General features: G+C 42.3%; 1 long non-coding RNA gene and 1 pseudogene across 1 annotated transcript; one reads left to right on the plus strand and one right to left on the minus strand.

Annotated features, from left to right (window-relative positions):
• Nucleotides 1-72,276: 72,276 nt before the first annotated feature.
• LOC126425661 (5S ribosomal RNA) lies at nt 72,277-72,393 on the minus strand (annotated as a pseudogene).
• Nucleotides 72,394-120,417: 48,024 nt separating this feature from the next.
• On the plus strand, nt 120,418-241,979 carry LOC126410816 (uncharacterized). The gene is made up of 3 exons (XR_007575211.1): nt 120,418-120,495; nt 237,533-237,663; nt 241,910-241,979. It is a non-coding gene; the product is annotated as an uncharacterized LOC126410816 (long non-coding RNA).
• The last annotated feature ends 34,708 nt before the right edge of the window (nt 241,980-276,687 follow it).

Genomic DNA, 276,687 nt, shown 5'->3' on the forward strand with positions numbered 1-276,687 from the left:
AAGCTTTACTTCTGCCAGTAGCGCATCTCCTACCTTTCGAACAGTTTTAATCCGCCAGGAAGTTTTATGTCAGCACACGCTATGCTGGAAAGCGAAAATTTCATTCTGTAAATAAAATCTTTTTTGGTTTCTGTGAAATAAAAGATGGAAGTTAATCAGGAATAGAAAAGGAAATACTAAGTGTAGTAGATGAAAAGGGGCCCTTGTTAACTAAATGCTGTGATTAGGGTTATGATAGTTGTGGCAATATGTCAGTCATATACAAAGGTTTAGAACAAAAATTCAACAAAGAAAAAGAAGTGCAAAATATGTGCATTGTGCAGCACATAATTGAAATCTAGTACTTAACGATGTTACAAGTCGAATTCAAGAAGACAGATCTTTTAATGAGGCAGCAGAAATGTTGCATCTTTTCTTCAGTTATAATTTTAAGAAAAGATGCAAACTTTTGGTATCTTCTTGTTCTATAAAAAAGCTTTTCTGAATATGTTAGTTTTCGAGATAACAGTACGTTAAAGCCCTTTATAAGGCTGTGTCAAAAATAATATTGATATGTAAGATGAGAGAAGAAGGAGAACAAGCTGTTATTTTGAAAAAAACGGTTAAAGGTATCTTCATTCATTTTTAAGGTACAACCGGAATTAAAGAATCTCGAATGTACTAATTTAACACCTCAAATTATGCAATCAGAAAATTTAGAGCTTCATAAAACATGTTCTCAAGTTCAGAAAGCACCTGATATTTTATTTCGCCATTAAAACAATATCGAAGAAACAATGTCATCAGCTACATATTTGGCAAATAAATGGAGCACTTGAAAGCAATTTGAAAATAAAAGAATTTGATAGGTAGAAAATGTTTTGATTAATTGTGTCAGGACAAGCAAGACATATGAGACAGGCGAAATACCTTCAGACTTCAAGAAGAATGTAAGAATTAAAACTCCAAAGAGAGATTTTGCTGACAGGTGTGAAAATAGCGAGCTATAAGTTTAATAAGTCATGGTTGCAAAATACTAACTCCAATTCTTTACAGAAGTATGGAAAAACTGGTAGAAGCCGACCTTGGCGAAGATCAATTTGGATTCTGGAGAAACGTAGGAATGTGTGAGGCAATACTGATTCTATGTCTTCTTTTAGTAGGGAGGTTAAGGAAAGGGAAACCTATCTTTATGACGTTTGTATGGTTAAGGAAAGCTTTTCACAATGTTAACTGGAATAATCTCTTTCAAAATCTAAAAATAGTAGGGATAAAATACAGGAAGCGAAAGGCTATTTATAACTTGTACAGAAACCAAATGGCAGTTACAAGAGTCAAGGGCCATGAAAGGGAAGTAGTGGTTGAGAAGGGAGTGAGACAGGATTGTAACCTATCACTGATGTTATTCAAGCTGTAAACCGAGCAAAGCAGTAAAGGAAACCAAAGAAAAATTTGGAGTATGACTTAAAGTTCATGGAGAAAATATAAAAACTTTGAAGTTTGCCAGTGAGATTGTAATTCTGTGAGAGACATCAGAGGACTTTGAAGAGCAGTTGAACGGTATGGACAGTGTCTTGAAAGGAGAATGTAAGATAAACATCAACAAAAACAAAGGTAATGGTGTTTAGTCGAATAACATCAGGTGATGCTTTGGGCAGTAAAATAACTCATGATGGCTGAAATAGAGAGGACATAAAATGTAGACTGAGAATGGCAAGAAAAGTATTTCTGAATAAGAGAAATTTGTTGCCATCGAATATGGATCTAAGAATCAGGAAGTCTTTTTTTGAAAGTGTGTGGAGTATGGAAGTGAAACACAGACGATAAACAGTTTAGACAAAAAGAGAATAGAAGCTTTTGAAATGTGGTGGTACAGAAGAATGCTGAAAATTAGATGGGTAGATCACAATACTAACGAGCAGGTATTGAAAAGAATTGGGGAGAAAAGAGATTTATAGCAGAACTTGACTGAAAGAAGGGTTGGTTGATAGGACACATTCTGAGACATCGAGAGACCACCCATCTAGTATTGGAGGGAAGTGTGGAGGGTAAAAATCGTAAAGCGAGATCAACAGATGAATATTCTAAGCAGACTCAGAAAGATGTACGTTGCAGTAGTTATTCGGATATGAAGAGTCTTGCACAGGATAGAATAGCTTGGAGAGCTAGAGCAAAGCAGTCTTTGGACTGAAGACCACACCAACAACAAGCAGCTACTGCATCAAAATATGTATGTCATAAGCACTTTTGTAACGGCTGTTCAGACATTGTTGTAGCCTAGTTAAAAAGCACATTTGAAGATATGCATAACATCAACCATTTCTTCAAAATTATTCTCCCACAATTTCTAATTTCTGATTTCGGTGAAGAGATTTGCAATGTATTGGCAATTCTTCAGGAAGAATTTATGCCAAAAATTACCAGAGCAGTAATAGGTTGCAAAAACATTCTGACAAAGTAGCCTCATTAATTTCTGTAGTTGTCTTAACAAACCTATAAGTATTAAAAATTCAGTCACAGCTGCTAGCATTGCAATTTACACATAGCATTTTAACTGCTTTTAACTACTCCTCTTACTGTTTCTTTGGGTGTACATTCATTTTTGAAGTTCAAACTTATAAAAGACTATCTGCAGAATTCTGCGACCCTAGACAGACTTAGCGATCTCAATCTACTGTGTATCGAAAGTGAAAGAGCTAGATCCATTGATGTCAGTGAAATCATCGATACCTTCACAGCACAGAAAGCATGCAACTTGCTCCAGTTTCACTACAGATCAGTAAGTACACTGAAGTTTCATGAGTACAAATACATCAAACAACAAATAGAGGTATATGCCTATACTTAATAAACGTCATTCACCATAATGTACCTAATTTTTAATAAAATTGACCAGTACTAATAATTTTGTTTGATACTTTGGAAATCGTGAATGAATAATGCCTTTGTTCATATTACACAGTGTTATAGAGCACATTGCAGTAAATTTCTATGTCTACATTCTGAAATTAAAGTCATTTTAGGTACTGATGGGTTAAAAATTTTATTTTAGGGGTCGAGGATTTTTATTTTTGCAGGTGGGCCCGTATCACATACATTTCACTTCTAGATTCATCGATATTTTTTAACTCTTTGGTTCAGTTGAGCTAGAAGAAGGCGAAAATCCTCTATCGATATACAGATGAAATTCTGGAACAAAGCATACAATTGTTGCAGCTGCAAATGCTAATCAGAGTCAAACTACCACTTCTTCCACACCTATGCAAAAACTCAAACTCATATTTTTCTACCTACGCCATTTATCTTTCATGACCAACAGCACATTCGCTACACAAAATAAACCAAGTTGTACGTTTCTGTACTTCATCGTGCTGTAAAGAATATAAACCTAGCAACTTCACTGCAACAACGTTTTAGCAGCAAAACACACTGTATGTCTTGTCTTCCATTCACTCCAGTGTACGAGGGTTGCCCAGGAAGTAACGCACCGCATTTTTTTTTTCTCAGCCGAAAACCATGCTTCGAATGTGAAACGTTACGTATGTATTATTTATAGTCTCCTGAGTGAGCACACCAAGTTTCCGTCACTTCCGACTGATAGAGTAGCTGCAGGACATCTTCAAAATGACGTTTGTGGGTGATGTACGTTACAAGCAACGTACCATCATTGAATTTCTCACTGCAGAGATAGAAACTGTGTGGAATATTCACTCATGTTTGTGCAAAGCCTATGGGGCATCTGCTATCGACGGAAGTACAGTTAGTTACTGGGCAGAGATGGTGAGGTCATCAGAAGGTGGTTCGGCGGAGCTCCACGATTTGCAGCGGTCGAGGAGACCATCCATGGCTGTAACACCAGACATGTTGCAGCGAGTTGATGATGTCATTTGCGAGGACAGACGCATTACGACTCGGCAGTTGGCGCTGCATCTGTCAATCAGTAAAAGAAGTATGGATGCAATTAACCGCAAAACAGTATTGGACAGTGTTACACCATCCACCCTACAGCCCTGACCTAGCACCTTCAGACATCCACTTGTTTGGGCCATTTACGGATGCCATTCGTTGAAGACATTTTGAGGAGAATGAGGAGGGGATTCACACGGTGAAACACTGGTTCCGCCACCAGGACTAGGATTGGTACCGACAGGGCATACACGCCCTTGTTTCGCTCTGAAGGAAAGCCATAGAATGGGACTAAGATTAAGTGAAAAAAAGAGTGTGTAGGTAAAACACCATTCTTCCGTGTGTGTAATTCTCATTATGTTCAATAAAGAATTACTGAAGAAAAAAATGCGGTATATTGCTTTCTGGGCAACCCTCATAGATGCTTATTCGAAGATACCAGTCAATGATGGTGTACTCAAGCGAATCCTCTACCCATTGCTTGTGAATAAACATTCACTTGTGTTTGCTTCAGTATACAAGGGGCTTTTACACTTCAGTATGCAAGGGGCATTAACTCCTATACAGGGAGAAGCTGGTTTCACCCGAAGCTTACTAGCAAGCTTTGGGTGACGCTAACTCCTCCCTGTGAATAACTTCACTTGTCGCCATCTTGAAAGTCGCATAAGAAGTGTTTTCAAATCTTAGCATGTGGAAACACTAAACTTCGTGTAAGGGCAATGGTGGTCGTGGGAGAGGGGGGGGGGGGGGGGAGAGCACGTGTAAGTAATTTATGCCTTTGGAGACCAGGCTGATGTCTGTGCAACTTATGCAGAATCGCCATAGAAAAGGGGCCCAGCGAAACAGATCACCTTGTAGTTACACTACTGCCACCTACATACATTTACTCCCTCCAATACTAATCTGATGATTCCTCTGTATCTCAGAATCTGCCCTATTTACTGATCTCTTCTTTTAGCCAAGTAGTGCCACAAATTTATTTACTCCCCAGTTCGATTCAGTAACTCCTCATTAGTTACACAATCTATCCTCTAATTTTCAGCATTTTTCTGTAGGGTCACATTTCAGAAACTTCTATTCTCTTCTTGGCTGAACAATACAATAATCATATATACAATAGTACTGTATATAATTATGTTTTAACTGAACTATGCCTGTACAAAACAGTGTAAATAATCTATGCTAATACAATACTGTCACAGGCATATTAGTGAAATACATAATGTTCATTGCATATTTTCTGTGTGTTGGTGTTAAAAACTCATGAATTGAGTAGTATGATGTACATAAGAACTACACTTCTATGATATGCTTAATTATTCAGAGGTGATCGCTTATCGAATTTCAAACTCAGATACTTATGGCACATGTGTGTTAATATAAGAATGATTTAAGTTACTATTATTTCTGTTATTATGGATATTCTCTTTAGATCTTAAGACTAAATTCTTCATGTTTTCTTTAGCGTGTATTAAACAATAATAGACATAGTAATACATACTAGGCAGTGTCAAGATATTAAGTTATTTAAAGTGGTTTTTGCAGCTTTTTCTTGGTCCTAGACTTAATTACATCGACTGGTTTCTTCTGCCACGTGAAGAACCCGCTGAGTTCTCCATGTTTTATAAGTAAATGAATGTAAAGTATGTGAAAACTAAAATGGTTTTACTGATAACGTATCTCAGCCTGTGTAGTAGGATGAGAATACACACAAGGTTGCCACATAAGTAATTTGTATATTTCTCCACTGTAAGTTTTTGATCTACATGGAATTCTAGGAATAGGACACTTTTCACATTTTGTTTAAATGACTTCAAGGTGAAACATATTTTTTCTGTCTGTTTTTGTTTTTTATTTACAGATAAATGATTGTCCCTGCAGCAGTCACTGCTCATTTGACTTACTACTTCGTTATTTTGTAAGACATAGTGTAGATTTTCTTCAACCAGCATGCAGTACATAGGCACATTCATGTAATTTAGGGAGTCAGTGATGTACATCATAAACAGGAAAGGTCTAAGCACTGAGACTTGTGGTATTCCTTTCTTTATTTGTCTAAGTGTTGTCTTTTGGTTATTTGTATTTACTGATTGTTATTGCTCAAGTATCACCAAAATAATTGCAGCATGATATCTACAGTGCCATAATGCTTCAACTCTTTTACCATTATGACATGTGATAGAGTATGAAGGAAAGAGGAGTGACAATGTAAATCATTAATACGTATAGATTTTGCAATGATCAACATTTTGAAGCATATGCTGCAGAAGTAGATTTTCATAGAGGGTTAATGGTAATAGTGACAATATATAGGCTTCATGCGGTAACTTTTATTATTTATGGAGCAACTCGATACATTATCCGCTGGGCGGATTCAATACTGGGCCGGCGTGTATCTCCCGAATCCACGGAGCAGAGTGTTAGCGTTTGAGGCTATACAGGCAGGTCTAGTTTGTGCTTTAGTACTATTTGAACTGGAGCTGTTTGTTGCATATGCGTGCATAGCATAGCGAAACTACTTGTAACGCGTATCGTCCTAGACTTGAGGCAGTGAGCTGCGCCCTTACGTATGATCGGATATTTGTCTGCACCCCCCCCCCCCCCCTCCCTTCCTAGCCAACGATTACGCTAATAATATATTGGCGGTATGTAACCGATGACTCTTACACTATTCGTATGGTTCCTTCCCAACAGGGTTTTCACATGATTTACTGTGGCCGATCTAGTCCCTGCATTTCACTGGTTCGACGAACGAACCGCAGACCTATGAGAATGAAGTAGCCACAGGGCCTAAGTTGGCTGCAAGGTTGATAGCCCCTGTGTCACGTGGTTTCAAATGTGAATGGGATACTTTTCATGTTCTACGAATCCTGTGAATTGTGTCTAAAGTGGAGGTGGTATTCGAGAAAGAATACGAGGTCGGAAAGAACAAGACTATTGTACAGTTCAGGCAGATGTATAAGTTTTGTCCATAGTAGCTGTAACCATATCAAGTTGTTAGATATGAAACTTCCTGGCAGATTAAAACTGTGTGCCCGACCGAGACTCGAACTCGGGACCTTTGCCTTTCGCGGGCAAGTGCTCTACCAACTGAGCTACCGAAGCACGACTCACGGCCGGTACCCACAGCTTCACTTCTGCCAGTATCTCGTCTCCTACCTTCCAAACTTTACAGAAGTTCTCCTGCGAACCTTGCAGAACTAGCACTCCTGAAAGAAAGGATACTTTCTTTCAGGAGTGCTAGTCTTGCAAGGTTCGCAGGAGAACTTCTGTAAAGTTTGGAAGGTAGGAGACGAGATACTGGCAGAAGTGAAGCTGTGGGTACCGGCCGTGAGTCGTGCTTCGGTAGCTCAGTTGGTAGAGCACTTGCCCGCGAAAGGCAAAGGTCCCGAGTTCGAGTCTCGGTCGGGCACACAGTTTTAATCTGCCAGGAAGTTTCATATCAGCGCACACTCCGCTGCAGAGTGAAAATCTCATTCTTGTTAGATATGGTTGCTGTTACACATTAAACGATATAGTTTTCGCTTCCCCCCACTCGACTTGAGATTTCATTGCATGGAGGGGGATGTGCCATCTTTTGCCGTCGAATTTGCTCCATTACATTGAGTACGTAACTTCGTACATGCTAATCACTTCTACGTTTATGTCAAGGGCAGTACTGGATTAATGCAGCTTGGCCATAGAGTTCCCATCCCTTTTCTGCCCAACAGAGCTTACATAGGCAGACCACCTTCCTTGGACATTTGTCTTAGCCGACGTGAAAGTTATTCAGTACACACCTTCTGAAGATGGAGTGCAATTCTTGGGACACTTGGAAAGAAAGGTAAAACTAGCCAACAAACTGCGTAACCCAGGTTTTTTGGGACCCTTGACCTACGTTTCGACGATTATAAAACTGTCTTTTTCGGAAGGAGATGTAAGGCTTAGAAATTACTTTTGGTTACACAAGGTTCAAGTAAAACAGAAATAACAAATTACGATAAAGTGCTAAAAGCCAAGAGTACACACTTTTTTTACATCTCGTGTTGTAAATGAATTTGAAAAATTAAGCCATTTGGCTCTCGAATGGTAAAAATTCACTTCAAAAGGAATAAAATAACGATTCGCAATAATCGGATACATCAGTGTGAACTTCGAGGCAAATACTTGTCAACTGACTAATGTCTTAAGTTAACTTACCTATAGAGGACACTACGAGTGTGCGCGTAAGAAATACGCAGATTGGCATGCTGAGTGGCTTAGGTAAAGTCAAGTGACAAATAAAAATTGCGCGTGATTAAAAAAAATGGACGAAATGGCTCTGAGCACTATGCGACTTAACATCTCAGGTCATCAGTACCCCAGAACTCAGAACTACTTAAACCTAACTAACCTAAGGACGTCACACACATCCATGCCCTAGGCAGGATTCGAACCTGCGACCGCAGCGGTCTAGAGCCGCTCGGCCAGCCGTGTGATTAGGCGCGCATAATTAAAGTTCTATCGATGTAATATAAAATAAAAATAATTGAGAAACTGGATTTCTTTCTTGTAATATGACATCTGGACTATATTCTAAACATCTAGTGCTGCGTAAGGGTAATAAAAAAGTGTGTTTGAGGAAAATGACATCGACCACACAGTACGCGCAGCCGATAAACAACCGATATGCGGCCGTGAGTAGGGGTAAACACTTTCTAAAGCCAAAATCGCATAAATATTTCCCTATTTACAAATAACTGGTTCCGACAGACTTTTCTGTCGTCTTTGGTCTTCAAAAATTTATTTTATAAAAGTATTTATTTTGAGCTGGGATGTACGCCAAGTTGTCAAGTAAATAAAATGTAGCACATAATATAAAGAAATGTTTATGCCATCTTGACTTTAGAAAGTTTTTGCCAAGTAAAATAAATTGCTCTTTCTAATTTCTCACCACGAGAAAATTCAGTCATGAGTAAGGGAGGAAATCCGTGGAGGAAATTCTTATTTATAACTGCAGCAGTTCGATTAATACAAAACCATCTCTCTTAGGTAAATGTTTAAAAATCGCAAGTTCGTGCTATAAATCTAACAGCCTTTTCCTTCTTTATGCAAAACTACAGTTTTTTCTAGTTTTTCGGGGTGGAGGGTGTCCAGAATTTAAGAAATGCTTTGCGTAAGTGGAACTATAAACGTTATTACCTGGTTTGCCCAGTAATTGCTCTTTGAATGCTCCTCCAGTTTGTCATATATAATATCTCGGACAATCACCACACGACATGTTGTAAACACCTGAGTTGGTAAAAGTATCTTCTTTTATCCCAAGCGTGTAAAATTTTTCTTTAAACTGTAATTGGCGGAGAATGTGGCTTTACAGCGATATTTTTTAGTTGAGTAGCGCCTAATCTTGTATGACATATTACCCAAAAAAGTCCTGAAATAAATTTATCAGTTTCTCCTTCTTCCTTTATTTTATTATTGCCAAACCAGCCTCTATGGACGTATGGTCTCCAAACACAGCCTGCTTTTGCTGGAGGCCCTTTCCGCCTCCTGATTCCAGGGACTTCAATGCTCCAGAAATAACGCCTCCGCCAACACTGGAATGCGGGCGGTAGTTTTGTCTGTCTTACTGTCCGGAGCATTCTTCCTACACCCGCTGTGGCTCTGGTTGTGGAGTCAGTCTCGTTTCCAGTGTCATTATTTTTATACCGCTGTATCGATCCTGTGGCTTCTTACAGCATCCGTTGTATCGGCTAATATTCTGCTGTGGTACAAGATTTATTGTTAATGTTTCAGCCTCATTATTACAGGCACTGTCGTACAACATGAGGTGAATAACAACTGGAGAATGCAGCTAAAGGAACGACAGTTCAAAACTTTATTTAGATGACCAAACCCAAAAATAAAACGTAACTCTTGTGCAGAAAGGTGTGCAGTATACTGCTGCATCTATTTTCAATAAGCTACCACAAGAATTCAAAAAAATTAGCGGTAATCCACTCGCTTTCAAATGGAAACTGAAGAGTTTCCTCATGGTTCACTCCTTCTATTCTGTTGAGGAGTTCCTTGAAAAATTAAGCTGATTCTTATGTTGTATTGTTGATTGCCTTTACTTAAACTTATGGATTGACTTTTTTTGGGATCATAAACATTTTATTTTTATCTGTTATTGCTTTTATGTTGTAATTTCATGTACTGACACGTTCCATGACCTTGGAGATTTGCTCCTCAATTTGGTCCTGCGGAACTTGACGTTTAAATAAATAAATAAATAAATGAGATAGAGTTGCAGCTATTGTTCAGTTTGTACCTGGCCCTGCGTTGCAAAATGTCTTCTGATATGACCAGGCTTACATGATGTTGGTTATCGGAAACTTACGTCCGGGACAATGCATACAGCATTCTGTTGTTCCTCGGACATTAAATGTTAGCTAGGCCACATGATGAGAAGCCTATCTCTTTAAAAGCTTAACAGCCCTTCAAGGATAGAGCAGTGGCCGAAGACTTCCGCTTAAACACTTTGATCAGCGGTACCTAAGCAGAATCATGTGTGCTAACAGCTAACAGTGTCAACAATATCCATATCAAATAGGAGATGTTTTGATAGGATCGGTGGCAATGTTTAACGGGAGAGTGGACAACCAGATTTGATGCACACTGGCACAATATTGGCAGGTCGATCAAATTTATTAGATCCATGACAATAATAATAAATTAACGTGTTTATGTAATTAAAGATGTCACCCAGCACGAACTGATGGAAGATCAGGGCTTACATCCCGTAGAGGGCGAGGTTGTTGGAGAAGCAGAAGCTCTCATAATAGAAAGCGGCGGAAGAATACAACCGCGTCACTTTCAGAGTGCCTGCCGACACATAAGCGTTAATTCATGACATAAATGATGTACCAATCCGCTTTTTTCCATGAAATGTTCTTCCACTTCTTTTGCTGTAAAAAAAGATTTTCTCTGTCTCTTCGACCATCAGATTATCACCTCACAGAATGGCATTTCCTGTCATACACACTCAAAAGCATACGTTTTTCATATTAGGTGCATTGTGCTCGCACCTACTGCCAGGTACTCCATATCAGAGACCTCAGTAGTCATTAGACATTGTAAGAGAGCAGAATGGGGCGCTCCGCAGAACTCACGGGCCTCGAACATGGTCAGGTGGTTGGGTGTCACTTGTGTTCTACGTCTGTACACGAGATTTCCACTTTTCTAAACATCCCTAAGTCCACTGTTTCCGATGTAATAGTGAAATGGAAACGTGAAAGGACACGTACATAACAAAAACGTACAGGCCGAACTCGTCTGTTGACTGACAGAGACTGTCAACAGCTGAAGAGGGCCGTAGTGTGTAATAAGCAGACGTCTATCCAGACCATCACACAGGAATTCCAAACTGCATCAGGACCCACTGCAGGTACTATGATAGTTAGGCGGGGGTGAGAAAACTTGGATTTCATGGTCGAGTGGCTGCTCATAAGCCACACATCACGCCGATAAATGCCAAACGACGCCTCGCTTGGTGTAAGGAGCGTAGACACTGTACGGTTGAACTGTGGGAAAACGTTGTGTGGAGTGACGAATCACGGTACACAATGTGTCGATCAGATGGTAAGGCGTGGGTACGGCGAATGCCCGGTGAACGTCATCTGTCAGCATGTATAGTACCGACAGTAAAATTTAGAGGCGGTTGTGTAATGTTGTGGTCTTGTTTTTCATGGAGGGGGCTTACACCCCTTGTTGTTTTGCGTGGCATTATCACAGCACAGGCCTACATTAATGTTTTAGGCACCTTCTTGCTTCCCACTGTTGAAGAGCAAATCGGGGATGGCGATTGCACCTTTCAACACGATCGGGTACCTGCCCCACAATGCACGGCCTGTGGCGAAGTGGTTACACGACAATAACATCCCTGTAATGGACTGACCTGCACAGAGTCTTGACTTGAATCCTGTAAAACACCTTTGGAATGTTTTGGAACGCCGACTTCGTGCCGGTCCTCATCGACCGACATCGATACCTCTCCTCAGTGCAGCACTCCGTGAAGAATAGGCTGCAATTCCCCAAGAAACCTTCTAGCACCTCATTGAACGTATGCTCGCTAGAGTGGAAGCTGTCATTAAGGCTAAGGGTGGGCCAACGCCGTATTGAATTCCAGTACTACTGATGGAGGACACCATGAACTTGTAAGTTATTTTCAGCCAGGTGTTCGGATACTTTTGATCACATAGTGTATCTGTTCAGTTGTTGTCGTCTTCAGTCTGAAGACTGGTTTGATGCAGCTCTCCACGCTACTCCATCCTGTGCAAGCCTCTTCATCTTTGGACAACTGCATCAACCATGTCTATTTGAACCAGCTTACTATACTCGGTACTCATCTCTTGGCCTCACTCTACAATGTTTAGCCTTCAATACTAAACTGATGATGTATTGAAGCCTCAGAATGTGTTTTATCAACCAATCTCTTCTTCTAGTCAAGTTATGCCACACATTTCTTCTCCCTGAATTCTGTTCTGTACCTCCTCATTAGTTTCGTGATCTACTCACCTAATCGTCAACATTCTTCTGTAGCACAACATTTCATAAGCTTCTATTCTCTTCTTTTCTGATCTGCTTGTCGTCAACATTTCACTTCAGTACAAGGCTACACTCCAGACGAAAACCTTCAGGAAAAACTTCCTAATACTTAAATTTGTATTCGATGTTAACAAGTTTCTTTTCTCCAGAAACATATTTCTTGCCTTTGCCAGTCTACATTTCATTTCCTCTCTATTTCGGCTATCATCAATTATTTTATTGCCCAATGACTATACTCATATACTACTTTCAGTAACTCATCTCCTAATGTAACTTTCGGCATCACCTGAGTTAATTCGAATACATTCCATTACCGTTGTTTTGTTATTAAAGTTCAATTATTACCCTCCTTGTAAGATACTGTCCATTCCGTTCAACAGCTCTTCCCAGTCTTCTGCTACCTCTGAGAGACTTACTGCGTCATCAGCAAACGTCAATGTCTTTAATTCTCCTCCCTTGACTTTAATTCCTTCTCCAAATTTTTCTTTGGCTTCCTTTACTATTTGCTCAGTGTACAGATTGATTAACATCGGGGAGAGGCTACAATCCTCTCTCACTTCCTTCTCAACCACTGCTCCCATTTCACTCCACTCAAATCTTATAACTGCCGTCTCGTTTCTGTAGAAGTTGTATATAACCTTACGCTCCTTATTTTGCCCCTGCTACCTTCAGAATTCCAAAAAAGTATTCCTGTTAAATTTGTCAACTACTTTCTCTAAGTCTACAAAAGCAATAAGCGTCGGTTTGCCATTTCTTAATCTATCTTCTAATAGAAGTCGTAGGCTCAGTGTTGCCTCGCGTGTTCCTACACTTTTCTGAACTCAAATTGATCTTCCGCCGAGGTCGGATTCTACTAGTTTTTCCATTCGTTGTAAATAATTCACGCCAGTATTTCGCAACCATGACATATTTAACTTTTAGTTCGGTAACATTCAGACCAGTAAGCATCTGCACTCTTTGGTATTGGACTCATTACATTCTTCTTGAAGTCTACGGGTATTTCGCCTGTCTCATATACCTAACACACCAGACGGAATAGTTTTGTCGTGGCTGGCTCTCCCAAGGATGTCAGCAGTTCTGAGGGAATGTCGTCTACTTCAGGGGCCTTGACGCGACTTGGGTTTTACAGTGCTCTGTCAAATTTTCTCACAATATCATATCTCTCATCTCAGCTTCATCCACTTCTTATTTCCTTTCAATAATATTGCCTTTAAGTTCATTTCCCTTATATAGCTCCTCTATTTATTCGTTCCACCTTTTACATTACCTTCTTTGTCAAGCAAAGCTGGTTTTCCATCTGGGTTCTTGACATTGTTACTGTAGATTCTCTTTTCTCGAAAGGCCTCTTTAATTCTCCAATAGTTTTTATCTATCTTTTACCTAGTTTTACATGCTTCTGCAGATTTGCATTTGTCGTCTAGCCATTTCTGCCTAGCCATTTTGCACTTTCTGTCGGTTGCACTTTTTAGGCGTTCGTATTCCTTTTCGCCTACTTCTATTATTGTATTTTTATATTTTCTCCTTTCACCAGTCAGATTCAATATCACCTGTCATATCCAAGAATTTCTTCTATTTTAACTATTTAATCCTTTTCTGTCTTCACTATTTCATCTCTCAAAGCTACCAGTTCCTTTTCTGATGTTTGTTTTCCCTGATTCAGTCAATCGTTGCCTAATGCTCCCATTCAAACTCTGAACGGCCTCTGGTTCCTTCAAGTTATCCAGATCCAATTTTCTAAATTCCCTACCTGTTTTCAGGTTCTTCTGTTATAGTCTTCAGTTTCTGACCAATGAATTGTAGTAGTAGTAGTAGCTTTATTCATCTGTAGATCTCTTTTTACAATGGTCAAAGTATTCACAAGCTTAGACCAATTTAAAATAAGGTAATTCGTATACACATATATTTACAGACTTCTAGTTAGAGACAATCATTAATTTACTCCTGGCACACTTTTTTTTTTTTTTACAAACTACTAATTAAATAACGTAATGCCACACTGTTCACTCATATCTCATTATCAGTCACTGCACACACTATACACACATTATTTCATAGCACTTCACTCACTACACACACACACACACACACACACACACACACACACACACACACACTGGTGATCTCTGGGCCAGCGTCCACACTAATATCTGTTCTACAGAAATTAAACTGAAAATACTCGTGACAACATCTCATTCTGTCAACTGTGTTGAGGATTCATCATAAGAACGATTATATCAAGTCTTGAATGGGATTGTAGGTGCTTTCTCCTACCGAATTATGACGTCTCCATGCTCTTTCAATTCATATTATGTCTCGATACCAGAAATGTATACAATTCTTTGTATGAAAGCTTAAAATTGATTCATATCCTATTTCTAACTGATTTATTTGCCATTTCGATGCTACATCTTAATCTCTAGAAGATTATATTTTTATCTTTGTATGCCCGTGGTCGGAATATCAGCCTCTTCCAGAGTACAGCTACATGTTTTGTGTCTGCCATCGATTTTAAAGATGTATTTTCACAGATATATCGAGAGTAGATTGAAGAGTATGAGTCGGGTACCTATTTGAAATGAGACTCTAATTTTCCTTGAAGATTTCAGCAACTATGTCATCTCTGTCGGGGTTTCGGTAAAGGAACCAGTTATTAATTTATTACGGTTGTCGAGTGTCTTATAATTTGCCTCTTCTGTGCTGCATTTTCAATGACTTGTCCTCAGACCGGGCGTTAGTGATTATTTTGAAGTGAGTTGCATCGAAAAACAAAACCTCCTGTGGAAATATGAAGTTTTACGTAGCTGATTATCTGGATGTTGGCTTCGTTGTCTTATTTAGAGGCATGATAACGTCTGCTGGTTTTCTATTAATATGGAGAAAATTAACCGATGAAAAGATTGTGCAAATCAGGTAATTCTACATCTACATCTACATTGATACTCCGCAAGCCACCCAACGGTGTGTGGCGGAGGGCACTTTACGTGCCACTGTCATTACCTCCCATTCCTGTTCCAGTCGCGTATGGTTCGCGGGAAGAACGACTGTCTGAAAGCCTCCGCGCGCGCTCTAATCTCTCTAATTTTACATTCGTGATCTCCTCGGGAGGTATAAGTAGGGGGAAGCAATATATTCGATACCTCATCCAGAAACGCACCCTCTCGAAACCTGGCGAGCAAGCTACACCGCGATGCAGAGCGCCTCTCTTGCAGAGTCTGCCACTTGAGTTTATTAAACATCTCCGTAACGCTATCACGGTTACCAAATAACCCTGTGACGAAACGCGCCGCTCTTCTTTGGATCTTCTCTATCTCCTCCGTCAGACCGATCTGGTACAGATCCCACACTGATGAGCAATACTCAAGTATACGTCGAACGAGTGTTTTGTAAGCCACCTCCTTTGTTGATGGACTACATTTTCTAAGCACTCTCCCAATGAATCTCAACCTGGTACCCGCCTTACCAACAATTAATTTTATATGATCATTCCACTTCAAATCGTTCCGCACGCATACTCCCAGATATTTTACAGAAGTAACTGCTACCAGTGTTTGTTCCGCTATCATATAATCATACAATAAAGGATCCTTCTTTCTATGCATTCGCAATACATTACATTTGTCTATGTTAAGGGTCAGTTGCCACTCCCTGCACCAAGTGCCTATCCGCTGCAGATCTTCCTGCATTTCGCTACAATTTTCTAATGCTGCAACTTCTCTGTATACTACAGCATCATCCGCGAAAAGCCGCATGGAACTTCCGACACTATCTACTAAGTCATTTATATATATTGTGAAAAGCAATGGTCCCATAACACTCCCCTGTGGCACGCCAGAGGTTACTTTAACGTCTGTAGACGTCTCTCCATTGATGACAACATGCTGTGTTCTGTTTGCTAAAAACTCTTCAATCCAGCCACACAGCTGGTCTGATATTCCGTAGGCTCTTACTTTGTTTATCAGGCGACAGTGCGGAACTGTATGGAACGCCTTCTGGAAATCAAGAAAAACAGCATCTACCTGGGAGCCTGTATCTAATATTTTCTGGGTCTCATGAACAAATAAGGCGAGTTGGGTCTCACACGATCGCTGTTTCCGGAATCCATGTTGATTCCTACAAAGTAGACTCTGGGTTTCCAGAAATGACATGATACGCGAGCAAAAAACATGTTCTAAAATTCTACAACAGATCGACGTAAGAGATATAGGTCTATAGTTTTGCGCATCTGCTCGACGACCCTTCTTGAAGACTGGGACTATCTGTGCTCTTTTCCAATCATTTGGAACTCTCCGTTCCTCTAGAGACTTGCGGTACACGGCTGTTAGAAGGGGGGCAAGTTCTTTCGCGTACTCTGTGTAGAATCGAATTGGTATCCCGTCAGGTCCAGTGGACTTTCCTCTATTGAGTGATTCCAGTTGCTTTTCTATTCCTTGGACACTTATTTCGATGTCAGCCATTTTTTCGTTTGTGCGAGGATTTAGAGAAGGAACTGCAGTGCGGTCTTCCTCTGTGAAACAGCTTTGGAAAAAGGTGTTTAGTATTTCAGCTTTACGCGTGTCATCCTCTGTTTCAATGCCATCATCATCCCGTAGTGTCTGGATATGCTGTTTCGAGCCACTTACTGATTTAACGTAAGACCAGAACTTCCTAGGATTTTCTGTCAAGTCGGTACATAGAATTTCACTTTCGAATTCAATGAACGCTTCACGCATAGCCCTCCTTACGCTAACTTTGACATCGTTTAGCTTCTGTTTGTCTGAGAGGTTTTGGCTGCGTTTAAACTTGGAGTGGAGCTCTCTTTGCTTTCGCAGTAGTTTCCTAACTTTGTTGTTGTACCACGGTGGGTTTTTCCCGTCCCTCACAGTTTTACTCGGCACGTACCTGTCTAAAACGCATTTTACGATTGCCTTGAACTTTTTCCATAAACACTCAACATTGTCAGTGTCGGAACAGAAATTTTCGTTTTGATCTGTTAGGTAGTCTGAAATCTGCCTTCTATTACTCTTGCTAAACAGATAAACCTTCCTCCCTTTTTTTATATTCCTATTAACTTCCATATTCAGGGATGCTGCAACGGCCTTATGATCACTGATTCCCTGTTCTGTACATACAGAGTCGAAAAGTTCGGGTCTGTTTGTTATCAGTAGGTCCAAGATGTTATCTCCACGAGTCGGTTCTCTGTTTAATTGCTCGAGGTAATTTTCGGATAGTGCACTCAGTATAATGTCACTCGATGCTCTGTCCCTACCACCCGTCCTAAACATCTGAGTGTCCCAGTCTATATGTGGTAAATTGAAATCTCCACCTAAGACTATAACATGCTGAGAAAATTTATGTGAAATGTATTCCAAATTTTCTCTCAGTTGTTCTGCCACTAATACTGCTGAGTCGGGAGGTCGGTAAAAGGAGCCAATTATTAACCTAGCTCGGTTGTTGAGTGTAACCTCCACCCATAATAATTCACAGGAACTATCCACTTCTACTTCACTACAGGATAAACTACTACTAACAGCGACGAACACTCCACCACCGGTTGCATGCAATCTATCCTTTCTAAACACCGTCTGTACCTTTGTAAAAATTTCGGCGGAATTTATCTCTGGCTTAAGCCAGCTTTCTGTACCTATAACGATTTCAGCCTCGGTGCTTTCTATCAGCGCTTGAAGTTCCGGTACTTTACCAACGCAGCTTCGACAGTTGACAATTACAATACCGATTGCTGCTTGGTCCCCGCATTTCCTGACTTTGCCCCGCACCCGTTGAGGCTGTTGCCCTTTCTGTACTTGCCCAAGGCCATCTAACCTAAATAACCGCCCAGCCCACGCCACACAACCCCTGCTACCCGTGTAGCCGCATGTTGCGTGTAGTGGACTCCTGACCTATCCAGCGGAACCCGAAACCCCACCACCCTATGGCGCAAGTCGAGGAATCTGCAGCCCACACGGTCGCAGAACCGTCTCAGCCTCTGATTCAGACCCTCCACTCGGCTCTGTACCAAAGGTCCGCAGTCAGTCCTGTCGACGATGCTGCAGATGGTGAGCTCTGCTTTCATCCCGCTAGCGAGACTGGCAGTCTTCACCAAATCAGATAGCCGCCGGAAGCCAGAGAGGATTTCCTCCGATCCGTAGCGACACACATCATTGGTGCCGACATGAGCGACCACCTGCAGATGGGTGCACCCTGTACCCTTCATGGCATCCGGAAGGACCCTTTCCACATCTGGAATGACTCCCCCCGGTATGCACACGGAGTGCACATTGGTTTTCTTCCCCTCTCTTGCTGCCATTTCCCTAAGGGGCCCCATTACGCGCCTGACGTTGGAGCTCCCAACTACCAGTAAGCCCACCCTCTGCGACTGCCCGGATCTTGCAGACTGAGGGGCAACCTCTGGAACAGGACAAGCAGCCATGTCAGGCCGAAGATCAGTATCAGCCTGAGACAGAGCCTGAAACCGGTTCGTCACACAAACTGGAGAGGCTTTCCGTTCAGCCCTCCGGAATGTCATTCGCCCCCTGCCACACCTTGAAACGACCTCCCACTCTACCACAGGTGAGGGATCAGCCTCAATGCGGGCAGTATCCCGGGCAACCACAGTCGTAGTCCAATCAGGGGATGCGTGGGACGAGCTGGCCGTCCCCGACAAACCCCCATCCCGACCCCCACAGTGATGCCCATTGGCAACAGCCTCAAGCTGTGTGACCGAAGCCAACACTGCCTGAAGCTGGGAGCGAAGGGATGCCAACTCAGCCTGCATCCGAACACAGCAGTTGCAGTCCCTATCCATGCTAAAAACTGTTTTGCAAAGAACGTCTGAGCTAATCTACAGAGAGCGCAAACAAATCGATAAAATTTAAAAGGTTATTAAAATACAAGATTGCCTAGTAAATGCAGTAATGCTGCTACTTGCGCACTGCTGACACTGCTCGGCGGCGGAAGGAGACTAAGCGAAATTACACTATTCAGGTAGTAAAACGCGATGCTACACTCTCAAATACTATAATACGCCCGAAATTTATGAATTAAACAATGCAAGTACCAAAAACACGCAAGGAAACTAAGAATTAAACTATGTAACAAACGAGTGAGCTAGGAGTATACGACTTGCTGCTCAGCTGCTTATCCAACGGCGGCAGGGAGCACACTGACTGACCAACCGACACTGGCCGTTCAAAACAAAAACAGTAGACAAACGACTACGCGAATTTACACTATTCAGGTACTAAAACCCGATGCTACAACTCTCAAATACTATAATACGCCCGAAATTTATGAATTAAACAATGCAAGTACCAAAAACACGCAAAGAAATTAAGAATTAAACTATGTAACAAACGAGTGAGCTAGGAGTATACGACTTGCTGCTCAGCTGCTTATCCAACGGCGGCAGGGAGCACACTGACTGTGACCAACCGACACTGGCCGTTCAAAACAAAAACAGTAGACAAACGACTACGCGAATTTACACTATTCAGGTACTAAAACGCGATGCTACAACTCTCAAATACTATAATACGCCCGAAATTTATGAATTAAACAATGCAAGTACCAAAAACACGCAAAGAAATTAAGAATTAAACTATGTAACAAACGAGTGAGCTAGGAGTATACGACTTGCTGCTCAGCTACTTATCCAACGGCGGCAGGGAGCACACTGACAATTCTTGAAACATTAAATAAAGTAAAGTATCTGATTCAAAAAAATGGCTCTGAGCACTATGGGACTTAACATCTATGGTCATCAGTCCCCTAGAACTTAGAACTACTTAAACCTAACAAACCTAAGGACATCACACAACACCCAGTCATCACGTAAAGTATCTGAACCGTTAAACATTTGTATTCTGCAACATACGGCATACTATGGGGCACATTTTTGCACAAACATAACAAATAACACAGTCTCTTTCTGCAGCCTCACAAAACAGTTCGACCTCCATTTAAAACCGCTTCTCGCCAAGTCTCCACACAATGAAGAAGAACAGAAGCAAAGCAATGAGTATACGTCTTTGTCAGAAAAAATCGCTGATAGAAAGTTAATGAAATTAATACAACTGCATTTACAAAATTTTACTTCATGAATATTTTAAAAACATGGAACATAAATATTTAGGCGTGAAAAAATTGATTTTTGTGAACACAGGTTTTTATGTGAATTTCTCTCTATTTAAATGAAGATATCTACACTGAGTGGTATAGTAGGAGTCCTGATGTATAACTGGCTGGATTACATTACAACCTCTACCTGTACTAACACGCAGCAAGTTTGTACTTCAGTGTCACTACAAGACTACTACTAACAGCCACAAGCACGCCGCCACCAAGTGTATTTAATCTATCCTCTCTCAACACCGTTTGGTCCGTGGTAAAAACTTCGGGTGAACATATCTCCGGCTTTCGCCAGCTTTCAGTGCCTACAAGAATTTCTATTTCAGTGCTTTCCATGAGCACTTCGAGCACTAGTTTTTGCCCAACACAACTACAACAATTTACAACTATAATACCAATATTCCCTAGGTCTACCTTTGTTCTGTGTTTGACCTGGACCGCCTGAGACAGAACCCCTGTTTTTACGCTTCTGGAACACTCCTATCCAGTGGTCGTCAAACTACGCCTCGAGAGCCGTATGCAGCCCGAATCAAGTATTTGTGCTGCCCGCGGTTCTCAGCCGTATTTTCTAATAATATGCGTCTAGCAACCAACATCCGAATTCATAAACGTCAAGTAACATTAGGAACTTCTTAAGAGTGAAGTTTTCATTCTCAGTAAGAAGCAAAAATACTCACAGAGACAGTAAGATTTGAGGATGCGCGTAACTTTAACTGACTTTGGTTCATTCGACCGCTAACTGAGTAAATTTGGCCTCTTATAGCAGTGTAGAGGGGTATGTTGCACAGCTGTTGAGGCGTTAGAGAGTGTCTGAGAGGGAATGTTTTGTTTTTCTTCCAATACTGACAACTCAAGGGCGTGCGCGAACTTACCAAACAGCCGCTTTGATATAAATTTTGAGATCGAAGTAAAATCGTTTCGTGAATGCGCATTATAGAGACGATCGTCTTCAAATGCGGCTCATATTTGTAGCAAAGAATACGAAATTAAACTGAGACTGTTGTAATAAAATGCAATGAGTAGAACAATAACATTCAAAATATGGTGATTGTGTCCCATATAGCATTTTAGCACTTAACTATGGTATTGTCGGCCGATGTGGCCGAGCGGTTCTAGGCGCTACAGTCTGGAACCGCGCCACCGCTACGGTCGCAGGTTCGAATCCTGCCTCGGGCATGGATGTGTGTGATGTCCTTAGGTTAGTTAGGCTTAAGTAGTTCTAAGTTCTATGGGACTGATGACCTCAGAAGTTGAGTCCCATAGTGCTCAGAGCCATTTTTGAACTATGGTACAGTTACTGTTATTAATCAGTTAATCTTTCGCTCACGCAAACAGCACAACACTTCATCAGAGTGACAACTCTGGGGTCGCTGAAGGTAGCAGCAATAATAAATAGAGAACAGTCGACACGAAGTGTTCCGAATGGTTACGACTTTTAACGATCAGTATTAACGGGTTGGCGGCCAACTTACTGAGTCCTTAATGTAAATAGTTTATGGGGCCCTTTAGTTTAGTTTATGCATGTTACTAATTAATAACAAGATCGGTGCGTATGTGGCCGAAGATGCTGCCCCACAATGTCAGCATTGGCTCCTCAGCAAAAATGTTGACGACCACTGTTCTAACCTATTAAAGTCGCCCAGTCGACTCCCCACAGTACTACCTGCCTAGCGGCCTCCTGGGTGTAATGGATCCTTGAACTATTAAGCAGTGTACCAAGGCACACATAGAACTGGGTGCGGCAGCTTCTATCACACAGGCGGCTGTGTTAGTTCAGGCAATACTACAAACTCCATAAGTGGGTAGCAGCGTCTTGAATAGAGACGTCTACCTTACCCAAAATTACTGTCACATGTCCGCCCCCGGTAGCTGAATGGTCAGCGCGACAGATTGTCAATCCTAAGGGCCCGGGTTCGATTCCCAGCTGGATCGGAGATTTTCTCCGCTCGGGACTGGGTGTTGTGTAGTCCTAATCATCATTATTTCATCCCCATCGACGCGCAAGTCACCGAAGTGGCGTCAAATCGAAAGACTTGTACCCGGCGAACGGTCTACCCGACGGGAGGCCCTAGTCACACGTCACTTGCAGTCACATAATTCATAACTGGGTGCTGCAGCGACTTGCTAAAGACAACTGTATTTCGTGAGACTAACGCTCCATATTCCGAATCTGGCCACTGCTGAGTTTTATATAAAAAGGTTGTGCTGCCTACGAGTATTGCCCCACACTCCAGATCTGGGGTCAGCAATATCTTGTATAGACTTGAAGGCTCTACGCTGGATTACTGTCATATATTCGACAAGTGGAACAGCAGAGTCTTGAATATCTTTATTTAACATCCTATTGTGCCAGAGTAGCCGGAAACACTACACAGGGCGTCGCTGAACCTAGATCTGGCGTGTGGGGCAATACTGTCTTACACAACACAACCGTCTCATACAGGACGCAGCAGCGGCCAGTTCCGCAGTACAGCTGTCTTTAGCAAGTCGCTGCAGCACCCAGTTATGAATTACATTTTCATTACTCCAGATTACGCCCACCTGCTCTGGACTTATCCACTACAGCGTCCTGTTCAGGCACAGCTGTGTCACCAAAGGCTACGGCCCCATACTCCAGAATTGGGCTCAGCATCATCTTATATAGAGATAGTCGCATTGTGTCCCATTACTGCTACATATTCTGGAACTGGGCACTGCGGCTCTGTCCTGTACAGATACGTGTATAGAGTTCTGCCACGTACTCCAGAAATGAGCGCTGCAGTGTCCTGCATAGAGACTGTGGCGTTACTTTAGACTACTGCTTCATGTCCCAGGACATTGCACGGTCGTATCTTTATAGTGAACTCTGGGTTATACCAGATTGTTGCAACAAAATTCAGAATTAGGAGAAGCATCGTTCTGTTCAAATCAAACGGCTCTGAGCACTATAGGACTTAACATCTGAGGTCATCAGTCCCATAGAACCTAGAACTACTTAAACCTAACTAACCTAAGGACATCACACACATCCATGCCCGAGGCAGGATTCGAACCTGCGACGTAGCAGTCGCGCGGTTCTGGACTGAAGCGCCTAGAACCGCTCGGCCACAACGGCCGGCCAGCGTCCTGTACAGAGCCGACAGTGTAACCCGTAGGGTTCCGTGAGAACAAGTCGCTTTCCGGGCAATGATTCCTATGCAAGTAGTATTTTATGCAGGCAGTGTTAAATAGCATTTCAGATATTTTTGAAACTTTAATATACAACAGAGAAAAGCGCTATTTCCTTATTGTATTGATAGGTTTCAGTCTACACCCAGACCATCTTCAGCGTTTCTGGCGGACTAAACCCGTCGGAGGCCGTTTAGAAATTAATCTGTACTGACGTAAAAAAATCCCAACACCAAGAAGGAGGGGCATGTTTCTACATCTGAAAGACGATGTCTATTCAGATTTCGCACCAGTCGCATAAGAATGACGCTAGTAGAGCCACTATGAGGTTGCAAGTCAGATTTGCTTTGAAACAAGCGCTTTAACGGTCGTGAACATTAGTCACCTTTGAGATTTGACGTAGTGAGTTGATGTAAGTCAAGAATACCGTTTGCGATGACGAAGGCGCCATCATCAACAGCTCACAGAGTTTGAACGAGGTCGTGTAATAGGGCTACGAGATGCTGGATGCTCATTCTGCGGTATTGCAGAAAGACGTGGCAGGGATGTTGACACTTTACATGATTGATGACAACGGTGGTCACGAGAACGTACGGTCGCAAGAAGACCGATCACCGGGCCACTGCATTTGGCTTTGAAGCATCGTACTGCATCTGCATCAGCAGTATGAGCAGCAGTTGGCACCACAGTGGCACAACGAACTCTTACAAATCTGTCACTTCAATGACAGCTCCAAGACCCACGCCCTGTAGTGCCCATTCCACTGACTCGAAACTACCGCCATTTGCGATTTCAGTGGTGTCAAGTGAGAGCGCATTGGAGGACAGGTTTTAGGTCTGTTGATATCTGTAATGAAAGCTGGTTCTGCCTCGGCGCCAGTGATGACCATGTGTTGGCCAGAAGGAGGCCAGTTGAGGGCCTGCAATCAGCCTGTCTATGTTCTAGATACACTGCACCTACACATGGAGTTTGTTGACTTAGAGAAAGCTTTTGACAATGTTGACTGGAATACTCTCTTTCAAATTCTTAAGGTGGCAGGGGTAAAATACAGAGAACGAAAGGCTATTTACAATGTGTACAGAAACCAGATGGCAGTTTTAAGAGTCGAGGGGCACAAAAGGGAAGCAGTGGTTGGGAAGGGAGTGAGGCAGAGTTGTAGCCTCTCCCAGATGTTATTCAATTTGTATATTGAGCAAGCATTAAAGGAAACAAAAGAAAAATTTCGTGGTGGAGAAGAAATAAAAACTTTAAGGTTCGCCGATGACATTGTAATTCTGTCAGAGACAGCAAAGGACTTGGAAGAGCAGTTGAACGGAATGGACAGTGTCTTGAAAGGAGGATATAAGATGAACATCGACAAAAGCAAAACGAAGATAATGGAATGTAGTCGAATTAAGTCGGGTGATGCTGAGGGAATTAGATTAGGAAATGAGACACTTAGCCGGCCGAAGTGGCCATGCGGTTAAAGGCGCTGCAGTCTGGAACCGCAAGACCGACCGCTATGGTCGCAGGTTCGAATCCTGCCTCGGGCATGGATGTTTGTGATGTCCTTAGGTTAGTTAGGTTTAACTAGTTCTAAGTTCTAGGGGACTAATGACCTCAGCGGTTGAGTCCCATAGTGCTCAGAGCCATTTGAACCATTTTTGAGACACTTAAAGTAGTAAATGAGTTTTGCTATTTGGGGAGCAAAATAACTGATGATGGTCGAAGTAGGGAGGATATAAAATGTAGACTGGCAATGGGAAGGAAAGCGTTTCTGAAGAAGAGAAATTTGTTAACGTCGAGTATTGATTTAAGTGTGAGGAAGTCGTTTCTGAAAGTATTTGTATGGAGTGTAGCCATGTATGGAAGTGAAACATGGACGATAAATAGTTTAGACAAGAAGAGAATAGAAGCTTTCGAAATGTGGTGGTACAGAAGAATGCTGAAGATTAGATGGGTAGATCACATAACGAATGAGGAGGTATTGAACAGAATTGGGGAGAAGGGGAGTTTGTGGCACAACTTGAAGAAGGGATCGATTGGTAGGACATGTTCTGAGGCATCAAGGGATCATCAATTTAGTACTGGAGGGCAGTGTGGAGGGTAAAAATCGTAGAGGGAGACCAAGAGACGAATACACTAAGCAGATTCAGAAGAATGTAGGATGCAGTAAGTACTGGGAGATGAAGAAGCTTGCACAGGATAGAGGAGCATGGAGAGCTGCATCAAACCAGTCTCAGGACTGAAGACCACAACAACAACACATGGAGTTACGATCTGGGGAGCGATTTCGTATGACAGCAGAAGCACTCTCATGGTTATTCCATTGACTACAAAATCGTACATCAGTCTGGTCATTCGAATTGTTGTGCTGCCATTCATTAACAGCATTCCACCGGTTGTTTTCCAACAGGATAGCATAGGCCCAAATGCCGCAATTGTAACCCAACATACTCTATAGATTGTCGACATGTTGTCTTTGTAAGGTGTCAGAATAAATAGTAAGTTTTGCATCTTACATAAGAAATTTATACATCGCAATGGGAAGGTGAATATGACACCTAACTTAATTCGGTGGTAGTGAGCAAATTTGCCTGTCAGTATGTAATGCAAAAAGGGATGACGCTCAATCGGCGGTACTAACACACCGATCCTATGTAATGCATGTCTGTGAGCAGAAGGTGGAACAAACAGTGAGAGGAAACGTTTTGGTTTGGAAGCAAGAGAGGGCACAGGCGAATGCCGCTCTACAAGGGGCACCATGGAAACCACTTAAAGTGTGTCCCAGGTGACTCAGACAGGGGAGAGAGTAACGGGCCGTGCCACCAGGAGGAGGACAGCAAAAGCTTTAGAATACTGGCGTCTCAGAATTTCAAATGGATACGAACAAAACCAGTGAAGCATTCGATCATGTGAACTGCAAGTGATACACACATGATAGACACATGTAACTTTTTAGGCGTCTGTAGCGGGCACAATACGTCTGATTGGTGGAAATGCACTGGGAAGGAGTAAAGTGCCGCGACGCATTTTAATGGTAGGACCCTTTTGGTTGGTAGAGAGAGTTTCCACAAAATAAGAGGAACCCTCCTATTGGTCGAAAAAAGCCGTGACGTGGAGAATGAAAGAACCCAGGTAGGGAGACAGTTCGGCTATGATAAAGATAAGACGGAAATGTTGAGGGACTCTTCTCTGAACTGGCGTCTCGCATAATGCCCTGTACGAACCAGAGGAGAAATTTGTGTGAACACTGCGTTCACAGCGGCTGACATCCAGCTAGAAATTAGCTGTACCGTCGTTGGGTTCGAACTGTGGAGAAACAAACCAGCCAGTTAGTTAATCGTTCTTGCGAGAACTGAGAGGGCATTATAATATGCACACTGCTCCAGTCATGTGCGTCTATATCACCGTTCTGAGACTAGGGATGAGTTCATGTTTTCTCGCATATCGAGAAACATAGAGAGACTTTCTGCTCAACTTGTCACAAAACTAACCATCTTCCGAAGACTTGATTGTCATCTTAAAAATAGTGCCGAACTTTGGACCAGAATCGAATGATTTATCATAGTACTGGCCAACATCATAACGTAATCGTAAGAATAACTTAGTAAATAAACATCTAGTTAAAATTTAATATTGTTGCGTTTAGGATTACTTAACTTTCTGAGTGTTAAAATTTAAAACTGTTGTGTTTAGGATTAGTTCATTTTCAGAAGACGAGATGCGTCATTTTGACAACTATCTCAACATTGTCACATTGCAAACTGTGTAAAAGTGTGTATTTCCATGACAAGATGGCAATATTAAACAATGTCATTACTGCTTACACAGTATCGGTATTGAGGAGGAAGCACTGGTTTTCACATCTTTGCATATTGTCTTAACTCGCCCTTGCTGCGCATACCATTCAGAATTACCGGTACTGTTAGAGACGACTAAATTTTCTGCTTGGACAACACGAGAATAACGGGTGTCCGACTTACACGGATGTATTTCGTATTTCGCGTGCAATTTTTCACTTCATCCTGCGAGAGTCCAATAATTATAATATACGAAAGCTTTCCTTTTTGATACCGTCGATCGTCCTTGCTGCCTCACAAGTACACGTTTCTTGACCATTAACGGACGCTGCTTTTTGTTTACAGTCTACACAGTTCCACATGGTTGCGTAGTTGTCGTCACTTCTCACTGAGGGGTCAATCTTCCCGCAGCGAAAATGAAATTTTTAATTACACTGGACACAGATGAAGCCACTTCTGACGATTTTCGCGCACTTTTTGCAATATTGACGCTTCATAACATTATTTTCGCGGACCTCTACATTCAAAACTTCCACAGCTGACGCCATCTTGAACTCATTTCACTGTTTTAAATTACTTACAATTGTTGTCTAGAAAGCAATAGACGTTTTGAAATAAAAAATTAAAGTACGGAGAAACCAAACATTTTAAAGGTACCCTCTTAAGGGGCTCCGGAAAGGCTCAAAATCATGAAAAGTTCAATTTTTACTTTTTTGCGTTTTCTGAATCTGCAGACTATTACCTTTTAATAGATATATAATTTATTCAATTCCGAAGACTACAATTATTTTTAAATTTTTTTTGAAATGTGTTCTACATGGGCGTGACCCACTGTGGCGCTGTTAAACTGCTGTCAAATGGTGTTATTATTAACGTCCGTGTTCATCAGGTACATTTTAGTGATGTGAGATAAAGTATGTGTTGTGGCTAACCTGTGATGGTTCAATATATATCGCTGGTGTGATTGTCGATTGCTTCATGTTTATTTACTCTGTCGTTATCTCGAAAATATTCGTAATTAATTCTGTTTCTTGAGTCTCTGTTTTGTTGAAGTATAATAATGAGTAAAAGTAAAGTTATTAGAAATCCTCTGAAGGCTTTTAAGAAAAGGAGAAATGTTGGAAAGCCAAAGGTATGTGTTATTACTGTAAACAATAAAGACGATAACCAAGTGAGTGAACCTAACCTCTCAAGTACACCTGCCCATAGCAGTCAAAGTGGGAAAGAAAATACTTCACAGAAGAAGCTTGGTTCAATGAGTGAAAACTATGAATGTTTTATGGGCGAATCGGATGTGAATGAAATATTTGATATGTCGGTTCTCAAAGGAATTTTTTCAAACTGTGTAAGATGTATTCATTGTAGTGAAGTTGGTCTGGAACTCTCCATAATAAAGCACGTAGGACTTGCAAGTGAAATACAACTGAAATGTGATAAGTGTTCACCTTTTGGAACAGTGTCGCAGTAACTGCAACTGAAGAAAATGGTAGCAAAATCTACGAACACAACAACGAGCGATGCTTGCTTTAGACAAGGAACGCCTTCGGGCTGCAGACAGGGCTGTAAAGAGTCTAGAAATACAAGCAAGAGTAAACAGGAGGAGGAACAAGAGGAAGCTGGAGGAGGAGTTTGCAGAGGATGAAGATAATCCATCCTATGGACCTGGAATGCACTAAAAAGTTCATCCAATCTTTGTCGCTCGATTCCCAAAACTTTTATTTTCTCATACTAATTACATGTTTTCTAATGATCTTCCAAACATATTTGTTTCAAACTTTCAGTAAATGTTACACAGTACCTTCTGCATAATTTAACACAGCCTTTTTCCAAAAAACTGTATATTTTTGAATATATAAATAAAAAATTGCAAAAAAATGTTGTGAATTTTCATTACAATTGAAAAAAAAATCATCTTTAATAACTGAACTAAAATTTTGTAAAATCCCTGTGTTAAGTTGTAGCCCATATTCCAATAAATAATCTGTAAAAAGTTCAACTTCCTACCTCAAATACTTTGTGAGGAAAGATGTAATTTATAAGCGTTATTTTAACATTGCAAGTATAGGGCGTTCCAGAGCCCCTTAAGCTTCTTTTCTACATAATCGCCATTTAAATTGAGGCATTTTCAGACCGTGGCAAAAGTTTTCAAATACCGTCTGCCGCCTGCAACTGCAAACCCTGGTTTATACCGGCATCCATATCGGCGTCAGTGTCAAAGCGTTGTGTACGAGCCATGTTTTCATTGCTGGGAGGAGGACATAGTCGCTCGGTGCCAAATCCGGAAACATGTCACCAGTTCATCAGTCACAAGGCTAGGCCTACCACTGCGGTCGTCAACGTGAACACTGGTATGGCCAGTTTTAAAATCAGTGCACCACTGCCTCAATCATCTTTCACTCATTATTCCTTTTCTGTACGCATCACAAAGGTAGCAATAAATCTCAATTGGTTTGCATTTTTTTGCCAACAAAACCTAATCACAGAAACCACTTCACAAGTGGCGGGATTTTCTATTGCAGCGCACGTTTCAACATGTCACAGAAAGCAAAGTAGTACAGACACAGACCACACGCTGGATGCGTACTGAATGTATGAACGCTGTGGCACCAAGATGGCGGCTGTAGCCCTACCCACCTCCGCGAAACCAAAAACATCTGTTATTTTCTGGATAGCCCTCCTACCACGCCGCAACAAAATTCAAAGAAAAAACTACATTAATCACGTAATATTTCTAATCGAGCTTTTTTAAGAATAAAATGAAATTAAATTAATGCTATCTCCAACGTATTATGGAGCGCATGCACAAGCTGACTGCTTGGTTTTTCCTCATTCTTGCAGCTGTTCCCCGAGAGTTTCAAACGGAAATCAAAGCACCCTTAGTAGGCACTATCTCCATTTGGCCTCCTAACAAGTTATAACGTAATTTTACGACAATAAGGTTCAAACTGATTGATCCCTGTGCGGTTCACAGGGTATGTTGCCGTTTTACTCCAGAAATCGTCTCCGTTGTTCGAATTTATTATTTGTGTTTAGTGCCAAAGCCATCGTAGAGTGAGCGAAGTGCGCTCCCTTCAGATTAGATTAGATTAGATTAATGCTTGTTCCATAGATCATGAATACGACACTTCGTAATGATGTGGAACGTGTCAGGTTAATAAAAGATGTCTGTACAAGATATTGCATTACACAAAATATTGCCTGACACTAATGTTTAAGGTTCTTTTTTCCCTTAATTTATATCTAAAAATTCAGCCAATGAGTAGAAGGAGTTGTCATCCAGAAATTCTTTTAATTTATTTTTAAATGTTAGTTGGCTATCTGTCAGGCTTTTGATGCTGTTTGGTAGGTGACCAAAGACTTTTGTGCCTGCATAATTTACCCCTTTCTGTGCCAAAGTCAGATTTAACCCTGCATAGTGAAGATCATCCTTTCTCCTGGTGTTATAGCTATGCACACTGCTATTACTTTTGAACTGGGTTGGATTATTAACAACGAATTTCATAAGTGAATATATGTACTGTGAAGTTACTGTGAGGATCCCTAGATCCTTAAATAGATGTCTGCAGAATGACTGTGGGTGGGCTCCAGCAATTATTCTGATTACACCTTTTTGAATAATGAATACTTTTCTACTCAACGATGAATTACCCCAGAATATGATGCCATACGAAAGCAGTGAATGAAAGTAGGCATAGTAAGCTAATTTACTGAGATTCTTATCACCAAAATTTGCAATAACCCTAATAGCATACACAGCTGAACTCAGACGTTTCAGCAGACCATCAATGTGTTGCTTCCAATTTAACCTCTCATCAATGGACACACCTAAAAATTTTGAAAATTCTACCTTAGCTACAGACTTCTGTTCAAAGTCTATATTTATTTCTGGAGTTGTGTCATTTACTGTAAGGAACTGTATATACTGTGTTTTATCAACATTTAAAGAGAGTCCGTTTCCTGAGAACCACTCAATAATTTTGTGAAAAACATCATTTACAATTACATCACTTAGTTCTTGGTTTTTGGATGTTATCACTGTACTTGTATCATCAGCAAAAAGAACTAGCTTTGCATCTTCATCAATGTGGAATGGTAAGTCATTAATGTATATCAAGAACAGTAAAGGACCTAAGACCGAACCCTGTGGGACCCCATACTTTATAGCACCCCAGTTTGAGGAATCAGCTGTTGTTTTAACATTACATGAACCAATTATTTCAACTTTCTGCATTCTTCCAGTTAAGTATGAATTAAACCATTTGATCACTGCCCCACTCAAACCATAATGATTTAGCTTATCTAAAAGAATTCCATGATTTACACAATCAAAGGCCTTTGAGAGATCACAAAAAATACCAATGGGTGATGTCCGGTTATTCAGAGCATTTAATATTTGATCAGTGAAAGTGTATATAGCATTTTCTGTTGAAAAGCCTTTCTGAAAACCAAGCTGACATTTTGTTAGCACTTTATTTTTATAAATACGGGACACTACTCTTGAATACATTACTTTCTCAAAAAATTTTAATGGAGCTGTCAGAAGAGAGATTGGGCGGTAGTTGCTGACATCCGAAGTATCACCCTTTTTATGCAATGGTTTTACAATGGCATATTTCAGTCCATCGGGGGAAACACCCTGCTCCAAAGAGCTATTACATACTTGGCTGAGAATCCTACTTATCTGTGGGGAACAAGCTTTAAGTACCTTGTGGAAATGCCATCAATTCCGTAAGAGCTTTTACTTTTCAGTGAGTTTATTATTTTACTGATTTCAGAGGGAGAGGTTGGTGGAATTACAGTTGTTTCAAACTGCACAGGTATGGCCTCTTCTATTAGTAGCCTTGCCTCTTCTAGTGAAGATCTAGATCCTATTTTCTCCACAACATTTAAAAAATGATTATTGAAAATATTTTCAATTTCTGATTGTTTGTTAGTACACTTTTCATTCAGTTTTATGGCACTGAAGTCTTCCTGTGCTCTTGGTTGCCTTGCTTCCCTTTCAATAATTTCCAAATTGCTTTAATTGTATTATCAGAGTTACTGATCTCAGACACGATACACATGCTTCTGGAGTTTTTAAGTTTAACTGTTTTCTTGGGAAAACAATTTTCAAATACCCTTCAAAATGTATCGCGAAATAAGTTATATTTCAAGTTTGCATTGGGTTTCTTATACACTCCATCCCAGTCTAGCTGCTGTAGGCTTTCCCTAAAGTTTGCAATATTTATATTGTTAATTGAACGCACTGCTTTGAAAGTCTGATTTGATATACTGCATGGAGCTATGTCATGTACTGTAACTAGCTGTGCACCATGATCTGAAAGACTATTCTCAACAGGATAATCATTTATGTCCTTAAACTTATACTGGTCTACAAAAATGTTTATCTATCAATGTACAGCTGTTCTTTGTTATCCGAGTAGGAAAATCAATGATGGAGCTCAAATTGAAAGAAATGAGTAATACTACAAGGTCATTCTTCCTATTACACTCTTTTGGGGAATCAACATTGAAATCCCCACAAATCATAATTTGCTTCCCCCTGTCTGACAGATAGCACAACAAAGCATCCAAGTTTTCTAGAAATAGCTGGAAATTCCCTGAGGGGGACCTATACACTGTTACAATTATGAAAGTGCCATCATTTAGTTTAAGTTCAGTGGCACATGCTTCCATATGTTGCTGTACACAAAATTTTTTAGTCTCTAAATTTTTTACACTGTGGAAGCTTTTGACATATATGGCAACTCCTCCTCTCATCATATTATCTCTACTTACATGTGCAGCTAATTTGTACCCATTGATGCTAACCTTTTACATATCAGTGACAATGTGATGCTCACACAGGCATAGTACATCTTTTACATTCTCAGTTTCTATATCTTCTAAACAAAGCAGAAGCTCATTAATTTTATTCTTCAATCCCCCAATATGTTGATGAAATATACTAACATTATTTTTCACTTTACTTTTGTGAGTATCTTGAACTTTTTTAAAATCTTTAGTACTTGCCTGGCTGAGTTTCCCACTGGACACCGATCTTACACTAAAAAAGAGTTTCCACCATGAGGTGTAGTTCCTCCCCCCTTTAAATTTCCTGCTATCAGCGCAGCCAGTTTACCCCTCCCTTTCTTGTTGAGGTGTAGGCCATGTCTAGTATAGTCCCACCTACAGATTGAATCAACAGGAACCACACCAATGTGTGACCCTGCACCAAATCCAAGTAGCCATTCCAACGCCAAATTAACTCTCCTGACAGAAGAGCTCAAATTTAGTCGGTCGTGGCACTCCAGAACCGACACAAACCCAACACTGGTATGACTCGATGTTGATGCACTCCAGAACTGACACAAACCCAACACTGGTATGACTCGATGTTGATGCAATCTTTGCCAGGTCACACTCTATGCTGTACCCCAGATTGTATGATTACATGACAGCGGAACAAACACTGGTAGCAGTTACTTCTGTAAAATATCTGGGAGTATGTGTGCGGAACGATTTGAAGTGAAATGATCATATAAAATTAATTGTTGGTAAGGCGGGTACCACGTTGAGCTTCATTGGGAGAGTCCTTGGAAAATGTAGTCCATCAACAAAGGAGGTGGCTTACAAAATACTCGTTCGACCTATACTTGAGTATTGCTCATCAGTGTGGGATCCGTACCAGATCAGGTTGACAGAAGAGATAGAGAAGATCCAAAGAAGAGCGGCGCGTTTCGTCACAGGGTTGTTTGGTAATGGTTGTTGTAATGGGCGAGTTGTGGCGCCCCAGAAAAAGTTCAGAGTTGGCGTGGCCACACGGGCCGCTTGGCAAGCCGGGGCTCATCAGCAACTGCGTGGTGCTGAACGTTAGCCGGAGCAAGAGGGGCAGCCCCAGCGCATGGTGCAGGCCAACCACGTGGCTGGGAATTCCATGTTGATGCTGTGTCAAGGACTGTGCTTTATGTCAATGAAGGAGATTTATATGCTGGCAGTGCCAAAGATGGTTGACTTTGTGAAACCATTGTTGTTGTTGTGGTCTTCAGTCCTGAAACTGGTTTGATGCAGCTCTCCATGCTACTCTATCCTGTGCAAGCTTCTTCATCTCCCAGTACTTACTGCAGCCTACATCCTTCTGAAGCTGCTTGGTGTATTCATCTCTTGGTCTCCCTCTACGCTTTTTACCCTCTACACTGCCCTCCAATACTAAATTGGTGATCCCTTGATGCCTCAGAACATGTCCTATCAATCGATCCATCCTTCTAGTCAAGTAGTGCCACAAACTCCTCTTCTCCCCAATCCTATTCAATACCTCCTCATTAGTTATATGATCTGTCCATCTAATCTTCAGCATTCTTCTGTAGCACCACATTTCGAAAGCTTCTATTCTCTTCTTGTCTAAACTATTTATCGTCCACGTTTCATTTCCATACATGGCTACACTCCATACAAATACTTTCAGAAACGACATCCTGACACTTAAATCTATACTCGATGTTAACAAATTTCTCTTCTTCAGAAACGCTTTCCTTGCCGTTGCCAGTCTACATTTTATATCCTCTCTACTTCGACCATCATCAGTTATTTTGCTCCCCAAACAGCAAAACTCATCTACTACTTTAAGTGTCTTATGTCCTAATCTAATTCCCTCAGCATCACCCGACTTAACTCGACTACATTCCATTATCCTCTTTTTGCTTTTGTTGATGTTCATCTTATATCCTCCCTTCAAGACACTGTCCATTCCGTTCAACTGCTCTTCCAAGTCCTTTGCTGTCTCTGATAGAATTACAATGTCATCGGCGAACCTTAAAGTTTTTATTTCTTCTCCATGGATTTTAATTCGTACTCCGAATTTTTCTTTTGTTTCCTTCATTGCTTACTCAATATACAGATTGAATAACATCGGGGAGAGGCTACAACCCTGTCTCACTCCCTTCCCAACCACTGTTTCCCTTTCATGCCCCTCAACTCTTATAACTGCCATTTGGTTTCTATACAAATTGTAAATAGCCTTTCGCTCCCTGTATTTTATCCCTGCCACCTTTAGAATTTGAAAGAGAGTATTCCAGTCAACATTGTCAAAAGCTTTCTCTAAGTCTACAAATGCTAGAAACGTAGGTTTGTCTTTCCTTAATCTAGCTTCTAAGATAAGTCGTAGGGTCAGTGTTGCCTCACGTGTTCCAATATTTCTACGGAATCCAAACTGATCTTCCCCGAGGTCGGCTTCTACCAGTTTATTCACTCATCTGTAAAGAATTCGCGTTAGTATTTTGCAGCTGTGACTTATTAAACTGATAGTTCGGTAATTTTCAAATCTGTCAACACTTGCTTTCTTTGGGATATGAATTATTATATTCTTCTTGAGGTCTGAGGGTATTTCGCCTGTCTCATACATCTTGCTCACCAGATGGAAGAGTTTTGTCAGGACTGGTTCTCCCAAGGCTGTCAGTAGTTCTAATGGAATGTTATCTACTCCCGGGGCCTTGTTTCGACTTAGGCCTTTCAGTGCTCTGTCAAACTCTTCATGCAGTATCATATCTCCCACTTCATCTTCATCTACATCCTCTTCCATTTCCATAATATTGTCCTCAAGTACATCGCCCTTGTATAGACCCTCTATATACTCCTTCCACCTTTCTGCTATCCCTTCTTTGCTTAGAACTGGGTTTCCATCTGAGCTCTTGATATTCATACAAGTGGTTCTCTTTTCTCCAAAGGTCTCTTTAATTTTCCTGTAGGCAGTATCTATCTTACCCCTAGTGAGATAAGCCTCTACATCCTTACATTTGTCCTCTAGCCATCCCTGCTTAGCCATTTTGCATTTCCTGTCGATCTCATTTTTGAGACGTTTGTATTCCTTTTTGCCTGCTTCATTTACTGCATTTTTATATTTTGTCCTTTCATCAATTAAATTCAATATTTCTTCTGTTATCCAAGGATTTCTACTAGACCTCGTCTTTTTACTTACTTGATCCTCTGCTGCCTTCACTACTTCATCCCTCAAAGCTACCCGTTCTTCTTCTACTGTATTTCTTTTCCCCATTCCGGTCAATTGTTCCCTTATGCTCTCCCTGAAACTCTGTATAACCTCTGGTTTAGTCAGTTTATCCAGGTCCCATCTCCTTAAATTCCCACCTTTTTGCAGTTTCTTCAGTTTTAATCTACAGTTCATAACCAATAGTTTGTGGCCAGAGTTCACATCTGCCCTTGGAAATCTCTTACAATATAAAACCTGGTTCCTAAATCTCTGTCTTACCGTTATATAATCTATCTGATACCTTCTAGTATCTCCAGGCTCCTTCCATGTATACAACCTTCTTTTATGATTCCATAATGGCAGACATTTCACAGTTCATGCAGAAATTAATAATAGCCAGAGGAGTCATGATTCCTTAAAATGAAACGTGTACATTACCTTATTTGCACGACGATTCTGATGGTGCAATCAGAGTTTCAATATCTTTATTAGTTTTAAGTTTAGTACCTGACTGTAAAATATACAAATAACACCGAGCAATGAATTTCCAAAATCTAAACGGTTCATCTGATTTTGTCGATCGACGTGTCTTTTGAAAGCTATTAGTGTAAACCTAAATTGGTATTAATTACAGGCATGTAACTTGAATAGTACATGAGTTATTGGAGGTCAAAGTGGCCGATTGCTATCGATCACGTCAGGCCATAAGTAATCCACAGTTACAAGAAAAAGTAGCAAACTTATAAATATATTTATTCGTCAATGTCTTTGTTTATATCCGATATATACTATTCATGAAGAAATTGGTCAAATATTTACTGTGGTTTAGAAAGCACAGAGACATTAAGCTACTGGCCTACTTTTGTTTCTATTCCTTTGATATATGTTTATTTGATTTGTTTCTGTATTTAGTAATGTGTGTTAGAGCGTGTTTATGGTCCAGCCGTAGGAATATTTACTTAATTTCAAGTTATTTAATTGTAAATCGAGTATTTAATATGTGTTTCAATATGTTTGTGAGAATGTGTTGGCTTGGAGACATTGGCAGGAACTCTCTAGCCAATCACAGCGCTCATTACTACGGTAGGCGACTACCAAAGTCAATGGAGAGACTGGATGGAAGTGGGGGAGGGGCATTGAGTCGCACGGAACAGGGGAGTGCTGGACAGGAAGGCGCGGCGGATGGTCGCAGGAAATACTTGGATAGTGTTGAGCAGTTTGCATATGGTCGCGGGAGATGAAAATAGTTCATAGTGCCGACTGGTGCACTTGTGAGATGACCGTGGCGTCTGGAGTGAAGACATAGTATTCGTTTAGAAGTGAATATCTCGAGAGTTATATTGTTGTTCGTAACTCATTACGTGAAGCAGGAAGCTATAGTTTCCCTGTTATTCAACTTATATTTTCTTTCACTGCTGGACCATCGTCACCAATAAGTGTTTTGCAGAAATAAACGGCATTCTTAAAACTACTGCTGCTATCGTATTCATCATTTAAAGTCGTTAAAATAGGACCTGCAGATTTTATTTAATTGGAATATATATTTATAAATTTCTATGTTATGTCCAAAATTCGCAATTTCCGAGTGATAGGAACCTTCGACCATTCGATTCATGTATGTATTCATCTTGTATACTGTAGAGTCAGCAGTGTTTGGCATGCAATGTGGCAACTACTTATCCCACCCCTAGACAGCGAGACCAGGCAAAACTTTTAATATTTCATCTCCGAGTCTGTGGGTACGTAGTTGAGGGTAACATTTTTTAGTTGAAAACCCGCAATTGGAGGTTTCTCGTCTGGGATTTGTGTTCTGCAAGGTGTTAATTCCTTTGATCTCTGTTAGTCAGCAAACTATGCGAAGTGTAAAAAGCTTTGCAACACCAGTAGAGTTTTTTGTAGAGTGAACCTCCCACAAAACACAGTATGAGATCGGTTTTTTTTAATTTTTTTTTTTTTTTGGAAGTAGGTTTCTGGAAATAGTGAAATTTCGCAGTAATTTTCACAACTAATACATGCTATCGGTAGAAGTCCTAATCTATCACGTTAAAGGCAATTTGCGTGGGGGCTCAGAGTCTAAATAAGTTGGGTGCAGGGAACGGTGGCGGTTAGCGTGTTTAACAGACAGCAGTATTCTAGACAGTTGGAACACGCGGTCATCGGCAGCAGTTACAGTTACATCCGGCTGCTCCTCCAGTGGCTGACGCATATCAACAGCAGTACGACGGCAGCGTCTTCGAGTACTCCAGGGCACTCTTCAATGTCGACTTTCACTGCAACCGACGGCATCATCATGGCAGAGGGAACTATCTCAGATCAGATAAGTGCCTGCCCAAATAGGTAGTGTTCAACTCTGAAGTTTAAGTTCAACTTATAGATCTGGCGAATATAAAACATTCACCTAGAGTGTGTAATTCTGAAAACAGAAGTGAGCCGGTTAGTCCGAAATCAGAGCTCGAAAGTGTAACTAGTAGAAATTCAGGCAAGGGGAATGAATGTGGGGAAGATATGATGTCTCAGCTAATGCAAATGATCCAGGGATTGGGGAATAATATGAATACAATGGCAAATAATATCAGTACTATTTGAACAGATATGGGTACATTGCGTACAGATATGAGACACATTGCAAACAGTTACCTATACAAATCGGACTGATATGGGTACAATGCGAACTGAAATAGGTTCCGCTATGACAAAGGAAGTTGACAAAATTATGGGTAATCTTGAAAACGCAAGATGATAAATTAAAATGTGTCTGAGGGACTAAATTACAGACGAAGTTGTAATAGTAAAATCTAAAATCGAATCAGTGGAAAAAGATCTTGGGGAAAAAATGGATAAGATACAGACGGATCTTGGGGGCAAGGTAAGCGACTGTATAAAAGCGCAAGATGCTCATAAAAGCGATATAAATTTAGCATTTAGTGACATTGTCAATCGTGTAGGTGAGGGGGAGAAAGAAGTGGTCAAAATTAAAAATAAAATAGAGTCCAGTATCACTGGTGAAAATGAATTTAAAAAACAAATGCAACAGATAAAAAGTGATTTATATTCGTTAGCCTCTCAACAGGCCATGCCAGTTATACATATCCCTTGGGCAAATATCAGATCTGTGAAACGTTACACAGATGAGAGAAGATATCACCCAGTAAATTTCTTGGCTACGTGTAGGGACGCTTTTTCTCACGGCACGTGGGCAAATGTTAAATGTAGTTCGTGCGAATCGTTCGAAGAGTTCTAAAAGTGTTTTTTGAATAAATTTTGGACTGAGGCGAAACAGATACGGATCCAAAATGAGTTTTTAAACGGTCCGCGATACAGATACGGTAATGGGACGATGAGAGATTTTTGCAAGCGCGAACTTGGCAACCTTATGCATGTGAAACATCGGTTGGGGGTTTTAACGGAAATCACCATGTTAAAAAGGCGATTACCCGAAAATTTTCAGTGGGATCTGTTCCATAGCCCATGTAATTCCGTGGACGAATTTCTAGAATCTGTAGAAAAATTAGAGAGGGCTTTGAAGTTCAAACTGGGTGAGTTGGCGCAAACTGGTTGGTAGTTATCAAAATGGGAATCCATATAATTATCACCAAAATAATAATCGTGAGAGAAATCAAAGGAATTCTCAGGGATATAGTGGCTGGAATGAGCAGAATGGTCGGAGAACGAACGGGAGTGATAACTTCCGTGAACGGGACCCAAGTAAAGAACGCAGATTTGACGGGGGAAATTCGCGCGAAGTGCAATCGCGTAACAACTGGTCTGGAAACTGATGTTGTTCACATCTCAGGTCCGGGGATGGCGATCTGAACAGGCGATGACAAGGACTGGAGATAGTGGTAACGGTAGAAATGTTGATAGGTTTGGAGAAAGGCAATAAATATGTTATATGGAGTATGTCAAAGAGGACGGCTATATAGGTGTCTCTTTCAATAAAAGCAGGCGCGAACTGTGGAAGCATAGATTTGTGAGAGATTGAAGTAAATGTAATGGGAATAAATTTGCGGGGAATGATGTAAGTTATGAATGTGTAATGAATGAGTGTGTGAATGGAAAGATTCAGTGGTTCAAAAAGAAGTTAAAGAGAAGATGAATTTTATGAAAGCAAATTGTGTGGGGAGTTCTGAAGAGGTATTAGCAGACAGTAGTAACTGCAGTAAGGAAGGTGTTGTAGTAGCAAGTATTTGTGAGTTGGCGCAAAGCGTCGATGTCAGTGAAGGTCTCGCCAGCTGCAGGTGACGGTGCCTGTGTTTCGGCGGAAAACGTAAATGCTACTAAGGGAGGCTTAGCATTGGTCTCGCCAGCAGTTGAAGTTAAAAATGTATCGGAGGAGGTAGATGATTTCTGTTTAAAGGAACAGAGTAATGGTAATTTATGTAATGATATAAAAGCTAGTTGTATTGACACTTTGGAGGAAGGAATTTAGGCGTTTCTAGTCACAAACGAAGGCGAAACGAAACTTATTGATGAATGTGTGAATCTAAAACGTTTGTCAGAGTATGAATTTGAGAATGTATGTATAGTAGGATCGGGGATTAATCTGGATGAAAAGTGTGTAGAAATGGCAGTGTGTGCTGATTTTTGTCCGATCACAGTGGAATGTAGCAAGTCTGGAAGTCCCAAAATTGTACGACAATGTATCAGCAATTAGTGTAATGTAGTGGCGGAGGATAAAGTTGTGTACAATTCACGTAAAGTTAATTTGTCGACGGAGGAAAGTAAGGTTTCGGGTGTGAATTTATCAAGTGATTTAAATGGTGTATCAGCAGATAAGGTTGCTGAGATGAATATTTATGGTGATGATAGGTTAGGCATCGATATATTATTTCAGGAAGATAAAGTGTTTAACAGTGAACTGATGTGTAATTTTGTTGAAGCTGCAAGTGTCGATATTTTGGAGGGGAAAAATAGTAAAGTTGTGCATGCTGTGGGTAGTGAGTCGGCGAAAGGTGTGGTAGAACTAACAGAACACTCAGAGGGGGCTAAAGCAAAAAGTGTGGATGGTAGTAGTTTGTGTAATGAAGTTCGTACGAATTGGTATATGAAGGAGGAGTGCGATTTTAGTGTGACTGATTGGCGTTGGTACGGTAGAACGTTACGGTCGTTACTGCCGCATATGTGGAAACGAGAGAAGTTTAAAATTGCTAGAGGTTTATAAAAGGGAAGGAAGGAATTTGGGGAGAAGGAAATATTTAAAATTTTTTGGAATGAACATGAGATTGAGGCACGGATAGATCAGGATGTGTGTACGCTAGAAATGGAAGAGAAGGGACGAGACGTAGAAAATGATTTATTAAGGGAGAAATATTTATAACGAAAGGAATTGGTAAATGTGCAGCCAATTATTGAAATTAAAGTTGGCAAAGAAATGGTAGATGAACTTCTAGATTAGGTAGTAATGTGTCAGCGGCGTCGGAAAGTTTTATGAACATGATCGAAAATAGGAAACTAGTAATCTTCCCAGTCACTAGCGTTCAGATTAAAACAGCAGTTGGTGGCATGAGTAAGCCAATAAGACAACAAATACTTTTAGAATTTAAATGCGGAGAAAATAAATTCGAGATATAATGTTTTGTAGTGGGTCGGCTAGTAAAGAGATAATTTTAGGAACTGACTTACTGTGCAAATACAATACTTCGCTTAATTGTGTAGGGAAATGCCTAGAATTCGAATTTCAGAATGAAAAAAGGCAAGTAAAATTTAAAAGCCTTTTAACAGGCGAAAATCAGATTGCTCGTGCCATAGTTACTGAGGGTTGGAGTGAAGAAGTCGATATGCATAACAGAATTAAGGAAGTAATTGATGCAGTCAAGGGTATGTCAGAAGGGAAAAAGAAACAGTTATGTGGGTTGTTGTACCGCTACGAGGACATATTCTCGGATCGACTTGGTAAAGTTACCGATTTCGAGTCCTCTATAAAAGTGAAACCTCACGAACCAATAAAGTGCAAACCGTATATGTAATACCTATAGCTGATCGGGATGCCGTCAGAGTTCGATTGAAACAAATGTTGGATTGGGGTATAGTCGAACAATGTAGGGGCGATTACTGCAGTCCTATCGTTATTGTTAAAAAACGTGATAACTCGGTCAGAATAGTATTAGATGCGAGAAAAATAAGTAAAGCAATTGTAATGGAATTAGACCGCCTGGCAATATGGAAGAACTGCTGCAGAATTTTAATAATATCAATTTAGTGTCCGGTGTTGATCTGACCTCGTGATTTTGGCAGATCCCGTTGGCAGAGGAAAACAGACGGTACACTTCATTCCTTTTGAAGGGCAAAGCTACCGGTTTAGGGTAGTACTACTCGGAAATCCAATTTCTGTGGCAGTTTTTGTAAGAGCGTTGAGTCATGTCCTGGGGGAGAGTCTAATGAGCAAAATCGTGATATACGTAGATGATATATTGATCGCTACAGAAACGTGGAATGAGCATTGTCGAGTTTTGGAGGAGGTACTCATGGCATTGAGAAGGGGTGGAATGACTTTAAAGCTAGCAAAATATGAGTTTGTTCGAGCAGAAATTCAGTTCTTGGGGCATATCCTTACTTCGGAAGGAATTTTACCTAGTTCCGAAAAATTAAGTCCATTGCCGAATGTAATAGACCCAAAAGTAGGGAACAACTGAGGTCAAACTTGGGCTTGTGTGGTTTCCACAGAAAATTTTTGGGGCAGGGAGGAATGAATATTCCGAATTTAGGCAAATTGTTGAAGAAAAATACAGCTTGGAGGTGGACCGAGGAATGTGAAACGGAATTCCAGGTTATAAAGGATAAATTGTGCAATAAAAAGAAGTCGTACTACCCAGATATGAGTCTCCCTTTCTGTTTAGCGTCGGACAGTTCGGACTATAGAATAGGTTGTGAGCTGTTTCAGGAAAAGCTAGTCGATGGAAAAATTGAACACCTTAGTGTGGCATTCTCCAGTCGTATGCCAAATACGCACGAATGGGGATACAGCACATCGGAGAAGGAGATGCTCTCGATAGTGCACGTATTTAAGAAATTCCGCATGTACTTAGAGGGCAGAAGAGTGACAGTGTTGTTGGACCACAAGGCGCTGAGTTATCTGCAGGACTGCAGGATACTGAACGACCACTTAATGCTTTGGGAAATGTTTATGCAGCAATTCGAATACTAAATTCGCTACATCAAGGGTAAAGAAAATGGTGTTGCCGATGCTCTGTCCAGATTACCTGTGGGAGCGGAAGACGATGGAAAGGAGGAGCCGAACGAATTTAAGCTACTGTATATGAAAGGGTAGCGGGGGAGAAAGAAATACGTGCGGTGTGCAAAGACATGCGGCGAGCACAAAACGACGATCCTGAACTGAAACACGTTAAGGTGAATTTCGACAGCAAGGGATACGAGAAAGTTCCTAAATATTTTAAGATACCCGAGGCGGAAATATGAAGATACGGACAAATGGAGACTGTGTTTTCCCAATAGGTATGTGAAACAGTTATTAGACTACGTCCATTTAAGTCAAGGACATTACGGGGCCGAAAAGTGCACCGAAATCATCGAGGAATACACCCGCGTAAATAACCTGGCCTGACGGGTCCGCGCTCAGCTGGCGGCGTTTGACCGTTGCCAACGGCTGAAGTACTGTACGACCGCGCAACAGGGGGAAATGCAAAGCATTATACCTACTAAAGTGGGCGAGTTACTGGCTGTGGAGTATTTTGGCCCACTACTCACAGGACACGGCGGCATGAAGTACATCTTTGTTGTGGTGGACGTGTTGTCTAAGTTCTTTAAACTGTATCTGATATGGAAAGCGAATACTAAAACTCTGATCGCCAAACTGTAGAAGGATTTTTTTCAAGGATATTGTAAAACCAGTAAGCCTTTGTCTGACAACGGATCACAGTTTACTTCGAACGATTGGAACATGTTCATGAACGACCAGGGTGTGCAACATATCCATATATCCGTTTACCATCCAGCAAGCAACCCGTGTGAACGGTATATGCAGGAAGTAGGACGTTTATGTAGTATGTATGCCAGCAATCGTCATTCCAAATGGGTGGAGGGTGGAGTATATGAGCGCGTATGAGGACATACTCAACAGCGTAAAAAGTAAGACCATAGGGTACTCACCTTTGGAAGTCATGACTGGAGTGAAACCAAAGTTCCTGCTCAGAGAAACAGTAGAATTCCCGCCGCGGAAAGCTGAATCAGCTGCTGAAAGAGAGCAGGCAGTAACGGCCTGCATGAGGAAGTTAGCTGCTGAAAGGAAGAGGTGGCACTAAGGGGATGTAAACCGATGAAGATAGAAGGGGTTGACAAAGTGCTTGTGTGCTCCAAAGACAGTTCCAGCGAAGTGGACGAGGAGATTAGGAAATTATTCGAGTTATACTATAGACCATTTGTTGTGTGCAGAGTGCCTCACCCAAATGCATACTGTTTAAAAAACCCTGTCTCAGGAAAACCTTTGGGTCTAAGAAATGTGATGGAGTTGAGGCTGTATATAGAGAAAGGGGAGAAATGAAAAGCTGTTCTAATTTGTAATTAGTGGTAGTAATTTTGGATGTACGTGTGCAAGAGGGGGAAGTTTAGGCACCGAGGGTGCGTGGAGATCAATGATCTCGTGGATTAAGTAAAATATGTATTGATTTATGCTTGGTATAAAAGGGTGGCAACGAATTTAGTAGTCAATTTGAAGGGAATTAAAATTGTAATCGTATGTGCACGCATTTTTTTGTGCATGGAGGTAGGAAGAATTTATTAACGTCAATTAAATAGAACTTGTGGGAATCTGAGCTTACTGTGATTCAGTCGTTTGCCTTGTGACTTTCATCATAAGGTATCCTTTTCCGCTGAAAGGAATCTTTAGCGAGGATCTTGGTTGGGTTTGGGAAATGGTTTGTTGATGGGTTTCTACTTTTGGTTTTCGTTGTAGACAGATTTGTCACGATAAACGGTGGAGCTCTGACTTCAGAGGCAGATACGATTTCTGCGAGGCACTTGGTCAAAAGACTGATGTGAGTTGATCAATAAGCGCTGAGTGAGTGGCACAAGAAGTGCTTACAAAAATCACACATAAGAGAAAGTACATTTAAAAATTTTCTTTTTAAAAAAAATTGTTTTTACACAACTGAAATTCAGGCATTTATTTAATATGCCGTTTCGTCCATAATTTGTGTTATTTTAAGTTTATTTCAGAATTCATGCTGCTTCCACAGCACTACAAAAATCTTGTAAACACTATTGGCCTGGCGTTTTAATCACTTAATTCTGTTCTTTGAAATTTGTTTTATATGTACTAGTATGAACTGAAGGGTGCTACTTCAGAACATTCTAGCAAGCCGGAATGTTAATAAGTGGAGGTTTGTGAGGTAATGGGCGAGTTGAGGCGCCCTGAAAATATTCCAAGTTCGGAGTTGGGGCGGCCGCACGGGCCACTCGGCCAGCCAGGGTCCGGCAGCAAAGACGTGGTGCCGAACGTTAGCCGGCGTAGCCCCAGTGCATGGGAAAGCACCATGGCTGGGAATTCCATTGTGACGCTGTATCGAATAAGGAGACACGCTGAGAGTGCCAAAGATGGCGGACTTTGTGAAACCTTAATGGCAGACATTTCACAGTTCATATAGAAAGTAATAGTAGCCAGATGAATCACGATACCTCAAAAAGAGACATGTACATTACTATTATTTACACGACGATTCTGATGGTGTAATCAGATTTTCAATATCTTTATTAGTTTTAAGTTTAGTACCTAACTGTAAAATATACAAGTAACACCCAGCAATGAATTTCCAAAATCAAACGGTTCATCTGATTTTGTCGATAGACATGTCTTTTGAAAGCTATTAGTGTAAACCTAAATTGGTATTAATTACAGGCATGTAACTTGAATAGTACATGAGTTATTGGAGGTCAAAGTGGCCGATTACTATCGATCACGTCAGGCCATAAGTACTCCACAGTTACAAGAAAAAGTAGCATGCTTATAAATATATTTATTCGTAAATGTCTTTGTTTATATCCGATATACACTATTCATGAAGAAATTGGTCAAATATTTACTGTGGTTTAGAAAGCACAGAGACATTAAGCTACTGGCCTACTTTTGTTTCTATTCCTTTGATATATGTTTATTTGATTTGTTACTGTATTTAATAATGTGTGTTAGAGCGTGTTTATGGTCCAGCCGTAGGAATATTTACTTAATTTCAAGTTATTTAATTGTAAATCGAGTATTTAATATGTGTTTCAATATGTTTGTGAGAATGTGTTGGCTTGGAGACATGGCAGGAACTCTCTAGCCAATCACAGCGCTCATGGAGAGACTGGATGGAAGTGGGGGAGGGGCATTGAGTCGCACGGAACAGGGGAGTGCTGGACATGAAGGCGCGACGGATGGTCGCAGGAAATACTTGGAGAGTGTTGAGCAGTTTGCATATGGTCGCGGGAGATAGAAATACACTCCTGGAAATTGAAATAAGAACACCGTGAATTCATTGTCCCAGGAAGGGGAAACTTTATTGACACATTCCTGGGGTCAGATACATCAAATGATCACACTGACAGAACCACAGGTACATAGACACAGGCAACAGAGCATGCACAATGTCGGCACTAGTACAGTGTATATCCACCTTTCGCAGCAATGCAGGCTGCTATTCTCCCATGGAGACGATCGTAGAGATGCTGGATGTAGTCCTGTGGAACGGCTTGCCATGCCATTTCCACCTGGCGCCTCAGTTGGATCAGCGTTCGTGCTGGACGTGCAGACCGCGTGAGACGACGCTTCATCCAGTCCCAAACATTCTCAATAGGGGACAGATCCGGAGATCTTGCTGGCCAGGGTAGTTGACTTACACCTTCGAGAGCACGTTGGGTGGCACGGGATACATGCGGACGTGCATTGTCCTGTTCGAACAGCAAGTTCCCTTGCCGGTCTAGGAATGGTAGAACGATGGGTTCGATGACGGTTTGGATGTACCGTGCACTATTCAGTGTCCCCTCGACGATCACCAGTGGTGTATGGCCAGTGTAGGAGATCGCTCCCCACACCATGATGCCGGGTGTTGGCCCTGTGTGCCTCGGTCGTATGCAGTCCTGATTGTGGCGCTCACCTGCACGGCGCCAAACACGCATACGACCATCATTGGCACCAAGGCAGAAGCGACTCTCATCGCTGAAGACGACACGTCTCCATTCGTCCCTCCATTCACGCCTGTCGCGACACCACTGGAGGCGGGCTGCACGATGTTGGGGCGTGAGCGGAAGACGGCCTAACGGTGTGCGGGACCGTAGCCCAGCTTCGTGGAGACGGTTGCGAATGGGCCTCGCCGATACCCCAGGAGCAACAGTGTCCCTAATTTGCTGGGAAGTGGCGGTGCGGTCCCCTACGGCACTGCGTAGGATCCTACGGTCTTGGCGTGCATCCGTGCGTCGCTGCGGTCCGGTCCCAGGTCGACGGGCACGTGCACCTTCCGCCGACCACTGGCGACAACATCGATGTACTGTGGAGACGTCACGCCCCACGTGTTGAGCAATTCGGCGGTACGTCCACCCGGCCTCCCGCATGCCCACTATACGCCCTCGCTCAAAGTCCGTCAACTGCACATACGGTTCACGTCCACGCTGTCGCGGCATGCTACCAGTGTTAAAGACTGCGATGGAGCTCCGTATGCCACGGCAAACTGGCTGACACTGACGGCGGCGGTGCACAAATGCTGCGCAGCTAGCGCCATTCGACGGCCAACACCGCGGTTCCTGGTGTGTCCGCTGTGCCGTGCGTGTGATCATTGCTTGTACAGCCCTCTCGCAGTGTCCGGAGCAAGTATGGTGGGTCTGACACACCGGTGTCAATGTGTTCTTTTTTCCATTTCCAGGAGTGTAGTTCATAGTGCTGACTGGTGCACTTGTGAGATGACCGTGGCGTCTGGAGTGAAGGCATAGTATGCGTTTAGAAGAGAATATCTCGAGAGCTATATTGTTGTTCGTAACTCATTACGTGAAGTAGGAAGCTATAGTTTCCCTGTTATTCAACTTATATTTTCTTTCACTGCTGGACCATCGTCACCAATAAGTGTTTTGCAGAAATAAACGGCATTCTTAAAACTACTGCTGCTATCGTACTCATCATTTAAAGCCTTTAAAATAGGACATGCAGATGTTATTTAAATGCAATCTTTCATTTATAAATTTCTATGTTACGTTCAAAATTCGCAATTGCCGAGTCATAGGAACCCTCGACCATTCGATTCATGTGTGTATTCATCTTGTATACTGTAGACTCAGCAGTATTTGGCATGTCATGCGGCAACTACGTATCCCACCGCGTAGAATTAAAAAAAACCAGCCATAACTTTTAATATTTCAACTCTAAGTCTGAGGGTACGTGGTTGAGGGTCACATTTTTTATTCGAAAGCCTGCACAATCATTGGTACATGGCTGGCATATTGTCACAAAACCTTATGGATATATCTAGTAATAATGTATTAAAAAAAAAAGGAAAGGCCGACAGTTTAGTAGCACACGCCGTCCACTCCGTGTACCGAGACGTGTAGACAGTGATTGCTTCCTGCCTCAGTAAGCCGATCGAATAGAGCAAATAATCGCTGCTATTGGTAAAAAGAGTCCTCCGCTCCCCTCCACATGTAGGGTACTTTCAGCTATTACTCAGCCGGCCGGTGTGGCCGTGCGGTTCTATGCGCTTCAGTTTGGAACCGCGTGTCCGCTACGATCGCAGGTTCGAATCCTGCCTCGGGCATGGGTGTGTGTGATGTCCTTAGGTTAGTTAGGTTTAAGTAGTTCTAAGATCTAGGGGACTGATGACCTCAGAAGTTAAGTCCCATAATGTTCAGAGCCCGTTTTTGAGCTATTACTCAAGCAGAAAATGCCTCTGGAAGAAACACGAGTTGAGTCAAGAGAAGACGTCACGCAGAATCCGAAGGCCTGGCTGGTCACCATTCCAAACGAAGCGTACCAGAAGTGTTTCGACAAATAGTGGTCGCGGTGGGAGCAGTGTGTACAATACAAGGCCGCTTCTTTGGCGAAGATTAGGGTTCTGTAGCTCCAAATCAGTAAATATATTTCTGAAACCAAAAGTTCGATACTTTCTTAACACTCCTCGCACATGTGAATATAGTGCCTTCGACACTAATTACCTCTATATCACGAGAAGTTAGGTTTTAACTGCACGACATAGAGAATAAACCGCTCTAAGAGATCTACTGGCACAAGGTGTTCATAATAATTTTTATGTTGTGATCACTGTGGTCTAAACTGGAATCAGTCTGTCCTAACACGTCGTGCGATATCATTTCTGTCCCTGTACATGTTCTGTTACAGTGTGGGAGTGTGGGCACAAACTTTTGGATGCTGCAGTTGCTCTATACGGTGGTGCATGATGTCAGCGATTCTGATTAAAAGTCAACCAAGTCAGAGTGGCTGTGTTGTGTGACACAAGGCCCCTAGCGGACAACGTGTTCCATTACGGGCGCTCCTGTCCAGACTTGCTATAAATAGTGATCCTTCAGCTGCACCTTGCTGCTGCCCGCCGACGGCTGAGCCAAACAGGACGCTACAGCATTCATCAGTCCACAGCGCTACAAAACACACGTCGTAAAGGAAACCCAAATATACCTCGCTAGTGCAACACCGCGTGAGGCAGAATGGAATCGCAAACTGCGCGCCGCACCTTTAGACGATCATACCCAGCTCCAAATAATTTACTGAATATACTTTTTGTTCAGCCATAATATGCATAAAAATGCTTTCAGATCCAGTAATAAAAATACCAACATTATAATACGACGAAGAATGTCTATAAGACTCGTCTACACGTCGCGGTGTCTGCAAGACTTGTCTACAAGTCGCGGTAATTATGACTAAAATGTGAGCACCAATGTAATCGGCCAGAGAAATTTCGTATTTTTTATTGTTGAATGTAGCTGGATGTTTCTTTCCAGAAGGGAGACGTAGCAACGTTTACTCGCTTTTGTTACGTAAAACTTATTCCAAATTTCATGTGAAAAGAAATTCAAAATGGCTCCGAGCACTATGGGACTTAACTTCTGAGGTCATCAGTCCCCTAGAACTCAGAACTACTTAAACCTAACTAACCTAAGGACATCACACACATCCATGCCCGAGGCAGGATTCGAACCTGCGACCGTTGCGGTCGCGCGGTTCCACACTGTAGCGCCTAGAATGAAAATAAATAATATGCAATAATTTATAAGTTAAACTATGAAAATTAGCGGAATATTGTGGTTCTAACTTGGCCATTGCTAGTCCAAAGTCCGGATCCAAAAGATAGTTGGGGAATAGGTACTTCATTTTGTCGCCTCTCGTGTCATTCATCTGCTCAACACACATGGTGTACGGCGGAGCTCGATCGCACGGATGATTTCATAACATTGAGGCCACACCGCGCTGCTGTCGGCGTTTCATAGAGGGGGCACTGAGGAAGGTCGCATATCACTGTCCGCCAGTAACAGAGTAATACTGGTCTACTACATCTACATCTACATGGATACTCTGCAAATCACATTTAAGTGCCTGGCAGAGGGTTCATCGAACCACCTTCACAATTCTCTATTATTCCAATCTCGTATTGCGCGCGGAAGGAACGAACACCTATATCTTTCCGTATGAGCTCTGATTTCCCTTATTTTATGGTGGTGATCGTTTCTTCCTATGTAGGTCGGTGTCAACAAAATATTTTCGCATTCGGAGGAGAAATTTGGTGATACGAATTTCGCGAGAAGATTCCGTCGCAACGAAAAACGCCTTTCTTTTAATGGTGTCCAGCCCAAATCCTGTATCATTTCTGTGACACTCTCTCCCATATTTCGCTATAATACAAAACGTGCTGCCCTTCTTTGAACTTTTTCGATGTACTCCGTCAATCCCATCCGGTAAAGATCCAGTCTTTGGGAACGGATCTTTCGTCGAGCGAACGGTTGTATATGATTGTTATGTACGGAGCTAATGCGTCAGCATACTCTGAAAGGAACCTAATAGGTATACACTCTTGACTTGCTTTTATTAAGTGATTTAAGTTGCTTCACTACTCCGAGGATATTTACTTCTACGTTACTCATGTTGGCGGCTGTTCTCGATTCGAATTCTGGAATATTTTCTTCGTCTTCTTTTGTGAAGGCATTCGGGAGGCTGTGTGTAGTAACTCTGCTTTGGCAGCAGTGTCTTCGATAGTATCCCCATTGCTTTCGCGCAGACAAGGCATTGATTGTGTCTTGCCGCTAACATACTTCATATACGACTAGAATCTCTTTGAATTTGCTGCCAAGTTTCGAGGCAAAGTTTCGTTGTGGAAACTGTTACAAGCATCTCGCATTGACGTCCTACTAAATTTCAAGCTTCTGTAAAAGATCGCCAATCTTGGGGATTTTGCGTCTGTTTAAATTTGGCATGTTTGTTTCGTTCTTTCTGCAACAGTGTTCTGACCCGTTTTGTGTTCCAAGGAGGATCAGCTTCGTCGTTTGTTAATTGATTTGGTATAAATCTCTCAATTGCTGCCGATACTATTTTTTTTTATTTCAAGCCACATCTGGTCTACACTTATATTATTAATTTGGAATGAATGGAGATTGTCTCTCAGGAAGGCGTCAAGTGAATTTTTATCTGCTTTTTTGAATAGGTATATTTTTCGCTTATTTTTGGAGGATTTTGGGGATTACAATATTCAATCTCGCTACGACAACCCTACTACATACAAAAACCATTTCATGATTTTCCACTAGCATATTAAGGGCGTTTTACGGATGGAGGAGTGAGACAAAGACGCCACGTTGTAGCAGCATTGATTCGGTGGTATAAGCTACGCTGTAAATAATTGGTGGCTTCATTTAAGGTGGTGAAGGTTACTAAACTCTGTACCGTTTTAGTAATTTATCAAACTGTCTGCGTAACAGGTCCCCAACGTATTTTTTAACTGAATCCCTAAAGCTAGTGGGGCGAACAGGTGCCTTGGTGCCGCTGTGATCCTCGGCACATATCTTCGGAGATCTTACAGACAAGCGTAGCCGCTTATTTAGAGCGTGCAGCATAGTGAAAGCTTTTTATTTTTGTCATTAAGTGCCACTGGAGTAAATACAATTGTGCCAAGTGTGTGTGGAATAAGTAACTGATATCGATTTCCCTTAGGGTGAATCTCCAACACATACCAACTACCAGAAAATTAGCGAATGTGTGAAAGCTTGAGTCTGCTGTTGCAGTGAATCCCCGTTTCTGCGTGTTCATTGTCCATGACTGATACCCGGAGTCCCCTTTTCGATTTCCAGTATTACCAAGAATTTTTCCTTGGTAGGAGGACTTTAAATGGATTGAAGTTAGCCTCTTGCAGCAGACTGCACTGAGTAGCTGCTTCAATGGAAAGTTGTTGATCTGTGTCGTGACAGCCTACATATACAAGGTTATTGAAAATTATCTAGACACATTCAAGAGACTATAAAAAATTTCTTCTGAGTTGAGATATTATACGATTGTGAAATAACAACTCAAGAAGAAAGCTTGCACACAGCGCAACGAAAAAGAGGGGAGTTATTCGGAGGTGACAAAACCGAATACTGTACTCGTACTTGAACTGCCGACCCTATGCTACATGGACTGAGAGTACAGTAAATCGCACTATAGAGTTGCAATTTGTGGAAGGGCAAATATTGTTTGTTGTCTAAAGTACCTAATAACCCGGAAACATTAAGCTAGTGTGGTGAATGTGATTACGTCGTCTCTGCAGTAGCATACCCCAGAGAACTGCATCAGCTTCAACGTACCTGGACTGATGAATACGAGAGCAGCAATGTGATAGCTCTTCAGCTGCATAGACTTAAAATTGTACAGCTAAGATTTAAAGCAAGAAAGAAGGTGGTAAAAGCAGATGAAGAAATTAAAAACTTACGATCTTTATGTGGTGATGATGACTTCGATGGAGATTGATGTGGCGCTCTTGTTTTCTTGTTGGCAATGATGGCTGGTGTTCTTGAGTTATGACTGCGACGCTGCTCAGAGACTTGACAACCAGCTCCGCGTAAATCATGAGAATGGAGGGGGTTATGAGGAGGAATATGGAACTGAGTTGGATGAGAAGTGGTTTTAGGGGTGTTGTTTGGAGAGGAAGAGTTCATAAGTGGTTCTTTGAGTGTTCGGAAAAAAGACAGCATCGTTCTGCTTTGGAGGAGACTGACGTTAGTAAGATGGAATGTAATGCTCAGCGAAGAAGAACCTACTATCTAGTTAGTTCTTCTTTTGTTTGACAACAGAACTGTCGTGTCAATGAAAACGACTATAAAATAGTGTGAGGTGGGTTAAATTACTGCAGTCACAAGTACTCTTTGATAATGGCACGAAGAAAGAATACGTTTGTTATTAACTAGCGTAAGTGTCGTGTGTTAATAGATACGTGTTCTTTAATATGAGGTAAAATGTATTAAAAATCGAGCCATGACTCTTGTACATGAGAAGGTCATAATTACTTACAACTATAAAACTGCTCCTTTGCTTTATTCGTGTTCCCTGATATCAATATGCTTGTCATAAACGAAAAACATTAAATCCTTATCAGTATGAGTAGATATATAATGAGATTTCTGCCACAATTTCCAAAAACTCGAAATTTCAGCCAAATGGCCGAAAAAACTGACGAAGACCCATGAAAGTTCTATCGAAATAAGGATTTTTACAGATAAGATGAACCATCATGAACGATGGAAAAACAAAGAACTTTCACAGAAAAAAAGTGAAAAACGAGTTTCACTCAACGTTCTGGACCACTTTTTCCCCAGCCCATCAAATTAGTCAAATTCAAACGTGATTTTGGGTATTATCTTGAACCATTTATCCATTAAGTCGAACCGTCTATCTTGCTCATTATGAAACATTTCTAAGGCTTTATCTACCATCATCTTCTCATCATCTACCATCATCTTCTCATTGCCTACCATCAACTTTTCTGGGCTCATTTATAAACAAAAATTTTTCCATGGAATATTTTTTCCTTACTCATACAGCCATTGTGTCATTCATCGAAACCCAACCATTTCACGTATACTTTCACTTCTCAACACTTTTTGAACGAGATAGACATCAGGATAGTGAGTTTTCTGTTGTTCGTGTTCGTAAAAGATTCCTTTCCCTTCTTCACCATCCATGGCTTCCAACGATCAACAACAAAAATTTCTGTTGACCAATGGGCTGTGTAAGCTTTCTCAAAAATTCCCTTAAGTGTGCTGGTTCTTACCTTATCGTTCACCTTGTACTTAGGCTTGACATCTTCACTGTAAACCATCTTACACAAATCTTTTTCGTTCTCCTCAGTCACGTCCTTTGGCCTCATCTTTATCGTTGAGTGGTTTGTGTTGTTGTACTCATCAACCAAGTTTTCACCAGTTCAGTCCATTTGCAGTTACCTTGAAGAACAAACTTTTTCTACATTTTTTCGTCAATTTCCTGTTAAATCTTTTACCAACTGATTTCTTCATCTCTCTAAATGTTGAATAATGGTTGATTCCATGTTTCTTCCTCAGTTCACGAAATTCTTTATTGAACAACTCTTTACCATCGTCTTTCTGTAAATCTGATGGAATTCTCTTATGCAGAAGTTTTTCAAAGGTACCAATCACATTTTTTCCTGCTTTGTCCTTAATTGATATTGCCTATGCAAACTTCAAGAACACATCGATGACAGTCAACAACCGTTTGTGCCATTTGTTCATCTTCGAGATGCCTTTCAGTTTGCCTGAGTCCATTTGCACTAGATCAGTTTGCCATATATCGTCTACACCAAGTGAGACAACGTTCCTTCTTTAAAAAAAATTTCTCATCGATTTGTGTAGTTCGCTACTGATTTCTTCACAAACATTAGTGAGTTCATCAGCACCTACAATATTTTTAACACACTCATTCTTCTTGGTCTTGCATAGTGTGCAAAGACCTCCAAGTCTCTGTCTTCCATTTCTTGATTTCATTCGTTGGGTTTCAGTAAACTTTTTGCACTTCAAGCACCAGATTTAACTGTCCTGAAGGAGTGAATCGACCATCTATACGGAAAAAAACTCAACTGTAATGTAATTTTCCTAAGGATGTGTGGATGTCTGAAAGAAGACAATTTACCTTCGTCTCTAGCGTACTAACGCATGCTTCATCTTTTTCTGGTAATCTTCCATAAACCGTCACTTCTTTAAGTCAATGAGAATTCTCATATACTCAGCCTTTGTAACAAAATTTTTTAGTTCTTCTTTGTAGACATAGCTATCGAATTGTGTGAGAATACTTGGGTACTCAGCCTTCTCGAAAGGATTATTTAATTCTTCTACCAAATACTGTTTGTTCACGAAATCTTTTTTATCGCTTGAATTAGGCACAGTCACTATTCTTCTACCATTAAAACTAACGTAAATCTTGTTGATAGCAAAAATTTCATCCCATTCCTTATGATATTGCTTGATCAAACCTTTTATTTACGAGTTCACCTTCTCTTGCAGTGATTACAAATCTTCGATTTTTGATTGAAAATCTTCAGTTTTTGATCAAACATCTTTGATTTTTAAAGATCTCTTAATTCTTGATTCAAAAGGTCGAAAAATCTTCCAACTCCTTGGAAGACAGCAGCTTACTGCCAAAAATGTTCAGTTGTACGGTTTAAAATTTCATTTAACTTACGACTGTCCGGCAAGAGCTTCAGCACGAGTCTACGCAAGTCACGACGGATGATTTTATGAATGTTTTGTACTCTCTCGACGTTGTAGAATGGTTCATCTTCTTCCAAGTAGTCAACTAGTTGTTTCGGTATAGTCCCACCCATTAAGTCTAAGACTATTTTCTTGTCCTTGTCTTTATACACTGAAGCGCCAAGGAAACTGGTATATGTATGCTTATTCAAATACAGAGATATGTAAACAGGCAGAATATAGGACATCAAGTATCTGGCTCAGTTGTTAGATCGGCTACTGCTGCTTCAATGGCAGGTTATCAAGGTTTAAGTGAGTTTGAACGAGGTGCTGTTGTCGGCGTACGAGCGATGGGACACGGAATCTCCAAGGTAGCGATGAAGTGGGGATTTTCCCGTACGACCATTTCACGAGTGTACCGTGAATGTCAGAAATGCGGTAAAACATCAAATACCCGACATCGCTGCGGCTGGAAAAAGATCCTGCAAGAATGAGACCAACGACGACTGAAGAGAATCGTTCAACGTCAAAGAAGTGCAGCCCTTCCTCAAATTGCAGATTTCAATGCTAGGCCACCAACAAGTGTCAGCGTGAGCAACATGCAACCAAACATTATCGATGTGGGCTTTTGGAGCCGAAGGCCCACTCGTGTACCCTTGATGACTGCACGACTCAAAGCTTTACGCCTCGCCTGATCCCATCAACACCGTCATTGGACTGTTGGTGAGTGGACACATATTGCCTGGTCGGACGAGTCTCGTTTCAAATTGTATCGAGCGTATGGACGTGTACGTGTATGGAGACAACCTCATGAATCCATACACCCCATTTGTCAGCAGGGGGCTGTTCAATCTGGAGGCTCTGTAATGGTGTGAGGCGTGTGTAGATAACACTCTGACAGGTGACACGTACGTAAGCATCCTGTCTGATCACCTGCATTCATTCATGTCTATTGTGCATTCCGACGGACTTGGGCGATTTCAGCGACGCCCCACACGTTCAGAATTGCTACAGAGTGGCTCCAGGAACACTCTTCTGAGTTTAAACACTTCCGCTGGCCACCAAACTCCCCTGACATGAACATTATTGAGCGTATCTGGGATGCCTGGCAATGTGCTGTTCAGAAGACATCTCCACCCCCACGTACTCTTACGGATTTATGGACACCCCTGCAGAATTCATGGTGTCAGTTCGCTCGAGCACTATTTCAGACAATAGTCGAGTCCATGCCACGTCGTGTTGCGGCACTTCTGCGTTCTCGCGGGGTTCCTACGCGATATTAGATAGGTGTACCTGTTACTTTGGCTCTTCAGCGTCGTGACATGACCAGTGTACCAACGTTGTCACAGATGTCTAAATTTACTACTCCACTTTCGACATTTCTTAGTTTCTTAGATAGTTCACCAATCATGAAAACGTTAGGAAAGAGTCTGATGGTCAACTGTTTTGTCAACTTTTCTAGATCAAAAACTGAAATAGGTTTGTCATATTTTCTAGTTATTTCTTCAAAATATTTTTCACTTTTTTCAACCCCCCTCCCCTTCTTTCCCTTCTTCTGCAGTGCCAAGTTGTGTCTCTTCTGTTCTTCCAAATCTTTATCGCAGTCCTTCTTATTTGTGCCAGCATTTCGAACAACAGCTGCCCCACAGGCCTATGAAATGACAGCAGCAAAACACAGTAATACAGCCAATGGAAGAAACCCTCCTTCACGTTGATTCAGTCCTGAACCTTCCTTCTTCTTCACGAGATACTCAACAGTTTTTTCCACATCGGATATATCCGAAGTTTTGAGCAAACTTCCACCAGTTTTTTGTTTGCCTCTCTTTCATTTGTGAGCGCCAGTCAAAAAATTGTCGATGCACTTTAGTTGATAATTGTTGAGTTTAGTTTTGATTGATTTTGCCTATTGTTCGTACTAGGCAGCACAGTGTAGTCGACCGTAAAAATGTTCATTTACGTAAAAACAAGTTTTATAAACCCCAAATACTGCCATCAGTGTTGATACCCATACCTAGTTTTCTTGTTCCATACAATATACGTCTTACTGCGGTTGCAGCCAATTTTTCACCAAATGAGGTATCTCCAGCAAGCAGTCGGTTTTTTGCAGTCAGCTGAAGTTCTTTATCAGCTTCATGTCTTTTTCTAAATCTTTGTGTTCTTTGTAGGCAATGTCATGCCTTTTGCACGCTTCATCCAATGGATTTATTCTTTGGTCTCCTCGAGCTAGTCTTTCATTCAATTTTGTTCCACGAACACAATTATAACCTGGCAGATGCGCTTCGAACGGAAGTCAGTTGATCAACGTGTTCACCAAGCTTTCCCCATGTTTTTCACACTTCCAGAAAATATGAGGAGTATTGTTCAAAAATATGATCAGATATTGTATACCATTTGGTTTGTTGATGAAGTCACTGAACTTATTCGTTAACTTCTATGTTATGTCACCTATCTCATCGTGAAAATTTTTGTTGCTAGCCGTCTCTTCACCACGAATAACCATTAATAACGTACATCATTCATCCAGACTACTCAGTGGGTTTTTCTGTATACTTTTTTATCATGCTTTCACCTAGTTTCTCATCTGCAGAAGTCGCCAGAGATACGGGGATGCTGGAATGGAGGTTGTGGGGCGCCTTTTCAAGTCACGTACAGACACACATTAGGTTAGCGCCATTATTCTGGTTTCTATGGCGGTTTGCGGCAAGGATTTCACGCAATTCCGTTGAGCACGCCGTACCGGCAACGTTTTCGAGCATGTCGACCTTACATACTTTGCCCGCGCCTGACTTACAGGTACGGCTACAATCCACTGCCTCAAATTCACACTAAATCAACCTTATGCAGTGACACCGATTTAGAAGAATTGACACCCTCCAGTTGATCCCTTCTTTGTCTCAAACTCGGAAAAAAAGTCATCAACAATTTCTCTTATCAAATTATTCTACTTGATGCTTTTACTTGACTTGATTTTGTTGGGATTTTTATCAGAATACAATGCTCCCGAATGGAATAAAATATCTGCATGCTTTGATAGATCATCAACAGTAAATCTCGTGTTCGTGTCATTCATAATGGTGTTCTTTTTAATTGAAAGATTTATCTATCCACCTGTTTCTTCGTATGTCCCTCCACCGACTGTTAACTGATCTCCAAGGAATTCTACTGGTAGGTTACCAACATACTTGAACGTACCGACAGGTCTCGAACCAAGCAATGTATCTTCACTGTGGTTGACGTACTCCACCATTCTTTCACTGATTTTTATCTTTTCCATGGGTTGACATTTTATTCCCGTGCAGTCTCTTTCTTTCTACATTTAACAGTTGTTCAAAAAATCGTGTATTTCTGACTCACTCACAGTGAAGACGTGTTGTGGGCTTTCCTGATGTTTAATCGGTGGTATCCCATGAAATTCTTCCAAATAACGACTCTGGTAAAAGGCCATTTGCTTCTCAACTTCTCTGTTTTCTTAGAATGCCTTCAGTACGTTGTCACCTAAGCCTTTGGCTCCTTGTTCGACTAGTTGAATGGCATGTATGACTCGTTGGTTCTCTTTTTTGTGCTTTTTGTACTCCTTTCGCAGTTGTTTCTTCCATGTTCAGAAGTCTTCCTTCAACTCCTCTTTTTTCTTTCTGTTTCGTTTGGCTATTTTGATAACTTTCTCATCGTAATCTGACAACTTTTTTTATTTTTTTTATTTCATCGGTCTTCTGACTGGTTTTATGCGGCCTGCTACGAATTCCTCTCCTGTGCCAAACTCTTCATCTCACAGTAGACTTGCAACCTACTTCCTCAGTTACTTGCTGGGTGTATTATAATATCTGTCTTTCTCTACAGTTTTTGGCCTCTACAGCTTCCTCTACTACCATGGAAGTTATTTCCAATGTCTTAAGAGTTGTCCTATCATCCTGTCCCTTCTTCTTGTCAGTGCTGTCCATATATTCCTTTCGTCTGCGCTTCTGAGCAGAACCTCGTCATTCCTTACCTTATCAGGCCGCCTTATTTTAAACATTCGTCTGTAGCACCACATTAAGCCCTACGTTTGGTACTAGTAGAATTCTCTTGGCCGGGAATGCTCTTTCTGCCAAGGCAAGTCTCCTTTTCATGTCCCTCTTGCTCTGTCCATCATTGGTTATTTTGCTGCCTTGGTAGCAGAATTCTTTAACTTCATCTAAACTGTGACCATCAATCCTGATGTTAATTTTCTCGCTGTGCTCATTTCTGCAACTTCTCATTACTTTTTTCGATTTACTCTCAATCCATATTCTGTACTCGATAGACTGTTCATTCCATTCACAAAGATCCTGTAATTCTTTTTCACTTTCACAGATGCCAGCAATGTAAAACCGATTCTTATTGTTGATATCCTTCCATCTTGAATTTTAAAGCCACTCTCAAACTTTTCTTTTACTTCTATATTAGCTTCTTCGATGTATAGATTGAACAGTAGGGGCGAAAGCCTACATCCCTGTCTTACACCCTTTTTAATCCGAGCGCTGAGTCCTTGGTCTTCTACTCTTATTATTCGCTCTTGACTCTTGTACATGGTGTATATTACCCGCATCTTCCTATAGTTTACCCCAATTTCCTCAGAATTTCGAAAATCTTGCGCCATCTGACATTGTCGAAAACTTTTCGAGATCGACAAATCCTATAAACGTGTCTATTCTTCTTTAGTTTTGCTTCCATTATCAACAACAATGTCAGAACTGCCTCTCTGGCGCCTCTATCTTTTCTCTAGTCAAACTGACTTTCGTCTAATACATCTACAATTATCTATTCCATTCTTCTGTGTATTAGTCTTGTCAGCACCTTGGATTCATGAGCTGTTAGGTTTATTGTGCGATAATTCTCTCACTTGTCGTTGAATCGGGTGTACTGCTGGTGGCCTGCGTTTATTTAACGCAATATTCCGACGTCGTACCTCGGTGTCTTCATCAGGTGCTTCTTGTGACTGAACGACAGGCTGACCGTGTCTCGTATTTATGCCTGGACAGTGTCTGGCTTTGCCTACGCCGTCCGCTCCCGCTGCGACCGTGTCGGTTGGTCGCCAGATGTTCCGTCTTCTGTCCGCGCCCGCTTCCTCTGTTTCCCTCAGTGGCGGCCGTTTCATGGTGTTCCCTACTAGGTCCGCGCCCGCCAGGCGCGTTCTTCTCACTGTCGACAGGCTGCGTTTGCTGTTGGTGACCGTTCCCACTTTCTCCAGCGCCCCTGTCATTCTCCTGGTCTTGTGTTTTCTTTTGTTGTTTTTTGTGATAGGTCCACGCCATGCTAAGTTGGTGTCCAGCTTCCCGGTTTATCAAGTTCTCTGGCATCTTGATTTTAATAGATTCAGTGATGACGCTTTCCCAAAATTTGGGGGGGTCTGAGATAAGATCCTGGTTTTATCATAATTTATGGTGTGCTCGAGTTCCAAGCAATGTTCTGCTATTGCCGATTTAGTGTCTTGTCGTAGCCTGGTATGGCTTTGGTGCTCTTTACATCTTATATCAATGGTCCTGGTGGTATGGCCGATGTAAGGCATACCACATTCACATGGTGTATGGTAGATACCAGGTTTTCTCAATCCCAAATCATCCTTAACCCTTCCAAGAAGCGCCCTGATCTTGTTTGGTGGGCAGAACACACTCTTGATATTGTGCTTTTTCAGTATTCTGCTGATCTTAGCTGATCTAGACAGTAGAAAGGCTACCCTCCTGGTCTCTTCTTCCTGTTCTTCTCCTTCAGTATCGGGTCGTCTGGAGGGGTGTAGTGCCTTGCGGATGTCGCTTCTTGAGTATCCGTTGTCTGCGAACACTTGCTGTAGGTGTTCTAACTCTGCTGCCAAGCTGTCTGAGTCGGACAGTGTTTTGGCTCGGTGGACAAGTGTTCTCAGCATCCCATTCTTCTGTGCCAGATGGTGGCAGGTGTCAGCCTCTTGGTATAAGTCGGTGTGTGTAGGTTTTCTATACACACTATGGCCTAGTGTGCCGTCTGTCTTCCTCTTCACCAGGACATCCAGGAAAGGAAGTTGAACATTATTTTCTAGTTCCATTGTGAACTTAATGCTGAGGTGTCTCGAGTTCAAATGGTCAAGAAACTTGTGCTGTTTTTCCAGACCATGTGGCCAGATGACAAACGTGTCATCAACGTACCTATAGAGTCCCACTGGAGAAAATGGGAACGGTCACCAACAGCAAACGTAGCCTGTCGACAGTGAGAGGAACGCGCCTGGCGAGCGCGGACCTAGTAGGGAACACCATGAAACGGCCGCCACTGAGGGAAACAGAGGAAGCGGGCGCGGACAGAAGACGGAACATCTGGCGACCAACCGACACGGTCGCAGCGGGAGCGGACGGCGTAGGCAAAGCCAGACACTGTCGAGGCATAAATACGAGACACGGTCAGCCTGTCGTTCAGTCACAGGAAGCACCTGATGAAGACACCGAGGTACGACGTCGGAATATTGTGTTATATAAACGCAGACCACCGGCAGTGCACACGATTCAACGAGATGTCACAAAATCGACAGGAAAGTCGAAGAAATTACATTGTCTCACTTGTCTGCTATTGCAGTCTCCGGAACTGTGTGGACAGTATTTGTTTCGAAAGTCAGGCGGTATAGCACCAGACTCATACATTCTACACACCATCGTGGATAGTCGTTTTGTTCCCATTTCCTCCAATGATTTTAGAAATTCTAATGGAATGTTATCAATCCCTACTGCGTTCTCTGATCTTATGTCTTCTAAAGCTCTTTCAAAATCTGATTCTAATACTGGATCCTCTGTCTCTTCTTTATAGATTCCTGTTTCTCCTTCTATCACTCCTTTCTTCCCCCTCATAGAAGCCTTCAATCTACTCTTTCCATCTATCCGCTCTTTCCTCTGCATTCAACAGTAGAATTCCCATTGTACTCTTAATGTTACCACCCTTGTTCTTAATTTTACCGAATGGTGTTTTGACTTTCCTATACGCTGAGTCATTCCTTCTGACAATCACCTCTTTTTCGATTTCTTCACATTTTCATGCAGCCATTTCACGCTTGCTGCCTTCATGTAGCCATTTCACCTTAGTTTCCCCTGAATTTCCTATTTACTTCTGTTATGGCGTAGAGTCAAGCACCGGCACGCCAGTCGGGAACGATAGAAAAGAAATGGCTGTGAGAAGATGTCAGCCAATCGCACACTGACCGACCCCTTTCCAGGATGACAATGCGACAGCAGCGGTCCCTATGTGAAGAGAACATAAGCGCTGCGACCGACTGGTGACGGCCCAGTTCAATAGCAGCTTCAAGACTAGCCACTTGGATAGAAGCGGCAACGCTTTTTACTTCACTTGTACACTCTATGTAGCGCAGACTTGGAATTGTTTATACTAAGAAGATTATTTTGTAAGTCGCCCTTAGCTTGCAACACGTCTGTGTAATTGCGAAGTTTAGTATTGTATCTTTCCATTTTGCAATAAAACACTTTAATACGATTTGTTTGAATTGTTTGTCTAGCGAACCGAGTATTTAGGATTCTTAGACTCCACGTATTTGATGACGACCATGGAGACATAATATTTGCCGATGAGCACAGAGACATAACATTTGACAACGATAAGATGAATGAGCACCAACATGACAACCTGTTAACCTGATTCCCACAGTTTTGTTCTGTTGTGAGCTGTTGTATTTTGCTGGTACCTTAATTCCACTTCGTCTTTTCTTTGCGGGGGTGTGTTTACGTGTACGAGGGTGAGTCAACTGAAAACCTTAAATATTTTAAAAATATTATTTATCGTGCAGAAGTGGTACAAAGTTGCATCACTTTTCAACATAATCTCGTCCACGCTCAATGCGGGTGCTCCAGCGCTTACAAAGTGCATAAATTCCTTTAGAAAAGAAGGTGATGGAAGTGAACCCAGGTTTCGTCCCCAGTAACGATTCTTGCAAGTAAGTCATCACCTCGTTCAAAGTGCCGAAGAAGTTCTTCACAAGCATCAACACGTCGTTCTCTCATTTCAGGAGTCAGCTGCTGTGGCACCCATCTTTCAGACACTTTGTGAAACTGGAGCACATCACGCACAATGTGGTGTTCTGACCCATGACTAATCTGTAAACATGCTGCAACGTCATTCAGTGGCACTCGGCGGTTTTCCTTCACAATGGCTTCAACTGCTGCAATGTTCTATGGAGTCACAACTCGTTGTGCCTGACCTGGACGAGGAGCATCTTCCACTGAAGTCACACCATTTGCGAACTTCCTACTCCATTTGTAGACTTGCTGCTGTGACAAACATGCTTTACCGTACTGAACCTTGATTCGTCGATGAATTTCAATAGGTTTCACACCTTCACTACAAAAGCGGAATAACAGAATGCTGTTCTTCCCTGGTGCAAGTTGCAAGTGGGACGGCCATCTTTATGCTGATACTGCGACTGTATGTGTACATCTGCACTATGCTGCCACCTACAGGCCATTCTGCACGCTGTTTGTAGCACACTTACCAACTTACAGGATAACGGCGCGAAATTTCGAATTGGTATTACAGATCTAAAGTTTTCATTTGACTCACCTCGTATTAACAGTGTCTCATATAATGTTTTTTCTATTCAATGTTTTCGGGTTAGCGTTGCAGAAATTTTCTCTGCTTGTGCGCTTATTTTTATTGCTTACACTGTCTGTTTATCGCATTTGCCTATTCCACAATGAGCAACCCACATCTCCCACCCCCGGGTAAGTCACCTCAGCTGCATGTGATAGATGCAACGCAGCTAACACAAATGTTTCAATTTCAGACACAGCACATCTCAACCCTACTAAACACAGTACATCAGGTACTAACCAATCAAGAGACCAGCTTAGTGCAAAATACAACAGATGTAGCTCCGAGTGCCATACCGCCCTTTAGCCAGTTTAATGAAAGAGAAGAGGAATGGTTCGAATTGTTGCAACAGTGTGAAGCCCACATCGTTGCTCACAAAATGTCAGGTACTGTGAAACTAAATTACTCTTCGTCAACAGTAGAAAGTGCAGTCTTCCACCTCATTCAGAAGTTGTTCTCCAACGCTATTCCGAGTGTTCTTTCCCACGATCAGGTTGTAGATTCCCTAACTATTATGACCATCAAGTAAATGTGGTGGCAGCTAGTCACCAATTCTTTCATTGCAAGTAAAGGTCGTAGCAAACTTATCGAGGATGGATAGCAGATTTGCAGGGTATGAAGAGGAAATGCAAATTCAGATGTGCTTCTAGTGCTTTATATTCAGATGTGATCGTGTACAGTGTAACTGATGCCGGACTTAAAGGACAGATCTGTAAACAGTCAGATCCATGATTTCAGCATGTACTTCAAATTCTAGATCAGTATGATTCCCCCCAGGAACCATGGACCTTGCCGTTGGTGGGGAGGCTTGCGTGCCTCAGCGATACAGATGGCCGTACCGTAGGTACAACCACAAAAGAGGGGTACCTGTTGAGAGGCCAGACAAGCGTGTGGTTCCTGAAGAGGGGCAGCAGCCTTTTCAGTAGTTGCATGGGCAACAGTCTGGATGATTGACTGATCTGGCCTTGTAACACTAACCAAAACGGCCTTGCTGTGCTGGTACTGCGAACGGCTGAAAGCAAGGGGAAACTACAGCCGCAATTTTTCCCGAGAGCATGCAGCTTTACTGTATGATTAAATGATGATGGCGTCCTCTTGGGTAAAATATTCCGGAGGTAAAATAGTCCCCCATTCGGATCTCCGGACGGGGACTACTCAAGAGGACGTCGTTATCAGGAGAAAGAAAACTGGCGTTCTACGGATCGGAGCGTGGAATGTCAGATCCCTAAAACGGGCAGGTAGGTTAGAAAATTTAAAAAGGGAAATGCATAGGTTAAAGTTACACATAGTGGGAATTAGTGAAGTTCGGTGGCAGGAGGAACAAGACTTCATGTGAATACAGGGTTATACATACAAAATCAAATAGAGGTAATTTAGGAGTAGGTTTAATAATGAATAAAAAAATAGGAGTGCGGGTAAGCTACTACAAACAGCATAGTGAACGCATTATTGTGGCCAAGATAGACACGAACCCCCGCCTACTACTGTAGTACAAGTTTATATGCCAACTAGCTCTGCAGATGACGAAGAAATTGCCGGCCGTTGTGGCCAAGCGGTTAAAGGCGCTACAGTCTGGAACCGCGTGACCGCTACGGTCGCAGGTTCGAATCCTGCCTCGGGCATGGATGTGTGTGATGTCCTTAGGTTAGTTAGGTTTAAGTAGTTCTAAGTTCTAGGGGACTGATGACCTTAGAAGTTGAGTCCCATAGTGCTCAGAGCCATTTTTTTTTTTTTTTTTTTTTTACGAAGAAATTGAAGAAATGTATGAGGAGATAAAAGAAATTATTCAGGTAGTGAAGGGAGACGAAAATTTAATAGTCATGGGTGACTGGAATTCGGTAGTAGGAAAAGAAAGAGAAGGAAACGTAGTAGGTGATTATGGATTGGGGGAAGAAATGAAAGAGGAAGCCGTCTGGTAGAATTTTGCACAGAGCATAACTTAATCATAGCTAACACCTGGTTCAAGAGTCACAAAACAAGGTTGTATACATGGAAGAAGCCTGGAGATACTGACAGGTTTCAGATAAATTATATAATGGTAAGACAGAGATTTAGGAACCAGGTTTTAAATTGTAAGACATTTACAGGGGCAGATGTGGACTCTGACCACAATCTATTGTTATGAACTGTAGATAAAAACTGAAGAAACTGCAAAAAGGTGGGAATTTAACGAGATGGGACCTGGATAAACTGACTAAACCAGAGGTTATACAGAGTTTCAGTGAGAGTACAATGGAAAAATTGACAGGAATGGGGGAAAGAAATACAGTAGAAGAAGAATGGGTAGCTTTGAGGGATGAAGTAGTGAAGGCAGCAGAGTATCAAGTAGGTAAAAAGACGAGGGCTTGTAGAAATCCTTGGGTAACAGAAGAAATACTGAATTTAATTGATGAAAGGAGAAAATATAAAAATGCAATAAATGAAGCAAGCAAAAAGAAATACAAACGTCACAAAAATGAGATCGACAGGAAGTGCGAAATGGCTAAGCAGGGATGGCTAGAGGACAAATGTAAGGATGTAGAGGCTTATTTCACTAGGGGTAAGATAGATACTGCCTACAGGAAAATTGAAGAGACCTTTGGCGAAAAGAGAACCACTTGTATGAATATCAAGAGCTCAGATGGAAACCCAGTTCTAAGCAAAGAAGGGGAAGCAGAAAGGTGGCAGTATTATGGAAATGGAAGACGATGTAGATAAAGTTGAAGTGGGAGATATGATACTGCGTGAAGAGTTTGACAGAGTGCTGAAAGACCTGAGTCGAAACAAGGCCCCGGGAGTACAGAACATTCCATTAGAACTACTGACAGCCTTGGGAGAGCCAGTCCTGACAAAACTCTACCATCTGGTGAGCAAGATGTATGAGACTGGCGAAATACCCTCAGACCTCTAGAAGAATATAATAATTCCAATCCCAAAGAAAGCAGGTGTTGACAGATGTGAAAATTACCGAACTATCAGTTTAATAAGTCACAGCTGCAAAATATTAACGCGAATTCTTTACAGACGAAAGGAAAAACTGGTAGAAGTGGACCTCGGGGAACATCAGTTTGGATTCCGTAGAAATATTGGAACACGTGAGGCAATACTGACCTTACGACTCACCTTAGAAGAACGTTTATGGAAACGCAAATCTACGTTCCTACTATTTGTAGACTTAGAGAAAGCTTTTGACAATGTTGACTGGAATACTCTCTTTCAAATTCTAAAGGTGGCAGGGGTAAAATACTGTGAGCGAAAGGCTATTTACAATTTGTACAGAAAGCAGATGGCAGTTATAAGAGTCGAGGGGCATGAAAGGGAAACAGTGGTTGGGAAGGGAGTGAGACAGGGTTGTGGCCTCTCCCCGATGTTATTCAATCTGTATATTGGGCAAGCAGTAAACAAGAGAAAAATTCGGAGTTGATATCAAAAACCATGGAGAAGAAATAAAAACTTTGAGGGATCGCCGATGACATTGTAATTCTGTCAGAGACAGCAAAGGACTTGGAAGAGCAGTTGAACGGAATGGACAGTGTCTTGAAAGGAGGATATGAACGTCAACAAAAGCAAAACGAGGATAATGGAATGTAGTCGAATTAAGTCGTGTGATGCTGAGGGAATTAGATTAGGAAATGAGACACTTAAAATAGTAAAGGTGTTTTGCTATTTGGGGGGCAAAATAACTGATGATGATCGAAGTAGAGAGGATATAAAATGTAGACTGGCAATGGCAAGGATTGGGGAGAAGAGGAGTTTGTGGCACAACTTGACTAGAAGAAGGGATTGGTTGGTAGGACATGTTCTGAGGCATCAAGGGATCACCAATTTAGTATTGGAGGGCAGCGTGGAGGGTAAAAATCGTAGAGGAAGACCAAGAGATGAATACATTAAGCGGCTTCAGAAGGATGTTGGTTGTAGTAAGTACTGAGAGATAAAGAAGCTTGCACAGGATAGAGTAGCATGGAAAGCTGCATCAAACCTGTCTCGGGACTGAAGACGAGAACAACAACATGATTCAGGTGCCATAGCGGCCAATAAATTTGAGCAGCCACCAGTTTTTCAGGTTGAGTCATGTCTTGCTCACGACCAGCCCATTACGCAGCAACAGCGTGCACGCACCAAGCCGCGGTAGCAGTTCTGTAAACAGGCAAACGGAATTAAGTCATGCCTTCGATGCTATTCACAACTCAACCGCCAAGACTGCCCGTCCAGACAAGCATAGTGTTATGCTTGTGGCAGGAAAGGTCACATAATTTTGCTACGGAACAAATATAAGAATTCTGCCCACTCACAAAAATCTAGTCACTTGGCCCATGTCATCAATGCAGTGTACTGAAAGCCTGCTACAGGCATTAGCAAAAGTAGCAAGCGAACAGGTTCTTCATTGCTACGCCAATCCAACAAACGTTTTGTTCGTTTGCATAATAGTGGAAAACGTGTGAAATTTCAGTTGGACATGGGTGCCTCTGACACATTGCTGAATCGTAATACATGTGAACTGTTAGGCTCCTCACGCCTGTCTAAATCTAACACGCACCTGGTGGCTTATAATGGCCAAGACATTCCTGTTCTCGGAAAATGTACTTTGCCTGCCATGTATTGCTCGCATACGCGAACTGTGACTTTCTCTGTGTTACTATCATGCTATTCTGAGAGTACATTTGGCCTTGCTTTGTTTGATTTGTGTGTCTTTCACATTCAGGACAATGTGTTGTCAGTGATGCATTCAATGCCAAAGACAGTGTAGCTAGCTTGCTGAAAGAATTCCCTGGACTATTTTCTGAAGGTTTAGGCAAGGCTAACAATTTTGTTGCACATGTTACTGTGAAAGACAACACTCAGCCGAAATTTTTCCAGGCCAGAAGTGATCCCATTGCATTATGGGACAAAGTCGCCTCTGAACTTAAAGAATTACAGGATACGGAGTCGTTGCGCCCATACAAGCTAGACAGTAGGCAAGTCCTCTGGTTTTGCTCCCCAAACCTTCAGGTCACCTTCCCCTCTGTGTTGACTTTAAATCTACAGTCAACCCACAAACTGGCCCTCAGTTCACGTCAAATGAATTTGAAAATTTCTGTAAACGCAATGGCATACAGCATCTAACTAGTGCACCGTTCCATCCACAGTCAAACGGTGAAGCGGAACGTTTTGTCAGAACATTCTAGCCGTAGATGGCCAGACTTCGCACTGCACATACCAGGGATCAAACATTGTAACTGCTTCTCGCTCCTATCGTTCGCATCCACGAGATGGACCATCGCCGGCGGAACTGCTTCACGGCCGCCGCCATCGGACACTGCTCCCCCTGCTCCACCCTCCTCAGCACCCAGCGCCGAAGAAAGGCCGCAAGTATAGCTTCGCGCTGCATAATATTTATTTTTCAGGGTTTCAGCTGCAGCAGACGGTGGGCGCGAGGCGAGATCCTTCGTCGACTTGGCGCATCGATGTATCTCATTTCAGGCCCCGACGGATTGCAGTGTTGACATCACAATCAGATTCGCCACCTTCATGTGCACAGTGATCCTTCTGTATCACTTCCCCCAGATTCACGGATCCCGAGGACATCGCGGGCACACCAGCTGCCAGAGGGTGTCATCACGACACCGCGGCATGACCTCATGGGGTCAGAGCCTTCACCACTTCCGCCTCCTCTCGTCCTACCGCCCACGCCGCAGCAGCCGACGCCTTCTATATCCTCGTATGGGCCTCCGGAGGTGGACAGGTACCCTTCTGGGTGTTTTCCAGGGGACGTTTCCGCCAGAGCGAAAGCCGGATGGCAGAGCCGACTGGAAGTCTGACGTCCCCTCCAGTCCATCACAGCGTCCACATTTCTGCCTCCCCCGCTGTTGTCGCGCTCCATATACGACGATGGTCCGTCGCTTTGGGGGGGGGGGGGGGGGGAGAGGAATGTTATGACGTAAAGTCAAGCGCCGGCACGCCAGTCGGGAACGATAGAGAAGAGGTGGCTGTGAGAAGACGTCAGCCAATCGCACGCTGACCGATCCCTCTCTAGGTTGACAACGCAACAGCAGCGGCCCCTATGTGAAGAGGACGTAAGCGTTACGACCGACTGGTGACGGCCCAGTTCAGTAGCAGCTTCAAGACTAACAACTTGGATAGAAGTGTCAACGCTCTTCGCTTGTACACACTATGTAGCGCAGACTTGGAATTGTTTGTACTAAGAAGACAATTTGGTATGCCGCCCTTTGCTTGTGACACGTACGTGTAATTGCGAAGTTAAGTATTGTATCTCTTCATTTTGTAATAAAACACATTAATAGGTTTTGTTTGTTTGAATTGTTTGCCAGCGAACCAAGTATTTAGCATTCATAGACTCTACATATTTGACGACGACCATGGAGACAGTAATTTCTTTTCTGAGTGACTTCTGTTTCTGTATTCCTGAATTTCCTTGATCATTTTTGTACTTCCTTCTTTCGTTGATCAACTGAAGTATTTCTACTGTTACCCATAGTTTTTTCGCAGTTACCTTCTTTGTACCTATGTTTTTCTTTCCAAGTTCTGTGATTGCCCTTTTTTGAGATGTCCATTCCTCTTCAACTGAACTGCCTACTGAGCTATTCCTTATCCCAATATCTATAACCTTAGAAAATTTCAAGCATATCTCTACGTTCCTTAGCGCTTCCGTATCCCACTTCCTAGCGTATTGATTCTTCTTGACCACTCTCTTAGACTTGAGCCTAAGTTGTGATCTCAGTCTGTATCTACTCCTGGGTACGCCTTACAATCCAATATCTGATTGCGAAATTTCTGAACGACCGTGATGTAATCCAACTGAAATCTCCCCTTATCTCCCGGCCTTTTCCAAGTATAACGTCTCGTCTTGTGATTCTTGAACAGAGTATTCACTTTTAGTAGCCTATATTCTTCTGAGGATCTACGTCTGGAGTACAGCATTGTATGGTAGTGAAACATGGACTGTGGGAAAACCGGAACAGAAGAGAATCGAAGCATTTGAGATGTGGTGCTATAGACGAATGTTGAAAATTAGGTGGACTGATAAGGTAAGGAATGAGGAGGTTCTACGCAGAATCGGACAGCAAAGGAATATGTGGAAAACACTGATAAGGAGAAGGAGCAGGATGATAGGACATCTGCTAAGACATGAGGGAATGACTTCCATGGTACTAGAGGGAGCTGTAGAGGGCAAAAACTGTAGAGGAAGACAGAGATTGGAATACGTCAATCAAATAATTGAGGACGTAGGTTGCAAGTGCTACTCTGAGATCAAGAGGTTAGCACAGGAAAGGAATTCGTGGCGGGCCGCATCAAATCAGTCAGTAGACTGGCGACCAAAAAAAAAAAATTCTCCTTTAATCCTTTTGTCTACTCCTTCTCCTACAACCGCATTCTAGTCCTCCATGACTATTAGATTTTCATCTCCCTTTACGCAATGAATCACCCATTGAATATCCTCATATAAAATCACTCACTCCGTCTTCAGGCCACGAGTGGCCTACCGGGACCATCCGACCGCCGAGTCGTCCTCAGAGGAGGATGCGCATAGGAGGGGCATGGGAGCAGCACACCGCTCTCCCGGCCGTTACGATTGTATTCTTGACCGAATCCGCTACTATTCGGTCGAGTACTCCTCAATTGGCATCACGAGGCTGAGTGCACCCCGAAAAATGGCAACAGCACATGGTGGCTAGATGGTCACCCATCCAAGTGCCGGCCACGCCCAACAGCGCTTAACGTCGGTGATCTCACGGGAACCGGTGTATCTACTGCGGCAAGGCCGTTGCCAATATCCTCATATACTTCCTCTATATCTACATCTTCAACTTGTGACGTCGGTATGTGTACCTGAACTATCGTTGTCGGTGTTGGTTTGCTGTCGTTTCTGGTGATAACAGCACTCACTATCATCACTGAACAGTTCGCAGTAAATCGCTCTCCGCCCTACCTTACTATTCGTAACGAATCGTAGTCCCGTTACACCATTTTTCTCTGCTGTTGATATTACCCTACACTCATCTGATCAGAAGTCCTTGTCTTCTCTCCATTTCACTTCATTAACCCCTACTACATCTAGGTTGAGCCTTTGCATTTCCTTTTTCAGATTTTATAGCATCCCTACCACCTTCAAACTTATGACATTCCACGCTCCAACTCGTAGAACGCTGTCCTTTTGTTGGTTATTGAATCTCATGGTCACCTTCCGTTAGGCAGCCCCTCCCGGAAATCCCAATAGGGGTCTATCATGGTATCTTTAGCCAATGGAGCGATCATCATGACACGTTTTCAATTACAGGCTATATGTCCTGTGGATACACATTGTGTGTCTTTAATCCAGTGATTTACATTGCCCTCTGCATCCTCATACCGTCGATCATAGCTGATTCTTCCACCTTCAGGGGCAGTTTCCCACCCAAGGGCAAGAGTGTGCCCTGATACTCTGTCCGCTCCTCCCCACACTTTGATAAGGCCTTTGGCAGAATGAGGGTGACTTCTTATGCTGAAAGTCTTCAGCCGCCAATACTGATGATTTTTATTTAAAATTTAAGCGGTTTGAAACCGGGACCAAGGACGTTTTGATTACTAATCAAAGACGCAAACCTTAGAACACGGCTACTAAAGAAAAAAAAAGAACATATATTTTTTTGTTAAACGTCTGTGTTCAACGTGTTCAAAGTGTTCAACGTGTTGTCAGAGAATGTTTCATCACGTTCCTGTACTTCCCTTCGTTGGACATCCTAGTCATGTCTATCGTCAAAAACCGAAGTGATCTTCATTCCGACATTTCCTACACATGTCTTTAAACTTGTTAAAATTCATGTATTCACCAACAAAGCCACGGTAGATACGTTATAAATTCCCGTGATCCTGCCTGATGTTATTCAAAACATTTAGTTTGTCTCTCACGAGTTGCTTTGGTAACTTTGTGTACATTTCATCCAAGTGAAATTAATCTATTCCAATGTGTCTTCCTCTAGCGGAATATTCTGCACCGACGTTCTGATTTTCAAGAACGAAGTCATCAAACACGACGAGTGAGTGTCTTCACACTCATACAGTGGTATTATTTGATTTTTATTTTCAACAAATGCGGCAATTTTTTCATCGTATTCTTCTTCGACTTTCTCACACATTTTAATGAATTCTTTGTACTTTGGTTGATCCAAACTCTTCGAGTAGACTTACTAATGACTGATTAATTACTTTTTTCCAGTTCAACCATCCTAGATCCAATATGTAGTTATTGACCATTAACGTTGTTCCCACACATCCATTCTGTCCTAGGATTGCACATCGAATGGAGTTAGGTAAGAACTTTCCATGGTTGTTTTTAGATTTTTTCTCACCTTTGGTTTCCAGTCCGTCTTCTTCATTTAACGAACGACATTTCTCGTAGTAAATGAGTTGATTGTTTCAGCTGAGTGGAAAGTCTTCAGTACTGAAGAAAAGATTAACAGCAACTGTGAATGATGGTTCTCATCACGTATTGGTGGGTTTCCACACAACATTCTTAACTCCAAATGGCTCTAAGCACTATGGGACTTAACATCTGAGGTTATCAGTCCACTAGAACTTAGAACTACTTAAACCTAACTAACCTAAGGACATCACACACATCCATGCCCGAGGCAGGATTCGAACCTGTAACCGTAGCGGTCGCGCGGTGTGAGACTGAAGCGCCTAGAACCGCTCGGCCACTCCGGCCGGCTCTTAACTCCAAACAATACATCAAAAAGTAATAAACTGTACTGTTATGGAGAAACAATAGTCAGTAGGCGCTGAACAGCTTAGAAAAATTTATTCCCACAAGGAAACCTCGCATACACATCGAAGCAAATGAATGCTTCAACAGAGTCGCCATCGAGAGTGATGTTGGCTGGCTCTCAGCACTATGGGACGTAACAGCTGTGGTCATCAGTCCCCTAGAACTTAGAACTACTTAAACCTAACTAACCTAAGGACATCACACACATACATGCCCGAGGCAGGATTCGAACCTGCGACCGTAGCAGCCGCGCGGTTCCGGACTGCGCGCCTAGAACCGCGAGACCACCGCGGCCGGCGAGAGTGATGTTACGTTGTACATATACAAGGCGGTGTTCGCAGTGTATTAAGATTTGTTTATCAGACAGTTCGAGCTGGCGAGAAGACCGTTGCTCACGACGTTCCAAAAATTATTCCATTCGAGTTAATCGTCATTAACCTCAATCGGCTATGTCATGTACTTGATGGATGATGACCGCTCTCGTCAAGAAACAAGTATTATTGTTTCTTTCGAGCCACATGCTCCGTTCTGAGGATCAATATTTTTTTAACCACGCCATACTTAGTATCAATCCGTGGGAAGGTTTAAGACTTAAAAGCCACCGTTAGCAACGAAGACGATGTGTTGATTGACTTCAACGGCGCACGTGTGACAGTTGGTGTTAGAGTTAGTCTAACTAAATATTTTTCTTCATTAATAAACAGGATCGCGAGCTATCAGTTCTACTCGCGCCCAGTGAACGAGAGGACGAAAAATAACCTAAATCTTCCCAACAGAGACACAGAAATTAACATCAACATCGGTGATGGTTGAGTCCATCCTAACCATGCACAACTGAACATGAGTTTTACTCTTATTCGTGCTGATGGCATAGATTATACACCATACGATGGAAAATTCAACAGTAAGCTGATTGACAACTACGTGAGAAGTTGTTCGATATTATTACGACCAACAAAGGATCAACGTTTCCTCAAGCATGAAGCAGCCATTCGTTTCTTCATCAGTCTTGTTACGTTTGACGTCGTCTCTTGCCCATGAGATAAGCGTGGAAAGTTATATCCTCAACAATGGGAAGATAAAATGTAACAGAAATGAAGCTCTTTCTCCACTAAACGTACTTGGCGGGGCATTCAATCATAGTAAAGAAGTGATGTGAGAGAGTAATCTAACCGGTAGTTTCACATGGAGTTCAAGTGCAAACGATGCCATTTTTCGTTGAGCTGACATAAACAATGGTAATGTGGACCAACATTCGCTCCTAAAGGAAGCCAAAATGTTGTACAAAACGTGGAAATCCGTGTTCCTGTCGTTAGGTATGAAGAAGAATATTCTCTCAAACTAGAACAACAAAGATTGAAAAATTCCATAGTTTTCTTCGATTGTCAAACCATCAAGATGGCAGGCCTTAATAACAAGAGAAATTTCGAATTAGACACCACCAGCTATTACAGTTCAGCAGAATTTGACGTCTTACTTTATCTTCGTTGTATTCCAAACGAACCGAAAAGATAATCAGTTGGTTGACTCTTCCTTGTTTGATCACGTCAAACTACCTAAAATCTACTTAACGAACGGAAGAAACGAAGTTTTTCGGCAAAAAAAGTGGAACCTCAATCCACCAGCGAACGTTTTGAAGGCATACGATGCTTTTCTTGATTTTAAATGTGTTACTTAACTGAAGGGTATGTCAACGTAAGTCCATTCAGTTTTGTAGAAAATTATCTCGCCTACATCATAAACATGTCACGAAGGATGAACGTGTTGGCACATTACAATGAAGTTGTGTGCAATGTTCATTAATAAAATTCCGAAGGACTCACTTGTTCACATAACAGCAAGAAAACTTTGACGTACGAAGCTCAACACAGAATTTTAAGTGTAATTTTTGAAGAAATTTCTGGACGAAGTCCTAAGTCTGCTTTCCTGATGCTTGCCTTTCCATTAATTTGTGTGTTTGGACGCCAGTTGATGTCTATTCATGTTACATTTACACCATTCTGTACCACAGGCACACGTCACCTTAGTGTTTATGTTACTCTCACGTTGTTGATGAACAATCTTAGATCTGGTTGCATATTTGTATCCAACCGAAGGATTCAGAAAAATAAACAGGCAGTTTCTTTTATTCCTTGGCGTTTGTGCATTTTTTCGTTGGGTTTTCTGTTTCGTCATTCTTCGTGAATGACGTGAGTTTTTTAAAGGTGGAGATCTATTTTTTCATAATTTCTAACACATTCTTTGCATCTGTTACGATGTTTGTCCATCGTGCGCACATGTGCATAATAATCACTGAGTAGCTTCTCCTTATGACAGTGTGTGCATCTTCTTGTGACCACCTGCATTTATACAGAAAAAAATCTTGATCAGTTTAAAGTCGTTTGGCTTCATTCGTCAAATTCTTGTCTCTATAAATGTGTTCAGTACAGATAAAAAAGCTGCTCTTTCTTTCTTTCTTTCATTCTAATCATCTATTATCCCGCTGATGCTCATCTTCTGTCGACATTCATAAATTAGTTGACTGATGGCACAGTGAATTATTTATTTGATGTTAAAGGTGACGAATTATGTAAATTTTATGCATGCTACAAGCAAGCCCTTCACCTGTCTTAAAGTAATTAATACCTATACGGTAGTGAGTCTGTTTTACTTTCCAAGACACATGTCTTGTTGTCATGAGGAGTCAATGCTTTCTTATTCATTCCGATTCAGTAGACTTCACTTCTAACGCTTCAGATGAAGTCCATCGTTCTATATTCTTCAACACCGTTGAACAGGCAGTCATTGTAGTATTGAAGGCAAATTTTATCCTTGATGACACACTTCTTGACTCCTTTCGATTTTTTTCTCTTCCTTACAATCAACCTTGCATGCATACATTTTTGGCTTCAAACCACAAAATTCTTCCACCTGCATCTTTCCTACAACTTTCTTCTTCCACTCGTGGGATGTTGCGGGTATTCTCTGTTGGGCAGTCGCTTCTGTCAAATTTTTCGATCACCGTCTTCATGTCTTCGTAGAAATCTTCAGTCTGTATTACAGATGAAGTTAACCGTGTTTTGATGACAAAGTTCAGTTTTTTCACCATATTTTCGTTTCATCTCGTTGAAGTGGGAATCATACGTCAGCTCTTTAGAAAGATCGAGTATACTCATGCCAACGTAGACCGGTTTGTTGAATGTGACTTTTACGATGTTTATGTTACTGGCAACGATATTTTCTTTAAAAATTGTCCTTCCTGTGAAGTTTGGTTTTACAATGAGCTTTTCTTTCTGCTCAACACTCGAGATCAACTTCATGTATACTCTGTTTCTTATAATTTCCATCGTCTTGCCGAAGGCTGAGTTATTTATCAACTTGCAGAAATATTCCTCGGGGTAATTCGTTGCCTTCGTCCTCATCTCTTTGTTGTAGTCTACGAACTTCTTCAATCAATCGTATTGCTTGAATTTCAAGACTTGGTGTACTATTGTCACTTTCATCCCAAGAGATAGGCATTGTTTGAGATTTCTGTAGCGTACAACATACTCACGTATAGCTACTTAAAACAGAGTTATAAAATTCATTGAAAAACAAAACATCCTGAATGAAGCACAGCATGGATTTAGGAAAGAGAAGTCTACAAAAAAAGTCATAGAAAGTTTCATGTCAGATGGAATCAGAGCTTTGGAAGAATAAAAGGAAGTTTGTAGCATCTTTCTTGATCTCTCAAAGGCCATCGACTGTATATGTCATACATCTCTGTTAAATAAACTGCATAGATATGGTACCAGAGGGAATGCAGAAAGTCTAATAAAATCATTTACAAAGTGTAGAACTGCGATTCAATGTCAACAATAAGATGGAGTCCTTTCACTCTGATTTTCAAGTGATAAGGTATGGGGCAGCACAAGGCTCAATACTCAGTCCATTAATGTTTATATCGTATTTAAATGACACACCAGCATCAACAAGAAAATGTATTCAAATATGCAGATGATACATCCCTCATTGTAAGTAGTATGTCAATAAATGATTTAGAACCAAGAACTCTCATGGACATTGAAAGAGCAAATGAATATTTAAGTGAAAAAATCTGTTTATAAAAGAAAAGAAAACAACCTACATGGAAATACAAGGAGAACAACAAGTGAATAGAAACTGAATATAAGATTTATGGCTCATTGCCAACAGAAGTTGACAGTTGCAAGTTCCTGGGATTGACAATAAACAAACTTATGACGTGGGAAAATCATATAGAAAAGATCAGTTCAAGACTAACCAGCAGCATATTTTTAATGTAGAAAATGCCTCACTCAGTTGATGTAGATACACTGATAAAGATGTACTATGGGCTAATTCATCCACATCCATCATACTGTATAATAATATGGGGTATAGCAGCAAATTTGCACATGAACAGACGCTGAAAATGCAAAAAAAAAGCAATCAGATGTATTGGAAGGCTATCTCCAAGAGAGTGCTCTAAAAGCAAATTCAAAGAATATAAAATTGTGACCGCACATGTATATATTTGAAAAATATGGTGTCATATTTTGGGGTAACTCCACAAACCGAGACAAAATTCTTAAGAGTAGAGAAGCATATAATAAGAGTAATGTGTAGTGTAAATCCAAGAACATCATGTCGAAATCTATTCAAAGAATTGGGCATACTAACCACAGCTTCTCAGTATATTTATTCCTTAATGAAGTTTGTTGTAAATAATACATCTCTTTTTCCAACTAACTGCTTACTACAGAGTATCAGTAGTAGGAATAACCACAGCTTCTCAGTATATTTGTTCCTTAATGAAGTTTGTTGTAAATAATACATCTCTTTTTGCAACTAACTGCTTAGTACAGAGTATCAGTAGTAGGAATAAGAACAATATACATAAAGATTTAAAATCACTTACTCTTGCCCAGAAAGGAGTCCAGTATTAAGCAATGCATATTTTCAATAAATTACCAGCAACCATTAAGAGTTTAGTTTCAGACATGGCACAATTTAAACGTAATTTAAAAGAATTTTTGGTGGCCAACTCCTTCTATTCCATCCATGAATTTCTCAACAAGTGCAGTAGTCCATTTAAATAAAAATTTATTATACTTTAATTTTTGACAATAGTTGGTTGTAACAGCCAAGTAACTACCTACTGTGTGAACGATGGATGTTTGGAAAGCAGATGTGATGAAGATTGTGTGGTTGTTTAGTCATTTCAACATTGCATTCTAAGATGATTTTGGGGCTGTGTAATACCATGAAGGCTCAAGATCGTAAGCTTTCAAGCAATTTTTCTGAAATTTTCGTAGATATCAACCATCAGTATGACATCAGTTTTAAGGTAAAGATCGTAGTATTCACCAAGATTTTCTACATTAAATTTTTCCAAATCAACTGCATATGCTCACAATCTCCGTCACTTACGGCTCGGTCGTTCATCTTGTTGCGAAATTCTTCCTTCGGTGGAAGTAATGTGCCTTCAGATTTGTTCCGAGGATCCTCGTAATCATAAGGATAAACGCCGTTTTTCATCATTAGGTCGACTAAGTTCTCTGGAAAAATTTTATAACGTTCGTCATCTTCTCTTTCTTCAGATTTGTTGTAAGTTTGTCTAGACATGATGCCATAAATCTAAACGCGTCAATAGATCTCACTTTCGGATTTTCTGTCTTCTTCATTGTTGGGAATTAAATTTATGTATTTTTCACCGTAACCAAGCTTATTCACGACAGACTACTTACGTGTCACATAAATTGCAGCAGACGAAGGAAGCTTCAGTTGTAGATTACATTGATTTCACAGAGGAGCACTGCATTTTCCAATCAAATGATCGCGATGACGAACTTGCTTCTCCTTTCGCGTCTTCGACAGAGTGGATGTTTTCTGGATTTATCGTGTAATGACTGTTCTTCTCGTGGGAGTGATCTCATTTCTATCTCATTTCTTCAGTTTCAGAGTAAATTCTCCTGATGTCTTCAATCTCTCTTTTCATACACTCCATCTGCATTTTTTTTTGTCATCAGTCTTCTGACTGGTTTGATGCGGCCCGCCACGAATTCCTCTCCTGTGCTAACCTCTTCACCTCAGAGTTGCACTTGCAACCTACGTCTTTAATTATTTTCTGGGTGTATTCCAATCTCTGTCTTCCTCTACAGTTTTTGCCCTCTACAGCTCCCTCTAGTACCATGGAAGTCATTCCCTCATGTCTTAACAGATGTCCTATCATCCTGCTCCTTCTCCTTATCAGTGTTTTCCACATATTCCTTGCCTCTCTGTTTCTGCATGGAGCCTCCTCATTCCTTACCTTATCAGTTCACATAATTCTCAACATTCGTCTGTAGCACCACATCTCAAATGCTTCGATTCTCTTCTGTTCCGGTATTCCCACAATCCATATTTCACTACAATACAAAGCTGTACTCCAGACGTACATTCTCAGAACTTTCTTCCTCAAATTAAGGCCGATATTTGATATTAGTAGACTTCTCTTGGCCAGGAATGCCTTTTTTGCCATAGCTAGTCTGCTTTTGATGTCCTCCATGCTCCGTCCGTCATTGGCTATTTTATTGCCTAGGTAAAAGACTTCCTAAACTTGATCTACTTCGTGACCATCAATGGTGATGTTAAGTTTCTAGCTGTTCTCATTTCTACTACTTCTGATTACCTTAGTCTTACTTCGATTTACTCTCAGTCCATACTTTGTACTTATTAGATTGTTCATTCCGCTCAGCAGATCCTATAATTCTTCTTCACTTTCACTCAAGACAGCAAAGTCATCAGCGAATCGTATCATTGATATCCTTTCACCTTGAATTTTAATTCCACTTCTGAATCTTTCTTTTATTTCCATCATTGCTTCCTCGATGTACAGATTGAACAGTAGGGGCGAAAGGCTACATCCTTGTTTTACATCCTTTTTAATACGAGCACTTCGTTCTTGGTCGTCCATTCGTATTTTTCTCTCTTGGCTGTTGTACATACTGTATACGACCCGTCTCTCGCGATAACTTACCCCCACCTTTTTCAGAATTTCGAATTTCTTGCACTATTTTATACTGTCGAACGCTTTTTCCAGGTCGACAAATCCTATGAATGTGTCTTGATTTTTCTTTAGCCTTGCTTCCATTATTAACAGCAACGTCAGACTTGCCTCTCTCGTGCCTTTACTTTTCCTAAAGCCAAACCGATTCTCATCTAGCGCATCCTCAATTTTCTTTTCCATTGTTCTGTATATTATTCTTGTAAGCAACTTGGATGCATGAGCTGTTAAGCTGATTGTGCGATAATTCTCGCACTTGTCAGCTCTTGCCGTCTTCGGAATTGTGTGGATAATGCATTTCCGAAAGTCAGATGGTATGTCGCCAGACTCAGACATTCAACACACCAACGTGAATAGTCGTTTTGTTGCCACTTCTCCCAATGATTTTAGAAATTCTGATGGAATGTTATCTATTCCTTCTGCCTTATTTGACCTTAAGTCCTCCAAAGCTCTTTTGCATTCTGATTCTGATACCGGATCCCCTATCTCTTCTAAATCGACTCCTGTTTATTCTTTTATCACATCAGAAAAATCTTCCCCCTCATATAGGACTTCAATGTACTCTTTTCACCTATCCGCTCTCTCACCTGCATTTAACAGTGGAATTCTCGTTGCAGTCTTGATGTTACCACCCTTGCTTTTAATGTCATGGTTGTTTTTACTTTCCTGTATGCTGAGTCTGTCCTTCCGACAATAATTTCTTTTTAGATGTCTTCACATTTTTCCTGCAGCCATTTCATCTTAGCTTCCCTGAACTTTTCATTTATTTCTCTCCTGAGCGACTTGTATTTCTGTATTCCTGAGTTTCCCGGAACGTTTTTGTGGTTCGTCCTTTCATCAATCAGCTGAAGTATTTCTTCTGTTACCCATGGTTTCTTCGCAGTTACCTTCTTAGTGCCTATGTTTTCCTTCCCAACGTCTGTGATGGCCTTTTTTAAAGATGTCCGTTCCTCAACTGTACTGCCTACTGAGCTATTCCTTATTGCTGTATCTATAGCCTTAGAGAACTTCAAGCGATCTCGTCATTCCTTAATATTTCCATATCTCATTTTTTTGCGTATTGATTGTTCCTGAATAATGTCTTAAACTTCAGCCTACTCTTCATCACTATTATATTGTGATCTGAGTCTATATCTGCTCCTGGGTACGCCTTACAATCCAATGTCTGATTTCGAAACCTCTGTCTGACCATGATGTAATCTAACTCAAGTCTTTCCGTATCACCGTGCCTTTTTCAAGTATAGCCCCTCCTCTTGTGATTCTTGAACAGGGTATTCGCTTCTACTAGCTGAAACTTGCTACATAACTCAATTAGTCTTTCTCTTCTTTCATTCCTTGTCCCTTGTCTCCTGTAACGTTTTCTTCTACTCCTTCCCCTACAACTGCATTCCAGTTCCCCACGACTATTACATTTTCATCCCCCTTTACATACTGTATTACCCTTTCAATATCCTCATACACATTCTCTATCTCTTCACCTTGAGCTTGCGACGTCAGCATGTATACCTGAGCTATCGTTGTCGGTGTTGGTTTACTGTCGATTCTGATAAGAACGACCCTGTCTCTGAACGGTTCACAGCAACACACTCCCCGCTCTACCTTCCTATTCATAACGAATCCTACTTCTGTTACACCATTTTCTGCTAGCCGGCCGAAGTGGCCGTGCGGTTAAAGGCGCTGCAGTCTGGAACCGCAAGACCGCTACGGTCGCAGGTTCGAATCCTGCCTCGGGCATGGATGTTGGTGGTGTCCTTAGGTTAGTTAGGTTTAACTAGTTCTAGGTTATAGGGGACTAATGACCTCAGCAGTTGAGTCCCATAGTGGTCAGAGCCACCATTTTCTGCTGCTGTTGATATTACCCTGCACTCATCTGACCAGAAATCCTTGTCTTCTTTCCACTTCACTTAAGTGACCCCTACTATGTCTAGATTGAGCCTTGGCATTTCCCTTTTCAGATTTTCTAGTTTCCCTACCACGTTCAAGCTTCTGACATTCCACGCCCCGACTCGTAGAACTTTATCCTTCCGTTGATTACTCAGTCTTTTTCTCATGGTAACCTCCTCCTTGGCACTCCCCTCCCGGAGATCCGAATGGGGGACTATTCCAAAATCTTGTGCCAATGGAGAGATCATCATGACACATCTTCAATTACAGGCTACATGTCCTGTGAATACACATCGCATGTCTTTAATGCAGTGGTTTCCATTACCTTCTGCATCCTCATACCGTTCATCATTGCTGATTCATCCGCCTTTAGGGGCAGTTTCCCACCCCTAGGACAAGAGAGTGCCCTGAACCTCTATCTGCTCCTCCGCCCTCTTTGACAAGGCCATTCGCAGAATGAGAGTGACTTCTTATGCCGGAAGTCTTCGGCCGCCAATTCTAATTATTAATCAAAATTTAAGCAGCGCCGGGATTCGAACCCGGGACCGAAGACGTTTTGATTATGAATCAAAGAAGCTACCCCTGCATAGATAACGAAATGAACCTTAGTTGTGTGCTGATTATTTGTGGAGACAGTTTGTGTTGACGTTTCATGGGTAATTCAACGGTTAGTGGTTTATTAACTAGACATTTTGGTGTATGTTCGTCCAGCTCTTCCTTACTACTGAAGTGAAGTGGACATATGTCCCAGATAAATTTTGATTCTGTATGGTTTGAGATTTGTGTAGAAACAAGTCGTGATAGGTCCTTTATCCAATAGTAATGGGAGTTCACAATTTTGAAAAATGTATAAATTACCGTGTTTTTCTCTCTTATTATTCGTCATTTTTAGTGGGGACACGTGGTATTTTTCATCAAAGATTAAACATTGATGAACGCGTTGATTTTTCCCTCAGTCTTCCGAAAGCCATCAACAACAACGGGAAATGAGATATTGGGCATCTTTTCTTCAAGTTCTTCAACAAATTTCTTGTATTTATCCATTCTGTCAGGATTTTTGCATTTTTTATCCACTTTTGTGTTTTAATTCCAAAGGGACCAAACTGCTGAGGTTATCGGTCCCTAGACTTGCACACCAGTAAAACTAACTTACACTAAATTATGCTAAGAACAACACACACCTGTGCCCGAGGGAGGACTCGAACCTCCGGCAGGAGGGGCCGTGCAGTCCGTGACATGGTGCCTTGAACCACGCGGCTACTGCGTGCGACTTTATCCACTGGATTTAATGCTGAAGTCTCCGCCCACAGAAAACATTTTTGATAATTATTTCTCACGTTGATTCATGCTTGCTTAGCTGTTATTTTTTCTGGTAATTCAGTGAAGGATGATCCGATCAGTGAAACATATCGAGTAACTTCCATTCGAAGACTAATAACTTTGTTTAACGTCCAGTCTGATGCACTTGCTTGGAAGTTGATTATTTTTGTTAAAATCTTTCTTTTTGAGCTTCTGTAGAACTTCATTGCCAACGGCCTTGCCGCAGTGGTAACACCGGTTCCCGTCAGATCACCGAAGTTAAGCGCTGTCTCGCCGGGCTAGCACGTGGTTGGGTGACCATCCGGTCTGGCGAGCGCTGTCGGCAAGCGCGGATGCACTCTGGCCTTGTGAGGCAAACTGAGGAGCTACTTGACTGAGAAGTAGCGGCTCCGGTCTCGTAAACTGACATACGGCCGGGAGAGTGTGCTGACCACATGCCCCTCCATATCCACGTCCAGCGACGCCTGTGGGCTCAGAATGACACGGTGGCCGGTCGGAACCGTTGGGCCTTCCAAGGCCTGTTCGGACGGAGTTTAGTTTATAGAACTTTATTAAATCTCTCTCAATGGCGACCATGTAGTTTTGTATTTGGAAAACAGATTCCACAAATATCTCACTTCCTTGCATTCTGAATTCACAGAGAAGGAAAACATTGACCTTCAACCTGTTATGAATTTTTAGTTGATTTTTGACGATTTTCTTTATTTTCGAGCTTGATGCATTGAAGAAAAATTTTGGTTCCAGAAAGGCTAGGTTGGTCTCGAAATTTGTCGTCTGTAGTCTTTTGGCAAAGGATTTTTTGACTATGTGTTTTTCATCAGTTTTTCTTCTTCGTTGTTTCCCGAAGATACTGCTATAAAATGGGAAGATTTAATCACTTCTGGTGATTTTTTCCGGTTTTAAGGGTTTCTCACTTTTTAAGACTCATCACTCTCAGGTTTGGTGTGGGACAGTTGTCTGCGAAGATTTCTTTGAATTTTTCTTTGATCATCCTCATGCTTACGAATGAATGCAAATAATACATTTTTCGTAGTCTCCTGTACCTTGTAAGTTCTTCATCCTTAAACTTGGCACGAAGTAGAGTTACTGTGAATTCTTCAACTTGGTCGATCTGCACACACAAGCAGATAAAGGGAAATCAGGGAGGAACTTCCTCTTCCGTGTGTAGATATGACAAGGCCGTCACTCGTGCTTATCGAAACCATATATTCCTGTCTCGTCCATGCAGAAACACACCAATAAGTAGTTCGTAAAGTCTTCATAAATGTCTCTGTCGGGACAAACGAATTTTTAACACGGGAGTGTGTATACTCTTATACAGAAATTTTGTGTGCTCAAATTCACATTTACATGCTGTTCACACTTCCTCTCTTCTTAAGAATACACAAAAATTTGAAGAAAATCTTGTGTTTGCATCAAATAAACTGATGATAGTGGTTCAGTTTGAATGAAGTTTTTACAGATCCTTCGTCAAACTCTACACAAAAACGTTCACTGAAGGGAGTGGCCATGACCGACGCAGTATTATACACGGTGAGAGAAAATAAAAGTGGCATGGAGAACAGAGTTCCAGGGTACAGAGAAACACAGTAGAGAAAACGAAATACAGTACTAGCCTGAATATAGCAGAAGTTGAAAGTGACCACCATTCATATCTTGCCACTTTTGGGCGCTGGGCAGCAAATTGCTGGAAGCGGATCGAAGCTGGATTGCTGGAATTGCAGCAGTCTCATCCGAAATGTTCTGCTGCAGTTCTTGAAGACTATGGGGGTTGCTGTGATACATCTTAGACCTGAGGGCTCCCCACACAAAGCAATCGCACACTGACAGACCAGGTGATATTGGCGGCCAGCTAGGGCAGCTAACAGACTGAACTCTGCTAACAAGCCTTTCAGATGTGAAGACTGTGCAGTTGTGTTCCAAGGTTCGGCCGGCTATATGGGCAGTTGCTCCATCCCGTTTGAAGTGAGTTGGTGCAATTATACGCGTATATTCACGTCCAGTCGTATCCACTGGTCCGTCGAATTTTATTTGTCCAACCCTGTACAACGTTACGTGTGGGCAGAGCATGCCATTTAACAAAATAATCTTCATCCTTACCTCTGTACTTAATAAGGACTCGATTGAATGAAGCATTTGAGTTGATTCTGACGTTAGTCTTCGTGAGGAGTCGTGTACAGAAGGTAGTGGCGTTCGAAAGAACGTTCGGTGAAGCTCGTTTTACACTTCTTTCTGTGAAAATTCTTTGTTTTTCTTTCGTTAACCGAGGTTCACGACGTTAAAAAAGCGCTCTTTTCATAGACCTTTCGTGGGCTTTCACCCGTTTTTTCACCTACTTGGCGGAAATTTTCGTGTTGGGAAAAGCAGTGCAGAAACCTCAATATGAACATGAAAAGGATTTGCCGCGGATGGCTACCGTTACAAGATGTATTTTATATAATCAGGCAACAACTGTATCTGGTGAACGGTGTTTCAGTACCGTTTACAACTCGGCACTGCCAGTTCAACCCACACTGCGACAGTGATTTTCTGCTGATAAACAGTAACTATACATTTTCTTCGCTTGAAAAGCGTGCACTGTTACAGCTGTGAACATGTAACATTCTCCGTATTTTTTCCTTATACAGACAGTCATCTCCTAGATTAGAGGGAAAGTGTTTATTTAATGTGTACGTCGTTTTCTATTATTGACAAGCAAAGTAAATCTGTGTTGGGTGGTGTGAGTCCCTTTCTGTGCTTGTACTGCACACTATTTTTTGCACGCTATATGATGTTCACTGTGTCACGCATTCGTTCTTGGAAAAGAGAGAGAGAGGGAAGAGAGAGAGAGAGAGAGAGAGAGAGACAGACAGACAGAAAGAAAAAAAATGAAGAGAGAGAGACGTTGGATCTTGAATGTGGCGAGGCGAGGCGAGCCGAGGAGAGACGTCAACCAAGACCAGTCAGTCATGCTAAGTGATTCGCGTATCCGGAGTGCGGGCAACAACCATGGAGCAAGTATGCGACCGAGCAGAGTCCTGTGGCGCCAGGCAAGACCGGCTCGGTCCTCCCTTGAGCAGGCGAGTCGTAACATAGAGCGTTACGCACTCTAAGAGCAAAACACGCGGGTGATGAACTTAGTGAAACAGGTCTCCCCACTGTGGTGTTGTTTAAATAAGGACGAAATTGTTTCTATCCTATTCCTATGAAACATGATAGTGACAACCATTCAGGCTGCATCAGTGGGCTACTCAGTTTTAAAGATACACAAAGTGCTCCAGTTCTGATACCAGCACGCTTCTCATTATCTTAAACTTGGGATAAGTGGATTTCCTTACAATTTTGAACTTAGGGTAGTTTGTGTGGAGGGGAAATTGTTTAAACTGTGGCGTCAGAAGGGCAGACTGGTTACTTCACTTTGTACTGGTATCTTGGATTCTGACATCGTGGAGACTGTGCCATTATACCAGGGAACTGTGCAAACATTCTTTGTCTCAAGGAGAAAACGCAGAGAATCTGGCAACAGTGCACGGTGCGTTCCTATTCCCGGTCAGCCATTTTGGATTCTGCCGTCACAGAGTTGCACCAGTATTCCAGAATGATCTTGAATTATATGCCTAGCATAACTGATCTGCTTCCATCAGCATGACAATGTGTCATCTCAGATTTTTTAAAATTTCCTCCCCTACTTTCACAGTGACATCATAGTATGGGGAAAACTTTTTAGCACAACTGAGACCATCTTGAATTTCCCGTCATTTTTTGAAAGTGGTAAATGACTACTGAACACCATCTATAAACTTCTTGAAACTTCCTGGCAGATTAAAACTGTGTGCCGGACCGAGACTCGAACTCGGGAACTTTGCCTTTCGAAGGAAAGTGCGAGCACTTGAACCATTTTTCAGTCCCTAATCCCGTACCTATAAACAAAAAACAAGCGGTGCAGAATTCCTGCTCAATTGGACAATAGTTAGGCGACATCCAAAAGCCTTGAAGATGGAGCACTGCATATACAATGGTTAATTCCGTACGAAAATGATATCTCTTGCTATTACTACCCCTTTATTTTTTATTCTAGGAGAAATTTTGAGGGCTCATCCACTCCAATCCATCACGTGTTTCAAACATTCTGAACCAAAAATTTCCGATAAAACGTTAAAAAAGTGAGAAAAATTGGGTTTTTTAAATAATGAAGACAACTTCTTTAAGAGAAACGTATCTTTATTTATATCTTACGGTAAATCAGAACAATATGTGAGTACACAAACATTAAACATTATTTCATCGTTAGATAAGTTTTGCTAACGAATGGATTTTCTTACGCTCTTCAGCAGTTACTTGTAATTTTTTTCCTTGTGGTTTGTCTTTTGAGAGATTGTTGTTGCAGTCTTGAATGCGTTTTATGTCTCTTTCTGCAATTTCGTTCACAACAATATTCATTTGAGCGTTTTGATTGCTACATTTGTAACCAGTTTCACCCTTCCATTATGGTAAACCTTTCACGAATTAGATAATTAAAGAAAATTTCCTGAGGAACGTTTGTGTACCCGGAATTACAAAAGAACAAAAAAAATGGTTCAAATGGCTCTGAGCACTATGGGACTCAACTGCTGAGGTCATTAGTCCCCTAGAACTTAGAACTAGTTAAACCTAACTAACCTAAGGACATCACAAACATCCATGCCCGAGGCAGGATTCGAACCTGCGACCGTAGCGGTCTCGCGGTTCCAGACTGCAGCGCCTTTAACCGCACGGCCACTTCGGCCGGCACAAAAGAACAGAATCGGTTGCTTGTAAAGGAAGAAATACTACTTTGAGATAGAATGTGACTCTTTGGTCGTTTTCTCATTCCACTTGTTCCCCTTGATCTGCTTGCACCTTAAGTTGTACCACATTTGCCTTAACTACTGTTGGAGTATTATCAGATAAGAATAGAGACGTAGTTCCAGGAACTTTGTAGAAGAGCGTGTTTACATCTGAACAGTTTTCGGACTCTCACCTCGCAGCCCCATAATAGAGGTTTAATATGTTTCCTTATTCCATATTGAAATGGTAGCATTCACTTTACGTGTGCTGCAATCTTTCTCTGAAATTAGAAAAGTTACTCCGAAAAAGTAAGGTTTTTTGAAATGAGAAAAACGGTCCTAAGGTACAACATAATCATATACTTACGAAACTAAACTCCGCCCGAACAGGCCATGAAGCCCCAACGGTTCCGACCGGCCGCCGTGTCATCCTCAACCACAGGCGTCACTCGATGCGGATGTGGAGGGCCACGTGGTCAGCATACCGCCCTCTCGGGTTGGGAACAAAATATTGTATTCAATTTTAGAAGTGCCTCAGTCGACAAAACGTGTCAGTACTGTGAAGCGCCACTCCTCTTCCCCCCCCCCCCCCCCCTTCCCCCTTAGGCGGGCATGATAACACTAAATGGGTGACGCGAGCTTACTGAAAACTACCAACAATATTTTGGAGGCTGTTGAGGGATTTTTTCTGAGTATTTCGGTGTAAGGGACCCTTTGTCTCCGGTGTCTCGTACAAAACAATTCAGTTGCATTGGCTTGTTACCCCCATTTACCTCTGTATCTGTACAGCACAACAAACATCTGCACCAAAATATCTGCATCTTGGCGGTATGCGCTGTGTGTCTCGTTCAGGAACGAACTTGTTTCAGTCACTCATGGTACTTCCTGTTGGAAAAGCAATGCCCACTTTACTCTCTACCCTCAAGTATGTATTCAGTACTGCTCGTTTATATCTCGGGTTTGTTTGTCCGGCAGTGTTACTTGTTCGTTAACCGGGTTTACTGGAGAAGAGCTGTCCGTTATGCACTTCCTTGTATGGGTTCTCTGAATGCAATGCAACAGCAGCTTAATGACACAATGTTGAGCTGTTCGCAAAACGACAGCAGCTGCGTCACGGTATTTCTTTATTTGAGAGTTGTTGCGCTATTTTGTGTTTTGTGCTGCACACTTTGGTAATCGTATATTACATGTTTTTCACTGCTGGATAGTCTTTTCACAGGTACGAAGGTATAACTGAGGCAGCGAAAGGAATAAAGCAGAAATATGTTATTATTGAGCAACTAGCCATCGAAAGTCACGAATCCTTTATATCAGTGGTCGAAAATTCGTTGCTCACGAGCCAATACTAAAATTGTGAGACAGCACATGAGGCCACATATGAACCGATCTTATTATTAATTGTTAACCAATACAAATTAAATGTTACGAGACCCCAATAGAGTAGCTATACTCAGGGCGCGATAAGTTAGCCGCCAGTCTCGAAATACTGATCGTTAAAAGTAGGCAGCATTCAGAACCCTTCGTGTCGATTGTTCACTGTTTCAATTTGCCGCCACCTTCAACGACCCAAAAACTGCGACACTGTAATTGCCTGTCGAAGTATTTTTGTATTGTATGTGTAACCGGATGATTATTTGATTAATAATAGTGATTGTACTTAACATTTCAGATGCATTGTGCAATATGAGACATGATCACAAATATTTACTAAATGTTTTGAATACCATTTTTCTTCTACTCATCGCTTTGAATTACAACAAATGGTTCAAATGGCTCTGAACACTATGGGACTCAACTGCCGTGGTCATAAGTCCCCTAGAACTTAGAACTACTTAAACCTAACTAACCTAAGGACATCACACACATCCATGCCCGAGGCAGGATTCGAACCTGCGACCGTAGCGGTCTTGCGGTTCCAGACTGCAGCGCCTTTAACCGCACGGCCACTTCGGCCGGCTGAATTACAACAGCTTTAATATTAAATGTCATGTTCCTTGCTACAGATGCGTTCCGCATTTGAAGATGATCGACTCGTTAATGCAAATTCGTGAATCCATGTTACTTTCGTTTGAAATTTATATCATAGCAGCTGATCATTACCAGGCAAGCACTCCCACGAGTTGCCAGCACTGGAAGACAAACAATAATACATCCAAGAAATGAATTCGCAATTGCGAATATTATCGGACTCCAGCTGCAGGATATACTGGTGACAGGACCAGGACTCGAACCCGGTATTTCCCAGTTTAGGTGAGCAGTGGCGTTAGCCGCCTCGGGCACTCGAGCGTGTATCCGGGACGGCCCCAAACATCCGCATGTCACCGTGCGTCTGCGTCCTGTACTCGCACAATTGTTGTGACTCCTGCAGAGGGAGAGACTTGTGTTTATTGTCGCCGCCTTTTCGTCGCGTGAAATACATATCTGAAGGACACTGCAGAGTACATTGGAAAAATGAGAGCACTGCATTATAGTGTAGTACAATAAAACATTCCCCCTCTCACATCTTCTAACCCCGCAGTAGCCGCGCCGCATACCCTTCTTCCCCTGACATTAGCAGGCAACTTTAGTTACGGCGGAATTTACCAACGTCAATTAATATAAAGCCATCTTAAATTATTAGCATCTCTGTAAGTATTTTTGTTCATTACTGAAAGAAAATGCTCTTAACGTCAGTTGGCAACGTTTGTATTCAGCTGTCAGTCGCTAGATGTATGTTATTAAAAAATACGGCTCATATTGTTATAAAACATGCCGACAACTGCGGGCCGCACGAATACTTGGTTCCGGCCGCAATGCGGTCCACTGGCCACGGTTTGACGGTCACTACCTTATACCAAAATACTAAGATAATTTCCGTAAACGACCACGGAAATTTTGTCAGTGAGGTTTGGTTCCTCCCTGCGTGCTTCACCTTTTGAGTACACAGTTAATCAGCATAACGGACGTCATCTCCGTCGTTTTAAAGCCTCTGCTTTCATATCATTGTTTCTAACAAGGAGAACACGGAAAGTTTCCCAGAAACTTTGCTCAGTGGAAGAGGAGTCAAAATGAGCGAACACGTGTCTCGGCTTATCCGTAGATACTCTGCCGTTTTTAAGAAGAAGGCGACCAACCTTTCCGACGTGACTTAGTGCCTTTTAGCGCTCGTTAATCTGACGTCAACTGGTGGTACGATTATTAGCGCCGCAGCCTCTAAGTTTTGCGACTCTTCTTCGAAACCCGATTACTGTTTTTTTTTTTTTTTTTAATTTTCTAAGCGTGTCCATCGAAGGTTACCGCGCAAATGTTTCTTATCAAATTGGGGGATACAAGGGCGCTACATTAATTGCAAAACTGCAACTGTGTTTCACATTAAGTGTCACACATTTTTCACATGACGTATGTGTGTATGGTATTTTCAGTGGTTACAATCTCTTTAAATTCTCATATGAGTTCTTGGACTTCATTCTTACTTTTATTCTTCAGGAAGATTTTGTGCGTGCCCTTGAGTGATACCGATCGTCGAGACATCCGAAACAGAAATTCCGAACACCACCAGTATTGCGCGAAGGCAGTTTTGCACGAGCGACATTCCTTCATAGGAATTTCATTCGGGAAAGAAACGTCGCTAATATTGTTGAAGATTTCACGCGTTGGCAATAATTTCGCGGCAAATCGTGCATAACGGACCTCTTTACCGAAAACTGGCGCTTGCAATTGATAACGAATCAAGATATACTGCAGGAATTTCACCGAAAACAATTTCAAATATTTTTCTCATTCATTTATTGTTCCTCATTCTTTTCTTAATTCATTCGCCAGACATACAATTAGCAGTCGAATAAGCACAACGTTATTTCAATGTGCTTTGGGAAACATTCGTGGAGTAGTCATTACGTAAACGGGCAGATAACGGAAAAACAAAAATAAAAATAATAATCGAGTTTGGAACACGTGTCGAAAACTGTGAAGCCGCAACGCTAGCCACTGTGCCACAGCTTCATCTTAACTTTTTGTCGCTAAAAGACACATAAAATACATCGAAAACCTTGACCGCCGTTTCCTCAGAAACGGTAGAGTACGTACGTACAAGCAGATACACGTGTTCGTTTATTTTCACCCCTCTTCCGCTGAGCGAAGTTTCTGAAAAATCGGATTATGGCGCTTGAAGTATTCTGCTCGTAAGAAGAATGCTAGTACTGTGTCGTAGGAGTGATTGGCGGACGACCAAATGCGATGAGGAACACGGAGGCAGCGATTGCTGTGGCCGCCGCTGCCGTTATCGCCGCTGGCACGGGCAGCCGCAGCGCCGCCGTGGCAGGGCGGCCAGGCGCGGTGTCGGCTACGGGAATAGCGCCTTTTATCCACTGCGGTCGCGCGGAGCGTACAGATAGTGGTGCGCTCGCTGCGACCCCGAAGCAGTGCCAAGCGGCCGAGAGAACGACTCTCTTCCGCTAGCTGGACAAGTCAGTACCGACGAGAGCACGGTGACACTGTGCCTAGAACACTAAGTCACGTTCGGCAGGAGCAAGTTTCAAATCTAACCCCGGCCGTCCGTGGGGCTTTCGCGGACGCGTCATGTGTAAACCAAGAGTCGTGGGTTCATCCTGGTGCCGCATCGAGTGTTCACATCTCAAATAAAACGTTTTTGAGTTTCAGTCAGATCAAAGACAGCTGCATGTTGTATGAAGAAAAGTCGTTCTATCACATTGCAAGGGGGTGAAACTGTACGATTTCTCGAATTGTATGCATGCTAGTGAAAAAGTGTTGTGTGAACCCAGCATCAAATAATACAGGGACAGAGATTTGGAAAAGGCAGCGGCTGAGAGAGTTTCTTGTGCGCTGAAAGTTCTGGATTTGGACCAAAAGAAGTATCTTCAAGATTTAGAAACATGAGTTCATGCTGTCAACAGTTTTCTGACATGACGATCCAGAGACTTAACGATGGTTTCTAGTCTCGTTATGAATTAAAACTACTGAGATGTATGTGCGATTCATTTTCCTCGGACATTTGCCCTACATGCAATCGGCCAGAACAAATTTTTTTCAAAGATTGTAGTTTCTAAGGCATCGGCTTTTCAAAAACTCTGAATTTACTCACAAAAAGGCGGAAAGTATCTGCTCCTATACTTCAGGTCCTTGAAAATGTTGATCCTATCTTCTTGGGACATGTTACGCCCACTGTCGGGTTCATCAGATTCATTTTTTTTTAAATGAACATGCCTGTTCTAAAGTAAGAAAATCATTTGACGTTGCAAAGCAATTTACGCTAAAGCGTTATATAGAGAGTTTCTTAAAAATATACGTCCGTCACATCTCGTCCTCTAGCGTCAGTGTCAACATACAGAAAGCACTACTCGAAGTCAGCAAAAATGATTAACGCAATACTGAAACTATTTCTGTGATTCTACAAATTGGATTCTGTAGTTTGGTGCAGAGTGTATGATCATGTATTTACCACCAGGAATTTCCATACAACCGCAAAATTCCGTAGCGCTCTAAATCCGTATTCACAGCTTTTAGATTCATGTGAAGTTGTAAACATCCTGAAAAGCATTAACAAAGAGATGATTAGAAGCGTGGATTGTCCTGTCTCCAATTGAGTAGTAGAAATTTTAGCTAGTGGAGATCTCTTCTGAACAGCACGTTGCAAGACATCCCAGATATGGTTAATAATGTTCATGTCTGGGGAATTTGATAGCCAGCGGAAATGTTTAAACTCAGAAGAGTGTTCCTGGTGCCACTCTGTAGCAATTCTAGGCGTGTGGGATGTCGCATTGTCCTGCTGGAATCGCCCAAGTCCGTTGGCATGCACAATGGACACGAATGAATGCGGATGATCAGACAGGATGCTTACGTACGTGTCAGGGGTTCCATATCACCCCAACTGCACACACCCCACACCATTATAGATCCTCCACCAGCTTTAACAGCCCTCTGCTGACAAGCGGGGTCCATGGATTCATGAGCTTGTCTCGATATACGTGCGCGTCCATCCGTTCGATACAATTTGAACCGTGACCCTTCCGACAGGCAACATGCTTCCAGTCATCAACAGTCCAATGTCGGTGTTGCGGGCCCAGGTGAGACGTAAAGCTTTGTGTCGTGCAGTCATCAAGGGTAGACGAGTGGGCCTTCGGCTCCGAAAGCCCATATCGAAGATGTTTCGTTGAATGGTTCTCACGCTGACACCTGTTGATGACCCAGCATTGAAATCTGCAGCAATCTGCGGAAGTGTTGCACTTCCGTCACGTTGAACGATTCTCTTCATTCGTCGTTGGTCCGGTACTTGCAGGATCTTTTTACGGCCGCAGCGATGTCGGAAAGTTGATGTTTTACCGGATTCCTGACATTCAGGGTACACTCGTGAAATAATCGTACGGGAAATTCCCCACTTCATCGCTACTCGGAGATGCTGTGTCCCATCGCTCGTGAGCCGACTGTATCACAACATTGAAACTCACATAAATCTTGAAAACCTGTCATTGTAGCAGCAGTAACAGATCCAACAATTGTGCCAGATACTTGTTGCCTTACATAGGTGTTGCCCATCGCAGCGCCGTATTCTGCCTGTTTACATATGTCTGTATTTGAATACACGCGCCTATACCAGTTTCTTTGGCACTTCAGTGCATTATAGTGACATTTTCCCAGCTATACTGCGTTACTGTTCGTAGAAGTCCAATTTCCGTCTCTCTCTCAAGCTGGAGCCGCCAGGAAAAGACCACGAGACGCTCTAGTTCCGCCTGCTTGAAACCTTGGAAATCAGTCCAAGCTAATCAAAGTCACGATATGTTACAGAATTGTCGTTAACACTAGAACGGCGTAGTTTCTGACATTCCTAAAATGGCGGAAAGAGGTCGTTTTGTTCCCAAATAAATGTTTCACTTTTGACTTAAACAAGTACTTTATTTTAGTGTTCGTTATTTCATACCTTCTTTCCAGTAATCACAACAATTATTTAATACGATAATTAATAGTTACTAATTACATTCATTAAATAAACATCTTATAAATTTACTGTTGTTAATACTAACAAGTTTCCTAAGCTGTATATTTTCATTTGTTAGCTATTTGTACAATCTTCTAGACACATTTAGTATATTTTATCCATATTATTCTCTCATGTATTCTACACACGGTTTTGCATTACTTTTCACTCAAGTCAGTGGAATCTTCTATACGCACTCGGCACAGGTGAGTTCTGTTTTACACGCACATTTTCCGCACACGGCTTTGTGGCACTTTGTACAGTTTTCGCTGGTCTTGTTGCCTTTGCAGAGGCTGATTTGCCACTTTTTCCGCCTTCTAGGTGATTTCAGTCCAGTGTCTTTTTCCTTTGCTTAATGTTCTTGTTCTTTCGTTCCCTTGAGCTAATTCGCCAGCTGAAGTATGAACTTCTTCCTTTCCATTTTCTTATTCGTTATTATGTTATAGATGACGCACGCATTTACTGTCGCCATGTCGATTATGTTGTAGAAGACACACATTGGCCATCTCCTGCATGTAATCTTTGTAATATATTTACGGGTTTTTTGTCAACTACGTCCACCACATACTTTGTTCCATTGTAGAATGTTACGATTTCTGGTATCTTCTTTCCTTCCGTGCTTATTGCTACTTCAGCATGCAGTGTACTCATTAGAAAAACAGTCTTGTTCTTCTATTTTTGGTATTCAGTCGTGGTGTAGTCTGTGTTGCCATCATAGTGCAGGGTGGTGGTGAAGCGTGTTTCAGCACTGGGCTTCCTTACTTCATCCGGGATTTCACGACAGATCTTGTTCCTTGTACCAACTGATGAAGTTTTCTTTTCTCTGAGTTTCTTAGCAAGTTACATTTCTTCCTTGATTTACAAATGGCTCCATTGAATTCAAAAATGGCTCTGAGCACTATGGGACTTAACAGCTGTGGTCGTCAGTCCCCTAGAACTTAGAACTACTCGTACTTAAACCTATCTAACCTAAGGACATCACACACATCCATGACCGAGGCAGGATTCGAACCTGCGACCGTAGTGGTCGCGCGGTTCCAGACTATAGCGCCTAGAAGCGCTCGGCCACTCCGGCCTGATCCATGAAATTCAGAACGATGTATTCTGTATGTGATTGCTTCTTTCTATGAATGTCCTCTTTACTGAGGTATGGGAAACATAACTTGTATGAGAACATCGCATATATACTTTGTCGTTACGTCAACAACCAGTCAGAATTCGACACCATATTTATCTGGTTTGTTGGACGTGAACTGAGTGAATCAGCATCTTGTTTTGCTTAGTAATAGTTGCTCCTCAGTGGTTATATTTTCTCCAGGGCGGTAAGAATGAACATTATTTTGAATGAATTTTCGCGAAACTTCAGATACAATCGCTGACAGGCGTAAGAATTGGGACCTCCTCTCTCCTCCAGTAAGTTCATGCCGAACTTCTTCCAGAAGATGAAAAATTGGCGGTCTCCCACGCGGTTCCATCCCCTGCAACCACCTTTGCAGACGCTTCCAACTGTAGCCTACCTGCTGTAATGAAAGACGTAATGACCGACGTAGCTCTGTATGTGAATCCTCTTCCACTAATCGCTCCTCGTTCAAAATGTCTTCAACTTCACCTGTCTCAGGTACATGATCATTATCTTCATCAGTGAAGTCAATTTCCATTTCAACTTGGGAATTCTATAAGAGACGTAACATGTTTTCGCCAGAAAGTCAGAAGCGTGTTTCGCGGACAAAGACTATAACCTGAATGATATGATGAAAACTGTGATAAATTGGAATTTACACGTGCCGAGTTGCAATACTGATCAGCAAATGCTCTGTAAGACTGCTGACTGTTGCCGCTTCATTGTTGGATAATTTACATATGATTGACGCCTTCCGTCGTTCTACGTACATCGAATGAAATATGGAGGAAAATATAAATATTTTGTAAATCCTAATACATCATCGTAAAGGGAAGAAAAAATTAGGAAAAGTTATATGATTTGATTAACGAAATAAATAAATAGGATATGACAACGAAGGAAAAAAAGTATGACAGCAGTCATTTTGACCAATTCCGCCGGTCTAGTGTTAAATGACCATCATCAAGAAACATCATACAACGTATCAAAATAAGCACCTTCTCACGCTCACTATTCTGCCACCTTCTAAATCATTCTAACACAAATATTATTGCAATTATCAATAAAAAAAAAGCCATGAACTACGGACCGTGCCTAGGTGAAGTGGTTTGCAAACCTCGACGATTCTGGAGAATCATCAGAGATTAGCGCTTGAAGGGATCGTGGTAATAAAGTACTTGGCGTGTGGTTACTCTAATTTCATTAGTGGTCGGCGGCCTTGTGTGCGCTTTCTGCCTCGACATAAGGCTCGTATTCACTCTGACAGCAACTACATCGATCGTTCAAAACGATGCGATGAGTGACAGATTCGTAAAAAAACCCGTGACGCAAGTCGTGTACAAGCAGACAAGATCCATGCGTCACTGGCTAAACACCTTACTGCAGAGCAAGATGAATTAGCAGGCAATACAAAGACCAGAATCACAAATATTGACGGTTCCTCATATCAGGGCTTCAGGAATGCTGAATGTCGGGCAGAGGAAATAGAAATGATCTGTGTTCTGCCACTACTAGGCATCCATCAGAGCTTTAGCTTTGACCTGTGATGGAACTTGTAAACAAACTCGAAGATGACGCACCCTGCCGGATTTGCCAAAAGCCCAGGCAACAGTGACGAATGACTGGAGCTGATTTTCGTCTTCTCGCGAAGCTGATCTCTTCTCGGCATCTGATGATTTCGTGTAAAGGTACCCAACGCTGATCTTGTCAAAACTATAGGATGCAATTAATTATGATAGTGCCCCTGCCTTCATATCACAAAGAAGTCTCATACTTTTTCCGCGATTTAATCTACACAGTATGAAGCATTAATGGCAGTTATCTATGTGAACTGACAACACTATAAATAATTATGAATTAAAAACACAATTAAAATTTATAGCGGCACTCTATTACTATCGGTGTACATTTTAATGTATGATTTTGTTCCCTTTAATAAGGTATCGTATTACAAGAGGAATTTTAAAGTCAAACATCCTGCAATATTTCTTCTAAAGACTAAGCCTTTTAAGTCTACATTTTTCCACAGTTTTTTCATCTCCCCTCCTCTCACTTGTTCTGCGGAGGTGCTCCGTTATGTAGCAGATTGTATGTTGAAAGTACCCTAATAGTACCCAAACTCTTTCTGATGGCATTCGTATTCGGAGTATGTTCACTGCTAGATGTCAGATGAAACATCAATCCCTTTGTAATTTTCTTTGTCCTTGGATTTCAAATGCGTCACTGTTCTGTCAGTCATTTACACATCTGCTGATAACAGTATCTTTAAATGATAAAATATCACCTATTGAGATCTTTTGTGACTTATCGAAGGGGTTTGAGTGTGTCAATCATAACGTTCTAGTAAGAAGTAAAGTGTTTATGGAGTACTTAGTTTAACACATGCCAAGTTTAGCTATTATTTAAGACATAGAACGCAGAAAATTATCTTGGGCTGTTCGAGTAATACAAAGAGGGATGCCACATCATTTGCATGAGCAGAAATTACAATCGCAGTTCCACAGGACTGGATTATTGACCCACTACTATTCTTGCTCTATGTTAATGATTTGCCATTTTATTTGAATCGTGAGGCAAAATTAGGCCTTTTTGCAGATGATATAAGCATTGCAGTGAATTTGAGTAAAGAAGTATAAACAGAGGAAATAGTAAATGATGTTTTTATGAAAGCTGTTGTCTAGTTTTGCACAGATGGAATAAATATACTACACCACAGTAAACTAGCATACCAACAAGAAAGAAATAATAAAAATAGTAGGAAGTTGTAAGTTCTTAAATGTGCATATTGATGGAAATTTAAACTAGGAAAATCGTATGGTAGACCTACTAAAACGTTTAGCTTTGGTTACTTTTGCTATAAGGCTAACTGCCAACTTTGGAGATACAGACGTCAGTAAATTAACATATTTTGCATACATCCATTTAGTGATGTCTTACGGGATAGTATTCTAAGATAATTCCTCATTTGGGCAAAACTATCCATCACACAAAAGAAAGTACTTCCAATAATGTGTAAGTTCATGTACATCTTGCAGGAATACCTTTACACAGCTGGGAATATTAACAACAACATTACAGCACATTTATTGACTTATGAAATTTGCAATCAACAATCTATCTGAGCTGGGAAGCATCAGAGATATTTACAAAGACAAGAAAGGAGGAAAAATTATCTGAATTATACTTTAATGATTGTAACTCTGGCACAGAAAGAGGTCACGTATACAGCTTTAAAGCTCTTTGACTACCTTACCATGGAAATACAATGTCTGAGATACATTAGAAGTACTTTAAATTTTAGATTAATGAATGTTTCTCCTTAATAACTTCTTCTAAATTATACAGGAATACTTGAATAGAAATAATTAGTCGTTTTTACAGAAAAGCAAGCATGTAGCCATATTTTTTTCGTGTCCCAGGAGAAATGGTCAATATTGAGGGGTACGACAGGAACGACCATTCGAAGCAAAAAGTCTAGTTAACATGGGTTCTAAGATACATACATGTCTTAAGAGCTTTAAGTACTTCTTCATACTGGATACTGTGAAACAAATTTCTTCCACCGCAAACTCTTTGCTTTCCATATTTTAAGAGGTGATTGTACAAACCAAAACAACAACAAAAAATGTCCAGTGCACATGGGCGCTAAAGTCCATATCTCGAGAGCTATGAGCACTTCCTAAGGTATGAATTTTAGAGCCCATTTTTACTGGACATTTTTGCTTGTTTTGGTCCATACTATCACCTCTCAAAATATGGAAAGTAAAACCTTGCACCAGAAGAGATTCGTTTCACAGTATCGAAGATGAAATGCTCATAGCTCTTAAGATATGCGTTTTAGAGTTCATGTTTGCAAGACATTTTTGCTTCGAGTGATCGTTCCTGTCATCCATTCCTACTGGGACACCCTGTATCTGAGACGCCTTGTGTATATAGGCTGTACATCGCAAGAATCGTCAGGCGCATTTTCTCTGATGGTTCGGCAGGTATCTGCAATTTCGTTTTTGAAATGAGTACCGAAGTGAGCCCAAACAAACACTGCTCATCACGTCTTTCATGCGACACACAACGTAGCCGAAAAGCGTCGGTTTTCCTCCTGTTACAAACAAAATTATTTTTACAGCAGAATTTTGCGTACCCATTCGATAGAGCAGTCTCAAATTAGTTCAGTACGATATTCGTTTTATCGATATGTACTAAGAGGGACAAGAAAACAAGAAGAATAACCAATATTCCAGCAGCAACACCACTGCTACCGTCATGTAGCAGCGCTGCTCAGTCGCTACTGGGGTTTTACTTCCATAGAAGTAACGCCCAAACAGCAAAACTCATCTACAACCTCTAGTATCTCACTTTCTAATACAATTACCTCAGCATCGCCTGATTTAATTGGACTACATTCCACTACACTTGTTTTACTTTCGTTGATGTTCGACTTATAACCTTGTAATGCAGCAAGTTATTACGAGATAACATTCTTTGCAGTAAGGCACGCAACCGTCTAGTATGGTGGCTGCAGGATGGCTATGTTTCTTTCGCTCTGCTCACAGCACAGCTGACGCTGCCTGCCGTGAGAACTGCATAGCGCAACATTCAGTCATTACAAAGATTCATACCCTCTACGAATCTAACTAATCCATATTAGTTATTATCCGATTTTGTTCAAATTTGGTACACTTCATTTTGTTATTAATGGAATGATGCTGTCAAAATTTCAGACTTTTATTTATTATAATTCCGGAGATAAAGAGAATGACCTAAAAGCGCTAAAACCTACGCTTGTTTTTTTAAAACCATGTTGGGAACAATAACAGATTGACTTTCATTATCATTTGAGGCCATTACAAAGTTGTCAGTGCATAAAAATGAATTAATTAGAATTTTCTTTTTAAAACTTTAGTCACTTTTCAGTGCGTAAAAAAAACCGTAAAATTATTATTTGATTATAGTTTGTTGTGTGAGTGCGTGAGAATGATTGAGAGAGTGTATGTGGGACATACTTCAAAATTTGCTATTTCATTTACGTAAAATCTTGTATAAGCGAACTGCGGGAAAGTTATGTTGCAACCACGATTCAGGAGACGTATGCGCATGCTTCTGTATAAAAACAGCCAGAATGGAAGTTAGAGGCGGAATAAGTTTATTTATCAATTTAAAGACTACTTCGCACTTCGCTTATCTTGATTAAACATAATGCAAGAAATTGAAGTTTTGCTGACATCAATTACTGTCAAATTAGTGACTGGATAACGCAAGATCTGCCATGAGAATGATCAGGAAGGAACGTTCTGATTGGTAGTTTAGATCAACATCAATCGAACTTAAGCTGTTCCCGTGCGAATAGAGGAGTCAGCAGAGAGGAGACAACGTCGAGAGAGTCGCTTGCTAGCCGGCCTATGGGTAACACGATGTTAGATCGCTCCTTAAAAATACTCTGTAAGATGAGGAAATAGTGAGGTAATTTTGGTTCGAACATATCGTGACTGAAGCGACTGGTGTTACGAACATTTTAATGAAAGTTTGGTGTTTATAAGTTAAAAAGTTTGAGAGATATGAGCGTGTGAACTTCCTGTTCGTAGTAACAACTCCGGTGGATTGTTTCGTGCTCTGTACGGAATATTTTGGCGAGCACTTCTTACGATGAGGACCACTAAAAGGACCGAATGTTTAGCTCGCGAATAGTTTCGGGTCTGTGCCTGGTAGAACGTGAAAATTAGTCGAGTCGGACTTGCTAAAATTCTGGCTGCTTTTTAAGTGAATATTTGGTATATAGACAGTGAACTTTTAATGATAAAGTTTCACCATATTAAATACGGACTTGAAATCCATTTCATGTGTTTCAATATAAATAAAAAAAACAGAGTTAATCTAATTTTAAACTCTTTTTTGCAAGTAGACTGAATATCCCGAACGCCCGATTTTTTAAATCATGAACTTTCAGGAAGTGACTTTCAACTAGAGTTACGCGGCCTCTGTGTGGTAGGTGTTAGGAAGTGGTTTCATCAACACTGCTTTACACTGCCTAGCCCGTATCTGTTACCACAGAGTGAAGGGACATCGGCAAGAATCCTATCGAGGTAGGTGGACTGAACGATAGTGTTATCAACACAGACGACAGACCCCACCCCTCCGCAACCTGTTTTCGAGATGTTATCAATGCGGTTCAGCTGATTCTCCAAGGCCTTTGCTGTCTCTGACAATATTATAATGACATCGGCAAGCCTGAAAGTTTTTATTTCTTCTTCCTGAACTCTAAAATTCCCATTCCAAATTTTTCTTTGCTTTTCTTCACAGGTTGCTCAGTATATATCTTGAATAGATTACAACCCTGTCTCAACCCCTTCTCAGTCACCGCTTCCGTTTATAACTGCAGTCTGGTTTTTGTGCAAGTTGCAGATAAGCTTTTAATGCCTGTATTTTGTCCTGCTACCTTCGCAGTTTCAATCAGTGTATTCATCAGCATTGCAAAAGCTTTCCCTAAATCTACAAGTAGAAATGCTATAAATATAAGTTTACCTTTCTCTAACCTGTCTTATAAGTTAAGGAGCAAGGTCAATATTGCCTCTCCTGTTCTCATATTTTCTCGAAATCCCAACTGACTCTCCCCAAGGTCGGATTCTACCAATTTTTTCAGTCTACTGTAAATAATCTGTGTCTGTATTTTACAACCATAACTAATTAAATCGATAATCCAGTAACATTCACACATTTCAACAGCTGTCTTATTTGGAATCGGACTTTTCACATTTTTCTTGAGGTCTGAGTATATGTCGCCTGTCTCACATACCTTTCACAACAGGTGGAATAGTTTCATCATGTCTGGCTCTCGTAAGGTCATCAGTAATTTGAAAGGAATGCCGGCTACTAAAGAGGCCTCATTCCGATTTAGGTGTTTCAGCACTCTGTCAATTTCATCACACAGCATTGCATCTGCCGTCTACCATTCATCACCTTTGTCCGTTCTGTAACACTGGCTTCAAGTCTGTTTCCCTTGACAGACCTAAACATCCTTTCCATCTTCTTTTGCTACATAAGCCGTCTCCCATATTCAATTAATCTCTGAAATTATCCAAACTATCGTCAGAAGTAAAATGTCGGTTCTGAACCTTAACATTAGTACCTGTATCTCTTGAATTTTATCCCCTTTCTAATACTTTCTGCCACTTCTTTCACTGTTATTTCGACAAGTAAGTGAAATAACAGTGACAATAAGTCACAAATCCCTGCTTCGCCCTTTTTAACACTTGCCTCTCCCGGTTTTCGACTCACATTGCCTACTCTTTGTTTTCTGGATACTATGAATTAATTTTCTCTCGTTTTACTAGTCAGGTTCTTGTTTTCATTTCTATCACCTTATTCTACCGTCCGCCCCCGTTAGCTGAATGGTGCCGGCATGGTAGCTCAGCGTGTTCGGTCAGAGGGTAAGCTGCCCTCTGTAAGAAAAAAACTGAGTTAATCGATCAACGACGAACCTAAACGGGTGTCTCACGACGTCCGCCCCGAGCAGAGGCAACGAAGGAAAACGAACAAAGTGAGTTTAAGGGAAAAAAATTTGTCATCGTGACGGATTGTCAGTCCTCTGGGCCCGGGTTCGATTCCCGGCTGGGTCGGGGAATTTTCTCCGCCCAGGGACTGGGTGTTGTGCTGTCCTCATCGTCAGCCTATCATCCTCATCGACTGAAGTCGCCGAAATGGCGTCATATTGAAAGATCGGCACCCGGTGAATGATCTGTCCGACGGGGGGCCCTAGCCACACGATTAAATAAAAAACCTTATTCTACACGCTACAGTTAAACCAACTGTCAAAAGCCTGAATAACCACCTTTTGCAGCGCAGACACGCAGGAAGAGGCGGCAGGGACGTGAAGCCATGCCGACTCCAGAGTCATGACTAGCTGCGCCAGGTTTCTCAACTGATGATCCATGACGCGAACAGCCCGATCGAGATGATCCCACGGATTTTCGATTGGTCTTAAATCCGGGGAGTTTGGTGGCGACGATAGTACAGTAAACCCATCCTGGAGCTCTTCGGTCCACACACGTATATTGCGAGATGGGTGACACGCTGCATTGTTCTGCTAATAGATGTCATCGTGCTGGGGAAAAAATAAACTGCATGTAGAGGTAGACATGGTCCTCAAGGAGTGACGAGATCACCCAAGCAATGCCACGAAACCATTCCCCAGAGCGTGACGCTCCGTTCTGCGGCATGGATGATGATGGCATTGAAACAGAGGATGACACGCGTAAAGCTGAAATACTAAACACCTTTTTCCAAAGCTGTTTCACAAAGAAAGATCGAACTGCAGTTCGTTCTCTAAATCCTCGCACAAACGAAAAAATGGCTGACATCGAAATAAGTGTCCAAGGAATAGAAAAGCAACTGGAATCACTCAACAGAGGAAAGTCCACTGGACCTGACGGGATACCAATTCGATTCTACACAGAGTACGCGAAAGAACTTGCCCCCCTTCTAAGAGCCGTGTACCGCAAGTCTCTAGAGGAACGGAAGGTTCCAAATGATTGGAAAAGAGCACAGGTAGTCCCAGTCTTCAAGAAGGGTCGTCGAGGAGATGCGCAAAACTGTAGACCTATATCTCTGACGTCGTTCTGTTGTAGAATTTTAGAACATGTTTTTTGCTCGCGTATCATATCGTTTCTGGAAACCCAGAATCTACTCTGTAGGAATCAAGATGGATTCCGGAAACAGAGATCGTGTGAGACCGAACTCGCTTTATTTGTTCATGAGACCCAGAAAATATTAGATACAGGCTCCCAGGTAGATGCTATTTTCCTTGACTCCCGGAAGGCGTTCGATACAGTTCCGCACTGTCGCCTGATAAACAAAGTAAGAGCCTACGGAATATCAGACCAGCTGTGTGGCTGGATTGAAGAGTTTTTAGCAAACAGAACACAGCATGTTGTTATCAATGGAGAGACGTCTACAGACGTTAAAGTAACGTCTGGCGTGCCACAGGGGAGTGTTATGGGACCATTGCTTTTCACAGTATATATAAATGACCTAGTAGATAGTATCGGAAGTTCCATGCGGCTTTTCGCAGATGATGCTGTAGTATACAGAGAAGTTGCAGCATTGGAAAATTGCAGCGAAATGCAGGAAGATCTGCAGCGGATAGGCACTTGGTGCAGGGAGTGGCAACTGACCCTTAACATAAACAAATGTAATGTATTGCGAATACATAGAAAGAAGGATCCTTTATTGTATGATTATATGATAGCGGAACAAACACTGGTAGCGGTTTCTTCTGTAAAATATCTGGGAGTATGCGTGCGGAACGATTTGAAGTGGAATGATCATATAAAATTAATTGTTGCTAAGGCGCGTACCAGGTTGAGATTCATTGGGAGAGTCCTTAGAAAATGTAGTCCATCAACAAAGGAGGTGGCTTACAAAACACTCGTTCGACCTATACTTGAGTATTGCTCATCAGTGTGGGATCCGTACCAGATCGGGTTGGCGGAGGAGATAGAGAAGATCCAAAGAAGAGCGGCGCGTTTCGTCACAGGGTTATTTGGTAACCGCGATAGCGTTACGGAGATGTTTAGCAAACTCAAGTGGCAGACTCTGCAAGAGAGGCGCTCTGCATCGCGGTGTAGCTTGCCGTCCAGGTTTCGAGAGGGCGCGTTTCTGGATGAGGTATCGAATATATTGCTTCCCCTTACTTATACCTCCCGAGGAGATCACGAATTTAAAATTAGAGAGATTCGAGCGCGCACGGAGACTTTCCGGCAGTCGTTCTTCCCGCGAACCATACGCGACTGGAACAGGAAAGGGAGGTAACGACAGTGGAACGTAAAGTGCCATCCGCCACACACCGTTGGGTGGCTTGCGGAGTATAAATGTAGATGGACCCTTCCGGCGAGTGTTAGAGGACCGTACACGGCAACGGCCATATGTCCCATGGAGCATAAAATGTGATACATCAGAAAACTCAGTGGACGTCCAGTTGTGGTACTGGCGTGCAAATTCCAACCTTCGTTGCCGGTGAACGGCAGTCAGCACAGGTGCACGAACCAGACGCCTGCTCCGGAGGTCCATACGTAGCAACGTTCGCTGAATGGCCACTGTTGGTAGCCGCTTGTTTCATTTGGGTGGTCGGTTGCTCAAGAGTTGCACGTCTATTCGCCCATACGCATCTCTGCAGCCGTCGTTCACCCTTGTCATCAATTGCCCATGATGCACCACAGTTGCCTCGTCGCCGGTTTTGGACAGCGCCATTTTGCCATGCGCAGTATATTTTAACCACGGCGGCATGCGAACAATTTACAGGCTTCGCCGTTTCAGAAATGCTTCCACTCCTGATCCGAGAGCCAATGACTATGCCCTTTTGGACGTCAGATAAATCGCTCTGTTTCCGCATTGCGACAACGGCTGCCCTGTTTCCTGCATCCCCCGAAACTCCACTGTTAGTGTTGCCACCTGCAGTCTGTCAATGGTTACTGCACGCTGACGTCGAACACTAGCGGTGGTCACATTAATGTGTGTGGACCGTGTATCTCAAGTTACCGACACTTTTCTCTGCGTGCACAGTTATCATTAGAGGCTTTCGTTTTTCTTCATTGCATTATTAATCACAAGGAAAAAGTAATCTGACGATACCAGAAATCGATGCCAATGGCCATACATTAAATAATAAATGATGATGACGATATTTGGTTTGTGGGGCGCTCAACTGCGCAGTCATCAGTGCCCGTACAAAGTTCAAATTTTACCCAGTCCAATTTTTTTTCACAGTCCAATCTAGCTACTGTCACGAATTATGATGATGATGAAATGTTGAGGACAGCACAACCACCCAGTCCTCAGACAGAGAAAATGCCCGACCCGGTCGGGAAGCGAACCCAGTACCCCGTGATCCAGAGGCATCAACGCTAGCCACTAGATCATGAGTTGCGGACTAAATAATAAGTGGGCCTGTATGTAACATCCCCTGGGACGCAATATTTCATTGTGCAATTATCTATTGGGGCAAGAGAGGTAACGTACATAAGTATTCGTTGCAAAGGTGAATGGTAAGAAGACAGTGTGAAGTAGATGGGAAGTACATCTTATGCATGACTTTTCTGATATTGAACACCTTACATGTATTTCCAAGTACATGTACTCCTTAGTGATATTTGTCGCCAAGTAGATGATTTCCAACCAAATTTTAGCAAATATCGCAACTCAATTCTGCTTTGACAGAACTAACACGAACTGAATCTATTCGCGGGAAGACAATACACAATTACACTGTATTTTTTAGATTTTAAGACAGCCTCCAATAGTGATGAATTCAAAATTTTACTCGTTTTATTCTAATATTTTCTCCTACAGTGGTTTTACTTGTATTTGATGTCCAGCCAGCAGCGCGTAATATCAACACCTACATACCTACAAGGGAGAGTAAGTCGTCCCGCAGGATTCGGTATTACGTCTGAAACCCTCCTCAAGGCAAGCTCCACTGCATAAAAAATGAACAGAACGTATATTGGAACTTCCTGGTCAGCTACACAGGAGCCAATCACACAACAGTGAGTGCAGTATTGCCCACAAAAGTAAAACACACTTGCAATTGTGGGTATGACAAATAGGGCTACTTTCTTGACACTCAACACTCAAGTCCATTTCTGATAACACGCAAGGAAACGTGGATAATCTTATTAATGTTCTTACAGACCTTGAAAAGGCAATAACCATGGTGTATATAACAGTACAAAGGAATATCTCGATAGTGGAGACACCAGCATAAACTGTAAATAGCGCACTGTGTCAAAGGGTCAGAAAAAGGATGTGTATTTTCTGTCCCCCTTTGGTGACTTGGTTATGTTACTGCTTTAGTATTTTGCACATGTAGAGAACGAGGTTTAAAAGGATAAGAAGGTTACAGTTATTATTAGAAGGTTTCAGATCCTTAAAAGTACAGAGCTTGTGGTTTCTTCACCACTCAATATCCCGTCCATAACGCCTCCGATTTCAATTGTCACCGGCAGGAAGCGAGAGGGGCAACAAATCATTTTCTGACACCTTCTCCTTGACAGCTACTGTAACGTTCCAAAGGTCATGTCGGGTTCTTGGTGCAGGGTCAGGCCAATTTTCTCGTGTCAACCGTTTTGTCTCCTTTCATACACTATCTATGGACGTAAGGTTTGGCGCAGAAGGAGCACAGTCCAAACAGTAATCTCGTTCTGTTCTGCAAACCACCCCTGCGCCAAAACTAACGAATGCGCTGGTAGCTGTTTCTGATGTAAACAGAGCACACCCTCTGACACTGATAAGATCATGATATCACTCATAACACGAACATCAAGCCGACTATCTATCATGTAAAGCTTTCGAAGTCCACGGACGCAGATCTAGTCCTACACAGCTACAGACAGACATCCAGTTCGAAATGAGTGGCGAATATGTTTGAGATCTAAACGCACAAGTTGATGCGTGTAAACACGTAGCGGACCACCGTCTGCTGAAGCCAATACCATTTTGTAGGGAGCACATTGTGCTCATATGGGAGCGATCTAGATGCTTGTAATACAATAAACTGGTAGCCAACATCGCAGGAATTCTTTTTATTCCATGATTACCGGTTTCATCGAATCTATGGAGGACAGAAAACACTATAAAAGTGGGCTTGGATTCCACTTATATAACATGTATACATATAAATTTAGTTACATATCTTAGGACACATACAGGCTACAACACCAAGGCAAACAATGGTGATATTAATAGTTGCCTATAACACGCAGGCCTTACAAAATGGTCGTAAGTAGCACATAGGCGTCCAAGATAGATGACAGTACAAATGTTAAGTGTCTCAATCACATACAAGCGCAAGCTACGTACTATCGCAACTCCGGCTCTGTTCTTACACTACAGGCCGAGTAGCGAGATGGCGCTAGCAGAAGAGGCGCCAATGAATATGTCACTACATCATTAGGGCTTGTACGTAATTTTAGAGATTACTGTATCACGTAAACATATACAAAACTTATGAAAGCTGCAGACCTACACAATTGCACATCTGCCTGGACATATATACGACATATCGAAAAGCAAATGCAAATTTCATGAGAACTACGGAATTATAAAAATGTACGAAAGGACCAGACAGATGTGCAAAGGTTATCAGTCGATCCTCAAACGAACACTGTTTGTTGGCTAAACCAGTTGCGACACTTCAGTCATTTTTAACAGCCCTGCGAAACAATACGCAATATACAAAGAAACAGTCGTAACAAAACATTAACAAATTGAACGAACAACTAACTACTTTACTACATAAATGACAAATGATACCATGTTACTTCGTAGTTGATGGCTGCGACAGAACACAGTTGGGGTGAGCCTCTCCTCAGGGCTGTTACTAGAGGACTGAGTGGATCTAGCTAGTTCAAGTTCTTGTATGGTTAGACAAAGGTGTCTATAGAAGCTAATATAATGACTTGTATGCGTGATTAAAATTAAGTTGACGTAAAATAATACAGAAGAGTGCTTTACATTATTAAAGAGCTGTCAAGAATTATTAAAAACTATTTTAAAAATTGTTAAATAATTAAGTAGCGTCATGGTGTCTATGATAGCTGGCAGTCAATGGCGTATAATCAAGTGACGTAATTTGAAAGATGGTCAGGTTGCAGAAGGAGTCAGCAATGTATTCTGTGAATTGTAATGGACCTTGACTGTTCGGAACTTTCACAGGTTAATCAAAATATTCTGTCCCGTATAAACTGTGGTCAGACTTGGGTTGATTTTCTTACTTAAATTATATATTCATCGTCCATTGTCAAGAAGCTATTTTTATGTTAATATATTTTTATTATTCATGTCGGTCCACTTTGTAATAAAGATCTTGTACCATGAAAATTAGTATTCACATTGTCATCTTAAATGATCTAAAAACGAATTTACAGTAAACTTAATATTATTATTTTCAGTTTTCACACAGACAATAAATTCTTTCTTCATTTTTAAATTTTCTAATTTTATTGTCGGTAATGAAATGATTTTATCAAATAATAGGAAGCTACTACTTTTCATATTGTCAAAATTTGCAAGCTTTTTCACTAACCATTAGGTCTGTAAATCTTCACGTAAATAATTATCTCCAGAAAACATTATATTAACGAAATATGAAAAACAATATCAATTAAAACTGTCACATTAATACCATTTTGGAGTACATCCTGTTCTAGAAAGCGCTTCGTAACACATATACCGATTTTTTGGCGCCAAGCGTGTCAAAGTCGTTTTAGTAGCTATTGAATTTGGTTCATGGTCTTCTCTGTTCTACTGTCTTCTATGTATAGCTCAACAAAGTTCCACAGTATACGAGGCCTGTCTAAAAAGTATCCGACCTTTGGACATCAAAAATGTTTCGAATACTTGATGGGGTTGGGACCCTAATCCCCTTCAAAGTAGGCCCATTGTGCTTGCACACACTTAGCCCAATGATCCTTCCACTGCTGGGAACACCTCTGGAAGTCTTCTTCTGGAATGGTGTTCAGCTCCGTCGTCGTGTTCCACATTATCTCTTCTCTACTCTCAAAAACGGGTCATTTCAGTGGCATCTTCAGTTTTGGAAACAAGCAGAAGTCGCAAGGAGTCATGTCTGGAGAGTAGGGAGGTTGCAAACGGCTGTAATTCCATGTTTGGCCAAGAAATTTTGGATCAAGTGGGATGAATGAGCGGGGGCGTTGTCGTGACTTAGTTGCCAGTTTTTCGCCGAACTGTGTCACGGAGTCGCCGGAGAACATCTTGATAGTACTCCTTTGTCACTGTTTGTCCTTCCGGTGCGTATTCGTGATGTACAGTTTCACAGACATCAAAGAAGACAGTCAGCGTCACCTCGATTTTGCTTCGCACCCGCGCCTTAGAGACTCAGGATGCTTCCATCGTGACGACTGTCTTTTTGTTTCTGGGTCGTACCCGTGCACCCATTACTCATCTCCTGTTATCACGGTGTTCAGAAACCCAGGATCAGTGTTGGTGGTGTCCAGAAGTTCCTGTGCAACGTCAAAACGGAAGTCTTTTTTGTTCCAGCGACAACAACTTGGGCCCGAATTTCGCAGCCACTCGGTGCACGTTCAAATCATCACGCAAGATTGCATGTGCAGAATCTTTACTCACTCCAACCTCTTGGATCTGCCATCACCAAATTTTGCACTCTCTCAACAACAGTTGCACTCGGAGCAGTTTAGGGCCTGCCAGAACGCTGGTCACTCTCCGCTGATGTGCAGCCATTTTTGAATCGGTCGAACCACTCCTTAATTTGTGTTACACCCATCGCATTGGCGCCGCGCTATCGTCTCTATTTTGCGCGGGGAAATCAAAGGTCGGATTCTTTGTATACAGACCTCGTACATGGGAAAAGTGTTGTTATAAAATGTGTGTCAAGAACGTATAAATAAATGAAGAGAAAGGTTAAAAGCAACATAATGTTCCAGCGACTTGTCATTTCAACAACCCTGGACAAAAATCTTCTAATGGGTTATATGGGAATAAAGCTTCCAGCCCAGACACTGAGACCCACTTTGCGAGAAAAGTACTATTTATCTGCAAGTATAATGTTTCTTTTCTTACCAAATTAGTAAGTACAGCGTAGTATTAGTAAGTACAACGTAGTAATTTTTGCTTCGTTACTATTGGACAATAAGTAAGGGAGGGCGTTGTAAAATGCAGCTGGAACCAGTTGATGGCAACAGGCTCCACATCTATACTGGCCGGTCGAAATAGCATTGCTAAGCGAAGAAGACGTCAGCAGTGTCTTTTGATACTGTAGACAAGCCGGCAAAGTCCTCGTGCACAAGGGTAGCGTCCACTGCTATGCGACCACCGTTGTGTTGGGTTGCAGAACGTTGTCCGGAAACGACAGTATTGAGTTAACGGGTAAATACACTGCCTGACAAAGAAATGTGAACAACCCAGAAGGGTAGGAAGAAACGAAACTTCACCGATCGAGAGTGTATGTTATGCTACTCGTATTTCAGTAAATACATTGCATCCACTCTGGCTAGGATGCATGTACCGAGTCGATTCGGAAGGGTTTCATAAAGCCATCGTTTTCTTTCCCGAAGCAGACTGGTCCTTAATATCTTGGATACTGGCATTGGAACGGGTTGGGTATACGAGCTGGTACCACACATATTCCACCGCGTACCGATCTGGAGATCTTGCTGGCCACAGGGGTACTTCAATATCATGCAGACAGTTCATAGAGACACGTGTCGTGAGTGGAAAAGCATTGTCCATTTGAAAAATAGCGCCACGATGCTGTCGCATGTGACACATGTGGACGCGGGATGTCCGTGACCTGCCATTGTGACCACCCGTGACCTAAAGTGATACCAGATGTCTGCTCACACCATGGCGCCAGAAGTGGCACCGCTGTGCCTCTCCAAAACATTGAAAGAATGCAATAAATCCCCAGGTCGCAGCGGCCGACTCGCTGCGACGGTCATATGGGGTATTGCAGAACCACGACGTATCGCCGAGACATTGCGACGCCATTCATCCAGCATTCCAGGGCACGGCACAACTCCAAACACAGTCGCTGGTGTTCTGGTGTTAACTACAGCTACGCTGGGGATGGTAATTCCTCAGTCCAGATGCTGCTAATGTCCCACCAACGGTGCGTTATTACACAGTATGTTGCAGGGAGTCCATGATTTGCTCTCGGATGGCTGGTGCAAATGTGAAGAGGTTACGATGTGTCTGAGGCACAATGTGCGACCCTCCCTTGTGGTAGTCAGAAGTACTAGACTGGAATCTTGACGACGGGTATGTCTGCTCTCAGGATCCCATTCTGTAAGGTCACATCAGAAAACTCCACAGATCTGGTTTTGCACGATCAGAGCCACAATGAGGCCTCTTTCAGACTTCAGATGCTCATAACGCTGTCTCATCTGAGTATGCGGCATCTTCATGTCCTTCGCAATAATCACTCAAAATATGCCGATGCCCACGCCCCAAACATTTACGTACCCGCCGATGGTGTCCATGTACGAAGTAAAGTAATCCCTCCGAATTTTTGTGTGAAAATTATAACAGCCATTAAATAAAACAAACGTTATGAACGTTACATACAATCTAAGACAAAAATAAGTGCCGGCCGGTGTGGCCGAGCGGTTCTAGGCGCTTCAGTCTGGAACCACGCGACCGCTACGGTCGCAGATTCGAATCCTGCCTCGGGCATGGATGTTTGTGATGTCCTTAGGTTAGTTAGGTTTAAGTAGTTCTAAGTTCTAGGGGTCTGATGACCTCAGATGTTAAGTCCCATAGTGCTCAGAGCCATTTGAACCATTTGAACAAAAATAAGTAAGTAAGTAAATAAAACGATACACCACGAAGGAATTATCCAAATGGGACGGAAATAGTTAGCCGTGACGTACATGTACAGACAAATAAATGATTACAATTTCAGAAAAGTTGGATGATTTATTCAAGAGAAAGAGCTTCGCAAACTAAGCAAGTCAATAACGCGTTGTCCACCTCTGGCTCTTATGCAAACAGTTATTCGAATTGATAGGAGTGTTAGATGCCCTCCTGAGCGATATCGCCCCAAATTCTGGTCATTGGGGCTCAATTCGAAGCGGGTCTCATCACTGAAGACAATTCTGCTCCAGTCAATCAATGAGATACCACGCCGAAGACACGTTTGGAGACGCCTCAGACAGTGGAGGGATAGCAACCTGAACATCGCCTGCCATACAGCCCAACAATCAGGGGTGATGGTCTGGGACGTTACTTCATTTTATAGCAGGATCCCTTTGTTATCATCTGCGGCACCCTTACACTGCAAAGGACATCGATAATATACTACGCCCTGTTTTGTTGTCCTTCATGGCAAGCCAACCTGGGCTTACATTTTAGCAAAAAAATACCCGTCTGTTGGTCTTCGTGCTTGCCAAACCCTACCTTGGTCAGCAAGGTCGCCGGATGTCTCCCCAACAGAGAACTTTTGGAGTATTACGTGCAGGGGCCTCCAACCAGCTAGGAATTTTGACGATCTAATGCACCAGTTGGACAGAATTTGGAACGACCTCCCCGATGAGGACATACAATAGCTTCAAAAATCAACGCCAAGCAGAATAGCTGTTAGCATAAGAGGGCCACGGTGGACCAGTGTGTTGTTAGCTTGCTCAATCTGCGATCTCTTTCTTTTGAATAAATAATCCAATTTTTATGTAATTCTAATCATTTTCTTGTCTTTACATGCAAATCACTACTAGCGATTTCCGTACCATTAGGATAATTCCATCGAGTGCGTCATTTTTTTCTTTTTGTTCAAAAATGGTTCAAATGGCTCTGATCACTATGGGACTTAACTTCTGAGGTCATCAGTCCCCTAGAACTTAGAACTACTTAAACCTAACTAACCTAAGGACAACACACACTTCCATGCCTGAGGCAGGATTCGAACCTGCGACCGTAGCGGTCGCGGGGTTCCAGACTGTAGCGCCTAGAACCTCTCGGTCACTCCGGCCGGCTTTCTTTTTGACTTAGAGTATATTTGCAGCCGTCTTCCGCTCGAGGGCTCCGAATTGTAGTGTGTAATATGGCAGTCTGTAACGTAACTATGATGGGGCGTGAGAAACAGCGTAGTGTAATCAAGTTTCTAACCATCCACATATGGAGCACCTATCTCCTTCAGCATGACAATTCCAGACCACACACTAGCACTACGACATCAGCAACAATCCGACACGTTGGGCTCACTGTCAGCAGCCATCCTCCATACAGTCCCAACCTGGCCCCGTCCCATCCGCTTCCACAACTTAAAGAACAGCTTCGAGGACTCCACTTTCATTGTGAGGAAGCAGTGGGAGAAGAGGTGAGGTTGTGGCTCCGTCAACAAAGTCAAACATTCTACAGTGACAGTATCTCGTTGCTAGAAATGTGTTCGTCTCCAGGCTGACTATGATGAGAAGCAAATGTGTAGAATGAGATGTTAATTTTATTAAAGAGCTTTAGGCGTTCTCACACAAAAAATTTGGAGGCATTACTCATCAGCACGACCTCGTAATACACTCTAAGAGAAAAAATACGACACACCACGAAGGAATTATCCGAATGGGACAGAAATCGGTAGGTGTGATGTACTCATAATGTACAGACAAACAAACAAGTACAGTTTCAGAAAATTTGGATGATTTATTCAAGAGAAAGAGCTTCACAAACTGAGAAAGTCAATGAAGCGTTGGTCCACCTCTGCCTCTTATACAAGCTGGTATTCGGATTGACACTGATTGAGAGAGTAGTTGGATGTCCTCGTGAGGGATATCGTGCCAGATTCTTTCCAATTGACACGTTAGATCGTTAAAATCCCGAACTTGTTGGAGAGCCCTATTGACAACGCTCCAAAATTCGTAACTGTAGAGAGATCCAGTGACGCTGATGACATTGTTGTATAGCGCCTTCAGCCATAAATCATCACCATCGTTATCGTCATTGAGAAATCCGGCGACCTTGCTGACCATCGTCTTCGCTGGTCATTGGGGCTGAGTATCACCACTGAAAACAATTCTACTCCAATCAATGAGATTCCAGGCCGAAGTCGTGTCTGGAGACAACTTGGACAACGGTGGCATACCAACCTGTTTGTCGCACGCCATATGGAGCGACAACCAGGAATGATGGTCTAGGGTGCCATTTCATTTCATAGCAATACTCTTTTGGCTGTCGTCTACAGCATCCTAAAAGCACAGTGGTACGTCGACGATATGCTACGCCCCGTTATTTGCCCTTCGTGGAAAACCATCCTGGGCTTACATTTCAGCAAGATAATGCCAACTTGCACAAGGCGAGAGTTCCTCCTGCTTCTTTTTCTGCTTGCCAAACCGTACCTTGACCAGCAAGATCACCGGATCTCCCCCTAATTGAGAATGGATGGGACATATGGAAAGGGCCCTCCAAAAACCTCGGGATTTTGGTGATCTAACGCGCCAATTGGATAGAATTTGGCGCGTTATCCCTGAGGAGGAAATCCAACAAGTCTGTCAATCAATGCCAAGCCGAATAACTGCTTACATAAGGGCCAGAGGTGGACATATGAGCGATTGACTTGCTGAATTTGTGAATCTCTTTCTGTTTAATAAATTATCCAATGTTTCTGAAATTGTAATCGTTTGTTTATAGTTCGCTGTAGTCGAGTTTCTAACCATTCAGAAAGATGGAGCACCCTTCTTCTTCAGCATGACAATGACAGACCACAGATGAGCACTGTGACATCAGCAACAGTCAGACACCTTGGATTCGCTGTCAGCGATCATCCTACATATGTCTTCCAGAACTTCACTTTGATAGTGGTAAAGCTGTGCAAGGAGAGGTGAGGTTGTAACTCCGTCGGCAAAGTCAAACTTTCCGCAGTAATGGTATCAACAAACTGGTTTCTCAGTGCTATAAATGTGTTCGACGATAGGTTGACTACGTTGAGATATAAATATGAAGAATGCTAATAACGTTTGTCTTATTTACAATCTTTCAGACTTGTTGTTGTGGTCTTCAGTCCTGTGACTGGTTTGATGCAGCTCTCCATGCTACTCTATCCTTTGCAAGCTTCTTCATCTCCCAGTACCTACTGCAACGTATATCCTTCTGAATCTGCTTAGTGTATTCATCTCTTGGTCACCCTCTACGATTCTTAAGCTCCGCGCTGCCCTCCAATACTAAATTGGTGATCCCTTGATGCCTCAGAATATGCCCCACCAACCGATCCCTTCTCCTAGTCAAGTTGTGCCACAAATTTCTCTTCTCTCCAATTCTATTCAATGCCTCCTCATTAGTTATGTGATCTACCCATCTAATCTTCAGCATTCTTCTGTAGTACCACATTTCAAAAGCTTCTATTCTCTTCTTGTCTAAACTATTTATCGTCCACGTTTCACTTCCATACATGGCTACACTCCATACAAATACTTTCAGAAACGACTTCCTGACACTTAAATCTATACCCGATGTTAACAAATTTCTCTTCTTCAGAAACGCTTCCCGTGCCATTGCCAGTCTACATTTTATACAGTCTCGACTTCGACCATCATCAGTTATTTTGCTCCCCAAATAGCAAAACTCATCTATTACTTTAAGCCTCTCATTTCCTAAACTAATTCCTGCAGCATCGCCCGATTTAATTCGACTACATTCCATTATCTTCGTTTTGTTTCTGAGGATGTTCATCTTATATCCTCCTTTCAAGACACTGTCCATTCCGTTCAGCTGCTCTTACAGGTCCTTTGCTGTCTCTGACAGAATTAAAATGTCATCGGCGAACCTCAAAGTTTTTATTTCTTCTCCAAGGATTTTAATACCTACTACGAATTTTTCTTTTGTTTCCTTTACTGCTTGCTCAATATACAAATTTTATAACATCGTGGATAGACTACAGCCCTATCTCACTCCTTTCCCAACCACTGCTTCCCTTTCATGCCCCTCGACTCTTATAACTGCCACCTGGTTTCTGTACAAAACGTATATAGCCTTTCGCTCCCTATATTTTACCCTTGCCAGCTTCAGAATTTGAAAGAGAGTATTCCAGTCAACATTGTCAAAAGCTTTCTCTAAGTCTACAAATGCTAGAAACGTAGGTTTGCCTTACCTTAATCTATTTTCTAAGATAAGTCGTTGGATCAGTATTGTCTCACGTGTTCCAACAATCCAAACTGATCTTCGCCGAGGTTGGCTTCTACCAGTTTTTCCATTCATCTGTAAAGAATTCGTGTTAGTATTGTGCAGCCGTGACTTATTATACTGATAGTTCGGTAATTTTCACATCTGTCAACACCTGCTTTCTTTGGAATTGGAATTATTATATTCTTCTTGAAGTCTGAGGGTATTTCGCCTGTCTCATGCATCTCCCTCACCAGATGGCAGAGTTTTGTCAGGACTGGCTCTCCCAAGGCTATCAGTAGTTCTAGTCGAATGTTGCCTACTCCCGGGGACTTATTTCGAGTTAGGTCTTTCATTGCTCTCTCAAACTCTTCACACAGTATCATATCTCTCATTTCATCTTCATCTACCCATTCCATTTCCATAATATTATCCTCAAGAACATTGCCCTTGTATAGACCCTCTATATACTCCTTCCACCTTTCTGTTTTCCCTTCTTTGCTTAGAACTGGGTTTCCATGTGAGTTCTTGATATTCATGCAACTGGTTCTCTTTTCTCCAAAGGCCTCTTTAATTTCCCTGTAGGCAGTATCAATCTTACCCCTAGTGATAGACACCTCTACATCCTTACATTTGTCCTCTAGGTGCCCCTGCTTAGCCATTTTGCACTTCCAGTTGATCTCATTTTTGAGACGTTTGTATTTGTTTTTGCCTGCTTCATTTACTGCATTTCTATATTTTCTCCTTTCATCAATTAAATTCAATATCTCTTCTGTTATCCAAGGATTTCTACTAGCCCCCGTCTTTTTACCTACATGATTCTCTGCTACCTTCACTATTTCATCTCTCAAAGCTATCCATTCTTCCTCTACTGTATTTCTTTCCCCCATTCTTGTCAATCGTAGTGTAATGCTCTCCCTGAAGCCCTCTACAACCTCTGGTTCATTCAGTTTATCCAGGTTCCATCTCCTCAAATTCCCACCTTCAGACTTACCACATAAAAAATTCGGGGGCATTCGGAGGCCTCGTAATGTTTTGTCCGGAGACATTATTTCTTTGAGAGAGAATTCCCAACAGCTTTATAAATGTATCCAAAGGTGTGCTGTAGTCTATGAAGCATTCTTTAGATGACATATAAGTATTTTGTTTGTATGTCCCGATTTTGGCATAACGACGTACTTCAGGGTTGTTTTGGCCACGGTGTGTGCAGTGGGACACGCGTCCCTGCAGAGAACAGCTGCCGACTGGCATTGCTCATGGGCGGACGCCACCTGCTGCAGCGACCAGACAATGGCAGCGGCGTGTCCTGTGTGCTGGTGGTGGCTGGTGGCGCTATAAATACGACGTGGGCGCGCGCCGCCGAGGCAGTGGCTGAGGAACGGCTGGACGCTGCAGACTGCACGCCGCAGCCGAACACAGGTGGGTCGCCAGCTGGGGGCGCAACGCCTGCACCGCACTGCCTGCTGTAATGCAGGTACTGTCACCGCTCGCGTCACATTTCTGCTGACATTACAGCCTTCCCACACGTGCAGATCCTGTGCGAGTTATTCGTGATATTTTGTCTTAAGTGTGACTGCTCTCATGACGAACAATATCGTGGCTATGACCGTTTCTAGAACTGCGACAAGTCCTTACTTCGACAAAAGGCTTCCTACTTTGTATCAGATCATAGCTATCAGTTGTTGCTTTAACATCTACATGACTACTCTGCAGTTCTCAATTAAGTGTCTGGCAGGGGGTTCATCTAACCATCTTCAAACTATATTGGAACAAATAAGCCCTCGGTCACAAATATCAAGTCAAAATTGACCTGGTTTCGACGCTACTATGAGCGTCGTCTCCAGAATTAGAGTCTTGTTGCAACCCTTGTCCACAGTACGAGCAGCCCTTAGCGGCTCGCCATTTCACAACTGTTTATGACCTCGCCTTTCCGGCTTAGATCTTTTTTAATATGTGACTTGTAAGTACTGCAACTTTTCGAGTCAGTACAAACTTTAATTTTATTAATGTACTATATACCTAATATGTTTTAGTACGGTTGTCTAATTCTGAAGACGAAGCTCATAGTAGCGTCGAAACCAGGTCAATTTTGACTTAATATTTGTGACCGAGGACTTATTTGTTCCAATATAATTCTGACACGGTCACTGAACCTTAGCAGCTATGTTCAAAGTTTTACATCTTCAAACTTTCCGTGCCGTTCCACACTTGAAAAGCGCGCGAGGAAAACCAACACTTAAATCTTCCCGTGCAATCTCTGATTTCTATTATTTGTTTTATGATGATCATTCCTTCCCATGTAGGTGAGCGTCAAGGAAATATTTTCGCACTCTGAGGAAAATGTTGGTGGTTGAAATTTCGTGAGAAGATCCTGTCGGAACGAAAACGCCTTTGTTTTAACGATTGCCACCCCAATTGACGTATAAAATCCGAGACGCTCTCTCCCAATTTCCCGACAGTACATAACGAGCTGCCCTTCTCTGAATTTTTGTAATGTCCTCCGTCAATCTTATCTAATGCAGATCCTATACCGCACAGCAGTACTTGAGAAAAGGACGTACAGGCGTAGTGTAGGCAGGCACTGCAATAGACCTGTCGTATTTTCTGAGAGTTCTGTCTTTAAACCGCAGTCTCTAGTTTGATTAACGCACAAATTTATCTCTTCGATGTCCGCGGCTCGTGGTCTTGCGGTAGCGTTCTCGCTTCCCGCGCACGGGGTCACGGGTTCGATTCCCGGCGGGGTCAGGGATTTTCTCTGCCTTGAGATGACTGGGTGGTGTCTTTCATCATCGTTTCATCCTCATTTACTCGCAAGTCGCCGTAGTGGCGTTAAAGAACTTGTGGAGCGGCGGCTGAACCGCCCCGCGAGGGGTCTCCCGGCCACCAATGCCATACGCTCATTAGTATTATCTATTCGATCGTTATTTGTAATTGTACTCCCTAAGTATTTCGTTGAATTTACAGCATTTAGATTTGCGTGCTGTATCGTGTAACTGAAATTTAGCGGATTCCTTTTAGTACTCATGTGGATAACTTAATACTTTTCATTACTTAAGGTCAATTTCGCACCATACAGATATCTTGTCTAAATCGTTTTGCAATTTGTTTTGATTATGTGATGACGTTATAAGACGGTAAATGACAGCATAATCCGCAAACAATCTTAGGGGGCAACTCGGACTGTCTGCTAAATCGGTTATATAGATCAGGAACAGCGGAGGGCCTATATCACTGCCATAGGGAACGATAGGTATTACTTCTGTTTTACTCGACGACTTTTTGTCAGTTACCGAACTGTGATCTTTCTGACAGGAAATCACGAATCCAGCCGCACAACTGAGACGATACTCCACAGCCGAAGGACAGACCGTACGCTTAATTTTGGCTTATAGTATCAGCTCTTATCGTCTACGCCAGTTAGGTGCTTTCCTGTAGACACCGCCGTGAACTTTACAACTCATGCAGCACTGCTCTCGTACACAGCACTGAACTATCTGGTTGGACTGTTGTACGTGACGTGACTGCCTTGCTTGAAGTTGCTCTCTATTGTTCTCTCCGAACTTTTCAGTATATTTATATATGTACATCTCCCTGAGGTTCTGTTTGTCCTCCTCGAACATGTCAGTGTATTTACAAGCCTACGTCTCCCTAAAGAAGTCTGCTTAAGATTAGATGGCTAGACCGAATAAAAAATAAAGAGGCACTGAATAGATTCGGTTAGGGGAAGAGGGAGGAGAATAAATTCATAGCACAATTTAGAAAAAGGAGGGATATTTTGGCAGGAAACATCCTGAGGCATCAAGGAATTGTTATTTTTGTAATGGTGGGAGGAGAGGAGGGGGCGAATGTAGACGACGACCGTTTGGCTGTAGTAGGCGGGTTCAAATGACTGATGCATGGTGGAGACAGGAAGAGACTCGAGCATGACAGAATATCGTGGAGAATCGTATGAGACCAATCTTCGGACAAAGGCAACAAAATTTACATCTTGTAATCATAACTATACACGTACATACGATGTCGTGTGCTAATTTCATTTATCTGTCATGCTTCAGTTAATAAACTGATGGAAAAAAATCGCAACACTAAACAATAATTAACGTACAGTAATGAAATTTCGTGGATACATTTGTTTAAGTAATATATTTAAGTGATTACCATTGCAAGACCACATGTTAATGTAAGTACGAGAAAAGCCATGGCAAATGTGAAATCCTGGTACATTAATACCCAATTTAACCAGGAGAACGTTGAATGCAAGGATGAAAACGTGCGTGCATTGTCGTAGAGGTGCCACGGGACCACGGCGCTCCTGAGCTCATTATCCTTGATGTTGCTTATCTTAGGCATGGACTGCTCAGTTTGTATATTTTGCTTATTTTTTTCATAGTTCCACACAACTTCTTCCTGTTTTCTCGATTGATCTGTGTTCAGTTTTTCAAGGCCTATCCACTGCGCCAACTTATGACTAAATCTGAGGGAGGTGCGATGGGGAGGTTCCCTTGTAAGCTAAACAGAAACACCTCGTGAGGCATGAAGGGAACACCCAGACATATAGCTCTCCATAACTCCCGTTGACCGTTGAATTACGATAACATGGGTTATCCAATATAATTATTTTCGGGCTTGTCGTACATAAAAACAACGGTCGGGATCGTCGACACCAGTTTTTGTGACACGACCTGGTTAGTGGTGTGGCCTGTCTGACTATTTGACAGCGAGCACGCACCCCTGTGTAGCTCGCAACAGCTATGATTCTCCCTTCAGCTCCGAACTTTCGCCTAGATCGATATCCTCGTACGGTACAAAATGACCAGACAACAGCATAGTTAAGTCTGTGTGGAAAACCATCTCAATGAAAAGATACCATTGTATAAGCAACTTAAAATATTACAAACACAAGTAAACGACATATGAAGCTGTTCAGACCATACCTTCTACAATTTACAGGTCAAGATTTTAAAAGAGTCAAAAACTTGAGGCCCTCTGTTCAGCTCATTTTTTGTATTTAAAGTAATTTTCTCATTTATTTAATTTTGTTTTGCCTTTTCCATTATATATAGTGTGTAACAGGTAAACCATATCATCTTTCCAGACGACTTATTTGCCAAGGTACATAGATTTTAATGTTTCCATGACCTCATCGACAATTTTGCAGTATAATATATGATGCTATTTCATCCTGTATTCGTCAATTTTTCTTAGTATGCACAAAAGTCTTCTCCTTGATTCCATTGATATTTAAATAACATAAATAACAAAGAATTTAAGTCCTTGTAGTGTAATGAACTGGGTATTTTTACAACACTAGTTTGAAAAATAGATACCGTCTACAGTGCAGTCTGTACCACATTTACCATTTACGCATGTTTTACTACGTATGCCAGCGCAAATAATTCTTAAATTCATCAGTTCCTTTTTTCATCTGTTGTTGTTGTTGTGGTTTAAATGGTTTAAATGGCTCTGAGCACTATGGGACTCAACTGCTGAGGTCATTAGTCCCCTAGAACTTAGACCTAGTTAAACCTAACTAACCTAAGGACATCACAAACATCCATGCCCGAGGCAGAATTCGAACCTGCGACCGTAGCGGTCTTGCGGTTCCAGACTGCAGCGCCTTTAACCGCACGGCCACTTCGGCCGGCTGTTGTTGTGGTCTTCAGTCCTGAGACTGGTTTGATGCAGCTCTCCATGCTACCCTATCCTGTGCAAGCTTCTTCATCTCCCAGTACTTACAGCAACCCACATCCTTCTGAATATGATTAGTGTATTCATCTCTTGGTCTCCCTCTACGATTTTTACCCTCCACGCTGCCCTCCAATACTAAATTGGTGATCCCTTGATGCCTCAGAACATGTCCTACTAACCGGTCCCTTCTTTTTGTCAAGTTGTGCCACAAACTCCTCTTCTCCCCAATTCTATTCAATACTTCATCATTAGTTATGAGATCTACCCATCTAATCTTCAGCATTCTTCTGTAGCACCACATTTCGAAAGCTTCTATTCTCTTCTTGTCCAAACTATTTATCGTCCATGTTTCACTTCCATACATAACTACACTCCATACAAATACTTTCAGAAACGACTTCCTGACACTTAAATCTACACACGATGTTAACAAATTCCTCTTCTTCAGAAAAGCTTTCCTTGCCATTGCCAGTCTACATTTTATATCTTCTCTACTTCGACCACCATCAGTTATTTTGCTCCCCAAACAGCAAAACTCCTTTACTACTTTAAGTGCCTCATTTCCTAATCTAATTCCCTCAGCATCACCAGACTTAATTCGACTACATTCCATTATCCTCGTTTTGCTCTTGTTGATGTTCATCTTATATCCTCCTTTCAAGACACTGTCCATTCCGTTCTGCTGCTCTTCCAAGTCCTTTGCTGTCTCTGATAGAATTACAATGCCATCGGCGAACCTCAAAGTTTTTATTTCTTCTCCATGGATTTTAATACCTACTCCGAATTTTTCTTTTGTTTCCTCTACTGCTTGCTCAATATACAGATTGAATAACATCGGGGACAGGCTACAACACTGTCTCACTCCCCTCCCAACCACTGCTTCCCTTTCATGCCCCTCGACTCTTATAAGTGCCATCTGGTTTCTGTACAAATTGTAAATAGCCTTTCACTCCCTGTATTTTACCCCTGCCACCTTTAGAATTTGAAAGAGAGCATTCCAGTCAACATTGTCAAAAGCTTTCTCTAAGTCTACAAATGCTAGAAACGTAGGTTTGCCTTTCCTTAATTTTTCTTCTAAGATAAGTCGTAAGGTCAGTAATGCCTCGCGTGTTCCAATATTTCTACGGAATCCAAACTGATCTTCCCCGAGGTCGGTTTCTACTAGCTTTTCCATTCGTCTGTAAAGAATTCGCGTTAGTATTTTGCAGCTGTGACTTATTAAACTGATGGTTCGGTAATTTTCACATCTGTCAACACCTGCTTTCTTTGGGATTGGAATTACTATATTCTTCTTGATGTCTGAGGGTATTTCGCCTGTCTCATACATCTTGCTCACCAGATGGTAGAGTTTTGTCAGGACTGGCTCTCCGAAGGCCGTCAGTAGTTCTAATGGAATGTTGTCTACTCCCGGGGCCTTGTTTCGACTCAGGTCTTTCAGTGCTCTGTCAAACTCTTCACGCAGTATCGTATCTCCCATTTCATCTTCATCTACATCCTCTTCCATTTCCATAATATTGTCCTCAAGTACATCGCCCTTGTGTAGACCCTCTATAAACTCCTTCAACCTTTCTGCTTTCTCTTCTTTGCTTAGAACTGGGTTTCCATCTGAGCTCTTGATATTCATACAAGTGGTTCTCTTTTCTCCAAAGGTCTCTTTAATTTTCCTGTAGGCAATATCTATCTTACCCCTAGTGAGATAAGCCTCTACATCCTTACATTTGTCCTCTAGCCATCCCTGCTTAGCCATTTTGCACTTCCTGTCGATATCATTTTTGAGACGTTTGTATTCCTTTTTGCCTGCTTCACTTCCTGCATTTTTATATTTTCTCCTTTCGTCAATTAAGTTCAATATTTCTTCTGTTGCCCAAGGAGTTCTACTAGCCCTCGTCTTTTTACCTACTTGATACTCTGCTGCCTTCACAACTTCATCCCTCAGAGCTACCCATTCTTCTTCTACTGTACTTCTTTCCCCCATTCCTGTCAATTGTTCCCTTATTCTCTCCCTGAAACTCTGTACAATCTCTGGTTTAGTCAGTTTATCCAGGTCCCATCTCCTTAAATTCCCACCTTTTTGCAGTTTCTTCAGTTTTAATCTACAGTTCATAACCAATAGATTGTGGTCAGAGTCCACATCTGCCCCTGGAAATGTCTTACAATTTGAAACCTGGATCCTAAATCTTTGTCTTACCATTATATAATCTATCTGAAACCTGTCAGTATCTCCAGCATTCTTCCATGTATACAACCTTCTTTCATGATTCTTGAAGCAAGTGTTAGCTATGATTAAGTTATGCTCTGTGCAGAACTCTACCAGGCGGCTTCCTCTTTCATTTCTTAGCCCCAATCCATATTCACCTACTATGTTTCCTTCTCTCCCTTTTCCTACTCTCGAATTCCAGTCACCCATGCCTATTAAATTTTCGTCTCCCTTCACTACCTGAATAATTTCTTTTATCTCATCATACATTTCTTCAATTTCTTCATCATCTGCAGAGCTAGTTGGCATATAAACTTGTACTACTGTAGTAGGCGTTGGCTTCGTGTCTATCTTGGCCACGATAGTGCGTTCACTATGCTGTTTGTAGTAGCTTAGCCGCACTCCTATTTTCCTATTCATTATTAAACCTACTCCTGCATTACCCATATTTGATTTTGTGTTTATAACCCTGTAGTCACCTGACCAGAAGCCTTGTTCCTCCTGCCACCGAACTTCACTAATTCCCACTATATCTAACTTTAACCTATTCATTTCCCTTTTTAAATTTTCTAACCTACCTGCCTGATTTAGGGATCTGACATTCCACGCTCTGATCCGTAGAACGCCAGTTTTCTTTCTCCTGATAACGACGTCCTCTTGAGTAGTCCCCGTCCGGAGATCCGAATGGGGGACTATTTTACCTCCGGAATATTTTACCCAAGAGGACGCCATCATCATTTAATCATACAGTAAAGCTGCATGCCCTCGGGAAAAATTACGGCCGTAGTCTCCCCTTGCTTACAGCCGTTCGCAGTACCAGCACAGCAAGGCAGTTTTGGTTAATGTTGCAAGGCCAGGTCAGTCAATCATCCAGACTGTTGCCCCTGCAACTACTGAAAAGGCTGCTGCCCCTCTTCGGGAACCACACGTTTGTCTGGCCTCTCAACAGATACCCCTCCGTTGTGGTTGCACCTACGGTACGGCCATCTGTATCGCTGAGGCACGCAAGCCTCCCCACCAACGGCAAGGTCCATGGTTCATGGGGATAGGTTACCGTACTGGTTTTGTTTCTCGTAGCTCTTTATGTCAGTATTGTGATACTAAAGACCTGTAGCTTGACATGTAAAAATGACTAGCAAGTAGATTGAAATTATTAGTCTGTAGCATGGCTGTGTGTATAAAATGTTATCAATGACAGCCTTGCTAGTCACTATATCTCTCGTTGCAAACTGTGTAAAGGAAGTTACGTTGTATAAATAAGTCGGGACACTAGCATGCAACCATAATATATACACTCTAGAAAATTAAATCTTCACTTCATTGTATTAGAAGTTAAAAAACCCTAAAAAAGCGTCAAGCTGATTCATGAATAGCTCAGAATTGTCAGTTCATGCACTATATATCATGATTGTTACAATTAGCTTTCCATTCATTTCAACTTATGCAGCTTTAACGTCTAAATGGTAATCACTGGGACGCATAGGAATGTGACAGGTTTATATCTGTATCCTTGCCTATTGTGAGAGGTTCCTCCACCTTCATTCTGAACTGATTTGCAGTAAAGGGATACGTAGCTCTATCTACTCACATTCAGCATTTCTACTTCAGAATTTCAATGATGTTCAGAATGACATAGTTAGGTCTGCATTACTTTTTTTAGTTAAGTTTACAGTTGATGTAAGTAATTCAAAGTTGATTAACTTTATTTTTGGCCCTCCAATATTTTGTTGCAATAGATTTCCTTTAACCTCCTTTTCATCTTAGTAAGGTTTCAGGATTAAAACTTTGAGTTCTTGTAACGTCTTTTAACAGTTGTAAACTGAACTCCGAATGATCGATTAAAGGTGCTGCTCCGTTAAATTTCTCTCATCACTGTACCATCTGCAGGTAAGACTCCATCCGTAAATCTCATCGACAGGAATCAATCCTCTAGATAACGGTTAACAAACAGAAACAGCCAGTCTAAATCTATATTAACCCATCTCACAGAGCTATTCATCTAAGGTTGATCATGATGAGTCAAAAGGGAACAAATCCAACATTTACATAGCTATTTTAGAAGGACAGTCTCAGTTATGTAAATCTGACACCTCTCCGTGCCACTCCCACTCCGTCACAATGTGATTCTCAGCTGAACGATAGTTTCACAAGGGTCTTAGGCACTCTGCACCTAGTTAAGACAGGCACTTGGATTGAAAAGGTCGTAACTTAGTAATTATTACTTAATTATTAACGTATCAGCTGATTCACATCTCTTTCGTTACTGTTGCCAAGCAGCTAGATTTTCCTCACATCTCCTGCTTTGTCTGAAACAGTTAGTTTCCCAGAGCCACCACCGAGCGAGGTGGCGCAGTGGTTAGACACTGGACTCGCATTCGGGAGGACGACGGTTCAATCCCGCGTCCGACCATCCTGATTTAGGTTTTCCGTGATTTCCCTAAATCACCCCAGGCAAATGCCGGGATGGTTCCTCTGGAAGGGCACGGCCGACTTCCTTCCCTAATCCGATGAGACCGATGACCTCGCTGTCTGGTCTCCTTCCCCACACAACCCAACCCAACCCAGAGCCATCTGAGCCTTAGCTACGTCGACATCTGCTTGAGACTCTTCCATATACACACAACAACAAAAATTTTGCATCATCCCGGTTCCCAGAACTACCGAAGACAGACGTTGACTGTGGATATTGTACCATAGACACAGTCCCTTTGACTGTTCAGAGATATGCAACAGCAGCGCCTATTAGACGGAGGGGTCCGACAGCCAATCAGTTCCAGTCATTCCACCAGGAAGGACGTACACGGCTCGTGTTGTCTGTAGGTCAACCATGCCTAGACTGTCAGTTCCGCGGTTCGATCGCGTTCGCATTGTTACTTTGTGCTTGGAAGGGCTCTCAACAAGGGAAGTGTCCAGGCGTCTCGGAGTGAACCAAAGCGATGTTTTTAGGGCATGGGGAGGAGATACAGAGAGACAGGAACTGTCGATGACATGCCTCGGTCAGGCCACCCAAGGGCTACTACTGCAATGAATGACTGCTACCTACGGATTATGGCTTGGAGGAACCCTGACAGCAACGCCACCATGTTGAATAATGCTTTTCGTGCAGTCACAGGACGTCGTGTTACGACTCAGACTGTGCGCATCTTTACTCCCGATGTCCATGGCGAGGTCCATCTGCCCGACACCATGCAGTGCGGTACAGATGGGCCCAACAACATGCCGAATGGACCGCTCAGTATTGGCATCACGTTCTCTTCACCGATGAGTGTCGCATATGCCTTCAACCAGACAATCGTTGGACACATGTTTGGAGGCAACCCGGTCAGGCTGAACGCCTTAGACACACTGTTCAACGAGTGCAGTAGCAGTTTGAGCAGCAGTTGGCACCACAGTGACTCAACGAACTGTTACAAATCGGTTACTTCAAGGACAGCGAGCCAGACGCCCTGTGCGTGCATTCCACTGACCCCAAACCACCGCCATTTGTGACTTCAGTGGTGTCATGCGAGAGCTCACTGGCGGGCAGGTTGGCAGTCTGTTGTGTTTTCTAATGAGAGCTAGTTCTCCTTCGCTGCCAGTGATGGCCAGGTGATGGTCAGAAGGAGGCTAGTTGAGGGACTGCAACCAACCTATCTGCATGCTAGACACACTGGCCTACTTCTGGTGTCATGGTCTAGGGTGCGATTTCATATGACAATAGGAGCGCTCTCGTGGTTATCCCACTCATCCTGACTGCAAATATTTGTCAGTCCGGTGATTCGACCTGTTGTACTGCCATTAATGAACAATATTCCAGGGGGCGTTTTCCAACAGGACAACGCTCGCTCTGCAGAGACATGTTGCCTCGGGCTGTTCGATGACCAGATCTGTCTCCAGTCGAGAACGTATAGGACACTGTCGGACGACAGCACCAGCGTCATCCATAGGCAATATTATCTGTCCCTAAATTGACCGACAAAGTGCCCCAGGCATGGAATCCCATCCCACAAACCGTCATCCGGCACCTGAACAACACAATGCTTGCACGTTCGCATGCCTGCATTCAACGTTCTGACGGCTATACCTGTCATTAATGTACCAAACTTACGTACTTGCAACAGCTTATATCGTGCTTACATTAACCTGTGATCTTGCAATGTCAATCACTTAAATATGTTAAAACGCAGTTATATGGAAATATATCCATCTTTGAAGTGCAGAACACGATTTATAAATAGATAATTGAATTATATACGATGTTTTACCAAACGGAAATCATAAAATGAAGTTTTCACTTATTCAGACAGGAAAATATACAGGGTGTGCCAAAAAAGCACCGATAAGCCTTAGGGACAGGTTCCTTACAGCAAAACAAGAAAAAGATGTCTAGTAAACAAGTGCTCTAAAATACATGCCTTAAGTGGTATGAGCACTCGTTCAGTAGAAGAGATGTATTCCACAGTAGCAAAGATGAACAAGTGCTCATAGCTCTTAAAGTATGCGTTTTAGGCTCTTATGATTACGGCACATTTTTTTCTGGATTTTCTCCATACTACATCCTTCCAAAATATAGAAAACAAAGTCCGTGCAGTAGAAGAAATCTGTTTCATAGTATCGAAGGTGGACAAGTGCTCATACCTCTTAAGATACACATTTTAAAGCCCATGTTTACTAGACATTTTTTCCTTGTTTTTGTGTAAGAAACCTGTCCCTTAAGCTTGTCGGTGCTTTTTTAGGGACACGCTGCACATTTGGTACTTACCATAACCAGCTCCCTTTCCGCTCACGAAAACACAGCAGTCGGCCTGCCAGAAAATTGATCGTCTGATGATAGTCCATGTGATCCATGTAAGGATCTGCAAAATTTTATGTGAACATTGCTTACTGGAGACCATTGCCCCTTCTTTAATCAAGCGATGAAACGCAGTGACTATGGTGCTGTATTCGGAGAAGTACAAGGACACTTCGGCGAACGCCAAGTCTGATCGTTTTCTTGATTTGCTGCCCTATCTGTGATGACACTGATATTAAAAAGGCGTTAAATACTAACTTTTTTTCCATCCTTTCTTGAGTCCTTATTCACATTGTGCCATTTGGTAAAATTGCATTAGCTCTGAATTTTGGACTCTGAAACAACTCTCCTTGCTTTAGTTCCTCAAAAAATAAATGCCAAAGATTTTGAGCGATTCTTAGAATGAATCATCCACTGTCTTGTGGGTTATTCGTTGTTTTGGTACTTCCAGTCCCTGGCACTCTAATCCGAAACATCGTGTTCCGCCAGGCGCACCCGTCGACTATTTGGAGATAGCTGTCTACAGCAGCTGCCCTAGTGAGTTAGAATTCCACGAACGGAAATGTTTGGTAGACCATAACTAGAGGCACCAGTTTTTCACAAAGCGCGAAATCGCGAAATTTTCACGAAATTTTCCACATTTTGCTGAAAACGCGATACTATTTACTTTTAAGCCAAATCACGAAATAATTGACGAAACTTTGCAAAATCTCGTCATTTGAACTTAACTTCGGAAATTCGATTGCAGTTATGGTAATACAATCTGGATATCGATTATGCACCATTTCGATATATACAATATATCGAGTGAAACTTCCTGGCAGATTAAAACTGTGTGCCAGACCGAGGCTCGAACTCGGGACCTTTGCCTTTCGCGGGCAAGTGCTCTACCATTTTTTTTTTTTTTTAAATCTCATTTTCTTCGCTTTTGTTTGTCGCATCTGCTCGGGGCGGACGTCGTAAGACAGCCTTTCAAGTTCGTTGTTGTTCGATTAACTCAGTTTTTTTATTACAGGGGGCAGCTGCCCCGTTGACCGAGCACGCTGAGCTACCGTGCCGGCGTTCGTTTTCGTTCGTTGTATCTGCTCGGGGCGGACGTCTCATGACACCTGTTTCAGTTCATCGTTGAACCATTAACTCAGTTTTTTTTTATTATTATTACAGAGGGCAGCTAACCCTCTGACCGAACACGCTAAGCTACCGTGCCGGCATCATCTGAGCTACCGAAGCACGACTCACGCCCGGTCTCACAGCTTTACTTCTGCCAGTATCTCGTCTCCTACCTTCCAAACTTTACAGAAGCTCTCCTGCGAACCTTGCAGAACTAGCACTCCTGAAAGAAAGGATACTGCGGAGACATGGCTTAGCCACAGCCTGGGGGATGTTTCCAGAATGAGATTTTCACTCTGCAGCGGAGTGTGCGCTGATATGAAACTTCCTGGCAGATTAAAACTGTGTGCCCGACCGAGACTCGAACTCGGGACCTTTGCCTTTCGCGGGCAAGTGCTGTACCATCTGAGCTACCGAAGCACGACTCACGCCCGGTACTCACAGCTTTACTTCTGCCAGTATCTCGTCTCCTACCTTCCAAACTTTACAGAAGCTCTCCTGCGAACCTTGCAGAACTAGCACTCCTGAAAGAAAGGATACTGCGGAGACATGGCTTAGCCACAGCCTGGGGGATGTTTCCAGAATGAGATTTTCACTCTGCAGCAGAGGAGACAAGATGTGTCCATATAAGTGAGCAGAATGCAGTACGCTGAGGCGGACGGAATTTAGTACATCTGTCCTCCAGCTAATCGTGCCTTACAGATGACTCACTATAACTTAGTATACAAAACTCGGGTGTCACAGCGCTAAGACGATATTTTAAAACATCCTCTTTACTGTCTCACATTCTATGCTGCTTGCGAGACAACAACGTTTCAAACAATCGATGGAGTACGTTCCATAGCTCCCGTACATGTGCGTAACAAAGTTACTAACAGCTCGTCAAAATACATGTAAACTGTTTCTTCCAAAATTCTTTGGAAATCCACAGCGTCTGACACTCGCGAATAATACAGCTTCCGAGGTTTCCATTCTTCAGGCAATTGACCAAGTTTTCTATTTATACTGACGTGTCTGCGGACGTGCAGAGGGACCGCCACGCGAGGCGGCTTTGTTGATATTGGCCTTTTCTTCGAAAACAACAACGTCCTCAAATATATAGTTGTACGTCAGAGAGCTAGACGAGCCGATAGGTAAATAGTAAGCAAATCCCGGAACCATCAGCTCCGACCGCGACGTTGCCAAACAGTATTGCACCGAAGGGGAGGCATTGACGAAAGGCAGAATGAGGCAAACACACGTCAGGGCCTTCCCTGCGAAGGGCAGGCTCCAACCAGGCAGCTATCTTTAACCATTTTTTGACTACTCACGATACTTCTACCTGGAAACACACTGACAGAGCGACCGCGCCTACGCGTCATCACAGATTTTGTCGAAATGTATGGTATATGGAAGGATTGGCCAGAAACAAAAGTGAGAGAAGTGGGAGATTCAGATGGCCAAGCGTTCGGGAAAAAAATAGCTCTTTTGGTGCGTGTCGGCCGAAGCATGAACTATTTATGTTATTTTTGTTTACAGGCAGCGTTTGGCGCAGCGCAAGGAGTAGAGAATGGTAACCAGAGGGTCGCGGTTTCGAGTACATGTGTGGAATGTATTTTTCTGTTTTTAATTCTTGCGCTACTTCCATTGCAAATAAACTGAAATAATGCTCAATGTATGGTATTTATTAAAATTTTCCTAAAAGGCATGAAGAGGAAAGGCAAAATATAGGAATATTGTCATTGCTTTATCAAAATCTGTGGAACTTACAACAGCTTTATAGAAAAACGTCTTGACTGGTGTGATGAAGCAGGGGAACAAATTTCTTGGGTTAATTGACTCGTGGGTAGGACTAACAAATCCGCATTTATACGACGAGATTTTTCAGGATGAAGAAGGGTTGCCATCATACAATAATAAAGTGATTACTCCCATGTCCACTCCGGCAGTGCAAGCGAGCCTGCGAAGTCTGTTTTCAGGTAAAGAATTTCATCAAAAAGCTTCAAAACTGGCTTTTCTCATCGAAAGACAAAAAGAGATCATATCCTGAGAAGACTGCATCAAAATACCTTCCACTGTACATCATCAGCTATCCTCGCCAATATTAGACGTTACGCATCGTTTGCTGCCAAACTGTGCGATCAGAGAGAGCCTTTTAGGAAGGTATGCCAAGTTTGCCATTCAGTGGAAACCTGCTTCCCCTGGCTTTACGGCGAATATGTCACAAGCACGTATAAATCAAGAACTGCAAAATAGCAAAAGCATCTCATTTTATACATGAAATTTTCATATATCGGTTACGATCCTACCCTGCAAATTTATGAAAATATTAAGAAATAATGTACAATATATTCACCATTGTTTCGGTTTATTTTGCAGTATAAGTAACGTAAACATTGAAAATAAAAACAGTTCCGGTCTAGGGACTACAGCGCACGAATCCTCGGAGTACCGTTGTGTAGTCTTTCCGCTGCGCCAGCTGGTGTCTGGAACTACGCTAACGTAAATAGCTCATCCCTCGCACGACCCACGCCAAAAGTACTGTTTCTTTCTGCCCTTGCCATCTGGAGGTCCTACTTCTGCCACTTTTACCTCTGGCCAAACCCTGCACATACCACAGATTTGGATGAAATCGGTGCCGACGAGCAGGCACTGTCCCCTTGTGAGAGTCTGGCTGTTCCTAAGGTGAGCAAGGACCTTCGTCTGGTTAGCAGTAATTGGCCCATCCGCCTCTTCCTAAATCTGTGGAAAATCTTCGAGAGATTTTACCTACTCATACTACTGCAACGTATCGAAGCTGGTGTAATACCCGAGGAGCAGTTGGCGTTTCACCTGAGCAGCTACTCCTCACACTTGTGGAGCACGCCTTTAACGCTCTCATCCGGCCATCGAGGCTTAAATTTTCTGTGGTGTCCCTCAGTTTCTGAAGACAAAAAATGTCGGGATGCTTTCTCTAAAACGGACACGGCCAATTTACTATTCAGCTTCCTTCCTTCCGTCCTTCCTTCCTGTAGCCGATCAGGGTCTGTGCTTATACAGGGTGAGCACGAATTCCACTGACAATATTTAGGAATTGTCCTGAGATATTTTATGTGGTATAAAGGACCACTCATGCTCTCCAGCGGCTCATTACAGAGTAACTGCATTAGTCTCTCTTCGTACCCCTATTTATCTTGGTATCTGTATTTTACTAAAAATACCTGTACAACAGTGCAAATGTGTGCCCTTATGTCTTATTTTGAAACAAACTTTCCATACATTCACGTTAGGCGTACCTTCTGTTGACAACAGTGATGCCCACTTTAGTCTCCCCCGTCAAGCTTGAATTCAGTACTGTTGTGTCTCGCGTTTGTTTTTCCAGCAGTGCTAGTTCTACGTTAACAGCAGTGTGGATAGGTTTACTGGCGAAGACTTGGCCGATGTGCACGTCGTGTATGGGTTTACTGAATGCAATCGAAGACCAGCAAAACGACGCTATGCTGAGCTGTGTCTGCACTAGCGGAAGACACATCACAGTACCGTAGCGTCTGTGTCAGGGTTGCTGCATTACGCTGTTATGTGCTGTACTTTTGGTGATTGAATATTACAGGCTTTTTCGCTGTTTTGAAGAAAAATGAAGTGATAAACAAAATAAATAATAATTACCTTATTGCACTGTAGCGAGCTACCGGAAATCTCAGGTCTCGTACAGCAAAATAGTCAGGAAGAATCACTGAATTTGTGAAATAATATGTCTGTTACCAATGGCACAAAATGTCTGTAATAAATCATTTTTTGTTGTGTTAATAGGCGAGTCAAATTGTGAATTACTTGTACGTAACAACTTGCTGTTTTAGTTCAAAATGGCTCTGAGCACTATGGGACTTAACTTCTGAAGTCATCAGTCCCCTAGAACTTAGAACTACTTAAACCTAACTAACCTAAGGACATCACACACATCCATGCCCGAGGCAGGATCGAACCTGCGACCGTAGCGGTCGCGCGGTTCCAGACTGTAGCGCCTAGAACCGTTCGGCCACCCAAGCCGGCGCTGTTTTAGTTTTACTCCGTTTAGAATACAGGTCGTTACCGATAAGACGCTAATGTGAGTTACACATTAGATCAGTCTTGCTATTGGTTAGTTCAGTTTATCACGGAGAGTTTTGAATGCGGATGTTATTTCGTCTTCTAATCCAACAAAATATTTTTTCTTAATTCTTGTTGTACTGGTTGTACTGCTGTTTGGCCTTTCTCAAATCGCCGCCACGGCAAGAAAAGTGAAACAAGTCAAAAAAGGCAATTTTTAGATTATGTCACTGATAAATACGTGTGAAGTGCCCCAGTGTACAGGAAAAACGCAACATCTCTATCTTGCAACATGTCCATTTGAGGACAGTTGTGTGGTGTGTCGTAGGTCACTTCATGATTTGCCACTGCAGGAACAGAGTCCCTTCAGCGTTGCTACTGGCGGGTGTTCATGTGTCATTCAAGAACAGCGACACATTCTGAGTTGTCATACTTTTCAAGAACAAAGTAAGTTGAATGTAATTTTTAATCTCACTGATTATTACGATGTCTATGTTCATACAAGCTGTGCACCTTACATTATAATGTCCTTGAGACATGCATCCAAGTCCGAAGGACATATATTATGCGCCCTACATGACAAAATCATTAGGACTTGCATGTATATCTGAAGGATATTGCCACGTAACTAAGGTATAGACACTGTATCCAAATGAACACAGTAATAGTCGACGATATAGATGCTTTGACGAGCTAAAACGACGACAATAAAAAATGTTTGACTCTGCCTGTGCGGGAATCTCAAGTGCGAGCGCAAGCGATATATACAACGTGACATAAAAGTAATCAAAGCGCAGAAGTGACCCAGGCAACAACGGAACATCTCTGCAATGCAGTGCGTTACAGTGTAGAAGAAAAATTGGTAATTTCTGCTATAAAGAAAGCTGACATCGAACCCCTTTTCTCAGAAAATGTGTTTCTCCATTGTATAAGCCCATTTATGATTCTGTGTTTTCGTAAATTGAGTTCCTTAAATTGTACATAGTTTATGTTCCATATTAAATGGCATAACTTATAATTTTACATTTTGCATTTTTGTAATAAAACAATTTCAGCTTGTTTTTCATTTGTTACTCTAACTTAAGTACTGATTTTATCTGAAGGAGGTTCGAATGACGTATAGCATTACAGTAAATAAAAAAATATATCTATACATTATCTGGGGTGAAAAAGAAGCAAACGTATCACATGAAGGGTCATAACAAAAACAAGAAAGGTTTTTAATAAAGCAAGAAAAGTGACACAACTGAAAGAACTAATTAATAATTACCTGAAAACATCTCACATTCGATGAGAACGGAACTACATGTCCATCTTACTGCTGTGGAGCATATAATAGAATTTACTGCCAAAAATATCTGAAATTTAAAGGGAGCTTATGCTATTGAATTCTTCATTTTTGAGTTGTAACTGTTCCTGCCGGAGTGCATTATACATGTTCTGCGATGTGAGAGAACTGCGCATGCGATGTCTTGCCGCCTCGTGTTGTTCTTCCGAGCTCCGGGTGTAATCCAGCCGGCATTCCCTGAGCTCCACTACTGCTGAGGCAGGTTATTAGTCCTCTGACAGCCTTTTGACGTCAAATAGAGAAGACTGCGTCGGCTGCTTTTATAAATAGGCCTCTCGACCCCTGGCTCCTGAAGCCGTTGTTAATTCCGTGTGTTCCTTCACGCACAACCGGCGGATGTTAGAGATATGTAAAACCGTCGCTGCTTTCCTTGGCCAAGGCTGTTAATCCATCACATGTTGGCTCTCCATAAATTCTCTCTGACGCCCGGATTAACTGTTTTAGTACACAGTACAACGTATATTTTGATACACTCGTTGCTGCTTGTATTCTAAATTAGTAGAGATGGTTGTGGCAAAGGATTTTTGGCTAAAAGTCCACAGTGGCTTCTCAATTCGGTGTATTATTGAAACAGAAGGAGAATTAGTTACGTGAATAAAAAACATTAGTGTTCCACAATAACGTTTATTTAATAGCTCATTGTGTAACGGCTTTCGGCTTCTTAGGCCATCGTCAAATAACTTACACTTCAGCGAGAATTCAAAGCTCTATAACGATTGCTGTACAAAGATATGTGACATTTTATGACTACGTCGATACAAAACACAAGCATAATGTACTCTGAACAAATTAAATCTTATATTACTGTATATTCAAATATTAAAACCATGCGAATGTATAAGTCAAAAATGTTCAAGTGAATAATGGCACAGGCTGCTATATCATGTGGACAAACTGGTGAATGTGACGAAAAGGCCGAATAAAGGGAGGGAGAGGAAGAAGTCTATGGAAAGTGGATGTGGAAGAGTTATAGCAAGTTTATTACCTAATGGCGAGAGAAATAAAACCTGGCTGCTACTTTAATCAGGGGCGTAATTGAACTGTGTTGGTCACTAGGGAGATCTAATAGCTGTCCGCCAAGTTAGTAGCCGTTTGGTGATGATTTAAGCAGTCAGTCTGCAACCCTTTCACAAGCTTTTTGCCTTTAAGCTATGATTTCGAAAAGATCCACAGCAGTGGTGGTGATGTCTTAGAAAAGAATGGAATAGAGTGCGTAATAACAATTATTCTGAGATAAAAGTAATGGTCGTAACACTTGAGACGTTTCATTGCTGAGAGCATAAATGAAGAAGCGCCGATAAACAAACAGAGGGCGATGTGAGAAGCCGGACGGAGTGGCCGAGCGGTTCTAGGCGCTTCAGTCTGGAGCCGCGCGACCGCTACGGTCGCAGGTTCGAATCCTGCCTCGGGCATGGATGTGTGTGATGTCCTTAGGTTAGTTAGGTTTAAGTAGTTCTAAGTTCTAGGGGACTGATGACCTCAGATGTTGAGTCCCATAGTGCTCAGAGCCATTTGAACCATTTTTTTTTTATGTGAGAATGCTTCAAGTGCTAAATGGGAAGCAGCGGTTTAGATAATGATGGCCTGACTAGAGTTACCGTTTCAAAATATAGAGCAGTGTAACACTCGTTGACTGGATGCAAAATGACGCCAAATGCTTTTTGGTAACTGGGTAGCGTTTTGGGTTCAGGTTTAGTGCGCAGTAACTGGCCAGAATACACAAACCGAAGACAGCAGCTGATCACGGATCAGCTGGGGTTCGCAGACGTCCCAATGTTCCCTAGCTTCTGCTGTTCAGAAAACTAATGACCTGGATGCACAGAGACTGAAGAAACTGCATCGGAGGTCGTTGCAAAGTTCACTACCTACCTTATTTGCGTTTGGAGTGTGTATAAGATAGTTCATTGAAAAGAAAGAAGTAGCCAATCACAACTGAGCTTCTGCTAACAGAGTCTTGATTATAAATTATTTTAGTGAACCATGGGTAGCGTTTATGCCAAGCTGCGGGCCGTGATTTATTATAACGTATCTAACTGCTTCCGCTGCTGTAGCAGTGAGATTTGATAGGGACGAGAGGTTACCCTTTCCATTAGTAACAGGTGGTCACACTACATTGATAGGGAGTGTGGGAAAGCTGTGAGAGAGCGCAGTGTTGTCCTGGAGCGTTGATAGGTAGCATGGGGTACCGTGACAGATATGGCGCAAAGACGAATAACTTCGATTGTTCGATTAAAAGTACTTGATCGTTGACATATAATGCATTGTAGCTACTTTCCTCCAGGCAGAGCGCTCAGCGTCACGTCTGAACCATTCGCCGTTGCGAAACTGCCACAACAACTGGTCACTTCACTTCCAACTCCTTGTCCGGCTTTCTTTCTTGGATCCCGAATCCTCGGTCTGGCACTTTTATTCACACTCGACGATGCTAACAAAATACACATCTTCCATTTACAGCAGTAACCAAACACTACTGGATCCTTCGACACAAGAAGCAATTCAGCGTCACATACACATTTATTATAATCACAGAGATTAGTGTACAATAGATAAACTTCGCAACAAATTTTGGAGGCTGCAATTCATCATTGCGACAGGGTCACCACAGTCAGAAATATAACAACGTAACTCAATGTAGTGGCATAGTGCAGCGATTAGCATACTAACGTGCTGTATAGAAGGTTGTAGGTTCAAATCGTGCCGAAAACGTTGTCCTCTGTGAACTTCGCCTGCGGGAACCATCACGGCATTGGCTTTCATCGATTCAGGACCACAGAAGACAAGTTGGATGCAGTGATTATAATCTGAAACCAGGAACAAATACACTCAAGGAATCAGACGCATACAGTTGTAAGATTTACAAAAAGCGCAAAGGAAAAAAAAATTGTGGGAAACATACAAAGAAGTATTTTGACAGCTACGCACGAAGATATTGTTGGTAAAACAAAGACATTAACAACAAGCCGCAAAAGCATAACTAACAGCAATGTTGTGCATGGTGCATCACTGGTAAAGCAAAGCTCTGTGTTCTGGCCGAGTCGGGCCAGACCGACCGTCGTGTAATCCTCTGCCATTGGTATCATTCGGATGTGATATGGAGGAATGTGTGGTCAAAACACCTCTCTTTCGGTCTTTGTCGTCTTTCTTGATCCTGGAGTCGCTACTTCCCAATCAAGCAGCTCCTCAGCGGGCATCACGAGGCTGAGTGCATCCCGTACCAGTTCTCCCACCGAGGAAAAGTCCCTGGCAGTACCGGGAATCGATGATCTCGGGTCCGACGCAATGCATCATTAGTAAATGTTGTGCAACTTCAAAGTAAAAAAAATGTGGGCAATCTGGCAGGTTCTGAAGTTCACACACTTCTTGATGAACGCTGTGAGGCTTTCTGGAAGACAGAGACGTCTCCTGGAAGCCATTTGTGGGTGAATCCTAACTTGATGCTAAACAACTGACTTGACACCCAGATCGGGTGAAATTACAATCGCGAACTGGTATAAAATGGGTACATGCCTTAAAAAATTAGCCAGCTATACACATGTCTCGTAAAAGGTGCAGAGACACATGTAATTAATAATATCGTCATACGACATACCGATATTCCTTGTTATGATGGCACTAAACCGTGTAGCCAGTTACAGTATGCATCGTTTCCTCCTAGAGGGCGGCACTGTTCCTCATACGTCATGCCCTAGCGCTCTCTCCTGACGTAGTGATTGGTAATGTTGTGTCGGATTCACTTCTCTTGCTGACTCACCTTGTAGCGGATGTGATACAGCCTTCTACACAATGGTTCCGTGTACGAATCGAGAGCTTGCTGACATGGTGTTTACTTACGGAAAGGCAAATGGCAACGAGCGGCGGGCAGTAAGGTTGTATCAGGAGACCAATCCTCGCCAACAACTACGCCATTCAATGTTTCGCCGTTTGACTGAGACAGGGTCGTTTCAGGAAGCAGCAAACTGTGAAGGACGTACCCGAAATGTTCGGACACCAGACTTAGATGAAAAAGTGATTAACACTGTGGAAGGCGACCGCCATGTCAGTATCAGGCAGTTGGCCCGCCAGCACAGGGTAAGCCAGACGACAGTGTGGAGCATTCTCCGTGACAATTGTCACTACCCTTATCACTTACTAGCGACAGCCTTTCCACATCGGGAGTAGTTTTGTCATTTGTTTCTTCACCAGGCAACCACGATTCCCGGATTTGTGTCACCCACCCTATTAACAGATCAGGTCATCTTTACGCGGAATGGTATCTTCAGCTTTCATAACAGTCATCTGTGGGATAGTATGCAGAGCTCCCATGGCAGGTGATAGGGAATCATCAGCATCGGTGAAGCCGGAATGAGAGGGCCGGGATAATTGGTGACCGTATTTTGGGACCAGTCTTCCTTTCACGTCGCCTAACAGGTGGGATCTATCGGCATTTCTTGATAGTGAATTTACCTCCTCTGCTGGCAGAAGTTCCATTGATAATTCGAAGGGTTATGTGATTGCTACATAATGATACTCCGGTCCACTTATCTGTTAACATCCGGACCCATCTCAATTATGCCTTCCCTGGTCGAGGCGGTCTAGTTGCTTGGCCTGCTCGTTCACCGGATCTCAACCCGTTCGATTTCTGACTATGGGGGCATCTCAAAAGTATCGTGTATGAAGAGCCCATTCCAGATGTGGGGACACTGCAGCAGCGTATTCATGCTGCCTTTGACACTCTTCGGACGCAGCCTAGCCAATGTGAACGTGTGAGACAGAACATGCTGCAGCGCGTACACGCGTGCGTTGAGGCACATGGAAACCATTTTCAACACATACTATAACTGTGGCTGCATGGTACAGCGCGTATTAGACCGCAGTCTCTTTAGCAATGTATGATCGAATAAATGGTCTCTAGCATGGAAACCATGCATTCCGGACATAAGTTGATTAGAACTTTTTTGTTCTGTATCCTCTCGTCGATCAATCCCTAGAGTTTGTACTCGGTGGAAAAAAATCACCCTGTATAAAAGGCAGTGTCCTGACTGACTGACCTGCCGCGCGGGATTAGCCGAGCGGTCTTGGCGCTGCAGTCATGGACTGTGCGGCTGGTCCCGGCGGAGGTTCGAGTCCTCCCTCGGGCATGGGTGTGTGTGTTTGTCCTTAGGATAATTTAGGTTAAGTAGTGTGTAAGCTTAGGGACTGATGACCTTAGCAGTTAAGTCCCATGAGATTTCACACACATTTGAACATTTTGACTGACTGACCTATCATTGCCCAGCTCACACCATTAAGGTTAGAAACTTGAAATTTGGAAACGGTGCTGATCTTACACAGTACCCGTGGTTTAAGATGGGATTTTTCGAAATTCCACCCATAAGGGGATGCAATAGGGTATGAAAAGTTTCTTGAAAACATGTCACTATTAAGGCAATTTTGAAGCTGGACCTACGAAATTGGTAATTTTTTTCTAGTTTAGAAGTGAAGAAATATATATTTCAGCGTTTTTGGAAATTTACCCCTATGGGGGTGAAATAGTGGGTGATAGATTTCTTAACATAAATTACTGTTAAAGAACTACTAAAGTACACTACTGGCCATTAAAATTGCTACACCACGAAGATGACGTGCTACAGACGCGAAATTTAACCGACAGGAAGAAGATGCTGTGATATGCAAATGATTAGCTTTTCAGAGCATTCACACAAGGTTGGCGCCGGTGGCGACACCCACAACGTGCTGACATGAGGAAAGTTTCCATCCGATTTCTCATACACAAACAGCAGTTGACCGGCGTTGCATGGTGAAACATTGTTGTGATGCCTCGTGTAAGGAGGAGAAATGCGTACCATTACGATTCCGACTTTGATAAAGGTCGGATTGTAGCCTATCGCGATTGCGGTTTATTGTATCGTGACATTGCTGCTCGCGTTGGTCGAGATCCAATGACTGTTAGCAGAATATGGAATCGGTGGGTTCAGGATGGTAATACGGAACGCCGTGCTGGATCCCAACGGCCTAGCATCACTAGCAGTCGAGATGACAGGCATCTTATCCACATGGCTGTAACGGATCGTGCAGCTACGTCTCGATCCATGAGTCAACAGATGCGGACGTTTGCAACACAACAACCATCTGCACGAACAGTTCGACGACGTTTGCAGCAGCATGGACTATCAGCTCGGAGACCATGGCTGCGGTTACCCTTGACGCTGCAACACAGACAGGAGCGCCTGCGATGGTGTACTCAACGACGAACCTTGGTGCACGAATGGCGAAACCTCATTTTTTCGGATGAATCCAGGTTCTGTTTTCAGCATCATGATGGTCGCATCCGTGTTTGGCGACATCCTGGTGAACGCACATTGGAAGCGTGTATTCGTCATCGCCATACTGGCGTATCACACGGCTTGATGGCATGCGGTGCCATTGGTTACACGTCTCGGTCACCTCTTGTTCACACTGACGGCACTTTGAACAGTAGGCGTTACATTTTAGATGTGTTATGACCCGTGGCTCTACTCTTCATTCGATCCCTGCGAGCCGGCCACGGTGGCCGTGCGGTTCTAGGCGCTCCAGTCCGGAGCCGCGCTGCTGCTACGGTCGCAGGTTCGAATCCTGCTTCGGGCATGGGTGTGTGTGATGTCCTTAGGTTAGTTAGGTTTAAGTAGTTCTAAGTTCTAGGGGACTGATGACCACAGCAGTTGAGTCCCATAGTGCTCAGAGCCATTTTTTGATCCCTGCGAAATCCTACATTTCAGCAGGTTAATGCACGACCGCATATTGCAGGTCCTGTACGGGCCTTTCTGGGTACAGAAAATGTTCGACTGCTGCCCTGGCCAGCACATTCTCCAGATCTCTCACCAATTGAAAACGTCTGGTTAATGGTGGCCGAGCAACTGGCTCGTCACAATACGCCAGCCACTACTCTTGATGAACTATGGTATCATGTTGAAGTTGCATGGGCAGCTGTACCTGTACACGCTATCCAAGTTCTGTTTGACTCAATCCCCAGGCGTATCAAGGCCGTTATTACGGCCAGAGGTGGTTGTTGTGGGTACTGATTTCTCAGGATCTATGCACCCAAATTGCGTGAAAATGTAATCACATGTCAGTTCTAGTATAATATATTTCTCCGATGAATACCCGTTTATCATCTGCATTTCTTCTTGGCGTAGCAATTTTAATGGCCAGTAGTGTATTTTGAAAGTTACACCTATGAAAACTGGTATTTGACTTCTTGGTTAGAAACAAAAAAATACGTTTCAGTGATCTTGGAAATTCTGTCTCCTAAGGGAATGAAATATGGGATAAAATACTTCGTTATGAAAGCATTTTTAAAGCTAAATCTTAGAAGATTGGTACTGGCTTCTCGGTTAAATGAAAAAAATACATGTATCACTGTTTTTGGAAATTCAACCCCTATGGGGGTGAAGTAGGGCTCGAATGATTCACTGTCTCATCACTGCCCATACTAAACAGCCAAGGATAGAAACTTGAAATTTGGAGAGGATGTGGATCTTATACTGTAGGCATCGTTTAAGAAGGGATTGTTCGAGATTCCACTCAATAGGGGGTGAAATAGGAGATGAAAGGCTTCTTGGAAATACGTGGCGGTTAAGGAAATTTTGAAACTAGAACTACGATAATTCGTTTTCAGTTTCCCAGTCAGAAACAACAAAATACGTGTTTCAGGATTTTTGGAAATTCAATCACTAAGGAGATATAATAGTAAATAAAAGTTTTTGGAAAATAAATCGTTATTAAAAGACAACTAAAACAATTTTAGAGGAATGTAAAAAAATACGTGTTTCATTGTTTCAGGAAATTCAACCCGCTAAGAAAGTGAAACAGGGGATGAAAACTTTTATGAAATTATTTCATTACGAGAGCATTTTCAAAGCTAAATCTCTGAAAATTTGAAGTTGGCTTCTCTGTTAGAAATAAAAAAAATACGTGTTTCACCGTTTTTAGAAATTCAATCCCTAAGGAGGTGAAATAGAGGATGCAAATTGTTAAGAAAATATTTCGTTATATTAAAAAAATTTGAAGCTAAATCTATGAAAATTGGTATTTCACTTCTCGTTTGGATGTATTAACTTCGATTGTGTTAAGGTGGGCCGCCGGAACAAAAATCAGGCGGCGGTATCATGTACTCGCGTCCTTCAGCGCACGAAGCCTCTCGCAAATAAAATGGGTGACACGATACAATAATGATCTCTCAGATGCTACCAAAATTAATTTTGCAGTTTTCTTAGCAGTTTTCTCGCTGGATGTTTCTACAAGGTCCAACAAAACACGACTTCATCAACGACGACATTTTTCGTTACCCAGGCGAAACAGTTCACACCTCTTATGGTATTTTGTTTTTTATCTCGGAATACGTTTATGTTTTCACGATAAAATGTATATCACATTCGTCTACAACCCTTCAGAATGTTGACCTTTTTTTTCAGTCAAAATACGCCACTGGTTCTGTTTTGTCAACAGGTTGAAATAGAAAACTATTTTTCTTCAGAATTTATTGTGACGTTAGCTTTTATTTTTTCGTAGCAGCTGGCAAGAATGTTCTTTTAGAATGTTTTGCATCACATTCTAGTCTAAAAATAGAGATGCCTAATATTTATTTCGGAATTTTTACTAACACTCGAAATTATCACTAACTGGCAATAATGTAAGACGGTGAGTTGACCTTGAGATTCTTATTTTCGTAACGGCCTTATAAATAATCAAAGGGTGAACGCTACGGACGACCTTGGGATATCTCGTTCACATCGCAACTCCATACGGGCGTCATCTGCCAAAGCCCTCAGCCGAAGGACACCGTAGCTGGCGCTTTCTGATGAGCTTTTGTAGTGATACAATGCTCGTCGTATACACTGGTAATGCTGTGATCCTAAGCCTAAGGCCCAGTTCACACTCAAATAGCGTCGCGTGGACGCCAAGCGGCGGCGAGTCGTGGACGTGGCGCGGACAGGACGTGAGTAGCTGTCAGAGAGGCGAGGGACGGTCGCTCTACAAATGGATCTGAATATGTTGTCTTCATCAGACGAAGATACTGATGCACTGGATCTTCCGTCACTCGTAGATGTCGAGCACAGAAGAAGACATTAGGTACATCTGTTTTGGCTGAGAAAAGGTCATAAATATGGCAGACTGGACGTAATGAAAGAACTGAACATGTATCCCGAACGTTTCCAGCATTTTTAGAGAATGACTCAAAACCGTTTATATATTGCGTGAGACAGAGTGAAATACAGCATTCAGAAAAACAACGAAACTGGAACGTTTTGATCATGAATACTATTTTTCATAAAATTTTCATTTGAACGTAAGCCTAAACATTGCTGATTTCGTGAGAGTTGTCCTAAGTACTACGACGCTTTTCCAAAATCTGATCATCCGTAAAAATTTCACTGCCGACCAGAAATTCTTCGTTATAGGGCATAGTTTCCTACTACGTGAGAAAAATTTTGGCCTTATGGAGAGGATCAAAGTATCCTTTCGGCCAGAAAACTGGATTCCTATCATTGCCGACACCAAAGACGTGCGCGAATCCTAAAAGAGTGGTTTTTAATATTTTACGCGAAAAGTAAAAGGTTTATTGAGAAATTATCTGCTTCGAGAAAGCCCAACTATGTAAGCATAGCCGGCCGCTGTGGCCGAGCGGTTCTAGGCGCTTCAGTCTGGACCCGCGCGACCGCTCCGGTCGCAGGTTCGAGTCCTGCCTCGGGCATGGATATGTGTGATGTCCTTAGGTTAGTTAGGTTTAATTAGTTCTAAGTTCTAGGGGACTGATGACCTCAGATGTTAAGTCCAATAGTGCTGAGAGCCATTTTTTTGTAAGCATAAAACAGGTAAACACAAAACGTCCAGAAAACAGGATACTTCAGTTATATCAACAGCAAAAATCCTATTTCTCATTCATCGTTCGCTAATGCGCGCACCATTTGTTCGACGAAATGTGAACGAAAATAGTTACTGAATGTTTCGTGAATGAAACTGTTAGTGTAGACAAGAAAAAACTATATATACTGTACGTAACAAACTCCGCCGCTGGATGTGCAATTGTCTACGTCTAGTTTTAAAATGAAAATAACTCTTAATGCAATTTTTAAAAAAATATGGTTGTAAGTAACTTCATAAACCAGACACGAAAGGGAAATACGAGCCACAAATAGCACACCGTGCGCGACGGTAAGATGGAGAGTTGTGCGCCGTAGCTCGTCGCGGCCAAACGTCAAAACATATCACTTATTTTCTCGGAACTGGAAAGATGTTTCGCTCTCCCTCCGCAGCTGAAAACAGTTTCGATATGTTAGCTGTATTTCACGTGCAGCAATCTATGTCCTACAACCAAACAAACTTTAAATTGACGCGCGACTACATTCTTCACTCTAAACTTTCAAAAATACGCACGGTGGTTTACTTATTTGGGAAGTATACAATAACAATGGGCAATAACGAAACTAAACCAGTTCACTATCAAGCAGTGATATCAGACTGTAAGTTGGCAAAAAATTAATTTATTGTGCCGAATAGTTCCCTCAAAATCGAATGACAAAAAGTGCATAGCGGAGAACACACGCGAATTCGAAAACAGTAGTTTTCAATTTTTTAGGCGAAAAGTAAAAGTGTGAATTGGGACTAACGCAGAACACATTATTTACTGTCTTTGTCGCATGAATACAACATTTCGTACTTAATGGAATCTTTTAAGATTGAACGTGTCTCAAGTGCTATAAATTGTAAACTATTATTTACAATTTAAATACATCATTTGAAATCGAATTTGATACTAAATATGATACTAACAAAAAGTTCGAATGTTTTCGTATATGTGACACCACTTAGTATTCACATCAGCTCTACAATTGCGGTACCAGCAGATGCAACAGAAAAGCACATGAATGATAAAAAAAAGAAAAAATGTATTCCTAATAGTGGGTTGTAATATAGATACAACCTATTTGATATAATGACTATCATAAATCTGACAATAACGAGCTTCTACTCATTCTTTATTTGGAATATCCAGTTAGTAAATTTTATGATTTTCCTTTTTTGCCCACAATACGTGCTTTGCATGCTTCTCTTAAGTGAAACAGCATGTGCGGAGGAAAGTTTTCTGTTGGTCTTTTTTATACGGAACAATAATGTCTGGTGTACTGTGTTCGACTGACCTGTATATTAGAACTGTACGCTCGGTACCATCTGGAAATATGTACTTCGAGGGCGTGAGGATGGTTTCCGTCTGTAGTACAGCGTCTCAATTTTTCTATTCTCTGCAGTTATCACCACTTTTTTGATGCAATGTGGGCTACTTGACATTTTTAGAAATTTGTACGTACCGGTATAGCTTGCTCACTTTTTAACGAACCCTGTGGTGGGGGAGGGGAAAGGGGGGGGGGGGGTTCTGGAGGAGTGAGCGATGACTGGCACAGTGTGGGGGAAATAAGTTTCTCCAACTAGCTGAGTGCTGACCACACACATAGGGTTTTTGCGTCGTGCCGATCAACTACTATGTACAATGGAAATGTGACACACACAATAATAAGGTTTCGTGGATGCACTTTATTTAGAGTTGTTCATATTGACACGTGTTACTTATTTTTAGAGAATAATATTAAACTAAATTAAGCCGATCCTGATGCAAATATTCAATGAGTAAGAGAGGAATGACATCTAATATATTTATTGAACTTTTACATCACAAATAATATAAAACAGTTGTGCAAGAGAGTAATAAACTGAACATGGAGTATAGTATATAAGAGTACAAAACATAAAAAAATCAATCTTTGACGGTAAATCGAACTTAAAATCAATAATTAATCAATCAGTAGCTAGTCAGTTTTCAAGTTTAGATTCCGATGAAAGAACATTGTTTCGGTTGAAAGCATCTTGCTGTTTATTTTTAACCAGGGCTTCAATGTCTGGCTCGATTGAACTCAACTTAACTCTCGAATATTCTTTTGTATTTATCTTTAATGCACAGCAACTCAGAAAACGCACTTTCACAGTGTAAGTAGTAACAAAAGACACCAAAAATTGGACTGCTTGTTTGAAAAGAGAAGGGTATTCTGCCTTTGCTCCCATCCAAAAATGAAGCAGCATTTACCTTTTGAAAGAATCTTCCATTGAATTGTCGCTAGTTATGTATATGAGTTCTTTCGTGATTTCTTCTTCCGGGGTACTTTTCCTGAAAATGGATTTCTTATCCAGTCATATTTTGTGTAATCTTTGGGAAAGTACTTTTCAAAACGTTCTTAAAAGATATACACTCCTGGAAATTGAAATAAGAACACCGTGAATTCATTGTCCCAGGAAGAGGAAACTTTATTGACACATTCCTGGGGTCAGATACATCACATGATCACACTGACAGAACCACAGGCACATAGACACAGGCAACAGAGCATGCACAATGTCGGCACTAGTACAGTGTATATCCACCTTTCGCAGCAATGCAGGCTGCTATTCTCCCATGGAGACGATCGTAGAGATGCTGGATGTAGTCCTGTGGAACGGCTTGCCATGCCATTTCCACCTGGCGCCTCAGTTGGACCAGCGTTCGTGCTGGACGTGCAGACCGCGTGAGACGACGCTTCATCCAGTCCCAAACATGCTCAATGGGGGACAGATCCGGAGATCTTGCTGGCCAGGGTAGTTGACTTACACCTTCTAGAGCACGTTGGGTGGCACGGGATACATGCGGACGTGCATTGTCCTGTTGGAACAGCAAGTTCCCTTGCCGGTCTAGGAATGGTAGAACGATGGGTTCGATGACGGTTTGGATGTACCGTGCACTATTCAGTGTCCCCTCGACGATCACCAGTGGTGTACGGCCAGTGTAGGAGATCGCTCCCCACACCATGATGCCGGGTGTTGGCCCTGTGTGCCTCGGTCGTATGCAGTCCTGATTGTGGCGCTCACCTGCACGGCGCCAAACACGCATACGACCATCATTGGCACCAAGGCAGAAGCGACTCTCATCGCTGAAGACGACACGTCTCCATTCGTCCCTCCATTCACGCCTGTCGCGACACCACTGGAGGCGGGCTGCACGATGTTGGGGCGTGAGCGGAAGACGGCCTAACGGTGTGCGGGACCGTAGCCCAGCTTCATGGAGACGGTTGCGAATGGTCCTCGCCGATACCCCAGGAGCAACAGTGTCCCTAATTTGCTGGGAAGTGGCGGTGCGGTCCCCTACGGCACTGCGTAGGATCCTACGGTCTTGGCGTGCATCCGTGCGTCGCTGCGGTCCGGTCCCAGGTCGACGGGCACGTGCACCTTCCGCCGACCACTGGCGACAACATCGATGTACTGTGGAGACCTCACGCCCCACGTGTTGAGCAATTCGGCGGTACGTCCACCCGGCCTCCCGCATGCCCACTACACGCCCTCGCTCAAAGTCCGTCAACTGCACATACGGTTCACGTCCACGCTGTCGCGGCATGCTACCAGTGTTAAAGACTGCGATGGAGCTCTGAATGCCACGGCAAACTGGCTGACACTGACGGCGGCGGTGCACAAACGCTGCGCAGCTAGCGCCATTCGACGGCCAACACCGCGGTTCCTGGTGTGTCCGCTGTGCCGTGCGTGTGATCATTGCTTGTACAGCCCTCTCGCAGTGTCCGGAGCAAGTATGGTGGGTCTGACACACCGGTGTCAATGTGTTCTTTTTTCCATTTCCAGGTGTGTATAAATGTGTAACAATATCCCGAAGTAAATCTTCCATGGGAGATAATTCATCGTCTTTCAAAAAAATGATGTCAGACTAGAGAATGCGAAAATGTTGATGTTCAGTACTTGTGAACGAAAAAGATCCAACTTTCTTTTGAAAGGCTATGTTTTGTTACCTGGTAGGAAAGCTATTGTGAAGCCTGTCAAAGACGTCAGTTAAATAGGCCAATCTCGATAATCACAGATCATCGGCGAAAAAATTCTTCAATTCATTGTTTTTATCAGTGAGAAACATGAAAACGTCGGCACAAAAACTTTCGAATGACCACCAATAAGACCCGATCAAAATATCGCCAACGTCGAAACAAGATGAATCATTCCCGGCCAAGGCAGCGACGACTGATTAAGGGAGGGGTGGTACAATCCAACCTTCTTGTACCCTGAGTACAGTCCAAAACAAACATTCTACGGTACATTCATTTTCCTTAACATTATACAGATGCTACTTTTGTCAATCAGTTTTCTCACTATCGTTTTACTTTATTATATACAGTAACGTAAAATAATAATTGTACTTATATCAGCACGTGTTTCGTTTGCTGAAATGTCGTTGCGTACGATCAGCGGTACGCGTATCATCGTCTGAGAACCTGTGCTGTAGATGATGAGTTAACTTCACACGCATTTCCTTCGAACCACATTGTTCTTCAGTTACAGCTTGTTTAGTTTCAAAGTTTCGCGTGTGTAATTCATCCGCTGTGGTGACAAGTTGCATTCTGACGTGATTATGTTACCCCGATAAGGCAGATACAAAATGTTACGGAATATTACAAGAGGAATGAAGGCAGAGGTTTGTCGTGCCGGCACCATAACTACTCGCCATAGTTTCCTACATATGGCCGGTCACCAATGTTCATGTGCCCTACATAGTATCTTTTCTAGTTACGAAAATTCCTTGCTTTACCTTGCGCCTCAAGAATACAATAAGCGGTGGTAGAAACTTATGAAAATGGTGGACTAACCTTTTGGAAGACGAGAGAGTAAATCTCAGTTCGTTAGTTAAATGTTTTACATTTATTATTGCTCTAAGATGGTGACGAGATGTTTCTTCTGAATAGGACATGGCCGATTTCTCCATTTTTGTCTACTTGAGCCGATATATCCAGTGAATTATTTAGTAAAATACATGACGAGTATGATGTCATGGGGATACGATTGATGATTATATGGTGATGACGAAACGTCACTCTAAAAAAGTAAAAGAAGTGAGTGAGCACCCATTTTCAATTACTATAGTTTAGAATGAGTGCATGATCACTGGCACACCAATTCTTTGAATGCAGTTCGGTACCAAATTGTCGATTTTCGAAGTTATTCCGTCACGTGTGTGTAGGGTGCTTAGTAATCTTCACTGCTAATATCATACGTTATACAGCAGGGTGGTCATGGTTCGTTATGTTACACACAGGCAAAAAAAGCACTAAAAGCCATGTTCTTGCCAAATTCTTGTGGTTAACAAATTGTATGTGAAGCAGCGGTGGCACGAGCGTGGAGTTGTGTCATCGTGTTTATTAGTTCTGCACAGGCTCGTAAACATCTGTCGTTTGGAAACACTCCACACGTTGTTAGTGCTCTTGGCGAAGCACAAATCTCTCGTCGCTCTTGAATTTCGATGTAGTAACTGTCAGGCTCTCCGGATGTCAGACGGAGGAAATTCTGAACATCTTGAAAGGAAGCGTCACTCATTCGTGGCATCTTTTACATGCTAACAGTGTTTAAAAAACGGAATATTAATACACGTCCGTGGTTTTGCTTGTAAATTGGCTTCTGGGGTTTCAACAAAACGTCGAATTTTTGTTACATCCCGAGTAGTAACAGATTTTCTAGTAAAATTGCGCAAGTTTGACGATCACTCGATCGTTTTAAACACTTGCAAAATGTGGTCCACTGATTGTTAATTGTATGCGTTTGAAATAAATTAATTATTCAAGCTCAGGAGGCGAGTATGTGCGTTTCGCGAGCGCCCTAGTTAGCTTTGTAAAAGACTTTCATATTGTTGCGAAGTTACTACGAAGTTATGTAAGCTTTTGCGTTGTGTTGGTGTAAAGTGGAGAATCGCGATTAACGACCAATTACTAAGAATTTTATTACCGGGGGAGGGGGGTGGGTAGTCTGACAAATAAGGCACGTTGGGAAACGATTACGCGAAGAATAATTTGCTCACCATTGTATTGAAATCTATGAAGGTATTCAGAAGGAAATTTTCGCTCTGCAGGGGAGTGTGCGGTGATATGAAACTTCCTGGCAGATTAAAACTGTGTGCCAGATCGAGACCTGAACTTGGAACCTTTGCCTTTCGCGGGCAAGTACTGTAACGACTGCGCTATCCAAGCACGACTCCCGACCCGCCCTCACAGCTTCGATTCTGCCAGTATCTCGTCTCCTGCCTTCCAAACTTCACAGAAGCTCTTCTGCGAACCTTGCAGAACTAGCACTCCTGGAAGAAAGGATATTGCGGAAACATGGCTTAGCCACAGCCTGGGGGATGCTTCCATAATAAATTTTCACTCCGCAGCGCAGTGGACGCTGATACGAAACTTACTGACAGATTAAAACTGTGCGGTCAATCGGTAGAGCATTTGCCCGCGAAAGGCAAAGATCCCGAGTTCGTGTCTCCGTCCGGCAGACGGTTTTAAACTGCCAGGAAGTTTCATATGAAAGTGTTGCTGTTATTGCAATAGAACGAATTATAGTGAATCCAAGTGTTTCCGCGGCGAGTGGGCGTAGGCTTTATCAATCTGGCTGTAACGTGCAGAAACAATTTGTTCGCACCGTGACACCTGAATTTCTTCTGGCGAATATGATGTTCAAATAACTTACGAGAAACCAGCCGTGTGACTTCATCGAAAGCACCGATATGTCGGCAGGCGTACACCTTGTCATTTTCAAGGCAAAAGAGCAACAAGTAAATACTGTAGAAGGGAATTTACAACCTTGGCTAGCAGAGCAATTTCGGAAAGATCACACAAACACACACACACACACACACACACACACACACACACACACTGTAAATACGAGCGCCACCACACAACAGAAGATGACCGATATATCCATTGTGACCGATATATCCATTGTGAAAATAAATAACCAACGGATTAGGTAGCATTAACTCTGTCCCCCTGTTTCTTTGACAAGAGAGAAGCCCGAATTCCACGCAGAATTTAAGCAAAAACCTCCATCTCTGTTTATAAGGTCATTTCCTAATTTAATTTCGACTGCTTCCTTAATAACACTATGACAGTAACTGGAAGTGCATGCGAGAATCTCTATGTTGTTATATTCCATAGGATGACCGGTGCCAAGACAACGTTCAGCAAGGGCAGATTTCCTCGGCTGTTGGAAGCGTATGTGACGCTTATGCTCAGTACACCGCTCCTTCAAAGTCCTGAAAATCTGACCAACATGTGATACACCACAACTGCAAGGAATACGACAGACGTCTGCCTTAACGCAAGCTAAGATCATCCTTCGCGGGACCTAAGATGGTGGTTGGAAAACAGAGTTCACATCCTACTTCCGCAAAATACGACGAATCCTGTTGGAAATGCTCCCAGCGTAAAGCAAAAAGGCCGTAGACTTTGGTGCCACCCCGGTATTATCACCACTCACCCGGTGCACGATTAGTCGCTACGCAATGCTCGTCGAAACTATCTTCCACTATAGCCATCTGCCGAAAGGTGACCTCAAGATGGGTAATTCAGCTGAGACACTCTCAGGGTCTGAGATGATATGATAACCTTTGGTCGTGTGGTGGCGCGTCTACAGAGTGTGTGTGTGTGTGTGTGTGTGTGTGTGTTACCTTTCCGGAATTGCACTCTTGCACTGCGCTTACGTGCTGCAGCTTTACCTTGGAAATAACAGGGTGTGCACCTGTTGAAATATCGGCAGTTCTCGACGACGACACCCGGCAACATCCAGGTATAATAACATTTATTCGGTGAAGAGTGCAGTCAATAACGTGCATTTTAAGGATCAAAATTTATGGCTATACTTGTATTAATTACTTATTCTGTAGCTGGCTCTTACATGGCACTATAAAGTTACCGATAATTTATCTTGGGCTACCCCTGCAGTGTGTTTAAATTACATGTAAAAATGAGCTGTGTCAATAGGCCCATAGGCCTTCGAAAACGGAAAATATAGCAAAACAGAAACCCGCCTACTTCGCAAAATATCACGTCTGTGTGACCAATTCACTCGTTGCGCCAACACCCGTCCGCACTCTACGTGCGGCCTTACGGTGTACTTAGGTAGCCGCGGCTGCCTGGGGGCTAAGCACGCCTTCGAGTCGCTGCCAATAGCCGCTGTACGACCATCTTATTGAATAGAGAATGTATTTTCTAATTAAACATTTCTGATACTAGTACCGCTGAGGAAATAGTTGTTCGCACCCAATGTCCTGGGCGCCATTCTCAGACGGTTATCCTGGTATACGGGGTGTAAACGGTGTAAGTTGCCATAAAAGTTCCTGTTCGTAGAACACAAACAACTGATTTAAAAAGTCTAGCGGCAAGTTTATGCATTTCCTAGGGTTGTTCCAGAAAAAGATAACAGTTCATATTGGGAGAACGTTTTTGGAGAAGCAGATACTGGACAGTACACTCGGATTAGACGTGGCTTGTGTAAACATTATGCACAGTAGACCACGAGAATTCATTAAACAGGATGAAAACACTACGGTGTGCGTGCTCCACTCCCTCCCCCAACACAGGTGCACTTATAGAATTAATCGGTTCGCGTTATTTACAGCTGCGCGTATCGACAACGCGAACGTGAGTCGCAAACACATAGGCATATACAACCTGCGTGGTTGAGTCATTGTAATACGCCGAACGTAGACAGTCGTCAAGTTACGTGTGAAGACGTTATTGAAACTCTGTTAAACGTTAGGATGGAAGGAAGATTTACCATCGTTGAACTACGCGATATTCATTTAATTTGTGGCGAGGCAGAAGGTGTTGCGAGGGCGGCTGTACGAATTTATCGAGAATGCTTGCTACAACGAAGACTTACTGCACGATCGACATTTGTTGCTGTTCACCAAAGGTTTGTATCATCATAATTCTCTACTTTTACTCGACTGTTCTGCAACTCATTTGTAACGAAACACTGTAGTTATCTTTAGCTGCCGCGCGGGATTAGCCGAACGGTCTTAGGCGCTGCAGTCATGGACTGTGCGGCTGATCCCGGCGGATGTTCGAGTCCTCCCTCGAGCATGGGTGTGTGTATTTGCCCTTAGGATAGTTTAGGTTAAGTAGTGTGTAAGCTTAGGGACTGATGACCTCAGCAGTTAAGTCCCATAACATTTCACACACATTTATCTTTAGCTTTTTGCATTTAATTCTGTATGCGAAACTGTTGTCTGTTCTGATATGCTTTCATTTCATTATTAAATAAATCACGACAGAATGCAACTTACTAGTAGGTACTTAGTTTGCATAGGTCGAGAAATACTGGCTCTTTAGTGCCCCGCGCAGAAGGCAGAGGCCCACAACGCGAAGAACGTACTTTGGAAGCTGAGGAACAAATTCTGAACAGCATCCACGAACATCCTACTCAGAGTACTAGAAGCAGCGCCCGCCGAGTGGGTGTACCACACACTGTCGTTCATCACACTTTAAGAGCGGAGCGTGTGCAGCCTTAACGCATTCACCGCTTGTAAGCGTCGGAAGAGGTTTTCCTCCGCGACGAGAATTCTCAGAGTGGTTTTTGTTACAAAGTGCGCAGCATAATTTTGTTAACAAAATACTCGTCACAGATGAAGTGTGGTTCATTCATGACGGGATAACTAATTTCCATAACATGCATATTTGCAGTGAACGCAACCCGCGCCAAGTAGTAGTAACACATTTACAACTTCACTTTTCCGTAAGCCTACGGGTGAGTATAATCGATGATTACTTTACTGCGTCTCATGTTTTACTTGAACAGTTGACTTATAAAAATTACTGAATCTTTCTACAAGAAACGTAGCTACCAACTTTATTAGAAGATATTCCGTTAGCAGTGCGTCATAGCATGTGGTCCCTCCACGATGGTGCTCCACTCCACATTGGTGACAGAGTACGAAAATTTTTGAATAAACGATTTCCAGGATGATGGATAGGACGTTTTGGTCCACGTCGATGGCCAGCACGCAGTCCTGATTCAAACCCACGGGGCCATGTTCTAACGCAGCAAGTTATTACGAATATGGTTGCTGCAAGATGACTATGTTTTTTGTTTTAGCTCTGCTCACAGCTGACGATGCCTGCCGTGAGAATTGCATAGCGTAACATTCAGTCAATACGTAGATTCATGCCCTCAACGAATCTAAATAATCCATAATAGTTATTATTCGATTTTGTTCAAATTTGGTACACAGCCTTTTGTTATTAATGGAATGATGCTGTCAAAATGTCAAATTTTTATTTATTATACACTCCTGGAAATTGAAATAAGAACACCGTGAATTCATTGTCCCAGGAAGGGGAAACTTTATTGACACATTCCTGGGGTCAGATACATCACATGATCACACTGACAGACCCACAGGCACATAGACACAGGTAACAGAGCATGCACAATGTCGGCACTAGTACAGTGTATATCCACCTTTCGCAGCAATGCAGGCTGCTATTCTCCCATGGAGACGATCGTAGAGATGCTGGATGTAGTCCTGTGGAACGGCTTGCCATGCCATTTCCACCTGGCGCCTCAGTTGGACCAGCGTTCGTGCTGGACGTGCAGACCGCGTGAGACGACGCTTCATCCAGTCCCAAACATGCTCAATGGGGGACAGATCCGGAGATCTTGCTGGCCAGGGTAGTTGACTTACACCTTCTAGAGCACGTTGGGTGGCACGGGATACACGCGGACGTGCATTGTCCTGTTGGAACAGCAAGTTCCCTTGCCGGTCTAGGAATGGTAGAACGATGGGTTCGATGACGGTTTGGATGTACCGTGCACTATTCAGTGTCCCCTCGACGATCACCAGTGGTGTACGGCCAGTGTAGGAGATCGCTCCCCACACCATGATGCCGGGTGTTGGCCCTGTGTGCCTCGGTCGTATGCTGTCCTGATTGTGGCGCTCACCTGCACGGCGCCAAACACGCATACGACCATCATTGGCACCAAGGCAGAAGCGACTCTCATCGCTGAAGACGACACGTCTCCATTCGTCCCTCCATTCACGCCTGTCGCGACACCACTGGAGGCGGGCTGCACGATGTTGGGGCGTGAGCGGAAGACGGCCTAACGGTGTGCGGGACCGTAGCCCAGCTTCATGGAGACGGTTGCGAATGGTCCTCGCCGATACCCCAGGAGCAACAGCGTCCCTAATTTGCTGGGAAGTGGCGGTGCGGTCCCCTACGGCACTGCGTAGGATCCTACGGTCTTGGCGTGCATCCGTGCGTCGCTGCGGTCCGGTCCCAGGTCGACGGGCACGTGCACCTTCCGCCGACCACTGGCGACAACATCGATGTACTGTGGAGACCTCACGCCCCACGTGTTGAGCAATTCGGCGGTACGTCCACCCGGCCTCCCGCATGCCCACTATACGCCCTCGCTCAAAGTCCGTCAACTGCACATACGGTTCACGTCCACGCTGTCGCGGCATGCTACCAGTGTTAAAGACTGCGATGGAGCTCCGTATGCCACGGCAAACTGGCTGACACTGACGGCGGCGGTGCACAAATGCTGCGCAGCTAGCGCCATTCGACGGCCAACACCGCGGTTCCTGGTGTGTCCGCTGTGCCGTGCGTGTGATCATTGCTTGTACAGCCCTCTCGCAGTGTCCGGAGCAAGTATGGTGGGTCTGACACACCTGTGTCAATGTGTTCTTTTTTCCATTTCCAGGAGTGTAGTTCCAGATATAAAGAGAATTACCTAAAAGTACTAAAACCTACGCTTGTTTTTTAAAACCAAGTTAGGAACAATAAGAAATTGACTTTAATTATCATTTGAAGCCATTACAAAGTCGTCAGTGCATAAAAATCAATTAATTAGAATTTTCTTTTTAAGACTTTAGTCACTCTGCATTACGTAAAGAAATCGGTCAAAATTATTATTAGATTATATTTTGTTGTGTGGCTGCATGAGAATGATTGAGAGAGTGCATGTGGATCATACATTACAATTTAATATTTCATTTTACGTAAAACCTTGTATAAGCGAACTGCGGGAAAGTTATGTTGTAACCACGATTCAGGTGATGTACGTGTGTGTGAGCATGCTTTTGTATAAAAGCAGCCAGAATGGAAGTTAGAGGCGGAATAAGTTTATTTATCAATTTGAAGAATATTTCGCATCTTGTTAATTTTCATTAAACATAATACAAGAAACTGAAATTTTGCTGACATTAATTACTATCAAATTAGTGATTGGATAAGGCAAGATTTGCCGCGAGAATGATCAGGAAGGAACATTTAGACTGGTCGTTTAGATCAGGGGTCTCCAAACTACGGCCCGCGGGCCGAAACCGGCCCGCGAGGGCCGGCAAACGGACATCCCCCGTATCCGGCCCGCCAAATATTTGAGGTGGTACCTATACTGCCAACAATTGATTTTCGAGGCCTACCGCGACCAATACACGGCGACATTGGCTCTGCTACTCGCTACAAGACTACATAATTAAATTTATTGTTGCACCGCTTGAAATAACAATGCGTTGACATACTCTACCTCTGTTACGTCTTGCAGTAATAGTGTTGCTAACAATGATTTTGAGATTTCGTTAACTTTTCAGGACGCTTTCGTGAAGAATGTGCAGTGACATACTTTTTCGTCGGTGAAATTCGCCAGAGTAAAATATGCCAGAATTTCGGTCAGGTTCGTCCACCAATCAAAATTATGTAATTAAATAAAAATCGTAGTTCGTTTCAGTGCTAGCTATTCCCACAACCTTAGATTTTTTGCGATTTCATCTTTCCTTTAGCCTTACATTACGGTGATTATGGAGTGCTATGGTGCTTTAATCCCACTGGTTAGATCTTGGCCCTTATGACTTCGTGGAGGAGTCAATGTGGCCTGCGGACTAAAAGTTTGGAGACCCCTGGTTTAGATCAACAGCCAATCGCAATTAAGCTGCTCCCGTGCGAGTAGAGGAGTTAGCAGAGAGAAGAGTACCTCGAGAGAGTCGCTTGCTATTCGGCCTATGGATAACACTATGCTACACCGCTCCTTAAAAATACTCTGTAAGATGAGGAAATAATGAGCTAATTTCGGTTCGAACATATCGTGACTGAATCGACTGGAGTTACAACATTTTGATGGAAGTTTGGTGTTTCTAAGATAAATAGTTTGAGAGATATGAGCGTGTAAACTTTCTGGTCGTGGTAACAACTTCGCGTGGCGTGTGTTTCGTACTCTGTACGGAGTATTTTGACTAGCACTTCTTACGAAGAAGACCACTGAAACGACCGAATGTTTAACTCTCGAGTAGTTGTGGGTCTGTGGCTGGTAGAACGTGAAAATTAGTCGGGTCGGACTTGCTAAAATTCTGGTTGCTTTTCGAGTGAATATTTGTTATACAGACAGTGAACTTTCACCATATTAAATGCGAACTTGATAGCCATTTCATGTGTTTCAGTATAAATAAAAAACAGAGTTAATCTGATTTTAAACGATTTTCTGCAAGTAGACTGAATATCTCGAAAGCCCGATTTTTTAATCATGAACTTTCATGAACTGACTTCAACTAGAGTTACGCGGCCTCTTTGTGGTTGGTGTTAGGTAGTGGACTCATCAACGCTGCTTTACACTGACTAGCCTGTATCTTCTACTGCAGGGTGAAGGGACATCGGCAAGAATCCTATCGAGGTAGGTGGACTGAACGATGACGTTAACAACACTGAGGACCGACCCCACCCGCAGTGTGAAGGAACTTGTTGATGCTCACCAAGTAAATAACCTGGACGAACTTACACAGGGGATTTTCGATGCTGTCAGTACCATAAAGATAAATTTGCATGTGTGTATGAACGAGTGCGACGAAGTTGGGTTGGCAGTAATGAATCGCGGGCATTTTGAACACTGATGTAGGTTTAGCTTTCGTTACGGTACTGTTGAACAAAAGAGAAATGATCATAATTTCATTTTCGTTTTGATATTGTTGTGAAAAAAGAGGAAAGAGTTGATTGTAATTAAAGCACAACGAATTACGTGGCAGTGGGTTGATTTTGTACAAAGGGAAACATATTTTATTTGGTGCTAACTTTCCTTTACTACCACGACCTTCGTTATGGTAATGTTGTAAAGAGAACTCCGCGTGCTTATCTGGGTGGTTCCGTGCTTGCCTCCCATGCAGCGTGCTCGGGTTCGATTTCCGGCTGTTGGAAATTTTCTCCGCTCGTGGACTGGGTGTTGTGTTGCCCTCGTCATCATTTCATCCTCATCACCGGCACACAAGTCTCCCAATGCGGCATCGACTGAAATAAGACTTGCACTAGGCAGCCGAATTTCCCCGCATGGGGCCTCCCGGCCAACAATACCATATGCTCATTTCCATTTTTTTTTTTTTTTTTTTGTAAAGAGAAAGCATCTGGTTCTATTTAATTCATTGTTTACGTAAAACGAATTACACGTTCTTGACTCGAACCCCCGACGGGGGGATTTATCGGTAAACTGTAAAAGGAAACCGTTAATATTTGTTTGACAAATGGCAGTTTATTCCAGTTATTTCATGCGAATAATTCCAGAATAAATTACTATCTCCAGTAAACGAGCTGAAGATAAGAACATTGCACATCCTATAACCGCGAAAGTGAAAGACCTGGGGGTTAGTATTGGTATTTGCTGACATTGCTTGTTTGGGTAGCATGCCCGCCGCGCCGAGTCGTTGTAGACGTCCAGTACTTAACATTGCTATGATTCCTCGCCGATACCTTCCTCTGACTACCTAGTCGATGTCGGTAATACACAAGCTAGGTCGTGTGCCGTCAGTTGACATTGTAAACAGAAATTCGTCTACTATCAATCCTACAAATATTGTAAGAGGTCCATGACTAAGGAATTTATTGCTAGTGCACTCGAGCAGATGTATTTTCGATGGATTGCTCACGCGCTGCCTACGATATTTAAGCTATAAGAGAATATCAGACTAGACAGCTGTGTTGGCTGCAGTAAGAGCAGTAGGAGGAAGTAGTAGCTAGCAGTCCGGTGTATGGAGTTGGAGTGACCGGTCGTGGGGAGCGATGGCGGTGCCTGAGCGATGTAGTATAGGGTAAAAGCAGCCGCGTGCATATGTAGTTTATTACAACTAAATTTTTGCTATTGTTATATCAAGTCCCATGTAAATTTAAAAAAAAATTAACTTTTTGACAATCATTCATCTGAATTTAAAGAATTTACTAATTTCTGCAATCCATGATCATCCCGATTATCGTAAAGAAAAACCAGTTGTTTCTTTCTATACACGACAAATCTAGCGGCCAGCATTGCACTGGGCTGTGCCAGAAAAATTTCTTATAGGAGCAGATATATATGCGTTATCCGGTGACTTCATTGAGGTACAGTTAATTATTGAAAGGTTACATATGAGTCACATTTTTTATTGGAAGGTTACTCACGTTATTATTGCGAGGTTACGGAATTATAAACTGTTGGAAGGTTACAATATCTTTTTACGAATAAAAAACAAAGAACACGATACAACGCTATTTCATGAGACTTTTTTTGTCAAGGATATCGAGACGTACCGTCTGTATAATTTTGGTAGCTTATACCGTTTACTCCCTGTATGATATAGTGCCTGCACCCCCAGCACTATTACACGCTCGTTACCTTCTCTAGACCGGTTGTTCACTTCATTTTCCTAAACTGGAAGCTTTATCATTTTATAGGTCACATGCGTTGGGTTACATGATGGATCAACGACCCTAAGACAATGATCCAACTAGCACTACCCCCCCCCCAACTAGCACTACCCCCCACCCCCCAAGTTGTCACTTTCGCGGTTATAGGATGTACAATGTTTTCACCTTCAGCTCGTTTACTGGAGATAATAATTTATTCTGGAATTATTCGCATGAAATAACTGGAATAAACTGTCATTTGTCAAACAAAAATTAATGATTTCCATTTACAGCTTACCGATAAATCCCTCCATCGGAGGTTCGAGTCCCCCTCGGGGATGGGTGTGTGTGTTGTCCTTAGCGTAAGTTGTTTAAGTTAGATTAAGTAGTGTGGTAGCCTAGAGACCGATGATCTCAACAGTTTGGTCCAATAGGAACTTACCACCACCACCATTACCGATAAAAGACGCTGTGGTACCATTTCTGCGCCTGGCATTGAGCGTGTCACTCACGCACAGATCCTAGGTTCCACTCACGGAGGTCAGAGTTTGTTACTGTCTACTCCCTCCCCGCGGCCCGCTCTCCATCAGATACAGAGTTACTCATGAGTATCTCCTCCAACGTTTAATAAGACAACTGCACGAAAACTACAAGACATAAGGAAAAGAAAAAGGTAAAGTAAAATCGTAAGGCACGAATGGCGAGGAGATCTCTAAGGGCAGGTTCAGCCGCCTAAATGGAAAGGTTTCCATATCCTTCGCTCCCATGGGCACCATTCCTTGCGAAGTATGAGAGTTACGCTAATGAGCCAAAAAAAAAAAGAAAAAAAACTGGTACACCTGCCTAATATTGTGTAGGGCCCCTGCAACACGACGTGGCATGGACTTGACTGTGTCCGAAATAGTGCTGGTGGGAGCTGACGTCCGCAGCTCATGGTCGTGCGGTAGCGTTCTCGCTTCCCACGCCCGGGTTCCCGGGTTCGATTCCCGGCGGGGTCAGGGATTTTCTCTGCCTCGTGATGACTGAGTGTTGTGTGATGTCCTTAGGTTAGTTAGGTTTAAGTAGTTCTAAGTTCTAGGGGACTGATGACCATAGCTGTTAAGTCCCATAGTGCTCAGAGCCATTTTAACCATTTTTTTGGGAACTGACACCATGAATCCTGCAGGGCTCTCCATAAATCCATAAGAGTACGAGGGGGTGGAAGTCTCCTCTGAACAGCACGTCGCAAGGCATCCCTAAGCTCAATAACGTTCATGTCTGGGCAGTCTGGTAGCCAGCGGATGTGTTTAAATTCAGGAGAGCGTTCGTGGAGCCACTCTGTAGCAATTCTGAACGTGTAGGTTGTCGCACTGTCCTGCTGAAATCGCCCAAGTCCGTCGGAATGCACAAAGACATAAATGAATGCAGGTGATCAGACATGATGCTTACGTACGTGTCACCTGTCAGAGTCTTATCTAGACGTATCAGGGATCCCATATCACTCCAGCTACAGACGCCTCACACAATTACAGAGCCTCGACCCGCTTGAACAGCCCCCTGCTGAGAAATGGGGTCCATGGATTCATGAGGCTGTCTCCATACACGTACACGCCCATACGCTCGATGCAACTTGAAACGAGACTCGTCCGACCAGGCAACATGTGTCCAGTCACCAACAGTCCAATGTCGGTGTTGGCGTGCCCAGGCGAGGCGTAAAGCTTTGTGTTCGTTGAATGGTTCGCACGCTGACACATGTTGATGGTCCAGGATTGAACTCTGCAACAATCTGCGAAAGGGTTGCACTTCTGTGACGTTAAACGATTGTCTTCAGTCGTCGTTGGTTCCGTTCCTGCAGGATCTTCTTCCGGCCGCAGCGATGTCGGAGATACGACGTTTTATCAGATTCCCGATATTCATGGTACACTCGTGAAGTGGTCGTGCGGGAAATTCGCTACTTCATCGCTACCTCTGAGATGCTGTGTCCCATCGCTCGTGCGCCGTCTATAACACCACGTTCAAACTCACTGAAATCTTGATGACGTGCCATTGTAACAGCCGTAACCGACCTAAGAATTGCGCCAGACACTTGTCTTATATAGGCGTTGCCGACCGCAGCGCCATATTCTGCCTGTTAATATATCTCTGTATTTGAGTATGAATGCCTATACCAGTTTCTTTGGTGCTTCAGTGTATGTGTATCTGTGAAGTGTAGACGACTTCAATAGTGTGTGTGCAGTTTAGTGTCGTGTTCAAGATGATACGAGAAGCGAGAGGGTGAAACCAGTTCCTGGCACGTGGCCAAGATGGACGCCGAGCTTAACGTGCCCATTTGTTGGACAGATAACCATCAACAGTGGCTCATGTTCTCACTTCATGAGATACTGTGGAGAAGTTTCGAATTTAATCCAGGACATCAGCGCTAAGGCTGGTGACCAGGGACTTCGCGCCACAACCCCTCCTTGCACTTTGACCCATAAAGGCAAATGGATATTTGTCAACGGCACGCGGCATACCCGGATGGTCATCCATCCAACTGTAATTGCAATTGCGAATATGGCCTGCCATCATCTGCGTAATGGAATGACGACAGTGAAAATTTGTGCCGGATCGGGACTAGAACCCGGATTTATCGTCTATAGCCAGCGGTCGTCTCTTTTTTTTTTTTCGTAGATCTCATTTTGCTCTATATTGTTCGTTGAATTTGTTCGGGGCAGACGTCCGTTCAGGTTCTTCGTTGATCCGTTCATTCAGTTTTTTATTACAGTGAGTAGCTAACCATCTGACTGAGCACACTGATCTACCGTGCCGGCATCATTTGGCTATCCGAGCACTACCCTCGTCTACACTCAAACTTCCATATGTCGACAACCTGTAATCGTACATCCATGTATCGTAATTCGGAATAAAACAGGCATTGTAGTATCGTATCGCATCCACGTACTGGTCACGCCCGACGCTGCTTAAACCTTTATCTACTATCGGGACGTATATGTTCTATAATAGGAGATCACAGAACTTCTGCTTGTTATTGCTATTTATCAGTGTCCCACTGGTAAAGGGAAGCCTACGAATAGTTATTAGTATTCTTATAATTACAAATCGCACCTGTAGGTTGTGCACAAACGAAGCCTGTATTGAGCACCAATAGCGTGAAAACTTGGAGAGATGCCCTGTCCTCTGATGTCTGTCTGTTTTCAGTTGGTCTTGTAGTTTTTGCAAAATCGTATTCTGAAACGCTAGAGGTTCATATGAATGATACTGTTTGCTGGCCCCACCCCAACCGCACTTGGACAACTAGACAGCCTGAAACGCTGTTTTATATAATTACTCGTTGTTTTTATATTGTTACTTCGGACTACGACATTAATTAAAATATCTATACATTAATGTTTTTGAAGTCAAAGGGATAGTTCTGATGATCTAACGGGACTGGTGTATTTACCCTCGGCACGGCCGTAGACATACAAAAACGACACACACTTCAGTGGATATTGCACCTCTCCAAGTTTTAGCTTACGCGGCAGATGCTCAGTGTGGGCACAATTTCCGACGCTGCAAACGTGAATACGTTCGTTCGCTCCACTGAAGTCGCTGACACAAACTGTCCGGTATGATGCGACAAAAGCCGGCGTGGAAATCTTCATTGGGTTGCCTGTCTACAGGCACGAGGTACACTGAGGTGACAAAAGTCATGGGATAGCAATATGCACATGTACAGACGGCGGTAGTGTCGCATTCACAATGTATAGAAGGGCAGTGCGTTGCCAGAGCTGTCTTTTATATTCAAGTGATTCATGTGGGAAGGTTTCCGACGTGATTACGGCGCATGTCAGGAATTAACAGATTTTGAACGCGGAACAGCAGTTGGAGCTAGATGCATGGGACATTCCATTTCGGAAATCATTAGGGAATTCAGTATTCCGAGATCCACATTGTCAAGAGTGTACCGAGATTAACGACTGAGAGCAGCGGCACTTGCGTAGAGTTGTCTGTGCAGACAGACGAGCAACACTCCGTGAAGTAACTGCAGAAATCAGTGTGGGTCATTCGTCGAACGTCTTCGCAGTTCCTCTCCTGGGCTTGTGACGGTGTCGGTTGGACCCTTGATGACTGGAAAGTCGTGGCCTCGTCAGTAGAGTCCGGATTTCAGTTTACCGAGCGAGGTGGCGCAGTGCTTAGCACACTGGACTTGCATTCGGGAGGACGACGGTTCAATCCCGCGTCCGGCCATCCTGATTTAAGTTTTCCGTGATTTCCCTAAATCGCTCCAGGAAAATGTCGGGATGGTTCCTTTGAAAGGGCACGGCCGACTTCCTTCTCCGTCGTTCCCTTATCCGATGAGACCGATGACCTCGCAGTTTGGTCTCTTCCCCGAAACAATACCCCAACCCCTCAGTAGTTAGTAAGAGCTGATGGTAGGGTTCGAGTGTGGCGCAGACCCCACGAAGCCATGGACCCAGTTCTCAACAAGGCGCTGTGCAATCTGGTGGTGACCCCATTATGGTGTGAGCTGTTATTACGTGAAATGCACTGTGTCCTCTGGTCCAACTGAACCGATCATTGACAGGAAATGGTTATGTTCGACTACTTTGAGACCACTGGCAGTCATTCGCGGACCACATGTTCCCAAAAACAATGGAATATTTATGGATTACGATGCGCTTTGTAACAAGGCTACAACTGTTCGCGATTGGTTCGAATAACATTCTGGACAATTCGAGCGAACGATTTGGCCACCAGATCGCCCGACATGTATCTCATCGAACATTCATGGGACATAATTGAGAAGTCAGTTCGTCCACAAAATCGTGCACCGGCAGCACTTTCGCAATTATGGACGCCATAGAGGTAGCATGGCTTCATATTTTTGCAGGGACTTCCAACGACTTGTTCAGTCCATGCTACATCGCGTTGCTGCACTGCGCCGAGCAAAAGGATGGTCGGCACGATATTAGGAGGCATCCCATGACTTTTGCCACCCCAGTGTAATTCGATACTGCAAAACGGAGGGGATGATTTGTGTGCATGTTTTGACACGCCTGCCACCTACTGCAACTGTGCCCTGCCGCCAGTAACAAATCTAAACTCTATACACTGATATGTGTCATTTTTCTATATGTATCGTAATGATAGTGTAGTCGTCTTGTGAAACCTCAAAGGTACTTGAGACAAAGCCTGTAGAAATCGCCATCACCCGCGCCTTTATCATGCCCCTTATGTCTCCGATTTTAATAATAAAAATTCAAATTGTTTAATAACATTAAATTGTTCCGTTAGAATGAAGTATATTAACTGTTATGTACACTGCTCAAAACAATTAGGGGATCAGGCGATATATCATACACAACAGATATATGGTAACGTATTTTATACAGGTATCGGTTACAGTTGTAATTTGTGTGTGATGCAGTACAATATTTTGCTGTCTCAACTCTTTACCTGAAGTTTATATGGCGTTTATATAGAGCGAGGCACCATGGGGCTATCATAATAGTGAAACAATCATTCTCGTTGCCCTCTAATATGGTGTGTGACCACCTCGGACGGCCAGTACAGTTTCGCACCTGCGTGTTATGGACAGTATGAGGTTACCAATCAGCTGTTGAGGGATATTTGGCCATTCTTCATTGAGTACTGTATCCAGCTCTGCAACCGTGTGGGAGGTGCTGGTTTGGCTGTAATACGTCTGGCAAGTGCATCCCACACATGCTCAATCGGGTTTAATACCGGTGAACAAGCTGGCCACTCCATTCGTTCACTTCCCTCAGCTTCAAACACGTTGTCCACCAGTGCAGCTCTGTGGGGACGAACATTATCGTGCACCGGAAAGAATCCATCTCCTTTGGCACCAGCGTAGGGCACAACAAAAGGTCTATACATCTGACTGGACTTTTTCCGAGTTCCACATTCTCTCCAGATGAGGGAACGACGATTGTCCGGCTGAACACAAAATCTTGACTCATCTGTGAACAGCATCCGGCGCCATTCGTTACAACTCCAATCCGGATGTTCCTCCGCCCAATTTCTGCGGGCTAAAGGGTGTCGTAGTTTTAATGGTTCAAATGGCTCTGAGCACTATGGGACTCAACTGCTGAGGTCATTAGTCCCCTAGAACTTAGAACTAGTTAAACCTAACTAACCTAAGGACATCACAAACATCCATGCCCGAGGCAGGATTCGAGCCTGCGACCGTAGCGGTCTTGCGGTTCCAGACTGCAGCGCGTTTAACCGCACGGCCACTTCGGCCGGCGTAGTTTTAATGGGACACGCACCAGAGTGTTCCGTGCGTCACAATCGCATTATTTATTTTGCCGCCAACCGGTTTCAACCCGCGATGGGGACATCTTCAGGGTAATTTACACCATTTGGTCGCTCGCTGAGCGACCGAATGGTGTAAATTGCCCTTAAGATGTCCCCACCGCGGGTTGAAACCTGTTCGCGGCAAAATAAATAATGCGATTGTGACTGTCATTCTGAATAATTGATTATAAGTACATTAATCGCTGTTTATCTCCATACAACTGCGTTGTCTAAAAATTTATCACTCCTGGTTGTCGGGCCATATGCCAGGTGATATGCTGGTATTGCACTGCTGTCTGGTATGCCACAGAGGCCAGGAGTCTCATTGACTGGAGTCGAATTGTCTTCAGTGGTGAACGGCGAAGACATATCTGGAGCCGCCCTGGGCAGCGGTGAGATACCAACTTGATTGTCGCCCGCCATACAGCCTGACAACCGGGAGAGATTTGGTTGCCATCCGCGATCCCCGTACAGCACAGTGGTACGTCGACGATATTCTACGCCTTCTACGCCCGTTTTGTTGCCCTTCATGGCAAATCATCCTGGGCTTACATTTCAGCAAGATAACGCCCTTCCGCGCGTTGCGAGAGTTTCTATTACTTTGTGCTTGCCAAACCCTCCCTTGGCCAGCAAGGTCGCCAGATCTCTCCACAATTGAAAACGTTTGGAGCATTATGGGCAGGGCCCTCCAACCACCTCGGTATTTTGACGATGTAACGCGCCAGCTGGATAGGATTTGGCACGATATCCCTCTGTGGGAGGACTCCAACAGCTCTGTCAGTCAATGCCAAGGTGAAAAACTGCTCGTGTAAGGGCCAGAGGCGGACGAAATCGTTATTCACTTTCTCAATTTGTGAAGCTATTTCTCGAATAAATCATCCAAATTATCTGAAATTGTAATAATTTGTTTGTCCGTACATATGTCACATATACCGACTTCCGTCCCACTTGGATAACTCGTTCGTGGTGCGTCGTTTTTTGTTTTAGAGTATATAAACATTTACTAAAATGTCTTTTGGGATGAGTCATAAGCTGTGTGATCCCTCTTCTCTGACCGAATACAAAAAACCTTATTTGAGACACATATCTCGTAACAGAAAACAATTTTTTTACTTTTTCACCTCATTCTCCAGAAAGCGTCAGCGCTTTTTTATTTTCTTAGTCAATCACAGAAGAAAATTTTTAGAATTACTACCCAGTTTTTAAATTTTATATAAAAATATTAAAATACAGTAATGTGCATGCCGCTACTATGAAACATGAAGTGGCTGTTAGGCGTCTCTTACGAGGGATAAAGAGCCTAAACCAGGGCTTCACGGCAAAAGCGCTCCGCGTACAGACTTTGAACTCAAGCCTGCGGGCAGCGAGCACTGTACCCTTTCCATTGTCACAGGCAATAGGATGGAAACTTGCGCAGACGAGGAAGTCGATCCTGAAGCAAATCCCCGGCTAAAACTACAATGGCTTGCATTGTACTGTATTGTATTGAATGGTAACCGGGGACCTAAAAACGACGGAGAGGCTCCGTCCCCGCCGCAGTCGCAGCGGTCCACAACCCCACGACGACTACCGCAGTCCACTTCACCCCTCCGCCGCCCCACATCGAACCCAGGGTTATTGTGCTGTTCGGCCACCGGTGGACCCCCCCCCCCCCCCAGGGAACGTCTCACACCAGACTAGTGTAACCCCTATTTTTGCGTGGTAGAGTAATGGTGGTGTACGCGTACGTGGAGAACTTGTATGCGCAGCAATCGCCGACATAGTGTAACTGAGGCGGAATAAGGAGAACCAGCCCGCATTCGCCGAGGCAGATGGAAAACCGCCTAAAAACCATCCACAGACTGGCCGGTTCACCGGACCTCAACACAAATCCGCCGGCGGATTCGTGCCGGGGACCAGGCGCTCCTTCCCGCCCGGAAAGCCGTGCGTTAGACCGCACGGCCAGTCGGGCGGGCTAAAATGGCTATGTTGCCTATCGTATTGCAGATACTTCAAACTGCATATCAGCGCGAACTGGGCACTCGAAGATTTTATTTTCCCATTCAGTTGCACTATGAATTCTGAGTTGTTTCCCAACATGACTGGCGCTCCATCTGTAGACACATAAACTAATATACTCCTTGTCAAACCTATATTTTCTTCACTTTCTTTAACACTTGTAAGATTGTCAAATTCAGCTATGTGTCTGTGATATCTACACGTCATAGAGCGCTAAAAAATTTGTAATAAAATCTTCACAAAGGTTTTGCAAGATGGCTCTGAACGTCGCCTGTCAAAATCTGTGAGGCACACATGACTGTCATGTTTGACAACGGTACCACCTGAAATTGCTCTGCCGGAAGTGAACATAAATGCTCAGATGCAACTACCAACTATTCTTTTATTAAATCACCATCCGTGAAAGGGCGCAAAGACTTTACTGGAAGTAGTGCTGTTTTAGAGCCCGTCCAGACGGCTTACTCGCTTCATTTTTGTCCCAATTCATTCTCCAATTCAGCTCCTGTTCAATTTTAAAACCTCTTGTACACTTTCAGATCATTCACATTTTCCGTTTCCGTATACTCTGAAGTGGTAAGAGATGTAGTCCCTTTTTAAATTCAACTTTCTGAAAGTATTCCATCTCTTATGATACACTAAACACCTTGAGAACCCATCTTTTATGTAACACGATAAGATTCCTCGCACTAGAGATTGAAAAGCCAAGACACTGTTGATGCTGATTCGCTAGTGCAGCTATTAGATGGCGTCGCTGTTAAAAAGATCCCGTTCATGTGTGTGTGTGTGTGTGTGTGTGTGTGTGTGTGTGTGTATGAATTCCTAAGGGACCAAACTCCTGAGGTCATCGGTCCCTAGACTTACACGCTACTTAAACTAACTTACGGTAAGAACAACACACACACCCATGCCCGAGGGAGGACTCGAACCTCCGGCGGGAGTGGCCACGCAGTACGTAACATGACGCCTCTAACCGGGCGGCCACGTTCATGGTTGCTACTGTAGTAGGCCGAGGCTTTGATCTGCCAATGGTGCAAGTACTGTGCCATGCGTTCATGCAGATCTTTTCAAATCAGCTTCGTGATTTGCGGCGCTGCCACTTCTTTCTAAGTTTCATTGTCGACGCTGATTATTTTCTTTTCTAGTACAACAGTATGTTGTTGTTCTTGTGGTCTTCAGTCCTGAGACTGGTTTGATGCAGCTCTCCATGCTACCCTATCCTGTGCAAGCTTCTTCATCTCCCAGTACTTACTGCAACCTACATCCTTCTGAATCTGCTTAGTTTATTCATCTCTTGGTCTCCCTTTACGAGTTTTACCCTCCACGCTGCCGTCCAATGCTAAATTTGTGATCCTTTGATGCCTCAGAACATATCCTACCAACCGGTCCCTTCTTCTTGTCAAGTTGTGCCACAAACTCCTCTTCTCCCCAATTCTATTCAATACCTCCTCCTTAGTTATGTGATCCACCCATCTAATCTTCAGCATTCTTCTGTAGCACCACATTTCGAAAGCTTCTATTCTCTTCTTGTCCAAACTATTTATCGACCATGTTTCACTTCCATACATGGCTACACTCCATACAAATACTTTCAGAAACGACTTCCTGTCACTTAAATCTATACTCGATGAGTACAACAGTAACCCTCCTATTATATAAAGAAACGAACTGCCATGTACACAACTTCTTCAATCGCTCTATTACTTTAGAAATGAAGTAATATGTTAACCATGTAAGCCAGGAAAAGTTTAGGAAATGTTTGTAATTTTCCTTCTCTTTTTTAAGTTGCTAAGTGCTCACATCATGAAACACAATATGAATATAATCTGTGGATAATCTGTGCTGCATTTCAGGTAAAAACTAGTCTTTGACGCATCTCAATGTTTATTACGCCATTTTTCCTGAACTATGGGTCGTACAATGATATAATTTTCTGGTGCATTCAATGATATGTATAGATACCGTCTGCAACTTATTTGAAGAGAGCGGGTAGTAAAGAAGAAATAAATTAAAACCTCATGGCTGATGCTGAAGTTTGACTACAAGAACATTTTATGAGGAGTGTCGGCGAGAAAGTTTGTTGGAATTCACTCTGTGCTCTCATTCTCCAGTACTGGACGAATAGAGTCTAGGTATTCGGGCGCTGCCTCAAATGCAGTTTATAACTGTAATAGTTGTCTTATTGTGTTAATCTTTCAATGCAAGATTATATCTCTTAACGAGCAGATTATGACAGCATTTTAATTTTTTAAATTACGCGAAATATTGAAAATCTAGTTTTTGTTGTCCTTGGAAGCCGTTAGATAGGCGACTTGCAACTGCTAATGTTTTGGGGATAAAGGTTTAGTACTACACGGGGTATCCGGGCTCGATGTATACACAAACAAATGCTTATAACGAAAGAACGCAACGTTTTATAGTGCTGAGTAAATACTCATTCGATAGAGACACTCTCCAAGATACGATCGTCAGCATTTCATAAACAGCACTGAGTCGCATGGAGCATACGCACAAATGTTTACTGACAGCTGATACGTGGACGCCACAACGAAAGGTGCAGTGTGTGCTGTGGTTAACACAGCTAAAATTTGCAACAGGTATTCAGCGGCGTGTAAGAAGGAAATGACACGTGGATCCTTCCACACGTAAATGCGCTTATAAGGGATAGAGAAGTCTTCGAGAAGTGGGAAGTTTGATTTCAAATGCCAGAAAACATCCTAAAATGCATTTGAATGAAGAGGCCGTGGAACGCCTGCGCGAAGCATTCGCTAGAAGCCCACGTGACTCCTTTGGACAAGGTAGTAGGGAGCTAGCACGACACTGTGCACAAACGTCTCCGGTTGCTTACTTACAAACTCCAACTTTTGCATCACATTATGCCTGAGAATCACCGCAGACGATGTGATTTTGCAGTTGAAATTTTGCATCGTATAGATAAAAAGGACTACGCTAATGCAGTGTGGTTGAGTGATGAATCCACCTTCCATACCTGTGGCAGAGTTAACCGACGTAACTGTCGAATATGATCTGGGGAAGTGAGATTCCAGGAGAAGTGAGTGCGAAAGGGGCATATCGAAATTTAATGTTTGGTTGGTATTACACAAATACTGTGCGATTGGTCCATTTTTTGTGGGGTCTGCAATGAAAGGGCACACCTGTCTCGATATGATGGCGAGCTATGCAGTTCCACAGATGACTCAGCATTTTCCAACACGATGGTGCCCCTCCCCACTATCATGCGGATGTTGTCACATTTCTCCATTAGACGTTTCCTGAGCGTAGGATCGGAAGGGGACCCATTGCCTGGCCACTTGGTCCCCCGATCTCACTCAGTTGGATTCCAATGCGAAGCGGCTTAACAAAGACAGTAGTGGCCCTAACACTTGTCATGCTTATGAACATGTAGCGGAAACTGGAGTACCGTTTCGATATCTGTAGAACTGCAAACGGAGCCCATACTGATCAGTACCAACAGGCGTCAAAATGGGTGAGCTATTAAATGTTGCACTGCTTCCTGTATTCTCCTGAACTGGCTCCAACGGACGTATTTCGCTTTTTTTGGATGAAGAAATCATTGCGTGACAGTCATTTCAAGAATGACCACGAGGTGATTTCCGAGGTGAACAACTAAAATGCTGATTTCTGCAACCAATGACTTCTCCAAGTCATCCATGGTTGAGGAAAATGTATCGCATTGAGCACGCAAAGAGTGATTCAAAAAGAAAGAACGGATTTCAGTTGCTTATCATGGGCAGACTATGAGAGATAAAAACAATTTTCGCATGCCTCTGGATAGGAGAGGGTTCAAAGTTTCATGTTTCGTGCAGATGCTATAGCACACACTCGACACGAGCACCGTGCATTGCTAGAGAAACATCGAAGCGGTAGTCCATTTCATTCCACACACGAATCAACAGGTCCTTGTTTATTGGATCGACTTCAACAATTCGATTTCTGAGAACTTGAAGAGTAGCTGTCATAGGTCAGACAAAGACTCTGTATTTAATGTTCCCCCACAGAAAAAAGTCGCAAGCTGTGAGTTCTGATGGCCTGGGAGGCCAAAAGCAGTCAACAATATTTTATTGTCTACCTCTCCCAATCCAGTGTTGTTGGATGGTGTTGTTCAGATAACGCCGCACCTCAAGGTGAAAGTGAGGCAGTGCGCCATCATGCATTGAAATGAAATCATTGGCATCTTCGTGAAGTTGAGGAAACAACCAATCGTGTAACATGTCCAGGTATGACATTCGTGTCACAATTTCATTCCCATAAAAAGAAAGATAAATAAACTCTATGAACAGAAACGGCAGGAAACACATTCAGTTTGGGTGAGTCTGTTTCATGTTCGACGACGACGCCAGGATTTTGTGACCCCGAAATTCTTACATTATGGCGGTTTACTTTACCCGATACATGAAACGTCGATTCGTCCGAAAAGATGAGTCATTCGGAAAAAGTATCCTCTGCCACTTCCTTGAGAAATGAAAGGCAAAATTCGTACCTTATGTTATGATGGCCGGGACGCGATTGGTGCACTAACAGTAACTTGTAAGGCATCATACGCAGGCGTAGCTTCAGAACACACCACACCGTTGTCCGTGGAAGCTGAAGTTCCTGGCCTGCCGATCTTGAAGACTTCCAAGGGCTCCGTGTGGACGCATCTCGGATACGCTCCACATTTTGATCAGACGTGGTCCCTCGCATACGTAACCAACTTCCAAGAAAGTTGTACGCCAGTTATAATTGTGCTGGCGCAGAAGTGGCTTCCTGCTGAATCGATGGCAGAACGCATGTTACACTTGAACAATGGATTGACTTCGCGCAAATTCCAACACACAAATATGATTTCTTTAGTGCTGAAGTCACCATGTTACTATAAAAAAACAACAGCGCAGGTGTATCAAGACGTCGAACCTTCCTCTATCCAGTGACGTGTGCAGTGATTTTCTATCGTTTATAGTTTGTTTGTAAATAAAAAAACCGCTTTTTCTTTTTGAATCGCCTGGCAGAGAAGGGCTAACGCCGTCATCAAGTTTCAAGATCGTAGCTTGATCTTTTCGAGCCGCTGATTAATATTTTATGACTACTCCTGGTAGAATCTAAATAAATCACCCACTCAAAGCACAACTTTTTATGGTAAAAGCAGCCAGAGACGCGATAGTATAGGAGGCCAGACTGTGCTGTGTTACGTAGAGGCGTGTAGACACGTGTCGCACGACGCGGCCGCGCGTGGGGTGTGTCTGCAGGGCAGCCGAGTGCTCAACCTCACGCGAGTCCCCGGAGCAATAAGCGGAATGGCCCGATGGCCGCGTTTAAACCCACGCAGCTGCGCGGCTGGGACTGCGCTGCCTCTGCGGAAATCAGCCCGAGCTCCCAGCCTGCACCCGCCTCACTTAACCGCTTCATTGCAGCCAAAGGTTCCTGCTGTACTGTGATCATCCTGAATTCAATCGCTTATATGGGAAGAAATGGTCGTGAAACTTGGTGCAGCACCCAAAGGTTCCTGCTCTTCCGTGATCATCCTGAACTCTATCGCTTATACAAGAAGAAATGGTCGCGAAACTTGCTGCAGCATGAGAGAAGCGTACCGCCATCTCAACGAAGTAGTTGAACTGGTTACTTCCCCAAGGTACTGTTATAGAGGCTCTGCTGTTCTTTATCTATGTAAACGATTTAGGAGGCAATCTGAGCAGCTGCCTTACGTGCTTGCAGAGCCGCTCTCGTTTAGCGTCTAGTAAAGTCATCAGAAGACCCAAACCAATTGCAAAACCATTTAGATAAGATATATGTATGGTGCGAAAATTGGCAATTGACCCTAAATAATGAAAAGTATGAGGTCATCCACATAAATTCTAAAAGTAATCCGTTAAATTTCGGACCAACCGAAGTGGCCGAGCGGTTCTGGGCGCTTCAGTGCGGAACCGCGCTGCTACTACGGTCTCAGGCTCGAATCCTGCCTCGGGCATGGTTGTGTGTGATGTCCTTAGGTTAGTTAGGTTTAAGTAGTTCTAAGTCTAGGGGACTGATGACCTCAGATGTTAAGTCCCATAGTGCTTGTTACAGCCATTGTTCAAATGGCTTATTTGATTAGCTGGAACTTTAGTAACCAAGACAGCCAGCTTACTGAGTGTTTCAAGAGCAACTGTTTCAACAGTCATGACAGCCTACACAAAACATGGAAAGACAGCATCGCGTAACCGTAATAGTGGGAGCAAATTAAAACTAATGACAGAGATCGTCGTACGCCAACACGAATTGTGTCAAAACAACACAAAACTACGGCGGCTATAGTGACTGCAGAGCTCAATAGCCATCTTCGAGACCCCGTATCTATCGACACAGTCCGCCGAGAGCTCCATAAAGCGAATATTTACGGACGAACTGCTATACTGAATCCATTAGTGACAACAACCAACGCAAAGAAGCGTACAACGTGGTACCAGGAGCATAAATCCTGGACGGCTGATCAGTGGAAACACGTCATATGGTCCGAGGAGTCAACTTTTTCGTTATTTCCAACATCAGGCCGGTTTTACGTCTGGGCAACGCCAACAGAAGCCTACAATCCTAATTGCTTGATTCCAACGGTTAAGCATGGAGGTGGAAGTGTGATGGTATGGGGAGCCATATCATGATATTCCACTGCTCCCATCATTACTCTCAAAGGTGCGTTACTGCCAATGATTATGTGAACATTTTAGGTGATCAGGTGCACCCCGTGATTCAAATGTTGTTCTTCAACAATTACGCCATATTTTGGACGATAATTCACCCTTTCACATTTGTTAACCTCGGTTACACGATAAATCAACGTAATCTAAAGGCCGTACATTCAACTAAGTACCTAGAAATTACAATCACGAACAACAAATTGGAAAAAAACCCTAGGAAATGGTGTGGGGAAGGCGAACAAAGACTGCGTTTTCATTGGCAGAACAACTCAGAAGATACAACATATCTACTAAAGAGACTGCCTACATTACGCCTCTCCGTCCTCTTTTGGAGTACTGCTGCGCATTGTGGCATTTTTACCAGATAGGATTACTGGGGAACTTGCAAAAAGTTCAGAAACGGGCGGCACGTTTTGTGTTATCGAGGAATAGGAGAGAGAGTGTTACGGACATTATATAGGATTTGCGGTGTACATAATTAAAACAAAAGCGTTTCTTGTTGCTGTGGGAACTTCTCACAAAATTTCAGTCACCAACACATATGAATATTTTAAAGTGTTCTTTTTTTGTGTGTTGTTCGAGAGTGGAATAATAGAGAATTATTGTGAAGGTGGTTCGATGAACCCACTTCCAGGCACTTTAGTGTGATTTGCAGAGTATCCATGTGGATAAGGCTGCGGATACAGATTGGTGATTGTGCAGATCTCTGGATCAAAGGGCATCGGTTCGATCCTCATGTGAGGGTCTGATAGTAATACGACAGGTGTGATCAAAAAATAAGGGAAATTTTTCTTAAAAAATCTTTATTCATCACCATCAACTTCAGCTTCAAAGTAATCCCCTTCATATACAATATACTTGTACCAACACCTTTTCCAATCTGAGAGCACTTCTCGAACTGACTTGAGGTTATGGTGTTCAGCGATTCTGTTTTTATCTCATCAATGGTGACAAAACGACGTCCTTTCAATGTTGTTTTCGGCCTCGGGAATAGAATGAAGTCGCAGGGGGCAATATCCGGCGAATACCGTGGCTGAGGTCACATAACGGTTTTGTTTTTTGTCAAAAGATCATGAACATGCACTGAGGTGTGAGCGGGAACATTATCGAGATGTAATTTTAACAAGTGGTTTTGCCATAGTTCTGATCGTTTTCTTCGGACTACTTAATGCAAACGGCTCTTAACTTACAGGTAGTATTCCCTATTGACTGAACGACCATAAGGCAAGAACTCATGATGCTCTACCGCATTATAATCGGAAAAACAGCGAAAAAAACATTCACATGTGATAGAACTTGTCGATCTCTTTTTTCGGTGTTGGCTCTTCAGGTAATTACCATTTGGACGCTTGGGTCTTGGTTTCGACGTCATACCCGTATATCCAGGTTTCGTCACCTGTTGTAACCTTCTTTAGAAGCTCTGCATCGTTGTCGACTTGATTCAACAATTCCTGCTTGATGTCTACGAGACGTTTTTAGGCAAAATTCAACAATTTCGGAACAAACTTTGCTGCTACATTTTTCATGCCCAGAACGTCCGAAAAAATTGCTCGGCATGGGCCAAAGCATTTGCCGACTTAATAAGCAACCTCTCTGAAGGTGATTCGGCGATTTTGCGAAACTATTTTCTTTACTCCTTCTACATTATTGTTAATAACTGATGCGCTAGGGCGTCCGGGGTAGTCGTATTCAGTCTTCTCGACCTTATTTGAAACGTTTATACAACTAGTAAACTCTTTTCTTACTCATAGCAGATTTTCCAAAAGCCACAGTCAACATTTCGAATGTCGTGCTGCACTTTATTCCATTTTTCAAGCAAAATTTAATGCAAATTCTTTGATCCATCTTTTTCGAAAGTAAAAATTGGCCGAGCACTCGAAAACTCGTAGAACCTTTTAACGGTCAACACTCACTCCGTCTTGAGGCCACGAGTGGCCTACCGGGACCATCGACTGCCGTGTCATCCTCAGTGGAGGATGCGGATAGGAGGGGCGTGGGGTCCGCACATCGCTCTCGGTCGTTACGATGGTATTCTTGACCGCAGCCGCTACTATTCGGTCGAGTAGCTCCTCAACTGGCATTACGAGGCTGAGGGCACCCCGAAAAATGGCAACAGCACATGGCGGCCTGGATGGTCACCCATCCAAGTGCCGGCCACGCCCGACAGCGCTTAACTTCAGTTATCTCACGGGCACCAGTGTATCCACTGCGGCAAGGCCGTTGCCCTTAACGGTCAACAGTACACTAAATATTCAAAACAGCTTAAAATGCATACGTACATCAGGAACATGCGTACCAACAAGAATTTTTTTTTTTAAATCGGGTGTATAAAGCCCGCAAAATAAAAAAAAAATCCCATTACTTTTTGATCACACATGGTACACTGGTGTGCTAAACTTAAGGACGAAAGTAACGTTTGCCTGATGTATCACTGCCAATCGATAAACATCGCTGGAACTTGGATCATATGTAGAAAGAACTGCTATTATTCATTACAGGAGATACAGTAACTGGAAGAAATACCCACAGAAGTTAACTGTAAGAAATATCCAATTAGACGAACAGAAATGACACTTCCATTCAAGGACAATAACTGCACGGAAGTCACAGTGATTTATGATGGTGCCCTGCTCATTACAAGCAGCGGGACATGGTTTTTAATAGGATGTGTGATCACCACGGACAGCAGTGCGTGCTCTGCAAAGTCCTCCGTTGATACGGAGTTGTTGTGGTAGGGCGTTCAATTCCTCTACCAGTGCGGATGGTCGTTGGCGCATGGGGACGTGCTGCTGTACGTCTCCCCACTGCGTCCCACAGGTGCTCCATGGGATTTAAGTCGAGAGAACGGGCAATCCAGTCCATTCTGCCAATATCCTCTACTCCCGAGAGCTCCCCCACCTGATGAATCGGTCGCACATTGCCATCCATAAAAATGAAGTCAGGGCCGAAAGCACACCTCAAAAGACACATGTTGGGAAGGAGTACAGTGTCTCAATAACGTTGGCCGCTGAGTGAACACTGTTCAAAGATTTGGAGGTCTGGCCATGCAACATTATGACTCTCTGCATCATAACACTTGAACCGTCATAACGATAATGTTCGACCTTGTTCCTATGTGCATTACGTATCATCACATATCCCATATGACGGAACGTCCATCAGTGTCGAACATGGCCGTTTTGGTGGTCGTCATATCGTAGGAAGCCATAATGTTGCATCGGCGCACTCAGGTGCGGATCTTTGAACACGGTTCACTTGCTGATCAACATCATTGTGACACTGCACTCCTTCAACATGTGCTTCTCTTGAAGTGTTTGTTAACATTTATAATTATTATAATTTATAGATATTACAAGAACAAAAACTTACAAATGGCACTTGTGTTACGTCAGATTAAAACTGATGATACCATCAACTGTGAATACAAGTTACTTTTACTGTTGAACAAATGTTTTAATACTGTAATTATAGACAATTTCATATACTTCTATGCAGACAGTACCATAACTATGAATTAAATCATATGAATTACTTAATAAAATCAGCATGAATATCCCAGTCCATATGCAATAAATTTTTATATTTACGGAGGTTGGAACTAAAATAGCGGCAGCTATTTATTCACAACCGATACAAATGTGTTACATGTTTGCACCTGTTACTGTCCTTCAAAGTAGTCACCAGCGTTGTGTAGAACCAGTTGCCAGCGATGTGGAAGGCGTAGTATACCGTTAGCAGAGCCTGTTCTGTTGTGGTGCGAGTGGAGCGGTCTACTGCCTGTCGAATCTCTGGAACATTTCTGAAGCGAATGCCACGAAGTGGTACCTTCATCTTCGGAATCAAATGCACAGTATTAATGTTCGTTTTTGGAGCATCACCAGCAACCAGCTTTGTGAAAGAAGCGGCGACACTTTCTGCACAACCCACCCATCATTTTGCACGACAATGCGCGGGCGCAGCATACAGCGCAAGCTGTGGCTGCTCTCTTCGGTCGATGGGACTGGACAGTACTGTACCATCCACCATACTTTGTGACTTTGATTTGATTCCGAAGATGAAGGAACCACTTCGTGACATTCACATTAGAACTGTTCCAAGCTGGCCGGAGTGGCCATGCGGTTCTAGGCGCTACAGTCTGGAGCCGAGTGACCGCTCCGGTCGCAGGTTCGAATCCTGCCTCTGGCATGGATGTGTGTGATGTCCTTAGGTTAGTTAGGTTTAATTAGTTCTAAGTTCTAGGCGACTGATGACCTCAGAAGTTAAGTCGCATAGTACTCAGAGCCATTTTCGAACTGTTCCAGAGATTCAACAGGCAGTAGACCGCTCCACTCGCACCATTAACAGAACAGGCTCTGCTAACGGTGTACTAAGCCTTCCACATCGCTGGCAACGGCTTCTACACAACGCTGGTGACTACTTTGAAGGACAGTAACAGGTGCAATGAATAAATACACTATTTAAGTTCCAACCCTCGTACTTAAAGCTATTCGACGTTCATAATGTATTTGAAATAATAGTAACTAACTAGGAACGGGTTAAAGCACCGGATGTGGCGAAGTAGTCCTAAACGCGTTCGCACACACTGAAAGTAAAGTAACAACACTTTGAGATCGCAAAAGACGATGAAGATGTATTTTATATGTATATGTGCAAGGTTTGGGTAAAAATATGGAAACACCAGAAACGCAACACATTGCTATTAATAGGCCCATTGGCACTCAGAACAGCTTCCGTCCATCTCAGAATGGATAAATGCAGGTCCTGTATGGTTTTCAGTGGAATTACACCATTCCTCCTGAAACACAGTGACAACTTCAGGCAAAGCTGATAGAGGTGGATACCAATCACGCACCTTCCTCTCCAAAGTAGACCACAAAGTAACATTCAGAAATGGCACTGTGGTGGCCAGCGCAGATGCTCATAAAACCAGCCCTGGACGGTGTGATCTGTGTGAATAGGGATCCACTCGTCTTGAAATGCAGCGTCAACATTGAGGAACATATTGTGTCATGGGATTGACTTGATCAGCCAAAATGGTCCCACAATCGTTGGCAGCAATGAGATCTTGCAGAGTAGCCATGGGACCCAAGGAATACCAGGATACGGCTGCCCAAATCATCACTGAATCCCCGTCGTGTTTCACTCTTGGGACATAAATTCGGACCCATCAGACCTAATGACTCCCTTCCATTGGTCCGTAGTAGGGTTTTATGGCTTCGCCGCCACGTTTTCCTGTTATGGGCATTTGAACAACTGATGAGTGATTTTGTCATTCCAATTTGGCTTGCAATTCCCTGCTTATGGAGCTGTTTTTTTTCTGCTGATAGGGTTCGCGAATGCGAGATTCAGTTCTGCAATGACTATTGCAGCTGTCGTCCTATAATTTTTTGTCGCAGACTTCTTCAGCGACGACCACTGAAAACACTTTCGTCCGCGTTGTGACTTAGCGGATGATATTTTTCCACTTCCCCTCATGCGGTATAAATGTTTGACACGGTTCCTCTTGAAACACCACACACCATACGAGCACCAATAATTTGTCGCCGTTCGAATTCATTTATCTCTGACAGAAGGCACTCACAACTACGACATAGAACACTGTTCTGACCAAGGATAACTCTTGCAACATACAGAGTACATCGCACAGGTTTCATTCATGGCCAAATACAATTCCGCAAGCTGCGATTTTGGCTAGTATCTGCATTTATGTTCCAGCAAACATTTATTGCGGTTCCTTATTTTGTGTCCCAACCCTCTGTGTATATGTATATATATATATATATATATATATATATATATATATATATATATATATATATATGTGTGTGTGTGTGTGTGTGTGTGTGTGTAACTAATCTGTAAAATTGGAATGGTAGCCATTTTAAGTACTCGTATTTATCCCAGGTTGAATAGTATTGAATTGTATTGTATTGTATGTTAACCGGGGACCTAGAAACGACGGAGAGGATCCGCCCCCGCCGCAACCGCAGTGGTCCGCAACCCCACGACGACTACCGCAGTCCACTTCACCCCTCCGCCACCCCACACCGAACCCAGGGTTATTGTGCGGTTCGGCCCGCGGTGGACCCCCCAGGGAACGTCTCACACCAGACGAGTGTGACCCCTATGTTTGCCTGGTAGAGTAATGGTGGTGTACGCGTACGTGCAGAGCTTGTTTGCGCAGCAATCGCCGACATGTAGCTGAGGCAGAATAAGGGGAAACACCCCCATTCGCCGAGGCAGATGGAAAACCGCCTAAAAACCATCCACAGACTGGCTGGCTCACCGGACCTCGACACAAGTCCTCCGGGTGGATTCGTGCCAGGGACCGGCACCGGGTGGGCAAGTTGAATAGTTGTCACACGCCCAAGTCTTTAAAGCAACGTGTACAGTGGAGCTCGTGGTCTTTCGTCCAGTTTCCTTCCATTGATGTGGATCCTTTCGTCGATGTACGCCCCCAGGGGCTCAGCATTCATTTGCTGAGTATGGGCTTGGAGACCCCGGGGTCCTGACCTGGGGACTGGTCAGTGCCGCCAGTCTCCTGTCACCATAACCCCAAGACATGCTTCAGCGACCACCGTATGGTGCGGCGGTGGAATGTTGTGTGCTGCGGGGAATGGCAATCTTGGCTTGACCGCCTAGATTGCGAGGAAGGTAAACCTCTATAAAAACCCCTCAATCTTACGGTGTGCTGCGCGCCTATAAGATGCATGGCTGTTGGGGTGGAACAGTCGCAAGCGGGCAACCTCTGGGGCACCTGCCGCAACCCAGTTGTATAACGCTTACCTAGGCACGCGGGGCTCTGTCTAGGTGGACTTCTAGTTCCCTAGCTGCTCGTGGGACCGAGATGTATCCTTCGAAATCCTCATTTCCTCCTCCCAGCCGAAAGGGTGGGCCGCTGGAAGGTTCTAACACCCAGTCTCTGAAGAGGGCTCGTGCAGTCAGTCCCCCTGACTGCAGCACATCTTTGACCGGTCAAGTCTTTAGTAACAGAATGCATTCTGGTAATCAGAACGTGTTTCTCCTTGTAAAACGGAAGGAGGCTAGTTTTGAGAAGGTTTCGCCCTTCTATATACAAAAGGGTTTGGAGGGCATCTGTGGCTCCTTAAAATCAGTGAAGCGTTTGCGTAATGGGACCTTGCTCGTGGAAACTTCCACTTCCCAGCAAGCAACTAACCTCCAAGCTGCTAAATGCCTTGGGAAGTATGCCATAGTTGAATTATAGCAAAGGTGTTGTGACATGCCGGTATCTAGTCGACATTCCCAAAGACGAACTGCAACGTGAGTGGGCTCCGGAAGGTATCGTTGATGTCCAACATATCATGAAGAGGGTTGATGGCAATCTTGTGAAACCCGACTCCTTTATTCTGACCTTCAGTAGCACGAAACTTCCAGAACATATTAAAGCTGGCTTCCTTCGCCTTAGTGTGCGGCCTTATTTCCCATCCCCAATGCGCTGTTTTAAATGCCAGCGTTTTGGGCATACCACCTTAGGGTGTAAAGGGGAAACGACTTGTGACAACTGTGGTAAGGCTGCTCATGAAGGAGTTGGTTGCTCGTCTCCAGCCAGATGTATCAATTGCTCTGGAAACTACCCTGTTTGGAGTAGGGACTGCCGAATATTTTTGGAGGAACGCAAAGTCCAGGAAACAAAAACAACCCAGCGTATTCCATATGGTGAGGCCAAGAAGATCTATAAGTCGATGCAATCTCCCACATTTGCTACATCTTTTGCATCCCTGGTTCAAAAGCCTTCTCCAAAAGCTGATGCCTCAACGCAGACAGAGGTGGTGAGTATTGGTACTAATACCTGCAGCTGTCAGTGCACTTGCAATGCAGCTAGTGTTTCAGAGCCGGTAGCCCCTACCCGAATGGCAGACAAGGGTACAGTGGCGAACTTGGGCCGACCCCTGGCGCCTCCAATAGCTGAGGCGGTTCCGAGACCCAGTGCGGCCATTACCGCTGCCACATCGGCTCCCCCAAAGCCCACCAAACCACAGAAAGCTCCCGTACAGCAGCAACACTGGGCCAAATCCCCTGGTAAACCGTCTGACCATGCGGATGTTGTTTTACATGAGGCTTCATCTGACTCTTCCCCAGAGTTGATGGAATCCGATGGATGTGTGGGGAAATCATCTCGCCCCACGCCTGCCCCTCCACCTGCTGCGGTCTCCCCACCCCATCGGAGAGACAGGATGAAGGTGCTGCCCCCATCATAGATGGCTCCCATACTTCATTGGAACTTGCAAGGGTTCAGGACGCATGTGGAGGAAGTTCGTCTACTCTCTCAGGGTAGACCACTGTGTCTCTGTCTCCAGGAGACTTATTTCCATCCCTCATACTCCCCTGAGCTACGAGGCTATACACTCCACAAAAAGGACGACCTGCGTGGAGAGAGAGCTAGAGGAGGCGTAGGTATCTTCGTCAGGACGGACTACTACTCCTCGCCTCTCTCGCTTACAACGACTTTACAGGCCGTTGCTGTGTCCGTGCACATGCGTCATCCATTGACTGTCTGTTCACTTTACTTGCCCCCACATGACACACTTGATGAAGTGGCCCTCACCGACCTTCTTACACAGCTCCCCCAGCCATTCATTATTTGTGGTGATTTTAATGCCCACAATGTGCTTTGGGGCTCTGCACTTACCTGTCCCAGGGGTAGAGCAACTGAGAGGCTTCTCCTGTCATCCTGTGCCTACTTGCTCAATGGCGGACAGAGTACTCATTTCTGCACAGCGACTGGGTCGTTCTCTGCCACTGATCTCTCGGTTTGCTCTCCAGCTCTTGCTGCCAATGCTCACTGGGAAGTGGTTGCTGACTTGCACAGCAGTGATCATTTCCCAGTCTCGATTCACCTGCCAGATGGCGTGGGCCCCGAAAGGAGACCACCACGATGGGTGCTCAGTGGAGCTGACTGGACACTTTATAGCCAGTTGGCCCAATTCGAACACTGTGCGAATGTTGAGGTGTGGGTGGATCATATTACCAAAACGGTCCACCACGCAGCTGCAGCATCCATTCCACAGTCCACAGGCCACCGGAAGAGGCCACCTGTGCCTTGGTGGAGTGCCGAATGCCACTCTGCAATCAGGACCAGGCGTGCAGTTCTGCGTCGGTTCAAGTGTCGGCCAACTGCTGAAAATCTTGCAGCCTTTCGGGTGGCGAGGGCAAGATGTCGCCGCATTATTCGTGAGAGCAAGAAGAGGTCATGGAAACAGTTCCTGAACACCATTAATCGTTCCACCAAAAGTTCCATTGGGAGACCATCAGGAGAATTTCTGGCAGAGGGGGGAGGTGCCCCATGGCTGCTGTAATGAATAACGGCACTCTCCACACGGATCCGCGAGACAATGCCCAGACTATGGCAGCGTATTTTGCGACAGTTACTGCAACAACCAGTCAGGATCCAGGTTTCCAGCGCCATAGAGCTATTGCTGAGAGATGTAGTCTGGACTTCCAGTCCACCTCTCATGAAGTTTAAAACTGCCAATTTTCTATGTGGGAGCTGGATTCTGCATTGTCTGGAGCTCGTGACACATCCCCTGGTCACGACAGGATCCACTACAGTATGCTATGGCACCTCACAATGCGCAACAACGAAATCCTCCTCGCACTTTTTAATGCCATTTGGGCGTCAGGTCACTTTCCTGACGCGTGGCGTGAGGCCGTTTTAATTCCTTTTTTAAAACCTGGGAAAGACCGCACGAGCCCGAGTAGCTACCGTGGTGTTGCCCTCACTAGTTGCATGGGGAAGACCTTGGAGCGGATGGTCAACCGCCGCCTTGTCTGGATGTTGGAATCACGGCAACTCCTTAGTCGCTTTCAGTGTGGGTTCAGGAGGTTTCGTTCCACCTTCGATAACCTTGCCCTCCTGGAGGCGGCTATACGACAAGCTTTCCTACGCCGTCATCATCTTCTAGGTGTATTTTTCGACATCGAGAAGGCCTACCATATCACTTGGAGGCGTCTCATCCTGGAGCAGCTTCACGAATGGGGTTTTCGTGGTTGTCTTCCTCTTTTTATTCAGTCTTTCCTCTCGCCATGATATTTTAGATACCGAATTGGTGACGTCCTGTCTGATCGCTTTGAGCAGGAAAACGGTGTCCCTCAGGGTAGCGTTTTAAGTGTGACTCTCTTTGCCATCGCTATTAATAGCATTACGTCCATAGTGAAAAGTCCTGTCCAGTGTTCCTTGTTTGTGGATGATTTCTCTTTGTTTTGCTCGTCTTCAAGCCTTGCAACGACAACGCGTCAGTTGCAACTTACTATTAGACGTTTGGATGACTGAGCGCAGAAGAGTGGTTTTAGGTTTTCCGCCGAGAAGTCTGTCTGTGTTCTTTTTCACCGTTCTCGTTCGATTTTAACCTTTCCTGAGTTGAGGATGAGGGACACTATTCTTACTTTTAAAGACACGGTAAGATTTCTGGGGCTCATTTTTGACTCGCAGCTTACGTGGTTACCTCATCTTAAAAGACCTGAAACGACGGTCACTTACGGCTTTAAGTATTTTAAAATGTCTTAGCCACAGTACATGGGGAGCTGACAGGACTTGTCTGCTCCAGTTTTACAGGGCGTTTGTGCGATCTCGGCTCGATTATGGGTGCACGGTGTATGGGTCTGCGAGGCCTTCTTACTTAAAGATGTTGGACGTTGTGCACCATGAAGGGCTTCGGTTGGCCACTGGGGCATTCCGAACTAGCCCCATACCAAGCCTCTGTGCAGAGGCTGGTGAACCGCCACTTCATATGCGGCGACGGCTACTTACAGTACGCCAGGCATATAAAACTTTGTCCACACCATACACCCCTGCATACCATACCGTTGCTCAGCCTCCTCTGGCACGATTATTTCATAACCGGCAACGTGCGACGCAGCCCTATGGGATTCGGGCACAGGATTGCCTCGCTGCGATGTCTATGGCTGGTCTTCGTGTTTTACGTCGCGGTTGGAGCAGATGTCCACCTTGGCTCCTCCGGAGACCCAACCTTATTTTAGATTTGACTAATTTTAAGAAAGATGGCACACCAGATTTTACATTCCAATCTCTGTTTTTTAACATTTTAGATGTGCATGACGGTTTCACTGACGTTTACACTGATGGCTCCCAACAGGAGAATTTCCTTGGCTGTTCTGTGATGTTCACTGATCATGTTACCCTCCCTGCTGAATATACCGTTTTTTCAGCGGAGCTCCACGCGATCCTGAAGGCTCTGGAGCAGATACATCGTGTTCGGGGTGATCGATTTCTTTTCTGCTCCGATTCTCTTAGTGCCTTACAATCACTGCAGAACCTATACCCGACTGAGGAGATGGTCCAGCTGATATATGACCAACTGTACTTGCTCCAACGGCGGGGTAAAGAGGTATCCTTTTGCTGGGTGCCTGGTCATGTTGGAATATGGGGCAATGAACAGGCCGATCGGGCTGCCAAGGAGGCCTGCAGAGAGCAGGATGTGGCCCAGTGTCCTATCCCTTTGCAGTCAGTCATCGCTGCACTCCACAGGAAGTGCATGGAGTTGTGGGAGGACGAATGGCTGGCGGTGATGGCCAATAAACTGCGGTTGGTAAAGTCAACCACTCGGCCGTGGCGTTCCTCCTGCCGGTTGCTCAGGCGGGAAGAGGTGGCCCTCACACGTCTTCGGATCGGGCACTGTCCTCTCACACATAGCTTTTTATTACGGCGGGAGGATCCTCCGTTTTGTGACGCTTGTGGTGTGCATATCTCTGTCCGGCACATTTTAACAGACTGCATTTTATACCGTAATGCAAGGGCAGAAGCACAAGTTGATGGGGATCTGCCTTCTGTTTTAGCTAATGATGAGACGTGTGTGTCTAGGGTTTTTATGTTTTTTGATGTGTCTGGACTCGGGCCTAAACTTTTAGGCTGGAGGTTTTAGTGTATTGCAGAGTGGCTGTCTCCTCCCCTTTTTTCCTTGCGGTCAGCCAGCCATTTCCATCTGCTACATTGTTTTAGCTCCCTCTACCATTTTCTTCCTGTGTTGTCCATGTTTTACTGCTGACACCCTGCTTCATCCCACGCTTCGGTGTGGGTGAGCACATATTTTTCAACGATTGTTCCCCGTGTGTTATGTTCCGTTTTATATTCCTGTTCTGGGATTTTTCTTGACACCCGTCTCACTATGTTACTGAACGGGCGCTGAAGACCTTGCTGTCGTGCGCCCAAAAAAAACCCTCTCTCTTCGTCGGTGTCCGTCACTGTGGTAAGATCGGTGAGGTTTGGGCGGCCAGAGAGCCAAGGGACCTTGGACTGTGATCGTTGAACGTAGAATGTTTATTTAGTCGCTAGTCTAAATACTTGGAAAATATTTCAGGATTTGTAATTCGGTTGGGACGTAAAATTTCAATTTGCTTTCAGTAACTGATACCTTTGTGACCATATGTTCTTCAGTAAACTAACATAATTTGAATCTATAGCTTGTTTGTCAGGGGTACTTTGATGAAACTTTCTCTAAATCTATGAAACCGAGACGAAGCAGTAATTCGTACCTCTTGTTCTGTTCTTTAGTTTCGTGAACGCTTAACAAATGGTCGACTGTATTGTATCCGCTTCTAAATTCAGCTAATTTCTTATTCGTATGCTTCAATATGGTTCAAATGGCTCTGAGCACGATGGAACTTCACTGCTGATGTCATCAGTCCCCTAGAACTTAAACTAACCTAAGGACATCACACACATCAATGCCCGAGGCAGGATTCGAACCTGCGACCGTTTAAACAGTAAATTATAAAGTTGACATTGAAATCTCCAAGTACAATAATGCTTTCTGTAGAATGTCTTAACTCACTAAAAAGACTTTCAACACTGTCCAAAAATTCCATAAAGTTGTGTGATGGGGAACGGTATACACACACAATAATTATTTTAAGGTCTGTAAGTTTGCAAACGCAATATTCAAATACGTTTTCAATGTTTTTTATCTTACTGACCTTGACTTCTTTACATTCAATTCCTTGTCTGGCATAAATGCATATTCCTCCCCCTTTAAAAGTTTCTCTACAGAAGCTACTAACCATTTCAAATCCTCTCTACTTCGACCACCATCAGTTATTTTGCTCCCCAAATAGCAAAACTCCTTTACTACTTTAAGTGTCTCATTTCCTAATCTAATTCCCTCAGCATCACCCGACTTAATTCAACTACATTCCATTATCCTCGTTTTGCTTTTGTTGATGTTCATCTAATACCCTCCTCTCAAGACACTGTCCATTCCGTTCAACTGCTCTTCCAAGTCCTCTGCTGTCTCTGGCATAATTACAATGTCATCGGCGAACCTCAAAGTTTTTATTTCTTCTCCATGGATTTTAATACCTACTCCGAACTTTTCTTTTGTTTCCTTTACTGCTTGCTCAATATATAGATTGAATAGCATCGGGGAGAGGTACAACCCTGTCTCACTCCCTTCCCAACCACTGCTTCCCTTCCATGTCCCTCGACTCTTATAACTGCCATCTGCTTTCTGTACAAATTGTAAATAGCCTTTCGCTCCCTGTATTTTACCCCTGCCGCCTTCAGAATTTGAAAGAGAGTATTCCAGTCAACATTGTCAAAAGCTTTCTCTAAATCTACAAATGCTAGAAACGTAGGTTTGCCTTTCCTTAATATTTCTTCTAAGATAAGTCGTAGGGTCAGTATTGCTTCACGTGTTCCAACATTTCTACGGAATCGAAACTGATCTTCCCCGAGGTCGGAAACCAGTTTTTCCATTCGTCTGAAAGGAATTCGCGTTAGTATTTTGCAGCTGTGACTTATTAAACTGATAGTTCGGTAATTTTCACATCTGTCAACACCTGCTTTCTTTGGGATTTGAATTATTATATTCTTCTTGAAGTATGAGGAAATTTAGCCGGTCTCATACATCTTGCTTACCGGATGGTAGAGTTTTGTCAGGGCTGGCTCTCCCAAGGCTGTCAGTAGTTCTAATGGAATGTTGTCTACTCTCGGGGCCTTGTTTCGACTTAGGTCTTTCAGTGCTCTGTCAAATACTTCACGCAGTATCATATCTCCCATTTCATCTTCATCTACATCCTCTTCCATTTCCATAATACTGTCCTCAAGTACATCGCCCTTGTATAGACCCTCTATATACTCCTTCCACCTTTCAGCTTTCCCTTCTTTGCTTACAACTGGGTTTCCATCTGAGCTCTTGATATTCATACAAGTGGCTCTCTTTTCTCCAAAGGTCTCTTTAATTTTCCTGTAGGCAGTATCTATCTTACCCCTAGTGAGATAAGCCTCTACATCCTTACATTTGTCCTCTAGCCATCCCTGCTTAGCCATTTTGCACTTCCTGTCGATTTCATTTTTGAGACGTTTGTATTCATTTTTGCCTGCTTCACTTCCTGCATTTTTGTATTTTCTACTTTCATCAATTAAATTCAGTATCTCTTCTGTTACCCAAGGATATCTACTAGCTCCCGTCTTTTTACCTACTTGATCCTCTGCTGCCTTTACTATTTCATCCCTCAAAGCTACCCATTCTTCTTCTACTGTATTTCTTTCCCCATTCCTGTCAATTGTTCCCTTATGCTCTCCCTGAAACTCTGTACAACCTCTGGTTTAGTCAGTTTATCCAGGTCCCACCTCCTTAAATTCCCACCTTTTTGCTGTTTCTTCAGTTTTAATCTACAGTTCATAACCAATAGATTGTGGTCAGAGTCCAAATCTGCCCCTGGAAATGTCTTACAATTCAAAATCTGGTTCCTAAATCTCTGTCTTACCATAATATAATCTATCTGAAACCTTCTAGTATCTCTACTCTACTCTACAGAAGAAAATTTTGGTTGTATTTAAAGGCTGTTATTCTCAACATACTTTTCAGCTTTCTTTAACGTTTTTGGCGATCTGCAGAGTGGATGTTTAGATCAAGAGAACGAGCTCAGTTCTCTCCCGAACTTATGAAGCGTATTATTCCTTAGCTTATCATCATCTAGTCGAAGATAGCGTTGGGACGGCAGCGTCAGCTTTGGCCTGGGAGTGTTAGGAGCGAATTATTTCCTGGATGTATAGCAAGAGGACTTTCAACGCACACACAGCACGGGTAGCGAAGTTTTAGCGACTAACACCAACCATCTAATTTTAGCATGGTTGGTGGGTCAATATAGGTAGTTCAGAATGTAACGTCGGCAACAATTGACATGTCTGCAAGCTGCTGCAACTGCTCATGACGCGGGGATAGTAAGTTAAATGGAACACCGTCCTAACACTTATAAACTGTTGCGGGATTGGGCGAACCAAGGCCGCAGCCACCGCAGTTGGCGTTGCGTTGTTGTGGTGTCAGCCGTTTGAGGGACGGCTCCTTCACGTTTACTGCATGCGCGGCCCATTTCTTCGGACGCCCATAAAACTGGGAATTAGCTACGTAGAAAGGGTCTCCCGCCTTTGATGTGGCATCTGGCGGACTTCCAGCCAAGCCGTAAGTGTTGCACCCCAGTGGACCTCGCTGTTGGGTGCGTGGTCTGTCTCCTTTCTTGCTACTTAAGTGGTTCGTCTGTACAGGTGGACGTATATGGAGTTTAAAACGAACTACGTATACAAATTCGTGGATACTTAGAAGAGATAAAAATATACATTTTTGTTATGTAGCACAAATATCACTGGGTCACCTTTTCTCACTAAGAGCTCTTGAAGGTTTTGTCGTTGGATTTCCCATAGACCAAAGTTCACATTTGTCTTGACTGCTTCATATGCAACACGTTGATAATAAAAACTGGTTTACAATATAACAAATTACACTCCTGGAAATTGAAATAAGAACACCATGAATTTATTGTCCCAGGAAGGGGAATCTTTATTGACACATTCCTGGGGTCAGATACATCACATGATCACACAGACAGAACCACAGGCACATAGACACAGGCAACAGAGCATGCACAATGTCGGCACTAGTACAGTGTATATCCACCTTTCGCAGCAATGCAGGCTGCTATTCTCCCATGGAGACGATCGTAGAGATGCTGGATGTAGTCCTGTGGAACGGCTTGCCATGCCATTTCCACCTGGCGCCTCAGTTGGACCAGCGTTCGTGCTGGACGTGCAGACCGCGTGAGGCAACGCTTCATCCAGTCCCAAACATGCTCAATGGGGGACAGATCCGGAGATCTTGCTGGCCAGGGTAGTTGACTTACACCTTCTAGAGCACGTTGGGTGGCACGGGATACATGCGGACGTGCATTGTCCTGTTGGAACAGCAAGTTCCCTTGCTGGTCTAGGAATGGTAGAACGATGGGTTCGATGACGGTTTGGATGTACCGTGCACTATTCAGTGTCCCCTCGACGATCACCAGTGGTGTACGGCCAGTGTAGGAGATCGCTCCCCACACCATGATGCCGGGTGTTGGCCCTGTGTGCCTCGGTCGTATGCAGTCATGATTGTGGCGCTCACCTGCACGGCGCCAAACACGCATACGACCATCATTGGCACCAAGGCAGAAACGACTCTCATCGCTGAAGACGACACGTCTCCATTCGTCCCTCCATTCACGCCTGTCGCGACACCACTGGAGGCGGGCTGCACGATGTTGGGGCGTGAGCGGAAGACGGCCTAACGGTGTGCGGGACCGTAGCCCAGCTTCATGGAGACGGTTGCGAATGGTCCTCGCCGATACCCCAGGAGCAACAGTGTCCATAATTTGCTGGGAAATGGCGGTGCGGTCCCCTACGGCACTGCGTAGGATCCTACGGTCTTGGCGTGCATCCGTGCGTCGCTGCGGTCCGGTCCCAGGTCGACGGGCACGTGCACCTTCCGCCAACCACTGGCGACAACATCGATGTACTGTGGAGACCTCACGCCCCACGTGTTGAGCAATTCGGTGGTACGTCCACCCGGCCTCCCGCATGCCCACTGTACGCCCTCGCTCAAAGTCCGTCAACTGCACATACGGTTCACGTCCACGCTGTCGCGGCATGCTACCAGTGTTAAAGACTGCGATGGAGCTCCGTATGCCACGGCAAACTGGCTGACACTGACGGCGGCGGTGCACAAATGCTGCGCAGCTAGCGCCATTCGACGGCCAACACCGCGGTTCCTGGTGTGTCCGCTGTGCCGTGCGTGTGATCATTGCTTGTACAGCCCTCTCGCAGTGTCCGGAGCAAGTATTGTGGGTCTGACACACCGGTGTCAATGTGTTCTTTTTTCCATTTCCAGGAGTGTATTTCTAGAAAGGATAAGTTTTCATTACTGCTAAAGGTGTCCACGTCCCTGCATGAACAATTACATTACTATATTTCATGTAATCATTTAGAAGCATTTTTCACTAGGGGAAAGATAGATGCTGCCTATAGGAAAATTAAAGAGGCATTTGGAGAAAAGAGAAGCAGCTGAACGAATATCAAGAAGATAGATGGAAAACCAGTCCTAACCAAAGAAGGAAAAGCTCAAAGGTGGAAGGATTATATATAGAGGGTTTATATAAGGAAGATGATCCTAAAGGCACGTTATAGAAAAAAAAGAAGACGTAGGTGAGAATGAGATGAAAGATATGATAGTGTGAGAAGAATTTGACGGAACACTGAAAGAACTCAGTCGACACAAGGCCCCGGAGTAGGCCACATTCCTTCAGAAGTATTGATAGCTTTCTGGGAGCCAGCCATGACAAAATAATTCCGTATGATAGACATGTGAGACAGGCGGAATACCCTCAGACTTAAAAAAGAATGTAAAACTACAGTTCCAAAGAAAGCAGGTGCTAATAGGTGTGAAAATTACCGAACTCTCAGTTTAATTAGTCATGGTTGCAAAATACTATCACTAATCCCTTACAGGAGAGTGGAAAAACTGGTACAATCCGACTTCGAGGAAGATCAATTTGGATTTCGGAGAAATGTAGGAACACGAAGCAATACAGACCATACGACCTACTTTAGAGCATAGGTTAAACAAAGCCAAACGCACGTTTGAGTCGAGGGGCATGAAAGAGAAGCAGTTTTTGTGAAGGGAGTGATAGGGGGTTGTAGCCTATCGTCCATTTTATTCAATCTGTACACTGAGAAAGCAGTAAAGAGAGCCAAAGGAAATTTTCAGGCACAAGAAACAAAAACTATGACGTTTTCCGATGACATTTTAATTCTGTCAGAGACAGCAAAGGACTTGGAAGAGCAGTTAAACAGATATAAGATGATCATCAACAAAAGCAAGACAAGGATAATGGAATGTAATTGAATTAAATCAGCTGATACTAAGAGATTTGGATTAGGAAATAAGACACTTAAAGCAGCAGATGAGTTTTGCCATTTGCACAGCAAAATAACTGATGATAGCCGAAGTCGAAAGAATATAAAATGTAGACTGTCAATGGCAAGAAAAGCGTTTCTGAAGAAGAGAAATTTCTTAACATCGAATATAGATTTAAGTGTTAGGAACTCTTTTCTGAAGATAATTGTCTGGGGTGTAGCCATGTATGGAAGTGAAACGTGGACGATAAACAGTTTAGACAAGAAGAGAATAGAAGCTTTTGAAATGTGGTGCTACAGAAGATTCTGAAAATTAGTTGGGTGGTTCACGTAACTAATGAGGGGGTACTGAATGGAACTGATGAGAAAATAAATCTGTGGCACAACATGACTAGAAGATGGGGTCGGTTGATACGACACATTCTCAGACGTTAAGGGATCACGAATTTCGTAATGGAGAGAAGTGTGGGCAGTAAAAACCGCAGAGGAAGCCGAAGAGATGAATACTTTAGCAGATTCAGAAGGATGTACGTTGCAGAAGTTATTCTGAGATGAAGAGGATTGCGCGGGATAGAGTAGCATGGAGAGCTGCATCAAACCAGCCTGAGGACTGAAAACCACCACCACAACAACAACAACATGTTATGTTGTGTTTACATGGAAGTTTCTGCTGATGTTTACAGGTTCTTGATGGCAATTAAAGTCTAACCGAGATAGTGACATGTATCTTATTTATGGGGAGGCACAATGCAAAAGTCAAGCAGCAAGGTATTCAGAACAAAATACAGGCAGGAGGTTAACAAATAACTCCAGCACTCACATACAATCCATAGCCAAAGAAAAGGAATACCCTTCAAGTAGCAGAAAGAACAACGCATATTAGCTGACGGCTTTCCCAGCACGTGGATTTCTGCCAAACAGTAAATATCGCTGACTTTCAGCTGAGTGTTTTGTTTACTGAGGCAGACTTCACAAGGGAAAGAATATTCAACAGCCACGATAGCGGTGCCTGGGAGCTAGTAAAATCCTAAGACAACTCTTGTGTTTCACAATAAAAAGAGATTTGGTAAAATGCTAAGACAGCTCTTGCGTTTCACAATAAAAAGATATTTTGGTAAAATCCTAAGACAACTCTTGCGTTTCACAATAAAAATAGATTTACCATGAATGGGTGTGTTGATATAGTTCACGATCATCTGACTGGGCCGTATCTCCTAACTCATACGTTCGGTGGAGTAAATTCTCCATGAGCTAGTAGCATGCTTGGCTGAAGCTCTAGTCAGATCACCGGTTAAGCACCTTCAGGCGTGACCAGTACTGTGATAACTGTCTGGATACGCTGTGTGCGGTTGACAAATTACCCTTTGTCTTTACGGCAGAGGGGAAATGAGAAACAATGGAACAAAGTCTCTGGTCACTGGTCTTTGTGCCAATGTCCTGTATTAAATTCCAAACCTCTCTGCAGTCTCTCAGGAAATATGGATGTGCAACAATGTTGATGGCGATCCGTTCGTCTGATGAGGACGTTAAGCACGACAGCACCCTTGATGCTCTTCGAGAGGAGTGGGCTGTGTGCCGGGCCGGCGCTGGGTTTCACACGCTCCTTTCTCTCATCTCCAACACGAACACGGCACTACACATACACACATTACAGTCGCCTACACTTGATAGATGCAGTTACACACACAGCTCTCATACTTCGCGAAGGAAAGGTAACTGCATTCGCGAAGGATACGGAAAATCTTTCCAATTAGGCGGCTGAAACTGCCCTTCGGCGTCTTCCAGCCATTCATGCTATACGACTTCACTTACTTATTAGAATGCAGATGCTAGCTGTGGATTAATGTAAGCGGATTATATTTTCAGCAATATCTCTAAAACAATATTCACCACACAGCAGTTTGAACACCGTTTCTGATCATTACTATCTTCAATACCTTCTCGGGCCCCTAGAGGGGAAATCGTGCACAGACTGGACAGATTCCTTTGACATCACTGCACGCACTGTGAAGGCCAAATGTTAGTTTCAAAATATATTAACTCGAAGTGAATTAATAATATTTGCAACTTATTTGCAGCCTCTTTTCCAGCAAGTCCATGTAAATACACGTCTGACTTATTTATGTGCTGGCAACAGTTGACCACTGCCAAGTGCAACGGGAAATAGTCTGTTGGGTATCAGAATGGAATGATTGTAATAATGATGATTTAATCCAAAAGAAAAGAAACTGAATTAGGGAGTGCACAGTCTATGAATCCCCAGTGTAATACAGATCTGCTTATAAGAAATCCTCCGTGCCCTGCATACGTTTGTGCAAACTGATACTCTGTAACAACTCTGAGTAATACGTCAGAACAAGAAGAATTATCTTTGAATACAAAACGAAATGACATACTTGGCGCGGCTGGGAAAATTAAGATATCTTCCTTGACTAAAGCAATGAGTTGCAGAAGCGGATGAAGCTAGCTGAGCAAGTAACGCCGTAGTACCGACACAGCGGCCACGGCACAGGTGGCCTGATTACCTCAAACCCTGGCTGAAGGTCTGTTATGACTTGAGTGCAAGAAACCAGTGCTGCAGCAGAACAAACACTGGCCAGCCGATATAAATATCCATATTTTTAATTGGAGTTATCCCAGTTCGCTGGCGTCGAACTATGAGGAGGAACCTGAGACAGTCCATAGTCCTCGCGTCAACTAACCTGCGAGTTGTGTAGGTCTAAACTTCTTGTCCTATGGACTTAGCAGTTGCTAGTTGCATTGCTGTGCTCTTGCAGACTCCAGTCTTGGAGATTTGGCACTCAGCAACCTGCTGTTCATGGCTAGGGTCGTGAAGCTGGTTGTTCGCTCCTACTCGTTTGAGTGAACTTCCCATTGTGTGGGCATACTCTGCTGCTGGTGGGACCTTCTTCTGCACGCAGTCTACATGGGACAATGCTCACCCTGGACGCGTACTCGTGAGGCTGCTTTGGCCACTAGCCTGTGAATCGGCTCAGTGGGATAGCGGCCTCGCAGTGTGGGTGGCACTGACGTCACTGCTTCCCTTGCCACAACCCGTCTGCTACTGCGAGCACGTGCTGGTCAGCACCCATCTCAGTAGGCATCTACTACTGGTGCCCCGTGACCGTTGGCTATCTGGAGCAACGTCATAACTATTGATGTTTACTGGACAATACGTATACAGCTGATATCGTGTTGGACCTCCTTTTGCCCGGCATAGTGCAGCAGCCCGACGTGGCATGGACTCAACAATTCGCTGGAAGTCTCCTGCAGAAATGCTGTGCCATCTTGCTTCTATAGCTGGTGCAGTATTTTGTTCACTAACTGATCTCTCGATTATGTTCCATAAATGTTCGATGGGATCCACGTCGGGTGATCTGTGTGGCCACATCATTCGCTCGATTTGTCTGGAATATTCTTTAAACCAGTCACCAAAAAATGTGGCTGATGACATGACTCCGTTGTTTGGGAACATAAAGTCACGGATTGCTAAAAATGGTCTCCAAGAGACGAACATTAGCATTTCCAGAGGACATGGTCCACTTCATGTAAACACAGCATGCACCACAATAGAGGCACCACAAGCTTGCACAATACCTCGTTGATAGCATGGGTCCGTGGCTTCATGGGATCTGCGCCACACTCGAACCCTACCATCAGCTCTTACCAACTGTAATCGGGGCTCATCTGACTAGGCCACGGCTTTCCAGTGCTCTAGGGTCCAACTGATGTAATCACGATCCCAGGAGAGTCGCTGCAGGCGATGTCGTGCTGTTAGCAAGGGCACCCGCGTACGTTGTCTGCAGCCATAGCCCCTTAACGCCACATTTCGCCGCACTGCCCTAACGGATACGCTCGTCGTACGTCTCGTATTGATTTTTGCGTTTATTTCACGCAGTGTTGCTTGTCTGTTAAATCTGACAACTCTATGGCGGCACCGCTGCTGTCGCCCGTTAAGTGAAGGCCATCGAACACTGCGTTCCGCGGTGAGAGGCAAGACCTGAAATTTGGTATTCTCGGCAGACTCTTGACACTATGGACCTCTGAATATTGAATTCCCTAACAATTTCTGAAATGTAACTACCATTCCGTGTTCAAAGTCTGTTAATTTCCGTCGTGCGGCCGTAACCACGTCGGAAACCGTTTCATGTGCATCATCTGAGTTCAAATTGCAGGTCTGCCAAAGTACTGCCCTTTTATACCTTGTGTATGGAATCCTACCACCATCTGTACATTTGCATATCGCTATCCCGTTACTTTTGTCTCCTCAGTGTACGGTTTGTTGAGACTGTTTCACTGGGGCCGGCCGCTGTGGCCGAGCGGTTCTAGGCCCTTCAGTCTGGAACAGCGCGACTGCTACGGTCGCAGGTTCGAATCCTGCCTCGGGCATGGATGTGTGTGATGTCCTTAGGTTAGTTAGGTTTAAGTAGTTCTAAGTTCTAGGGGACTGATGACCTCGGATGTTAAGTTCCATAATGTTCAGAGCCATTTGAACCATTTCTTTCACTGGAGACTCATCGGGCATGTGGTAGACACGCACTCACCTCAGAACCGCTCACCCACGCCGTGGACTAGTGGTTTGCCGACATTTAGACCTCGACTTAACACCACCACCATCCATTATAACGGCCCGTCAACCGCTGGAGTCAGCGCAAACAGCTGCTACAAACAAAATGATTTTTATAGCGGGAATTTATGTGCCCATTCAGTAGAAACGTCCCAAATTAGTCTAATGCGATATTCGTTTAATCGATATGTATTAACTGGGGCACTAAAGCTCGAAGAATAACCAGTAGCCGGCCGCGGTGGTCTAGCGGTTCTAGGCGCGCAGTCCGGAACCGCGCGACTGCTACTGTCGCAGGTTCGAATCCTGCCTCGGGCATGGATGTGTGTGATGTCCTTAGGTTAGTTAGGTTTAAGTAGTTCTAAGTTCTAGGGGACTGATGACCACAGTAGTTAAGTCCCATAGTGCTCAGAGCCAATAACCAGTACTTCAGCAGCGAATGAGCAGCGCTGCTGCGTGGCGGCAAGAGTCGGCGAGGGTCGCTACTGGAGCTCTGGTTATTCTTAGTGTTTTACTGTTCCTCTTAAAACACACCGACAAAACGAATATTGCAGTAGCCTAATGTAGGACCACACCATCCAATGGGCACGTAAAATTATACTTTAAAAATCATTTTGTTTCTGTTAGGAAACAAACCGACGCCTTTGTTTGAGCTGACTCCAGATACACGTTGCGAAATCGAAATTGCAAATGTCTGCCGAAACACCAGAGAAAATGCGCCTCGCGATTTTGACGAGAGAAAGTTGTATAATAACATGTGTAACATTTGGAAATGTGTAGAATATTTCTGAGTGGCGGTTCAGTTAAACAGGCCATGGTATCATAGTATGGCTCGTTGCGCACTGATCTTACATAAATAAGCATATGGTTTAGGGGTAAACAAAGGAAGTTTGAAGTACTACCATACACCAGGTTTGCTAATAACTTGCTCCAGTAGAAAAACCATTCCTTTTACAGAGTAAGCAGATGTACCGTTGATCAACACTGAAATCCAAACTAAGTACAAAAAAGTAGGTTGCTTCGCAGAACACGTAAATAATGGTGTCAAAAGTCTGACTGATTTGGTACTGAATGAGCTTGGATGCTGATAGAACGCATGTATACCCCAATCCTCGTAGGCACATCACTCAAACCCATCCACAAAGAAATAAGTTCGCTTATTCCAAGAGAATGTGAAAGATTTACAGTACGTAACCACAGCATCGATGAATGCAGCCGATTGTACTGCCAATGTGTAGCTTAAGCCAGAAATATGTAGCAGTAATAGTAGTAGTAGTAGTAGTAGTAGTAGTAGCTTTATTCATCTGTGGATCTCTTTTCACAAGGATATCGGACATTTCAAAGTATTTACAAATTTAGATCAATTTAAAAGAAACTAATTCATATACACATATATTTACAGACTTCTAGTTAGAGACAGTCATTATATTTACTACTGGTATACAATACTTTTTTTTTACAAATAACTAATTAAATAATGTAATGTTACATTGTACACTCATATCTCACTATCAGTCACTGCACACACATTGTTTGATAACACTTCACTCACTACACACACACACACACACACACACACACACACACACACACACACACACTCTGGTGATCTCTGAGCCATTTTCTGTACCGCAACTTCCCATTTGCTATCCTGAAAAACTGAGTTAGCATCCCTCCATGAGTGAGATGTTGAGCTCCGAAAGAGGACGAGGTGTTAGTATTGTGCCATGCATAGCTTGGGGGTAAGTATTTCTAGAAAGGAAAAAAAGAAGGAAAAAAACAAAGTGAAGGTGTTATGTGGAATGTTGGATATTTTATAATCATTATCATTATTATTATTTATTTGTATAACATTTTTTATCAAGCCCCTACTCTGTTTTAGCTAAGTAATCCTTCAATGTATAAAATGTATTGCATAACAGGTACTTTTTAGCTGCCTTTTTAAATAAGTATATTTTTGCAATTTCTTTAATCTCTTTTGGTAATTTATTGTACAGTTTTATTCCTTGGTAGAAAATTCTATTTTGAGTTTTATATTTATTTTTTCATGGTAAATGTAAGTTGAGTCTATCTCATGTTGCATGGTCATGGACAAAGCTGTTTGTGCAATAATTACCAATGTTTTTTTTGATGTCTCACCAACAGATTTCCAGCACTATAAAGTGAACGCATCACAACGACCAGCAACTGACTACAAGTGACCAATCAGAACTAAGACAAAAAAAAGAGTACAATATTGCAGTCCCTGCGTTGTTCAGCAAGACGATACAATGTTTCTTCGGACATGTATTCGCAGTTTCGAATATGGACAACCACTAGCAACATAGTGGAATGACGACATTCAGGCCTGTCCGAGGGAACACTGCATCGTGCTTCTGAACAAGACAGCCACTGCAATATCGTATTTATTTTTTAATGACCATATCTCCTTCGCATTTGCCTTTATAACATTCACGAGTGTTTCACATATGGCGTTACATACTTAAGAAATTATTTGCTGAACAAATGCGGTTCATATATGAAATAGGTATTTAAGGCTAACGTAACTGTCACTTGTTGCGAAGAATAGAAGCGTTAGTGCAAGCCTCTCTTCTGCTGATATGGTTCTTCGATGATTAGTGTATTACTTTGAAATCTTCTTTTCAGTTGCAGCTAGATAATGAAAATCATCCATCGACCAGCTGGTATTGTTTTGGAATAAAGCAGGCGATGGTTGCAGCTGCAAATCACTAATCAGAGCCAAACTAACACTTCTTTCACGCATGCACAAATAGTCATACATATTTATCTGTGTCTACGCCGTTCTGCTTTCATGACCGTACCCTTTCTCTTTGGTCCGCCCGAGTGTAAACGCTGATTCGCAGGTGCAAGTCAATGATGGCGCGCGCAGACGAACCTCCTGCGCATTGCTTGGGAATGCGCTTTTGCTTACGTTCGCTCGTGTTCGCTTCGGTGTGAAGGGTGCTTGATGCTCTCTTTACAGGACGTTGATGGTGAAACAAGAGAAAACAGATTGTATAATGGAATTGTGCTCGTCTCAGTACAGAGATCCTAAGGAGAAAATTTGGCATGCTGTATGTAGGCACTATATGTCAACTTGGATTTAACAATTCGAATTTAGTAGCTGTTTACAACAGAGAAAAAAATTCTTCTTCCACTGCCTTCGAAGAAACAATGAAAGAACTTTGAGCTCCTTATGACAGGAACCTACAAAGCTGGAACTGTGGACAAAGAGGATACTTGGGTTAAAACAACCCTAGATGCATTCCGAGAAATCATCACGAAGATAAAAAACGCTGCCCCAGCTGAATATAGGTGCTGCAGTCGTTTTGCAACTTGACTGTTAGATAGAAGGAAAAGGAACCAAATCACTGCCAAAGGTCCTGATTGTGTTTTTCCGTAGTTTCTGCAATTCCTGTCAAGCGAAAGCTAGTAGTATTTATTCAAGGAGACCAATTCTTTTTCCACCATTGTTCGGCTGAACTATCGGTGCTTTATCTCTTGGTAATTATTTGTTATGTTTTTTATGTATCGTATGACAGCCAGGGCAAACTGGCGTCACAAATATGTAAGTGTGTCAGATGTACAAAAAGAAACATAAAAGTGTACGAGGCTGCAAACCGGATCATAAACACCAAAAAGTAAAATAACCTTCTAAATTATTCATTAACTGATGTCAAGTTAGAGAGTCCAGTTCAAAACTACTGGTATATCTTCAGAAACGTCATTTCATTCTTCTTGATTTTCTCGAAGTGCATACCCGCTCACAATATGGTTGACAGTTCTATGGGAGCGCCGAAGTTATCTTAAGGTGCCTGAATATAGTCCCATTTATTAATAGAATCCGTGAATTTTCCGTCAGTTCAAATTGTGTTCAGTCTAACCCAATTCTTGCTCGGTAGTTCGACACTCGTGTTAGAGTTTCTCCTGTAAATGTACCTTGCAGACGGGGTTCTGCAAGCTGTTCACATCAAACATTTACTGAACTGTTTAAGATATCGTAATTAAACCAGGTTAATTGTGAGGGAATGGTCACCGAGCAACGTTAATCTCTTTTCGTCCGTATATTAATTACAGAGATATCAGTATGAACTTCGATCGTTCAGATGAAACAATAGTAATTTCTTCTGCTAGTATTGTAATTCTAAAAAAAGAGATAAATTCAAAGGCGTTCACTCTTCAAAATCCGGTAACTTAATTCGGAGTAATTACAATATTTAGAACTTACGATTTGCCACTTTTGAACATGACACCTAGTGTTGTCTTATATGGTTGTACTTGATTTTCAAATAAGAAAATACATCACGTCGGCTAAGAAGAAACAGTGTGTTGCACCGCCACGATACGTAGATTTCATTCGGTCTATGTCATTTACATGTGTGCAGGTGCCGTGCTGGTTAATTTGAAAAAATTAATGTCTTTCATAAACCTGGGGAAACTGATATGTTACTTCTTGACTTAGCATGTAAAAAGAAAGCGAAAGGAACATGTCTATGTACAAACAAAGGGTGTCTTTACAGACTGTGTCCAAGAAGAATGACAATTCCGCGAATGTGCAAAAAATTGTTATTGTAACTGCATTGGAGTACTAAACGTGTTGTTAAGGGATAAGCCAGAAACAAGCAGAGCGAAACAAATAGGCGATATGGCACTTGTCGTTCATAGCCCACATTTTATTTCCAGAGAAACTGCTAGTGAATCCCATTAAGTCAACCAAGCGTTGTTCGTGTTTTGCTTGCTAACAGCTTCCATCGGTAGAATGTCTCACTACACCAGCAGAGAAACCAACGGAATTGCTTGGTTGGTCAGAACATTGTTGCAAAAGCAACGAAATGCATACAAAATTTAAAAGAACACAAAATCTCCCAGATAGCCGAAGTTTAACAGAAGCTGGAAATTTAGCACGACCTTCAATGCGAGGTGCTTTTAGCAGTTTTCACAACGAAATTATGACTCGATATCTGGCAGAAAACCGAAAGAGATTCATGTCGTATTTAAAGTACAATAGCGGCAAGACGCAATCAGTACCTTCATGAACGGTATCAATGGTAATGTTACTGGGTAAATATTCCAGAATTCGAATCAAGAACAACTCCAGATTGCATAACAATTAGGTTACTTTTAGAGTATACTGATACAACAGCTCCAGTTTAGCAGTCAGATACAACTGCTCGCTAGTCGAAAGTTTCACACGTCACACCAGTACTGAAGAAAGGAAATAGGAGTAATCCGCTGAATTACAGACCCATATCACAAACGTCGATTTGCAGTAGGATTTTGGAACATATTCTGTGTTAGAACATTATGAATTACCTCCAAGAAAACAATTTGTTAATAAGTAGCCAACACGGATTCGCAAAATATTGTTCTTATTCTCACGAAGTAATGAGTGCTGTGGACAGGGGATGTCAAATTGATTCCATATTTGTAGTTTTCCAGAAGGTTTATGACACTGTTTCTCACAATCTAATCAAATAGTGTGCCTACGGAATATCCTCTCAATTGAGCGACTGGATTCGTTAGTTTCTACAAAAGCGGTCACAGTAATCAAGTAAAACAGAAGTAATATCTGAGGCTCCGTAAGCAAATGTTATAGGTCGTCTGCTGTTCCTGATCTATATAAATATTTTGGAGACAATCTGAGCGGACGTCTTAGATTGTTTGCAGATGATACTGTTATTTACCGTCTTATAAAGTCATCATACAATCGAAACCGATTGTAAAATCGTTTACACAAAATTTCTGTACGGTGCTAAAAGTGGCAATTAACTCCAAATAATGAAAAATGTGAAATCATTCACATGAGTGTTAAAAGGAATCCCCCAAGCTTCGGTTACATGATAAATCACACAAGACCAACGGATGTGAATTCAACTAAGTTCTTAGTGACCACAATAACTTAAACTGGAAAGAATACCTATAATGTCTTGTAGAGGAAGGTGAACCAAACACTGCATTTTATTGGCAGAACGCTTAGAAATTGCAACACGTCCATTAAGGAGACTACGTTTGCTCATCTTCTGGAGTACTGTTGCGATATGTAAGATACGCATCAGACATGATCGACAGAGGACGTGGAAGAAGTTCGAAGAAGGGCGACTCGTTTTTTATTATCGCAAAATAGGGGAGAGATGGTATGATACGCGAGTTGGGGTGGCAGTCATTGAAACAAAGATGGTGTCAGTTGCGGCAGGATCTCCTCATGAAATTTCAGTCACCAACTTTCTCCTCCGAAGGCGAAAATATTTTGTTGGCACCCACTTACATCATCATAATAAAATAAGAGAAATCAGACTTCACACGGAAAGATCTAAGTGTTTGTTTCTCTCGTTCGCTGTTCGAGAGTGGAACGGTTCAGTGATACCTTGAAGGTGGTTCATGAGACCTCTGCCAGGCACTGAATTGTGAATTACAGAGTAATGATGTAGTTGTAGGTGTAGAAGGCGCATGGAATTCTGTCGCTCGGTTCCGATGAAAAATCAGGGCAAGGTTCTGTCTTCAATTAGTTCTCATTAACGATGATACTACCTTTCCAAATCATGGAAGACTAAATATAAGAATACGCTGTGGCTGAGACAGTTTGGACATCAGAGAGAGTGCGGTGTGAGCTTTCGGTGCAGGTTACTGATGACACCTGATTGGCTCGTATTCCACAGAAGAACCCTTAACGGGTAAAAGATACGTACGATTTCTTACCGAAGTGCTACCAGCACACCTAGAAGAAGTACCACTTGAAATATTAAGATGTATGTGGCACCAGGGCGATGGGTTCCTGGCTCACAACTAGCCTATTGCTAAGAAAACGTTCGCCCAGTTCTCTCCTGGTCGCTGGATAGGGCGTGAAGGTCTTATCGCTTTGCCTTTGCGTTCACCTGACTTGGCGCAACTGGACCCTTTTTTAGGGATGAAACCAAAAGCCGCGTCCACATCGAAGCGCCGCGCCACGGCACGCTGCATTGCACACAAACGCTACTAGCCGAGCACCGCAGGAGAGCGTAGAATGGAGCAGAATGTTCGGAGGTGCGTAGCAATATTCCAGTGCGCACGCGTTAATAAGACAGAAAATGAAGAAACGCCGTCCAATAAGAGCCGCGCACCAACTAACTGTTTCCTTTTATGTGCCGACTACCCCCAGAACTTATTTATTGTTGCTCAAAATGGAAACTTCCCATCGCACCTCCCTTAGATTTTGTGGTAAAGAGAGCCTAGTGGACAGCCCGTCAAAAACATATCAAGCATATCAAAGACATATCAAGCACGAAAACAGGAAGAAGGTGTCCTGAACTGTGAAAAACATAAAGCAAAATAGAAATAGTGAACGTTGTAAGTACAAGAAGTGCACGCTGGCAGTGTAGTCGCATCGCGGTTAAGCGGGAACGGTGATGGACTGGTAAGCGGGCGAGCCATATTTAAGGCAGACTCATTCCAAATTTTCAAGCTTTTTTACCGCTGCATTCAAATTTGTGCAAGTGTAGTGGGGTAACATCCGTAGGCAACAGCGAGGTGTAAGGAAGGAACCTATAATGAGAGTTGAAGCTATACAAATACTCTATTAGCAACCGAAAGGAAGTGGGTTTTGAGTAGGGATCCCAAACGTTTGATGACAAGACAAGTCAACCGAATCCTCCAACGGAAAACACGTCTGATGTGTCGTACATGGCATTAGTCACGGTACGCCTGTCATATGGTGGAATCTCTTATTGACGCACCTAATTTGTACGCCTGGTGAGTGAGATATGACTCCTTGCTCGATTTAGGTGTTCGTATTAATGCGAATGTGATCATTTCCAGGTAAGCGATGAAAAATAATAGTTTGTCACATAAGCTGCAACAAATGAACGCAGCTGTTTCACAATCACTCAGTTTCTCTGTGTTCTGTCAAAGCACGTGTTTTTAACGTTATTGAAGTTGCGTTCTATTTTGGAAGAATTGACTCTTGTATTCCGCTGTCGTAATATAGTTCATACCCACTTATTTGTTGTTTTCATTTCTGTGAGACGTCTATGTGGTATGTCACTTGCTCTCACTCACTATTCATCACATTTACTTGCGACGGTAATGTGTTCGTACTACATGTCTTACATTTTACAACCGATGTATTGTATGACAACTGTCAAGACTACAGAAGAGAACAAACATTTCAATGACCGGACGGCCAGTTCATAATGTTCTGAAAATTTCAGTGTTCAATGTTCATAACGTCGGGAAAAAATAAAAATGCAAAATAGTTAGCACGAGGGTGTTTTTAACACGTTTAGTGTACATGGCAGTCCAACACTGTAATTACTTTTTTTTTCACGACGCCGTTTCCCTGCTCCTTCGCTCGATGTTGCACTTGAGTTTGGACCGATCATTGTTGCTATTTTGCTTTTTTTTCACAGCTCGGTATACCGTCTTCCTGTTTTCACACTTGACCTGTGTTCAGTTTTTGACGGTCTGTCCATTGGGCTGTCTTTCGATCAATCTGAGGGGGGTGCGTTGGGGAGTTTCCCTTGTCAGAGCGGCGCTGTCTGACGTTCACACCAGCCGCGCCATGCTACACCGTAAGGGTTTCGGAGAGAGTGCAGTTTGGCTGCGGTTTGTACAAGCACGGACTGTTAACTAATTGTAATTTCATTCCTGTTAACAGTATGAAACAATTACCAGAACGCATGCACAAGACAAAACAAACAAGGAGTTTGCACTCAATTTTCCAAAGGACTTGACACATGATGTAATAACATAAAATTCATCAAAAATAATATCTCACCCTACAATAATAATGAAGTTTTAAGGGGTCACCAATAAATATACATACATCATCCAATATGATACTTCGCCCCACTGACATTAATCTTACATACAGTGACACGGTAACCAAACATGCATCAATTACCAAGACAACTTGAATCACTAAAAGCTTATCACTAAAATATAATTCGTCAAATAATTGACTGCTTTACAATATTCAGACCCCAAACAGCCTCACCGTGTCTCATCAAAATACACTCCTGGAAATTGAAATAAGAACACCGTGAATTCATTGTCCCAGGAAGGGGAAACTTTATTGACACATTCTTGGGGTCAGATACATCACATGATCACACTGACAGAACCACAGGCACATAGGCACAGGCAACAGAGCATGCACAATGTCGGCACTAGTACAGTGTATATCCACCTTTCGCAGCAATGCAGGCCGCTATTCTCCCATGGAGACGATCGTAGAGATGCTGGATGTAGTCCTGTGGAACGGCTTGCCATGCCATTTCCACCTGGCGCCTTAGTTGGACCAGCGTTCGTGCTGGACGTGCAGACCGCGTGAGACGACGCTTCATCCAGTCCCAAACATGCTCAATGGGGGACAGATCCGGAGATCTTGCTGGCCAGGGTAGTTGACTTACACCTTCTAGAGCACGTTGGGTGGCACGGGATACATGCGGACGTGCATTGTCCTGTTGGAACAGCAAGTTCCCTTGCCGGTCTAGGAATGGTAGAACGATGGGTTCGATGACGGTTTGGATGTACCGTGCACTATTCAGTGTCCCCTCGACGATCACCAGTGGTGTATGGCCAGTGTAGGAGATTGCTCCCCACACCATGATGCCGGGTGTTGGCCCTGTGTGCCTCGGTCGTATGCAGTCCTGATTGTGGCGCTCACCTGCACGGCGCCAAACACGCATACGACCATCATTGGCACCAAGGCAGAAGCGACTCTCATCGCTGAAGACGACACGTCTCCATTCGTCCCTCCATTCACGCCTGTCGCGACACCACTGGAGGCGGGCTGCACGATGTTGGGGCGTGAGCGGAAGACGGCCTAACGGTGTGCGGGACCGTAGCCCAGCTTCATAGAGACGGTTGCGAATGGTCCTCGCCGATACCCCAGGAGCAACAGAGTCCCTAATTTGCTGGGAAGTGGCGGTGCGGTCCCCTACGGCACTGCGTAGGATCCTACGGTCTTGACGTGCATCCGTGCGTCGCTGCGGTCCGGTCCCAGGTCGACGGGCACGTGCACCTTCCGCCGACCACTGGCGACAACATCGATGTACTGTGGAGACCTCACGCCCCACGTGTTGAGCAATTCGGCGGTACGTCCACCCGGCCTCCCGCATGCCCACTATACGCCCTCGCTCAAAGTCCGTCAACTGCACATACGGTTCACGTCCACGCTGTCGCGGCATGCTACCAGTGTTAAAGACTGCGATGGAGCTCCGTATGCCACGGCAAACTGGCTGACACTGACGGCGGCGGTGCACAAATGCTGCGCAGCTAGCGCCATTCGACGGCCAACACCGCGGTTCCTGGTGTGTCCGCTGTGCCGTGCGTGTGATCATTGCTTGTACAGCCCTCTCGCAGTGTCCGGAGCAAGTATGGTGGGTCTGACACACCGGTGTCAATGTGTTCTTTTTTCCATTTCCAGGAGTGTACAATACACTTGTAGAAGGCACTGCTCCTCAAATGACAGGCCCAATAGTGGTCGTGTCGTTTTTCAGCTACTCGAAACCTTAGAAATGCACAAATACCACCACATAGTCAAGGACCATCAGCGCAAAATGGCACAAGTCACTTCTATGCATAGCCCTCCAACGATCATAACGGAAATCTTTCTTCAGCAAACACTTCCTGGCTCCTAGCTGCTGTAGCCTCCGAATTTATGGAAGCAAACACTGTTTGCTGCTCCAGCATAACAGTGCCTCGCATTTTAATGGCAGGGCACACCCCAGTGTAGACTATTTGCAATCGTACTGCTGTACAGCGTTCACACTGTGTGCTCAGACACCAGGCGACACAGTTGAGTTCCCTCCAGAACGATTGCTTTCGCTGGTGGTTCCAACTACCGTTCCACTGCGGCTGCCTTATGCCAGTCATTGGTGAACCGTCCTCCCTCACATGTAACCGTAAAGACATAGGCACACCCATGGCTGGCCAATGCCTGGCCTCCAGTAATGCATCACAGACTTGTACAACACCTTCGTGGCGATCCAGGGCTGGCCCCAGAAGATGTCACCGATTCCATTCCAGTCGTGCAACTCGTCTACACGGAACTGCATTCTCTGTGGCAACTCCACGGGCCAGCCACGCCGATACACATCAAGCTCGGCCGGTGAGCCATGCAATGCCCTCAGCACTGCTCGGAGACGTGTCAGCTGTTGCTGTCAGTGGTAAGATCCAGGTTCCAAGTTGCTGCTCCAGTTCAGTATTTCAGACTGCGTTTAAGCTGTCCCGCACTGCCACAGCAGATCTCGTTGTGGCAATGCATTTGCAAACTCGCGGATACCCACACCCACAGACGTGACTGAAGGGTCTGACACGCACTGGCACAAACCGTGGGCTGAGGCAAGAATTCAAACGTGACGTGAAATAGCTATTTCACGGCAAAGCTCTCTCCATAAGTCCTTTCACTAGCGACTGCAAACGTATGTTGAAGTAGAAGGTGGGCATTACGAACATTTAATGACATACGAGAGGTGTTCAATAAGTAATCCAACACATTTTACACTCGGGCAGTTTCGGTTGAGAAAATGCGTACTTTGTTCTGGAACATAGTGGAATATTCCCACTTCAGCCTCTACAGTTTCATGAGGTTCCCATATGTGGTGGCACTATACATAGCTTTCGAAATGGGCAGGGTCTGCGGAGACCTGGCAGTGAACAAAAGCATGGTGAGTCGTTGGGCGAGGAGTGTGTCATAATCGCAACAAGATCGCGCAGACCGTTCAATCTCCCGTTTGCCGTCGGCCTGCACACAGCTGTGACTCTGGTGGACACTTTCATTCGAGGTGATCAACGGATCACAATAAAACACCTCGCTGCACAACTGGACGTCTCTGTTGGTAGTGTAGACACACTTGTCCAGCAGCAAGAGATCCTCTTGACCAGTAGAGTGGTACAATGTGGGCATAGCGCTCTCCCAGTACAGGGGCGTAAGACGATCGCGTTTAACAGAAAATAAGTTGAAAAATAGGATTTTGTAGCCAAGAGAGTGTTGTAAAAAAATGGTTCAAATGGCTCTGAGCACTATGGGACTTAACAGCTATGGTCATCAGTCCCCTAGAACTTAGAACTACTTAAACCTAACTAACCTAAGGACAGCACACAACACCCAGCCATCACGAGGCAGAGAAAATCCCTGACCCCGCCGGGAATCGAACCCGGGAACCCGAGAGTGTTGTATAATATGGTGTATTGGAACCATGGATAAAAACCTACCTGCTTTCAGACAGAGAGTGTGTTGCATTACTTATTGAATGCACCTTGTAGAAGGAATTTTAAGGACGAGTTTATGACACATTCCTTTGTGACTTCCTTTTGGTTGCTGTTGCTGATGTAATTTTGCAATTTCTTGACATTGTATTCATGATACGAAGCTATTATGTAACAATCTTTATAACTGAATTCTGTGCTTCTCAAATGCATTCAATTTTTGACGTGCACCTCTCTTTCAAGACTCTTGCAGAAACAAGATCAGAACCGTTAGTGTAGTTAACTTGTGAATCACCATTAGACCCCTATTCCTTTGCCTTCCAGTTATTGTGTGGGACAGCACATGCAGCCAGAAGTGATTAGTATCAATTTTAGATTAAACTATTCTCCACTATTCCGCTTTTGTAAGTAGACTGTCTTAGCTGTGTCAGGTTGGAGAGCCCCATCAGCCTGACGAGACACTTCCTTACTACACCATGAAATTCCCCATAAGACATGTTCAAAAACAGATAAATCTTATGTTCGAAGTACTGTAATTTCTCTGAAACCACTAATCGAATTTTGATGAGTGAACCGCCTTAGAATTCGTCCCTTTTAGAGCTATGATATTAGCAACAGAAACTACAATAGGTCTATTTGAAATACTGAAGTTGATCTTATATCTCCATAATTAATATAGGTATCAAACGAGCCTATGCGTTATTTACTGAGGACTTTCTTACAATTAACTTGCCTGAAAACAGAATTACGATATTTTAAATGGTTCAGGATATATTTGAGATGTATCACCCTGTATGTGTTGATGTGCGCTGTTGGCAGTTAAAACTGTAAAATGATGAAGGCGGTTTGCAACAGACTTCCATTTGTCATGAAGTGCTACATCCCTGGATACGTAAATGATCGGTATTTCAGCGCAACTGCAAATAGTAAGTAGGAGTAGAGTCTCTACTCTGAGTTCTGAATACAAGGAGGTTGGCTGTTATGGATACAAACGAAATGAGCCGTTAGAGAACAATGAAACAAGCAAATACTTCTAATAAACATAGGTCCAGAAACCAAGGATCCAAACTAGAGATGTGCACTTGTGGACAAACACATTACAACGGTCCCACATGGCCACTGTTCATGTGAGGGCAGGCGGCACCATTTCTTGTCTTTAATATCTGTACATGTTCAAAAATCCAGGCATGCTTCGAATGAACTGACAACCACCCACAATTGGGTCTCAGAGTTCATTGATACTATCAACAGGACTGGAATACACCAAATCTTTTAAATATTCCCTCACAAAAAACTCCAATGGGTTCAAGTTGGTGTTGGCGGGCTACACCCCATACACTTGTTGTCAAGGATTTGTGTTACATATTCCCGAACAGCCAGATGAAAGAGTGCTGGTGCGCTATCATGCATGTACCACATATGGTTCCTTGCACCAAAGGAGCATAATCCAAATAAAGATGTGTGGCAGGAAATAAAGAACACACGACCAGTAAGTTGATCAGGTAGGAAATGTGGCCCCGTCAATTGATCGTGAATTACATGTGTCCATATGTAAATGGAAAATCTCCGCTGATGTGCCATCTCATTGGTAAGGTGGATTCTCATAAGCCCAAACGTTTGTATTGTGAATGTTCATAAAACCATATGAGGTAATGCATATTTCGTCTGGAAATGACACATGCCTGAGGAACTGTGAATCATTCCCACATTATGTAAGGATCCACTGGCTGAAGGCAACTCGGGCTGGAAAGTCAAGTGTGGCCAGGTCTTGCACATTTTGTACATGATACAACTGTCCCTCGTGTAATATCCATTATATGGTGGAGGGCGAAAAGCATTCTGCTGCAGCACTCCTTCCAGAACTTGTGTGCGACACTACGTCTGCTTGTTGTAATAGCCACTCCTCCATACGTGGTGTAGACACTGCTATTGGCCTGCCTGCATGATGTATGTTGGGTCTAAATGGTCCGCTCTCACATAGGCGCTGATGGGACCTGGTGAACACTCTGCTGTCTGGCTGTCGTCTCTGAGAATAAGCTTCGTGATACATGCATTGCCGTTTGTACACCTATATCTTAAGTGGATGTCAACCATTTCTTCATTTGAAAATGTGTTTAAGCCATGGCAACCGTTACAAATCCTGTAAGGGACTATCAAAACGTTTCTATTCGAAGTCTGTACAGTCCGGAATCGGTATTCCAGTCACGTAAAACTGTCATGAGCACTGAGTCAATCATTCCACTGACGCACCCGGTTGAAGATACCCACTGGTAAAACACTGTGTCCTACTGTGTGAAGGAATCCGTTAAGTGACTGCTGCAAATTATCGTCCGACAGGATTCGTCGACTCTTCAGGCCTTTTTTAAGGGACTGAAAGTGCGGTTATCAGGACTATAGGGTGGGTGCTCGAATGAATGAGGCTGGCCTCCCAGATCGACTGCCATCTTGTGTCGAATCACGACCAGCATGAAACTTTCTGCACCATTGCACGAGGGTGGTTTTCGACAGTCATGCAGCCTTATAGACATTCTCTGATGGATGTCTACCGGTGTTGGTCCTTCAGCAGCCAAGAAAAGAATAGCAACATCTTGGCCCTGTTTGGACACATTTGGTAATAACGTCGCCATAGTTTGTAACGAACCCACCCTTTAATTTTCCACAATTATTCTTCATTACAACATCGGTACATAACGTTTCTCACCTGGTGGCGATTCTATCCTTGGTTAGTAAAGATAGGTTTAATTATTGCAGTAAGAACTGGTGTTTATCTTTTCAAGATGGCTTCAATGTCTGGGTCTCTTCTCCTGCTGCATAATTTTCTATAAAAGAAGGTACTGCGTATGTACCTATATATTAACTATATTTGAAGAATTAGCATCTTCATTTCCCAACAACAGTTTATTTTAATCTCCTTACTTGAACAAAGCAAAACATACCAAATGTACCTTGAAACTTCCTGGCATATTAAAACTGTGTGCCGGACCGAGACTCGAACTCGGGACCTTTGCCTTTCGCGGGCAAGTGCTCTACCATATGAGCTACCCAAGCACGACTCACGCCCCGTCCTCACAACTTCACTTCTGTCACTTCTCGTCTCTAGACGAGACGCACACGTCTCTAGACGAGAAGTGACAGAAGTGAAGTTGTGAGGACGGGGCGTGAGTCGTGCTTGGGTAGCTCATATGGTAGAGCACTTGCCCGCGAAAGCCAAAGGTCCCGAGTTCGAGTCTCGGTCCGGCACACAGTTTTAATATGCCAGGAAGTTTCAAGGACGAGAAGTGACAGAAGTGAAGTTGTGAGGACGGGGCGTGAGTCGTGCTTGGGTAGCTCATATGGTAGAGCACTTGCCCGCGAAAGGCAAAGGTCCCGAGTTCTAGTCTCGGTCCGACACACAGTTTTAATCTGCCAGGAAGTTTCATATCAGCGCACACTCCGCTGCAGATTAAAAATCTCATTCTCAAATGTACCTTGTTCCTACTGTCCAAGACTTTCGCCAAAACAAAATGTCCGAACCCAGCTCTAAAAATGCTAGTTCCACTTGATGAAGTCTAATATAATCCTGACGGGCTCGGCGCCAAAAAATACCTCATACACTACGAATCCAACTTCCAGTACTATCTAGAACAGCTAGTAAATCAAGTGAGCATTAAGGTAACTATTGTTATTGAAATTGTTAACCATTTTTAATTTATGTATTGTTTTCTGAAAATAAGACTTATGGGTCTAATTATTGATAACAAAGTTTTGCAGATTTTGGAAATATGAAAAATAGAAACATCCATTATTTTATAAAATCGATTTCACTATCGATGATAAAATTAATAAAATTATAAATGGAGAGAGATAATTTGTTTCAACATAACACTGAAGAATAAAAACTATCTTACTTAATGCAGACTTCTTTTCAGATAACACACTTTTATTGTAAAATTGTGAATAATAATTTTAATAGTTTCATATCGATAGCTGATAGCATACCGAAATACAAAAAGAAAAATAAATTTACGGAAAAAGTGAGTTCAGCAGTTGTAAATCTCTATGAACATCCACATATAAGAAGTATGTAATTTACGTAAGCAGATTTGCTTAGGACTGTGGTTTAGATGGCATTGGGCAGAGGATCCGATGGGGCTGTGTTCATTACAAGTTCACGTTTCGGCATTTATCGCATGCACCTCGGAAAAACACAAATACCACACTACTACTTTTGCCTACATGTCGGTGCTTATACACCCGCGTTGGAGTCGCGCTGCATTGCAATTACTCTGTAGCAGTGCCCTCAAATGGAAACTTTCCGGTGGCCCCTATACATTTGCACCACGTTTGGTGTTCACTGTGTGAACTGATACTTGGAACAGGCCCTAGACGAACAGCGCCCGACAGGACTTATTGTTCGGCCATAAGCCACGCCAAACATTCAAAATGGGCGAAATTCTGAAAGAAAAAAAAAAAAAAAGAAAAAGTACTTTCGTGTATTTCCCTCTTCTAAGCATGTTTGTCTAAGGGTCTGTAGCGTGAAGGGGGAGAGGTAAGTTAGCAGTGTTTGCCAGCTGGATGGCGTGCTGAAAAAAGCAGGGAGAGTCAGAGTCCTCAGCGTCAATTACGGACTCTCGTGTTTGTTTTTGCGGGCGCTGCTGCTGGCTTCGAAGCGAGGCCAGCACACACCTGTTACCGCCTGCCCGAGGTACAGCGAGAGAAGGGGACAGCCGGGCTTCTTCCCCTGGAATATGGACTACTTACTATTTATTGCTGCTAAAAACTAAACCTACAGTCTTCTTGCTTTATGCAGATTGTGATAAATATTAAAACAGAGCGTCCATAAAACCATTATGCACGGTGTTAAATATGTTTGCCACAACTTTTGAAATGATCCCAGATAGTAAACTCCAGAGGACTGAGGTCAGGTGCCTTGGAGGCCAAAGTACAGGCCCTACTCGACCTGTCCACTTTACACCATACTGGCAAGTCAGATGTCATAACATCAGTAACAGTATGTTCCAGTGCCCCATCACGCTTGTACCGCATCCTCCAATGTTGCGCAAGGTATCGCAGACTGTATGTGACATTGGAGCGCAATTAGCTGAGGAATTAATCGAGTTTACATTTCATGGTTGGTTGGTTGTTTTGGGGAAGGAGACCAGACAGCGAGGTCATCGGTCTCAGCCGATTAGGGAAGGATGGGGAAGGAAGTCGGCCGTGCCCTTTGAAAGGAACCATCCAGGCATTTGCCTGGAGCAATTTAGGGAAATCACGGAAAACCTAAATCAGGATGGCTGGACACGGGATTGAACCGTCGTCCTCCCGAATGCGAGTCCAGTGTCTAACCACTGTGCCACCTCGCTCGGTTTACATTTCATAAACATTTATACTACTCAGCAGAAAACTTCACTCTGAAGACAGTGGCAGTTCATAAACACACACTCAGAGTTATCACGCAAATTGCTCGTTCGTGGACTCGTGTTAGCTGGAACGTTTTAGCTTCTGTTATCGTGTACTTTCATGCGCGTCATTTTTCTCTTAATTATGGCCCACCCCATATATATACCCCCCCCCCTCCCCATGAACCATGGACCTTGCCGTTGGTGGGGAGGCTTGCGTGCCTCAGCGATACAGATAGCCGTACCGTAGGTGCAACCACAACGGAGGGGTATCTGTTGAGAGGCCAGACAAACGTGTGGTTCCTGAAGAGGGGCAGCAGCCTTTTCAGTAGTTGCAAGGGCAACAGTCTGGATGATTGACTGATCTCGCCTTCTAACAATAACCAAAACGGCCTTGCTGTGCTGGTACTGCGAACAACTGAAAGCAATGGGAAACTACAGTCGTAATTTTTCCAGAGGGCATGCAGCTTTACTGTATGGTTGTATGATGATGGCGTCCTCTTGGGTAAAATATTCCGGAGGTAAAATAGTCCCCCATTCGGATCTCTGGGGGGGGGACTACTCAAGAGGATGTCGTTATCAGGAGAAAGAAAACTGGCGTTCTACGGATCGGAGCGTGGAATGTCAGATCCCTAAATCGGGCAGGTAGGTTAGAAAATTTAAAAAGGGAAATGAATAGGTTAAAGTTAGATATAGTGGGAATTAGTGAAGTTCGGTGGCAAGAGGAACAAGACTTCTGGTCAGGTGACTACGGGGTTATAAACACAAAATCAAATAGGTGTAATGCAGGAGTAGGTTTAATAAAGAATAGGAAAATAGGAATGCGGGTAAGCTACTACAAACAGCATAGTGAACGCATTATTGTGGCCAAGATAGATACGAAGCCCACACCTACTACAGTAGTACAAGTTTATATGCCAACTAGCTCTGCAGATGACGAAGAAATTGAAGAAATGTATGATGAAATAAAAGAAATTATTCAGATAGTGAAGGGAGACGAAAATTTAATAGTCATGGGTGACTGGAATTCGAGTGTAGGAAAAGGGAGAGAAGGAAACGTAGTAGGTGAATATGGATTGGGGCTAAGAAATGAAAGAGGAAGCCGCCTGGTAGAATTTTGCACAGAGCACAACATAATCATAGCTAACACTTGGTTTAAGAATCATGAAAGAAGGTTGTATACATGGAAGAACCCTGGAGATACTAAAAGGTATCAGATAGATTATATAATGGTAAGACAGAGATTTAGGAACCAGGTTTTAAATTGTAGGACATTTCCAGGGGCAGATGTGGACTCTGACCACAATCTATTGGTTATGACCTGTAGATTAAAACTGAAGAAACTGCAAAAAGGTGGGAATTTAAGGAGATGGGACCTGGATAAACTGAAAGAACCAGAGGTTGTACAGAGTTTCAGGGAGAGCATAAGGGAACAATTGACAGTAATGGGGGAAAGAAATACAGTAGAAGAAGAATGGGTAGCTTTGAGGGACGAAGTAGTGAAGGCAGCAAAGTATCAAGTAGGTAAAAAGATGGGGGATAGTAGAAATCCTTGGGTAACAGAAGAAATATTGAATTTAATTGATGAAAGGAGAAAATATAAAAATGCAGTAAATGAAGCAGGCAAAAAGGAATACAAACGTCTCAAAAATGAGATCGACAGGAAGTGCAAAATGGCTAAGCAGGGATGGCTAGAGGACAAATGTAAGGATGTAGAGGCTTATCTCACTAGGGGTAAGATAGATACTGCCTACAGGAAAATTAAAGAGACCTTTGGAGATAAGAGAATGACTTGTATGAATATCAAGAGCTCAGATGGAAACCCAGTTCTAAGCAAAGAAGGGAAAGCAGAAAGTTGGAAGGAGTATATAGAGGGTCTATACAGGGGCAATGTTCTTGAGGACAATATTATGGAAATGGAAGAGGATGTAGATGAAGATGAAATGGGAGATATGATACTGCGTGAAGTATTTGACAGAGCACTGAAAGACCTAAGTCGAAACAAGGTCCCGGGAGTAGACAACATTCCATTAGAACTACTGACAGCCTTGGGAGAGCCAGCCCTGACAAAACTCTACCATCTGGTGAGCAAGATGTATGAGACAGGCTAAATCCCTCATACTTCAAGAAGAATATAATAATTCAAACCCCAAAGAAAGCAGGTGTTGACAGATGTGAAATTACCGAACTATCAGTTTAATAAGTCACAGCTGCAAAATACTAACGCGAATTCCTTACAGACGAATGGAAAAACTGGTTTCCAACCTCGGGGAAGATCAGTTTGGATTCCGTAGAAATGTTGGAACACGTGAAGCAATACTGACCTTACGATTTATCTTAGAAAATAGATTAAGGAAAGGCAAACCTACATTTCTAGCATTTGTAGACTTAGAGAAAGCTTTTGACAATGTTGACTGGAATACTCTCTTTCAAATTCTAAAGGTGGCAGGGGTAAAATATAGGGAGCGAAAGGCTATTTACAATTTGTACAGAAACCAGAAGGCAGTTATAAGAGTCGAGGGACTTGAAAGGGAAGCAGTGGTTGGGAAGGGAGTAAGACAGGGTTGTAGCCTCTCCCTGATGTTATTCAATCTGTATATTGAGCAAGCAGTAAAGGAAACAAAAGAAAAATTCGTAGTAGGTATTAAAATCCATGGAGAAGAAATAAAAACTTTGAGGTTCGCCGATGACATTGTAATTCTGTCAGAGACAGCAAAGGACTTGGAAGATCAGTTGAATGGAATGGACAGTGTCTTGAAAGGAGGATATAAGATGAACACCAACAAAAGCAAAACGAGGATAATGGAATGTAGTCAAATTAAGTCAGGTGATGCTGAGGGAATTAGATTAGGAAATGAGACACTTAAAGTAGTAAAAGAGTTTTGCTATTTGGGGAGCAAAATAACTGATGATGGTCGAAGTAGAGAGGATATAAAATGTAGACTGGCAATGGCAAGGAAATCGTTTCTGAAGAAGAGAAATTTGTTAACATCGAGTATAGATTTAAGTGTCAGGAAGTCACTTCTGAAAGTATTTGTATGGAGTGTAGCCATGTATGGAAGTGAAACATGGACGATAAATAGTTTGGACAAGAAGAGAATAGAAGCTTTCGAAATGTGGTGCTACAGAAGAATGCTGAAGATTAGATGGGTAGATCACATAACTAACGAGGAAGTATTGAATAGGATTGGGGAGAAGAGAAGTTTGTGGCACAACTTGACCAGAAGAAGGGATCGGTTGGTAGGACATGTTCTGAGGCATCAAGGGATCACCAGTTTAGTATTGGAGGGCAGCGTGGAGGGTAAAAATCGTAGAGGGAGACCAAGAGATGAATACACTAAGCAGATTCAGAAGGATGTAGGTTGCAGTAGGTACTGGGAGATGAAGAGGCTTGCACAAGATAGAGTAGCATGGAGAGCTGCATCAAACCAGTCTCAGGACTGAAGACCACAACAACACATGTATATACAAAACTTTTATTATAATCTTAATAGAAAAATTAATCTCGTGTGGCTCACATTTTAGTGCAAATATTTTCATCTGGCTCTACCACCGGTGAGCATGTAAGTTTAAAATTGGTGCTGCTTTCTGTAATTGAACCCCGTCCCAGTGCCGGAAAAGTGTGAATGTTACGTTTTGTCTGCTACATGGTGGAATAATTACATTTGCAACATAGGTAAACAAAGATCAGCTACAGAGTGGAATACGTATATTTACGACATTGGTAAAGAGAGCCGGTTTAAGGCCCAAATGAAACAGCCTGACATTTGGGGCGGCAAACTGGACGGGATGTCAGAAACATCAGAAACTCCATGTCTGTAACATTTCCGTACAGGACGTGTCACAGTTTACAGTGGCTGCTTGGGGTACCAAGCTGAGAAGGATGCCAGTGTCGCCCAAGCACAAGATTTGTATAGAGCATAAATCACAAATGGTAGTTAAAACTGACACAGTTGGAATGTATGAGGGGAAAGAGTGCGGGAGGGGGGCAAGAGGGGGAGGGGGGGCAGGAGGAGGACGCCATGTAAGTCGCTTGTGTGGTGAATGGAACCAGTTCTGCTGGTAAAATGAGTAAAAGCCCAAGCAAGATGACTAATTCCTGAGGTGGGGGAAGAATATGGGATTGTCTTTCAAAAAAGCTTTCAAATGGTTCATGGCAGAGGATACCACGTACCACCTTTAGTGACTTCCTCTCCTGTTCCACTCGCAAATGGAGCGAGGGAAGAACGACAGTCTAAAGGCCTCTGTACGAGCCCTAATTCCTCGCATCTTATCTTTGTGGTCCTTAAGCGAAATGTATGTTGACGTTAGTGGAACCATTCTGCTGTCAGGCTCAGATACCAGTTCTCAAAATTTCTACGATAGTGCCCCACGAAAAAAACGGCATCTTCCCTTCAAGGATTCCCATTTGTGTTCGTGAAACATGTCCATAATACTTGACTGCTGATCGAACCCGATGGTAACAAACCTAGCAGCACACCTCTGAGTTGCCTCAATGTCCTCCTTTAATCCAACCTGGTGGGGATCCCAAACACCAGAAAAGTGCTCAAGAATGGGATGCACTACCATTCTGTATGCCATCCCCTTTATGGATGAGCTACATTTTCCCAAAATTCTCCAAATAAAATGAAGTCTAGTATCCACGTTCACCACTATCATCCTTACATGCTCATTTCATATTGCTTTGCAGCATTACTAAACTAAACTACACCCTGACAGGCCATGAAGGCCCAACGGTACCCACAGGCATCAATGGATGCAGATATGGAGGGGCATGTGGTCAGCACACCACTCTCCCGGCTGTATGTCAGTTTACGAGACCAGAGCCGCTACTTCTCAGTCAAGTAGCTCCTCAGTTTGCCTCACAAGGCCAGAGTGCATCCCGCTTGCAGCATTATACCCAGATGTTTAATTGATGTGACTGTGTCAAGCAGCACACTACTAACGCTGTATTTCTATGTTACAGGACTGCTTTTCCTTCTCAGCTGCAAGTACTCCCAGAATAACACAAGCTCTGTATTTTCCTGTCTCAGTTTATCTTTTACAGAATTTTTCAAATGGCTACTAAACTGATGTAGCACAAGAAGAGAACCCTTCTTCAATAAAGCACAAATCCTTCTCTTCCACACTCTGTTAATCTATAATTTCATACCAACCCTATCCATCCAGCCCTTGTCACGTACATGAAAAACAACACCTGGTGGTATTTCAGAATGTTTTGGCATTTTTTATTATTGAAAGTGTTCATTGGATTAAGTTTAGTACCATCAGCACAACAAAAAAGGACAACAGTGTAGTGCAATTTTTTTCATGTCCACTTACTTTTATAGTTACAGTTTTAACACCTTCCATGGCAACAGTTCTATTACTCGGCACATAAAATGTCAGAGGAGTTTCATCCATAGTCACTATTTGGCTTAGTTACACACTGGTTCTCTTTTGATGTTAAATAGTATTTTCCATTCATACTCTAGTGGAATTTTCTAAGATATTTTGGTTTTCGTTCACATGATAAGTCCATGAACCTTCATAAACCTGTAGCACCAACCAACTGTGTCCTTAAATTCTGTTAAGTTCCACGATAGTGCTAGCTAATAAATGTGTATTTGAATTATTTTTGTATTGATTCCAATGGCGTTTTGACAGTGTCCCTGTATCCATTTCAATATGTCATCTTCTAGTTTTGACCATTTAGCATTCAGTCCTCTACTTACAGATTTAGTCTTCCTCATTTTTTCCAGTCCCTTTTTAGTAGCCTACCAATTGAAATTGGTTTTTCCTGTTGGTGGAGTGCCAAAATGCCACTCAGCTGATTTATTTCCATGTTATTCTCCATATGCTATTACTTTCAATTTATGGCCCGCATCATATGAATACCTTTTATATTTTTCCATTACGAAATTTGATACAGTGCTTAAAAATATTGTACTATTACCGACAACATGAAATGCTTCCAATTCAAGTTCACTGGCATCATAGAATCCAATGATGCATCATAGGCTAGACAGTGTTCTGGATTTGTGATCGTGGGCTGGGAGGGAGACAGTGTCAGCAACCTTGTGAATACCTGCAAATCATGTTCGTCACAGTGATGTACTGCTGCTACCAGGTAAAACCAATGTTGCCAGGTACAGACTGGTTTACTGTGGCATTGAATATATGGCCATTTTTTAAAATGGCAAGAATTTTAAATCAAACTCTGGACATTTTTATATTAATTTTGAGTACGATGCACCTGAATTTTGGAGGCAATTTTTTAAAGAAAAAAGTGTGTCTCATAGCCCATAAAATACAGTATCAACTGACTATTGAATGTAAGTGAAGTAGGGTCCTTGTATAAATTTTGACATATACTGCGTAAACAGGATGTGTGTGACTAGATTTAGGTTTAAATTAAGGGGAAAAAATATCTTTGTTAGGAGAGCAGTAAAGTACCTCCATCAGTCAGGTTTAACTGGGAATGGAAAAGAAATATTTCATGGCATTGTAAATACTGACTCAGTTACTCCAAATAGAGAAAGTTTACAGTGTGGAAAATTGAAAGAAGTTTGCAAAGAATAGACAGTAGACCAGAAATGTCATTCTTTCCTGAAAATATTCTTACAAGACTATGAATGTCATTTTTCTCTACAATGGCTCAGGGACATTTACTGTGTAAGCCAAGAAAGAGGGTGACAAACATCTGGGATCAAAATATCATGTGCCTTCCAAAGGACTAGCTCTAATCAAGAGTTAAAAAGGCACTAAACACAGCACTGCAAAACTCTTCAATGTGTCATTTAAAAGAAAAAATAATGCACTATGCAAAAAATTCAAAATTCTAAAAACAAGACAAGAACAATTTGAAGCATTATTAGGCATAAAATGAATAATGTTGGAAGGCAAATGATGACAGATAATATGAAATTAAGATCATGGGCTACTAAATTCAATGATTTTTTTGTAAAAGTAACTCATAAAAATAATAGTCTGTTGAAAGCATATCCAATAAACTTATTTACACTGGAAATGCACACTTCACCACTAGATACATGTTTTGCCAAGTCATCTCTCAGAGTGATTGCAAACATCATTGGGTCAATCTTCTGGCTGTGCTGATATCACAGCCAATGTGTTGAAATTCTATGATATTTTGGTAGCACACGCTTGAGTCAACTTAGAAATCAGTTAATGGATCAGTATACCAAACTGGAGATAAGCAACTGACCTCTAATTATAGACTATTTCCCCCTTTCCACCTACACAAAATTTTTTGAAAAAGTAACTTACAACAGAGTATTGAACCATTTTTCTGAGAATAACTTTTTAACAACTCAGTTTGGCTTCCATAAAGGCTTCTCAATGAAGAATGCAGTATATGATCTCACATACAGAGTTCTAGAAGAACCAGACAACAAAATTTACGCTGTTGGCTTTTCAGTGAGCCTTTGGCTGTTTAGGTCATAAAATGTTGCTGGAGTGGCATTAAAGTCTTTCCAATGCAGGGATGGAGACATCTTAAAAATTGGGACATAGAGGGTCACATTAACAAATGATATGACAGGAATAAGATTAAATTTGGTGTGGAGAAGTGTTAAATATAGTGTGATACAAGGTTTGGTGCTTGGCCTGGTACAGTTTTTGGTCTGTGTATATAATTTACTAGGGTTAGTGGAGTATTCTTTCAAAAACTGTAAAGTTTCCCAATGGCACAAGTACAGGATGTGGATAAGAATATGGAAACACAACACATTACCATGCCTAATATGGTGTAGGAAATCCTTTGGCACTCTAAACAACTTCCAGTCATCTTGGAATGGATAAATACGGGTCCTGTATGGTTTTCAAGGGAACTTTACATCATTATTTGTGCGAAACAGTGACGAGTTCAGGTAACAATAATGGAGACGCATGGGGATCATGCATCCTTCTCTCCAAAGTAGACCACAAATGCTCAACAATATTGAGTCCTGGTGACTGTGATGGCCATGGGAGGATGATAATTTATCCTCATGCTCATAAAACCAATCCTAGATTATGCAAACGGGGCCCTGTTATCTTGGAACACAGCATCACAATGAACATTGTACCCTGTGATGGACCTGATCAGCCAAAATGGTCATGCAATCTTGGCAGGCCCCTGGAATATTGTGTTATGATGGCCCATATCATCATCAAACCCCTGTCATGTTTCACTCTTCGGCTGTAAACTTGGTCAGACATTATTAATGGTATGAAACAAGACTCATATGACAAAATGACCTTCTTCTGTTACTCCACAGTCCAGGTTTTATGGCTTCGGTACCACATTTTCATGTTATGAACATGAGTGGTTTTGACATTCTAGTTCACTTTGAAGTTTCCTACTTGTGGAAGTTCCTTTGTGTTGTTCTAATACTGACAGGTTTGCAAGTGTGACACTGAGTTCCAAAATGAAAGCTGCTGATCCTGTATTTTTCATCACAATCTTGTTCATTTCCATCCACCATGATCATTCAACACACACTTTCATCCATGTTGTGGCTTAGTGGATGATGTTTTTCTGCTTTCCCTGTATGTGGTATAAATCTTCGATACTTGAAACACCAAGTACTTCAGAACCCTTGGTTATGGAAGCACCCACAATACAAGAACCAACAATTTTCATATGTTTCCATGCACTTCAACATGACACAATGCAGACACACATACACAAAACACTGTTCTGACCATGACTGACACTTGAAACATATTAAGGATATTGTACAGGGGCCATTTATGGTCAAATGCAACAGTGCAACCTGCAAGTTTGGCTAACACATTTATATTCAAGCATACATTTCTCACAATGTTCCCATATATTTGTCCAACCCTTGTTTATTGATAAAGGGCACAAACAAATCCATACCAGACATTAGCTAGAGAATAATGGAAGAGGCTTGCAAGTAGTTCACAGCCAAAAGCTTAACCCTTAATCTTACAAAGACTCATTTTATGCAGTTCAAAACAAAAACAAAATAATATTCACATGTACCGTATCAGAAGTAGAGATCAATCGGCATACACTGAATGAGGCACCATGCACAAATTTCGTGGGTATCCACATGAATAATAAAGTGAAGTGACACAGTCACGTGGATAAGATAACCAAAAATTTAAGTTCTGCCTGCTTTGCACTCATAAAACTCTCTTGCTATTTTGACCTGTAGATGCGACTGCTAACACACTTTTCTTACTTTCACTCAATTCTGGCCTGTGCTACAATCATCTGGGGCATTTCAGCTAAGGTGAAAGAGTATTTATTCTTCAGAAGTGTGCAATTAGAATATTGTGTAAATATGATAATTGCATGGCGTACAGTAACCTCTTCCAAAAGCTAGGGGTTCTTATACTTACATATCAACATATATATTACCTAATGGTATTTGTGGTTAACAACAGGAGTGGATTTGGGATGAACTTGACAACTGACCAGTGGAATGTTAGAAGTAAAACTAATTTCCATATAGACTATGCAACCCTCTCTAGGGTTCAGAATGGAGTTTTATAGTCTGGTGCAAAAGTATATAACAAGTTTACTTTATGATTTTATTTTATTTTATTTCATGTTCCATAGGTCCAACTGTGCTGGGTTCACAAGGACGTGAAATGAGTCAGTTTTTTACAAATACAATGTGATAATCTTATAGCACATACAGACATTTGAGTACATAATTATATAAAAATATAATAGAAGGAAACATTCCACACGGGAAAAATATATTTAAAAACAAAGATGATGTGACTTACCATACGAAAGCACTGGCAGGTCGATAGAAACACAAACAGACACATACATACACACAAAATTCAAGCTTTCGCAACAAACTGTTGCCTCATCGGGAAAGAGGGAAGGAGAGGGAAAGACGAAAGGAAGTGGGTTTTAAGGGAGAGGGTAAGGAGTCATTCCAATCCCGGGAGCGGAAAGACTTACCTTAGGGGAAAAAAAGGACGGGTATACACTCGCACACACACACACATATCCATCCACACATATACAAACACCATATGTTTGCTGGTGTCTGTATATGTGTGGATGGATATGTGTGTGTGTGTGTGCGAGTGTATACCCGTCCTTTTTTCCCCCTAAGGTAAGTCTTTCCGCTCCCGGGATTGGAATGACTCCTTACCCTCTCCCTTAAAACCCACTTCCTTTCATCTTTCCCTCTCCTTCCCTCTTTCCTGATGAGGCAACAGTTTGTTGCGAAAACTTGAATTTTGTGTGTATGTATGTGTCTGTTTGTGTTTCTATCGACCTGCCAGCGCTTTCGTATGGTAAGTCACATCATCTTTGTTTTTAAATATAATTATATAAAAATTTATACAGTAAATTCTTTGAGCAGCAATACAGAAAAAAGATGATACATATTTTCTTAGAACCATTAAAGCACTACGGAAAAACAGATACAGAGCACACACAGGTACAGAGCTCAAGTTAAGTAATGTTCTTAGTGGCGTTATGTCAACTTGTACTATCTAATATTAAAATTTTACAATTTATTTATTTAAAAATTCATCTGGACTGTAAAAAGCTTTTTCTAGGAGAAATATTTTTAGTGCTTTCTTAAACTTACTCTTGTTATGACTCTCTGTCTATATTTAAGGAGGAAGAGCATTGAAGAGTTTTATTCCAGTGTAGTGGACACCCTTTTGCACCAAGCTCAAATTTCTATGCTCACTGTGTATGTCATTCTTCCTCCTGGTGTTATGCTCATGATAAATACTGTTTGGTTGAAATATCTCTATATTTTTATAGACAAAACACGTGAGAGAAAAAATATATCGGCATATAGTTGCGTATATTTTAAGTTTTTAAAAGCTATTTCTACATGAGTCTCTTAGGCACAATTCACATATAACTCTTAAAGCTCACTTTTGAGCAATGAACACTTTCCTTGCTAATGACTGGTTGCCCCAAAAAATAATGCCATATTCAATGAGTGAGTGAAAATAGCCATAGTATGCCACTTTTCCAGTGTTAGGTTCAACACATGTAGTGACAACCCATAAAGCATACATAGCAGAGCTAAGCCTCTTACAGAGATCTATAATATGTGAAGACCAGTTCATTTTCTTGTCAATGTGCACTCCAAGAAATTTTGTTGTTTCCATTCTTTCTATTGGCTGATTATCACATGTCACACTTATCTCTCTCTTTTTCTGTTTTTGTACAGAACTGAATAAAGCAGGTCTTACTGGAATTTGATGAGAGACCATTCACCTTGAACCAGTTAACCACATCTGAGAGTATGTGATTAATGGATTCCTCAAGATTACTATCTGTTCTACTGCTCAAAAAAATTGTAGTATCGTCAGCAAATAATGTAAATTTACACAGCAGGCTTGTACACGATGGTAGATCATTTATAAAAATCAGGAATAATAGTGGCCCAGTAATCGAGACCTGAGGCACTCCACATGTAATGGAACTCCATTCAGGATGTGAGGACACATCACATACTACATCTGAGCCATTCAAGACAACTTTTTGTTTTCTGCCTTGGAGATATGACTGAAGCCAATTGCCTGCAATACCACTTATTCCTACTAATTTTGCTTTTTGCAAGAGAATCTGGTGATCAACACAGTTAAACGCTTTAAACAAATCACAGAAGACACCAAATGCTAGCATTTTTTCATTAAGGGTTTCTAGGACTTCATTTGCAAGTGCACAGATTGCGTCTTCTGTTGAACGGCCCTTTTGAAAGCCAAATTGGCTCTTGCTGAGAACTCCATTCTTCATGAGATGATCAGTAATTCTTACATGTATTAGCTTCTCTAGAATTTTAGAGAAAGCGATCACCAAAGAGATAGGTCAAAGTTAGTTCAGTTTTATTACACTTTTTGTACAGGGGCTTCACAATGGCATACTTAAGTCTACTGGGAACAGGAACAACACCTTTCTGAAGGGAAGCATTGAAAATATGACAGAGAATGTCCCTTATTCACACACAAGAATATTTCAATAAATTACTAGAAATATTATCAACCCCTGCAGAGTTCTTACTCTTTAGAGACATGATGATTTTTTGAATTTCATCTATAGTGACAGGATTAAGCTACATTTCTGAAATTGTGTTTGAATATACAGCCTGACAAAGAGTTCCAGCTTCATCAACATTGGACTTGCAACCAATCTGTTGAGTTACTGATAAGAAGTGTTTATTAAAAATCTCAGCCACACTTTTGGGGTTATCTACTAAGTTACCTTCATATCTGATATTATTTACATCTTCTTTGCTTGTTGTAAATCTTCTTGTTTCTTTTTTCACAATGCTCCAAATTGTTTTTATTTTATTGTTAGAATTATCTATTTTCTTCTCATAATGAAGGGCTTTTGATTTCTATATTAGTTCCTTTAAAATATTACAGTATAATCTATAGTGTTCCCATTTTTCTACATCTTTAGATAAGCTTATTGCAGCATAAGTTTCCCTTTTGGTTTTACATTACTGTTTTATAGCTTTTGTAATCCAAGGCTTACTTACAGAATTGGAAGCACTGTTGCTGACCCATTTCTTTGGAAATATTTCTTCAAAATGAGCACAGAATTCATTTATAAAACAGTTAAATTATGTATAAACATTATCAAGGCTACATACTAAAGACCAATCCATTTGCTGCAATCTATTGTTGAAAGTTTTTTTTGCCTCTTCGTTCATTACTCATGAATTTCCATTGAGGAAACTGTTTTTTGAACAGATTAACATCATAAAGAGTGAGAATTTGTCCATCATGATCTGATAGCCCACTTATAACCTGCCTAACAGTATAATTATGTCTACTTACATCTAAAACAATGTTATCTATCATAGTTTGGGACTTAGATGTACTTCTTGTTGGGAAGTTTACATAAGGTTATCACAATCTCAAAGTCAATTTTATTCTTATTTTCTGTCATAAATTTTATATTGAAATCACCTAAAACTACAATATCCTTTGCTTTTGCTAGTAACCCCGACAGCAGGAGTTCCATTATATGTAGAAAAGTTTTTATGTCACCTGAAGGTGCCCTGTAGTCAGCCAACATTATTAAGTGTAGAATTGAGTTATTATTTCTGTTGCACGTACCTCAAATTGTTATTCCACACAGTGTTTCTTAATATCTATAGCTTTGTATGCTATACTATCCTTAACATAAATTGCTACTCCACCTTTGTCTTTACAGTCCCTACAGTAGTATGTTACTAAACTCTGACTTACTATAGATGGCAAGGCAGGTCACTAACATCACCTATACCATCAAAGGCAGGGCTACCTGTGCAACCAGTCAAGTGATTTACAAGCTAAGCTGCAACCACTATGCTGCATTCTATGTAGGCATGACAACCAACAAGCTGTCTGTCCATACGAATGGCCACCGACAAACTGTGGCCAAAAGCAAGTGGACCACCCTGTTGCTGAACACGCTGCCAAACATGATATCCCTCAACTCAATGACTGCTCCACAGCCTGTGCCATATGGATCCTTCCCACCAACACCAGCCTTTCTGAATTTCCCAAAGAGATGCCTTCCTCTTGCCTTTTCATTCTATTAGTGCTGCTGTTACCTGACTGAGAATCCACTGGAGTCTGTCTTGAGGCAGGAGGGAGGAGGCACTTGACACTACCTACTGTTATCACTTCTTCTTCTTCAGGCCCACACATAAAAAATCGTTGAGACGTGGGGGAAGATCAGCATTTCTTCTGCCCAACAACCTTTTATTTGGATTGCTTGATGAAGATTTCTTCCCATTTGTTGCATGTGGAATTTCTGTTTTTTCTGTAGAGGTCCAGCCCAAATCCTATATCATTTCAGTGACGCTCTCTCCCCTATTTTGAAATAATACGAAACATGCTGCACTTCTTTGATCCAATCCTATCTGGTAAGGATCCCACACCATGCGGCAGCATTCTAAAAGAGGGTGGACAACAGTAGTGTAGGCAGTTCTTTACTAGATCTGTTACATGTTCTAAGTGTCCTGTCAATAAAATGCAGTCTTTAGTTAGCCTTTCCCACAACATTTTCTATGTGTTCCTTCCAATTTAAGTTGTTCATAATCATAAATCCTGGCTATTTAGTTTAATTTAGGGCCTTTAGATTTGACTGATTTACTGTGTAACCAAAGTTTAATGGTTTCCTTTTACCACTCATGTGGATGACCTCACACTTTTCATTATTTAGTGTCAATTGCCAGTTTTTGCACCACACAGATATCTTTTCTAAATCATTTTGCAAATTGTTTTGGTCTTCTGATGACTTTACTAGTCAATAAATGACAGCATAATCTGCAAACAACCTAAGACGGCTGCTCCGATTGAAACTTCCTGGCAGATTAAAACTGTGTGCCCAACCGAGACTCGAACTCGGGACCTTTGCCTTTCGCGGGCAAGTGCTCTACCAACTGAGCTACCGAAGCACGACTCACGCCCGGTCTCACAGCTTTACTTCTGCCAGTATCTTGTCTCCTACCTTCCAAACTTTACAGAAGCTCTCCTGCGAACCTTGCAGAACTAGCACTCCTGAAAGAAAGGATATTGCGGAGACATGGCTTAGCCACAGCCTGGGGGCCTATAACACTAACTTGGGGAACGCCAGAAATCACCTCTGTTTTACTTGATGACTTTCCGTCAATTACTACAAACTGTGCCCTCTCTGAAGAGAACTCATGAGTAGAGTCACATAACTGAGATGATATTCCATAAGCCGCTTCTGTGGTACAGTGTCAAAAGCCGTTGAAATCTCTAAATACGGAATCAATCTTAAATCCTTTGTCAGTAGAACTCAATGCTTCATGCGAGTAAAGAGCTTGTTGTGTTTTACAGGAATGATGTTTTCTAAATGCATGTTGGCTGTGTGTCAAAAGACCATTTTCTTCGAGGAAATTCATAATGTTCGAACTCTATATGTTCTAAAATCCTGCTGCATATTGACATTAATGATATGGGCCTGCAATTTAGTGGATTACTCCTACTACCTTCCTTGAATATTGGTGTGACCTGCGCAACTTTCCAGTCTTTGGATACGGATCTTTCGTCGACCGAACAGTTGTATATGGTTGTTAAGCATAGAGCTATTACCTCAACGTACTCTGAAAGGAACCTAATTGGTATACAATCTGGACCAGAAGACTTGCTTTTATTAAGTGAGTTAAGTTGCTTCACTACTCTGAGGATATTTACTTCTATGTTACTCATGCTGGCGGCCGTTCTTGGTTCAGATTCTGAAATATTTACTTCATCTTCTTTTGTGAATGCATTTCAGAAGGCTGTGTTTAGTAACTCTGCTTTGGCAGCACTGTCTTTGATAGTGTCTCCATTGCTATTGGGCATAGAAGGCATTGATTGTGTCTTACCAGTAGCATACTTCACTTATGACCAGAATATCTTTGGATTTTCTGCCTTCAGTGCGTAAATTGTACAGTAGGGGTGAAAGACTGCATCCCTGTCTTATACCTTTTTAACCTGAGAACTTTGTTTTTGGTTGTCTATTATTGTTTTTTCTTGCTTCTCATATATATTGTATATTATCCATCTTTTCCTACGGCTTAATCCTAGTTTTCACAGAGATTTTACCATCTTGCACCATTCTACATTGCTAAACAATTTTTCTAGGCCAACAAATCCCATAAATGTATTTGGTTTTTCTTAATTCTTGCTTACATTATCAGGCACTATGTCAGCCCTACCTTTCCAGGAATTACTTGTGCTTTTCCTGCACTTAAACAGGCTGTCATCTAACTAAACTTCAATTTTCCATTCTTATGTATATTATTGTTGTCAACAACATGGGTGCATGAGCTGTTATGCTACTTCTGCAATAGTTCTCACACTTCACTATCTTCAGCAGTCAATGGATGATATTTTTCTTATAGTCTAATGGTATAACTCCAGTCTCATAAATTCTAAACACCAACCTGAACTGTCATTTGTTGGCGTCCACTTTCCCCAATGATTTTTAAAATTCCAAAGGAATGTCATCTGTCCATTCTGCCTTATTTAATTATGAGTCTTCCAGGGCTCTGTTAAACTCCAACTCTAACACTGAATCCCCTATGTCTTCCATATTGACTGCCCTTTCTTCTCCTATCATGTTATGAGATGGTTCCTTCCTTTTGTGGAGGCCTTCAGTGTACTCTTTCCATTTGTCTGCTCTCTGCTCTCAAATTTAATGTGAAAACTGCTTGCTAATCTGGCATTTTTTTTCACACAAAACTGAAGGAGGACAGTAGTATGGATGGAACAGGTGTGATATTGTGACAGCGAATATTAATTTTGTTACAGACTTCCTTCATAGTATGTAATATTCATCATTTGGATGTGCAGTTCTTGCAGTTGTCATGTGTGCAGTTAAAATTATTACATCGATGATCTGCTGAAACAGTTAGGTTCTGCTACTTACGCTATTAGGGTTATTGGAAATTTTTATTATAAACATATCAGTAAATTAGCCTACTGTGCGTATTTTCCTTCACTGATTTCATTTGGCATCATATTTCGGGGCAATTCACCTTTAAGAGAGAAAGTATTCATTGCACAAAAGTGTGTAATCAGAATTATTGTTCTGCTCAAGCCCACCCAAGATCACATTGCAGATATTTATTTTTATATTCACAGTACCTTCACAATACATCTACCCACTTTGAAATTTGTTATTAATAACCCACTGCAACTAAAAAATAACAGCAAATGCATAGCTACAACACTAGAAGGAATGATGATCTTCATTATTCTCGATTAAATCTCACTTTGGTACAGAAAGGGGTGAATTATGCTGCCACAAAAATCTTTGGTCATTTGCCAATTAACATTCTGACAGATAACCAATCAACATTCAAAAGTAAATTAAAAGAATTTCTGAATGACAACTCCTTCTACTCAACAGATGAATTTTTATATATGAAGTAGCAGCAGTAAAAAAAATTTAAAAAAAATTAATTATTTTGTATAAAGAAAACTTACATTAAAGTGACATGTTCCATATCATCATGAAATGTCATATTCATTATCTATGGAACAAGTATAAATGAATGTGTGAATATAAGGTTTGCCTGTTATGGAAAACACTGGAGAGTGTTTTGCATAATAGATGGACCTTATATTAAATAGCAGTACATAATGCGCTAATTGCAATGCCTGGATCTAGATATCTTTCAGAAATTTCATATAAGGAATTCAAGAGTAGTTTTGGGTTCCAAATTGTGTTTCTTAATTAAGTGTCAATCATATTGTGTTTTTTATTAACTATAGAGCTCAGTGTACTTCACTGTGGAAACAAGGCATACTTATTGTTGGATTTGATTTCTTATGGTTGGCACTCCTTCCTTTTGCATTTACCAGATTCATTGTCACATTTAGGAAACTGAAGCTAGCTTCAAACCAGCTGCAAGTGGGCTGGTAAACTAGTTATTCTTGGTATTTCTCAAGTACAACATTTTTATAAAAACTTGAGCTACTGCCAACTTCCCCCACTGTCACTGTCAGGAGCAACTGAATATTGTTGCTACTAGAGGTTCATCTGATACCCAATAATCAGCTTAGAATTGGCCAATGAATACCAACATGATGACACAGAGGAGGTGAGGAGGATATACACCTGTGCTACCAATGATGATATAGATATGAGCAGTTTCCTGTTTTCCTCTGAAACCTCTCAGTATTACATGCCACATACTAATTTAGAATATAATCACTGTTCTTCCAAAACTGCTTGTACAGATTCCTATTAAAACAGTATTTTCTGGCAGTGATGATGTAAGAGGTCATCAAAAGTGGACCTCTAACTCTGTATTTACACTAACGAAGTCAGGATATTTCTTGCAAGAATGTCACCATGAACAACTTTCTTTCCACAATCTAACATTGATACCCAAAATCTTGTTGTGCTACTAAATTATTTTCTTTAATGGCTGGCGGTTTGTCCTGTAAATAGTTGTTGCATTCTTGTCCTTAGTGTGTGACATCCTTCCAGACATAAGTTCAACAAAAAACATGGGATCAACAGGAAGAACATAACTCTCTGACAGTATTAAAATACCATTTTCAGTAAGTTTTTATATGGGACAACTGTCAATATTATCTCTATGCAATGGTGTCATTGTGCTGCTTAACACCATGTCTCAGAGAACATCAAAAGATGAGTGGTTCATAAACTCTGTTGATGTAACTAAGATATAGGTGGCAATATCACATTCCTTTCACGTATTTTCATGTTTTGTTTTCGATTTTAATTTCAACATAGCTGTTACAACATTTACAATAGTTTCGTCAAATGATATAAATTTATGTGAATGATTCATAGTATTTGTCATAACATGGTGCTATTACTCTAGAAGTTAAGAAGCAGTTAATTGAAAAAAAAAAATGTGAGTGAAACTGTTTTTTACGGTTATTATGTATCAAAAATTTATTTTCAGAGTTTTCTGCTCCTTGGAACCATCATACACTTTTAAAACAATATTGTCAATGTAATAATGAATGATGAAACTTTAAATGTTTTTATAACAGTGTAAATAATATTATCGATTGATATAATTCCAACAGTTTCTTTCATTACATAGGTGATCAGTGTCACATACTGAAGGTCCCAGAACAGCCCTTCATCTGGTACTTCAGGACATTGACTGTCTTGCAGAGGACTTGTGACAGAAAGAAGTGACACTGTTCTGTGACTAGATGGATATTTCAATTGGTAAGTGACGTAAACATTTCAATTTAAATTTCAGTGATTCACCTGTGATGAAGGCATTTTGGAGAAAGATATTGATAAAAGTTATCATGCAATTAGAGTAAGGGCACATGGACAGTTTGCATCACAAATTCAATCACACAATTTTTGATGACATTACACATTACTTCAAAGTAGTTCCGTTCAACAGCAAGACACTGGCAGATTCATTGTTCCAAGTCTTGGTAGCAGCACTGAAATGCTTCAACTGGTAGGGCCTTTAAAATGTCGATCACATTCTTTTGAATGTTCTCTAGAGTCCCAAAATGATGTCCTTTTAAAACATTTTTCAGTTTCAGGAAAAGAAAGAAGTCACATTGAGTCATATCATGTGAATATGGGGGCTGTGGAACAACAGGGATGTCTTTTGAGATAAAAAATTCCATGATAGAAGTGGCTGTGTGACATGGGGCATTGTCATGATGCAGAATCCACTTCGTCTCCAATGTCCATTCTCACTTAGAACACCCCTTTCTTGAGCCTTTCGAGGACATCTTCATAAAACACTTGACAGTTTGGACAGGAGGGATAAACTCTTTACGCATAGTACACCTAATATCAAAAAAGCAAATCAGCATTGTTTTAGTGTTCGATTTGCTCATTTGAGATTATTTCAATCAAGGATATGTCCCAGTGTGCCACTCCTCACTTTGCTACTTTGTCTCAGGATCTTAACCAAATATCCAGGATTCATCACCTGTGATCAAATGACTGAATCGTTTGTCGTCATTGGCAGTCCTCTCAAGATCAGTGCCCATGTTTCGTCGATTCCCCTTCTGCTCAGTTATGAGGTTATTCAGCACAGTTTTGTAACAAACTTTTGCATGTGCAAAAATTGGTCAAAATTTGATTTATGGCGAAAATTTTTAAGTTTAACAGGTCAGTCATTGCTTATTGTTAAACACTGTTCTGATCTCACAAGAACATGCACACATTCAATGTTTTTATTGGTTTTTGGATTTGAAGGTCTCTGTGAGCAAGGTTCGTCTTCAACATATTTCAACGTCACCACCCATCAATTGGGATTTAATTGTTTTACATGCAATCAATATAAAAGGCAGTTTCGGGTTTTGAATTATTTTTAGTAAAATGACAATTCTGCATAGAGAAAAGAAAGGGAGAAAACTTGATGTCTTGGAAGAACTTGAAATTTTCAGGCACACACCAAATAAAGACGACACGTTGAATGAACAAGTACAGTTGAAAAATAGAAATTTCTTTAATGCTTTTAAACCAGTGCTCTCAGTTTTATGATACTTATAATCCAGGTTTTCTCCTCCTTTTCAGAAACGTTATTTTACCTCTGTTAAGTTACGCTCGTTACTAACACACCAGATGACCTCTGTGCCCTAGTTATGCAAGCTTTCTTTTAAAATTTTGCGTCATATAATGAACTGATGTTCTTCATTACGTATGTAATTCCAGTCATATTTAACTCTGGTTCTACCTGTGCTACATAAAACGTAGCGAACTTCGTACTATTTCATCCCATCTGAAGCTCATTTATAAATGTTACTCAATAATTTATAAAATTAATTTTTGTTAAAAGCTATATTGTCTATACGTATGATTTACTTCAGAAAATGTGTAATATACAAAATTGTTTTGCTCACGTTACCAGTGGCCCGCTTGTGGCGCTCCCTACATTACGTTTACTTGGCAGCGTGACTAGTTGCCACAAAGTCAGTCTCCTCACACCACACTGGTGTTACTTATGTTTTAATGTTTGACTTTTTGAAGAACATTATGTCTTATATTTTAATGTATGACTTGAGCAAATCAGCTCTTAAATCACTGTACATCTTTGACGATATGTTCTTCATGTAAGTACTTTTTGGTTTACACTCGTTTACATTAATGTAAACTTTTATTAGATAAGATATTTAATCTGACATATTCATTTTAGGTAATTACCTTACATTCTGATGAAGTCACCCTTAGAGGTGACGAAACCTGGTCAAGGTATATAGAAAATCTGTGCAACTGGTTGGCAGATTTTTCCGTATTTTTCAAAATTATTTTTATGTTAAAATGAAAAGCAATGGTGACAACGTTAAAAGAAACTGGGGCCTCTTTCCTTAAATGACTTACTTAATTCAGAAGTTTTACGAAAGTTAAAGCAATTTATTCTGAAAATAGAGGGCAGATTTTCAACTTAGCAGCAAGATGGCGGCACAACATGGAAATTCAGCTTCACCACAGTGGGAGGTGGGGTACCGGAGGTGTGACAGCATAAAAAATACAATTTCCACAATATTTATTGCTAAGCACAATATACATAACTCATTTAATCGTTAGAAGCATCCACAGCAAACTAAACTCTCCTTGCCTTCTGGGTAGCGATGTTCCTTTTCTCCAGTCAGAGATGTTACGCCACCACACAGCCCCTTCCCATAGTGTGGAGCAAGTGAGGAGAGGCTGTGGTGGGGCGTTGCCTGTCAGAAGTGATGTAGATGGATATCTGACGGTGGATGCGATGGCAGATACATCGTAGTCAGCAAGTTGTGCTGGGGGGTGGAGGCTATGCCACAAGCGCAATGTTTGTGGTGCGATTAATGGGTTGCCAGCAGGGCATAGTCTTGGTAGCAACTTTAATTGTTTGTGACTCGCAGTGGTATTTGAAGAGGGAGGGATGTTGGTGTTGACTTGCATTGTTGCATTCAAAAGAGGTGTTCTGGGGGCTGTGATGGTGTAAGTCAGAGAGGTGATAGTGAGTGTACTGACCGATGAAAAATGTGCGTTGAGTACTGCCATGCATTTGCTGTTGAGAAAGGGGCGGCATGCATGAAACTGTGTGACGGTGCTTGCATCCAGCTGCCTGTCCCATGTAGGCAGCGGTAATCATGAGGTTGGTATCACATAATATGACGGATATGTTATCAGGCAGAAAATCATGGAGACTCACGTGCACTTGGAAATTAACTAACAAGTGTGTAGGAGGTGATGGGGCGGGGAGTGTCTGGTGTGACAGGTCCACTGAAGTACACACTAGTATCAGCCAGTTGATGGAGATGAATCGAGGATGCCACCAAATAATTACAAACAGCTCAGTATCACCTCAATGACCTTTGACATCTCAACACTGATCACTGGCGTGGCACCGATACTACAGACACTTCTCACATAAGTGAAGCATAACAATTCCCACTTGAGTGGGCTCCTGAGATAATGATGTGTGACATTAACAGCGACAGTGAGTCACTTCATGCCCACCTCCTGGACTCACTCCACTCTTCCCCATTAGACCACATACAAACTGTGCCGAGTGGGACATTAGAGTCCATCACATTACAACCACACCAGGACCCTCCGTCCGTCGCCACTGCACATCGTTTGAGGTTTTCCTTCCTAATGGTATCTACAAAACACAATGAATGAATTCTCTAGAATTTTCATGAATCTGATTAATTTAGATGACAGTCTTCTGAGAATAAACTCCAGGTTCCATATAAGCTGCCCTCCACTACGTCGCTCTTTCCATAGGTGTTATTCTGGTAACGAATGTTGGAAAGTCTCTGGAGAGACTGGAAAGAAGAGCAGGACTTCTGACTGAGTGGAGCTGTGATGTTTTCATGGGTACCTTAGTTGGAATAGCATTACATACAGAAGGCAAGGGTTTGTCAGTAACTTTCAGTACAATATATATTCTTCATGAATGTGAAAATTTCTTTCTGGAAGTAACATCCATATCAATACACCCTTGTCTGCAAGAACAGCATCAGTCTGCCTGTTAATGGAAGCTAATGATAAGAAACAATGCTGGCTGCTGATGACAGGTATACTTTGAGCTTCTGATGAAAATATACCAGCATAAAAACCCAAACAATTACCTACTCATACCAAAATGATTTTATTAATATCTACATATAATTAAATCCCACAAGGATGTAAGTCGAGTGCCCTAACCATCATGACACTTTGGTGGATCCCTGTGTCTGAACTGAAGAAACAATAATGGGAACGATGTTAAGCAGAAATCGTATACACAGAAAAATGAATGTTAACTCAAGAAATTTGTGTCACTATTCACAGTTTATTTGTTCACAGTTCTCAATGTACTTAAGTAATAGCTGTTCTAGTAAGTGGCACAGAGATATCTGTGTAGATATATCATACTGATTTTCTGTTGTCATCAACTCCCTGAAATCACATTTTAACATCAAAGGCACACAAGGAAGTTTAACCAGAATTTCATTTCCTCAAATTTCAGCAAACACTGAGAACCTTCCAATTTAACAAAAGAGCTCATCTGTGCAGCAACTAGACTGTGCACTGGAAAGGTATGTGAAAAGTTCATGTTTTTAATTCTGAATATTGGACTTTCTGCTCATGTAAAATAGTTACAAACAGTATGATGAATATGTGAATGTCAATTTCATAGTATCTGCTGTCTCAAGTTACATTCTGTTACATTACATGAATCATATTTCATGGAGTCCCCCGAGTCTCAAGAGGTAGAAAGAACTCAAAGATGCATGCTTAATGTAACTTAAGTACAATTACATGACTTAAATTTATGAAACATTATAGCAGTATGAATAATAATTATATTACAATTTAATGCATTAATTGTAAGAGTACTAGTGAAGATAATCTTAATATGTTCTTAAACCCCACTTTATTATGCAAAAGACAATTAATAAGCTCTGATAACTATCAAACTAGAATGTGCACACATAGCTCATATCTTTCTGTACTAACATTAAAACCTAAAAGTCTTCATACAGAGTGTTTCCATCTCTGTATTATAATCCTGCTTTTTTTCAAAAAATAAAATTATTAATTACTGCAAAGGATGGTTATGAATATTGTAGAACAATGGTCAAAAAGTAGCAAGTGTTTCAGATGCCAAAAAGGAACATGTTTGACAATTTCTTTATTGTCCTAACTGTTACTTAGCATCTGTGCTGTATAGTGAGTATCAATCTATCCTTTTCATAATAGTGTCAAATTTTATCTCTGACAGTCAGATTTCCCCATGACATATATTACAGCTCTTAATGAATAGAATGATCTGCCATAAATGAGACTGTTAATTTTTAAATCACGTGTATTCATGATCACACATACTGTGAATATAGCTAATACAAATTACTATATTAGCTCCTGCAGCATGTGATAATGATGATGTGGAACTCACACGATGATGATGATGATGATGATGTGGAAGTGTGGACTGTGAGAGGTGACAAGACAGAGGAAAAAGAGACTATTGGTAGAGGGTGTCAGTGCAGTGAGGTTACACAGACTCAGGGTAGGAGGATCACAGATGCAAAGAATTTCTCTGTTGTGCCACTGAGTGGCAACAGGAACGTGACCCTTTCATCAAGGAGTTGGGAGTGGGAGCTACATATAGATGGTTCCAGATGTTGTGCAGGTTGGGTGAGCAGTAGAATGCCCTCTTTGGACAAAAGAATTCTTGTCACTGCAGATACACCATCCTTAGGTGGCCACGCTAAATGGGAGTGAATTTTTGGTGTAGAAGTGGTGACAGCTGTCAAAATGCAGGTGTACTGTTAGGGATTTTTGGGCATGATATCGGCAGAGATGTGGATGGATCCATGAGAGACGGGGAGGTCAAAGTTGAGGAAGGTGGCACATTGAGCTGAGGAGGACCAGATGAAGTGGATGGCAGAGAAGCTGTTGAGGTTGTGGAGGAGTGAGTATACAGTGTTTTGGTCCAGATCATGAAGATATGATCCATAAACCTGAACCAGACAGGAGGTATGAGGTTTGTGAGCTTATGAATGGTTTCTTCAGTCTAAATGGCCCATAAACAGGTTAGCATAGGATAGTACCATGTGGATGCTGCTGGTTTGTTTATATACACGGTCCAGTAACATTAATGTGACCACCGCATACGTGTGTGTTTGATGTCAATATGTGATAACCACTCACAGATGGTAGGTGCAGCACTAGCAGAAGAGGATATGAAAAGTGTGTCATGGGTGCTGGAAAACAGTGCAGTGATTATCATGGAAACAGAGCAATGTATCTGACATCCAAAACATTTATCTGACATCCAAAACGGTTTGATGATTGGATTTTGGGCTAAGGGTGGAAGCATTTCCAAAATGGCTAAGTTCATAAACTGTTTGTGTGCTGCTGTGGTTAAAGTATACAGTAGATGACAAAATCGTGCTGCCCGAAAACTAGCACTGAGCTAACTGTGATGCACCATGGGCCATAGATGACAGGGATGAATGATGGCTATTGAGATGTGTGTGGGAGAATAGATATAGAATTGTTGAGCAACTGACCAACCAGATGAACCAAGGAGCTATGAACAGTGTCTCCTCAATGACCGTTCAATTAAATGTTCCTGCTTAGTGGCCTCCACAGCAGACACCTGGTTCATGCACCTATGCTGACTGCTGTTCATTGGTGACAAAGGCTGGAATTTGCATGCTAATACAGCAACTGAACATCCACTGAGTGGTGACAGGTGGCCTTTTCAGGTGAATCACATTTTGTACTCCATCAAACAGATACCCATTGGTGTATACAGCATGGAACATCTGGAGGCAAACACCCTGCAATAATCATTAGAAGGGTCCTGGCTACAGGGGTCTGAGGAAGATTTTTGTGGCTTTCCCTGGGTCATCTGGTCATTTGGGAAGGCACAGTGGATCAACACAAGTATATATCTATCCCTGGGGACCATATTTAGGCTTTTGATAGTTGAACTAGTGTGACTGGATAGCATATCTTTCCCTCCGAGGGGAATAGTTGTTTGTGAGAATATAGCTGGTAAGTTCTATCAGGAATGAGGTGTGGGCTTAGAGCTGAAAGGATATTGGTATATAGGGAGTTGACAGCAATGGTAATGAATAAGGATACAGGTAATAAAGGGGGTAGGGATCATCAAATGTCTATGAAGGAAATGATTCATATCTTTAAAATGAGAGGCTAGGCTAAGGGCAGTTCGTTGATGATAGTGATCGACAAAAGTGGAGATTCTGTCAGTGGGAGCACAGTAACTAGCTACAATGGGGCAACCAGGATTGTCAGGTTAATGGATTTTGGAAGATATGTAGCAGGTAAAATTTATACACTACTGACCATTAAAATTGCTACACCACGAAGATGATGTGCTACAGATGCAAAATTTAACCGACAGGAAGAAGATGCTGTGATATGCAAATGACTAGCTTTTCAGAGCATTCACACAGGGTTGGCACCGATGGTGACACCTACAACCTGCTGACATGAGGAAAGTTTCTAACCGATTTCTCATACACAAACAGCAGTTGACCGGTGTTGCCTGGTGAAATGTTGTTGTGATGCCTCGTGTAAGGAGGAGAAATGCGTACCATCACGTTTCCGACTTTGATAAAGGTCGAATTGTAGCCTATCGCGATTGCGGTTTATCGTATCGCGACATTGCTGCTCACGTTGGTCGAGATCCAATGACTGTTAGCAGAATATGGAATCAGTGAGTTCAGGAGCGTAATACGGAACGTTGTGCTGGATCCCAATGGCCTCGTATCACTAGCAGTCAAAATGACAGGCATCTTATCCGCATGGCTGTAACGGATCGTGCAGCCACATCTTGATCACTGGGTCAACAGATGGGGACATTTGCAAGACAACAACCATCTGCACGAACAGTTCAATGATGTTTGCAGCAGCATGGACTATCAGCTCGGAGGCCATGGCTGCGGTTACCCTTGACGCTGCATCACAGACAGCAGCGCCTGCGATGGTGTACTCAACGATGAACCTGGGTGCATGAATGGCAAAACGACATTTTTTCAGATGTGTCCAGGTTCTGTTTACAGCATCATGATGGTCAAATCTGTGTTTGGCGACATCGCGGTAAATGCACATTGGAAGCGTGTATTCATCATCGCCATACTGGTGTATCACCCGTCGTGATGGTATGGGGTGCCATTGGTTACACGTCTCAGTCACCTCTTGTTCGCACTGACGGCACTGTGAACAGTGGACATTACATTTCAGATGTGGTATGACTTGTGGCTCTACCCTTCATTTGATCCCTGCGAAACCCTACATTTCAGCAGGATAATGCACGGCCGCATGTTGCAGGTCCTGTACAGGCCTTTCTGGATACAGAAAATCTTCGACTGCTGCCCCAGTCAGCACATTCTCCAGATCTCTCACCAATTGAAAACGTCTGGTCAATGGTAGCCGAGCAACTGGCTCGTCACAATACGCCAGTCACTACTCTTGATGAACTGTGGTATTGTGTTGAAGCTGCATGGGCAGCTGTATCTGTACACGCCATCCAAGCTCTGTTTGACTCAATGCCCAGGTGTATCATGGCCGTTATTACGGCCAGAGATGGTTGTTCTGAGTACTGATTTCTCAGAATCTATGCACCCAAATTGCGTGAAAATGTATTCACATGTCAGTTCTAGTATAATATATTTGTCCAATGAATACCCGTTTATCATCGGCATTTCTTCTTGGTGTAGCAATTTTAATGGCCAGTAGTGTATTTGTTTATACATCAACAATAAAATTTAAGTTATGAAACAATCACTGATTCACCCTATAACAAAAGATACAACTAGGCATAATCAAAATAAATTAGAAAATAAATTACATACATAAAACTAAGCACAAAATTATATCTGGTGTTGTATTGCTTAAAACTGAGGGCCAATCTTTCTCTTTTATGAAAATGCAGATTATACTCACATTTGTGAAAGATAATTAATTCAAAAATGAAAAAATGAATTTTAAGGAGGCACATGGCAAAACAAGAGGGGAAGTAAAAGTATCCCAGCTTGCTTCGTCACAACCTGGTTCAGATTCTTTGATGACATCTTCATGATCTGAAGTGAGGATGAAGACACTCTATCTATATTTCTCCACAATCTCAACACCTTATCCTCCATTCACTTCACCTGGTCATCTTCAGCCCAACAAGCCACATTCCTTGATGTTAAACTGCAACTTGAGGATGGCTACATAAGTACTTCTGTCCACAGCAAATCTACTTAACACAAATAGTATCTCCAACGGCTGCCACCAATTCCAAACCAAAGTGTTCCTTCTATACAGCTTAACTACCCTTTTTCATTGTGTAACTGCCTCTGTAGTGACAAGCAGTGCCTTTCCAAACATTCCAATGATCTCACTGTGGCGTACACAGAATGAAATAATCTTCACGCCTTGTCCATAAACAGATCAGTAGCTTGTCTCCCCAGTAACCTGTCTCCTGATGCTGCATCTAGCAGCCACTGTCAGTATTAGGATCTTCCCTCATACCCTTATCTACTATCCCTGCCCCTCCCTGCCTCAAGTCTCTACTGTATGTAGCCCCTCTGACATTTCAGTGAAGACTGCTCCCTTCAGATTGATTTGCAGTGGCATCTTAGCATTATGACGGTACAAACCCCCTACATGAATAGGTCTAGTATGCAAGGATTGCTTTGTGGAGAGTGAGCGCGCGACATGACATGCCACTCACGGAAGCACGTGGCGCACCCGTGCGAGATTTGCAACTAGTCAGTGGAATGCCTCCACCACCGGGGGGCCACGTGGCCCGCAGCTTGGGGCATTGTTTGGTTTTTTGTGCATTTCGTGAAAACCATGTAACTTATGGTGAGGAGTGATGTGGCAGTGGATTGTGGTCAGCAATATGCACCTTCTGAAAGATCGATCTTTATTTTAAGTCATGAGATGCAATAGTTATAGTAACTTGGAAATTGTTTAATATCATGAATACTGAAAAATTAAAAATGTCGCATCATAATGGATCGAGTGCCATAGTCATATGTTAAGATTCATAAATAATTAAGCTCATAAAAAGCAATAAACAAAGTTTGATGGGAAATTGTTTATAAAATTCAGTAGAAAATTCATGGCGTAAAGAACGGCACTATATAATATTTTGAGTGGCATCACAGGTATTTTAAACTATACACTTAACTTTCAATAGTTTTCATTGTTTGCAAATTATTATTAACATTTATCACCCATAATTAATTATTATAGATGTGAAGATTTTGAGCAATGCAGTGTGTAGATTGATATAGATTACGTCTAAAAAGAGTGCTATATGCAGTTCTATGTCAAAACTTTGCAGCACAGATGTAAACAAACAAATTTGTGCTATGTGGGGAAATTTTGCAAAAAACTAAAACTTGATTTACGGGCAATAGAGTAATCCTAGAAATTAATGTAACATAGTAAATAAGATGTACTTTTTAGCATGGTTCTGATGGTGTACTCATTTTTGTTGAGGGATGTATGTGTCAAAATTTGTAACCTTAACTGGTGAGATTGGTACTTGCATAGCCAGCGGGGGTAGACATACGAGCCTATATAAGCGAGCGGCCATCTTGGCCGGGAGTCAGTCGTTCGGCGGTCAGTGAGCGTGTGGATGAGGGAATTGGCCAGTGAGCAGTGAGCGAGCCCCACTTGTGGGTGGCCCATGTGGTCGTTTGAATAAAAAAATTTTTCACGCCAATTTATTTCAACAAAGAGTATTGTTTAATAGTGCAAATGTGCATGCATATATTTGGTGAACTGGAAATGCAACGATTATTTGTGTGAGTACAAATTATGAGGTATACATCGGCGTAAGTGAACATGTGGCGATCTGTGATTTCGCGGCAAAACTGCTAGAACAAAGAGGACAGTGGGACTTGTGGTTCTGTTCAAGTTGATTGAGTAACTTTTGATTACAGCAGCCTACATTACTGCTATTGGGGTTTCAGAGTCAAATTATTATTGAAGTAAAACTGTAAACTGCCTCAGCAGTGCTAATTTCATTGTGTGAAAGAAAAGGATGACACCAATAAATAGTGAAGATATGAACTTAATTGAATTGTGTAGTGAAAAATGATTTTGCTATAATAATTGCCTAATTTTGTTCCCTAGCATACACTGTACTCACGTCTGAGTGAAGATTAATTCAAAAACTATAACTAATGCATGGATGTGGAACAGTGTACTAATGCACCAATTGTGGAAATCATCCCCTGAGACTTACATGAGAGCCAAAATTTGCACTAACATTTTTTAACGAACATTTGTATATGCAAATTCCTGTGAACTCTTCAAGCACACTTATTTTCGACCCCGTTGCAGCATCCATAAGTAACTCGTGTGTGTGTGTGTGTGTGTGTGTGTGTGTGTGTGTGTGCAGCCCTTTTTCCCAATGTGCCTGTCTGCCACTCAACACCACCTCTGTGAGAAGAGTAGAAATCCATCCTGCTCATATTAGTAGAAAATATTACAATATCAGTAACAAATATTCCAGCACCTCCATCCTTTCTTTTACTTCTGCACATAATGTCTCCAATAGAATAACCATGAAGTCCAAAAAAGTCTGTCTGATCTTCTGACAGCCAGTGTTCTCACACATACAACATCAAGCATTGCAAAAATGTTAGAATTCTGATATTTTGTTCACAATGGAATGAATGTTCATTTGCATTACAGTAACAGATTTATTTTTACTGTTTATTGACTGTAAACTTAATCTCTTTTGAATGTTGCTTTTAGCACCATGTCTACAGGCTGAAGATTTATTACCTATTGAGTCTCTGACTTTTACCTGAAAAAAGGATGTACATTCTTTTTATTATTCAAGCCATTGTTTCCATAGATAGTTTTAGTCTTCTTGAGCCTTCCTTTGAATGTTTCACTGAAAAAGTTGTACAGAAACTTCCTAACATCTTAGATTAAGTGTGTTACATGTTTGGTGTGCAGATTGTGGGCAGCTCACTTATATCCAATCAGTGAATCTATTGTACCCAGAACACAGTATCTTAATTTTAACGTTTGCTTTTGTATTGAAAATTATACCTGTGAATTGCATTATCAACTATTGCATTTTTTATTTGTTTCTGTTCTGAAAAATTCTGCGGAACTTTGAAGCAAATATCTGTTTCTTTTTTGCAACATCATTCAAACTCTTTATAGAAATGATAGTCATTTTTCTAAGATATTCTTTTTCAAGGCCAACATCTACACTGCTCAAAAGAGGGAATAAGACTCTGGGTGTCTGCCATACTCCATTGAGCAATAAACGAGGACTAAGTATATTAACAAATCTTTTACAAATTAAGTACAACACAAAACATCATTACATCCTTGATTGTTTACATAAAAAGAAATGAAATGTCCAATGGGTGGCGAAAACAGAAGAGTTAACATCTCTTATCCCAACATCCTGGGTGCTCGTCATGATTCTGAGAACTTCAATAGTGTGTATGCATTCCGCGAGATTTTTCACTCCATAACAGTATAAGTCTACAGTTACCATTGTTCTTGAAAGCCCATGAGTTCTTGGAGAGTCTATGGTGGGGCAGGTATATTTGTCAAATATATCCCACATATGCACAAAGAGGTTTCGGTTGGGACTCACCACTGGCCATTCCATTATTTAAATGTCTAGGCTTTGTATGCCCATCGCATGGTCCCTGGCATTAGAAGGAATTCAGGAATTTTGCCATGTGCACCATCCACCACAGTGTCCAACAGGATCCGTTTGATGTACTGTCTGATAGTAAGATGACCATGGACTTCAACAAGATCTACATGGCTGTCAAGACTGAAGCCTCCCCACATTATCACAAATCCTTGGAAATCTGTCGATTCCCTGGACAACATTTGGGAGGTACCACTCTCCACACAGAACACAGCCATCCCTTGCATAGAGAATATCTGGATTCTTCTGTGAATAACACGTTTCACCAGTGATGACGTTGCCAGTTGACATAGAAACAGCAGAACTGAATGTGAGCTGCAAGATTTTGTCATGTCAATGGGGTACTCAGATAGTATGTCTGGGTCATACAGTCCTTTGTTGTAGCCAGTTCATTACAGTCTTATTGTACACTGCAGCTCCAGTGCCCCTTCTGAGATCGTCTTGCAGTGTTCTGGTCATATCTTTGTGACACCACAAGGCCAAGATGATCAGAAATTGGTCTTCATGTGGGGTTGTAATTCATTGGGGACATTTTTGACTCAACTTGTGTACTGATGTGTCTCCCTGTAGCATGTCCACAACGTGCAGATAACAGATGGAGAGACACTGGCATCTGCAGCAATACGATGGAAAGTTCATGCTTATTGGATCAAACAGATCACCCTTGCAAACTGGATTGCATTAAGATGTTGCATTGCATTTGCTTGGTTGAATACAATGTCCACAAATGACAACTGCCATCTGTGTACCTCACTAGAAAATAATGAACGCCAGTACTCACTTCCATCTGATGGGTCACCTTCCACTGTAATGTACAACACAGTGATTAGATGGTGAATGATATTGTTGCATACATTGAAAGTGAAGATCTCGAGCCATGCAATAAGATCAAAGGTACTGGCTTGTATCAAAATAAATTATCATACTGGTTGCTGATTCACGTGTTCCCCTAATTCTTTTTAATTGTGTAGAGTTTTAGTGACCACTCCAGGTTTTGCTACAGTAGTCACTTCAGCATTTTTATTTATCTCTCAGTCAACCTAGAATGTTTTCTGCCATAACTGTCTGTTAAATTCACAATCATCTGAGTAGTCTTTGTTACAGTTATATAATGTGAAATGTCACATCTACTTTTATCAGTGAAGGTACTTGCTTTTGCAAAATTTGGTGGCATGTTTACAACTGAAGCCCTCTTTTTGTGTCTTACTTCCTTCAACTTTTGTCACTTTTCAGTGTTATCTTTCCTCACTTCACTTGATTATTGGTTTAATTGTACTTTGCAGTTTCCAGCCTTGGGCCTATCAATGTCTTTTACACACTGACTATGATTTGAAAGCTTGAAACTAATTCACTTTACTCTGTTACTTCACCATAACAACTCTCATAAACCCCCTTTTAACCACATTACTTCCATCTTTTCTCACAGTAAAATTATGCATGGCTATCTTAAGTCCTCAGTATTGCATTGGGTAGATTTTTGAAAACCACGCCACAACAGTGGATCTGGAAGCAAACAAGCTAGTAACCATTGTATTTTATAGGTCACTGAAATACTCGTAAATAATGTAAGCAGCTAGAGATTTTAATAAGATTTTGAATCCCATTTTCACTCAAACAGATCATAAACAGAAATGGGGACAATGGACATAGGATTAAATTTATTGTGGCAGAAAGAGGAAGCTTCACATAATTCAGAAGATAGACAGTCATTAATAGCTAAATCTCCAACACTATAAGTGTTTTAACATTCCCCAGTACACCATCATTTTGCTGTTAAGTCCAAAATCTACCATGTCAGTTACACCATCAAGAATGCTACCATTACAAATGGTACAACCTCACTGTTTTTTCAGCAATGTCGACGACATCTCTCAGCACTTGCTTGTGAATCCCATGAACATACCATGTGCAAAATTGCTAAATATCCACCAGGGCTTGGACAATACCACAATGCCTAATGACAATGTTTTCATTGTTTGCCATATCTTTGGACCAACCTCATGTTGATGCTGATGTCAAGCACCAAAATGTGCCACAATGAGTGATGAATTTACTTTGTGATAAATATTCCACATTTGACACCAAGGGTATCTATTCCTGGTACTTCAGACAAAAGTGCTGCAGAGAATCAAAATAAACAATGGCTGCCAATGCGTAAAAAAAAATGTTAATCTAAGTGCCTTCAAACTAGACACAGGACAGTGCTAGTGATCATGAGTGTTATGGCATTCACACTGATGACCTGAACCATACAGGTTCCTCCCAAAGTACTGTTACATTTGAACAACAATGGCCATACCATTCTACCATTCTGTTTCATCATCCATCTGCCAGTGGACCACAAGTTCAAGGTTTACATCATCTTTCAGCAACTATGGATTCTGATTTTCAAAATCCAGTTCTGACCATTGTGACTAAACGTGTGTTCTACGAGACAGACTATGACATCACTCATATCCCAGTCATACCAGCTGCACTGGGCATCAAAACTGACTCGCTTCACATCCAGAACAGTGCTTCCTATATGCATCAACTGCACCCAGAACCAAAACCAACTACGGTCTCCAAGAATGCATTTTTCACGACCTCACCTTAGCAAGGTCAGATACCGCTGTCTCCCAGTTTGAGTGACATCACACCCATGTCAGCTGTGTTTCAAATGACTGCACATCTGCATGAACTCCATGAGACAGACTGTGCAGCTGGACAATAAATAGACCATGCCTTCCTTCTGTATGGTGCCAGGGCCTCATGCACGTCCTTGCATACATTTTTCGTTGTCTCAGACATCTGACATTGGAAGAGTCGTACCTAGCACGTAAGGACCAGAGCTCCACTCACACGTGCAGCCATTCTTCACACAGTGACCTGAGTTCTATGCACATCGATGTGGGATGCCAACAGCAACCATTCTGCAACATGACTTGCCTCATCACAGACCTACGTACATTGAGCCACATTTCATTCTTGTCTCATGCTCTGGTGCACCTATGTCTCCCATGTCTCCTGTGCCATGCCACACCCACCTCATGATGATACCCTACAATAAAACCACTGACGGCCATCATACCATCCATCACCATCTGAAAGTACTGTTGTTTTGTGCAGACTCTCCCATGATGTGGCTTGCCCTCAGCACGTGTTTCATATCAACCAGTGACATCATTGGGGGCAATGAGATGTTCACCACTCTCCTTAACCACCTTGGAGGCAGTGTGGACCTTGTTAGTGACTTGCTTTTTGACGTTACAGCTTCTCACAAATTCAAAACTGCCAAGACACTTCTGCTACAATGACTAACATGCATGCCTGACCTACAGTTACAACCTGTTGTCAGTGAGACTACTCAGGGCAATAGCACGCCGTCTTCGACCTGGCGCTGCCTGAGAGTTCTAATTGACACGGTGCTCCTGCCTGATCATGCGCTCCTAAATCTGCCATTATGCTTTAGTCGATGCCCACTATGCGTGCGTCGAGAACAATGTCGCACAATCCCAGCTAAGGTGCTCATATATTCTGTGCTGCCGGGACCACCTGATGATGACAGGTCTGCCCCGAACTGCGCTGTGCCACCCGCGTCTACCACACTACGCACCTTTCATGGCTGTGGTGAACAACACCTGCATACATTATCAGCGAAAGTTATTGCCCACCCAGCTGGTCACTGCCCCAACTCGGTCCATAAATATATGCCGCACTGACTCAGTGCAGCGCCGGCTTCCACACTCATCGTAAAGCAATGCTACTTACGGTTTCACACTAGATTTGGGCGTTGGGCAGGACGCACAGTGCTGCAGACGACCTTGCTCCTACCCAAACTAGAATGACGACCTGACACAGGTGCACCAGGCCACTCTGCATTATCACAACACCTCTGCATACCACAACAAAACAGCACCAATGCTGTGTCCAAACGGGCAGATGGTTCATGACTATTCATCCGTGACAGGCACGTGCACACGTACTACCTCGTTGATACTGGGGCCAATGTGAGCAACTACTGCCTGCTTTCCACCTACTATGCTGTCGCATGCGGCCAATGACACTGTAATCACAGTTGCTGGAACTACACATCTCACGCTCGGCCTCAGATACGCAAATATGCTGGACATTCCCAGTGGCAGAGACAGTTGACCAGTTGTGGGAGCTGGCACTACCAACTACTGCTGGATTTAAATTGCAACCTTGTATTACGATGGGATGGCGAGCAGCCCATCTGTGGTGAGGTTATCAATACACTACCTGCTGGCACTATAACGCCCTCTGTCACACTGCTGCCACTTGACACACCACTTGACCTGAAGTTCCAAAGTGAAGCACTTTCCAACCAGCAACACTTTAGACGAGTACACATCTTTACATCTTTACAATGAGGTCACACATCTCACCAGTGACAACTACAGAAATGAATTGAAGACACCACCACATGACTACAAGCAGCTCAACAGCCCCTCGATGACCATCATCATCCAGACACCAAACACTACCGTGGCACTGCTACTAGGGACACCTCTCGTGTCAGTGAATTGTTCTGAGACAATGCCATGTGATGTTAACAGCAGCAGTGAATCGCAAATCGTGTCATGGCCCGCCGCAAGGACTCACTCGACGCTCCCCCATTAGACCACATACAATCTGTGTCATGCAGAACAGTAGAGCCCACCATATTACAACCACACCAGGTCCCCCTGTTCATTGCCACCTTCCATCATCTAGCTCCCTACAAACTTAAAGCAGCTAAGGCTGTGGTGTATGAACTCCTATGAGCTGGCATAGTCAGGCCATCGGACAGTGCTCAGGTCTCTCCAATTAAACTAGATCCTAAAGAGAATGGTACGAGATGCATTCAAGTTCTAAGGCCTCCGATATTTTTTCTAATTAACTACTCACCCAAAACTGATGAAACTGGCGTTACTTCTCGACGTAATCGCCCTGCAGACGTACACATTTTTCACAACGCTGACGCCATGATTCAATGGCAGCGGCGAAGGCTTCTTTAGGAGTCTGTTTTGACCACTGGAAAATCGCTGAGGCAATAGCAGCACGGCTGGTGAATGTGCGGCCACGGAGAGTGTCTTTCATTGTTGGAAAAAGCCAAAAGTCACTAGGAGCCAGGTCAGGTGAGTAGGGAGCATGAGGAATCACTTCAAAGTTGTTATCATGAAGAAACTGTTGCGTAACGTTAGCTCGATGTGCGGGTGCGTTGTCTTGGTGAAACAGCACACATGCAGCCCTTCCCGGACGTTTTTGTTGCAGTGCAGGAAGGAATTCGTTTTTCAAAACATTTTCGTAGGATGCACCTGTTACCGTAGTGCCCTTTGGAACGCAATGGGTAGGGATTACGCCCTCGTTGTCCCAGAACATAGACACCATCATTTTTTCAGCACTGGCGGTTACCTGAAATTTTTTTGGAGGCAGTGAATCTGTGTGCTTCCATTGAGCTGACTGGCGCTTTGTTTCTGGATTGAAAAATGGCATCCACGCCTCATCCATTGTCACAACCGACGAAAAGAAAGTCCCATTCATGCTGTCGTTGCGCATCAACATTGCTTCGCAACATGCCACACGGGCAGCCATGTAGTCGTTCGTCAACATTCATGGCACCCACCTGGATGACACTTTTCGCATTTTCAGGTCGTCATGCAGGATTGTGTGCACAGAACCCACAGAAATGCCAACTTCGGAGGCGATCTGTTCAACAGTCATTCGGCGATCCCCCAAAACAATCCTCTACACTTTCTCGATCATGTCGTCAGACCAGCTTGTGCGAGCCCGAGGTTGTTTCGGTTTGTTGTCACACGATGTTCTGCCTTCATTAAGCTGTCGCACCCACGAACGCACTTTCGACACATCCATAACTCCATCACCACATGTCTCCTTCAACTGTCAATGAATTTCAATTGGTTTCACAGCACGCAAATTCAGAAAACGAATGATTGCACGCTGTTCAAGTAAGGGAAACGTCGCCATTTTAAGTGTTTAAAACAGTTGTCATTCTCGCCGCTGGCGGTAAAATTCCATCTGCCGAACGGTGCTGCCATCTCTGGGACGTATTGCCAATGAACGCGGCCTCATTTTAAAACAATGAACATGTTTCTATCTCTTTCCAGTCCGGAGAAAAAAAATCGGAGGCCTTAGAACTTGAATGCACCCCGTACTTTGCATCTATGTGGTGACTACTGCTACCTCAATGCCCATACTTATGGTCATTGACAGCTACCCCGTTCCAAACTTGCATGATTTTTCTCACGTCTTGGCTGCCATATGGACTAAAAGACCTGACACAGACAAGTCAAAGATTTATTGGCAGCATAGTGTTCAGTTTGCCTTTCTGTTATACCTATCTACAAGATGTCATAATATTTTCACTAAACGAGCAAGACCACAATGACCAACAGCATAAGCATTCGCCTCTTCTCCCAACACACGCAATCGCCGTTTTCGGTGGCACATTTGACGCAAAGCACGTCCGTCCACCTCGAAGGCGGCGCGGAGTAAGCGCTCGGCGTCTTGTGTCAGGCGACTGCCGAACGTGGGTGAGACACACAACACAGCTGCTCGCTGCACCGCCTGCCATTCGCTTGGTGCGTGCGGCCTCCGACACCCGCGGGCGGCGCAAACCAGCCTCTCATGGGATCGTGATAAATGATAAGTGTCAACTCTGACACTCCGATGACCTTTGTCAGACACCACGCAACACATCTGGGGTGGGTGGCTTCGTCTGGCTAAAAATTCTTTCCACTTCTGCATTCGACCATGGTAACATTAGTCGTGACAGTGCAAAAGTTGTCAATTCGTGAAATGGGTTGACGTCATTTGCATCTGTATGTTGAAGCAGTTCACTCCAGAAATTAACAGCGTCTGCTTCGGACCATTTGACAAGAGCTGAATTTTGTCATTGAAAATCAGATTTTGTTATTGTGCCAGGATCAATATTACACAATTCAAGGAGAGGAATCAATGCCTCTTAACGACACGAAGAGCTTCAGACACTGAAAGAAGTGAAATTCTCCTAAAAATGTCAATGTAGTCTGAAAGTTTGCAACAACTGAATTATTAATTGGTACACAAAGTGGATGCATCTCCGACATAGGACATATTCTTGTTCTGGGTATAATTCAGATTTTCTCAATACATTAATCTTATTTTACAACTAATATCCTATATATGTTTTGGGATCTAAGCGGTGTTCAAAGTCAGATTTTAATTTTCTTTGCATGATATGCAGGGACAAAAACTTTTTTATTAATGATTCTATTAGCACAATGTGGTTATTTAACAACTTACACGGATCCTCTGTTTTGGGGTTCAATGTTATTAACCAGATGCAAATTTGAAAGAATTGTTTTGAAAAATATTTAAATACGCCTAATTGGACTCATCAGGAAACACTGAATAAAGCATCTCTTTAGTGCAACAGTTGTCTTTGATTCGCGTTATTTCAATGTACGTTCTAAGCTCTAACCGCTGGTCTGTAGTTCTTGTAGCTCTATGAGCAACTATAACATATCACACGCGCATGGAATTTTAAGGGGGTTCTGCTCCTTTGACAGTCTGATAAATATCACTATTCAAGAGTTTGCTAGTTGAAGAATGCAAAAACCAATTATATATTTCCCTAACTAATAAGTCCAGATTTCCTGGAGCGTCTCACTTGCAGCAGAAGTAGCAAGTTGAACTGAATGACATACACATTTTATAACAATCAAATCCAGAATTATAATTTCCAAAATTTGATTGACGCCATTGTGAACACTTACAATTATATTCGTAGTGTCTGTGCCTATACCCTGCAGTTTGTTTAGATCTAATTTCAGTTCTTGAGGCGTGTCTTTATTTTCTGTTACACTGGACTGTGCATTCTAATGTTCAATATCAGCTAATTTTAAAAATGTTGTAACGATCGCATTGGTTGCAGCACTGTAATATATTATCGTTACGGTACGATATTCCAAAAAATTTAGTTACACTAATGTCTGTTGATTCATTAATTATAATGATATACATGCTGTCACCAATATCTTACCGCAAATTTTTCGCAAAATACCTCCTTATTACATGTTCTATAGCTGCACTACATTTTGTTCTAGTTATTTTAAGTTTTCTGGCAGTCTATTGTCTGTGAATTTACTCTTGGACAAATCAGTTAAGTGATGAGACGACATGGTCGGACAATGGGTGGAAACAAATAATGCCAAGGGAACCCTCAGCTTGATTCACATCTGAAAACTCTTTCACGGTTTTGAAAGGTATTTTTGTTTGTTGACAATGGTGCTGCCGCTGTCTTGTGTTCTTTTTATTTACGCCACTACAGCTTATTATTGCAGCAGAACGCGCTAACAAAATATTGCGGTGAAATTTAACAATATGCTCTTGCGACATCGCTTTCAATTCTTTCTAGCCAGTCTGCAAATTTACTATCGCGTAGCGATTCTGCACGAAATTTCTGGGCGTACTGTCCCTTTACTTTACATACGTTTAGCACTAGTGCAACGGCAAGTGGCTTAAGAAACACCACATTACCACCGGCACTACAGATAGGCACTGTGCATGCAATTGCAGATTTATTAATACTAGAGCGCATAACAAAACGGGTGCATAACAATACGGCCACAAACAACACGGAGACGAAGACAAAATGCCATGTATTCTATATGTTTAAGTGATAGAAATTTAAGAGCTACTAGATGTTAGCAAATTAAATAGAGCTGTTTGCTGTATGTAGAAGGGATCAAGTGATTTTAAAAAATAATTTTACAATAAACCACCAAAATCTTTTTAAAATCCACCATAATTCACACCAGCCAGTAGATGCAAAATCTGCACACTAGACAGGTACTCAAAACCACCAAATTTAGTGGGAAAAACCACTAACTTCGCAATACTGCTCCAGAGTCCAGTCCACAGCCACCCACACCACACCGACCGAAAATTAACGAACTCAACCCTGCGGGCTTTCAAATAAAATGAAATGGTGTGGTGATGTGGTCCTCAAATACGTACCCTCCGATTCAGAGTTGAAATATTAAGAGTTTTGGCTGGTTTCGTTGTCTAGGGGCTGGGATACGTAGTTGCTGCACTACAAGCCAAATACTGCTGAGTCTACAGCATATAATATGAGTATACACATGAATCGAATGCTCGAAGGTTCTATCACTCGGCAATTGTGAATGTAACGTAGAAATTTATAAATGAAAGATTGCAATTAAATAAAATCTGCAGGTACAATCTTAACGCATTTAAATTATGCGTACAATAGTAGAATTACTTTTTAGAATGTGGTATATTTCTGCAAAACACTTACTTGTGTCGATGATCCAGCAATTAAATAAAATATAAGTTGAATAACAGGGAAACAATAGATTTTTACAGTATGTAATTAGTTATGAACAACATAGCTCGCGAGCTTTCACTCCACAACACACACTACGTCTTCACCGTAGGAGCCACGGAAACCTCACAAGTCGGCACTACGAAGTAATTCTATCGGCCTTGACAACGCGCAAACCGCTCCACACTCAAGTCTGTGCCGCGACCGTGCATCCGTCGCGCGGTCAGTCCCGCATTCTCTCCGTGTCCTGTGCGACCGTCCCTCGCACCGCACTGTTCTGAACTGCCCATTCACGAGCGTTGTGACTGGCTAGAGCACTCCCGCCATATCTTCAAGCCAACGCAGATTCACAAACACAATGAAACACATTCAAAATATTGGACTTACATTTAAATAACTTGAAATTAAATAAATATTCCTACGGCTGGACCATAAACACGCTCTAACATACATTATTAAATATATAAACAAATTAAATAAACACATATCAAAGGAATAGCAAGAAAAATTAGGCCAGTAGCCTAATGCCTCTGTGCTTTCTAAAACACAGTAAATATTTGACCAATTTCATGAATAGTATATATCAAATATAAACAAAGACGTAGATGAATAAATATATTTATAAGCATGCTGCTACCGTTCTTTCGTGTAACTGTGGAGTACTTGTGGCCTGACGTGATCGATAGTAATCAGCCACTTTGACTTTCAATAATTCATGTACTATTCAAGTTACATGCCTGTAATTTATACCAATTTAGGTTTACACTAATAACTTTCTAAAGACACTTCAATCAACAAAATCGGAAGAACCGTTTACATTTTGGAAATTCGTTGCTGGGTGTTACTTGTATAATTTACAGTCAGATACTAAACTTTAAACTAATAAAGATATTGAAAATCTGATTACATCATCAGAATCGTCGTGCAAATAATGGTAATGTACGTGTATCTTTTTGAGGTATCATGATTCATCTGGATACTATTAATTTCTATACAAACTGTGAAATGTCTGCCATTAAGGTTTCACAAAGTCCGCCATCTTTGGCACTCTCGACATACAAGTCTCTTTCATCAACACAGCGTCACCATGGAATACCCAGCCACGCAGCTGATAGACCACGCGCTGGGGCTACCCTTTAGTTTAGTTTAGTTTATTGAGCACCCGTTTTATCATGTACAATGATATGGGATTTGTCATATGTTACATACAGAAAAAATATGAATAACAACATATTATGTAAAAACTATCAGTGAATAATCTGAATTAAATATATGGGCAAAACAATTATAGCTTACAAGATCTAAATTTGTAACAATATAGGACACAAATAAGTTACATATATTCTGTGTATAATGGACAGCAACAAGAAACACTGATTATAACACTTTATATTGACAGATTAATTAATTTTTGTGTGTACATAAAAGAGTCTACCCCACAACACAAGTTTGTATATGAGTAACTTATAAGATAGGTGAAGGCACGCTATCTTTCTGAAGAATTCATATATTCACTAACACTGTAAAAACTATTACTGATTAACATTCTTTTGAGTTCACTTTTAAAACTGCTCAGCTGCTGAATCCTTTTTATTTTTAAGGGAAGAGCACTATAGAGAATTTTTGGGTGGTATATTGCACTCTTGTTGTATTGGGCTTTCTATGCACTTTGCTGTGAAATTCATTACTCTGTCTTGTTGTATAGTCATGGAACTCACTGTTTAAAGAAGAAAACTGGGGGTGAGACTTCAGAAAGCATATACTTTCATAGATGTAAATGGATGGAAGAGTCATGATTTTATATTCCTTGAAAATTTCCCTACATGGATCTCTAGGTGCAGCTCCTTTTATGATTCTTATCGCTCGTTTTTGAATAATAAAGGAGTGTTTTGCCTGACTTGAATTGCCCCAAAATATGACACCATCTCGCAAAAGACTATGCATAAATGCATAATATGTACACAATACTGTTTGATCACTGCAGCAATTTTTGAGCATTCTAAATACATAGCAACATTTACTTAACTTTTTATTGAGCACATCTATATGCTTGTCCCATTTTAGATGCTCATCTAACCAAATTCCTAAGAATTTTGTATTTGGCGTTTGTAGTATATTCTGTTGGCCTAGCTTCACAGTTATATTGGGCTTCATATTATTTGAAACATGTCTGTAATTCATCCATAATGTTTTCCCCTCATTCACAAATAAACTGTTGTCCCTGAACCATTTACTTGCTTCAACTGCTGTTGTTTCAATTTTGCTGTTAAGATCAGTCTCATTCTGAGCTTTAATAAAGAGACTTGTATCATCAGCAAAAAGTACACAATCAGCTTGTGTTAAATAGTTTGGCAAGTCATTTATAAAGATCAAGAACAACAGGGGTCCCAACACCGATCCTTGGGGCACCCCATAACTAACTTCCTTATAACCAGAAAAGTATGACTTTCCATCATGAACTATTTCTACTTTCTGGGATCTGCCAGATAAATATGACTTAAACCATGCATGAGCAGTACCATGGAGTCCATAGCAACTAAGTTTTTCGAGCAGTAGTTTATGATCAATAATGTCAAAAGCCTTTGATAAAACTAAAAAGACCCCACAATTTACTTCATTATTATCAATGGAATTTAGGACAAGTTTTAGAAAGTTGTATATAGCTGTTTCAGTTGATCTATTCTTTCGAAAGCCATTTTGTTCATCGACCAATATTCCACTTTTTTTAGAAAAGTAGAGAGTCTTCCATACATTACTCTTTCTATAATTTTTGAAAAACAAGATAACATTGATAAAGGCCTGTAGTTTTTTACATCATAATGATCCCCATTTTTGTATAATGGTTTTATAATTGATTGTTTCAGCTTTCTAGGGAAAGTGCCAGTACTGAAAGATGCATTAATTATATCTACAAGAAGAGGAGAAATATATCTGCTGTGTTTAATGATTTTGTCTGGAATGCCATAGGTGCCACAGGATAATTTATTTTTTAGTTTGCTGATGGCATTCTCTACCTCATGTACTGTTACAGGATACAAAAACATAGTTTCGGAATTCAATGTGATGTTATGACTGATGTCTGTACTACTTTGGGTTTGTATGAGGTTTTGAACTACACTTGTAAAATGACAGTTGAATATATTGGCAATTTGTAATGGATCATTTATAGTTTTGTCCTCAGTTTTAATAACAATGTTGTTTCTTACTTTGCTTCTTCCTAAGTTACTATTGATCACTTTCCAAACTGATTTCCTTTTTTGTTGCCATTATTTCTACTGATATATGAATCATTATTTAACTTTTTTGCTGCAGTGATTACTTTCTTGTATAATTTCCTATAACACTTAACACGTTGTTTCAAAGCAGAATTTTGCCTTGCTGATTTACTTAACATTCTGAGTTGCTCTCCAGATTTTCTTATGCCCTGTGTTATCCATGGGTTAATTTTGCCTTTTACTTTCATTTTCTTAAGGGGAAAAGCAATTTCAAAGTTATGTTTGTAATCAGCTAGAAATGACTCAAACTTCATGTCTATACTATCATGTTTATCTAGATCCCAACTTGTATTTTTTAACAAGGAATTAAAAATCCTAATGTTGTCCTCATTAATACATCTCCTGTGGATGTGTTTCTCACTTGGTCTAGAGTTTTTACAGAGCACATTATTTATACTAAGTTTTAGTGCTTTACGATCAGAGAATCCAGTGTCAATCACTTCTACAACATTGTCTAGTTTATGTAAGTCAAGAAATATTTGGTCTATTATTGTTTCAGAGTTCTTTCCATGTCTAGTGTATTCAAAGATAGTTGGTGCTAAATTATGCAAACAAAAGACATTGGTCAATTTTGTAACATTTAAACAGTTGATTTTGAAGTTGACATTGAAATCTCCAAGTACAATAATGCTTTCTGTAGAATGTCTTAACTCACTAAAAAGACTTTCAACACTGTCCAAAAATTCCATAAAATTACCTGATGGGGAACGGTATACACACACAATAATTATTTTAAGGTCTGTTAGTTTGCAAACGCAATATTCAAATACTTTTTCAATGTTTTTTATCTTACTAAACTTGATTTCTTTATATTCAATTCCTTGTCTGACATAAATGCATGTTCCTCCCCCTTTAAAAGTTTCTCTACTGAAGCTACCAACCATTTCATATCCTGTTATTCTGGCAGCAAAAGCTTGATTTTCTTTTAACCAATGTTCACATACACATAAAACTTAAACATCCTTTAGTTCATCAAGCAATAGTACTTCTAATTCTGGAATCTTACTAATTATACCCTGTACATTTTGATACAAAACTACTAATTTTTTATGCTCAGCTAAAGTTCGAATATTTCCAGGGCGCCACAACTCGCTCATTACCTCACACACCTCCACTTATTAAAATTCTGGCCTCTGCAGAATGTTCAGAAATAGCACCCTTCAGTTCATACAAGTACATATAAAACAAATTTCAAAGAACAGAACTAGTGATTAAAACGCCAGGCCAATAGTGTTTACAAGATTTTTGTAGTGGTGTGGGAGCAGTATGAATTTTGAAATAAAGTTAAACTAACACAAATTATCAACATAACGGCATATTAAATAAATGCCTTCATTTCAGTTATGCATAAATAATTTTTTGGACAAGAAATAAAATTTTTAAATGCACTTTTACTTATGTGCGATTTTATAAGCACTTCTTGTGCCACTCACTCAGCTCTAAAGCCGGGTTCACACACGCAACGAAAATATCGCCACAAGTCAAAGTCATTCTGAAGAGGCGCTGTGAGCTACCGTTCACACAGGACGCCACAAATTCTTCGTAATTGCGCAGTTTGCAAAATGGCGTCACCTGTATCAGCTGTTTAAACGGTTGTACATATTACTAAATAAGATGTTTTGGAAACATAATAAATGTAAAATATTACTTAGCAAAGTGTTTCTCATCTCTATTGTCTCGACTACATGTTTTAAGAACCGGTCTGCAGCTTCAAACCAAGCAAGCCTGGGTTATAAATACCGTCTGTAGACGCACCACTCTTAAGTGATTTCAGTACTTTTTTATGTTCATTCATGTAAGCATTTCGAATGCTTCGAATTTTTAACTTTGTTGTAGCTACATCAATTCCAGGTACATATTCACGCATACTGTTTACTATTTCAATTAATGCAGCATCTCTCAAATTTCTGTCTTTGTATGATTCACTTTTGTGGTTCCAAAGGCATTCTCGTTCTTGATAAACCTCCAAGAATCTCATAATTGTCGCTGTTGACCACTTTTTCGACATATTAATAGCAAACGCACAATCAAAAGCACTATCTGCGAACGAATACGCACTAGAAAGGTTTGAATCCAGCCACGAGGTAGCAATCGAATGACGTTATTCGATTGTGGAGAAGGCAAAATGGCGCAACAAAGTAGAACCAAGTTCAACTTTTTGTGGCGTGACAAAAGTTGCGCTTCTTAAATGGCGCCACCGAAAACTAGGAGTTCACACATGCAACTACAAAGAAACTGCAGTTCGCCATTCGCAGTGGCGATACTTTGTTCCCTGTGTGAACCCGGCTTAAGGATCCTTCATGCACTACAAACGCTTACATGGATTTTAGCACGAAGTATTGATCAACTCACATCAGTCTTTTGATCAAGTGCCTTGCAGAAATCGTGTCTGCCCCTGAATTACGAGTTCCACCATTTATTATGACAAATCTGTCTACAACGAAAACCAAAATTAGAAACCTCACAACAAACCATTTCCCAAAACCAACCAGGATCCTCGCTAAAGATTCCTTCCAGCAGAAAATGATGCTTTAGGAACAAAGTCACAGGGCAAACGACTGAATCACAATAAGCTCAAATTCCTATAAGCTCTATTTAATTGACTTTAATAAATCCTTCCTACCTCCATGCACCAAAAAATACAATTTTAATGCTCTTCAAATTGACCACTACATTCTTTCCCACACTCTTATACAAAGCATAAATCAATACATGTCACTAAAATCCACGAGGTCACTGACCTCCACTCACCCTCAGTGCCTAAACTTCCCTCTTTTGCACCTGTACAGTGTCACAATAAACTAACAAATTACTAATGAATCCGCAAATAAATATATAAATTATCCCTCGAAAATTAGTACCACTAATTACAAATTAGAACAGCTTTTAACCTTTCCCCTTTCTCTATATACTCTTGACTGCATCAATCACTTCCTTAATTCTGTTATGCATATATACTTCCTCACTCCAATCCTCAGTAACTATGGTATGAGCAATTTGATTTTTACTTGTTAAGTCTTTTAAGTTTTACTTGCCTTTTATGATTCTGAATTTCAAATTCTAGGCATTTCCCTACACAATTAAGTGAAGTATTGTATTTGCACAGGAAGTCAGTTCCTAAAATTACATCCTTTACTAGACCACTCACTACAAAACATTCAATCTCAAATTTATTTTCTCCACATTTAAATTCTAAAAGTATTTGTTGTCTTATTGGCTTACTCATACTACCAACTGCCATTTTAACCTGAACGCCAGTGACTGGGAAGATTACTAGTTTCCTATTTCTGATCATGTTCATAAAACTTTCCGACACACTGACACATTACTACCTGAATCTAGAAGTGCATCTACCATTTCTTTGCCAACTCTAATTTCAGTAATTGGCTGTACATTTACTATTTCCTTTCGTTCTAAATATTTCTCCATTAATAAATCATTTTTTGTGTCTCGTCCCTTCTCTTCCAATTTTAGCGTCAAAACATCCTGTTCTATCCATCCCTCAATCTCGTGTTCATCCCAAAATAATTCATTAAATATTTCCTTCGCCCCAAATTCATTCCTTCCCTTTTCTAAACCTCTAGCAATTTCCACATATGTGGCAGTAGCGATCGTAACGGTCTACCGGACCAACGCCCATCAGTCACTCTAAAATCACACTCCTCCTTCATATTACACAAACTATCCCCATCCACACTATTTACTTCAGGCCTTTCTAAATTTTCTGTTAGTTCTTCCACACATTTCAGCGATTCATTACCTACAGCATCCACAACTTCATTGTTTTTCCCCTCCAAAATATCGACACTTGCAACTTCAACAAAATCACACATCAATTCACTGTTAAACACTTAATCTTCGTGAAATAATACATCGATGCCTAAGCCATCATCGCCATAAATATTCATCTCAGCAACCTTATCTGCTGATACTCCATTTAAATCACAACATAAATTCACATCAGAAACCTTACTTTCCTCCGTCGACAAATTAACTTTACGTGAATCATACACAACTTTATCCTCCGCCACTACATTACACAAATTGCTGCTACCTTGTTGTACAATTTTGGGACGTCCAGACTTGCTACATTCTGATGTATCGGACAAAAAGCAGCACACATGGGCATATTTACACACATTTCATTCAGGCTAACCCCCGATCCTACTTTACATACAGTCTCACATGCATACTCTGGCAAACGTTTTAGATCCTCACATTCATCGATAAGTTTCGTTTTGCCTTCATTCGTGACTAGAAACGCGTAAATTCCTTCCTCCAAATAATCAATACCGGTACCTTTTGCATCATTGCATAAATACCTTTACTCTGTTAAACAGAAATCATCTACCTCTGCTGATATATTTTTAACTTCAACTGCTGGCGAGACCAATGCTAAGCCTCCCTTAGTAGCATTTACGCTTTCCGCCGAAACACAATCACCCCCAACATCGAAGCTTTTCGCCGATTCACAAATACTTCCTACTACAACACCTTTCTTACTGCAATTGCTACTATTTGCTAATACCTCTTCAGAACTCTCCACACAATTTGCTTTCACAAAATTCATATCCTCTTTAACTTCTTTTTGAATGACTGAATCTTTCCATTCATCACCATTCACGCACTTATTCATTACACATTCATAACTTACATCATTCCCTGAAAATTTATTCCCATTACTTTTACTTAAATCTCTCACAAATCTATGCTTCCGCCGTTTGCGCCTGCTTTTATTGAAAGAGCCAGCTATATAACCTACCTCATTAACATACTCCATATTACATATTTGTTGGCTTTCTCCAAATCTATCAACATTTCTACCATTACCATTATCTCCAGTCCTTTTCATAACCTGTTTAGATCGCCATTCCCGGACCTAATATGTGGTGAACATCAGTTTCCCGATCGGTTGTTACACGATTGCACACCGTGTGAATTTCCCCCGTCAAATCTGCATTCTTTACTTGGATCCCGTTCACGGGAGTTGTCACTCCTGTTCGTTTTCCGATAATTCGTTTGACTTCTCTCACGATTATTATCTTGGTGGTGATGATTTGTATTCCCATTTTGATAAGTACCACCCAGTTTGCTTTGAGGTTTGAACTTCAAAGCCCTCTAATTTTCCTACGAATTCTAGAAATTCGTCCACGGAATCACATGGACTATGGACAAGATCCCACTTCAAATCTTCATGTAATCGCCTTTTTAATGTGGTGATTTTTGTTAAAACCCCCAACGGGTGTTTCAGATGCATAAGCTTACCAAGTTCGCGCTTGCAAAAATCTCTCATCGTCGCATTACTGTAGCTGTAACTCGGCCCGTTTAAGAATTCATTTTGGATCTGCATCTGTTTTGCCTTGCTCCCAAATTTATACAAAAAACACTTTTCGAACTCTTCATATGATTCGCAGAAACTGCATTTAACATTTTCCCAAGACTGTGGGTCTCCTTCCAAATGCCATTTAACGTATTTTATTTTCTCTTCGTTCAACATGCTATGAACAAAAGCGTCCCTACACGCAGCCAACAAATTTACTGTGTGGTATCTTCCGTCATCTGTGTAGCATTTCACAGATCCGGTATTTGCCCAAGGGATATTTATAACTGGCGTGGCCTGTTGGGAGACTGACGACTTTAAATCGCTTTTTATCTGTTGCAATTGTTTTGTAAATTCACTGACACTAGTGATACTGGACTATTTTGTCTTTAATTTTGCTCACTTCTTTTTCCCCCTCACCTACACGATTGGCAATGTCACTAATTGCTAAAATTATATCGCCTTTATGAGCATCTTGCGCTTTTATAGTCACCTACCTTACCCCCAAGTTCCATATGTATCTTATCAATTTTTTTCGAAGATCTTTGTCCACTGATCCGATTTTAGATTTTACAATTACAACTTTATCTGCAATTTTCCCCATATCCACTCGGACACATTTTAGTTTATCATCAATTGCTTTTTCAAGGTTACCAATAATTTTTTCAACTTCCTCTTTCACAGTGGAACCTATTTCAGTTCGCATTGTACCCATATCTGTTCGAATTGTACTGATGTTATTTGCCATTCCCTGGATCATTTGCATTAGCTGAGACTTCATAACTCCCCCAAATTCATTCGCCTTGCCTTAATTCCTACTAGATACACTTTCACGCTCTGATTTCGGACTAACTGGCTCACTTCCGTTTTCAGAATTACACATACTAGGTGACTGTTTTATATTCGCGAGATCTATAAGTGGAGCTTGAACTTCAAAGTTAAACACTATCTCACTATTAGTGCAGGCACTTATCTGATCTGAGATGGTTCCCTCTGCCATGGTGATGCCATAGTGGAAGTCAACATTGAAGACTGCTCTGCAGTACTCGAAGAAGCTGCCGCTGTACTGCTGTTGATCTGCGTTCGCCACTGGAGAAGTCGCCAGAGGTAGTTGTTGCGGCTGCCGGTTACCGCGTGTTCCAGCGGTTTCCGATACCGCGGTCCGTTAAACGCGCTAACCGCTACTGTTTCATACACTCGACTTATTTAGACTCTGAGCCACCATGCAAATTGCCTTTAACGTGATAGATTAGGCCCACTATCGATAGCCTGTGTTAGTTGTGAAAATCACTGCGTAATTTCATTATTTCCAGACACCTATTTGCGGAAAAAACCGATCTCACACTGTGTTTTGTGAGAGGTTCACTCTACAGAAATCTCTACTGGTTTTGCAAAGGTTTTTACACTTCGCATAGTACACTGAATAACAGAGAGCAAAGGAATTACCACTTTGCAGGACACAAACCCTGGACAAGCTCCCAGTTGCGTGCTTTCAAGTAATAAATGATGTGAGGTGTTGGGTGGCCCTCAACTACGTACCTGAAGACTCAGAGTTGATATATTAAAAGTTTTGGCTGGTTTCATTGTCTAGGGGCTAGGATACGTAGTTGCAGCATCATACGCCAAATACTGCTGAGTCTACAGTATACAATATTAATATACACATGAATCAAATGGTTGAAGGTTCCTATCACTGGGCAACTGCGAATTTTGAACGTTATATAGAAATTTATAAATGAAAGGTTGCAATTAAATAAAATCTGTAGGTACTATTTTAAAGACTTAAAATGATGAGTACGATAGCAGAAGTACCTTTAAGAGTGCTCTTTATTACTGTAAAACTCTTACTGGTGTCGATGGTCCAGCAATTAAATAAAATATGAGTTGAATAACAGAGAAACAACAGATTCCTGCTTCACGTAATTAGATATGAACAACAACATAGCTCGCGAGATATTCACTTCTAAACGCATGCTATGTCTCCACTGCAGAAGCCACGGAAGTCTCACAAGTGCACTAGTCGGCACTACGAAATATTTCTATCTCCTGCAAACTGCTCCACTCTCCAAGTCTTTCCTGCGACCGTGAGTCTGCCGCGCTGTACTGTTCAGGACTCCCATGTCGTGTGCCGTACTCCCCCACTTGCATAGATTCTCCCCATTAACGAGTGCTGTGATTGGTTAGAGCACTCCTACCATGTATTCAAGCCAACGCACACTCACAAACATTGAAACACATACGAAATACTGGATATACATTTAAACAACTTGAAATTAAATAAATATTCCTATGGCTGGACTATAAGCACACTCTAAAACATTATTAAATACATAATTAAATCAAATAAACATACATCAAAGGAATAGAAATTAAATAAATATTCCTACGGCTGGACCATAAATACATAAACAAATCAAATAAACATATATCAAAGGAATAGAAACAAAAGGTAGGCCAGTAGCCTAATGTCTGTGTGCTTTCTAAAACACAGTAAATATTTAACCAATTTCTTTATGAGTAGTATATATGGGATATAAAACAAAGACATAGACGAATAAATATATTTATAAGCATGCTGCTACCGTTTTTTTGTGTAACTGTGGAGTACTTATTGCCTGAGACGATCAATAGTAATTGGCCACTTTGACCTCCAATAACTCATGTACAATTCAAGTTACATGCCTGTAATTTATACCAATTTAGGTTTATAATAATAGCTTTCTAAAGACATGTCGATTGACAAAATCGGATGAACTGTTAGATTTTGAAAATATGTTGTTGGGTGTTACTTGTATAATTTTCAGTCAGATACTGTAGGCGCCCCGGTGGTCGCAGTTGCCTACGATGGACTGGAGGCCGAGCGGTGACCTCTCCAGTTGTCAGGATGCTAGGAAATGACTGAGGACGCGTCAGAAATGCCAGAGAAACATTATTAATTCATGACACCTTTATTCCTGCCGAGTAGAATGTGGCCCGCGTAACACAGGCTGGCTGAACTTAGTGATATCAACGACCTTCCCAGAGTCCTCGCTGACTTGTAGCGATGACACCAGCTCCAGGCCGCACCAGTCTTGCTAGCACAGCGCCGCATGCTGTGACGTAGCGGAGGAATGTCCTTACTTCGTACTTCGGCCGCGCGCATAGCTGGTGGTGCGCAGCTGGCCGGCCGGCTCAGCGGCGGACAACAGGAGGCTCCGGGTTAGAGTCCCGGTGCTGTCGGCACGAGAAGCGTTCTCGTAGTGTGGAGTGTACTCTATCCCAACCCGTCTTCTTCCCTGCTCCTCCTGGTGGCTCGTTCGTGGTGGACGGATGGAACGGGCTGCAGTCCCCCAGCGTCGTCAGCTCAAAATGGCTCTGAGCACTATGGGACTTAACTTCTGAGATCATCAGTCCCCTAGAACTTAGAACTAATTAAACCTAACTAACCTAAGGACATCACACACATCCATGCCCGAGGCAGGATTCGAACCTGCAACCATAGAGGTCGCGCGATTCCAGACTGTAGTGCCTAGAACCCATTGGCTACCCCGGCCGGCGTCGTCGGCTCACCCGGTTGTGACGGCGGATGCACAGGGCCTAGAACCCGCACGATCTCGACGATGGCTCACTGATGTGGTCAGCATTGGCGGCGAGCGAGTCTGCCGCTATGTCTGCTAATCCTGGGTTGATGATTGACAGCGGCAGCAGAGAGGACCAGAGCTGGTACTGTCCCCTCACATATGCTGCTGGATGGGTTGCCCTTACTGCAACATCTCCTTAATAAAGATTAACATGTCGATCACCGAGCTGAGTTCTATGCAGCGACTCAGTACGCATCTAACTGCAAGTCTGACTGCGAGTGCCTTGTTGCTATCAAAGCTGGCGTACTTAAAGGAAGCACGAGCGATGTCCTGACGTCATGCTCATTTGTAATGAACGCATTCGTTCTACTTATACTGCTGATTCATCTGTCATACTCGCCCCTTAGGTGTTCTTGCGACAGAGTTACGTGTTGTTACGACAGACTTACGCAAAGTTGTGAAATGCAGTACATCTGACGCTATACTTCTGTCTTACACTCTACGAAAGTCTCCGTCTAACACAAACCCGCGTGCTAAGCAATTCTCTCTCGCCTGTTGTGTGTAAGCAGGCCACTGCCCCTGCGTGACGACACATTCTGATATATGTGCAATCCTCTTACCTCATGGCTAACCTACTGCCTCTGGCTCTCGGCAATATTCCACGTTTCCAACTCTTTACTATTCTGCGACACTACACATCCCCGTCCTTTAAGAAAATTCGTCCCGAATTTTACAATTCTGGACGTACTGGTTGTGCGTGCCATACTTCCTTATACTCTACACGTGTCTTACAACTACTCCTTCAACACTGTCAAACTTTTCTTATCCGCTAATAATCTATTTACACTTAATACTGATTCCAATCTTATCATTGGTTATCTATTTATATTACGTTCCACTATTCCCGATCCATCCCCTAGGTATTTGATGTATGGTTGTGATTTCACAACGTGACATCTTTTTCCGTATACAAAAGTAAGTTGCACAAATAAACACTAGAACTAAGACTATGCTAGTCGTTGACACACCAAATATAACTGTGTTTTGCTTACGTTTCTCCCGATATTGCTGAACATGCTGCAGTAGTTGATTAACTGAGATCTGCTCTTTTTCTGAGATAATCAGGCTATCTAAAGATTGTAACAATGTGGGATCCAAGGACTCGTTAATAAACGGTAGGTTCTGGCGAGGCTTTATGTGTGGTGGTTCCTCTGGATAATACAAGATAGGCTGTGTCGCGTTAATCATTGTTGTACCTGTGAAAGTAGCTGGAGGTGAAAATGCTTCCCCACTATTTCACATCCAGTGCCATTAATCAATAACCCACTGCCCTGCAATTCAAGGTTTGATATATCTGTCAATCTACCATTTCTGTAACAAGTGGCAACTGCGGAGACTAGTTCAAACGCAGAGTAAATCCAATGTTCCCCAACTTTCTGAAATTTCTGTCTCTGAAGTAACACCTTCTTTTCGCATTCTAAGGTTCCCATATTCCCCAAGAACAACTGCATCTCACACGAATGATTGTGGGTTGCCACCTCCTTTGCTGGACAAACAAAAACACTTCCCCTGAAACAGTCTGTCAAATCTTCTGTAGACATTACCACATGAGCACTCCTCCGTCTTGACACTAACAACACTTCCCGAGTTTGCACTTGCACCCACTTCCCAAGTGCACCCCATCTAATTGGATACGGGTTTACTGTATAACACTGGTACCGCAAATTGATACCCATCACTGGTATTTGCACTTCTACGTGTATACTCGCCTGATCCCTAATTACTCTCACTTTAGACATGCGATAGAATAACGGTTAATTCCGCTTTGTCAGAGGCACGACATGACGCACTGCTTCCGAGAATTCTTTCTGCGCTTTCAGCAACGCCTTCAGCATCTGATCTGGACCTAACAAAGTGGCACTCAATTGCCCATGCACTGCGTGATGCATAGCTTCATATAACGCTTCCAATTCGACACGCGCATCATCCACCCTGTCTGCCCTCAATAAAGCTGCTACTTGTATTTTCCCGTCTATTCGGCTCAATCTCGCCTGTATAGTCTCTACATCCCCATTCAACACTTTCCTGTGGTTTGCTGCATACCATTCCAGGTCTGACATCAACTCCCGCACTGTTCTAGTGACATTCAATATCCCCTGCTCCATGTTACGTATACATGTCGTGTGCCAATCCACTTTCAACTTTGTCTCCTCCGCCAACTCCTGCACCTCCCCCACCATACTATTTAAGTTCCTTATATCTTCCTCGTCCGCGGTTCCAAACACTGTTTTCAGCAATTTTCCCCCTGCATCCAACCACCCTCGTTTCCTGCGAACGAGCGTTTGCGGGACCACTTCCATTACTTTTTGCAGCTGCCTTCTCAGCTTTTCGTATGAGAGCTTCAATTCCTGATACTCGCTCCGTATGTCTCGAAACAATCCCTCCTTCTCCATGGCCGCCTGTAGCGCCGTAAACCTATCCTCTAGTGTCCGTACATCATTCCTCACTCCCCATATATTATACGTGAACACAATTATCCATCTGCGGCTTGACAATGCCACATCTAATTGTCTTGCAAACAAAATTCCCTTATCTAGTCGTTGCACCTGCACCACCTCTCCTCTGCAACAGTGTAGCAGTACGAGATTGACAAAAAGTTTCCTGGGCCACATCCTGGCATGGCACCTGAAGGAAAAGGAAGTTATAGCAATCGCTCCCTTCCTTACCACGTCTAAAACACACAAATGACAAGTAAAAACTACACATACCCTATTACCTAATAACAATAAATATGACATGTTCCTCCCCGAGGACACTTAATCTACTTATCCCTAGTCCTAAGTGCGTAAGGAACGTTCCTCTGCTGTTCTTTTAGCTTCGGTACCCTCACACCCTTTGTTACTGCTGGAGGAATATGCGATAACGTATCCACTGCGCCCTTAAACCGCTTAATCCTACCCACATGAACTACTGATGACTTTGTTGGTAACTGCAACTTTACGTTCACTGGAGACACTATTTCATTTACCTGATACGGTCCAGAATATTTCGTCAAAAACTTCTTCGTTTTACCCTTCGGAACATAAGGATTAGCCAACAATACCCATTGACCAATTCTGTATTGCGGCAGTTTACCTGTTCTTTGCCCAATACTCTCTTGTTTCTCCAAAGCTTTAGTATTAGCACGCCGTACCCTTTGCCACATCTCTCTCAATTTCTTGGCGAAATTCTTCACTGACTTATCCTGTGAACCTACCTGAGGTTTGAGCACATCAAATGGTGATGGCATTTTCCAACCATAAATTACCTCATACAGAGAGAGCCCCATTCCTGTATGAACTTTCACGTTACATGCGTTTGTCAACAGATTTAAATACACGTCCCAATCAATGTGTTCTGAATTTACGTAATGACTAATCATCTTAACCAACGTCCTATGAACCCGTTCTGTTCGTCCATTCGACTGAGGATGAAATGGGCTTGTCCGCAATTTCTTGACTTTCAATAAACGGCATAACTGCTTCATCAGCTCCGACATAAAGTTACTACCCTGATCTGTTATTATAGTATCAGGCGCACCATACTTCAGCAACCAGTTATTTACTAAGGCTTGCGCAACAGTGCTTGCCTTCTGATCTGGAATAGCTACCATTACCAGGTATCGGGAAAAATGATCTAATATTGTTAATACATATCGATTACCCGCTTGAGTCTTGTTAAATGCTCCGATTACGTCTAATCCGATGAATGCGAACGGACGATCCGCTTCAGGTAGTCTCTGTAACTGAATTTTCTGATGACTTAAATCTGCTCTCTGTGGACACGGTATACAATTTTGCACATACTGCTCTACATCATTGCGACGTGTCTTCCACCAAAACCTTTCTGCTACCCGTCTATAAGTCGTTCTTTTACCACTGTGACCCGACAGTACATGGTCGTGTGCTTGTTTCAACACTTCTTCCCTCAGCAACTCCAGTACTACGACGCATAGTCCGCACTTCGTCTTCCTGCAAAGCAACCCATCCTGCATTTCAAACTGTGGTTGCGTTCAGAACAATTGACGCTCTCTGTCAGCGGCTTGCACCTTTATCCACTCCTTCTCACTTATGCCCATAACTTGTACAGCTGCTATTTTTCTACTAAACGCATCTGCATTCGTATGTTTTATCCCTGGTTTGTGAATTACATCGTAGTCAAATTCACTTAGTTTCAGTGCCTATCTTGTTAAACGACTCGAAGGATCTTTCAACCCCAATAACCACTTCAATGCTGTGTGATCTGTAATCACCTTGAACTTACGCCCATATAAATAACAGTGAAAATACGAGATACCGTAAATCACTGCTAACATTTCTTTCTCTGTAGTTGAAAAATTCTTCTCTGCCTTATTCAGTTGCCTGGAAGCATAAGCCACTGGATGTTCCTGTCCATTAACCCTCTGAGAAAGAATACAACCTACAGCAATATTACTAGCATCGCAAGATAGTATGAACTCTTGTTCGAAATCAGGAAGTATCAACACTGGGTCTGATGTTAGTATCTGTTTGAGCTTCTCGAATGCCTCCTGACACTGTGCTGTCCATTCAAACTTAATACCTTTCTTTAACATTTACAGCTGTTGTAACCACTGAAAACAAGTTTCCACTAAGTTCAACAGTACGCTGTGAAAGATTAATTTTGGCATGGTGTTTATCGAGGAAGTCCAGTCCGAGAATCACAGAATACCCTTGTCCCACAGTTGGCAACACTTCCATGTGTTCTCCGAACTCTACAGTTCCAATCTTAAAAACGAGCTGTGTTGTACCCAATGATTGCAACTCATTATTCCTTACCCCACGTAATCTATACCTAGGAGTACCTAGTCTTCTCCTACCCACGAAGTCTAGACTAGCAACAGATACATGTGCTCCTAACTTACATCTGTTATTCCTTACAACACCCATCAAGCAACAATCCGTCTCTGTGCTAGTTTTCACCGTACTTCTGCTTACCGGGAATGTCTTCTGACGGACGAATCACTCCCGTTCCCGTTTAACCACTTTTTCCTGTTTATTCCCTTTACCATTCTGCTTACTACGACACTCATTCGC

Source organism: Schistocerca serialis, chromosome 1 (genome assembly GCF_023864345.2).
Source record: "Schistocerca serialis cubense isolate TAMUIC-IGC-003099 chromosome 1, iqSchSeri2.2, whole genome shotgun sequence".
NCBI lineage: Eukaryota > Metazoa > Arthropoda > Insecta > Orthoptera > Acrididae > Schistocerca > Schistocerca serialis.